Below are 288,358 nucleotides of genomic sequence, written 5' to 3'. Positions count from 1 at the left end.
TACACTGTTTATATTTGGCTTATAGGAGGTCTCTAAACTGCACACACTGAATTCCCTTGTTTTACACGTTGAACATCACCAACTGTTTATGAGGTGTGTGTTCATAGTGCACATCTTGAAATTGTTCTATATGGCTGACGGTTCCTCTCAGTTTGTAATAAAATAACTAATACACTTGTTGTGTAAAGCACATTTTTGAACACGCTTACAAAATGCAACTTTTTTTAAATGTACTCAAAGCCAAAAATGAAATACATGATAAAACAGAGAGTAAAACAAACACAAATGTATAATAAAATAAATAAAATCACCAACATTTTTTAAAGCCGGTCATTCCAGAGACTAAAGGAAGGTTCATATCCCAAAAAAAGTCATTCACAGGAAAAATATAACACTGTGATAAAAGGGTTTGATATGATAAGTTAGAAGCAAAGCAGACTTTTGATTTATTGATTATAAAAATAGGAGGTTAAGGGGGCGTGTGTCACAGAGATAATTAAAATAATATCTAACACACACGTTGATTTAAGTGTCAGGTTGCAAGAGGGATAATTACCTGGGCAGACATTGTATCAAAAACACACGGAGACAAATAAAATCTGTTAGCATAAGCGTTTCTTGCACGATGCCCGCTGTCTTGATGTTTACCTGCATCATATCACATGTTTAACAGCGTTAGATAAATGACTTTGCAATGCTAATAACAGTCATGAATGTAAATTAGTCCCATGTATTAAACCCATGCTCACAATACATTACAAGTCCAAAATCTACAAAGGAGCCATGGTTTACCTGATTAGATTGATAGCTTTCAGATTGTGTGCAAACTGGACTCCATGTTTGTTTTGACTCTCCAGCCAGCGAGGAAGCGGCGGAGTATCAATGGAGCAAAATGTCAACTTAGAAGAGAGATAACGAAATGGCGTCGTCGGTAATGCGTGCCCTTATTCTCCCGCTCCTTACGCAAACATGCTAATATCGATGCTGGTTATTAATTGACCAGAGGCTGTTTCACGCTGATAACGACAGGCGCTGTCTCTGCCTCTCAAAGACCAATGATAGCAAAATGAGACAGGAAACACTGTCCAGGAATGAGAGGATTGATTGATATTGATATTGATATACTTTATTAATCCCCGTGGGGAAATTGTTTCTCTGCATTTGACCCATCCCGTGTTAGGAGCAGTGTGCTGCCATTTTGAACGGCGCCCGGGGAGCAATGTGGGGAACGGTGCCTTGCTCAGGGACACCTCGGTAGTACTTGGTCTTGCAGGGACTTGAACTGGTGACCTTCCAGTTGCCAAGCCAAGTCCCTATCGACTTTTCCACCACCGCCCCTTGATGGGATGTTCACAAATGTGTCCTTACTTTCTTTGGACTGCAAGTCTGAGCCACTATTGTTCATTTTTGATGCAAAAATAAAATGCCCTTGCACTGTACATTAGATTTGAATTCTGAGGATAAATGCTTTTAGTGGCCGTCATACAAGTAATCGTTTCCGTGAGGTCATAATAAAGAAGTGGTCTCCTTGAAAAAGTTGTTCAAATATTAAACGTAAGTACATTGCTGCAGCCTTGAGTTCCCAGTTGTATGTCCGGCTGAAATAACCCTAGTGCCAGACTAGCACAGCAACAAAGCTTGCAAACCTTGTATTATATTCAATTCAATATATGTTTTATGTCCAATGTTGACAAATGTTTGCTGTTGCAATCTCTCCCCAATGCACATACAGTAAAAAGGGTCAGGGATAGTTGAGGTTATTGTAAAATAAACGATTATAAGATAAGATAATTAAAACTGTTACGAATAGAGAAAGGCAATATTTACCGTTAATAAAAAGATGCTTGCCGTTTTGTACCAGGACAAAACCACTACTTCCTGTATTAGTAATTGACGTAAATGTTGTGGAATTATGTCCGAAAATAGCTTTACTAACAGAAGGTATTACATTACATTACATTACATTGCATTTAGCTGACGCTTTTATCCAAAGCGACTTACAATAAGTACATTCGACCAGGAAGACACAACCTTGAAGAAAACAAAATCATATAAGTACATCAGGTTTCATAGAGCCAAGACATTTCAAGTGCTACTCAACTGGCTATAGATAAGCCAGTCCTTTATTAGTATATAAGTGCTCTGTTAGCAGTTCTTTGCTAGTAATTATATCGCTCGAGGTGGAGTCGAAAGAGATGAGTTTTCAGTCTGCGCCGGAAGGTGTGTAAGCTTTCTGCTGTCCTGATGTCAATGGGGAGCTCATTCCACCATTTTGGAGCCAGGATAGCAAACCCACGTGTTTTTGCTGATGGGAACTTGGGTCCCCCTCGTAGTGAGGGTGCAGCGAGTCGTTTGGCTGATGCAGAGCGTAGTGCACGCGCTGGGGTGTACAGTTTAACCATGTCCTGGATGTAGGAAGGGCCAGATCCATTCGCAGCATGGTACGCAAGTACCAGTGCCTTGAAGTGAATTCTAGCAGTTACCGGAAGCCAGTGGAGGGAGCGGAGGAGTGGTGTGGGAACATGTTGGAAGGTTGAAGACCAGACGAGCCGCTGCATTCTGGATGAGCTGCAGAGGTCGGATGGCACATGCAGGTAGACCAGCCAGGAGGGAGTTGCAGTAGTCTAGGCGTGAGATGACGAGAGCCTGGACCAGAAGCTGCGTGGCTTTCTGGGTCAGCTGGGGACGTATCCTCCTGATGTTGTAAAGCGTGTATCTGCAGCAACGGGTTATAGCAGCGATGTTTGCAGTGAAGTACAGGTTGTTATCTAGGATCACACCCAGATTCCTTGCAGTCTGAGTCGGGGAAACAATAGAGGTGCCGATGTTGATTGTCAAGTCAAGAGTGGGACAATCTTTTCCCGGAAGGAAAAGCAGTTCAGTCTTCTCAAGGTTGAGCTTGAGGTGATGAGCAGACATCCACTGAGAGATGTCAGCTAGACAAGCAGAGATGCGTGCGACGACCTGGGTCAGCGGGGAAAGGACAGAATTAATTGGGTGTCGTCAGCGTAGCAGTGGTATGAAAAACCATGCGGGCTAATGACTGATCCGAGCGAGTTTGTGTACAGGGAGAAGAGGAGGGGACCAAGAACAGAGCCCTGAGGGACCCCTGTAGTTAATTGACAAGGGTCGGACTCTGACCCTCTCCAAGTAACCCTGTAGGTACGGTCTTTGAGGTATGAGGTGAGGAGGGAAAGTGCAGAGCCTGAAACTCCAAGTTCTTGGAGAGTGCGAAGGAGGATCTGATGGTTCACCGTGTCGAATGCAGCAGACAGGTCCAAAAGGATGATGACAGAGGAGAGGGAGGCTGCTTTGGCAGTGTGCAGTTCCTCAGTGACAGCAATGAGAGCAGTTTCTGTGGAGTGACCTGCCTTGAAACCAGACTGGTGCGGATCCAGAAGGTTGTTCTGATGGAGATAACAGGAGAGTTGTTTAAAGACAGCGCGTTCAAGTGTTTTAGACAAGAACGGGAGGAGAGAGACAGGCCTGTAGTTTATAACATCAGACGGGTTGAGAGTGGGTTTCTTTAGGAGAGGGTTTACTCTTGCCTCCTTGAGACTGTTTGGAAAGTGACCAGAAGTTAGAGAAGTGTTGATGAAATGGGTGAGAAACGGTAGAATATCAGGAGCGATAGTCTGAAGGAGGTTTGAAGGGATAGGGTCCAGAGGACAGGTGGTAGGGCGGGCAGAGGTAATGAGGGTAAGAACCTCACTTGGCGAGAGAGGGGAAAAGGAGGTTAGTGTGAGTAAAGGTGAGTCAGAAAAAGAAGAGCGAATATCATCAACCTTTTTTTCAAAGTGGTTCACAAAGTCGCTTGACAGAAGGGAGGAGGGGGGAGGGGCTTTGGGGGGGTCCAAGAGGGTGGAGAAGATGGAAAATAGTTTTGTAGGATTGGAATAGGAAGATTGGATCTTATCTTGAAAGAAGGTGCTTTTTGCCTGAGAGATCGAAGCAGAGAAAGAGGAGAGGAGAGCCTGATAGGTTAGGAGGTCGTCACGGTATTTGGATTTCCACCGTTTCCGCTCTGCTGCCCTAAGGACGGTTCTATTAGCACGCAGTGCGTCATTTAGCCAGGGAGCAGGAGGGGACTGACGAGCCTGCCGAGATGTGAGAGGACAGAGAGAGTCCAGAGAGGATGAGAGAGTAGAGAGGAGAGTTTCTGCAGCAGAGTTTGGAGGCAGGAGTTGGAACGAGTCAGAGGAAGGGAGGGCTGAGAGCACCGATGAGGCAAAGGTAGAGGGGGAGAGGGGGAGAGGGGGAGAGGGGGAGAGGGGGAGAGGGGGAGAGGGAACGAAGGTTACGGCGGACAGGTGCAGGATGCGAAGAGATTAGTTTGTTATGTTTGGAAAGGGGTAGAGAGAATGAAATGAAGAAGTGATCAGATGTGTGGAGCGGGTTTACAGAGAGGTTAGAAGTAGCGCAGTTCCTTGAGAATATGAGATCAAGGACATTGCCAGCTTTATGAGTTGGTGGGGACGGAGACAGTGAGAAAGCAAAGGCGGTTAACAGAGATGTTAGTTTGTCTATCTTCCCCGTCTGGAGGTTGAAGTCTCCGAGAAGTACAGCGGGAGGACCAGTTTCAGGGATGTGTGAGAGGAGATGATCTAATTCCTTCCAGAAGTCCCCCAAGGCGCCTGGTGGACGGTAGAGAACAACAATGGTTAATTGTATAGGATGGGTTACTGTGACGGCATGGAATTCAAAGGTGGAAGGAGTGAAGTTAGGTAGCTTGAAGAGGGAAAAGCTCCATTTGGGAGAGAGTAGGAGACCAGTGCCACCTCCTCTGCCAGTGGGTCTGGGTGTATGGGAGAAGGAATATGAGCTGAGTTCTCACAGCTGTGGGGCCACGCCCCTCTAATGAGTTAACTCTCTACAGCTGATGGGCGACAGCAGAGAGGCCCTGCCTATTGTAATGCAGGCTTGAGTGCCTACTGAGACCTGTGTAACAGGTTCACATGAGCAGATCTGAGATTTAAAATCTCTCAAAAGCGCCGTTTTAGCTATAATAACTACAGAACAATTATACAGAGTAGAATAAATGAAACAGAGAAATCTAATTAAACAAGAATATAACTTACAGTGGTTGCAGCGTCAATAGGTATTGTCGTCACCCCGGTCTAGATGAGGTATATCTCAGTAAGGTTGAGGGTCAGGTTCAAGTGCCGCCTGTGTATCCCAAAGTTTCAGTTTTTGTCCCAAAGCAAGAAAAGGAACTACGTTTTGTTTTACTGTGTATAGTCGGTTATTACCGCTGTTTCGCAGGAGCCACTAACTGACCAGTTACATTAGCTCTATGCTTGAAAAAGCCACTCAATCTTCACGTGGATGCGAGCTACGTCGGAGTGTGTGCTTTACTTCTCTAAGCTGACACATAAACTATTGATCATCCCGTTAGCTTCTTTACTAAGATGTCTAACTCTCAGCAGCTAGACTACTCAGTGGCAGAAAGAGAAGCACTTGCATTGATCTTGGCTGTGAGACATGTACAGTATTGACGCTAAGAGATGTTGTATTTACTGACCCTAATTCACTCGCTTTTTTAAAATCTCTTCAGAATCCAAACAGTGCTGTGGGCTGTGTCTGTGCAGCCTTACAACTGCAACATGACAGCCAAGGATAACTTTATGGCAGATTCCCTTTCCTGCTTCTTCCAACTTAAAAACTGGAAACGTAATTTCCTCTTTATTCTCATGCTCAGTGTTTCCCCTCCACCTAAACTGCTCCTCTGCACCAGAGACGTCGTGCCAAGGCGTGTGAAGTGTTTTTTTTTTAGGGAAAGCACTTCTATTTCTTAACCCATCAAGTTAGAGTGGTTTGTTGTGATTTGTTGTGATTTGTCTTATGGGGGGCGTTTGACAGCTAGGATTGACTGCATCATATCTATGTTTGGTTTGTCGTGATTTTTCTTTTGTTGAAAGCAGTTGGAGGTTGAGCTGAGACCTTGTCTGAGAACAGTACACCTGAAAAGGCTGCACTCAGGAGGATATCAATCCAACTCTTCCTCTGTCCTTCGCACTGAAATGTACTTTTGTTTATGATCCCAGTTAATCACACATTTCATTGCATACAAATGCCCTCACACATACCTATTTGCATTAAATACATTGTGTTAGAAAATGTACATTATGTGTGATATCCCTCCTTTTTCACACAATTTTAAACCAGGTTGTACCTGAGATTGCTTCATGTTGTTGTTTACCAAGAGGACAAGCAAAGCCTCAACTTTAGTGAGGAACTGAGAGAATCTGCCCTGCTATGAATATGAGTATAGCACTCCTCTCCCTCTCTTTTTCCCCACCGCAGGCCCTCACCTCCAGTACTACTTTGCTATTTTCCTCTTGCTGATTGAAACAATCTAAAAGTGTCCAGTAAAACAGGGGTCTTTGCTCCTGTAGCCTGGCATTACCAAGACTCCTATTATCCTCATGATAGCTGTAAGACATGGACACGCACACACACATGAACAAAATCACATCGATCACACATCACTACATTCTGACATTCTGAGACGCCCCTACAAACACACACACACACACACACACACACACACACACACCACACACAGAACACACACACACACACACACACACACACACACAACATCAGAACACACACACACACACACACACACACAGCACCACTCACACACACACACACACAACACACACACACCTTACACACACACACACACCACACACACACTCATGCACTCTCACACACACACACACACACACACACACAACACACACACACACACACACACACACACACACACACACACACACACATACACACACTACACACACACACACACACACACAACAACAACAACATTCATTTGCCCCCCTCCTTCTGCAGAAAAACACTGCCAATCTTCACCAGGCTGTAATTTTATGGCACAACAAAATGAAAGGGTAATTTTCGCAGGATAGTGAAGGAGAGGCACAATCGGAGATAAAGGGACAAAGTTTGGTGTCTGAAAGGCCGGTGATGATGATAGCAGCCGTGCAGAGAGAGAGAAAGGAGAGAAAGAAAGGCCGTTTGACAAGCTGACAGCCTCACGCCTCGCTACCCAGATCAGCACAGAAAAGACAGGTGCTAAAACACTGCAATTTAGATAGTTTACTGGCCATTGTCAAAACACTAGCGCAATCTGTGGAGGGTTTAACGGGTTTAAAGTCACTCAGTGTAAGACCCCCACCACCTCCACCACCTTCCACTTATTGCTTTCCACTGCTGGCTTCTGTCCTTTTTTTAAAACGGGGTTATGCTGAGTTTACAAAATGTAAGACCTGCTTACTCTCTCAGTGATAGAGACTGAAAGTTTAGGGTCTATTAGATTTAACAAATATAATAATAAATAATAAAATGTAATACCGTTATGCATCTGGTTACAAATGACAAAATGACACCAATACTATTTACACTACTGCTCTAAGTTACTGTTTATTTGCTGTCCTATGAGGAAAATAAATATATTACTCTATACAATTTATTCATTTCATTTTATAATTTTAAGATATGACTTGCACTCAAAGTATAAATAAACCACATGTGTCTCTATTGTGTCTTTTGTCATCCCCAGTAGTCTTTACCAGCTTATCACAGGTGAACAAGTTTAAAGACACTTTTCCTCGGGTCCACCTTTGGGGTTAGAAATGTGGTTTTGTAAAGCAACATTATGTCAGATATGTTCCACAGTTTATGATGTGTGTCCAGAGGATTTTATTATGATTAGTCACTGTTGCCTTTTCTTCCTGGCTTTGCACTCCTTTCTGTGCCAGATGGTATCAATGTATGGTGAAGTACTGATGAAGAGAGCGCCTTCCTTTTATTCGGTTTGAAGGAAGGCCGGGATTGATTGATATTGATAACTTCAAATGGAGGCTTCGGTCTGTGGTTTGCAGATTGGATGATGTCCAACTTTTTCCACTTTTCTTACCCTCACAGAAATAGGTGCTGTCTCTGTATTGATGAATACACTTTGCAGGGCCAAGAACTCTCTGACAGTTACTCACCTTTTTTCCTATTACAGTATGTGTTTCCACTTGTATCATTCATTACGTTATCTCAGTTGCTGGTGTCAAATATAAAACTGTAAATGCACCCTACTTCCTGCATCATTTGAGACGCAACATGAAAAAATGCAACCTTTTCATAATAATGGCAACATGAATATCTGTTGTAAAAATCTCATTAAAACAATCAAATAGCATGATTGTAAAATATGAACTTACATGGATGAAATGATAAAGCCCCCTTTACAATTGCTCTGCAAAAACAGAAATCATTAGCTATAAGGAAATGTTTCTCGGCAGATATGCAGATTCATCTTGACATACTGTACTTCTTCTAACCTAGAACTACCATACTTTTTTTTTTTACAGTAAATGACAAAGTAAAACCACAGAGAAATACACAAAGTAATATACACGCTACAGCATGAGTTAAGTGGTTTTATTGCCCCCATTTAAGTCACTTAAAACAAAAGTGACACCATTGGCACATCTTCTCTTTCTTCAACCAACAGCTGTAAGTCTTGCAGTGTTTCATTGTGCTATTTTGAGAACGAAAACCAATGTTAATTTGAACTTTATTTCGTGTTAAATTAGTACATTTCACATATCTGCATCTGCAAAACTGACAGAAAGTTACTGCATGCTGTCACATCACCTATTTACATTTTCATGGCACAACCCCAGGATGCTTTGGCACCCATAAGATATAAAAAGCCCACCTCGCTGCTTTTGAAAACTAGTTCACATGTGAATGATAATCACCCCAACACATGTATTAAAGTGTTGATTTGGGCTGATGAAACTCTCCTGTTGCCATTTAACTAGATTTAAGTAGTTTGTCTCACTTAGACTTCTCCTTCCTAATATTCATTTTTGGAGTATTGCTAAAAATAAATAACAATGCAATTAGAAAGGATTTGAAGGATAGACAGATAGATGGATAGAAAGATATGGTTGGATGAGGAGAGAAATGGGTGGGGTAGATGGGAATTCGGGGGAGGGGTCGCAGTTTAGAGGTCGTAACCTTGAGTATCGATCTGGAATTGTCATTTCCATGGCGACTGGAGGCCCCCACTCTCTGACCTGCTGGAGTACATTAGACCTGAGATCCATAACGCCTGTTTGTTCTCTCTTTCACTCCCTCCCTCTATCTCCCTCTCTCCTCCGCTTGCCTTTCTCACACACTTGCTGTGACACACCTACACAGAGGTGCAAACACACTCATCAATACACACACAAATACACACAGCTGCTCATCCAAGCACAGGGAGAAACTGAATTAAACCTTAAAAACAATCTGGGCCTACGGAGAGGACAATTCATCATGATCTCTGTGTGTCAGAGGTGTGTGTGTGTGTGAGAGTGTGTGTGTGTGTGTGTGTGAGAGTGTGTGTGGCTTTGGTAGGGGTGAGGAGGTGGAAGGGGGTGACTGCAACACCCCAGCCACTGACCAGTTGTCCACACACACACACACACACACACACACACACACAACACACACACACACCACACACACACACACACACACACACACACACACACACACACACACAACACACACACACACACACACCACACACACACACACACACACACACACACACACACACACACCAAAACACACAAACTGTGCGCACATCACAAGACTGATCTTTAAACACTCATCCACATTCCAGCCAAGGTCAGCTAGATTGTAAATGAAGCTACATATCTAGCCAGCACTCTGTGTGTGTGTGTGTGTGTGTGTGTGTGTGTGTGTGTGTGTGTGTGTGTGTGTGTGTGTGTGTGTGTGTGTGTGTGTGTGTGTGTGTGTGTGTGTGTGTGTGTGTGTGAGAGAGAGAGAGAGAGAGAGAAAGAGAGGAAGAGAGGAAGAAGGGAGGCAGAGGGGAGAAACAAGAGAGGAAGAAGTTCAATGCATGAACCAAATCAAGGAAATGTGTAAGATATACTGCATCTATGCACACCCCTCAGTATAATATGCACAGTTCTATTCATCCTCTTTTAAAATCAGCACAGCTTTCCACATTTTTTTAATAGTGCTCATATACTTTTACTGTACTTAATTGTTTGTGTATTCACAATCCACAATGTGATAATAGCTCTATTGTTGGTCCTGTTGCCTCTACTTAACTTAACTACACGTACTGTGATAATAATATTAACCAAAGCAAATTCCTTGTCTGTGTAAACCTATTTAGCAATACATCTGATTCTGACTCATTCCTGTCAGGCAGTCTTTACTTGATGTCCCTTTCTTCTGAACTGTCTTCTTTCCTTACATCAGATTAACAGATGCACAAACTCTTTACAGTTTTCTCTCTGCTTCCTCATTTGCTTAGATCTCGTTCCACTACGTGTCGCTCTCTTTAGCTTTCTTTTTTTGTCTGATTTCTGAATTCCTTTTCCCTCCCTGTGTGTCTTGTGTCTTGCCGGCTCTGTAGTTCGTCCCGCAGGCTGGCAGGGGCCAGCAGAGCCGAGGGGGCAGCCTCTTTGTGAGGAAATGATTTTCTCGGTGCTGAGGAGGACACTCCAAATCATCTCCAGCAATCTCAGTAATGGCCCTGAGACGCTGCTGCCTTTGTCCTGTAATGGTGACAGATGACTGGCTGGGCAGACGGGGGCCATCCAGACGCCTAGTGAGGGGCGAAGAAACCTCAACGTGCACACACTCGTACACACAAACACTTGCATAAAATGCCACTCCACTGGCGGCCGCTGTGATTGCGGGTAATTGTCTCTTCTCGGGCTGTGGTGTTAGTGCTTATCCTTAACGATCACTCTCTAAGAGGAGTTCTAACTATGTGTCCTTTCAAAGGAAAGATGATTCCACTTTACAGAGTCACGCCTAAGCACCCCACCACAGGGCCTCCTTCAAACACAAGAGCAACAACAATAACGTTTTTAAAGTTAGTATATTGAAAGTGTTGAAACAGCACAGTCAACATATCATCAGCTAGCCCAAATATGCACACATTACACGTAGCTCTGCTGGATTATAAAAAGATTATTCATTTATAATTTAAAACGATTGACAGCATTCAGGCTTATACACCTCAAAACCACAACGTTTGCTTAAGTGCTGCTGTCATGTTGGTGATTGTATCAACAAGTGTTTCACTATATTCTGAAGTAACAGATTTACATTAATGTTATGATTGTATCTGCTCCTCGGAAAATATCTATAATTGTTACCTGTTGAAAAAACATCTGCCTTTTGCTATTTTCTGACTTTTAGGCAGTATTGATTACCATTGCATATCGGCCTCAATGATGGTTGCAGATGATAGGGGTGCACCACAAAGAAAGTTGAACAGATCAAGACTTACTTTGCCTTAGCTGACTCGAAAAGCCTGAAACCCCAATCAGAAATAACATACAGTATATAACAAAACCTTTTTAACAAACGTTGTATTTATCAAGCCCTGCGCATTTTCAATTGAACAAAATCAAGATCAAGCAAAACAACATGTTCCAAAGTGGTAGAGTTATAGTATGATAGAATAGAGCAGTCCACATGCAAGTAAATGCATTCTATTCAATAATGTCTTGCAAGAACAACCTTGCAAATAATATAAAATAACTCCATTCATCACCAACTGAGTGCGTCTAGGTTTACTCGTAAACAATATCATCAGGTAAAGTCAACGGATCTAAGCGGTCTCTAAACACTTTCCCTGCGTGAGAACCTCTATGATTTCATAAATACGTTTGTATATATTTATTTTAACATGCAATAGCTTTATCTTGTATCATTCACATCCTGTTTAATGCACATGTTTACCCTAGACTGAAAAACACTGTTGTATTTGATGTGGTTGAGTCCTCCCATTGTCTCCCTCACATAAAAGAACAGTTTTTCGATCACAGAGGTTGAGAACATGAATTGAATGGTTTGATGTGTCCTAAAGTTCGACTTTTAGCCGAACAAGGCACAAACACATGTCAGTGACAGAATCAATGGGTGTAAATGGAGAAAGCCTGTCGTCTTGTTCCGGGCCTGGTAAAGAAGAGGTGTGAGATGTTCAGTTGCAGTCCCAGTGGTCGGAGGTGTTACCTTCACTTTCACTTGTTTGGTAGCTACCGTATCCCTCAGCTGTGGAGTGTGGCAATGATCCAAACAGACTATTCATAAAGGCAAAAATGTAGATCAGGGTGTTGGATGTATTTTCTCTTGAGTTTCTTGATCATTATTCTGATCTAAGTTGTAATCGTTCGGTGTTGAAGTCCCTCTGTTCAAAAACAGCTTTAATGGTTTAAAATTGTTTCCCTCCATTTCTTGCAAGAGTGATATGGATAAGACGATATTGTACAACACACATCTTGAGAAACTTGTGTACATTGATGTATAAATTGCAATACAGAAATTGACCTAAGTGCATGTCTTATCCTAAATACACTTATTATTTAGCAGAATAGACCAGATCCTTATTTTACATCAGCATTTGAAACTACTCCAGCCTGTATCCATTGATATTTAATTCCAGAGCTGCAGAATCCTATTAGTGCTGCATGTCACCAATAGGAATCAATAGACGGAGGATACGGTCAATGGCCGCCTCCTCATTAGAAGATACCCACAAGCAGGCCTGAGGGCAGATCAAAAGGGCTGGTCTGAATATCGCCTTTAGGAAGGGGGGAAAAAAATGTCTCCAACACTGCGGTCATCATGTCTCACTCTGTGAAGCACATATGTACAGTAGGTGTAGCGCCGTGCCGGCCGTTTGGGTCTGTGTCGGGTGATTTTTCCTCCTACTGTTCTGAGTTAGCTTCACAGAAACAACCCAGGATGTGTCTTTTTCTACCTGTCTGTTTTGCCCACCTAAAGTCAATGTTGGATGTTGAAATATCATTTTTTCATAAACTACATTAAACAGGCTTTTATGTCAAGTTTGGTGACACTGCAAATGGGATTTCTGATGGGTTTTATCAGCCTTAGAAGTTGACATAATTATTATATAGAGTCTTTGTTTTTTCAAAAAGGCAAAGTTAGAATATCAATTTGTTGTACATTATACTTTGTTGTTTGGCATGAAATGCAAACATTTGAAATAAGTGGTTTATTTGTTTTTATGTTGGCACCAAAGAGACTTTATACTTTAAAGATGGATGACTAATTAGAGAGAAAAAAACATAATCAATAATTGAATGCAGATTCTTGTACAGTATACGTGTGGTCACCAAAATTCAACCCAACAGCATTATTCTGACATCACTCTTGTTCATCCCTTTTCGATTGCCCTGAGATCACTGCTTGATGTCTAATATCCAAAAGGCAGCAATGAAAAAAAATAAGCAGGCCCATTGAACGATAGACCATTGAAAGGATAAATATGAATACATGGTCCTATAGGTCTGACTCTCTCCAAGATCATGTACTTTTAAATAAAATGTATTTTTATTGGATAACGTTTAATGCTGTAAAATGCTGAGCTATTAAAAAAATAGAAAAATATGATACAATATTTTAGATGTATCATGCAGGCCTAAGTGTAGCTTGAAACCTTCCTGGACAAACTAAGCGGAATAAGAGCCGTCTCCTGAGGACGCTTACTGTAGAACTGTCTGGATAAACTGCACTTACAGTACAGTATGTTGTAAGTCTGTGTGTGTGTGTGTGTGTGTGTGTGTGTGTGTGTGTGTGTGTGTGTGTGCGTGCGTGCGTGCGTGCGTGCGTGCGTGCGTGCGTGCGTGCGTGCGTGTGTGTACAGTATGTGCGTGGGTCGGCCCATGTATAAGGTGGAAAGTGGTCAGGGCCAAATTGCTTTATCGTTTGTGGATGAATTGAATAAAGTCATATCTGGGTTTTTGGAATGTTACCACAGGGTTCAGGAAAATTGGTTAGTGAAGCAATCTCTCAGAAATTTCCAAGATCCTGTTATACACTCACCGTGCACTCAGTCAAGGCTGTTGTGGAGAAATACCTCATTGGCTTGGAAAAAGACATGTGCAGCTTCATACAGAGTTACAGCAAATTACTTGAACATCCTCTTGAAAGCAGGGGATGTAATTAAAGAGACAAGATTCAAGGCTGTAAACAAGAGTGAGTGCAATCCAATTTATAGGATCATATTTAACCTAATGCTTCATTGAATCATCAGAAACAATCATGCTGTTGCAAAGTAGTAGGAGATATTTTGGTCATCCCTGAATCCAAAAGTAACAGACTAATTTTCCCATTGACAAAGCCATTATGTTACAATGGGACACCGTGGTGGTGCTCCTCTACTGAAATCACTACAATCAATCACTCTTGAATTATGAATCAATTGCTAATGAATTTTGACAGCTTGTGGCTGCAGTGTTTTCTTGTCAACTGTTACGAAAATGACTTTTAGTATTCACTACAACTCGACAAAGCAAATCTTTGTCTCTGATTGGCTTCTTCTTTGGGCCAACAACAGCTGATACTCATGGGTAGTGTAGTTCAAAGAGCTTTGCAAAATGAGAGATGATTCACAGTTATAGTAATTCATCTAATTGTTACATTAATCAGGAGTCTTTAGTTTTTTCTGTTAATTAACAATAAGAATATGGTTCAAATGATCACCAGCTTAAATTGAGAAGCCTTTTCTAAATCTGTTGGTAGTCTCACAACCATTTACAAATTACCAAGAATTGTTATGGTAAATCTGCCTGGTTGTGATTGCAAAACATTCACTGGTCCTGTAAATTATATATTTGTATTGCTTAAATAGAAAGCAATTTAAATGAACAGTGGAGCTAAAGGGGTATCTTTTTGCAGTAACGAAACATAATATTCATTACTATGTTTTCATCGGTCTACTATCACTGAAACTTTAAATCGCTGTGTTTTTGTTAGTACAGAATCAAATGTTTACATACGGAGTGGGAGCTCTTCCATGGACGCACTCATGTTAAAGTACAATGATCTACATCAGGGGTCGGCAACCCCGGGCACGCGTGCCACCGTAACCAGTGGCACACTAGGAATAAGTGGAATAAGTGGGCAAAATATTAAATTTTTATTTTCGGATCCTGAACGAGACCGCCGCCAGAGCTCGTCTCCCCGTTACCTGCAGAAGGAAGCCATGCACGCAGCGCAGCCCCGCTCTCTTTAACTCCAGGCGACTTTCTGCCGCTTTCCTCCGTGGTGCAGTGCTGATCGTTTCACCACAGAGGCAGTACCCATAAGGAGCTGTACAAATGCCACAGTTTTTGCGTGACTGTGTCTTTAGTTGAAAGCCCAGTGGCGATCTCTCATTGAAATAATATGCTACACAGGGGCGGACTGGCCATCTGTGTGTTCTGGAGAATCACAGAACGGACGATCGTCCTTATTATTATGCCGTTTAAACCAATTATTTAAATGTGTTTTTTAAATTCGGCATCATGTAAGTTGCGCTGACAGGTCCACACACTGCTTCCCCGCAGTGAGGCTCCCCCACCCTCCTGTTGACAGTTCACGAGCATCTAACTCCTCTACGCCACCCCCCCCGTTGATCATTCACGATCGTCGGGACGCTGATACAAAAAATCTTTTTTAATGGCACTTCATATCAAAAAGGTTGCCGACCCCTGATCTACATTAACCCAAAACAGACAAACCAAACACAGACTTAATTGGGCCTTTGGCGTTAAATACGTTACGTTGAGGCCACCCTAGGTTCTCCACAATGCTTGGAAAGAAGGGGTGAGTGGAGGGATATTCAATTGGTTGCAATCTCCAACCTGAACACTAGAAGCCACTTAATCATGGCAGATGCCATTTACACCCGGGTGTCCTTAGCTAACAATGCTATTTACACCCGGGTGTCCGTAGCTAACAATGCTATTTACACCGGGTGTCCTTAGCTAACAATGCTATTTACACCCGGGTGTCCGTAGCTAACAATGCTATTTACACCCGGGTGTCCGTAGCTAACAATGCTATTTACACCCGGGAGTCCGTAGCTAACAATGCTATTTACACCCGGGTGTCCTTAGCTAACAATGCTATTTACACCCGGGTTACCGTAGCTAACAATGCTATTTACACCCGGGTGTCCTTAGCTAACAATGCTATTTACACCCGGGTGTCCGTAGCTAACAATGCTATTTACACCGGGTGTCCTTAGCTAACAATGCTATTTACACCCGGGTGTCCGTAGCTAACAATGCTATTCACACCAGGGTTGCCAACTTTGGGTACCTGGCTGGAGTGAGATTTTGATATCATGGGTTTGATTACACATATGCGCACTAAATGACTGCTATTGTGTCAGTAGCGGGACCATAGCATATGATATATATACAATATATATACAAATACAGAATATTGGACACAGAATATAAAGGGCACAAAGTTTCATTCACTAATGAAAGTCAAACACATGTTGGTTTCCACTGTTTTATTGTGCGCATAGGCGCGATAAGCAATTAATTGACTTATCGTACGATACATAAAAATGAACTCCATAACTTTTCTGACCTCGATACATTTACATGAGGATGTGACTAGCAGTTTGAAAGTATGTACTTGAACTATTATTATTATTATTATTATGTCAGTGGTCTAATATGCTCATACAACAGTGCCGACAATATTATCGTTTATCGCAATAATTTCCGGGAAAATGTATCCAACAAAATGTATTATCGTGAGACATACATGAAACACACACACACAAACAAATCTACAGACTTACTCCAAACTGCCAAATATATTAATTAACACATTCTCACTCTCATATACTCTTTGAGTCTGTTTTGGCCTAGTAGAACAATAAGCAGCAGACTTTTACTTTGGATCATTTCTACTGGATCTTAGATCTGCGCATGCGCAATACGGGTCGGGGATTGACCAACCGGCTCCCACTGCTCTGCTGTCTGTTACCGTTGTTACGAGTGGCTTGAGCAGCTGTCAACTCAACATTGTAAATAACCAACCAAAAACGATCGCCGGTTCATCTTGTTTTTGGCGTGAGAATAGTTTGGGCAGCGTGAGAGCGTGAGATTGAGAGTGAAAGCGTGTGTCACACGCCAGATGCGTGAGAGTTGGCAACCCTGATTTACACCCGGGTGTAGCTAACAATGCTATTTTCACCAGGGTGCAAATAGACACTCAGTTTAATCATATTGGTCCTTTAAATGTTTACATTTGACCTGTGTCAAGCTTTGTTGTTCTTCTAGCTGTATGTCTTTTTCTTTTTTGAGTACATTGAGAGCAACATAAAACAGAGTCCTTTTCCTTTTATGTTTTAACATTCTTTACATTCAACTAAATCCGATTCTGGTTATTTTTCGTTCAAGATTGGAAAGCTTGAGAGGCGTAGAAAACAGTAAAGTTACAGGCATTGGCAAACGGTCAAACGAAGAAGCTGCAACATGCAATACACAACATCTTTCTGTCCAAAATATATGGTTTTGACTGTAATGAGAAACCCTCCAATCCCAGCTCACACAACAGTTCAAAAATGTCACGTATACATTTGTTATCAACTCTTTATTTTGGCCCAAAAGTTTAGACAACTGATCAAATAAAATAATAGTCTGTGTGTGTGTGTGTGTGTGTGTGTGTGTGTGTGTGTGTGTGTGTGTGTGTGTGTGTGTGTGTGTGTGTGTGTGTGTGTGTGTGTGTGTGTGTGTGTGTGTGTGTGTGTGTGTGTGTGTGTGTGTGTGTGTGTGTGTGTGTGTGTATGTGTGTGTGTGGGGGTGTGTGTGTGTCCATGTGTGTGTGTGCGACTCTGCAAGGCGGGGCAACTTGATAAATGACGCCAAAGTAGAATGGACTGGTGTTCAGATGGCTTCAGCCTTGTAAAGATGTGACAAATGACGGAGCAGAAAGTATTGATTCCAATCTCTCTCTGGTGCAGTGTTTCACTGTGGAGGCTGCGTGCACACAGACACACACTCACACACCCTACATGCATACATACAGTCGCGCACACACACCAAAAAGGAGCACTAAGACAGTACACATGCAGTTAATTCATGCATTATGTGTGTGCGTACAGAATGTGAGCTTGGTGTGGGAATTTGAGAACACAAGTTGTCATTGGCTGCAGTGTGTGAGAACAAGTGTGTAAAAAGGATTGGTATGAGTGTTTGTGTGTCAGTGACATATAATGTACTGTATATCGATGCTTTGTGACCACGTGAATACGGTCTTTATGTTCTTGTGTGTGTGTCTCCATTGTTTGTAGTTAGTGTTGGGATGCCAGCAGGAGTCCCTGGTCACACACATTAAAGTCTCATCTCACTGTGTTTTAAACCAGCTGTGTTTCTCCACGCTGTCAAGAACATTCAGTTGCTCAGATGATATTAGTGTGTGTGTGTGTGTGTGTGTGTGTGTGTGTGTGTGTGTGTGTGTGTGTGTGTGTGTGTGTGTGTGTGTGTGTGTGTGTGTGTGTGTGTGTGTGTGTGTGTGTGTGTGTGTGTGTGTGTGTGGTGTGTGTGTGTGTGTGTGTGTGTGTGTGTGTGTGTGTGTGTGTGTGTGTGTGTGTGTGTGTGTGTGTGTGTGTGTGTGGCCTAGCATTAATATACTTGTGGGGACCTAAATCTGTTTACACAGTCACGTGTGGGGACTGGGATCATTAATTTGAGGGTGAAGACTTGGTTAGGATTAGGGTTAGGCATGTGTTGGTTATGGTTAAGGTTAGGATAAGTCTCCAGGAAATGCATGTACGTCAATGTAATGTCCCCTGAAGTGATATATACATTGTGTGTGTGTGTGTGTGTGTGTGTGTGTGTGTGTGTGTGTGTGTGTGTGTGTGTGTGTGTGTGTGTGTGTGTGTGTGTGTGTGTGTGTGTGTGTGTGTGTGTGTGTGTGTGTGTGTGTGTGTGTGTGTGTGTGTCAGGCTGTTTGTCAGGGTGCATGGGAGTGTGTGCCGCGTTAGCATGATCACACAAGCGGGCAAAGGTCAAAGACAGCTAACCAGGAGAGGAGAGGAAGGGGGAAGTGGAACCGATCAGATGAGAAGGGAGAAGGGACAGGAAATAACACAACAGAGGGGGAGGGGAGAGGTGGACAGTCAGCCATATTGTCCCAGTGGACCGATGGATGGATGGATGGATGGATGGATGGATGGAAGGATGGATGGAAGGATGGATGGAGAATAGCTGTTTGAGAGAACTAGTGCACTTGATGGATAGATTATCTTAGCATGATGTATCATCTCATAATATTGTGTAAAAGTGTTCATTTTGGCTGACGAAAGTCTCCTGTTGAGTACAGAAAAAGACCAAGCAAGAAAAAAAGAATAAGAATGCAAAGTATTTTTCAGAGCAGACTGTAACACTAGATTGATAGATGGATAGATGGATAGATAGATGTTAGGGAAGGACACTGAATGTGCCCTTTTTTGTGGTGAGTGTGGGGTTTCCCTCTTACATAGAGGCACACATTAATTATTCAATCAACAGTGTCCTGTGGTTGATTTAAAAACAACCTTCTAGCCTCCTACTTTCCACAAAGGCTCCCCTGAGTCCCAGTCAGTGGACCATTGCTCTCTAGCTATGGATGGTTGGATATAGATCTCAAATGTTCCCAAAAAAGCACAATTAAACATCTGGGTGTCTTAAAACCATCGATTATAACTAGGGCCGGGACTTTAACGCGTTAATTAAGATTAATTAATTACACAAAAATGAACGCGTTAAAAAAATTAACGCATTTTAATCGCACTTTAATCGCACTTTAATCGCACTTTAATCGCACTTATTTTTGCACAGCGGAACGTTTCTCACTGGATGAGTTTCAGGCGTACCGATTATACTGGAGCACCAACTAACGTTCATGACTTCAGCATGGGACTTCAAACAACAACAAACCACGGTGAACAATAGTCAAACATGAACGAACAAGCTGATGAGACCGCTTTGGTCGGCCCCGTGGATGGGAAATGTTGTTTTAAAAAACGGACGGATGGAAGCGTCGATAAGAGCACGGTTGTGTGCAAATTATGCAAAAAAGAATTTGCATATCACCGCAGCACATCAAGCCTAAAGTATCACCTAAATGCAAAGCATGTAGCAGCTAGCGTGGACGTTAGCCCGACTCCGAGTGCAAGGAACCACACCCTGACCCAGATGACTGGTTTCAGGGCCAGGATAAGTAAGTCCACGTCTGAGAAAATAACCAACTCCCTGGCTAAGGGCTCGACATTAAGGACTGCCCGATGGCCCGGGGCCATCTAGTATTTAGCTCGGGCAATGAAGCCTCACCTGCTGGTTGCCCGATCGGGCAATCTATAATGCCAGTATCATGCAGCTCACGGATCCAGTAATGAGTGACCAGACAGTAAAACTAAACATATCTATAACTAGTTTAGGTAGTTTGAGAGGTAATTAAAATAGCTACGTGTGATATTCTAACCTGAAGTGTGTGTTTTGTTCCGCTCACCGCTGCATGTGGTTATGCAGAGCTGCGTATCGAGTCTCGACTCGTCAGCAGCAGCTGATCTCTCTCTCCCGTCAGATTAGACTTCACTCGCGTTTATGTCCATATCGATCAGATCCAGCTAGTTCTAGCTAATGATATGACTACCTGCTTATTAAAAGACAACTACACAATAAGTGTCGCTATGCAACTGGATGAGGCCACAAAGTATAGCGCAGCATTATGCATTTGTTTACATGCCCACCGGAACCCCTAGGCATTACCAACAGATCAACGCACAATCAACCCATACAGGACATCTCTTTCTCCACATTGACGGCCCGTCTACACTACAGCGTCGAAAGCTCCAATCTGCTCCACTCTGCCCATTCACTTTCAATGGGGTGACGTCACGTAGCCGCGCTTTTTCGCCGAACTGAATTGTGGGTAGCAGAGCGAGGCGTCTCAGGCGTCTCAGGCAACCAGAAGTTGAACAATGTTCAACTTCTGGTCGAACATTGAACATTGTTCAACTTCTGGTCGCCTGAGACGCCGGAGTAGCCAGCGCCAGCCAATCAAATCCCGTTTCCCAAAATCTGACAGCTGAAGCCGTAGCCAATCAAACCGCGTCTAAGCTAGGAGAGATATCCCGCCGTTCATTTCTATATTTCAAAAAAAGTCGGAGGAGAAACTAACTATCGCCGTAGCAAATCACCCGGTTTTGTATGACCAGACCCTCTTCACCTACCGGGATACAAACCGGAGGAACCAGGCATGGAGGGAGGTGGCAGAGACAGTGGGGGAAACTGGTAGGTTTTCGCCTGTTTGGGGAGTTTATATATATATTGCTCGCATAAAATCCCCGGGGGTTTTTGCTTTGTATGTCGGGGGCGGGAGATTCATGTGATTGGTTGTTGGTCGTGTTGCTTGAATAAAATCCCCAAGCTCCAGACACGCCCAGCTCCAAGCTATTTTTGGAGCTGTAGTGTGGACGCTCCGTAAGTGTTAGACATTAGAGTTGACTATTCTTGTCTGTCACATACTCTTCTTGTCTGTCAGATAAGTGGCGCAACTGAAGCGGTATTGCTCTAAAGGGAAATTATTTTGACCGAAGATATTTAGATTAGCCGGCTAACGGATGCGCTCGGCTCCTCTCGGGTCTGCTCGGTCAGCTTCCGGATGAGGAGGCATTCGTTCGACCAATTTACAGTAGTTAACATTACAAACATTTTTACCTGAAGTGTGTGTTTTGTTCCGCTCACCGCTGCATGTGGTTATGCAGAGCTGCGTGTCGAGTCTCGACTCGTCAGCAGCAGCTGATCTCTCTCTCCCGTCAGATTAGACTTCACTCGCGTTTATGTCCATATCGATCAGATCCAGCTAGTTCTAGCTAATGATATGACTACCTGCTTATTAAAAGACAACTACACAATAAGTGTCGCTATGCAACTGGATGAGGCCACAAAGTATAGCGCAGCATTATGCATTTGTTTACATGCCCACCGGAACCCCGAGGCATTACCAACAGATCAACGCACAATCAACCCATACAGGACATCTCTTTCTCCACATTAAGTGTTAGACATTAGAGTTGACTATTCTTGTCTGTCACATACTCTTCTTGTCTGTCACATAAGTGGCGCAACTGAAGCGGTATTGCTCTAAAGGGAAATTATTTTGACCGAAGATATTTAGATTAGCCGGCTAACGGATGCGCTCGGCTCCTCTCGGGTCTGCTTGGTCAGCTTCCGGATGAGGAGGCATTCGTTCGACCAATTTACAGTAGTTAACATTACAAACATTTTTAACAGGGGCCATAATAGTGTAAATAATGTTTGTTATGGCAGTTACAACTGAATGTAATGTTTTCTACTTTGGAAAGTGTTTTGACCAACAACCAGGGTTGGGAGGGTTACTTTGTAAATGTAATCAGTTACTGATTACTGATTACATGGCTCTGAAAGTAATCCGAATACAGTTACAGTTACGTGTCTTAAAAAAGTAACGTAATCAGATTTATTTTAGATTACTTTCTTTTTCCATCACAGATGGGTATGTTTTGGTGAACAGGAGACACAAAAAAGCAAAAGGAAACTGAACGTGTTTTTACTGTTTTAATGGCTTATCAAGAGCACAACTGAAACATAACATCTGAAACGATGTAACAACATAATACACTTGTTGGGGATGCAGCTTGGGATGTGAGGAGTGAGGGACACGGCTTAGAACGGGCGTGTCGCCTTCTGTCCTGCCAGTGTTGGCAGGACATGAATTAAAATGTCGAACTCGGACTTCATGTTAAGGACATTTCGGCCAGGGGTGTAGCGCTATAGTTTAAGCACCGGATTGGCAAAAAAGGAGAGTGTGTGCACCAGTCTGCCTTGATCTATGAATTCATGTCCGTGACACTCACAGTATCTGCTGCCCACAGCTGTTTTATAGAAGGAACACCTCCTTCACTTCATGAAATCTCTGCAGCGGGAGGGTTAACTCAGCCTCTGAGAAGACGAGTGCGCCGCACAGTGCCTTTCACGCACCGCCTTCACTGTGTATACCTTCAGAAATAATCATTAGTAAGGCTAAAGACTAAAGAGCGACCGCAGGCTGATGTGTTTTAACCACACACACCTATATATGCACACAGGCGATTTAAACGCAGACTTTTGTTCCTCCATGTTTCGTTGTTATTGTTTCACTGAGCGAGCGGACCCGCGATTTTTTTTCAAACGCTTTTTTGGTCCATCTGCGGCGGTAATAGGTGTTGTGGGCTGTGATGATTCGGCTATAACTACTTGAATATTAAATGTTGAGAGGAAATCTTTCCACCAATAATTCCAATAAGTAATCCAAAATGTATTCACTTCAGGTTTACGAAAGTAACTGTAATCAGATTACTCGTTTTTCAAATGTAACGCGAGCTGAATACAGTTACTTGATTTTTGTATTCTGATTACGTAACGCCGTTACATGTATTCCGTTACAACCGAACCCTGCCAACAACTTAAGTATTTCTATAGCTATGCAGGGCATGCAAGCGAGCAAACACAAACAAGAACAAACAAACAAGTGAAATGAAGAATAAAATTGAAATTGTACAATATAATATTGTGGTGTTCATCTTATAATTCAGTCTAGAGAATGCACCAGACAGCATCTAAGACCTGCACAAATCTAAATTTTCTAGGAGTACGGAGGCCCCCCAAACCCTTCGTGCCATTTCGTCCGCTTGCATTTTTCAGGGCAATCTCTATTGGGCTCAGGGCCATCTGTAAATTAGCTTAGATGGCCCACAGGGCCATCTCCCAAAATCCTTAATGTCATGCACTTGGACTGTAGACCACTTGGAGTAAAATCATGTGAAAATTGCTTCTCACTGTTCTCAGGTCAAATATGTATATTTGATTAAAAATGCAATTAATTTCGATTAATTAATTACAAAGCCTCTAATTAATTAGATACATTTTTTTAATCGAGTCCGGCTCTAATTATAACACACCATATTGATAAATACTTTTACGATGCTCTCTTATTACATATACATGGTAGCATACATCAATGCTTAAAACCTGCATTTTTACTTCACCATAATGTGTCATTGCACTATATTGAAATAGGAAGATGTGTTGATGATGTCAACTGTTCACCTCCTCCTGTTGCTATTTACTGTATTGGGTTTCGCTGGTTGAATAACGTAAACAAAATGGGAGCTAAAGACCAAGCAAGACGAAGGAGGAAGTGAGACCCTTCATGACCCCTCCATAACTCAGGCCGCCATCATAAAAACCCTCTAGTCAGATCAAATGTCATGAACATGAAAAACATCCCACTCATTTGCACTTACGGCCCCTACACACGGCGGCGTGCGTTGCCGCTTCAACGCTTCTGCCCATTCACTTTGAATGGGGTGACGTTACGATTCGCCGAACTGCATTGTGGGAGCAAAGCGTAGCTTCTCTCGCGGTGCTCGCTGCAAAAGTAGAGCAATGTTCTACTTTTGCCGCCTCGACGGAGGCGTCAGCCAATCAAATCCCTCGTATGAAAATCTGACAGTACAAGCACTAGCCAATCAAACCGCGTGTATGTTGGGAGAGCCAGACCGCAGTTATTTCCCATATGTCAAAAAATGGAGGAGAAAATGATCGTGGCGGTAGGGAATTACCCGGTACTCTATGACTAGTCCCTCTTTACATACAGGGATACAAACCGGAGGAGCCAGGCATGGGGGGAGGTGGCAGAGACAGTGGGGGAAACTGGTAGGTTGTCGCTTGTTTGGGGAGTTTATATCCAGTGTACTTCGTTTGAATGGACAGCTAGCAAGCATAGACAGTATATTTAGCCAGCATGGATGTAGCATGAATGCTTTGCTTTGTATGTCCGGGGCGGGACATTCATGTGATTGGTTGTTGGTCGTGTTGCTCGCGTTGACTCCCCAAGCTCAAGACACGCCCACCGCCAAGCGGCAACGCACGCCGCCGTGTGTAGGGGCCGTTACACTACCCTACGCTAAACTGTTCTTAACTTTACTGTTTAATGCTATGTATATGTATATATATATATGTATATATATGTGTATATATGTATATATATGTGTATATATATGTATATATGTATATATATATATATCTGTTTCATGTATATCTTCATTTTATGTGAATCTGTCTGAGCCATGTCAGGCACACACACAGAGTACGTCTATTTGCAACATACAACTACATGTTTGCTGATTATGAAAATAGCGTAGGCAGAGAAAAAGTGTATGTCAGCAGAATGTTGGGTCATATTGGGTTGGCATATTGAGGATATTGTTGGGAGGAAAGAGAACAAGTGCAATTTGAGAGGCCTTGTAGGATAGATAGATAGATAGATAGATAGATAGATAGATAGATAGATAGATAGATAGATAGATAGATAGATAGATAGATAGAACTATTTGTGCCACTTCTGTCTGTTAAGCTTTATGAAAACAATATAGTAGGCTAACATGTGTACACACACGTACGCAAACACAATCATTACTGTCTATCAGTCAGTGCAGGGGGGAGAGCGTTCAGCAGGGGGTCAGAGCAGAGGTCAAAGGCATTCAGAGGACCAAACACCACCCTCCTCACACCCCCCTCCCCTGCATCACCCTCGGTCACTCCCAATCAAGCTCCTCACACTCACCTCTCCTCTTCCAATCACTATGATGTGTATGTGTGCGGCACCTAGGCATGCTGAAACACAGCTCATCCCCCTGACGCTCTGCCCCCTGAAGCTACCGTGTTGTGTGGGGGGGCTCGGGCATTACTTCCGACCTTTGACCTGGGGAGAATAGACTCTTCACCAGGCCTGTGCGGTCGCTCACCCTTGACCTCTGAGGTCGTCCAGTCAAAGCCAGCCAATCACGATGGTCTTTGATTCACTCTGCGACCCTCAGCTCGGAGGGAAAGAGGTTGGGCTTACAGGAGTGGGGGTTAGCTGACCGTAAAAACATACCACCCTGCTGTGATGGAGCATATGTTGTAGCGTCTGCCCATCATAGCAGATCTGTAGGGTTTCCGTCACAGCAGCCTGTGTTAACAAGCCTCAACTTGTGTGTGTGTGAGCTGAAAAGTGTCATTCCCATCCTCATGATCTCATAAATGCAACATGACCCCTACATGAAACACACCAGGAACCTACATTCAGGAGGGGATGTATGCTCAGTCCCTACAGCCTCCTGCTGGTCTGGTTAGGTCTCGGGGAATGGAGTTTACTGGAAAGTGATGGAGAATCCTTACGGTCATGACCGTTGGTGTAATCTAATGACCGCTCACTCAGAGCCGGAGGGGGGGGGGGGGAGGAGGTGGTGGAGGCCAAGGGGGTAGTGGACAGGAGGGGAGGCGATGAGGGGGGGGGGGATGTTCAGGAAGGATGGGTGATTGGGTTTGGAGGGAGGGAGGGAGGGTGATCTTGTGTCCTCAGTACTGACCGGCTGGTGTTGACCTCTATTCAATCAAATCAGATAACCAGCTCTCAGTCAAAGGCATTGTCTTGTCGTGTGCCACGGAAAACCTAATATGGCTTCAGATTCATCCTGAACTGGATACACGGAATGTTACATCCATTATTTAACGGGGAGAGTTTCGTAATTCAGATTAACCTTTTTCTCTCCCGTGTTTGAGGAGGTTTGTTCTACTAGACTTCTGTCTTTTTCAGAGTAGATTGATGGTAGGTGAGCCAGGGGGCACTTAATGCTCACCAACACACTATTTGTAAACACAAATACATATGAAATGATCTGTAGGACTTTCTGCGTGTGGTAGAATAGTTTTATTATTTTGTGGTCTTTTTTTATGTGTGTGTAGCTCCCCTTCTGACCTCCAAGGATTTATGGGCTGCAAGTGTGAGAGCTTTGACACAGAGATATATCTGCAGGACCCGTTGTGTTAATGCAGTGTGTGTTTGTGTATGTGTATCTGTGTCTCTCAGTCTCTTTTGGTGTGTGTGTGTGTGTGTGTGTGTGTGTGTGTGTGTGTGTGTGTGTGTGTGTGTGTGTGTGTGTGTGTGTGTGTGTGTGTGTGTGTGTGTGTGTGTGTGTGTGTGTGTGTGTGTGTGTGTGTGTGTGTGTGTGTGTGTGTGTGTGTGTGTGTGTGTGTGTGTGTGTGTGTGTGTGTGTGTGTGTGTGTGTGTGTGTGACAGGGACTAATTCCATTAGTGGTCTAGTGCTACGGGAGATGAGCAGGGATTGACAGAGCTGCAGTCGTAATGAATTGGCTCTGGCAGCATCACTCAACCTATAAGTTATCTCTCTCTCCCCCCTCTTCTCTCTCCCTCTCTCCCTCTCTCCCAACAACACTTTCATCCAACTACCTCTCAATAAACACACCCTCGTTAGGGCTTCGCTCACTAATCACCGCTCTTCATTACCGCCGTGTTCGCTTAACTAGACGCCTTCATTACAACTGCTGTGCCTGCAAAACGCCAAGCTACCTGCATTTGCCAGTTCCCCCTCTCTATTAAAGGATTAATTACCTCTGAGTCGACCGCATTTTGTTTAAGGAAACATTATGTACGTTTATTCCCCCATCTCAGTTTGAGCCAAGATGATGCAGATTAGAAACTTTCAAAACTGTGATGTGCTGATACACATCTCAAGCATTTGTCATTTCTAACATAGGCTTACAACGATAAATTCAGATTTTCTTACTTTTGGGCCCCCTTTTTTTTACCTTTACAATCCAGTGCGGACTTTACTAACTGAACAGGCACTTGTGGGATGTATTTTGACAGAGCTTTTGATGCTGAGATGAAGTTCCCCAGCCTATGGCATGATATAATAAATAGGACACCTGTGTAGCCCTCCCCTGTTTACAATACTTATGTTGAACTTTTAACATCTTAGTAAAACATTATCATCTTTCGTGTAGAGAAGTTTGCAGCTGTATTGACATCACCTTCTGCTTCACAATGAAAACAACTTAACTTTTCTTTTATAAATCACAAAGCTACACTTTACCAAAGTGAGGGCATTTGCACCTGCCATAGCTTTTGTGAAACACCTGGATCGTTACCATGTTGGTGGATCCAGTATTCAGTGTCTGACCTAACAAAAACTGATATTTCTGACATAAAGAAGTGCATGGTACAGTTTGAAGTGGATTGGCGGCTGGACGTCCAATAGAAAAACAGAGTGGTCGAGGACCTGACGCCTCTGGGCAACATCACTGACCTTTTGGTGGAGAAAGCCCCTGCTTCTGTAGTGGGGGAACCCCACTGGTCGCAGAGCCATCCAACCCAGTGATAAAGGAAACCAAAGTGGCGGGGGGCTCTGAAAGGGCACACAATGTCGATCCAGGAGGAGGAGTGGTCTTTTGGTCCCCCACCAGCACACTGAAGATGAACACACTTGGGGTCTGTAGGTCTTTATCTGAGCGTCTTGAATCGTTGGCCTTTGTGTGCATTGTGTGATGGCTGAATGTGATCCGATGTCACAATCGGGTCTGAATGAACTTCACGCCTGACGACAAATGATGCAGATGGGACCTTTCTTTCAGGGAAATTGTTTGAGCCTTTTTAGGAGCTTTTCAAGCGTGCCATATGACATGCGGCATATTTAGTGATGTTAAGGTGCTCAGCCGGTTTGTGAACAGATGAAGGGATCATTTGTGTAATCACCATGTCGACCACTCCAGCACACAGTGTCAATTCAAACATAAGGAACTTGTTGAAGCTTTACCACATCTTCAAGTGCCAAATGTACACATGTTTGAGAGCAAATTCAGAGTCCAGTGGTAGCATTGGGGCCGTTGAATTCGGTCAATGATTGACAAAACTATTTCAGCCCAGTGTCTCTTCAGTATCCTGAAAAGTTTGATAATATCTACGAACTTCAGCTCTCAAGGAACTAAAGCTGTTCAAATTCCACGATGTCTCATTTGCTTAAACCTTAAACCATTGCCATCAATGGGACTACGGTGGAGAGAGTCAGCAGCTTCAGGTTCCTTGGGGTCCACATCACTGAGGACCTGACATGGACTCTTCACACCATCACCAAAAAAGCTTGACAGCGGCTCTTCTTCCTCCGCAGGCTGAGGAGGTTCAACATGGACTCCAGGATACTCTGCTACTTCTACAGGTGCACCATAGAGAGTATCCTGACTGGCTGCATCACGGCCTCAGCTGCCCCGCCCTCAACAGTAAGGCTTTACAGAGGGTGGTGAAAACTGCACAGAACATCACCAGGATGGAGCTGCCATCCATGGAGGACCTTTACTCCCAGCGGCTCAGGAAGAAATCCCTCCGGATTATAAAAGACCCCCATCACCCCAGCCACAAACTGTTCAGTCTGCTGCCGTCTGGCAGGCGTTACCGCAGCATCCGGACTAAAACCACCAAACTCAGAGACAGCTTCATCCCACAAGTAATAAGACTGTTTTCATAACAATAACAATTTCATAACATTCATCTGCTACTTAGTAATTATTTATCTATTATCTAATATATCATTCCAATAACTTGTATATAGACTCGTATAGCACTATTCCACTTCTTCTTTTTTTTCTCACTTTTTTTCTTTTGTATTACTTTTAATATAATATAATTTAATATTGCTTTAATATTGTCTGCTTATTATTGTGTTGCATTGTTGGAGAAGCCTGTGACCTAAGATTTTCAACGACATAATTACTCTGTAGCCATGTTAGTTTGACAATAAAGAACCTTGAACCTCTGTCCCCTGATAGTTATTTGAAAAAGGGTTTATAGGAGTTGCGTGTGTGTAGGCCATTTCAGCAACAATTCAACTATGATATAAGGCCATGACTTCTGCACCATCAGTACAACACGTTTATCAATGTAGACATTTTGGAAGAGACTGTTACACTAATAATAAATAAGATGAGACATTGCCTTCATATGTTTGAATCAAATGGTTGTTTCCTCCTCTTTGTGTCGGTGCTTTGTACTGTATCTGTCATATGTTACTTCCTGAAGGTAGCCATTCTTCTGATCTTGTCATTTGCTCTTTTATAAGGACATTGATTCTGTAGGTCAGGTCTGCTGACCAGTTCCTTCCCCCCCCCCCCCCCCCATCAGAGACTCTTTCATGTTCCCAGCAGCAACCTGACACCTGCTCAGGGCCCCAGCAGTCAGCGTCCATAATCCATACATCACAGGCATACACACACACCAGAAACAAGCATCCTCTCGCATGCACATATATGGCCATCCACTGCAAACACACCTTTAACATACAAACATACATCTTGTGCAGACATTGCACTAATATTGACACTTGGCTGGATATCAATATTCTGGGACAAATTGATTGGCCATGTTGTTGTGGTGTACGAAGTGTTTCATCACACTCATAGCAATTTTCTTTACACCTATATTTGCTAGCAACAGGACATGTCGCTTCAAAAAAAGACAAATTCACAGTCAATCACCTCCTGGCAATGTGCCAGGAGGTGAGGTGAGGAGGAGTGAGTGGGCCTCTACAAGATGTGTCCTGCCTCTCACCCAATGCATGCTGGGATTGACCTAAACTGCCATGAAACCTGACTAGGACATGAAGTTACTACTACTGATGCTTTCACTTTTAAAAAAACTTTAGGGGTTGTCCATATTTTACATACCTATTCTAACATGAAATTGCTTTTACAGTTATCTTAGTAATATAAAACTTCTTGATTTATTCTGGAATATGTTTTATATCATAATCAATCAATGTTTATTTATACACTGAACAAAAATATAAACGCAACACTTTTGTTTTTGCTCCCATTTTTTCATTTTCACAAATCGGAAAAAAATCTGTGATAGTGAGCACTTCTCCTTTGCCGAGATAATCCATCCCACCTCACAGGTGTGGCATATCAAGATGCAGGTTAGACAGCATGATTATTGCACAGGTGTGCCTTTGGCTGGCCACAATAAAAGGCCACTCTGAAACATGCATTTTTGCTTTATTGGGGGGGGTCCGAAAACCAGGCAGTTTCTGGTGTGAGGGGTAGGGTTAGGGGTAGGGTTAGGGTAATGTTGTGAATCGAGTGGCCCATGGTGGTGGTGGGGTTATGGTATGGGCGGGCGTATGTTATGGACGACGAACACAGGCCACTCGATTCACAACATTACCCTAACCCTACCCCTCACACCAGATACTGCCTGGTTTTCGGACCCCCCCCAATAAAGCAAAACTGCACGTTTCAGAGTGGCCTTTTATTGTGGCCATCCTAAGGCACACCTGTGCAATAATCATGCTGTCTAATCAGCATCTTGATATGCCACACCTGTGAGGTGGGATGGATTATCTCGGCAAAGGAGAAGTGCTCACTATCACAGATCTTTTCAGATTTGTGAACAATATTTGAGAGAAATGGTTATTTTGTGTATATAGAAAATGTTTTAGATCTTTGAGTTCATCTCATGAAAAATGGGAGCAAAAACAAAAGTGTTTTATATTTTTGTTCAGTGTAGTTACATTTGTCTCAGTGGTCTTCACAGTTTGTACAGAATATCAGTATGACAATACGACACCCTCTGTCCTTAGACCCTCACATCGTACAAGGAAAAACTTCCGAAGAAAACCCACAGTTTAAAGGGAACATGGGAGAAACCTCAGGGAGATCAACAGAGGAGGGATCCCTCTCCCAGGACGGACAGACGTGCAATAGATGCCGTGTCCATCCATCCATCCATCTTCTCCCGCTTATCCGTGGTCGGGTCGCGGGGTAGCAGTTCCAGCAGAGAGCCCCAAACTTCCTTTTCCCTGGCGACATCAACCAGCTCTGACTGGGGGATCCCAAGGCGCTCCCAGGCCAGCGAAGAGATATAATCCCTCCACCTGGTCCTAGGTCTACCCCTTGGTCTCCTCCCAGCTGGACGTGCCTGGAACACCTCCCTAGGGAGGCGCCCAGGTGGCATCCTAACTAGGTGCCTGAACCACCTCAACTGGCTCCTTTCGACGCGAAGGAGGAGCGGCTCAACTCCGAGTCCCTCCCGGATGACCGAACTTCTCACCTTATCCCTAAGGGAGACGCCAGCCACCCTGCGGAGAAAACCCATCTCGGCCACTTGTATCCGCGATCTCGTTCTTTCGGTCACGACCCATCCTTCATGACCATAGGTGAGGGTAGGAACGAAAATGGCCCGGTAGACAGAGAGCTTTGCCTTCTGGCTCAGCTCCCTTTTCGTCACAACGGTGCGGTAAAGCGACTGCAGTACCGCTCCCGCTGTTCCGATTCTCCGTGTTTAAAATCGAAAAGATAGTACATTTGCAACATAGGTAGTCCAAATGTTTGGAAATGCATGTGTGTATAATAAGAAGATGAATCTCCATAGAAACAGTTTGCATCCAGTATATTTTGCTTTACTCATTGAGCGAACCTTATACCCAATAGACTTATCCGAAGAAACTGTATCAACAACGCTTTGTGTTATTAAGGACTTAGTACGCAGCTACATTTCTTGTTGATGACTTGTCCTGCACTCTACAATCACCCTAAAAATGTCTCCATGTTTGTGGGTGAATAAATTGTTAATTCTACAAAAATGTGTGGAATTAGCACCTGCGTTGTCACTGTGACAGATCTTTATAGAAACAACTTTGAGGCTGCAAAGATACAATGTATTGGATTTGTTTACTGGTATAACAATGCACCCAGTATGTAAGAAAAACTAAGAAGAGTCCAGGAAGTGAGAGCAGTGGGAGATAGTGAAGACGACTCCAGGAAGTTGTCTCATTGTGTGCTAATTGTGTCTTTAACTCCACTTTCCGGTGGTGCAGCAGGTGTGGAGCAGGGAGTCTTCATGCTGATGGTCTTCCAGCGGGTCCATATATGAAGTACCTTGTTAAGCTCAGGTGGTCGATAGAGTCAACGGTGTTTGTGTGTCCTCATTAGCTGCAGGATGTCCCTCAGTAGGAGAGGGGAGGTAAGGAGGCCCTCATCGATGATGAGGTTGTGCATGTGTGTGTGAGCATTTGTGTGTGTGAACCATCACATTGATCGATCCCACTCATAATCTCCCATGACCCCCCTAGGCAGCATGAATTACACCGGGGGGCAGTGTCTTCAGCGTGTGGTGTGTTTGTGTTTGCGGGGCTGAGAGAGAAGGGGGTGGGGGGGCTCTATAATTACAGCAGATGGAGATAGTATCTGAGGGAACTGCACACAGGGAAGCTTGAGTGAGGGCAAGTGGATTAAGAGAGAGAAGAGGTGAGAAGAAGGCTGAACAGTGAAGGAGTTCCTCTGCTCGGCTTTATAAAAACAGCAGGACCTCTTGCTCCTCTCAAAAAGATTGATCCAGGAGAAAGCGATGATCCCCTTTTGGACTTTTCATCCCCTAAAATCCACATGAAGTTGTTTTTTATCTCGTTTTCTACAAGCTCACACAAGGATTCACACGTACAGTACATACAACAGCATGCTGGCGATGAGACGGACGGATTTACACTTTTCAATTGATTAAAGCTTGTTTGCCAACGATGTAACAAGAAATGTGATCTTCGAGCAGCAAAAGGCTGTAATGTAAACATGGGTTTTTCAAAGATGGATTTTACAGGACACACAATACAAATCTACAACCATGCTAGCTTTGAGATAAATACAACATTAGAAATCTCATAGATTTCTAATTAGCACTAAACCTCCTTTATCTCATACTAGTCATACTTTGCGGCTTGGGAAGAAGCTTTGGGCTTTACTATAAAAACGCTAGGGGCAGCATTTTGCATGGTATCTTGGTGCGGAAGGTTTGCACGTGGTTATTGTAAGCACATTTCATCACGTGACATATCATTGACTAGGAAACAAAACCACTTGTTTAGGATTTAAAAATAAAGATAATGATTAGAATTAGCTACGGATGTAACTTCATGTTACTCAGTTTATGTAGTATCTTATATTATAAAGTGGCATAACGTTGTCAGTAATCAAAATCTTTACAAACGAGACAACAAATGGGTAAATATTCCTGTGCTTTTTGGATCCATCCGTTACTCCCACACTAAAATGCTGATGCACGGTCGGTATTTGCCGCCCTGGGAGTAAAACCTGGCTGGCTAAACACAAATTAATTTCAGGAGATCTACTGAATACATAGAGAGGGTAACACGCATGTGCATACAAACATTGCTGTCAATCCATTTGAGACATTTCACTTCAAAACACAAACGTGAACACCATGGCGTCATAAGCAGTCAGTCGTATCACAAAATTCAGATCACAAAATGTTACATTACAATATAATCCATCTGATCTGGAACATAATGGTGGATAGACCGACAGACCGATATTTCCATCCATAGCGCCATGCACCTCTACATTCTGCAACTAAGGTACCCTTATTCACGATAGTTTTTCATATCCCTGAAATGAAAAAATACATATTACAGGCCAATACACATTTCGCTAATTTGAGGGTTGAAGTACTGAATCTCCTCTGTCATTAGCTTTTCATGAAAAGCTGCTATGTATGCTTATTATGACGGCAACAATTAGAAAAAACAACTACTTACTTTTGTGTCTATTAATGTGGACTCATATTTATTGCCGACTGCCGAATAAGCAATTCAAATTCCCATTTTAATCAAACACTTTGCATTTGGACCCCAGAGTGATATGCAAGTAGACTGAGTTAATTAAAACGCCAAGCGATTCCCAGTATTACAAGCACACAACATATGAGGAGTGAAAAATACAGATAAAATAGAGGTGCCAGAAATAAGACGCAGGAAAATTGCATTTCCAGCTGTACTTTGGTGTGTTCTTTATGAGACAAGAGCAAGATCACGTCTTCTCCCTCAGTCCTTCAACCCTTCTTGTTCATTTTTTTGGCAGGGAAGAGGTTGGAGTTATATGAAGGTTGTCATATGAGTCGGCTCATACATCAAACAAGATGACCTTAGCCTCGGTGACAGTCAGGACAGGACAGTGTGAGTGCATCAGTGTGTGTGTGTGTGTTGTGTGTGTGTGTGTGTGTGTGTTGTGTGTGTGTGTGTGTGTGTGTGTGTGTGTGTGTGTGTGTGTTGTGTGTGTGTGTGTGTGTGTGTGTGTGTGTGTGGTGTGTGTGTGTGTGTGTGTGTGTGTGTGTGTTGTGTGTGTTGTGTGTGTGTGTGTGTGTGTGGAGAGCATGCGCATACCTCCTGTCTTTCACAGAATCTGGCTTGTTGGTCTCCGTCACATCCAGCTCACCTTCTGTTTTTATCTGTGCCGGCTCATTTTCTGCACAACAACACTGATTATGATAATCAGAACATAAGGAGCGGTTTGCTAAACCAGGAAGCTGTGGGTGCGCCAAGGGATATCCTCAGGTATAGGATTACATCGGCTGAAGATTATTATTGATTCGCTCACGGAGCTGTCAGTCGCTGCTCAGATACCCGGAGCTGAGTGAGTGACAGGGACAGGGCTGGGTGGCCCGCAGCCAACCAGGAGGAACCTCTCGGCAGGATGGGCCGGGAAGATGCAGGGAGATTGAGAGAAGGATAACAGGGAGGGGATAAGGGTAATTGATGATTGTTATAGCAGTGGGAGGAGGAAGAGTAGAAGGAGAGGGAGAGAGGCTGATGCAGAGAAAGGCAGGTGATGAGAGAGATGGACTGTTGGTGTATCGCTCCTGTCTGTGAAACACATTCAGCAGAACAAATACTACTTATTTTAATTAAGGATGAGGAGTTGGAACTAATTCTCACTTCTGTTTAAGATGTAAGACTTTGTTGTAGGGCTTCAGTAATGATCATGTGGAAGATGAGGTCAGGTCAAGAGTTTGGGTTGGACATTTTGATCATTAAGGCAGAGACAGAAGGAGGTCAGGGACGCATGTTGGCAGTGATGTGCCTAGGATGTACAACTGTGGGTCTGTTTTGTGTTTTCATACGCAATGTTTTTATATGACGATTTCTTTTTTTTGCAGTTAGATCAGTTGTGTTATTTCTAAAAGCACTCAATGGCCCTCTCTTCAGAAGGTCGTCTTTTGTAGCGCACAGTTCTTCCTTTTTGCAGCTCAAAGTATTGGCAATGTTATGCCTCATCGAAATCAGGGGCCCCAAGCTTAGCTAATTCTATGTATCTGTGATGCAGTTGCCCACTGAGCCAAAAGACATTTCCACACGCAACAAAAAGCTTTAAATGATGGTTTTAGTTTTAAAGGTTCACAGGTCTGTGCATTACATAAAGATAGCCACAATTGAGCCAAAAGCATTGTCACAGTCATAGTCGATGATTACATTTGTCAGTGTTTGTTGCCACTTCCCATATGGTCTAGCGCAGTGTTTCTCAAGCTTTTTCATACCAAGGACCATTAACCAATAAAAAAAACTCGCAGACCACCTAACTCCACAAATATCCAAAAACACATCGTTTTTACAAATCGCCTGAAAATTGTACAAACAAGTGGCCACATGTGTGATGAAGGTGCTTATCTGGGCTATATCATGCAATCGAAAGTGAAACTTAAGCTCGCTCCATTGCGGAGATATTCCCGCGAGAGTGCGGAAAACTTAAATAAATAAATGTATTTCAAATGTGAAATGTTACCAATATACTCACGGTCCACTAGGGGGCGCTCACGGACCACCAGTGGTCCGCGGACCACACTTTGAGAAGCACTGGTCTAGTGGTTAGGATTCCTGGTTTTCACCCAAGCGGCCCGGGTTCAACTCCCGGTATGGGAACTATATTTATAAATAGGACTCGGTAACTGGAGAGTAGCTGGACGTTCAATCTGTGGATTCATCGCTGGAAAGGTGTCAGTGATCGGCACTCGTGAGCTGCCGTTGATCATACATCATAAACCTAACTTCTCACATTGCTCTATTTCTAAAAAATGTCCAATGCATGGGCGTTTTCTACTCAACTCTCTGTTATGTATGAAAAAGGTTGTGGATGTTTGTGTTTTTTTCAATCGAGCTGAGCTAATACTATAAGGCAGAGTTCAAACACTGCAGACCACTGATGCGTCAGAGATTACTGTCACAAGCACCAGCAAAATACCTGCACAAACCCTTTTTTATAAATAGCTTAGCAATCACAGCAGACCCATTGCAGCAGCCCGAGAAACGATGGCATACGCACTGTGCCATACAATTGACACAATGCAGACATTTTTCTTTTGTTTTTCTGATTAAAGATTTCAGCAAGTGTTGCAAAGAAGATGATGTCAAAGCAGTTTCACAAAGCATCAGATGTGAGTATCCTGCCTACACCATGGGGCTTCTATCCGGGGTAGAAAACGAAATAGAGAAAAGGACTTGCTCAGTGAGTGGATTCAGGGTCCAGTCAAGCTGAACCATGCAGAGGCTATACGACTTGTAGTCGGTGGGATGTAACTGAGTGACTGACAAGTACTGTACTTTACTAATATATAAAGTTAGACTTGTTTTATATTTTATAATATATTTATTATCAAATCAAGTTTTATTTATATAGCACATTTATAAACGATTTTTGGTCGAGCCAAAGTGCTGTACATATAATAAAAATAGCCTACAGTAGAGACACTTTACAGCAAATACAACAACACAGATTGTTCAGAATATTAGTATGAGAAAAACGACACCCTCTGTCCTTAGACCCTCTATCCTTAGACCCTCTGTCCTTAGACCCTCTATCCTTAGACCCTCTGTCCTTAGACCCTCTGTCCTTAGACCCTCTATCCTTAGACCCTCTATCCTTAGACCCTCTGTCCTTAGACCCTCTATCTTTAGACCCTCTGTCCTTAGACCCTCTGTCCTTAGACCCTCTATCCTTAGACCCTCTATCCTTAGACCCTCTGTCCTTAGACCCTCTATCCTTAGACCCTCTGTCCTTAGACCCTCTGTCCTTAGACCCTCTATCCTTAGACCCTCTGTCCTTAGACCCTCTGTCCTTAGACCCTCTGTCCTTAGACCCTCTATCCTTAGACCCTCTGTCCTTAGACCCTCTGTCCTGTGTGTGTGTGTGTGTGTGTGTGTGTGTGTGTGGTGTGTGTGGCCTATAGCATTAATATACTTGTGGGGACCTAAATCTGGTTTACACAGTCACGTGTGGGGACTGGGATCATTAATTTGAGGGTGAAGACTTGGTTAGGATTAGGGTTAGGCATGTGTTGGTTATGGTAAGGTTAGGATAAGTCTCCAGGAAATGCATGTACGTCAATGTAATGTCCCCTGAAGTGATATATACATTGTGTGTGTGTGTGTTGTGTGTGTGTGTGTGTGTGTGTGTGATGTGTGTGGGTGTGTGTTTGTGTGTGTGTGTGTGTGTGTGTGTGTTTGTGGTTTGTTGTTGTGTTATGTTGTGTGTGTGTGATGTTGTTTGTGTGTGGGGTCAGGCTGTTGTCAGGGTGCATGGGAGTGTGTGCCGCGTTAGCATGATCACACAAGCGGGCAAAGGTCAAAGACAGCTAACCAGGAGAGGAGAGGAAGGGGGAATGGAACCGATCAGATGAGAAGGAGAAGGGACAGGAAATAACACAACAGAGGGGGAGGGGAGAGTGGACAGTCAGCCATATTGTCCCATTGACCGATGGATGGATTGGATGGATGGATGGATGGATGGAAGGATGGATGGAAGGTGGATGGAGAAGCTGTTTGAGAGAACTAGTGCACTTGATGGATAGATATCTTAGCATGATGTATCATCTCATAATATTGTGTAAAAGTGTTCATTTTGGCTGACGAAAGTCTCCTCTGTTGAGTACAGAAAAACCAAGCAAGAAAAAAGAATAAAGCCAAGTATTTTTCAGAGCAGACTGTAACACTAGATTGATAGATGGATAGATGGATAGATAGATGTTAGGGAAGGACACTGAATGTGCCCTTTTTTGTGGTGAGTGTGGGGTTTCCCTCTTACATAGAGGCACACATTAATTATTCAATCAACAGTGTCCTGTGGTTGATTTAAAAACAACCTTCTAGCCTCCTACTTTCCACAAAGGCTCCCCCTGAGTCCCAGTCAGTGTACCATTGCTCTCTAGCTATGGATGGTGGATATAGATCTCAAATGTTCCCAAAAAAGCACAATTAAACATCTGGGTGTCTTAAAACCATCGATTATAACTAGGGCCGGGACTTTAACGCGTTAATTAAGATTAATTAATTACACAAAAATGAACGCGTTAAAAAATGAACGCATTTTAATCGCACTTTAATCGCACTTTAATCGCACTTTAATCGCACTTATTTTTGCACAGCGGAACGTTTCTCACTGGATGAGTTTCAGTCGGCTACCGATTATACTGGAGCACCAACTAACGTTCATGACTTCAGCATGGGACTTCAAACAACAACACAACCACGGTGAACAATAGTCAAACATGAACGAACAGCTGATGAGACCGCTTTGGTCGGCCCCGTGGATGGGAAATGTTTTGTTTTAAAAAACGGACGGATGGAAGCGTCGATAAGAGCACGGTTGTGTGCAAATTATGCAAAAAAGAATTTGCATATCACCGCAGCACATCAAGCCTAAAGTATCACCTAAATGCAAAGCATGTAGCTGGACGCGTGGACGTTAGCCCGACTCCGAGTGCAAGGAACCACACCCTGACCCAGATGACTGGTTTCAGGGCCAGGATAAGTAAGTCCACGTCTGAGAAAATAACCAACTCCCTGGCTCACTTAGGGCTCGACATTAAGGACTGCCCGATGGCCCGGGGCCATCTAGTATTTAGCTCGGGCAATGAAGCCTCACCTGCTGGTTGCCCGATCGGGCAATCTATAATGCCAGTATCATGCAGCTCACGGATCCAGTAATGAGTGACCAGACAGTAAAAACTAAACATAATAACTAGTTAGGTAGTTTGAGAGGTAATTAAAATAGCTACGTGTGATATTCTAACCTGAAGTGTGTGTTTTGTTCCGCTCACCGCTGCATGTGGTTATGCAGAGCTGCGTATCGAGTCTCGACTCGTCAGCAGCAGCTGATCTCTCTCTCCCGTCAGATTAGACTTCACTCGCGTTATGTCCATATCGATCAGATCCAGCTAGTTCTAGCTAATGATATGACTACCTGCTTATTAAAAGACAACTACACAATAAGTGTCGCTATGCAACTGGATGAGGCCACAAAGTATAGCGCAGCATTATGCATTTGTTTACATGCCCACCGGAACCCCTAGGCATTACCAACAGATCAACGCACAATCAACCCATACAGGACATCTCTTTCTCCACATTGACGGCCCGTCTACACTACAGCGTCGAAAGCTCCAATCTGCTCCACTCTGCCCATTCACTTTCAATGGGGTGACGTCACGTAGCCGCGCTTTTTTCGCCGAACTGAATTGTGGGTAGCAGAGCGAGGCGTCTCAGGCGTCTCAGGCAACCAGAAGTTGAACAATGTTCAACTTCTGGTCGAACATTGAACATTGTTCAACTTCTGGTCGCCTGAGACGCCGGAGTAGCCAGCGCCAGCCAATCAAATCCCGTTTCCCAAAATCTGACAGCTGAAGCCGTAGCCAATCAAACCGCGTCTAAGCTAGGAGAGATATCCCGCCGTTCATTTCTATATTTCAAAAAAAGTCGGAGGAGAAACTAACTATCGCCGTAGCAAATCACCCCGGTTTTGTATGACCAGACCCTCTTCACCTACCGGGATACAAACCGGAGGAACCAGCATGGAGGGAGGTGGCAGAGACAGTGGGGGAAACTGGTAGGTTTTCGCCTGTTTGGGGAGTTTATATATATTGCTCGCACAAAATCCCCGGGGGTTTTTGCTTTGTATGTCGGGGGCGGGAGATTCATGTGATTGGTTGTTGGTCGTGTTGCTTGAATAAAATCCCCAAGCTCCAGACACGCCCAGCTCCAAGCTATTTTTGGAGCTGTAGTGTGGACGCTCCGTAAGTGTTAGACATTAGAGTTGACTATTCTTGTCTGTCACATACTCTTCTTGTCTGTCAGATAAGTGGCGCAACTGAAGCGGTATTGCTCTAAAGGGAAATTATTTTGACCGAAGATATTTAGATTAGCCGGCTAACGGATGCGCTCGGCTCCTCTCGGGTCTGCTCGGTCAGCTTCCGGATGAGGAGGCATTCGTTCGACCAATTTACAGTAGTTAACATTACAAACATTTTTACCTGAAGTGTGTGTTTTGTTCCGCTCACCGCTGCATGTGGTTATGCAGAGCTGCGTGTCGAGTCTCGACTCGTCAGCAGCAGCTGATCTCTCTCCCGTCAGATTAGACTTCACTCCGTTTATGTCCATATCGATCAGATCCAGCTAGTTCTAGCTAATGATATGACTACCTGCTTATTAAAGACAACTACACAATAAGTGTCGCTATGCAACTGGATGAGGACACAAAGTATAGCGCAGCATTATGCATTTGTTTACATGCCCACCGGAACCCCGAGGCATTACCAACAGATCAACGCACAATCAACCCACACAGGACATCTCTTTCTCCACATTAAGTGTTAGACATTAGAGTTGACTATTCTTGTCTGTCACATACTCTTCTTGTCTGTCACATAAGTGGCGCAACTGAAGCGGTATTGCTCTAAAGGGAAATTATTTTGACCGAAGATATTTAGATTAGCCGGCTAACGGATGCGCTCGGCTCCTCTCGGGTCTGCTTGGTCAGCTTCCGGATGAGGAGGCATTCGTTCGACCAATGTACAGTAGTTAACATTACAAACATTTTTAACAGGGGCCATAATAGTGTAAATAATGTTTGTTATGGCAGTTAACTGAATGTAATGTTTTCTACTTTGGAAAGTGTTTTGACCAACAACCAGGGTTGGGAGGGTTACTTTGTAAATGTAATCAGTTACTGATTACTGATTACATGGCTCTGAAAGTAATCCGAATACAGTTACAGTACGTGTCTTAAAAAAGTAACGTAATCAGATTTATTTTAGATTACTTTCTTTTTCCATCACAGATGGGTATGTTTTGGTGAACAGGAGACACAAAAAAGCAAAAGGAAACTGAACGTGTTTTTACTGTTTTAATGGCTTATCAAGAGCACAACTGAAAACATAACATCTGAAACGATGTAACAACATAATACACTTGTTGGGGATGCAGCTTGGGATGTGAGGAGTGAGGGACACGGCTTAGAACGGGCGTGTCGCCTTCTGTCCTGCCAGTGTTGGCAGGACATGAATTAAAATGTCGAACTCGGACTTCATGTTAAGGACATTTCGGCCAGGGGTGTAGCGCTATAGTTTAAGCACCGGATTGGCAAAAAGGAGAGTGTGTGCACCAGTCTGCCTTGATCTATGAATTCATGTCCGTGACTCTCAGAGTACCTGCTGCCCACAGCTGGTTTATAGATCCTTCACTTCATGAAATCTCTGCAGCGGGAGGGTTAACTCAGCTGAGAAGACGAGTGCGCCGCACAGTGCCTTTCACGCACCGCCTTCACTGTGTACCTTCAGAAATAATCATTAGTAAGGCTAAAGACTAAAGAGCGACCGCAGGCTGATGTGTTTTAACCACACACACCTATATTGCACACAGGCGATTTAAACGCAGACTTTTGTTCCTCCATGTTTCGTTGTTATTGTTTCACTGAGGAGCGGACCCGCGATTTTTTTTCAAACGCTTTTTTGGTCCATCTGCGGCGGTAATAGGTGTTGTGGGCTGTGATGATTCGGCTATAACTACTTGAATATTAAATGTTGAGAGGAAATCTTTCCACCAATAATTCCAATAAGTAATCCAAAATGTATTCACTTCAGGTTTACGAAAGTAACTGTAATCAGATTACTCGTTTTTCAAATGTAACGCGAGCTGAATACAGTTACTTGATTTTTGTATTCTGATTACGTAACGCCGTTACATGTATTCCGTTACAACCGAACCCTGCCAACAACTTAAGTATTTCTATAGCTATGCAGGGCATGCAAGCGAGCAAACACAAACAAGAACAAACAAACAAGTGAAATGAAGAATAAAATTGAAATTGTACAATATAATATTGTGGTGTTCATCTTATAATTCAGTCTAGAGAATGCACCAGACAGCATCTAAGACCTGCACAAATCTAAATTTTCTAGGAGTACGGAGGCCCCCCAAACCCTTCGTGCCATTTCGTCCGCTTGCATTTTTCAGGGCAATCTCTATTGGGCTCAGGGCCATCTGTAAATTAGCTTAGATGGCCCACAGGGCCATCTCCCAAAATCCTTAATGTCATGCACTTGGACTGTAGACCACTTGGAGTAAAATCATGTGAAAATTGCTTCTCACTGTTCTCAGGTCAAATATGTATATTTGATTAAAAATGCAATTAATTTCGATTAATTAATTACAAAGCCTCTAATTAATTAGATACATTTTTTTAATCGAGTCCGGCTCTAATTATAACACACCATATTGATAAATACTTTTACGATGCTCTCTTATTACATATACATGGTAGCATACATCAATGCTTAAAACCTGCATTTTTACTTCACCATAATGTGTCATTGCACTATATTGAAATAGGAAGATGTGTTGATGATGTCAACTGTTCACCTCCTCCTGTTGCTATTTACTGTATTGGGTTTCGCTGGTTGAATAACGTAAACAAAATGGGAGCTAAAGACCAAGCAAGACGAAGGAGGAAGTGAGACCCTTCATGACCCCTCCATAACTCAGGCCGCCATCATAAAAACCCTCTAGTCAGATCAAATGTCATGAACATGAAAAACATCCCACTCATTTGCACTTACGGCCCCTACACACGGCGGCGTGCGTTGCCGCTTCAACGCTTCTGCCCATTCACTTTGAATGGGGTGACGTTACGATTCGCCGAACTGCATTGTGGGAGCAAAGCGTAGCTTCTCTCGCGGTGCTCGCTGCAAAAGTAGAGCAATGTTCTACTTTTGCCGCCTCGGACGGAGCGTCAGCCAATCAAATCCCTCGTATGAAAATCTGACAGTACAAGCACTAGCCAATCAAACCGCGTGTGATGTTGGAGAGCCAGGACCGCAGTTATTCCCATATGTCAAAACAAATGGAGGAGAAAATGATCGTGGCGGTAGGGAATCACACCGGTACTTCTATGACTAGTCCCTCTTTACATATCAGGGATACAAACCGGAGGAGCCAGGCATGGGGGGAGGTTGGCAGAGACAGTGGGGGAAACTGGTAGGTTGTCGCTTGTTTGGGGAGTTTATATCCAGTGTACTTCGTTGGAATGGACAGCTAGCAAGCATAGACAGTATATTTAGCCAGAATGGATGTAGCATGAATGCTTTGCTTTGTATGTCCGGGGCGGACTTCATGTGATTGGGTTGTTGGTCGTGTTGCTCGCGTTGACTCCCAAGCTCAAGACACGCCCACCGCCAAGCGGCAACGCACGCCGCCGTGTGTAGGGGCCGTTACACTACCCTACGCTAAACTGTTCTTAACTTTACTGTTTAATGCTATGTATATGTATATATATATATGTATATATATGTGTATATATGTATATATATGTGTATATATATGTATATATGTATATATATATATATCTGTTTCATGTATATCTTCATTTTATGTGAATCTGTCTGAGCCATGTCAGGCACACACAAGAGTACGTCTATTTGCAACATACAACTACATGTTTGCTGATTATGAAAATAGCGTAGGCAGAGAAAAAGTGTATGTCAGCAGAATGTTGGGTCATATGGGTTGGCATATTGAGGATATTGTTGGGAGGAAAGAGAACAAGTGCAATTTGAGAGGCCTTGTAGGATAGATAGATAGATAGATAGATAGATAGATAGATAGATAGATAGATAGATAGATAGATAGATAGATAGATAGATAGAACTATTTGTGCCACTTCTGTCTGTTAAGCTTTATGAAAACAATATAGTAGGCTAACATGTGTAACACACGTACGCAACACAATCATTACTGTCTATCAGTCAGTGCAGGGGGGAGAGCGTTCAGCAGGGGGTCAGAGCAGAGGTCAAAGGCATTCAGAGGACCAAACACCACCCTCCTCACACCCCCCTCCCCTGCATCACCCTCGGTCACTCCCAATCAAGCTCCTCACACTCACCTCTCCTCTTCCAATCACTATGATGTGTATGTGTGCGGCACCTAGGCATGCTGAAACACAGCTCATCCCCCTGACGCTCTGCCCCCTGAAGCTACCGTGTTGTGTGGGGGGGCTCGGGCATTACTTCCGACCTTTGACCTGGGGAAGAATAGACTCTTCACCAGGCCTGTGCGGTCGCTCACCCTTGACCTCTGAGGTCGTCCAGTCAAAGCCAGCCAATCACGATGGTCTTTGATTCACTCTGCGACCCTCAGCTCGGAGGGAAAGAGGTTGGGCTTACAGGAGTGGGGGTTAGCTGACCGTTAAAAAACATACCACCCTGCTGTGATGGAGCATATGTTGTAGCGTCTGCCCATCATAGCAGATCTGTAGGGTTTCCGTCACAGCAGCCTTGTGTTAAAGCCTCAACTTGTGTGTGTGTGAGCTGAAAGTGTCATTCCCCATCCTCATGATCTCATAAATGCAACATGACCCCCTACATGAAACACACCAGGAACCTACCATTCAGGAGGGGATGTATGCTCAGTCCCTACAAGCCTCCTGCTGGTCTGGTTAGGTCTCGGGGGAATGGAGTTTACTGGAAGTGATGGAGAATCCTTACGGTCATGACCGTTGTGTAAATTAATGACCGCTCACTCAGAGCCGGGAGGGGGGGGGGGGGAGGAGGTGGTGGAGGCCAAGGGGGTAGGTGGACAGGAGGGGAGGCGATGAGGGGGGGGGGGGATGTTCAGGAAGGATGGGTGATTGGGTTTGGAGGGAGGGAGGGAGGGTCGGGGTGATCTTGTGTCCTCAGTACTGGACCGGCTGGTGTTGACCTCTATTCAATCAAATCAGATAACCAGGCTCTCAGTCAAAGGCATTGTCTTGTCGTGTGCCACGGAAAACCTAATATGGCTTCAGATTCATCCTGACTGGATACACGGAATGTTACATCCATTATTTAACGGGGAGAGTTTCGTAATTCAGATTAACCTTTTCTCTCCCGTGGTTTGAGGAGGTCTTGTTCTAATAGACTTCTTGTCTTTATTCAGAGTAGATTGATGGTAGGGGAGCCAGGGGGCACTTAATGCTCACCAACACACTATTTGTAAACACAAATACATATGAAATGATCTGTAGGACTTTCTGCGTTTGGTTTGGTAGAATAGTTTTATTATTTGTGTCTTTTTTTATGTGTGTGTAGCTCCCCTTCTGACCTCCAAGGATTATTGGCTGCAAGTGTGAGTGAGAGCTTTGACACAGAGATATATCTGCAGGACCCGTGTGTTGTGTTAATGCCGTGTGTGTTTGTGTAGTGTATCTGCTTGTCTCTCAGTCTCTTTTGTGTGTGTGTGTGTGTGTGTGTGTGTTGTTTGTGTGTGTTGTGTGTGTGTGTGTGTGTGTTGTGTGTGTGTGTGGTGTGTGTTGTGTGTGTGTGTGGTGTGTGTGTGTGTGTGGTGGTGTGTGTGTGTGTGTGGTGTGTGTGTGTGTGGTGTGTGTGTGTGTGTGTGTGTGTGTGTGTGTGTGTGACAGGGACTAATTCCATTAGTGGTTCTAGTGGCTACGGGAGATGAGCATGGGATTGACAGAGCTGCCAGTCGTAATGAATTGGCTCTGGCAGCATCACTCAACCTATAAGTTATCTCTCTCTCCCCCCTCTTCTCTCTCCCTCTCTCCCTCTCTCCCAACAACACTTTCATCCAACTACCTCTCAATAAACACACCCTCGTTAGGGCTTCGCTCACTAATCACCGCTCTTCATTACCGCCGTGTTCGCTTAACTAGACGCCTTCATTACAACTGCTGTGCCTGCAAAACGCCAAGCTACCTGCATTTGCCAGTTCCCCCTCTCTATTAAAGGATTAATTACCTCTGAGTCGACCGCATTTTGTTTAAGGAAACATTATGTACGTTTATTCCCCATCTCAGTTTGAGCCAAGATGATGCAGATTAGAAACTTTCAAACTGTGATGTGCTGATACACATCTCAAGCATTTGTCATTTCTAACATAGGCTTACAACGATAAATTCAGATTTTCTTACTTTTGGGCCCCCTTTTTTTACCTTTACAATCCAGTGCGGACTTTACTAACTGAACAGGCACTTGTGGGATGTATTTTGACAGAGCTTTTGATGCTGAGATGAAGTTCCCCAGCCTATGGCATGATATAATAAATAGGACACCTGTGTAGCCCTCCCCTGTTTACAATACTTATGTTGAACTTTTAACATCTTAGTAAAACATTATCATCTTTCGTGTAGAGAAGTTTGCAGCTGTATTGACATCACCTTCTGCTTCACAATGAAAACAACTTAACTTTTCTTTTATAAATCACAAGCTACACTTTACCAAAGTGAGGGCATTTGCACCTGCCATAGCTTTTGTGAACACCTGGATCGTTACCATGTTGGTGGATCCAGTATTCAGTGTCTGACCTAACAAAAACTGATATTTCTGACATAAAGAAGTGCATGGTACAGTTTGAAGTGGATTGGCGGCTGGACGTCCAATAGAAAAACAGAGTGGTCGAGGACCTGACGCCTCTGGGCAACATCACTGACCTTTTGGTGGAGAAAGCCCCTGCTTCTGTAGTGGGGGAACCCCACTGGTCGCAGAGCCATCCAACCCAGTGATAAAGGAAACCAAAGTGGCGGGGGGCTCTGAAAGGGCACACAATGTCGATCCAGGAGGAGGAGTGGTCTTTTGGTCCCCCACCAGTCACACTGAAGATGAACACACTTGGGGTCTGTAGGTCTTTATCTGAGCGTCTTGAATCGTTGGCCTTTGTGTGCATTGTGTGATGGCTGAATGTGATCCGATGTCACAATCGGGTCTGAATGAACTTCACGCCTGACGACAAATGATGCAGATGGGACCTTTCTTTCAGGGAAATTGTTTGAGCCTTTTTAGGAGCTTTTCAAGCGTGCCATATGACATGCGGCATATTTAGTGATGTTAAGGTGCTCAGCCGGTTTGTGAACAGATGAAGGGATCATTTGTGTAATCACCATGTCGACCACTCCAGCACACAGTGTCAATTCAAACATAAGGAACTTGTTGAAGCTTTACCACATCTTCAAGTGCCAAATGTACACATGTTTGAGAGCAAATTCAGAGTCCAGTGGTAGCATTGGGGCCGTTGAATTCGGTCAATGATTGACAAAACTATTTCAGCCCAGTGTCTCTTCAGTATCCTGAAAAGTTTGATAATATCTACGAACTTCAGCTCTCAAGGAACTAAAGCTGTTCAAATTCCACGATGTCTCATTTGCTTAAACCTTAAACCATTGCCATCAATGGGACTACGGTGGGAGAGAGTCAGCAGCTTCAGGTTCCTTGGGGTCCACATCACTGAGGACCTGACATGGACTCTTCACACCATCACCAAAAAAGCTTGACAGCGGCTCTTCTTCCTCCGCAGGCTGAGGAGGTTCAACATGGACTCCAGGATACTCTGCTACTTCTACAGGTGCACCATAGAGAGTATCCTGACTGGCTGCATCACGGCCTCAGCTGCCCCGCCCTCAACAGTAAGGCTTTACAGAGGGTGGTGAAAACTGCACAGAACATCACCAGGATGGAGCTGCCATCCATGGAGGACCTTTACTCCCAGCGGCTCAGGAAGAAATCCCTCCGGATTATAAAAGACCCCATCACCCCAGCCACAAACTGTTCAGTCTGCTGCCGTCTGGCAGGCGTTACCGCAGCATCCGGACTAAAACCACCAAACTCAGAGACAGCTTCATCCCACAAGTAATAAGACTGTTTTCATAACAATAACAATTTCATAACATTCATCTGCTACTTAGTAATTATTTATCTATATCTAATATATCATTCCAATACTGTATATAGACTCGTATAGCACTATTCCACTTCTTCTTTTTTTTCTCACTTTTTTTCTTTTGTATTACTTTTAATATAATATAATTTAATATTGCGTTTAATATTGTCTGCTTATTATTGTGTTGCATTGTTGGAGAAGCCTGTGACCTAAGATTTTCAACGACATAATTACTCTGTAGCCATGTTAGTTTGACAATAAAGAACCTTGAACCTCTGTCCCCTGATAGTTATTTGAAAAAGGGTTTATAGGAGTTGCGTGTGTGTAGGCCATTTCAGCAACAATTCAACTATGATATAAGGCCATGACTTCTGCACCATCAGTACAACACGTTTATCAATGTAGACATTTTGGAAGAGACTGTTACACTAATAATAAATAAGATGAGACATTGCCTTCATTGTTTGAATCAAATGGTTGTTTCCTCCTCTTTGTGTCGGTGCTTTGTACTGTATCTGTCATATGTACTTCCTGAAGGTAGCCATTCTTCTGATCTTGTCATTTGCTCTTTTATAAGGACATTGATTCTGTAGGTCAGGTCTGCTGACCAGTTCCTTCCCCCCCCCCCCCCCCCATCAGAGACTCTTTCATGTTCCCAGCAGCAACCTGACACTGCTCAGGGCCCCAGCAGTCAGCGTCCATAATCCATACATCACAGGCATACACACACACCAGAAACAAGCATCCTCTCGCATGCACATATATGGCCATCCACTGCAAACACACCTTTAACATACAAACATACATCTTGTGCAGACATTGCACTAATATTGACACTTGGCTGGATATCAATATTCTGGGACAAATTGATTGGCCATGTTGTTGTGGTGTACGAAGTGTTTCATCACACTCATAGCAATTTTCTTTACACCTATATTTGCTAGCAACAGGACATGTCGCTTCAAAAAAAGACAAATTCACAGTCAATCACCTCCTGGCAATGTGCCAGGAGGTGAGGTGAGGAGGAGTGAGTGGGCCTCTACAAGATGTGTCCTGCCTCTCACCCAATGCATGCTGGGATTGACCTAAACTGCCATGAAACCTGACTAGGACATGAAGTTACTACTACTGATGCTTTCACTTTTAAAAAAACTTTAGGGGTTGTCCATATTTTACATACCTATTCTAACATGAAATTGCTTTTACAGTTATCTTAGTAATATAAAACTTCTTGATTTATTCTGGAATATGTTTTTATATCATAATCAATCAATGTTTATTTATACACTGAACAAAAATATAAACGCAACACTTTTGTTTTTGCTCCCATTTTTTTCATTTTCACAAATCGGAAAAAAATCTGTGATAGTGAGCACTTCTCCTTTGCCGAGATAATCCATCCCACCTCACAGGTGTGGCATATCAAGATGCAGGTTAGACAGCATGATTATTGCACAGGTGTGCCTTTGGCTGGCCACAATAAAAGGCCACTCTGAAACATGCATTTTTGCTTTATTGGGGGGGGTCCGAAAACCAGGCAGTTTCTGGTGTGAGGGGTAGGGTTAGGGGTAGGGTTAGGGTAATGTTGTGAATCGAGTGGCCCATGGTGGTGGTGGGGTTATGGTATGGGCGGGCGTATGTTATGGACGACGAACACAGGCCACTCGATTCACAACATTACCCTAACCCTACCCCCTCACACCAGATACTGCCTGGTTTTCGGACCCCCCCCCAATAAAGCAAAACTGCACGTTTCAGAGTGGCCTTTTATTGTGGCCATCCTAAGGCACACCTGTGCAATAATCATGCTGTCTAATCAGCATCTTGATATGCCACACCTGTGAGGTGGGATGGATTATCTCGGCAAAGGAGAAGTGCTCACCATCACAGATCTTTTCAGATTTGTGAACAATATTTGAGAGAAATGGTTATTTTGTGTATATAGAAATGTTTTAGATCTTTGAGTTCATCTCATGAAAATGGGAGCAAAAACAAAAGTGTTTTATATTTTTGTTCAGTGTAGTTACATTTGTCTCAGTGGTCTTCACAGTTTGTACAGAATATCAGTATGACAATACGACACCCTCTGTCCTTAGACCCTCACATCGTACAAGGAAAAACTTCCGAAGAAAACCCACAGTTTAAAGGGAACATGGGAGAAACCTCAGGGAGATCAACAGAGGAGGGATCCTCTCCCAGGACGGACAGACGTGCAATAGATGCCGTGTCCATCCATCCATCCATCTTCTCCCGCTTATCCGTGGTCGGGTCGCGGGGTAGCAGTTCCAGCAGAGAGCCCCAAACTTCCTTTTCCCTGGCGACATCAACCAGCTCTGACTGGGGGATCCCAAGGCGCTCCCAGGCCAGCGAAGAGATATAATCCCTCCACCTGGTCCTAGGTCTACCCCTTGGTCTCCTCCCAGCTGGACGTGCCTGGAACACCTCCCTAGGGAGGCGCCCAGGTGGCATCCTAACTAGGTGCCTGAACCACCTCAACTGGCTCCTTTCGACGCGAAGGAGGAGCGGCTCAACTCCGAGTCCCTCCCGGATGACCGAACTTCTCACCTTATCCCTAAGGGAGACGCCAGCCACCCTGCGGAGAAAACCCATCTCGGCCACTTGTATCCGCGATCTCGTTCTTTCGGTCACGACCCATCCTTCATGACCATAGGTGAGGGTAGGAACGAAAATGGCCCGGTAGACAGAGAGCTTTGCCTTCTGGCTCAGCTCCCTTTTCGTCACAACGGTGCGGTAAAGCGACTGCAGTACCGCTCCCGCTGTTCCGATTCTCCGTGTTTAAATCGAAAAGATAGTACATTTGCAACATAGGTAGTCCAAATGTTTGGAAATGCATGTGTGTATAATAAGAAGATGAATCTCCATAGAAACAGTTTGCATCCAGTATATTTTGCTTTACTCATTGAGCGAACCTTATACCCAATAGACTTATCCGAAGAAACTGTATCAACAACGCTTTGTGTTATTAAGGACTTAGTACGCAGCTACATTTCTTGTTGATGACTTGTCCTGCACTCTACAATCACCCTAAAAATGTCTCCATGTTTGTGGGTGAATAAATTGTTAATTCTACAAAAATGTGTGGAATTAGCACCTGCGTTGTCACTGTGACAGATCTTTATAGAAACAACTTTGAGGCTGCAAAGATACAATGTATTGGATTTGTTTACTGGTATAACAATGCACCCAGTATGTAAGAAAAACTAAGAAGAGTCCAGGAAGTGAGAGCAGTGGGAGATAGTGAAGACGACTCCAGGAAGTTGTCTCATTGTGTGCTAATTGTGTCTTTAACTCCACTTTCCGGTGGTGCAGCAGGTGTGGAGCAGGGAGTCTTCATGCTGATGGTCTTCCAGCGGGTCCATATATGAAGTACCTTGTTAAGCTCAGGTGGTCGATAGAGTCAACGGTGTTTGTGTGTCCTCATTAGCTGCAGGATGTCCCTCAGTAGGAGAGGGGAGGTAAGGAGGCCCTCATCGATGATGAGGTTGTGCATGTGTGTGTGAGCATTTGTGTGTGTGAACCATCACATTGATCGATCCCACTCATAATCTCCCATGACCCCCTAGGCAGCATGAATTACACCGGGGGGCAGTGTCTTCAGCGTGTGTGTGTTTGTGTTTGCGGGGCTGAGAGAGAAGGGGGTGGGGGGCTCTATAATTACAGCAGATGGAGATAGTATCTGAGGGAACTGCACACAGGGGAAGCTGAGTGAGGGCAAGTGGATTAAGAGAGAGAAGAGGTGAGAAGAAGGCTGAACAGTGAAGGAGTTCCTCTGCTCGGCTTTATAAAACAGCAGGACCTCTTGCTCCTCTCAAAAAGATTGATCCAGGAGAAAGCGATGATCCCCTTTTGGACTTTTCATCCCTAAAATCCACATGAAGTTGTTTTTATCTCGTTTTCTACAAGCTCACACAAGGATTCACACGTACAGTACATACAACAGCATGCTGGCGATGAGACGGACGGATTTACACTTTTCAATTGATTAAAGCTTGTTGCCAACGATGTAACAAGAAATGTGATCTTCGAGCAGCAAAAGGCTGTAATGTAAACATGGGTTTTTCAAAGATGGATTTTACAGGACACACAATACAAATCTACAACCATGCTAGCTTTGAGATAAATACAACATTAGAAATCTCATAGATTTCTAATTAGCACTAAACCTCCTTTATCTCATACTAGTCATACTTTGCGGCTTGGGAAGAAGCTTTGGGCTTTACTATAAAAACGCTAGGGGCAGCATTTTGCATGGTATCTTGGTGCGGAAGGTTTGCACGTGGTTATTGTAAGCACATTTCATCACGTGACATATCATTGACTAGGAAACAAAACCACTTGTTTAGGATTTAAAATAAAGATAATGATTAGAATTAGCTACGGATGTAACTTCATGTTACTCAGTTATGTAGTATCTTATATTATAAAGTGGCATAACGTTGTCAGTAATCAAAATCTTTACAAACGAGACAACAAATGGGTAAATATTCCTGTGCTTTTTGGATCCATCCGTTACTCCCACACTAAAATGCTGATGCACGGTCGGTATTTGCCGCCCTGGGAGTAAAACCTGGCTGGCTAAACACAAATTAATTTCAGGAGATCTACTGAATACATAGAGAGGGTAACACGCATGTGCATACAAACATTGCTGTCAATCCATTTGAGACATTTCACTTCAAAACACAAACGTGAACACCATGGCGTCATAAGCAGTCAGTCGTATCACAAAATTCAGATCACAAAATGTTACATTACAATATAATCCATCTGATCTGGAACATAATGGTGGATAGACCGACAGACCGATATTTCCATCCATAGCGCCATGCACCTCTACATTCTGCAACTAAGGTACCCTTATTCACGATAGTTTTTCATATCCTGAAATGAAAAATACATATTACAGGCCAATACACATTTCGCTAATTTGAGGGTTGAAGTACTGAATCTCCTCTGTCATTAGCTTTTCATGAAAAGCTGCTATGTATGCTTATTATGACGGCAACAATTAGAAAAAACAACTACTTACTTTTGTGTCTATTAATGTGGACTCATATTTATTGCCGACTGCCGAATAAGCAATTCAAATTCCCATTTTAATCAAACACTTTGCATTTGGACCCCAGAGTGATATGCAAGTAGACTGAGTTAATTAAAACGCCAAGCGATTCCCAGTATTACAAGCACACAACATATGAGGAGTGAAAAATACAGATAAAATAGAGGTGCCAGAAATAAGACGCAGGAAAATTGCATTTCCAGCTGTACTTTGGTGTGTTCTTTATGAGACAAGAGCAAGATCACGTCTTCTCCCTCAGTCCTTCAACCCTTCTTGTTCATTTTTTTGGCAGGGAAGAGGTTGGAGTTATATGAAGGTTGTCATATGAGTCGGCTCATACATCAAACAAGATGACCTTAGCCTCGGTGACAGTCAGGACAGGACAGTGTGAGTGCATCAGTGTGTGTGTGTGTGTGTGTGTGTGTGTGTGTGTGTGTGTGTGTGTGTGTGGTGTGTGTGTGTGTGTGTGTGTGTGTGTGTGTGTGTGTGTGTGTGTGTGTGTGTGTGTGTGTGTGTGGTGTGTGTGTGTGTGTGTGTGTGTGTGTGTGTGTGTGTGTGTGTGTGTGTGTGTGTGTGTGTGGAGAGCATGCGCATACCTCCTGTCTTTCACAGAATCTGGCTTGTTGGTCTCCGTCACATCCAGCTCACCTTCTGTTTTTATCTGTGCCGGCTCATTTCTGCACAACAACACTGATTATGATAATCAGAACATAAGGAGCGGTTTGCTAAACCAGGAAGCTGTGGGTGCGCCAAGGGATATCCTCAGGTATAGGATTACATCGGCTGAAGATTATTATTGATTCGCTCACGGAGCTGTCAGTCGCTGCTCAGATACCCGGAGCTGAGTGAGTGACAGGGACAGGGCTGGGTGGCCCGCAGCCAACCAGGAGGAACCTCTCGGCAGGATGGGCCGGGAAGATGCAGGGAGATTGAGAGAAGGATAACAGGGAGGGATAAGGGTAATTGATGATTGTTATAGCAGTGGGAGGAGGAAGAGTAGAAGGAGAGGGAGAGAGGCTGATGCAGAGAAAGGCAGGTGATGAGAGAGATGGACTGTTGGTGTATCGCTCCTGTCTGTGAAACACATTCAGCAGAACAAATACTACTTATTTTAATTAAGGATGAGGAGTTGGAACTAATTCTCACTTCTGTTTAAGATGTAAGACTTTGTTGTAGGGCTTCAGTAATGATCATGTGGAAGATGAGGTCAGGTCAAGAGTTTGGGTTGGACATTTTGATCATTAAGGCAGAGACAGAAGGAGGTCAGGGACGCATGTTGGCAGTGATGTGCCTAGGATGTACAACTGTGGGTCTGTTTTGTGTTTTCATACGCAATGTTTTTATATGACGATTTCTTTTTTTGCAGTTAGATCAGTTGTGTTATTTCTAAAAGCACTCAATGGCCCTCTCTTCAGAAGGTCGTCTTTTGTAGCGCACAGTTCTTCCTTTTTGCAGCTCAAAGTATTGGCAATGTTATGCCTCATCGAAATCAGGGGCCCCAAGCTTAGCTAATTCTATGTATCTGTGATGCAGTTGCCCACTGAGCCAAAAGACATTTCCACACGCAACAAAAAGCTTTAAATGATGGTTTTAGTTTTAAAGGTTCACAGGTCTGTGCATTACATAAAGATAGCCACAATTGAGCCAAAAGCATTGTCACAGTCATAGTCGATGATTACATTTTGTCAGTGTTTGTTGCCACTTCCCATATGGTCTAGCGCAGTGTTTCTCAAGCTTTTTCATACCAAGGACCACTTAACCAATAAAAAAACACTCGCAGACCACCTAACTCCACAAATATCCAAAAACACATCGTTTTTTACAAATCGCCTGAAAATTGTACAAACAAGTGGCCACATGTGTGATGAAGGTGCTTATCTGGGCTATATCATGCAATCGAAAGTGAAACTTAAGCTCGCTCCATTGCGGAGATATTCCCGCGAGAGTGCGGAAAACTTAAATAAATAAATGTATTTCAAATGTGAAATGTTACCAATATACTCACGGTCCACTAGGGGGCGCTCACGGACCACCAGTGGTCCGCGGACCACACTTTGAGAAGCACTGGTCTAGTGGTTAGGATTCCTGGTTTTCACCCAAGCGGCCCGGGTTCAACTCCCGGTATGGGAACTATATTTATAAATAGGACTCGGTAACTGGAGAGTAGCTGGACGTTCAATCTGTGGATTCATCGCTGGAAAGGTGTCAGTGATCGGCACTCGTGAGCTGCCGTTGATCATACATCATAAACCTAACTTCTCACATTGCTCTATTTCTAAAAAATGTCCAATGCATGGGCGTTTTCTACTCAACTCTCTGTTATGTATGAAAAAGGTTGTGGATGTTGTGTGTTTTTTTCAATCGAGCTGAGCTAATACTATAAGGCAGAGTTCAAACACTGCAGACCACTGATGCGTCAGAGATTACTGTCACAAGCACCAGCAAAATACCTGCACAAACCCTTTTTTATAAATAGCTTAGCAATCACAGCAGACCCATTGCAGCAGCCCGAGAAACGATGGCATACGCACTGTGCCATACAATTGACACAATGCAGACATTTTTCTGTTTGTTTTTCTGATTAAAGATTTCAGCAAGTGTTGCAAAGAAGATGATGTCAAAGCAGTTTCACAAAGCATCAGATGTGAGTATCCTGCCTACACCATGGGGCTTCTATCCGGGGTAGAAAACGAAATAGAGAAAAGGACTTGCTCAGTGAGTGGATTCAGGGTCCAGTCAAGCTGAACCATGCAGAGGCTATACGACTTGTAGTCGGTGGGATGTAACTGAGTGACTGACAAGTACTGTACTTTACTAATATATAAAGTTAGACTTGTTTTATATTTTATAATATATTTATTATCAAATCAAGTTTTATTTATATAGCACATTTATAAACGATTTTTGGTCGAGCCAAAGTGCTGTACATATAATAAAAATAGCCTACAGTAGAGACACTTTACAGCAAATACAACAACACAGATTGTTCAGAATATTAGTATGAGAAAAACGACACCCTCTGTCCTTAGACCCTCTATCCTTAGACCCTCTGTCCTTAGACCCTCTATCCTTAGACCCTCTGTCCTTAGACCCTCTGTCCTTAGACCCTCTATCCTTAGACCCTCTATCCTTAGACCCTCTGTCCTTAGACCCTCTATCTTTAGACCCTCTGTCCTTAGACCCTCTGTCCTTAGACCCTCTATCCTTAGACCCTCTATCCTTAGACCCTCTGTCCTTAGACCCTCTATCCTTAGACCCTCTGTCCTTAGACCCTCTGTCCTTAGACCCTCTATCCTTAGACCCTCTGTCCTTAGACCCTCTGTCCTTAGACCCTCTGTCCTTAGACCCTCTATCCTTAGACCCTCTGTCCTTAGACCCTCTGTCCTTAGACCCTCTATCCTTAGACCCTCTGTCCTTAGACCCTCTGTCCTTAGACCCTCTGTCCTTAGACCCTCTATCTTTAGACCCTCTGTCCTTAGACCCTCTGTCCTTAGACCCTCTATCCTTAGACCCTCTGTCCTTAGACCCTCTATCCTTAGACCCTCTGTCCTTAGACCCTCTATCCTTAGACCCTCTGTCCTTAGACCCTCTGTCCTTAGACCCTCTATCCTTAGACCCTCTGTCCTTAGACCCTCTGTCCTTAGACCCTCTATCCTTAGACCCTCTGTCCTTAGACCCTCTATCCTTAGACCCTCTGTCCTTAGACCCTCTATCCTTAGACCCTCTATCCTTAGACCCTCTGTCCTTAGACCCTCTATCCTTAGACCCTCTATCCTTAGACCCTCTATCCTTAGACCCTCTGTCCTTAGACCCTCTGTCCTTAGACCCTCTATCCTTAGACCCTCACATCGTACAAGGAAAAACTTCCAGAGAAGTATTATTCAATACACAAAGAACACAGACATACACAGAAATAAGCATTTGACTTATTGAAAGCTATAAAAGCAAACTTTTTTCCAAACAAGCATAATCAAAGGAGTGAGCACTCAGACATTGAAGCTCGTGTCAGACAGTCAAACGGGAAAACAAACCAACAAAGCAGCTTGGAAATAATGCCAGCCAATAAAAATGTAAGTGAGAGAGACGTCTCACCCAGACAACTTTTAGCGTGGTATGATTGTTGGTGCCAGACAGCGCGGTTGCTCCATCTCAGGAAACAGACACCCTAATTGAATTTATTGCACTAAAGTGTCTAGTATTCTAAAAGAAAAACACATAGTTAGCTGCCCTGGACCTTTTAATGTATACATTTGTGTATATTATACAGACGGCCTGCATTTACATGTGATGCTCTTACCTTGAGTGACTTACTTAGAGTAAAACAAGAGTTATGATGCCGTGGAATGACTGACACCTCGTCTTTGTAGACTCTATGTGTGTACATCTACTTTGTGTGATGCCTCCTGTATCTCTAGAAATCCTTCTCCCCGCTCAACAATTACTGTACACAAAAGCACTTTAATCAACCGTCGTCTCCTGATGGTCAACAACACACACAGTGGAAGAAATCAACGCACAACCAGCAGGAATGCAGGCACACACTCGCTACACGTTTCTTTTTAATACTTCTTTAGTCTGGCGTTGCCTTCGCTCACTAACCTACTCAATCTCTCTGTGTCTCTTTCTCTCAGTACCGCACACACACACACACACACACACACATACACACACACACACACACACACACACACACACACCCACACACACACACACACACACACACACACACACACACACACACACACACACACACACACACACACACACACACACACACACACACACACACACACACACACACACACACACACACACACACACACACACACCCCGAGTGTGATTCTCTCAGAGTGCAGACGCAGGCAGAAACAGTCACTCTGATATTATTAGACATTGCACTTTAGAAAGCGAGATGATTCATGTTTTTATTTGAGAACCATAAAACAATATGATTGCTGCTCCGGCTGCAGCTTCCTATTGCGAAACAAGACGGAGGCCAATAAATGACAGCGTTGATTTCTGCTCACACATTACTCTTTGCCGTGTAAAATTGTCCATATTCATCTGTAGAGACACAGTGAGAAGGGCTTTTAATAATAACTCTGCCAGATGTATTACACTAATGAGCCGTGGTGAACATTTACAAATCACACATGAAGAGGAATGCTACCACACTCGTACAAATATGAACATCTATTTGATATTTAATGGGCTGTCGTGGAGCTGGAATGCAGTTTGAAATGGAAAGCTGAACAATGTGTGAGTTTGAGTGAGGAGTGAGCCATGTAATCAGAGCTGTGCCAGTATCCTGGACAAAGGAGGGGAAATACATCGTGTACTTCAACTAAAGTGCATGACGAGGTGTGGGGAGTGTGGTGTACAAAGACATCACTATCTGTCTCTGTATTCGGCTAGATCTCCAGAAGTGCCCATGGTTTGTAACCAAACATGTATGTTGTATATTTCTTAAACCGCATGCATTGGGGAAACCACGATTAACCCCAATAGTCCTGAAAATGTCCTGTTATCTCAAAACGTCCATTGGTCTAAAAAAAAAAAAACCTCGCCTAGCAACAGAAATAAGCACGGACAATTATTATGCAGAAAGGCATTGCACCTCAGTCTGACTTGAGTGAAAGTTAAAAAAATCACTTTATTAAAATGTGTAGTAAATGAATAGTTACGTTAGTGAAATCAAGGTCCTTTGCTGCAAACACAATGGTCCTTTTTGTTGTGGTCATCTACAATTATATGAATTGATGTAAACAAGCAACTGACCCACAGACATGTTTCTTTTTGTTCACTTGAATAATCACAAGCAACTCTTATAGGAAGATATATGAACGTGTTTCCATCGCAGTGATTGTGCTTTCCCAAATGACAGATTCTGAGCATGTCCTTGGTGCAGAGTAGAGAACGCAGGATGTGAGAGTCTCATTTTAAAAAAAACTCTCCATCTTGTCATTCTTCAAAACTCCTGTTGCCTGTTTGTGTGTGCAACCAAGGGAAACACCCTGGATGCCTTTTAGGACAAACTGTCTGATAGTGAGCTCTGTGTGGCCCATTTGTATGATTCACGGCGTCTCCCCCCCACTCTTATGACCTCAGGCTTTTTAGCCGGCCTTCGAGTGTGGCTATTTGGAAGAGCGATAAACACGTCTGCCTTTAGAGATGGTCAAATGACTCACTGCACAACGTTTGTTTCGAGCAAACCCTGACCTTAACTCCAACAGGTTGAGGAGAGGATTTTCAACACTAAGAAACCATGAAGTACGGGATAAAGAACAACAATGAATAAAGACCACAGGGTGATCATGGAGTTTTCCTTTTCTTTACTGGGGACAGTTTAGTCATCGTGAATCCAAAATGTTGTGCTCTCCACAAATATGAACATGAAAATTAAAAAAGTGTTGCATGATGTTTTCTTATGGAGAAAACTGATGTCTGTTGTCCACAGCTGATGTTAAATCGGCCTGACTTTTGGGGATTGATGTGAATGCATAGCTCCTTGATCCTCCTTAGCAACGGCCATGTTATGCTGGTAAAGCAGCGTTCAGTTATTATGCTCCAAATATCTGGAACAAGCTCCCAGAAACCTGCAGGTCCGCTGCAACTCTGACTACTTTTAAATCCAGGCTGAAGACTTGTCTTTTTTCCGCTGCTTTTAATTGAAACTGAGCCGTTGTGTTCATCGGTAAAGTGGAACTTCTGTGTGAACTATTCATATCTTAAACTGCACTGTAACTTTTTATTCATGTACTGTTTTTAAATGCCTTTGTCTGAATGTCTTTCATTTTTGTAAAGCGCCTTGAATTGCCTTGTGTTGAAAGGTGCTATATAAATAAACTTGCCTTGCCTTAGCAGCGGTAGCAAGTATTAACATCCTCTGTAACTTCCAAATTGACCAATCAGAATTGAGTATTCAACTAAGCCATATAATAATTGCAGGTATTGTGTACATACATTGGGGATTATACCGCTATTGGACCATTTTAATCTGACATAACTGTCTGACCAAGAGGCATCAGATATCTCATCAGTTACATTGGAAATTGTTCCAATATAAAGGTATCAGTATTGGATTCTGAGTGTCAAATATATTTCTCAGTTGCAGTAAAGTGGAACACGCCTACAAGATGACCACAGCTCATACTGTACCTCTCAGCTCCGGCACAGTTTTGACGCTTTCAAAAACAACTCGAGGACCTTTTTTCACATGTTACTGCATGAAAAACCGAGGTGTTCATATATAATTAATTGTCTGATCTCCATTTAGCTTCTCCAGTTTAAGTGCTCTCACACTGCCATCGCTTCCTGTGACTCTTGAATGAAACAGACCCATTGTTAATGTTTTTAGTAACGTGCTTTCCACAGGCGTCCCTAGCATTCCTCACAGCCACAGGTCTTCTTGATTGTACTTCTACTGAGGGATGATATCCCTTTTACCTCTCTTCTCTCAAAGCCAGACAGCAGGGGCGGATCTAGACAAATATTCATGGCGTGGCAAGAGGGTGGCAGGAGAATTGCAGGGGTGGCATCCCCTGGTAGAAGTACTGTATATGCTGATTTAATCACAGTCATATCAATCAATGTTAACTTGGAAAGACACAATATTAATATTTTAACTCAATAACATTAGGTGACATTATTGTGGCACATCAGTAAAGCCTTACATATAAATATAAGGTGGCAGACATCATTTAATGAATTTTAACTGAACAATACCAGGGGTACCAAATCTATGCAGACTGCTGCAATAAGTACATTAATTAACTGTCTCATCGATGTTTGTCTGTATGAATATGATAATATTAACAATCATATAATTCCTATCAGAATCACTGTTATGATTCACATATTCAGTGTTATTATTAAATAAACTATATTTTTTGGAGGAGTTAATGATGAATGTTCCTCAAGATGCTTGCTCACCCTCCTTCAAATTTGAAAGACAAGTAATTACTATCATATATCAAAAGAATCAAAGGAACAGTTCAGCGCCCCACAACTTCATTGCAAAGAGTTACAACCTTGACTTTACATCAGAAAGAACAACCATTAAAGAAGTGACAAACTGCATCAGTTAGGGTTAAACAACGTATATTCAGCTAAAACATATGCAGTTATTATCCAGTGGAAAGTCCTTACCTACTGGCCTAGTTAAATCAAAGTGGTTACTTTTTTTTGGCTGAGCAGTGAAGTTTTACGTCTTATTTGACTTTCTCAGGACTTGAAACTGTTTTTTGGGGGCAGACCCCCACAAAGAAAAAAAAAGATATACACACGTAAGGTCATCATCTTAACAGTTTATTATTCTCATCGACTCATGAGCAGAGCAGAGCATCAAGTTGGCATGCCTATAACAGCTGAATGTGACGATTACCATCTTGTTCAGCAAAACGCCTCACTTATTAAGATTTAAAGCTATGGTGCGTTTTGATTCAATGCTGAGTACAGCCAAACTTGACAGGCTCTTCTCTGTCATTGTAGACCGTAAACAGTGGCGGCTCCAGAGTATTTGTGTTGGGTAATCTATGGTAGGGCTAACCCATACAGTGGTGGGGCTCAAGTCAGTATTTGCATTGTAATTACATACACGCTCCCCTTGACAGTGAAACGCCACGCGCGAGGTTTAGATTATTTCCCTGTCTCAATCCAAGTTGAACTGTATGAAATAAATTCGCATTTTTTTTTCCTTTATTTTTCAATATGGCGATAAATATCGTACCGTGGACTTTTTATCGCGATATTATCGTACCGTGAGTTTTTGGTATCGTTACATCCCTAATATTATGGTTCTTAAAAGTAAATAGACTGTATAAGAGGCATTTTAGTTAAGCCTACAATACAATAATGTTTGTCAAATGTAGAAACACTGCGTACATATTTTAACTGTTTTCTCCAGGCTTTCCTCTCTTAGTACACATTATTCACAGGCAGCTGGTGGCTGTCTGCCACACCTCGCTGTGTCTGTGTCACCACCAAGCACGCCCGCACACACACACCGAAACATCACTACGTGTTACACACACAGCAGACAGTCTGTCCCTGTCCCCTTGTCACACAACCCCTGGCCGCACCTCACTCTGTCCCCTTAGCCTGCCACTTCTCCACCACCTTCCTCCATCCACTGTGTGTGTGTGTGTGTGTGTGTGTGTGTGTGTGTGTGTGTGTGTGTGTGTGTGTGTGTGTGTGTGTGTGTGTGTGTGTGTGTGTGTGTGTGTGTGTGTGTGTGTGTGTGTGTGTGTGTGTATGTGTGTGTGTGTGTGTGTGTGTGTGTGTGTGTGTGTGTGTGTGTGTGTGTGTGTGTGTGTGTGTGTGTGTGTGTGTGTGTGTGTGTGTGTGTGTGTGTGTGTGCTGATACACATGTCCGTGTGGGGCTTGATGTGTGTGTATTGGAGTGTGAGAGCACACACGTCTCCCTCTCACATCTGAAATATGGCCGTGTCTGCCCGGTCTGTATATCTTGTCTCGTCCCTTCAACAGAAAACCTTGGTCGCCGCTGATGGAAGAAGCACCGCCACAAATAGCTCAGAGACGCAACACTCTAACAGGTCACAGGGAAACGAAGGAGGCATGCACTCAGTGACATTTGTGGACTGCATTCATGCACTGTTGATCCATTACTCATTGCTCTGTTTGATACATAAATAAAATAAAACGGCATCAAATTGAATAACCAGTGAATAACCAGTAGACCTTACATCTTTGAAAGGTTGTGGGCTGTGTTGGATGTAGTCCAATCCACAATGTGTCACTGTCACCTCTCTTTTATATAACATGAGGAAGTTTGTGATATAGTTATTCAGTTATTCAGTTTTGCCTAAATTCAGTTTAAACCAAGTCATAGCTTAAAGGATCAGGAATCGCAATTACGATTTTGGCTTGCAACGATCATGAAAACAATTAATTTATTTTTTATTTTATGGTTTTTCAGTTGAATTATCCTTAAAGTTCAGGGTAATCAACTGTTAAAAACATACTGTTCACATTTTTCTTTTCAATACATTGATGTTTTCAAAGTGAATGGATAATCGTTTTTAATAATCGTGATCAATTATTGACCCAAATAATCGAGATTATGATTTTTGCCATAATCGAGCAGCCCTATATTGTTGTGGGTGATATTTGATCTATTTAATACGCCTTGTTTAATTGGTACGGGAAGTAACTATTCTTCCTTGTGAGAATAAAAAAGACTATTCTTGTAAAAAAACAAAAACATTCCCCTGTAAGGTTTTTCGTCCTTCACAAAGATTGCAGCTGTGGTCTGTCCTTGTGAACGTTTCCACAGTGTGTGGATGAACAATGGAAAAGTGTATGCATGTATGCTGTAATCAGTTTCTGTCTATGTTTTTACTTTGAACTGAAGTCCATTTAACATTACCATACAAAAGTATTATTTAAAAGGTTATCTCTGTCTGTATGCTCCATTTTCCTGTTTTAAGTTCACCAAATAAAACTACTCTAAATTGCCTCTGCTATAAAAGCTGGGATAGACACCTCTGTCCTAAAATGTAAAAAGTAAAAAATGATTCAAGGATGGACGACATTTTGTGATGTTCTTCAAATTGTATTCCTTAGATTGGGTGCTCTTTCATGCAGACTGAGTACACCCTTAAAGTATGCATGTAATTATAGTGTGAAAAGCAACAAGTGCTGCTTTGACTTGTGCTGTCAGGCTGTTACCAAGTCTTTATTCTTCAAGTGTTTTGTGTCAAACAGCACCGACATGTTAAAAGTGGCTTATCCTTTTTCTAAAGTGCAGGTGTGTTTCACCGCAGCCTGGGATTGACTTTCTCTTCACTCCACGTATGTGCTGTTCTCTCATTAGTGCCTCCACAGGCTGCTGAGGCTTTGTTCAAGAGCACTTGACAGGTCACTGAGTGTTAACATCTAATGAGAGCATTGCACAGTAATCTTCAATGTGTCACACAGGCTCTCCAGTAGCAGGGTGATGACTGGAGGATGATTGTGGAGGATTATGTAGAAAATGGACCCACTCAGGTAAAGTCCCCTCCAATCTCTCACTCTGAGCACCGAGTGGCCCACAGCCTTGTTGCCTGGTGAAATCAATTATCAGTTTCCTCAATCAGATCACAGTCTCGATGGCGAAAGACGGAAAAGACTCGTGCCTGCGAAGACTCAGAACAAACAAAATCAAGGAACAATGAATTATTCCATTTGGAGGGCGAGATTGACAGACGTGGGATGTGTTTAATGAAATGCAGGCGCTCACAATGCTCACACACACTCTGGGGCTGTCAAGATATCGAACCAGGGAGGCCTCGGATACCTCCCACGGCTGCTTCAGAAACAGGATGCCCCAATCAGCCTAGGGCGATTCTCTAAGCGTGCTGTCTGAGAGTTCAACTGCGTGCTTGAATGCATGTCTTACAGTACATACAGGTTCAAGCACCGGTATAAATCAGCCTGCATGTTGCATTTGTTATTCGAATTGAAAAAGGTAATTGCACTACAAGGATCCGTCTTTCTAGGTCCTGTTGTTACAACAACGCAGTGCTAGAGGGAGCCCTTGTCCATTTCACCCACTGACAGCAGTCAAGGTCCCCCACCCCCCCATAACTCACGGACCCTCAGCCCCCCCCGCTCAGCCTGAGGCAGCCAGCAGGGCCACTGGGCCAAGGCCAGTCCAGCCCTTCAGCCACTGAGATGTGCTCGGACGCCCCAGGGGACCCGAGAGGGAGCTGCGGGGCCCGAGCTGTGGTCAGCCACAGGGTGGGACAAAGAGAGGGGATGCTGGATCTGACCCTGTCACTCACTCAGAGGAAGCAGGGTTTGAAGAAGTAAAGGAAATTGAAAGCAAAGAAGACCGGGGGGGGGAGTCACACAAAGATACGAAAGAGGTCTTAGCAGGGCTGACCGGATCCATCAATACAGTAAAAAGAAAGAAAGGAGATTTTGGCCAGGAATTATTTTGGGTCGGTCCAAAAAAACCTTGCCACTTTGCAGATAGGGTGTTTAGTGTAGAAAAAAACAAGGTCTAAAGAACGGCTGCAGCCCGGGCGCTGAAAAGCCATTCTCTGAATTCTGTTCTTTAAATGGAGAGAAATATTGATCTGGCTCAGCTGGCCCCGTAGTGTTGTGTGTGTGTGTGTGTGTGTGTGTGTGTGTGTGTGTGTGTGTGTGTGTGTGTGTGTGTGTGTGTGTGTGTGTGTGTGTGTGTGTGTGTGTGTGTGTGTGTGTGTGTGTGTGTGTGTGTGTGTGTGTGTGTGTGTGTGTGTGTGTGTGTGTGTGTGTGTGTGTGTGTGTGTGTGATTCTTTGTCTTTTAGGACCCAATGGGGGTGGCGGTGGGGTGTTACCATGGATACGGCCTCACCCCACAACCGCCACCCCCACTATCCTGACACCCGCACACATACACACACATGCACAGTCCCAATAGGTGTAAAGTACACACACACACACACACACACACTTTTTGAAGGCTTCTAGTCAAAATATGTAGACATTTCTAAAGGCGTTTTTAGACGTGTCACACTCCTGGACGCAGAGATAAGACTACAAACTGCACCCTAAGGCCACACACACACAAACACACACACTTACACACATGCAGTTAGGTCCAAGGAAACAGACAATCATGGTAAAAAAAAAACTGCAGAACACTAATGTGCGACACAGACTCATCGCTCATCATTTCCTTTCAATTTACCCTCTTTGTCTCTTCCACCCTCAACACACTCCTCCTTCACACACACACACACACACACACACACACACACACACACACACACACACACACACACACACACACACACACACACACACACACACACACACACACACACACACACACACACACACACACACACACACACACACACACACACACACACACACACACACACACACACACATTGCAGTTTGTGCTGCGTCCATAATATCCTGTACCTTACTTTTACCTTTACCCATTTGTGTGCACTTACACACATGCACACACACACACACACACACACCCCCACACACACAAAGCCACTTTACATTCTTACAAATACAAATTAGCACTGGCGCACACACACTTGTCTTATAAGAATGAGACATGAGGATAGGAGATCAGAGTGGTTTACTGCCAGGTAACTGATATAAATACCATCATTACAATGGTGACAGGGTTTTCTTCTGTCCTCTGGCAAAATAGCATCATTAGACACACACACACACACACACACACACACACACACACACACACACACACACACACACACACACACACACACACACACACACACACGCACAAACAGCACACCTGCAGATAAACAACGATACACACAGAGATAAACGGACAACTAACTTTGATGCAGATATACAAATGCAGAAACATCATGGAAAAAATACACAGTACACACATAACCGATCCATCCATAAACACACACATGCAAACAGATAAATATGAAGCACATTTCTCTTTTTGCTAAATGATGATGATGTTGATAATGATAGATCGTGGAGGGTTTCATAGGGTCGTTATAAGGCAGGAAGTCGCAGTGCTAGCCGACACAGGGAGATCAATACGCCCAGGGTCAGTTACAATATTTAGGGTTGCATGACTCCAGGACTAAAATAAATCAGGATGTGAAATATTGTTGGGCTGGATGCCGGGATGGGCCTACGACTGAAACGAGTATGATGGAGGAGAGAGAGATTGAGGAGCGCGAAAAGGTGTAGGACGGAAAATCAGCCATAAAAAGGCCAATAGATACTGTACTGTACAATCTAGGGGGGCCGGATTTGATTTGGGTTTAAGTTTGGTATCGAGGATGTAAAAAGGTATCATGAGCACATTTTAAAACATATTGTGAAAGGGTCATAATGTAACTTTGAAACAAGGAATCTCTGTCTGTGCATTTGGGTCTATCTTTGCATATATCCCGAATGTTTTACTACTTCACATTTAGTTTATCTATGGCTTACCCAAGGACCTGTATTGTCCAATATGGTTTAATTTAGACATGTTCAATATAAAAAAAACTTTGAATGAACAAGCGAACAGTGCTATTTGCAGCCGAAGGGTCAAGTCAAGCATGTCGTCTACAGCAGGAAACCTATGGTCATCTACAACAGCTCACTTCTGCTGCTGGATATTTAACGTTAATACATCTATTTGAAAATAGTTGCTTTTCTTTCGTTTATTTCATATGTTTTTGTGACCATCACATTACATTACATTTAGCTGACGCTTTTATCCAAAGCGACTCACAATAAGTACATTCGACCAGGAAGACACAACCTTGAAGACAACAGAATCATATAAGTACATCAGGTTTCATAGAGCCAAGTATTTCAAGTGCTACTCAACTGGCTATAGATAAGCCAGTCCTTTATTAGTATATAAGTGCTCTGTTAGCAGTTCTTTGTTAGTAATTCTATCGCTCGAAGTGGAGTCGAAAGAGATGAGTTTTCAGTCTGCGCCGGAAGGTGTGTAAGCTATCTGCGGTCCTGATTTCAATGGGGAGCTCATTCCACCATTTTGGAGCCAGGATAGCAAACCCACGTGTTTTTGCTGATGGGAACTTGGGTCCCCTTCGCAGCGAGGGTGCAGCGAGTCGTTTGGTTGATGCAGAGCGTAGTGCACGTGCTGGGGTGTACGGTTTAACCATGTCCTGGATGTAGGAAGGGCCAGACCCATTCGCAGCATGGTACGCAAGGACCAGTGTCTTGAAGTGGATTCTAGCAGTTACCGGAAGCCAGTGAAGGGAGCGGAGGAGCGGTGTGGGAACATGTTGGAAGGTTGAAGACCAGACGAGCCGCTGCATTCTGGATGAGCTGCAGAGGTCGCATGGCACATGCAGGTAGACCAGCCAGGAGTGACCGTGAGTTTCGGTGACTTGGGTGTTTTTAAGGGGCGGAGTTTGTGGTCTGGGGGAAAGTAAATTGCTTTACTTTGACCCTTTTTCTAATTGAGTATGTTGGTATTGGCAGTGGTTAAAGGATAAGGTAATAAGTAATAAAACTGTATCATAGGTGAATTGTTCCGGACCCAAGCAAGTAGTGTCTAGTTTGAAGTGTTGCAGTCATGCAGTAATAGCCCAGGACAAGCATTCAGTCCTTTCAGGAGTTCATTATCAAAAGTAAATGGCAGCATTTCATCCAGAGCATCATCTATCCTGCATCACCTGTTGGCATGTTTATCATTATTACAGAAAAGGCTAAATGCTTTTGGCTTATTATAACAATGTACATCTGTTGCCTGACCTATAGTCCAACTCTTTACCTTAAGTGTAATGCACTACGAATCAACATTTAAGATTGATCAAACTCAATGACTCTTTCAAAGTGTTTCTATAATAAATTGAGTCTGTGCATGCGTGCCTAATATATATCTGAGACCACTTTGTAAACTTCGTTCTTTTTGGACACAGAGTGGAAGCATTTTTCTCTTTCAAGAAAACACTTTGTTGGTGGGAAATCTGATTTCATATTGTAAACTCATTGCGCCAGCCTCTTCTGGTCCTGCACCTTAACTTAGATTAGATCACATCTCACTTATTAATTTCTCGGATGAGGAGATTTGCTGTTTGTGCTGAGTAATGCCGCTGCTGTCCAAATGGACGGCACAGAGCAGCAGCGGGAAGACAGATGAGTACCGAAAGACAGCAATTGTATTTCCTTTTTATAATGAAGCTTTTAGACTTTTAGCTGATTCAAACATCCCCTTCCTCGTGTGTCGGTGCGGCGGGAGGAGCGGGTGTGGAGAGAGTGATAGATGGAGCCACAGATACGTCGGTTAAGACAAATGCCAGGGCAGAGAAAGCTGCTGTTTATGTCGTAACTGTTAAGTCTGTTTACGGACACTGGGCTTCCCATTGTCGTTGACTGATTGTCGATTCATTGCCCCCACCGAATTATATCTGTTTCTCTTTGGTATGCAGCAGCGGCCTCCAAACAAAAAATGTGTTAGCTTATAATAGACTCCTCTGATTATTGTGTGTGTACGTGGATTTGAATGCAGGAGTCTTTCTGCTTGTGTGTGTGTGTTTGCGTAATTGATTGGGGATTTCTGTGTCTATTCAAGAAGAGCTGACCTCTGACCTTCTTAACAAGTAGCAGCTCCGCCCCCCTCTGGCCTTCCAGTCTCTCAATCTCACACTGTGTTAAAAGAAATTAGTCACACACTTAACCACGCACATCCTGCCCATTGTTAAGTGACTCCTAAAGTGTGTCAAAGAGGTTTCATGGTAGCATTAAAGCGCTCTCGCTCCCTCCTAGGCAGCCGGCACGCTCAGGTTCAACACACAAGCCCTTCTAGACACTTTAGAGCCGAGGTACTCAACCTTAGCATGTGACCCTTAAAACTGTGTGCACTGCTCCTGGTAAATGCAAACACTGCAAATAGTCTGTAATATTGTCATGTGGTTTTAATTTGAACTTTTCAGATTAAAACCTAATGAGTAAACGTTAGATACATTTTAGAGAATTGCACTTGATCTAAATCAAGTCTCAACCACCCTGCATGTATCAAAGCTAAGGCCAAGGACTTCTGGGATCATTTAGCTTACATTTCAGAAATATGTTCAGGTTAACCCCTCAGTATTGATGCTGCTTTCCAGGCACACACATTATATAAAGCACATGTAGTGGCAGAGCTTTGAACTTTAGTTTATTCATCACATGAAGTAAATTATACATCATCATAAGTCCCCTGTGGAGGGAGCACTACACCAAAAAAACCTCTGATCATGACTTTGAAGTCATTTTGTAAAGGCTTGCTTATCAGGCATGGAGGGTCTAATGAAACAATGTTGCATTGTGGGAAAACGTCCAGTGTTTTCTTTTCAGCTTTTAGTTTTTTTTTCTTCAAACTGTCTATTGTGAGTCCGCCAATACTTTGGATGTGTGATAAAAGTCACTGGAATAATCCTTTGAACATATCAAATAGTATAAATAATCTGGACAATGTGTTGCTTTGTAGATGAGCTGATTCCAGAAAGTGGAGCCACAACACTTTAGACAGCCACAGCATGTGGGTCCTAACTCTGGGAAGCCTTTGGAAACAGAATATGATGCTTAAGCTTCAATTTTAATGACCGCATATTCCTAATGCAAATAGTTAACACACAATAGATTTGTATATGAACTCAGGCATTTTCAGCCACACTAGGGAAATGTTTACTCACAGGAACAACCAAAGCATCTTCTCAGTAATTTACAGACATGGTTTTGCAAAAAATCATGAATTATTAGTTGAGGGAACTGAAATTCAAGTCGACCTCATTATACTGGATCTGGGTTGTGGAGAAAGCCATGTGACCATGTATGTCACATCTGTTTTGGTTCATGACCCTTTGAGGTGAGGTAATGTCTTCTTGTAACTGATTGCCACGAATTATATATTGTAATTAATCAGTAATTGCTAGAAGCTTCAAGAGGCCAAATTATCTAGTATCCCATAAGACAAATGGGGAAAGATTAGAGATATATCTAATGTAAAACATTATATAATTGACTTCTTTGTGTGACCAAATGAGGAAGATGCAAGATCCCTGGGCGAACTCAAACTGGGAGTATTGCAGTCACTGGTCGCAATCCTCAACACTATGCCACTAGGGCGCATTTATACATACTATTCAGCAACGAATGTTCTTCTGTTTTCTTGTCAAAGTGAGAAATAAATAAAAAAACAGACCAATTAACCAATTAATCCAAGAAATGTGTTGGAAAATAGACGCACTGAAGAAGCACCCACTTCTGAGTGTGTGAGAGCGTGTGCATGTGTTTTGCTAATGTGTGATTGTGTGCATTTCTGATCAACACACATGATCACACACACACCCGATCCCGGTGATTGAAAGTGTCTGCCGATTATTGATTTCCCGCAGAGAAGTTGCTAAAAGTCTCGCAGCTAATCCTGGCGGGCGAACGCGCTGTAGATAATGACGTGTAATGAGCTAATGACTCGCTGAAATATTTAGTAGAGCCTCAATAAGGTTGCACTATTAGAGGTGGGAGAGGTCATTAGAGGACCGTCTCAGGGACGGCCCTTCGATTAGTAACACCCGGGGCCTGGGTGTCTGTCTCAACACTACACACACACACACACACACACACACACACACACACACACACACACACACACACACACACACACACACACACACACACACACACACACACACACACACACACACACACACACACACACACACACACACACACACACACACACACACACACACACACACACACACACACACACACACACACACACACACACACAGGTATATGTATGAATAAATGCATTCACACCTACTCGTGTAGATACACACTTATGGTAATAGACACACAAAAATGAGGGCTGACAAGAAAGCACTGCTGTTGCTGTTAGGAGTTGGACCATTGATCGGTCAGCTTTTAAGAGACTGACCTTTTGCAGAGGGCTCCACTGGCCTTGATAAATCTGATCTGGGGGCCATCTGTGTCTGGGTGGGAGCAGCCTCTCTAGGATGGGACCCTAGAGAGGAGGAAAGAGAGGGGAAGAGAAAAAGAGAAAGAGAGCAAGGGAAGGGGTCTAAAAACAAAACAGGAGAGGACGAGAGCAGAAAAAAGAGAAGGGAAGAAACGGGAGAAAGGAGCAAGAGAGGAAAGGTCAAGGGGAGAAGAACATTGAGGAGACGAGGGGTGCGGAAAGGCTAAGAAAACTGAGTGGATGGGAGGGCAGAGGGGGAAGAAAATGAAAGAAAAAGGGAAAGGAAACCGTGGAGAGGACTAGTTATTTGTTACAGACGGTTAACGAGTCACCGGACAGCCGCCATTAGTTATACATGTGCATTAAGTCTCTTACAGTCGGCACCGCCGCCCTGCCGTTTGTAAAGACTGCAGAAAGCATCTAATAGGCTATCAATGCTTACAGCTTAATTGCACAATGACTATTGACAATGGCTATAAACATGTCAAGAGTTTCCTGGAGCGAGCTAATAGAGATCAGATCGTCTAACTCGGGACTTTCTAATTCTTTAATTGCAGTCTGTCGGTTTCTAAATGCAAGGAGTAAAAGGAAATGAGTACAAATGAAGTCCAAGTTGGGCTGTAGAGCTATAATGCTTCCTACACAATATCTACCAATATGATGTTTTTTAAAGTTTGAGTTGAATTAATGTATGGATTTTTAAGGTGTTCCTGTCACAAACACTGAACCACACTGGACCGTGGGTTTGAGAAAGAGAAAACTAAATTGTTAACCTGTTAAGCACTGAGCCTGTTTTTCAGGGGGAAATTAATAAAAATTCTCAAAGTAATGATAAACCTGTGAGTTGGATGTAGAAAAGTCAGAATCAATACAGATGTTTTTTTATTTTAAAGAAAATTCAGATTGAACATAGTAAAAAACTGTAAATTATAGTGTCCGTCCAAAAATTCTGATTTACTTATAGTGAAAACTACCCTTGGATGATGGTAAGGTAGACTAAAAGCTTTAGGGGTCCAAAGTACAACATATAATAAGTACCCTGTATCAAGATTGATGCAAAACAAGTGACATTTTACCTTTGTAGAGAGGATTAGCAAAAAAAACTCCACCTCTGAGGTGATTTGGGTGGAAATGGCCGTTTTTACCGTTTCTCTGGAACCCATTGGTCGATTTTGGTGATTGACATCTCTTTTTGACCGTTCGAGCCAATAGAATCCAAGGGGAATTTCCACATACACACACACCTTACCATTGAGAAATGAGAGTGCGCACTAAGTGCGCACACAGTTTTGCATGAGAGCGAACCTATCTCTCGCTCTGACATCTGGAAACGGAAAAGCAGGTTTATTGCTAATGACACACGCTTTCACTCTCAATCTCACGCTCTCACGCTGCCCAAACTATTCTCACGCCAAAAACAAGATGAACCGGCGATCGTTTTCGGTTGGTTATTTACAATGTTGACAGCTTCTCAAACTGTCGATCCCCCCACTCTTAACAACGTTAACAGACAGCAGAGCAGTGGGAGCTGGTTGGTCAATCCCCGACCCGTATTGCACATGCGCAGATCTAAGATCCAGTAGAAATGATAACAAAGTAAAAGTCTGCTGCTTATTGTTCTACTCGGCCAAAATAGAGTCAAAGAGTATATGAGAGTGAGAGTGTGTTAATTAATATATTTGGCAGTTTGGAGTAAGTCTGTAGATTTGTTTGTGTGTGTGTGTTTCATGTATATGCCTCTCACGATAATTAATCTTGATGGATACATTTTCCCGGAAATTATTGCGATAAACGATAATATTGTCGGCACCGTTGTATGACCATTTTAGATAATATATAATAATAATTCAAGTAGGCCTACATCCTTTCAAATAGCTAGTCACATCCTCATGTAAATGGCAATTTATCGAGTTCATTTGTATTAATCGTACAATAAGTCATTTAATTGCTTATCGTGACAGGCACACAATAAAACAGTGGAAACAAACATGTTTGTTTGTTTGTTTGTAGCCTTTATTTAACCAGATGAAAATCCCATTGAGATCAACGATCTCTTTTTCAAGGGAGACCTGCAGCACATTGGTTACACATAAAAACAACAGAAAATAAAAAAGGACATCAATACAACATCATTACAGGGGTATACATTAGCAACCTATTCACAATGACAGCTATCTAATAACATTGCATCTATCCGAACTTTAAAATGATGCAAGGGAACCAAAATGCTCAGTTTAAAAAAAAATTGCATAGTGTTCCAAGCTAGAGGAGCAGCACACAGAAAAGCTTTAGTACCTACAACAGTCCTAGCACTTAGCACATGTAATAAAAACACATCCTGGGATCTCAGGCAATAGCTACTTACCACTCTCTTTGAAATCAAAGAGCAGATATAAGTTGGTAGTTTACCCAACATGGCTTTATAGATAAATATGTACCAATGACTGAGCCTCCGTACAGTTAGTGAAGGCAGACCTGCCTTGGCATACAGGGTACAGTGATGAGTAAGTGCTTTACAGTTAGTAACACATCTCAGTGCACTGTGATAGGCAGCATCTAACTTGACCAGGCAATGGGCAAAAAGGTCACAGTGACTAGCCTTTTCCCGGCCTCAAGCGAGAAACAGGACTTGTTTCTGAAAAAGAAACCTAGCCTAACCCTCAGCTTTTTAAGCAGGTTATTGACCTGAAGTTTAAAAGTAAGACAATCATCAAGCCAGATACCCAGGTATTTATAACAGGTAACCACTTCTAGTACTTGTCCTTGCATAGTAACAATATCTAAAACAGACTCTGGTGTCTTTTTAGCTTTTGAAAAGAGCATTACCTTGGTTTTATCAACATTTAAAAGAAGCTTTAATTCAGAGAGCTGAGTCTGAATAATGTTAAAAACAGCCTGTAATTTAACACCAGCCTCCTGAATGGAGGGACCTGCACAGTACATCACAGTATCATCCGCATAAAAATGTAAAGTAGCTTCATCCACATTATCACCTACGCTGTTAATATATATGGAGAATAAATGTGGTCCTAAAACAGAACCTTGTGGTACACCATTAGCAATGTTTAACCACTCAGAAGACAGTCCATCAAAATGAACACATTGGGACCTTTCAGAGAGGTAGTTTACAAACCACCCCACTGCAAGGCTGGATATGCCAATACTGAGTAGCCTCTGCTTTAAAATGCGATGATCAACGGTATCAAACGCTTTGGACAGGTCAATAAATAGAGCTGCACAACTCTGCTTATTATCTAAAATACTAGTAATGTCATTTACCACTTTCATCGTCACAGTGATGGTGCTGTGTTTCTTTCTGAAGCCTGACTGATGTTTAGACAGGATATCATTCTTACATAAAAACTCCTTTACTTGTTCACTCACTAGGCGTTCGAGCACCTTCGCTAGAACTGACAATTTAGAGATTGGCCTATAGTTATTTAAAATAGTTGCCTCCCCTCCTTTTAATAAAGGCAAGACATAAGCAGACTTCCATACTTTTGGAATTGTGTTAGAGCTGAGGGAGAGGTTAAAAAGAGTAGTGAGAGGAGGAGCAATAAAATCTGCAGCTATCTTTAAAAAGAAAGGTTCTACGTTGTCCGGGCCAGCCGGTTTCCTAGGATCTAACTTGGTTAAGACTTCACGAACAGCATTAACAGTAAAAGGAGAAAAACTGAAAGGGTTTTCCAGACCACGTTGTTCAGAGTCAAGGATGCTGTGGTAAGGCACGGAGGTAGCTCATTACGGATATCACCGGTGGATATCGATTTTATTGCTTTCCAAAATGTCCTAGGATTATTTAGGTTTTCTGTGGTAACTGACAGATCGTACTTCGACTTTGCACTTTTGACATTTGAAGTGAAGCTATTCCTTAGCTGCCTAAAACGCAGCCATTCTATCTCTGAGCCTGATTTCCTGGCCTTTGCCCAGGCCTTGTTTCTCTCATGAAGGAGACTAGACAGCTCAGCAGAAAACCAAGGATTGTCTCGTCCCTTTACTCTAAATGTACGCAGGGGTGCATGTCTATCAATGATCTCCATAAAACCAAGATAAAAATAAGACCATGAAGTTTCTACATCAGCACACAGATTGATTTTTCCCCAATCAAACAGATCATGAACAAAACCCTGCTCCACAAAATGTTTTATGTCTCTCTTAATAATAATGCGAGGTTTAACCTTTTGGACCTTAGTGTCCCTAATTGTGGCTACAACACAGTGATCGCTCAGATCATTTGCTAATACTCCCACAGATAAGTATTTCTAGGGAGCATTAGAATGAGATCAATTAGGGAGGATTTATTAGGGGACTTAATGTTAGGGCGAGTAGGACTGTCAACAATCTGAGTAACATTCCAAGAGATACAAAGGTTTTGAAAATCCTCTGATACTGCAGTTAAACAGTCCCAGTTAAAATCTCCAAGTAGCACTATTTCCTTGTAGACTAGCTGAAATAAAAGATTTGCTAGCGAAGACAAGGAGTCCTTGACAGCTGAGGGTCGTCAGTGACGTCAGCGTCAGTCAAGCTCGCCCAGATGCGGACAAAATCTAGTTTACCTAACAGACTGCGCACATTCAAGTGGATTAAACCCAACCCAGACCTAGCTTTAAAATCAGCAGGAGTAGCAATCTGACTACTACTACTGGGCGGACCAGGGTTAGGTTGTACATTTCCTGACAGTAATAACAACAACAAAAACAGGCATCTTTTCCTCTTAAACGACACACATACATTGTCATCTACTTTAGAAACACCGGAAAAGTCAGCGAGAGTGTGATTAAAGCTTAAGAAGCAGTCCTGAAGAACCATCATCGCAGGCAAACAAAAAAGACAAATATATTTTGTCGAACTGATTGCCTGTGACAAGGTAACCGGTAATTGTTTGTGTAGCACTCCCGATCCTTTGCAGGGGATGCTCACTGCGGGTGGAAGACTAAACATTTATCTGAAATTGACATGAATGGAAACGAATAATAAAGTATATTCATTACTCGTTATTCTCTACTAATAGTTAATTAAAGACTGTATATTATGGCTATTTTGCACATCCCTTTCAAGATTTTAAGATTTTCAAAGGTTTATTGACATATACACAACTACGGTGTATGCAATGAATGAAAATCTTGGGTCACAGGTTCCTCAACAGCGCATTACAAGACATCTATCAATGTGTGTACCTCCACCATTAAACTGTCATATTCTGCACATTTCTTATTCTATCTACATACATAAGAGTATAATTCATGTGTATAATATCAGTTAAAATAAGTGCTTCAACATAGTTAACATTGCTGGAAAGCAATATATTAGACGTTAAGTACTTTGTCAGGCTTAATATTTATCTGTAGATAGATACCCCCAAAGTTTTTTTCTTATTTAAAAGAAGACCTTAATCTAAAGTATTATTTAATGTTTAAATAAAGGTTAATTCGTTTTTCTGTTTTGCACATCCCCCTATTAATATCTTTATACATCCTGCACTAAACTGTTTTATTGTAGAGATCACTTATAGTATTGTCTTGATTTTTTATATTCTATCTTTCCCCCTATGAAAGTATGTACTCTTAATATTTTTTTAATCAAATATAACACATAAAAACAATAATTCAATAACGTGCTTTAACCACTAGGCGGTGCACACAGCCATAATAACTTTGTATTAGTGTAGGACACTTATGTATGTACAACATCTGAAGATACTTTTATTCATGCTTTCACATAATTGTACTGCATAACGTAAAACATGAACCGTTATATTAGTTTGATACATTTTGTTTAGTGTTAAGTTTGGTTGGTGGGTGGGTGGTTTCTTAGTTGTCTACAGTTTCGCCCTGGAGCAAGAAATAGATTGACAATTTAGTGCAATTACTGTATAGTAGAAGTGCAATAGTTTGCCAAGGTTCACATAGAAGATCCAGAGATAGAGATTTAGCTTAGCACAAAGACTGGAAACGGAGAGAAACAGCAAGTAAGGCTTTAGTGCAGGATGAAGAATTCAACAAGTGTCTCTTAAGCGAACTAACGCTAATGCTATAAAATGTAGGGGTTTAACAATATGTTTGTGGTTTTATGAGGGGTAATGTGAGGGACTATTTCTTGGCAGGGCGCAGTGACTCCCTAACAGGACAGATTAAACACACAGCCTAACATAACATGATGATAAATGGTGGAACGAGCTCCTTATTGATCAAAACAATTCTTTCATTTTAATGAAAACCACCTGTTTCGACTGCACCTTGGCTGTTAACATCAAACACACAAAAAAATGTCAGCATGCAGGGTCTGTTCTGAGTTTGTATCTTCATTGTTTATTACACTTAGTATAAATTGCTTTGGATTAAAGTGTAAGGTAAATAAAATGTAATGTAATGATCTGTGAGAAGCAACTTTCTTCTCATTTGCACATCAAAGCCATGTGTACTGTAGATAAGGCATCCACACTCTCACACACACACACACACACACACACACACACACACACACACACACACACACACACACACACACACACACACACACACACACACACACACACACACACACACACTTTATCCAGCACAAACACAAACAACCACCCATCAAACTACACCCTCACCTGCCGCAGTAGTACCATGTTGACTAATGGAAAAACCAGCATGTTCCTTACAAACCCTCCACTCCCACTGCACCTTCCAAACTTCACCTCAACACACACACCCTCAGCCATAATCACACACACATACACATGCTCACACACACCATTACTCTTTCTTTCTCTCTATCTACTACGTTTAATTCCCTTTGGAAAAGACAGGTGCAAACGTTGATTGAGCCTGAGCCAGATTTAGCCCCGGCTCTCAGTGTGCGTCCAGCTGTACTCCAGCCCACTGAGATCGATGTCCAGCCAGTCAGGCAGCCAGGCAGTAAGCAGTCAGTCAGTCAGCAGGCTGCACCCAGCAGGCGGAGGGGGCCCAAGGCTTTCCCCCGGCCCCAGATACAGCCGCGCTTCACTGGGCTCATTGGGCAGAGCGCAGCGGGGCCTCGCACAGTGCCAGGCCCTATCACTGCACCACTGATGCAGGATGTGCTGCAGGCAGGCAGGGAGGGGACCCCAAAACGCCTGCTGGACCTCCACCCATTTGCCCCTAACAACTCCTGCTAAAATCACCTTTTCCTGCAGCTTTTCTCAACGCCTCCACCTCTATTGAACCCTCCCTCCCTCCTTCCTCTTCTCCCTTCCTCTCCTCGCTCCATCCATCTTGGAGCTACTTTGATTCAGGTCTCTCTCTTTTCCATCCTCCATCCTCCCAGCCCCAGCCGTTCTCCAGCCAACCACAGTTTCCTATTGATTTATTGATTGCTGTCTGCCTGTGGGAGAGCGGCCGCAGTCTCCCTCTCTCCCTCTGCTTCTCCCCTGCATGGATTTGTTTTCCCTTTCCCCTCCTTTCTTCTCCCCTCTCTCTCCTCAGCCTCTCCATCTCCCCATCGATGCAGCAGCTCTGAAACATGAATTAGAGAAAGCAGGGGAGTCCAATTTACCGGGAGGAATCAGATTCACCTTCTCCTGCGCTTGTTTCTTCTTCGCTCTCCTTCACTCTTTCGCCTCCATGTTCTGGGGTCTCTTCTGTGTTTCAGACCGTCATTAATTTAGCATTTTCACTGTGCTTTTGTAAGAGATGAGTGTTAATTCCAAGACAAGATGTTTAAACAAAAATTAGGAATGTTTCCATTTAATTCAGTTATTTCAGATTGTAGAAACAATCTATATCAACATGCTAGCTCTGCTAAATATCTACTTTATAGATTGCTGCAGGTGTTCAGGTTCAGGAGGAGATCGGATAAAGAATAAATACAATTCCAAATACCCAATTATTCCTTACATTAAAGACAGTTGCAGCCTCCAAAGTGATATTGACTTAGCCATATGGAGTTTTTATATTCTTCTTATTCCCTGATGCAGGCTTGTTCATCCATATGTGTTTCTTTTTTTAACAACATACCGGTGTTGTCTTGTTGTCTGCATCTTTGTTTACTGCCCATTACTGCAGTTTCACCGGCATGTTGTGTTGTATCCCAGAAAAGCTCTAACTTCAATGATCAATCTCACAGCCTCTCAGTATTACATGAGCTTGTCTGTGAGGCTGCAGAGAGGACTGGTCTTATAGCCCACTGTCCCCTGAACCGCAGGTCACAGAGGAGAGCATCTGATTATCTGACCTCTCGGGTCAACTCGCAGCTCTCCGGGTTTGGAACAATAGCATCAGCTTTAATGGATGGACGGACAGAAGGACGGAGAGAACGTGGAGAGGCAGAGAGAGAAAGGGAACCGCAATCTATCAAATTGACCCTGTAATGAAGTGTGGAATATGTGGACGTTGTTTAGCAGATCACACACACAGGAATGACACAGTAGATCAGCTGTGGTAGTACATATACTCTTTTCACTCAAATTACTACAACAAATATATTTAACTGACACTCTTCTTGTCGTGCAAACATCTTTTTTTTACCTAGGATTTCTTCCGTTGCATCAATACAGTGGGATCTCATCTGTGGTTATCCCATCATCGAAATTAGACATTTTAACTTCAACAGCAGTGTGCCAAAAACAATGTCCCTGTTATTGTATTTCCCTCAAACATCAGCACTATTTATCTGAGTCATTTTCTGTTAAAGAGTTCATCTTTGTCAAATGTTTAAGGCAAATGAAACCAAAAGGTTCGACATTAGAAACCAGGAAATGTCAGTTTTTTAAAACGAATAAATATAAGAAAAAATAAGAGTTAGGGTTAAAAGGTTAAGAGGTAACGTGAACCTACTATTGAAATGCATGTCAAGGTAAAACAAGGTATTTTTGCTTTATACTTGGATACTTTAAGTGTAATACTAAAGGTTTGCTAGTGAGTAAGTATATACTTCATGAGGTATTGTAACAATAGCTAAAGTAAGAGATCTGAATGCTTCTTCCACCTCTGCTGCGGCTGCCACAGTTTATCCCTCCAGCTGCCAAATAGGACTCACTGGAAATGATGTTTCTTGTGCAGGACATGAATCCTTCACGAGGACAACATCCCAAATGGGGATGTGAGGGGGGGGGAGGAGGAGGAGGAGGAGGAGGAGGAGGAGGAGGAGGAGGAGGAGGAGGAGGAGGCGGGCGGGGGTGGTAGTTGATGTTTGACAGTAGCTCTTCCAGAACAGACTACAGCGCTGGAATTGCCTCAGTGCACGGCGCTCTTTGTATTGATAAAATCAATACTCCTGAGATGCGTCTGTGTGCGACAGGGAGCGTGAGATTAGTTTCCTGACTGGAACCCAGTTCATTCCACCGAGGAGAAGACACTCCACACCTGAGGCCCCTGGAAGAGCCGGGGCCCGACAGGCAGTCTGCAGGGCAGCCTACACTGTACACACCATGGTGGAAACTCACGTATCAGCACACACACATGCTTCACACACACATGCACGGCCCCCCGGTCTGACGCCACCACCCCGGTAGGATTCATGGGGGGGGGGGGGGTTAGGTGTCTGCAGGCCAGAGAGTGGCAGCACAAGGACAGACGTCTCCCTGGCTGTCTGGCTGCCGACAGGTCGGATCGATCAATACGCCGACTCTCTTTCTCCCCTCCTGCCTTCTCTCTGTTCCTCTCTTTTCCCTCCATCTCTCTTTGACTCTCTTTCTTCATTATCAATTTCAACCTTTACCATCTTTCCCTGTGTGTTTGCGCTCTCCCTATGAAACTCCAATTCTAAAAAAGCTTGGAGACAACCGTACCGAAGCACAAGGTGGTGTAACTGTAAAACAACCACGTTAACAATCATGTCATTTCAAATTAATAAAACAAACCGAAAATAACTTTTATGATATAATGATTATATGAAAACAGTATTCATGTAATGTACGTTACAGTATTGGTGTCCGTGTGTGGTCATATAATGTGGGTTTGGGTACACACGCACACACACGCACACACACACACACACACACACACACACACACACACACACACACACACACACACACACATTCTCTGTGCTCTCTTGTGGATCAATGGTAACTCTCTTATGCTGAGGATTGAAAAGAAGACGCTAACATGGGTGTTCAAATTTAAATCAATGACAATAAATCATTTTGTTTGGCAATACTACTACTGCTATTAATAATTAAAAAGTAACAATAGTCCTATATGTCGGGTCATTTAAAAAAACGTGTTGAAAAAGGGGAGATTGGTAAAAAGACACCCGCTCTCCACTGACCACTGACCCCTCACCCTGCAGAGTAACCCCTCCTTTCACCCCCTAATCCTACTAACCCACCCCAAGTGACCCGCCCTTCTCCTCCTCTCCCTCTCATTAAACCTTCATCACTCACTTTCTCCACAGCTTCATCTCTCTTTCTCCTTCATGCACACACAAAGAGAAGGGTGTGTGTGTGTGTGTGTGTGTGTGTGTGTGTGTGTGTGTGTGTGTGTGTGTGTGTGTGTGTGTGTGTGTGTGTGTGCGTGCGTGCGTGTGTGTGTGTGTGTGTGTGTGTATGTGTGTGTGTGTGTGTGTAATAAACTCAAGCCCTTCTGCCACCTGAGCCAAAGCACCTTGCACAATGCAAATGTATAGTATTGACTGTCGGCTCCATGGGCACAGCTTTTAAAGTAAATAAACGTGTAATGCCCACCATTCACAAACCCAAAGGCACGAAGCGCGCCCGAACAAACCACTTTGTGGGATCTCGCGATGCAGCGCTGCTCCTTTCAGGTGCTTAGCAAGAATAACAGACGTCGTAATAGTGTGTCTTTTATATTGTAGGACTCCTCGTATCTACATGTCTTTAAGGTAAGTGTGGAATGTGTCTTTCTGTCTTTATCTGAGCAAGTATACCATCTACCTCAAAAGAGCTTTGAAGGATGAAAGGAGGACGCAAATACAAAAGGAATATGAGAGTTTACAAAGACCTGAGGATTAGATCAGACAGCTTTGGAAATATCACTCATTCATGTTGGCGAACAAAGGCTTATTGGGTGTGCAGACAGTATTTAACGGTAACGTGAATGTAGTGCATTAGGGTTGTTTAGTGCTAGGTTTTGAGTAATCGTGAATATGGGTCCATTTTACAGTTCTTAAAGCTGTGTAATGATTTGAGTTTCATGTGATGAGTTTTGGGTTTATTTTGCTGTTCTGTGTTCCTCATGTTTTCCTCCTTGTGTCGCAGCCTACTTCCTGTGTGTGCCTTCCTGTCCTTAGTTTCCCTGGTGTGTCTGATTGTCTCATTGTGTTCACCTGTTGCCCTTGTGTTTCTCCCTCCTTTACCCAGCTGTTTCTTGTCCCGTGATTACCCCTCTCTGTATTAGTCTTGTCGGTTCATTGTTTGTTTTTCCTGTCTTCCTCCATGTCAGTCACGGTCAGTGTTTCGGGTTTGTTTCTTCCTTGTGCTACCGTTGTGTTCATGTCATGTTTTTTGTCATCGGCTTTTGAATAAAGCTCATTTTTGTTTATAGAGCTTTTTTACCTTTTTTGTAGTCTGCATTTGGGTCCTACCTTTTTCCGCGATCTTAACAGAGATCTTAACAGAGATCTTAACAGAGATCTTAACCGAGATCTTAACAGAGATCTTAACAAGGTGGGGTAGGTAATTCACTTCAGAAACACTTTTTGTTATATCCCATGGAATGCTCTTAACTAGTGATGGCGAGATGAAGCTTTGAAGCTTTCCAGCCAACTGGTTCGCAAAGGGTTCGTCTCATGAGGCTTCATCATGGGCTTCATTTGAATATACTGGATGGCCGACCTGCCTGTCAGCCTTCCATCTGTGCACAAACTTATCTTGTGCCCTCGTTGGTCACGTGTGTTGGAGGAGGGGAAGTCTGAAGGAAGGGGCAGATTTTTTTCAGCTGCGTAGTTTCAAATTCTAGCGCATTCGAGCTGGTTTCTCCATTCTTACCTACCCTCCCTTTTAACCATTTGTAAGACCAGTAGTCGTAATACTTTGGATAAGAACAGCATCGTCATTAAATAAGATAAGATAAGATAAGATAAGATAAGATGAACCTTTATTAATCCCCGAGGGGAAATTCAGTTGTACAAAATCAACCCTTGCACAGAGAAAATGTATGAAAAATGTTGCATCAACCATGTAAGCATTGTATTTAACCGTCATCGTAAGAGAGGCGAGACAGCTTTCATACTGACATTATAATAGGAGGACAGCTTGCCTTATTTCCTAATGAGACAAGTAGAAGTGGTCAATTGAGTTAAACGGTGTGTCGTTATATTCATTTATGTTCAACATTTTTTCGTCAAACGCCTTTTTTAGGAGTTCTGACATCACTTCAAAGGTCAGGTTGCAGTGCATGTGCTGCCTTTGAAAACATATAAGATATTACTTTGATAGATTTATGTCCATGTAGTCATATTTTTATTCTTTTTTTAAACTACTACCCATCATTTTTCCACATGGGCCAAGTAGACAGCATCACTAACACTCTCTGTCTGTGCTCTCCTGGGTGTGAGGCTGGGTCTTTAGGGCTATTACGTGTAGTTTGGTGTCAGTGATGTTTTTTGGGCATGACCTCACCCACCTAGGAGTGCTCACGCGTCTCTAATCTGTTTTAGATGGGATGCCTCACTTTCCCATCATGCGTATTTTCCTTGTGGCCCCTGGGTAATAAATCTAATGGTTCGAAACTTCTACTACATCTCATTGCTTTTTCTCCCAAAAACGATGCGCTTTATGTTCTCCCGAACTTCGTTACGCGGCGCCAGAAAGCAATGATTTCACAGGAAAATGTATATATCGGCTTTGATTTTGTCTACTTTCGCGCAATATGGGCTGCTTTAGTGGAATAAAAATTGATTTCTTTAAGCTTTTTTGTGCATTAGCTTTTAAATTTGAAATTGTATTTGCCAAACCTGTTTGTGATCAATGTGAGAAATCAAGACTTATAGCTGTGATGTAATATAGGAGGAAGGAAGAGCAAGATCTGACCACTTGAGACAGGTATCCCATATCTTTATATCTATGTACGTATATATATATCTAGTCTTTATATTATTATTATATGTATCTATGTTGTGTACTATATCCTATGTTTTTTCATCTTTTTCTCTTATTGGCTTGCTCCAGACTCTTCCAACTTTAATTAAGCCTTTAAGGGCCAAAGAGATAAAAGCATTGAATCCATTTCCTCTCATCTTCTCCTAATTACTCCTCCTCATCATCATCATCATCATCATCATCATCTTCATCACCTGCCTCTTTATTTCTGTGAAAGCCTCTTTAATGACCAGGTTTGATGTCCTGGCTCTCTGTCTCCAACTTTGGAGAGCTTCCTTGAAGACCACCAAGTGGTCTTTCATAGATATACACATACAAATACTGCAAGCAGTCACACACACATGCGTACACACACACTCACTCTGCCCATGTTCCAGACTGTCCATTGTGCGTATCCGCAGCCTTGAAGAATCTTGAGGAGTGTCTTAAAAGCATGAAAGGGGTTGTAAGAGGGACACACAAACAAACACACACACTAATGGCCTCACATTAGCCGTCAGTTGCAGGAGAGACAGACAGACAGACTCTCTCACACACACACACACACACACACACACTTCACAGGGGCCTTTCTTCTTAGCAGTCTTCAGGAGGGGGAAAACATGTTTGGGACCCTAAAGGCTTTCTAAAACAGAATCACCTTTTTGAGTTGTGTTTTAAAGTAAGGTTAAAAATGTTGAAATTGTGTCCCCGGCCTTTAAGCGGACCCTGCGTCTGTTTGTGTCGAATACCACAACTATGTGTGTTCATCTATGGATGTTGGATGTTAGAGATCAGGTCCAAATTAAATTAAATGGTTACACATACAGTACAGCAACCGTTACTCTTCTTTTCATTTCCAAACATCTTTCCCTAGTTGATGTGTCCAGGCCTTCAGGTAGTGCTAAGCTACTGTCAGAACAAGTGCAACAGAAAAAGCCAAACATCTTCGGTACCTAAAGTAAGGACACTGTCAATGAATAGTTAAACAAAATACTGTATGGATGTTTTTTCTCTGCTTCAGCATACTTCCTTCTTTACTGTTCAAATACAATAGAGCAGCGGTGAAGAATGTAACTCGGGAGAATCCTCTGAGTGGAGTGAGGAACAAAAGGTGTGAGGTATTATGCTGTAGAGATTGTGCAAGAGTTTCACATGGTAGTGGAAGTCTTGGCTCAGATGTGAAATACATTTTGTGACATCCTGCGGCACAGCCAGCTCCCCCAGAGGATCATCAATCATGCCTGATTGGCTGAGAGACTGATTGACTAACACATCAGGAGTATATTTTCATCCATCCTTTTTGCAAAGGGTCGTTTTTCACCTTTCCAAGATACCAGGAATACAAATCCATCGGCACACTAACTAACTAAAATGTGCCTTTTTACAGCAACAGAAATACCTCCCGTCTGATTTACTCACCTAGCATTATGCCCTCTCCCGATACTGCACTTTAGCTGTTATCAAAAGCGAGACTCCCTTCAGCTTGAGACGATCCTCGCTCTGCGATATGAATCCATGCTCCATGTTTATCGCGCCTTGTTCAACATTTCTCCACATTATTAGAAAGGCTAATTACGGTTTGTTTTAGTTAAATGTTACGTCTCGTGGATCTTTTGTCGCTGTCTGCATCTTGTCTTGAAACAGACTGCAGTTAAACATCAAACAAAGGTCAAACAAAGGTCAATCGATTATGAACGTTTTTTCAGAATATGCTGTTGTTTCAAACACACACCCTTAAATGGCAAACAGGCTGAGTGTGCGAGAGAATTACACACCCTGCTCTTCACACTCAATGCAGACAGCTTCTGTAAACAACGTGTCAACATGTCCTGAATACTCGTTATTTGACTGTTAGAAAAACATAGAAAACTTCCCAGGATCATTACCTTTTCAAACATTCTCCTGCTATTATCAGAAACATCCAACATGTGCTGTTGCTTCAGTGAGAAAAAGAAAATCAGATAAACAGATTCAAGCCACAAGGGCTACTCGGTCTGCCTTGTTTGTGTGTCTCCCACTGTCTGTGTGTGCACGTGCTGGCGTGTGTACTTGCATGGCGGAAGCCTGCGAGGCTGAGGCTGCTGTCGGTGATGGGGGGCATTGATTTTTTTTCTCCCCCCTCGGTTTTCTCTGGGATTTTGACAGAATCATAGCGCCATGGAAACAAAGAAACTGCTTTGTGACAGAGGAAAACCTTTCATTTCAGCCGGAGTGAATAGCGGCTTGCCGCTGATAACAGCATGGGTAATCACACACACGCACACACACACTTACAGAAATACACGTGCACACCCATGTAAGGAACCACAAAGCACTCACATATAAGGTTAAAGTATGATTGTTGCACGTGATTGTGAAAATAAACAACTCAAAGGTCCCTTTTCACTAAGCTGCAGCTCAGACACACAATCACAGCTATTATCAGCCTGTGCAGGAATACATGTCAGTCAGACGGTGATTTCTCACTCCGTCACAAACACAACAGACACTCATAACTAGCGGTTTATGTACAGATCTTGTTTATGGTTTAAGGAAATGTCCTTATTGTAGGTTAGTTTAAAAATAATTTAGCACACGTTAAAGATATCATCAAACATAGATGAAGAGGTTTTTGAGTGTCCGTTGATAACGAGTGCAGAACGTGTCATTTATACTGTTATTACTGTCCTGTTAAAGTCCGTCCTCCCATCACCGTGAACACAACATCTGTCCATTTCATTTGGCATTTAATCACATACATAACAAAGTGTTTGACTTGTTAAGCAAAATACAGTTTTATTGTATGTTATTATTATTTGCTGTATATAAGATTAACTTATCCTATTTTGTGAATTTCAAGTATTAAATACGAATACCACACTGTGCAAATACTCCACTTGTAAAAGTCCTGCATTGAAAAACGTATTATTATGTTACAACTAGCAGCTTAAAGTAGTCAAACTTTCAGAATTCAGATAAATCTACTGGAGTGAATACAACGATATTTGCTGTGAGATGTACAGTATAGCATAACATGGAAAATGGTGAGTCGAAGTACTTCGTTTTAGTTCCAAGTACATTGAGTAAAAGTACTTGGTTACATTCCCAAACGGATTGGAGTCTCTGAGTAAGAACCTGCTCAGCTATAAGCCTGGGATGTGATTGAATTATCCAGAACAGTTTAGCTACGGTTCCTTCACAGTTTGCTGCATCGTTTTAAGGCTTCCCGTAATCTAACAGAGCACCTGGAACAAACAACGTCCTAACAGATAGCGTGCAGTACGAGCAGCGAAAGTCCAGAGTCAGATTGCTCTTCATTAAACGATTTGACCCCAAAATATTAGATTTCAGAGATTCTATTGCATTTAGCATCTTTTCTATCATTATTGAGATGACGGGGGATCACATCGATTCTGTGTCAAATTAACTTGAAGAACACCAGACTGCCCTTTGTGTGTGTGTGTGTGTGCGTGCGTGCGTGCGTGCGTGCGTGCGTGCGTGCGTGCTCGCGCGCGTGCGTGCTGGCGCGTGCGTGCGTGCTGGCGCGCGTGCGTGTGTGTGTGTGTGTGCTGCAGCATGCTGACTGTGTCTCTATTGAGCTGTTGGTGTAATCTGAACAGCTCTACTGAGAGGCTCCTAACCTGAACCAGAACAGACGGCCGGCGGTCAGTGGTCACAGAGCGGACAGTTGAAGGGACAATCTGCTCTAAAAACATAACTCACCCCTCAGAGGTTACAGGAGCTGTAAGACTATCGCTCAGAGGGGGCCTCCACCATCAGTCTGCCTCTCGGACAACAGCCTTTGAGGTGTTGTGGGTGCCATGCTGTTGGTTGGGCTACACAATATTCCAAAACCCTAATAAATGTCCTAATAGAGTGAAAACAGCTGATCTGACAGCTTGCTTTCCAAAAAAAATCAAAAGCCCACCTTTGTTTATTTTGATTAAGGCCCCCACACAAACCAAGCCAATCGAAGAATAGCGGCAACTGTTGCACTCACTGTGTCTTGACAAAAAGTCACACTCAAACACGACCCAAAGACTAAAACCGATGGCCATAGCATGCACGCTGTGAGTAATGTTCTCTCCATACGAGCAGGTGACAGTCGTCTGGATTCGCCATTCAAGCAAAGAAACGGGAAGATCCACTTTGCCAACCGTTTAAAAAGCACTCTTGCTCACCAGCTCCATCCAGATGGCCATATCGTGGAATCGTCTACTTTGTATGTACTCCTGATTTGAGTGGTTTGCTTACTGTCCTCGCTTCCTTCTTTCTTTTAGAATTAGCTTTAGCTGAACAGCCAGTTACCAATCGAGACTCTCCTGCACATTCAAAGTGCTTAATTCACCAAGGGCAGACTAGTGCTAATGGGGAGGGGCACGAGGCCGTCAGACCCTCACTGACAGTCAGGCTATGGTGTGTCAGGGCCTTCAGTTCACAGGAAAACTGATTCATATGTAAACAAAGGTGTAAAGTAATACGATTGGCTGTCAGTGAACCCCAACTGCAAAGGTGTGTATTTTGTCTTATGTGGACTTTTTTTAATGAAATAACAGGCTGTCGGAGTACGGTAAATCAGTCAATGGAGGTTTGGAGCCTGATTTGGCATTGGCATGAGATTACTGTTTGAGGCACCAATACTCACATTTCTATGTGTTTAAACCGTTACCAAATCCTCCTTGTTTTCTAACAGGAGTTCATAAAAAACAGAACGATAAACGGTAAAAAAGTAGAATAAAAACCTAAATTACTCGGGTGAAGTTTGACCTTTTTGTCTTAAACTTCAAATATGTATACCTTTTAGAAAAATAAAAGCAAACGACGGTATTTAGAGTTCAAGAAGGGGCACACATTTCAGTCACGGTAGCTAACTTGAGCATCAGATTCATTGCTGTACAGTACGTGTGTATTTTACATACATTTAAACACAAAAGATGTACTTGAAAAAATACATTTCAGCAAATACCCACATGACGAATCCAATATACAAGCTAAGATCTCCATGCACATGAATTAATATACCTCAGAGTTTGATGGTGGCTTGCGGCTTCATCCTGAGGGAAGCGTTGGTTTTTTGATGAGCATTCGCTGCATCTCTCTGCCCTGGCCTTTCGAGGACGGCTCATCTCATCCCAAGCCACTCACAGCTAAATGTCCCATCTGGTAACATTTCCACGTTTCTCCGCCTCAAATCAATAGCAATAATTTTCCTAAGACCCTGATGCGCGCACACACACACACACACACACACCACACACACAGAAGGACACAAGCGTAGGTCCGCTTCTCTTTGTTTCAACTGCCATTTAATTTGATTGCTGTTTGTGTGGATCTCCGTCCTTTGAGCAATTGGCTTTGAATGTGCACTTCACTTGGAGACCAAACGATATGCCTGTTCCTTGACGTGCACCGCATATCCTCATATTCTCCTCTTTCGATTAAATTCTGTGATTGTTTCCCCTTCCAATATTGTTGATTTGTGGTTCATTCTTTGAGCGCTTTGGTTTTCCGACAAATCCATACACCAATGTGATACTGCAGAGGCACCGGTCTCCATTTTAGCTCGCTGCAGGTCGGGCTCTGTGATGGCCGACACTCTGCTTCGAGGTGCAACGCATCGACGCGGCTTCGTCGAACATGCATGTTAACACACAAGAATCCATGCACACACTCTCTCGCACTCTTACACACACTATGCTGTGATTGATTCAGGACCGGTGGAGCCGCGGTAACGGTGAGTGATGCTTCGTTATTAATGTATCCGAATTAGATAATTACTCAGCCCTTCTGCTCCTCCGCCGCTCGGCCAGTTAGTTAAACACGCGTCGGGGATTATGATGTCAGCCAGATTAAATGATCAATTACACGCACAAAGCAGAGTGCATGCTCCCTCTCACTCTCGCTCTAAAAGCACACACAAACACACACACACACACAAACACACACACACACAAACAAGAGTGGGGTAAGCACGGTGTGTGTGTGTGTGTGTGTGTGTGTGTGTGTGTGTGTGTGTGTGTGTGTGTGTGTGTGTGTGTGTGTGTGTGTGTGTGTGTGTGTGTGTGTGTGTGTGTGTGTGTGTGTGTGTGTGTGTGTGTGTGTGTGTGTGTGTGTGTGTGTGTGTGTGTGTGTGTGTGTGTGTGTGTGTGTGTGTGTGTGTGTGATTGGTCAGTGGCCGGTTGGTTGGGGGCCCTGGCTTTTGACCTTGAGCTCAGGGGTCAGGCAGCAGACGGCCAGCCAGCTGGACATTTCCATCTCAAAGACCCCGAGGACCCCTTAGCTCACGCACACACACACACACACACACACACACACACTACTTCGAAGATCCCCCTCCCACCTTTCACTTGTATCTCATTTTCTCCTGCTGTGGATGGTTGGATGGTTTATGAGTGCGGAGAAGCTGCAGCCATTCATTTCTCCCTAACTGGGGGTCTAATGGAGAGGTCTACGCTGGAAACCTGAGCTCTCACTGAGTAATGAGCCGCCCTGTACTGTCCAGTGTGTGTGCTTGTAGCCTCGTGTGTGTTTTTTCAGTGTGTGTGAGCACTGCCCAGCCGGCTCTGTGCGGCCAGGCTCTGACCCTGTAAATGATGGCTCCCCTCCCCTCATCCACCGTGGCTCTTTACTGCTAATAACCTCTGATCAGATCTCAGATGGCAGAGCTCTCCGTGGGCCTGGACTACCTCCAGCCCAACGGCGTGCTAATACGCTCCAATCAACCGTGAGCTTCTCTATTGGAGGTTGATACGCAGGGATCCGCGGCGGGTACGGGTCACGCCCAGCGCCCTCAGCGTAGTAGCTCCGCCAAAGCCCCGCCGACTACCTCTGCCATCTTTAAAGGAGCGGAGGGGCAGGCAGGGAGGGAGGGAGCGGAGCAGCCCTGGTGTGTGTGGGGGAGGGAGAGGGAGCCAGCCACTTCTCCACAGTCTAATGTAGTTAGCGCCGGGCCGATCAGTCATCCCGACCAATACTAACCATGTCGCTGCCTGGGCCTCTCCTTCCATCTTCTCCACACAGGAGCCACAGAGAGCTGCACTGTACATTTACCTGCAATTAGATTTGCCCGAGTATCCTGCTGGGAGTGATGGAGGCCCCTCAGACTCGGAGATGGCAACAGCTCGGGCTCTTTGTGTGTGCATGCATTTTTAACAAGTGTACAATCCATACATACAATACTTTTTCCTATTTCCTTGTTTTGTCTGTGATGGCAATGATGTAAAATGTGTGTTTAAATGTTTTAACTTTACCACCTCTGAAATTGTAGTCGATGTATACAGCGCGAGTTTGTGTCTATGAGTTATAGGGACTGTCACATTTTCAGATTTTCCCAACACAATTATCACGGCCAAAATAAATCACATTAAATATGTTATCAAAATATATTTAGAACACTCGAAAAATAATATATAAAACCAAGAAGGCTACGTAGAGTCTCACATCCAAATGTGTGGTAGCGACGTTGGTCCACAGCCACGACTCAATAGTTTCATAATACTGTCTCTGAAATCTTGAGACGGCTATTTTTTTCCCTTTTCCATTTCTAATGGTTGGCATCCATGTCACGTGATTCTGTGGGTGGAATTAAAAAGATGGCGGACACTTTTAATCTCAATGCAAGGCGTGATGATTTCTTGTGCGTGCGTGCGTGCGTGCGTGCGTGTGTGTGTGTCTGTGTGTGTGTCAGTAACATATTAGGTACCAGTGCTGCTCGGTGACAGCCCAGTAGTGTTTGCCTGGCCCTTTGCTGAGGTGCTGGATGGATAATGATTTAACCATTGAAGATTAGTGATCAGGTGAATACAATGGAGAGGCTGATAGGTGCCTCTGTCTGTTTGCTCTGTCCCTACCGGGAACAAGGCAGATCACACACACACACACATGTAGATACACACACACAGGGTTACGTTAGTTTAATCCCTTGTCGCAGAGCTCAATGCTAAACTGCACACGACACAGCAGCACCTTAACTAGAGAGAGGGTCCAACTGTGTGTGTGTGTGTGTGTGTGTGTGTGTGTGTGTGTGTGTGTGTGTGTGTGTGTGTGTGTGTGTGTGTGTGTGTGTGTGTGTGTGTGTGTGTGTGTGTGTGTGTGTGTGTGTGTGTGTGTGTGTGTGTGTGTGTGTGTGTGTGTGAACCTGCTCTGTGTAAACATGCCTGCAGTTTCGGAGGGAGGCTCTCTGCCTCGTCAGAATGCACACACACAGATTCCATTCCCTCGTCCCTGAACCTCCCCTCCCTCCCTCTCTCCCCTCTCGTCTCCTTTTCTCTCCAATCGCTCCTTTCTTCACCTCCAATCTCCCCCTCCTATCCCCCCCTCTGCCACCCCCGTTTCTCTGTGATTTACAGCCCCTGGCCCCACCCCACACTTCGGCAGCACATTAAGAGCGTTTAAACTGTGGCCGTTACTAAACAGGGGTCTTTATGGAGCCCCTCTACACATCTAAAGCCCATTACAGCTACATCAAAGCGGGATAACAATGACTAATGAACAATAGATATCATGAGAGACTGTGCCAAATCAGTATTCACTGTTACCGAGAGGGTGTGTATGTGTGAGGGGGTAACCATGGCTCCATTCATTTTCTTCCTCTCATAACACGCCTGTTTGTGTGTCAGTATAGACGGTGTGTGTACACATTAGACGGTTTTAGTTGTGTAGCAGGCTTTTAATTGACCTTATATGCATGTTGTATGTGCATGTGTGTATGTGTAAATGTATAGGAGACTGTGTTGTGTGTTTGCTTTAGGTTTCTTACTGACTGGCATGCGGTACCACTCCTACAAGACATTCACTGTTAGAATCACCGAACATCTCGTATAAAGATCATTTTTATCCACACACACATACAGTTTCAAACATGGGTTCCTGCCAAACTCCAACATGCACACCCTTCCCGTTGACATAAACCACCCTCATCCCTCCCATGTTGAGGATTTAAGTCTGTATGAGTGTGCAGGTATGTTGAAGGCTGTGCCCGGCACTGCTGACTGGAAAGGGTGGAAGTGGTGTCAGTAATCCCATAATGGCAGGTACATGATGACAGGGGGAACCCGTGTAATCCTCTTTTCAATGCAGCCATCATTGTCCTTGCGACAGCCACTTTCCCTACTAATCCATCCACCTGCCCCACCCCCCCGCCACCAAACACACAGACTGAAAACACACCTGTGTGTACTGTACTCACCATGCCGTGCATGATAAATGATGATTAATGAAAATGTAAATTCCCAAGACTAGTACTCGTATACTGTGTACTACAGTCTCATGCCTGCAAGCCACTTGACGGGGATCCGAATGAATGATAACTAATGAAATATCCACTATTGCTTCAGAAAGTGAACATTGAAGTGATGACACACCGGCATGTTTAGGCCAAATACTTAGTAAATATTAAAGACACCAATAGATGACGCGAGATGATAAAGTGGACATTTGGAGAAGTGAAAATCAATAGAATAAGAAATGCCATCGGTGTAATACTGCACTCCAAGTTCAAGCTGAAAAATGTTGCAATTTAACTTTTGTTATCAACGTTATTAACTGAAACCTCAATGTGTTTATTACAGGCCGATGAAAGATGATCTTGCTGTCACGACTCTTGGTCATTATTGTGAAATATATTGGTACCAAATGAACCTCCTCCCATCGGCTGATGTTGAAATCACTTCATTTAATAAATCAATCATTTATTTGATTGAGAAAACGTTTGTGTTTGCAAAATGTTGCAATGATACATTTGCTTGAAAAAGCTCTATTCGTGTATTAAAACTGGTTGGCCGAGTAGTAACAAAAGAAATTAAAGGAAAATGTCAGCTTTAAATATGTGAATAAATTGAGTGTACCTACACGGTCTTCCTAAAGCAGTTCACCTGTGTGTGTGAAGGTTCAGAAACATCCCGTACCGTATAGCAAACACACACGTCTCTTTCCTTTTGACTCACACACATACAAACCAACACTCGTAGTTTCACACACATCATAGACCCATTGTGCAAGCCGCTCACAGCCACACACACACACACACACACACACACACACACACACACACACACACACACACACACACACACACACACACACACACACACACACACACACACACACACACACACACACACACACACACATGGGCAAAAGTAAAGGACAGCAATCCTTGAACTAACCACAGAGCGCCTTGTTATTAATGTATCCAAATGAGATAATAACACTGCGCGCTGGACACACATCACTTTTAACAGACGGGTTATTAAATATGGCACTTCCTATCGTGTAAGTGTCTGAGAGGATGTTAACTGATCAGGAGGGACACTCCTGCTCAATGCATTATTAAAGTTTAAACAGGGATATACACTTCAGCTCCATGGGACCCTCGACTGTTGTACTAGTACTGTAATACCTGGACGTGGAAAGATTTGATTAGTGTGAGATTAGATATATACAGTGTATATATAGAGAGAAAGATTATACAGGGATAAACAAGTGAACTGGTAGTGATTTTCAGTACACCTTGGAGTATGTCCACTTGTATCCTGGGCCAACACAAGAGCTTTGAGCTAATTAAGTTGATTATGTTATTGTAAGTCAAGATTCATTTCCTTTTCCTTCGAATCTCTTTAGACATTGTCTGGTCCAATCCAAACATGTTTAATATAACTGTTAAGCTCTTTTGCATATACTGTAGTCAAAGCTGCAAGCTCAAAAGTTGTTTAAATCTATATTTCAAATACTACAGTTTATGGTACAGGGAAATATATAGTTTATTACGTTTGAACTCATATCAGCACCAACATGACGCATCTGGAAGTCATTATAACAAGAGAGGAAGTTATGAATATTATTTAGTTGAATTGCATTTAGACTCTGAAGTTTCTCAAATCAAAACAACAAACTGTAAAAAGTATAGTGTTATATAATGAATAGACCAAAATCATGAGATGTCAGTGTGCAGGTGTATATGCAGGCCTGGCTGTAAAATCTGTAATATGATCTATATTTTTGGGGAAATGAGCTTTTATTACATGTCACTACTCTTTGTATCTTCAATGTGTAACCCTATTTATTGAAGCATACGATATAATACAGATGAAGACATCGGAGGGATCATCATTTAGTTCGGTCAACCAGATGTTACAGCATTGAGAAGAGTTTTCCTTTTTACCCTGGCCGACTATGTCAAGGTGTTGGATATAAATGCATATCTACTACTAATTCCATCTGTCAACGTGAAGAACCAAAACAAACAGATTTCATGTCATATTCCAAATAAAAGCCTGTACAATTGTAAAATCTTCTTGTCATCTGAGATATACTGTAAATGTATAAATATAATCAAGACCTTATGGGCAAGAAATGGTGCTCAAAATGGAAATCTACTGTTAAATGACAACAGGGCAAACTCAATCTGTTATTGGACGGTCATGTCAATCAAGAAGCCACGTAACCCACCGTGTGAAGAGGCTGTTTGTCAACCACATTGGACCATTTAAGCAATGCCTACATCAAAAACATCAAATAAAACATTTCGAGGGATTTAACCAAACAAACAAAATGCACTCAGACGCATTTCAGTTTTAATTTGAATAAAATCAATAATATATATATTTTAATATTTATTTGTATATCTTTATGGAAGCTAGGAGAGCTTCCATGTTATTTATTTACCTCAGAATCCTGTCCCCAGTGTACCTGCCGACGCACTGACCACCGAGCCCTCAGGCCGCGGGGTCACTGACCCTCGACCCCTGACCCCTCAGCTGGCTAAACTCTAACCCTGGAACAGATGGATAACGGACTCTATGCTTTATCTCCTCCTGACCACACTCTCCTTCTCTCTGCCTTTCTGTTCACCTCTCGTTGCCCTTCCTCTCTTTTCCCTCCTCTTCCCTGTCCTGCTTTTGATTGCCTAAACTCTCAGATCCACTCCTGTCCTCACCTATGCTCCACTTGCTGTGTTTCCACATTTCTGCTGTTACACTCCTCTCCTGTAATTTCACCCCATCACTTTTTGTTATATCTTCACTCTTGTTCCTCTGCAGCCTTCCTCCCCATGGTGCTTGTTTCCTGTGTGTTAATAATCACTGTTACACTCCTGTGTGGGCTACATTTGGTTATTTAATACAATTTTCAGATACGTCAAACCATGCTTGAAAATATGACAGACTGTGAATAAAATCAACATAACAGCAATGCTTAGTCAAAATGTTTGGTCTTTTACAATACTCAACATTCAATAACTTAATTAACTATTTTTTTGTGTCTGCAAAAATATGAAATGTTAACATGAAAAGTATGATTTTAGTCTTCTGTTTTGAGAAAAATTCAAAGGGGTAACTTTACTTGCACACAGCCGTGGATACATAACATCCAATTCAGACAGATTCAATCAATGACATATTAATTATTAATTTTAGTATATAAATAGTTTAGTGCATCTTATACCCTGTATATTTGGGTTTATTTAAAAAATGTGTTTAGCTCAGTCTCAGGTCTGAGTCACTGAGGCAGCATCCTCCTTCTTCCCTTATCTAATCTGCACTGTATTTATAAAAGTAAGAATATTTCAGCTACATCTTAATAATAGTCCAGTATTTTCTCTCCTCGCTCTATGTGTGTGTGTGTGTGTGTGTGTGTGTGTGTGTGTGTGTGTGTGTGTGTGTGTGTGTGTGTGTGTGTGTGTGTGTGTGTGTGTGTGTGTGTGTGTGTGTGTGTGTGTGTGTGTGTGTGTGTGTGTGTGTGCGTGTGTGTGTGCGTGTGTGTGTTAATATATGGGATCATTATAAACATTTATGCAGCAAAGGAGCCTCTCGTGCCAAAGGGGCTGACGCTCAGCGGATCGAACCCTTCGATTGAAACTGAAACAATTTGCATACTGATTCTCTTTCAGTGCGCACGGATCCATAACAACACCGGCCAGCTATTCAAATGCGCCTGCATCGAGAAAAGCACGGAGAGAAGCTATACGGCTCCGGAGCAGGGAAACAGATGCTTTATGCGAGACGGATAATTTGCGATTGTGGAAACGGAGAAACGTGCAGCGGCAGGATGTTTACCTCGGTCAGAATTTGGGACACTGGCAGCTGTGGAGAAAAAGCTGTAAAGGAACCGGAGGAGGAAGAGGGTGGGACCGGGAAAACACGCACGGAGAAGAAGCACAGATTCGAGCGATTACTGTGATTTTTGCATCTCGTATATTGGAGATAACAACTTTATGTATTGGTGTTAAAGCTCTGTCGCCCTGAGCTGCTGCATGTCAGTGTCACACAGGCATGGCAGAATGGGGAGCCTGCGGTAAAGCCGGGGACTACAGTGTGAGTGTGAGTGTATGAGTGTGTGCGTTTTCCTTTGCCTGTGCGTGAGTCTGTGTATATGTGGGGTGCAGAAGAATAGGAGTTTTAATGCAGACATTGTGCACCCTGTTGAGAAGAGACGTGAACACAAGAGTACCGTTCAAGTCAGACGCACAGTTTCTGTGCACGCTGATCTCCACACACACTTACAGCAGCTGCCTGCGACACACACACACACACACACACACACACACTCTGTAATACATTATCTGCATAGTGGCATCAGTGCACGGCCAAACAGGTTGTCAGAAGGAGAGAGGTCTTAATTAAACATTTGGCTTCATTAAATGCTTTAATAATAATAATGCAGTGTCAGTCAAGCCCACAGTGGTAAATATTAGTCAGGATTTACTTATTGATTTTTCTGCAAAACGCATCTCTAGGGCTGTCAAGATGAAGTATTTTAAATGGGGGGTTATATTCTTAAAGTTGTATACTAGTAAAACACAACAAAACGATTGCTGATAAAACTAATTATTGAGGTAAATGATTAGCTGTGAAAACGTACACACGCACACATTTAAATTGAGCTGTTTTGTGAAATATTCTCAATGTTAATTCATTTATCAGATAAAGTTTCTCCTAAAAAATGAGCATGCGTTTTAAAACATGTGGAAAACATGTTCTCAAGTCTCTTATTCAAACCCAGCCCCACCCTCGCGTTGTCAGATGAAAAATTGTTGATTTTGACACGATGCTAAAAAAGGAGAAAATTATTATAATCCCTAATTTTCAGGACCACCATCTCAGAGGATTGTCCTGTCTAAATTAAGCAATATTCATTCAAGTAGGTGCAGTTTCATTCATACAAGTATTAGGATTTCTAGTGTTTGTATTAAAAGAAATCTCAGAGAACATAGCAGAACATGTTTAGAGTACATTCAGCCAAGCTAATGGACCGTGTAAAAACACGAAATCTCTGATATTTTTAAAAGCCAATTAAAATTAAAGTTATCTTGAACATGACAAATCATTTTTGCAATAACCAAAAATAAAGCATCAAACCACATTTCAGCATCTCGCCAGAAAATGTGAAAGACGCTTTTCAGTTCACTCCACACTAATTATTGGTGCTCCTAAAGCCACAGTCTGTTGGAGTAAGAAGTCATCTGGATTTTAACATTTGGAGCATCACGGTGGGGCTGGTTTGGCTATCGCTAACACGGTTTTCTTGTCATAATTGGAGTCTCTCCAAAGTTACAGGGAGTATATTGGGCGGCATATGGACACCTTAATGTAAAGTGATGCCTTATTCATTTCACATGAGTGCACGAATCAGAGCAGGTGACGCGGAATAACACGAGGGAAGAGGCAGTTGATTTACCCCTGAGCAAGGCAGCAGGTCCGGCATCTGCTGCTCTGCCATGATGGCATTTATATTAATTGGGGAAACATTAAAGAAAAAAGGAAATTCCTTAATGAAGGAGACGGGAAGCATATGATTATAGCTTTTACTGCTTTTATGCCTCCGAGGTTTTTTTGTTCCTGTTTAGGCAAAAACTTAGACAAGTTCGTCCTAAATACTCACAAGGGATTTAAATCAGCTTAAAGAGAAGATGATCTCTTTCGCCTGCTAACTGGTAGTGAGGTTGAAATGGGGATATATCTATTTATTCAATCTTGTTTCTTATTTTATTTACTCAACCGTTTCAGCCTTAGAATAAAGTAAAACACATTTAAACAATTTCATATGTACAGCTTTTATATTAATGTAATTTCGACCAATGTATTTTTATTTAAGATATAGCTAGGTTGCTGATTTAAATAATGACCTTACTTTAATAAAACACATTTTTACAACGCATATATAGGCGCATACATTGCCACGGAAAAACAGTTTTAAAAACGTATATTTTTAGGTTAGTTTATTCTAACAAATCAAAAGCCTTAGCCTGAGATCCTCCAGGATTTATAATTGTATTCAGTATTGATTGGTGCGCTGTGGTGTGTTGTCAAGGCCTACTTCAAATGTGCTGTAAAGGCCAGCCACAGACACTGCAATGCACATTTTTTTTAGAAAAGAGGGAAGAGAGACATGATCTCATATCTTCTCAAATATTTTAACATTTAACATTTTTATATTTTCCACAAAGATTTTTCATTTTAGGGGGGATTTGAATAAAATAAAGGAAATAAAATAGATTTGCATCGATAAATAGGTTGAAAACGGGGCCAAAAAGAGCAATGTAATTTATTTTTCAAAAGGCTAATTCAGTTTACCAATGCATGTGCCCTTATATCAGTTCATCTACCATAAATAACCATTCAGGCCTAATTCAAATAGTCTCATTTATAAAAGTTTAGTTTCACCAGATGCCATTTAGCAGTGGCTTATTCTCAAACAAGCTGTAATTGTCATTTTGAACATCCATAACGCTGGCAACGCTGTGTCACTTTGCAGAGCTGCCGAAATATTGATCCACGGTCCTCTCTGCAAGGCATTATTGTTTCTGCTCGGATATATGCTGCTCTGGGCTTCACGGGAATATTCCCCCTGATTAATAATCAGTGTGAAACCTGTAAGTAATTGACACGGGGCCTTCAAGTCCTCCATTGCCTGGCACACACTTTTCTTTTTCATATATAGCCAGGTTATTATAAAAAAGTCAAATAAGAAAGATGCTTTATCCGCATTTCCGCATCCGCACATGCACGGTTCAGCAAAGCACTACTTCTTGTATTTCTGTGTTGAATTGAATCTCGCCTGAAATGTATCCCCTTTTTCGTAGTACTTAGAAAATCGTGTTCCTTGTACGCATTTTCTCTGCAAAGCAAATGTCACCGGCTCGTAGGGCCAGGCCTTTATCGGCACAATGGCCGTAGAGAGCCAACACACATAAACACACAGCTCAGCTCGTGCAGACATGGCAGGAGCTTATCGATCCGCATGAGAATGTGTAGATGAGGTTTGCTGCCATATAAGGCCAAACCTTGTCCTTTGATATTCCTCAGTCTTTCTATATCTTGTCTCTTTATTGGGTGTGTGCATATAAATACAAATAGAAACAAATCGGAAAATGTAAGTTATATAACGATACATAGAGTTAGCCTATTTAATGTTATATAATACGGTAAAACTTAAAATAAAAATATTGGATGATATTCAAAACACATTTAAGTGTGGGTATCTAATATAATAAGGAACATGTAACACATTATTTAAAATAAATATGTAACCATAGTCACTGTTGTGGTTCCCTGTTGACAGCCCTATTTGCCTGCATCAGTCTATTATGTCCAGAGGACTACACGCTTGGACAGCCACACTTCGGGGAATTAGTGTCTTTTGTCTCGACACACGTCACACACACGCCGTTGACATTGACTTCACATCAGAGACAGTTTAACTTCGTCTCGTTTTTTTCTTCTTTTCTTTTATTTAACTCGTTCAACCGAGCGCTGGGTCTATTGTGGGGACCCTGGCAGATGCGGGGCCCCTAGCAGGTCCAGGACAGGGAAAAGTCTGAAAGGTTAATCTGTCCCCCGCAGATGTTGGCTTTGGGAGTCTTGAAGCGTCACCTTTGACATGTCCCTCATTCAGCGGGGGGTCTAGCAGGACACTGACCGCTGCAAGCTGTCACCTCGGCCGGCTGAGGACGCCCTGCAATACCGCTCTATTAGGATAAACGGCCCCTGACATGTCAGCAGGGCCCGGCTTTCATCAGGCTGCAGGTTTGGGGAGTTTGACACTTCTGCAACATGATGCAACACGGGGATACGAATCGTATTATGTGTCTGCACCAGCATGTCATTTCCTTTTTTTACGGATAAAGCTGTGAGTTTCTTTGTGTGTGAATTTGTATTATGTGGAAGTTTCTGTTGACAAAAAATAAATATTTTCCTATTGAATAAATGAAATGTTGGCCTTTTATTTGTAGTGTCATTGTGTATAGGCAAGTAAGTTATTATCAAAGTTTAGGATTATATAATATGCATGTGTTCAATTAGGACACACACAACAGCGCACACACACTGCTGGGCTTGGTTCGTTAAGCCTAATGTTTGAACAATGGACACATCTGCTCATCTTTTTCTATCAAAAGAGAAGGTAGCCTACTACAGTCTTCTTCGTTTGTTTAAACCGCCACATATTTTGGTAAGGGGTGTGGGGGTGGGGTGGTGCAGCTGAAGTAGCCTGGTAATGAAAGAATGGATCTATATGGTGCATGAAAACAACTTTATTGGCAGCCCTTTAGCTGCTAATTAAAATCATTATGTCTTGTCATAATTTCTGAAGCCTCTTTTGCTATTTTCTGCAGAAGGATTAAGTGGGAGCTGCTGATGTTTTGAATCCCAGACCTCACTAGTTAAAAATCAACTCCAAATGAACCCGGAAGTTTACTTCATTTGCACCTAATCATTTAAGGAGGACTGAATGTAAAGCCTCCTTATAGCTCTAATGAATGACACGTTTTCTATTTAACAATTGGCCATCAAACCTTAGGCAGTGCCTCCACACTATTTCCATGGGTCGATGATGTGAGGATTTTATTAGAGATCCGTCTATTTGCATTTGTTTTACATTTCCGTAAAGGCTGGATATGGGTTACGGGGGGAGAATAGCTTTAGCAGGTGGTTTGATACCTCCCTTCCTTAATAAGGTAGCTGACGTCAGAGCAATGGGGCGGTGTGTGTTTGAGAGAGAGAGAAAGGGAGAGAGAGCGTATGGGAGGAGATGTGTGTTCACAGTGCGCATGTGCAGACAGTGATCTGTGCTGCGGTGGAATAGGGGCTGGAGACACACAACTAGAGAGATGGCGCGGCACCCGACCGGAGCGCAAGGACAGCTGGTTGGCGGTGGGGGGGCTTGAAAATATAAAGAGAATCAGAAAATGATTTTTTTTAAACAACAAAAATATCAAGAAAAAAAGGATACGAAAAAGGAGTTTCCATTCTGCAAAACAGCGTCAGAGGCATAGGAGAATACATGCGAATATAAGGAGAGAAATACCAAAAAGCAGGCGGGCAGGCAAGGAAAGAAGAAAAAAGCAACAAAAGAAAATTGAACTTTACTGGACGTGAGGACTTCTGGACATCAGGTAGATCATTATAGATGGTTTGTCCACAGCACTGCCCGGATCATGAACGCACATCTGTCGATGGAAAATATTGGCGACATGCACGGAGTGAGCCATGAGTCCGTGGTCGGTCACGGAGACCTGCTGAGTGGCCACAGTCCGCATGCCCGTTCCCGGGGTCTCAGCCACCGCGCTATGGGCATGGCAACCCTCCTGGACAGCGGGGACTATCACCCCGGACACCACGGACACCTGCACCCAGCCATCAGCATGTGTGAAGTCCCCCCCGGCATGAGTGCATGCAGCACTTACACCACCCTTACACCCCTGCAGCCCTTACCCCCCATCTCCACCGTGTCCGACAAGTTTCCTTCCCATCATCACCACCACCACCACCACCATCCCAATCCCCATCATCCTCACCATCATCCGCACCAGAGGATCCCCGGAAATGTCAGCGGCAGCTTTACTTTGATGCGAGAGGACCGGAGTCTGGCGCCTATGAACAGTCTGTACCCCGCATATCATCACAAAGATCCCTGCATGGGCCAGAGCCTCTCCCCGCTGTCTGGTTCCGGTCTGGCCAGCATACACACGTCCCAGGCCGGGATCCCTCCCTACGCTCATCCCGGTGCCGCCATGCCTGGTGAGAAGATGCTCACCCCCAGCGGGTTTGAGGCTCACCACCCCTCCATGCTCGGCAGACACACGGAGCAGCACATGAGCTCCTCGGCGGGCATGGTACAAATCAACGGCCTCCACCACCACCCACACGCCCACCTAGGCGCGCAGGGGCACGGCCAGGGGCTGGGGAACAGCCGGGAGCAGGCCTCCGGGCCAGGGCAGCAAGGTGGTGGCGGGGGAGGGGGTGGTGTTTCTGGGGGCCAGATGGAGGAGGTGAATACCAAAGAGGTGGCGCAGAGGATCACCACAGAGCTGAAGCGCTACAGCATCCCTCAGGCCATCTTTGCCCAGCGGGTCCTGTGCAGGTCCCAGGGGACCCTGTCCGACCTGCTGAGAAACCCCAAACCCTGGTCCAAGCTCAAGTCCGGGAGGGAGACCTTCCGCCGCATGTGGAAGTGGTTGCAGGAGCCTGAGTTCCAACGCATGAGTGCGCTCAGGCTCGCAGGTGAGCGAAGCCTCGGTAAAGCCCCCTTTTTGTTTTCATCTTCTCGATGTGTTGCTGAGAGAAACAGACGCGTCTGTTGTGTCAGCACAGAGGATCATTAGCACTGAATGCTACCTTATATTGATCAATGGGTCAAGTGGGCTATGGGGTTAGCTCTTGTTTTTTATTATAATACAGAGAAAAAACTATACATCTAACAGCAATCTAAGTGTTAAATCACATCAGGGTAGCATTCAGGGCAAATGATCCCTCTTGGCTGGTTGTACTTTATTCCTATAGCCTAACATGGTTCCAGAAATTATTATTTGATGATCAAATATTCCGGATGTGAAATGGTATTAAGTGCAGCAGGCCATGCCTCGGGGTTTGGGAGTGTGGTTTCTTTAGATAAGGACCCCACATTTAAGCTGCATGCCTTGGAGGGGAGGTATGTTTGATGGTGAAATCCAACATGATGCAGAGTGTAAACAATATGTGAAGTTTACCACGCTAATGTTCGTGCACCGACATAGTGGACTGTTATCAATACGCATTCCTTTTCTGTCTGTACACTGATTTGGGGGTTGTGTGAAACAAGTGCTCATGTCATTTTACCTCAAAATATCGACCACTGGACCGTGCGTAAACTGATCCTTCGCCCAGAAATCGTTAGGAATTTGTTTATTTTGGTGTGGATGCAACCGATCAGCCTTTTTGGTGTTGCCCTTGGTGTAAAAAGAAACAGCATGAACAAGTTATTGACATTTTGTGATAAACTACATTTACATGTCAAGTACTGGTGAAGAAATGCATGATTTAGTCAGTAAATATATAGCTTTGTCTTCAACATTGTTAAACACAATTCTGTACAAACTAGAATACAGTGGAGTGGGAAAGACAGCATGTGTTTATGTTTTGGTCGTAAACTAACCCTGACTTGAGGTTTCTCTAATGAACTGATAGACCTCTGGATTAATTTGTCCCTGAGGTACGCACGAGTCAATTAGGGCGCGCATTGAGGCCCAAATCACATGTGCGCGTTCACAGACACCCAATGGATTTTTTTTAACGTTAGGCCTAATCAATGACCTAGAAATGGGCTTTTTGGCTTCTTGAAAAGTGAGGCTGCAGCCACATGGAAAGTGCGTGATTTTGCTTACGTGTGTGTGCGTACGTGCATGTCAGGGCGTGTGCATGTGAGTGTAATCGCAATTGATTACTTTTCAGTTTTCCCATCTGCTGCTGCTGGCGTATTTGTGTATGTGCGTGCGCGCGCGCGCGTGTGTGTGGGTAGATGTTATCACTGACTCTTGCTAAGGATTTATGAAAATAATTAATGGAGCCTTTGAAAGCTGGTTTAGTTTTCAATCATCAGCCTATATTAATATTCATTTTTGGTGATTCTTTTTTAAATGAAAGAGAAATTAATCATTCATACCTCGAACAAAAATTATCATAGTATGTTCCCATTAATCTCTAACGTTTCAAAAGAAAACTATTTTTTTTTTACAAGAACAAATATGTTTTGTTTTCCTTTTCTTGAACCAGAACCTACAATACAGAAATGTGTGTTTTTTTAGTGGAGAAACGCCACAAGGGAAATATATATGACATACAAAAAAAGGATAGGAGAGGGAACTATTTTACAGTTAAAAGCTAAATTAATTTGGAGGGAATGGACTGAGCGCCATTTTATCGATCATTTCGTTCCTTGGTGAACTAGATATGTGATCGTGTGCTGAAGTAGGTGTGATATACTTATTGATCTAGGATTCTGAAATTAATCTCGGGCCTTTTCTCCCTTTCCCACGTATTCAATTACCCATCTGAATTTGCTTGAATTGGATAGAATAAAATAGAGAACATAGATAGAAATGATGGGTAGAATTAAATACAGAAAATAGATTGAAACTTTTTTGAAGTAGGCATATTTGATAGTGGGAGCAATTCATATTTAATCATTAATACATTCAGAACTGAGATATCTATTTAAACTCCGTAAATCAGCTGTAATCACATTGACAACTTTAAAAAAAAATAGTTTTCCGGTGTTTTAGGAAATTGAGGGTATTAGCACAGTAAAGAAGAATACACATTCTCTCAAACAGAGGGTTGAATATTTGCAGGATTTGCAGCACAGAGGTCTGTTTGTTGTTCTCTGTGAGATTATGAAATGCAGGACTACCCGTGTCTGTAGGCCCAGTGTGTGCAGTCTGAGTGTGTGGAGTAATCTGTGTTTGTAATGATTAGCCGGGTGCAGCAGCAGTGTGTGTGTGTCTATATGTGTGTGGGTGTGTGATTAGCGTGATAACGAGGCCGCTGTTGTGCCCCCCTGTCCTGGGAAAGCTGGCTCTCTGGCCGGCCCTCAGCTCCGGTCGGGCCGCTGTGTGGAGGCTGCTGCTGTCGGAGTGGCCTTCACTGCTGCTGATTTATAGCAGCACCGGCTTTCTGTTAATATTTACCAGCACTGGAGACACCGGGCCAGTTTATGGCCATGCAGGCTAGGTCGCTGCACTGTACTTTACTACACACCGTGTAGTGTGTGCAGAAGTGAGGTTACAAGGTGGGGTCGGCAAAATCAGCTTCAACTCAACTCATTTATATACATAATCATTATTTCAATATATTTTCTTTCCCTAATGAGTTACTGTTTCTTTACTGCACGTGGGTTTTAAAAAGGCAATGGCATTTATGCAAAACTAATATCCAAAAATAGAGGACTCACTAAATGAACCCCTTTCTATATGTAATATATGTAATATAGAATAGCTAAGAGGCATTTTTTATGCATTTAAGTATCATATGCCTTTGTTAATTACAGGGTTTAGGGATTTTCTATAATACATTGATTTGCTACATTTAATACATTTACTCGGTACACTTTACAAAATTAATCGCCACTGGTTTGGGAGTTGTTTTGGGGTTGGTAAATGCCGTTTCCCCCGTGAGTCCATGTTGGGCCTCGCTCCAGCAGCCCACTTCTGCCCCCTCCTGGCCTCAGATGAACCTCAATGTTGGATGGTTGTCCTCGGGCTTAATAAGAAAAAAATGAAACTGCAATGAGATCAGTTGTAGTGATGTTTGATTTGCTGTCACACAGAATCCCAAATGCTTCTTTCCAACATTAGATGATCTGTTGTGTATTGTTCTAAAACTCAAGTATATTGCGGTGCACCTTTTGTTTTCAGCACCGCGGACAGCGCTCATTGTTTCCCGGCAGACAGGCTTTGTCTGTCAGCCCTCCTCCCCAACATGGGGCTGCCTGAACAAATGCAATAGAGTTTAATTCCTCTGTTATTCCCCATGCACCCCAGCGGTGTGCACACTGAAAGAGTTTTAGTGTTTCGAACAAAGGTGCAAAAGCGATTCCAACCTGCAGGCTGTTGCATGTGTCTGTACAAAGTTACAACCAACAGATAACATCTAAAAGGGTTGCCTTGGGAATAGTGTTAAAACAATTGTAGTCATGTAAGGATCAGAGATAAATAAACACTTTGACACGCTCCCATTACAACAACATCACTAAACGTTCAGTTAATCCAGTGGGTATACCGTTTTGTTCTTGGTTTGATCATATACACGCTGCAGCAGCTATATACAGAGAGAGAGACAGAGTGTGTATCATTCAGATCAGCAGTTGGATCTTTCAGTCACAGGGTGTATGCAGGAATCCTGAAGTCAAATGTAAGACCTTTCAAGACCTTTTGTAAGACCCTTTCCATACATTTTAAGACCTCATCGACCTTCCAGTTCTAACCGGTTACACACTTCACCTCACATTTACTATATACAGTATTGATTGTCCTTCCTCCTGATCTTCCAACCATTTGGACGCAAACTTGCATTTCCCCATAACGATGTTGTTTAACAACCGGCGTAAACGGAGCTTCGCACGCTATCAAGCAGTGAGCGTGCGATGTCCGGTTCAGATGACGTCAAAGCCAACGGGATGCCATAAACAAACTCCACAGAATCACACCACACACCTACGCCATGATTACATTCAGGCATACTGGAGAATACAACCTCTTTGGACGATTCATATACTTATTGATACAAGTTACAAAATGTAATACCTTGGAAAATGCTGTTTAATAGCCTTAATTTTCGCTAAATTGATTGATCAACTTTTAATACTTGTTAAGACCCCGCGGACACCCTGGTTAGGTTGAAGAGATTCTCCAGACATTACATAGTTGAAAATGCTTTTTTCCAAATTGTTTATGGACGTTTTTATACCAGCAATGCTGGTATACGTACTTTCACTGGTGATATTGGATGATTGTGGAATTATCATGTTGGCTCTTAGGATACAATTACTCGATACAATTATTATGTCAAGACTATCTTGATATAAATATCTATGAAAATCTTAACCAGTTTCGGTCCTGCATTTGTGCACCAAATAATCTATATTTGAGTTAGTTTGGCTCAAAATGGAATGGAAAATATCTGATTTTGGTATTGGCTTTAAATAATCATCGCAGTGTGTCCTGAATGAAATCATACTTCTATCTGGAGCGAGTATTGAGGTGAACCAATGAGATAATACATAGGTCAGTCAGTCAATATAATTATTTAACCCCTTTTTTAATCCAAGGTCAAGGTGTGATTGAGGGAAGATTTCCATGCTGGTCAAGATTGTTGTATTTATACAAGTATATAAGATAAGATAAGATAGGACTTTATTCATCACGAAGGAAATTGTTGTGCCAGAGTTACAAAAATACAAAAGCAGCACAATAATAATAAAACTGTACACTAACAGTGCAGTAAAAAGAGCAATTCAATAACTACAGGAAACATCGATGGTCACATAATGAATGTACATATCAACAGTATCTGGTATTTAGTAGTGTACATATTCTGCCCTTTCTCACAAACCTATTCCCTCTTTCTGTCTGTCTTCTGAATCCACAGCCTGTAAGCGTAAGGAACAGGACCACGGCAGAAGCGAGCGGGGGAGCATGTCCAAGAAGCCCCGGCTGGTGTTCACAGATGTGCAGCGGCGGACGCTCCATGCCATCTTCAAAGAGAACAAGCGTCCATCCAAAGAGCTGCAGATCACCATCGCCCAGCAGCTGGGCCTGGAGCTGACCACAGTCAGCAACTTCTTCATGAACGCACGGCGCCGGAGCCTCGATAAGTGGGTGGACGACGGCTCCGGTCACCCTGGCCCCAACTCCTGCACCAAAGCCTGAAGACGGACTGAAATGACCAACTCATGGACTGACTCAACCTCGGTGGAAAAGCTTTAAAACTTATGAGAAACAAAGAGAAACTTAAAAAGACCTTGAAGCAACGTTTTGCCCTTAAACCTGTACTATATTGATATTTATAGTATCCAAAGATGAAAAAACAAACCAAAGACTTCTTGTTTGACCTGCTTTGAAATGTTTGTTTCAGCAACACATTTACGTGTAACATACTGCAAAAAGACTATACTTTTACCCCCCTTCATACACACTCACTGTCACTGGTCTCTAGCTTTACCCCCAACACCTCCCCACTCAGTATCAATCTATCATTCACCATCCTTATCTTTAATCTGATTGGTTGGTTTTAATGATGGGTCCCTAAATGGAGGTTTAATCACCCTATTGGCAGTCTGATCTGCAGCTGTCCACACCCTTGAAGAACAGCCAGAATGTGGAGCTCCGGTGGGATTGGCCAATCAACTTTAAAGACACAAGATCCTACAGGAGCGACCGGATTGTTGTGCAACCTTGTTTGGATTGGTGGCGGTGGACTGTCTGTCTATCTGTCTGTCTGTCCAGCTGTCTGTCTTTCTATCAAGCATTCCAGACAGACGGGGAAATGCCCGTGTGTAGACTGCTAACCCAAAACCAAAAGATCCTGAACAATACCAAAAAAAAAACCTAACCTCAACACCCATGGTAGTGCTTTCTTCCAACATGCTGAAGCGTTGAATAATTTAAACAAGAGAAACCAAAGCCTTCTACAACCTGAAGCCTCTCCTGCATCTTAGAAATCAAACCACTTCAGATTCTGCTATGAAGTAATCGAACCAAAGAGTCTATTTTGTATCTTACCTCTTGAGACTGTTAGTCGCCACAACGACGATAATGTCACCGCTTATGGTCCATACCACATTTGGCGCCATAAGTTCCCCGCGAATAGAAATATTATATGACACAACTCTGAGAATTGACTATTGATATTTGCCTTATGGATGCCTGTTCTAATCAAACCAAATATTACAGTGATATCTTCACAAACTCTGAATGTTACTTTAAACGTGAAGATTAATCATGACAGATACATCCTTTCCTCTGAGTCTGTGCCACAGATTTAGCTAAACTTTATTTTGAAATACCAGCAGCCAAAGAACAAAGACTAATCCATTCAGTAGTGTGTTATCGCTGCAAAGGTGAAACCAAAGATGTTGCCTCTCATGTTGAGTATATGTGACACAGTGAGGGAGACAGACGGCCTCTGATGGGTTTTGTGTGTCACCACTCTAATAATAAGCATCGGCGTCCCTGTGCATTTGATTTTATCTCCTCATCAAAGATGTTCGGTGGAGGGGATGATATCAATGATCAAATCACTTTCAGGCGCTTACACATCAATGTCACCTCGTCACCTGAATACAAAAGCAACCCATTCTGCCTGTTGCAAACCCCCCCCCCATCCTGCCTCCGTAAGCTATGCATTCCAGCACTAGGAGGAAAGCACTACACAGGGCTGGCCCAGGGCAGCGTATCATTAAATATAACGAGCTGCCCCCCCCCCCACGCCGCCATCCTCCTTATGGCCAGGGTTAGCAGCTCTACATCCATCAGAACAAGCGCTGACGGAGAGGAGAGAGGGAGCTGCTTCTTCACCTCCGGAAGAAATAACCAAAAAGACGACAAGAAACTAAAAATGTGTCAAGACCTGCTGATGTTTTATAGTGTGTACCAAAGATGCTACCTCACTCAAGTTCCATACGTGATTTCTATCACTTTGATGATACCAAAGATAACCAAAGATTTTTTCTCATTGCACGGCCTCTACGAGTGGTGTTTTAAAGATGTTGTATGTCTCTTCCCCCCCCCCCCCACCCCGGCTCCTCTATCCCTCTTCCTTTCTTCTCCCCCTCCCACCTGCTCTCCACCCATGCACCCCTGCTATGCGTGCTCTTGCTTCATCTGTGCTCTGATTACAGCTCCATAGATAGTCATGCTGATGCAGCTATAGGCGGATATGCTGATCTAGCCATAGATACACACAGGCGGCCATGCAGGGGCCTGCGGGATACAGACAGCTCACTAGCAATCTGATTTATCATCTTTGTAGCAGTACCAAAGTATTTATTTCACTACAACATTTTTTAAAAAAAAGCTAAAATGGTGGTTGTATAATCAAATTAAGTTTTAGATTGGTGCATGATTCACCTTCATACCCCGCTGTGTCTATTTTTGCAGCTTTATTTCTACTCCAGCCTCTTGGTGTGTATCTATAGGTTGATAATATTGATCCACCATATAGGTCAGACTTCTTGACATGATAATAGGCAGACAAGCCGACATAGCCATGGGCAGAAATGTTGACTCAACTATAGGCAGACATGTTCCTGAAAGTAGAAGCAGACGTGTTGCAATCTTTCTAAAACTCCCAGGACGAGTGCCTTGCTTGAACCAAAGTGTTATACCGCTGTTGACCTCTCACCTTTGACTCTGTGAATACCTCAGCCTGTAGAAGGGCCGCTACTGAAGAGACAAGGAAAGGTTTTTTTTTTTTTTTTATCACACCGTGGTGCTTTCGCCAGCGCAACCATGCAATGAAAACATACCAAAGGAATGTCTCTTGTCCACTTCTACAGATTAAACCAAAGGTCTTTGTTTCTCCTCTCTCTCTCGCCCCTTCATCCCTCCTTCCCCAAACCTTCCTCGCCTCTCTGCTGTGTGTAAGAAGGTTCAGCACTCTGGCCGTGCATGTCTTTACCAATGTCTCTGAATACCTCATAGTAATAATTCCTTTGAGTTCTGCATTGAGACGTCTATCTGTGAGTAAGGCAGAACTCCACTCGTGTGGTAACTGTTGTTGTTACTTCAAAAAGCTGTATGATTATCGATTTTGAAGTTGTTGTTTTTTTGGCAGATGTGCTCTGTTTCAAGTCACGGACGACAAGTTTCAGGGTTGATGTGTGAAACTTAAGGGATGGAGGGAGAAGCGTATTTTTATCAGACATTGGGTTATGCCAATATTATGATGGTAGACTATTGCTTTTACAGGGTAAAACCAACTGCTGTGATATTGTGTTTATATTTTGCCTTTTTCTCTACTTCTGTGTTGTGATTTTAATTTAATTGCATTTTTGTAATGGTTAACCACTGCTTTAATTTATGCATTTGTAGAAACTCTAGATTTGTATATAGTAGGTTTTTGAAGAAAAAAAACAAACAAAAAAGAAAGTTTTATGTTACAGCCTTATTTCCCACGCTTAGATATAAAAGGAGTAGTTTGTATTCTTCTTCAGCTAAATCCTAGCCGGCATTTCAATGTGTGTTTTAAACACTGCCAGAAACCCAGACAGTTGATTTGCCAACGCAGACAAAGTGATACAGGAGCTACTTTGTCGAACAGCTGGCACAAAGCAGTGTGTACGTGTGTTTTTTCTATTCTTTTGACTTTTTAAAAGAAAAACGGTTATTTTATGGGTATTAACTGCACATCCAAAGATTTTTAAAACAAACCAAAAATTGGAAAAAAATATGTATAATGTTGAAAAGCACTGGCATTTGTGAGGTAGACTTGTTGAGTTTTGATTTGCCATTCGCACGGGTATAGAATGTAGAAGGCGTAGGGCTATGTAGACAAGCTTACTCTACCATGTGGGGAATCTCCTGTTCAATGTACAATCTGAAGCATTTGAAACGAGGGCTGCAAGTCCCGCTCACTTTGCTGTCTCATGCACAGAGTGAGGTGGAGTGGAGGCTGGGCAGCCGGTCTGCCAGGGGCTGTGCCGCGGAGCTGGGTCTGTTTTTATTGCCGTGGCACTGCCGCCTCGCTCCATCTAGTATCTGTTCTTTTGGTACGTACTCGTGTAATGACTATGAGCAAAGTCTAATAAAACTGCAAAGAACTAACCAAGGAATCAGTGTGTGAGTGTGGGGACGATCACCTGCTTGTTTTTTTTTCTGTCTGTGGATGAGTGTGTGCAACTCACATGTCAAGTGCTGCTGAGGTATGCAAGTGTGTATGTGTGTGTTTATTTGCATGTGTTTCTTTACTGTGTGTTCTTCTATTTTTGAAATCTGTACGTACTGCTGGTGTGTATGCATGTGTGTGTCTGATTGGGGCATACACCAACAGTGAGTTTGACTCCCTCTGGTTGTCAGAGGCCTTACTGTTAGTACTGCTTCCTCTCGGTCATACAGACGGCACACAGTACCAGCACGTGTGCACTCACAGAACGGAGAACGTTTTTCATCTAAGTACAGGTGCTTACAGAACAAGTATAACTGCATGAGGATATGAATGATGCAGTGTGAATCTATTTTCCCCCATTACCACATTTTCTGTTATTTATTTCGTCCATAAGGAGTTCCCATGTGATGGGTGGCTTGGCTACAAGTCTCATAACAATACTGCGGCGCCTAAGACAATCATATGGATCTCTTAACGCTGGGGAACTAGTTTATCACCCGCAGAGGGGTGTCCTCCAGCTATTCACATACAAAGATGCTTGAAAGGGTTTTGATAAACAAGCATATTTGTTGTCATAGACATAATAGATTACAGTCGTAGTTCATCCTGCACTTGCATTTCCAAATGAAATCTCATTGCTCTCGTCGGCCTTGTGCTCTTGTCAACCTTGTTCTCTTTCTTTTTATCTTCTCAACTCACAAAGCTTCTTCAGTTTTCAGTGCGTGTGGTTTTGTGCGTGTGTGTGTCTGAGTGTGTGTTTGGGTGCGTGAGTGCCTGTGTGTGTGTGTGAGCGTGCCAGAGAGGCAATACTGTCAGTGTTACTCTCAGATGTATAACTCCATGTCTCATGACCTGATTTGTCATTGCTGTTTCCCAGGCTTTGCTACTGCTTTCTCAGTGCCGTGCAATATCATCTGTTGTGATTGCTAAGCAAATTAAAAAAGAAAAAAAAGAAAATTGAGAAGCAAGTGATGATGTCATCCAGCTTTTTTCAGTGTTCAAAATGTTTCAACATTTCTGTAGTCACAAAAAGTAGAAAATAAAATGTTGGTATTTCCAGCTTCTGGCTCTTGTTATTATTATTCATTTATACTGTTGTGTTTTGATGTGTCTTTTGTTTGCTCAGACAGTCAAATTGAATCAATAAAACATCAAATCAGACAAAGAAGTAGAGAACAAGACCAGCCTGCATATGAGTCTGTTTGGAACCTCCATGACAAAAACAAAACGCTGAATAACCCATATATTTATATTCTGTGCAAAGTATTTTATTAAGGAGTAAACAAATTATATAAAGCTATCCTAAAGTGAACAAGAGAGCTTAATTATTGACTGAATGTAAATGTTTAGTTTAACCTAAAATGTTTAACTCCATGCAAACCATTTTCTAAAGTTGGAACAACAGATTTCACGTTGTCACAAAACGTTGAGTCAACATTTGAAATGTATAGCAAATACTAATTAAACAGAGCTTCAGATAGATCTGGCAATAGTGTATGTCCTGTAAGTCGTCAGCAGTGTTAACAATCCTCCACCATCAAAGATATATGCACATGCTATGTTTCTGTGTGAATCTTAAATCACTGTTATCACATCATAGTTGATATCACCTCCACATATGCTCCGTCGAAATGTTGCGTCATAGTCCGACAACATTTTGACAAACCATCATTAGGATTTATATAACCCTCAGTAAGCATTAGTTGCATCACCTTTTCTAAATGAAACCCACTTTTTTGTTTCAGTGATTCACTCATCATTGCTTTCCCAATATTTGTTTGCTTTAAACGATATTTCGTCTTTTTCTGTTTCTTCACATGGCAGTAAACACATTTAAGATGAAAGCAAACATGTTGCCTCATCACACCCCTCAATCAATTTCCCAAGAGCATTGATGCATTGATTTTCGTAGGGCGCTTGCTTTAAAAAGCAAATTTTTTCTTTAATTCTGCAACTTATCTATTTTATAAAGACTTTTTCTAAGTTTCTGTTTCAACAACACTAGTCACATCACTGGGTTTACTGGCAGCTCACAAAGAATTCCAACGCCACTTTGCCAGTTGCAGCGTCACGCACTATGGCAAGCCGATTTAGCTTTTATTAATTTCTGGAGGATATCAAATCAAATTGAATTTTAACTAGTTAGAATGCAAATTCTTGATATCAGAAATTCAATTGTAACTAGTTGTAATGTGTATTCTTGATATCAGAAATACGATTTTAACTAGTGAGATTTGCATCGTGGATGGAATGGGAGTTGGAATTTGAACTAGTTCAAATTTCTGATATCAGTAATTCAGTAGTTACAATGACATTTGAACTAGTCAAAATACACATTTCTGATATCAAGAATTCAATTTGAACTAGTCGAAATGCTAATTGTTGATATCAGAAATACAATTTGAAATAGTTCAAAATCCTTTTTTGATATCAGGAATTAAATTGTAACTAGTTCAAATTGAATTACTAATATCAGAAATTGGCATTTGAACTAGTTCAAATTCCAACTCCCAAGTGAATGAGAAAAACGATGCAATTCTCACTAGTTAAAATTGCATTTCTGATATTAGAAATACACATTACAACTAGTTAAAATTCAATTTTTGATATCAGAAATAAACATTATTACTAGTAAGAATAGATGTTTTGATATCCTCCAGAAATAAATAAAAGCTAAATCGGCTTGCCATACACCTCAATGATAAAATAGTCCGTCAACAATAGTTTGTCCCGGAAAACCCGTCAATATAAAGTATTATATCCGTCCGCTTCGGTTACCACTGCATTAGGTTTATTCTCAGAAATGCAGTGTTGGAAGAAGTACTAAAATCCTTTACTTAAAGAAAAGTACAAATACTATGGTCTTTAAATACTCCGAGTAAAAGTCATGATTTCAGTACAACAGTAATAGCATCAACATGTAGGCCTGCTTAAAGTACAGAAAGTGAAACTAGGCTACTCATTCTGCACTGTGACGCGTTTCAGGATAATACAAAGTATTATAAGCTAAATGTAGCCTACTTCAAGTATTTAAAGTGAAAGCATTCGTTATGCAAAAAACATCTTTACACAGTGTTTTATTATTATACTGTTTTTATACATGTAAGAGCATTTTACGATTGTAGTGGGTCAACGTGGAACACATGTAGATACTAATGTAGATTAGCAGTACAGCATTATATCATATCAGCACGTGTGTGTGTTATGATGCGTACGTATTTACACAACTAAACTGGTACAAAACTTTGTAGAGTAAAAAGTACAATATTTACCACGGAAATGTAATGGGGTAGTAGAAGTAGAAGTCGGCCTATAATTGACATAATCACTTTCCACCACTGCAGTTGTGTGTCTGTGGTCTGTGCACACAATTGAAATAGCCATTAGAAAGTGTTGCGCTTCCTACCTGAATTAATTATCCTTACGGCGCCGTGCGGTGATCCATGGCGACGCACCACTGCCGGTGTTTTTAGCTTTAGCACCGTAGCTCCTGCCGGGTCCAGTGGATGACTCCAGCTGGAGACCGGTGGCTTTCCTCGTCCTCCTGTAGCCTGCAGACGGCCCCAACGCATCCGAAATCCTGGCAGCTTCCCGGTCGTTACGCAGCCAGCAAGCAGTAGCTCTCCATGTCAAACCCAAAGTGCCAAACACTCCGAAAGTCAAGTCCCAACTGGCTGGTTTTTGACTGATAAAGGAGCTTTGACATTATACTAAAGCTACTCTGTGGTGTTTTAATTCCCGGGAATGAATAAGATAAGAGTTTGTGATGTCGCTTGAATAAAGAACCGGTAGACTCGTTTCCAGTTGCAGCATATACAACCCATTTATTGTGTATTGGTGTGCATCGTAACAGTACATTTCATATCCATCACAATGTAATTAATTGCACGAACAAACAATCACTGTGGTACAAACACTCGCGCCACGGCGATCAAAAAACCACCCAATCACGTGACAAGACACACCCTAAAATACCTGTGCCCTAGGTAATTGGACAGCGACACCCTATGGCACACAACATAAATAACACACAATGTTGTCAGCTTAAACCCAAACATTCATTAAAATGGCTCTTACACAAATGCTTACGCAAAAGTTTAACTGCTTGTGAACATAAAATGATATAATTTAATGTCAGCCATCCACCAGAATTGCAAGCTTATTAATGCTGACACTTTTGTTATCTGCTCCAAATCAATAAATTACTCTGCATGTATTTGTGAGCTGTGTGTGAGTATTTTGCAGCTCTTTAAATCGGTAACAGAGTACTGGATAAAGCTGTGTGCCACATGATGAATGATGCTCTCTTATTCAAGAAGGTGACTTGAATGAAGATTGAAGAGTCCCAGGACAGTGACCAAAGGGAGTCCCACCCACCACTCTGCAACATGACTGACCTCTTTCACTTCAGGTGAAATCTTGTTTCTACAACCTCTGTCTTTTACTCCCTGGAGTTGTTGGACTTGCCCTTTGCTCCTCTTTCCCTCTTCTCATTGTGTCATCGTATCTATTTAGGATAGATAATCAATAGATATTTTTAGCAATATAATTAGTGTTTTTCTTTATGTGCTGCATTACTAGCATGCTGCCACCAGGTGGGGCCAGGACATGGATTTTCAAAACAAGAACTTCTTTGTTTGCATTTACATACATTGGAACTAAAAGTACCGCCCAAAAAGATTATTCAAGCTTATATTCTAACACTTTTTAACAGTATAGTCAATATCTACAAACACAGAAAACTATCTCTGCACATTTTAAATCAGAGATAACCTAATATGTTTGGTAACACTTTATTTTGATAGTCCATATTTAATACTCTATAATCATCAGTTGACATTTAGTAGCATGTCAACAGCGTATTAACCAATATTCAACCTTACTATCTGTATATTGTGTCAACATCTTCAAAATTGACAATCAACTACTCAAAATCAATCTGTCAGTTGAAAGTCAACAGGGTCATGTTGACTATCTGTTGATAATCTGTTGAGAGTCAAGATGTTATTGTCAACTAAAGATTACATTAAGCATTAGTTGATGATCAAAAGATAAGCAACTTTAGAGTTTAGTTGACTATCTGTTGATCGTCAACTTATCTATAGTTGACTATCAGTATACTTTTAGTAGGCATTCTCCACTAAGCGTTTGTAGGCATGTGTAAGGACTATCCAATTAAAGTGAGAACAGTAGAAAGTCTATAACCTATCAACAGAACACATACAATCATCCACTAATTATATGCAACAGACATGGGAATAAAGCGAAATGTTTTGCACAAACTTTATTTATTCATTATGTATGTAATGTTTGAGTTAGAAACACCTGTTCCTGTTTTATTTGACTAATATATAAGATAAATACAGGAGCCTAATGCATTCACTTGAGAAAAAAAGGTTTTTCACAAGAACTCACAATCTACAGATAGTAAGGTTGCATATCGGTTAATAACCTGTTGCAAAAAACATGTTGACAGTCAACGGACACTTTTTGTAAAATCTATAGATCAACACTTGAGATGTACCTTATATTCGTTAGTTAAATGCATCTTACTTGTCTGTTGAAACAGTTTTGTTGAATGTCAACTGATGACTTGTAGAGTGTTAACTATGGACTATCAAAATAAAGTGTTACCATATTTTTAAATGTTAGGTTCAATGAACATTGTGTACTAGAAGTAGAAATGAGGTTACATAAATGCAGATTGTACACCTGCAAATCATAAAACATTTCCACATGTATTTTTTAAATCAGCATGGTTGTTGTGTGTAGCTTTGTGGATTCTGCTACAGTGCTTCAGGATGTATCACTTAATGACATCATCATATTAGCAGTGTTGCAATGCAGGCCTTTGCAGCTTCGTGCAAACCTTTAAATGCCAGCTTTTTTTTCACACACTAAAATAACACACCTCTTTGTTTCTGGCACAGCTGTGATTGAACAACTACAATTAAATTGAACACAATAGTTTGGGCACCAGTGTAAACTAAAAGTGACTGATCTTCACAAAGCTGTTAAACACCAAGCATGCTATTTTTCGTTATCACAGATTCTTACTACCACAAGGTTTGCAAAGCATTTCAACCACAGAGGTTTGCTTTCATTGCACAATGTTGCTCTGCTTTTTATATTTAGGAGATAATTAATCATTTGTGCAAATGAGATTTGATTTTTACATAATGACATTTTCTCAGTTCCAGCACACACGTATCACTAACTTCTGCAATGATATCTTCCAAAGCATTGACGTCAGTAGAAAATACCTTTATCAGGGCCTTTCCTTTTGACTGTAACATTGACTCCTTTTAATAGATCAATGCAGAGATGATATGTGTAAGGGACTTTTTTTTATTTTCTCTGAAATGTATCTTCTACGGAATTTATTCCCTGTATCACAAAGGAGAAAAGCAAGTGGTGCGCATGTTGCTTTAATGATAAATAGGTTTAACCATGTAGCTAAATACCTGGCATGTCATGTTAGTCTGCTGTCCTTTTGTTGTAGACTGGAAATGTTTAGCCTATTTAGCAACAGTAGAATGGCTTTCACACAGTTTCTTTAACCCATGCTACCACAAACAACCTTGCCTAATCAACCCCCAAACAGCTTCCTCGCCCAGCTGCTAAAACCTTGTAATGAAATGTCTTGTTTTTTTTGGTGAGTTGTGCAGGATGACAAACGGGTGAATAAGGCTTTATTTGACTCGTCACTGATCACACCCGGTATGAACTACAATGGTAAACAACAGGTGTTTTCTCAATTCTGTGTGTAAATCAGTGACAGAAGGGTAACTGTAAACGTTGCTCGTTTACCAGATAAATGCCCTCCATCAACTGATAGATGTTTGCATTGTTGTTGTGGACCTCATGACCCTACATTATCTGGGTCACTTTACTCTGGTATCTGAAACACAGGATAGCAAATCCAATCAACTCTCATCAAAGAGTCTGAAAGGTGTTGATTAAAAAAATTAAATAATGTTTGGTTTACGATCGTTTTTTGAAAATGTTTTAATAATACTAGAAATGTCTCGGATAAAGACCACCCCAAATCTATCTGTGTGTGTAGCACCAATAACACACGGAGTACAACTGCAGCTGCCAGATTTGGCAGATGTATGGAGCAGATTCTAGTGTCCTCATGTTGGCATTGTGCCTTTGTTTCAAGAGGTTAAGCAGAGAAAAGATTACAGCAGAGCTCCCCCTCTCCCCTGTCCGTGCCACAATGACAATGGACCACATTCTGCATTTAACAGAAAGTTTAACAGAGAGTATGAGCAAGAGAATATTATTTTTTTAAATATATGTTTGGAGAGTTTTTGGGCACTCCTCATTACACCAACTAGCCTGTGTTGGATGCTAGTTTGTGAATATTTATGGTTTCATTCTTGTTTAATGTTGAACTGTGTATCTAGCATTGCTTTGGTCATAACATCAACGTTGGCCTAAATAAAGATTTTTAAAAAAAGCTTGCCATCAGGTGTTTGGAGTGACTGCGAGTGGGTAACAGGAGAGAAGCCCTAATATGAACAGGGTGTCCTCAGTATTTTATAGTCTCAGGTATACATTTCTGGTTGGCCCAATATTAACCTGTCATAGTTTGATTTTGTAGGCTACATGTTGTAGGTTACAACCCAGCTTATACTGTTAAATATCACTAATATTCTTAAAAACACATTATATAAAGCTCTATTTTGTTTAACAACATAACAAAGGACTAATAAAGGACAGTTTATCCCTGTCAGTTTACAAAAGCAAACATATTTATTGGTGTAAAAAAATAAATAAAGTTAATGACTTATTAATTTGACAACAGTGGTAGCATGCAAAAAGTGTTTTCTGTACCCGGCTTAAATACAAGTTTGCGCTACCTGAGGTTTACTTAAGCATTATTTATTTTTACTGCACTACATTTGTTCTGACAGCATTAGTTACTTTTAACCTTTTCATTCTTTGTAATGTTGACCTTATCAGTGCAAAATATAAAACATACAAAGAAGTTTTATATTAAGACACATGGCAAAATATAAAGTTATTATTTAACTCAACCTTTAACAGCTGCATCATTTAAATGTATAACATAGAAGCACTGATAATAGTCCAATATAATAGGTTATACATATTTTGAAATGTGCCTTTCTGCATAATGAGCACTTTTACTTTTGGTAGGCCTTCTTTGCATTTTACGCTGAATGCAGGATTTTTACTTAAGTGAAATAACTGGACAGTTCTTGTTGCCAGTAACTTTTCCTGGCATTTAAAGTCCCTCAGTCAGAGAAGACTTTGTCCTACACCCCCAGCATTACTTGAACACACGATCTGTGGCTCCGTACTCATTCACGAGCCAGTACAAAATGTTCACGACGGGAAAAAACGAACCCTCACGTGCGCACGTGAACGCGCACCGAAATCCACTGACCAATCAGCTGACGAGCCCCTCTCCCCTGTTTCTTCCGTGTTTCAGAAATAGTACTACAAGTGTAAAGAAATACACTTATACCGGAGTTTAATTTATTGAACATGTTGTCATAAGATACAAGTTTTGTTACCACTTTTGGTAACTTTACCGTTGCTATGGCTGCGAGTTCATGTGAGGCTGTGTCCGCGAGGGAAGTGACGACTGGGGCTGTTGTTGGGACACGTGACTGAGCTGCACTGATCTGTTTTGACAAGCAGTGGGGAGGGAAGCGAGGAGAAAGGGAGGCAGACTGTAAGCATCACGACTATAGGAGGACTCTCTGTTCCTTTCATCTGCATATCGTCTGAGTATTATCGACAATAGAGTTATAGTTTTAGGAGGCCTGTCAGCGTTTAAATAGGGTTTAGTTGTGGTTACGCGCCAGTGGGAAACGTTGCCGTTTGTTTCGAAGCGTTGGAGACTCTGTTGTTGCTTTGAAAAGTTTTAATGAAGATCGCAAAAGGAAGTCAACACAGGTGGCTTTACTAGCGTTAAATAGATGGCGACTTTTCGAAGACTGTGGATAGATATAAAGTGGATATTTAACATATTTGCGTGAAGAACTGCAAATTTGCGTGAAGAACAATGCGCTGATTATCGTAGCAAAGAAAACAAAAAAACGGAGAGAGTCCGTCATCGGTGTTTGCAGCTGAGCTACCTGCGTTATTATTGGGGGTTGGGATGTTTTGGGAGGTCGTCGTCACCATTAGAGGCTTAACCAAAACGTTAAGTTAGTACGCTGCTGAGTGAGCACCCCCCATCCCTGTTTTGGTGTCGTTGAGATGGGACACAGAAATGCACCGCGACGGAACTATGGTTCAGGTGGAGGAATTTGAGACGAGCTGTAAGAGTAGCCAGCTCGCTAGTTAAATCACTAGTCGTCAGATTGGTTACTCGCTAGCAAGCAGATTGACAACCCCATACCGTCTAACGCTAACAGGCTATCAGCTGTCTTTGTGTGAGCAACACAGTGCGACTCGATGGAAGCGTATAGTAGCATGCTAACAAAGCAATGCTTTGTTGTTGGATAGGGGGCAGCTGGCACCAACACACAGGCATCAAAGCAATAATATTGCTTAGCTAAGACTCGAGGGGTTCGGGGGGGGTCCAGACACCGTTGTGTGTGTGAACATAAACGAAGAGAAGACAACTGCAAGAGACCCTGAAGGCAACCTGATGACACTGGACAACATGAAGTCGGAGAGAGGTAAGCAACACACACACATGTAGGGAGGACTTGATGGTCAGTGTGTGGGCAAACTGTGAATTCCCAGCTTTAGTGTCCTGACCGTACCCGTCCCCCTGAGAGGAGAATCAGGCCAGGGAATTATGTAACAGCTGGTCATCCTGGGCACTGGTTATGTGACAAAGCCTGACCCTAGTCAACGAGGACATGTCCATATAACACACTGTGCTAGTTTTTGACACGAATGTCAGCTGTTTATTTTCCAAATTTCATCTGCACCAATATATAACCTGCACGATCCACTCATGCCAAATGCTGTTCCCCTTTCCAGTAGTTCTTGTTTTGACAGCACAAGGCTGCTGCAAAATGTTCTTGACATTCACCCTGTTATGGAAATCTGGCTCCTGCCGTATGCTCTGCAACCTGTTTACATGTCACTGTGTCTGCAGCAAGAGGTAACACAGGGACAGAAGGGGACACCCTTGTTTGTTTCGATGTGATTATGCTAATGTTATTATGACATTCATTTGTAAAGGGTTTTAACTACTTTATGTTGTGCCCAGGCATAATTTAACATTAGGTGTACCTTGTTGTATAAGTCATTCACTTTATTATCGATTGGTTGTTTGTGATCCAGGGTAACTGCTGACTTGATGTCAACAACACAAGAGCGCCATACTTGGAAGCATTGAAGGGACACTGTTCTCAGATTAGCTGCAGTCAATCATGGATGGTCTCTGTCGTTGGATAGGTTATGAAACTGCTGTGAGTGTTATCTTCCTCAGAGCACACTATGCTTGTAATGGGACTCCACTACACACAGTAAACATGTGCCCTAAATGGCCCCACACTTTGAACCCTAACCTTGCTTTGCCTGTAGGCCTGTGGGCCCTTCTATAGAAGCACTGACCCAGACATCTGTGGGATGTGACCCGAGTAAAGGCCACACTGACTGACTGACACTATACAGTGTAATTATAGCCTAATAATATCCCACAGCATGCTGGGTCAGCTGTGAGCATCAACACTCATGCTGTGTGTCGTAGTACTGGTTGGGGTAAAGACTCAAATTGGGTGATATTGGGATGAATTACAACCGAATAATCAGCCAAAAAGACTGAGATCTGTTGCTCTGAGGCACATTTCTACAGCAAGTCTGTTTTTCACCCCTCATGGATTTTCAGCATGTCAAGTTGGCTCCCTCACTTTCGTGTTCTAATTATGAAAGCTTGTGCCTTCTCTCCGTTTGACTGGCAGGCACGACAGGGCTATTGTTATTTGGCACATGCTGTACTGTTCCATTGGTGCAGATACCAATGGCTTATAGCGCACAATCCTTCCTCCTTTTGCCTATCTCCCCTCCCTGCAATCAGAGAAAGGGACTGCAGTGTTGAGAGAGGCTGTTTACTTAGTAGCCTTGGTAGCCTTTGCCACAGAAAAGTCGAGTTGAGCACAGAGCCAGCAGTTTCTCTGCTCTGATGCTGGATTGAGGGTTCCTACTAGAGTCTAGCTATATTTGTCTGAAAGGGAGAGCTGAACAAGTCCAGACATGAACATTAAAGACCTGCAGCAAGCATCCCAGGCTGTGACCCCCTGATCAGGTGGGCGTGGACAGGCAAGGCTTTGTTTGTTGGGGAACTGGTAATGCTCAAATCATACATATGGAATTTTGATTTGACCAGTTAAAATAATTTCTGGAGAATCAGGTCTGGACATTATGTGCAGTTTCCCTTTCACACAGTAGCACACAACAAGAGATTCACTGTGCTTTATCACTCGATATACCACGTCAAGTGAGATTGGTGGGAAGAGCTTCCAGGAGGTTCTGTAAGACACAATGTCAAAACACAGCGGTGACATCGGTGGTTTGAATTTGATCGTAAGCAATCTAGTCTGTTGCCATTCCTCAAATGTGTCTACAAATGTTATCCTAGGCGTTTACTAACAGAAGTCTGTACATGTTGCTGTCTTTCCAGTTAGGCTTTATTAGCTGGAAACCCTTTATGACGATTGGTATCCAACGGAGAAGTGGTATCGGATTACGTTTTCCAAGACCTCCACTCCTGATGGCAACACATACAGTTGCAGCATCTCTTTGTGAGCAATGCCTTTTGTTAAACGGGAGATAGGAGCACTTGTGTTCTGCTCACGGGCCTAAACGGAGTCATCTGACCGAACTGTGAGTCGGACTGTGAGTCAGGGTAGTGTGTGTGTGTGGGTGTGACTCGAGGGTGAGTGTAGCAGAGAGTTCCCAAACAGACTGCTGTTGGCCCTAATAAGAGCTGCACCGTTGAACCAGTCGGGGGAAACATGGCTCGTCATATCGGGTTTCAAACTGTTTTCAGCTGAAGTGGGGTAAAGATGTGTTCTTTAAGACATCATTGTGTTTGTTTGTGTTTCACATGCAAATAACTGAAGGAACATCTCACATAAAAAACACTTTGATGTCTTTATGATGTCATGGGGTGAAATGTATGAGCAAAGAATGGTGACTGAGTGCCTCCTCAACCACATCCGCCCTTCTCCTTCAGAAGCACATTATACAATATACAGAGGGATGAACTCAGAGCTAGTGATGTTGGAGAAACGCAGCCGGCTGGCCTCGCCGCTGTCATCCTGCTCTTTGTAAAGCATTTGTGTTTTTGTATGGTGGTGTTTCCTGTTTGGAGTCATTAGGCCTTTAAGGAAGAGTTGGAAACATGTCCTCCACCCCCACCACCCAACTGCCTTCTGCCGGGCACTCAGCCAGATTACAGCTGCCCTCAAATGTCCAGCCTAAGTTTGCAAAATTCCAGGAAAGAAGAAACTTCCATAGGATTTAACAGTTATTTATGGGATACGATGAACATATAGGGGTTATCTACTGGGGGTGTGTTGAGTTTGTGCATTTCAAAAAGAAACAAACCTTTTACCAAACCATAAGCATACATAAATCCAAATACATCCATTCATTTGTCAAATATATACATTGTGAAATGTGCCACGTTAGTTTGCATTAAACCAATAGGGAAGGTAGTTTTTAAAATTTGAGCCGACAATGTAGGTTGTATGCAAACGTTGGCTTTAAAGTGATTAACTAATTTATAAAAAATGTTTTACAATTTAAGAATGAATGGAAATAGATTAAAACTCCTTAATTAGCGTCCTCAATCAAGCTCGATTCCCCGTAGTAAAAGCTAGCTAGCAGAAATGAGCCGAAGGTATTAGAAAGGTCAAACTTTGTAAATTGCTTTGGGCTGCTATCTGCTGGTTCACTGAAATATCATTAAAATTTAATTAAACGTACATGAACACATGTTGTGCTTTGGCTCAGACGGTGTTGGAGTGTGGGCTGCACATGGGGAAATGCACTGTGCATGCAGGAGTAGGGATCGACCGATATGGCTTTTTCAAGGCCGATACCGATACCGATTATTAGTAATCAAGGAGACCGATAACCGATATTTGGAACCGATATACATTTGCAGTAAAATCAGAAAATCTTGGTGTCAAAATGTAGAATAACACAAACTCCAACACAACTTCTTTGAAATGCATTTAAGCATAGCCTATATTATGTTTAATGAACTTTTAAAACATCTTACAACTGGTTTCCTCTCTGTGCCCTTTTCTTTAGTGCAGCCATCTGCAATGAGTTAGAGAGACAAGAAGTGGGGCAGCAGGCTGACATGTTTAACTAACAATAATGCTTAATTTATTATATCAAACCAATGCCTGTCTGTCTAGCATAAAATCCCAATAAGCTGCTAGCAACTGCAAAACACTATGCTAGCTAATGTTTTGCAAACTATTAAAAGTGAGGCTATTGCAGTAGACCTAACGTTAGACTAGTAGCCTCACTTCTAATATTTTGCTAAACATTTGCTAAATACATGTTGGCTAGCTAATAAGCTTCACATATCAGCCTGAAAAACTGCGAGGCTTCACTCGCAGCCCCCCCTCCGCAGTCCGCACCACAGTTCCGCTGTGAGACGCTGCACGCTGACTGACTTCCCGCGTCCCTGTGTAACTGGGTAGCGGATAGAATTGGATAAATAGATCGTGCTGTTTTTGCAACTTCAGCATAGGGGATTGGGATGTTTATTGAACTTCGGCTTTCAACTGATTTACCTTCGAAACACATGTATGTCTCTGCCGCTCAGCGCTGCTGCTTGCCTCTGTCTGTGTCTGCGTTCTTCGCACCTGCCTGTAATCTGAGAAGGTCCCGCCTCTATGGCTGGCTCCCGCCCGGAAAATCTTCAGTGTTGATTGACACTTCAGTAATAGCCTATCAGATAGCGCTGTGGGCGGGACATTGCTCGTGTACAGAGAGTGGTGACTGCAGACAGAGAAACGGCCGCATCAGAGCCAAAGTGTTATCGGCAATTTTATAAAAAAAAGGCCGATACCGATAATCGGTCAAATGATGAATATCGGCCCCGATAATCGGCCTGGCCGATAATCGGTCGACCCCTATGCAGGAGGTTGTCATTGTAATCCTATTACTGGCAAATTATCTGTACATGTGATGGAACACTGCTGCTGAATGGAGTGCATGGTTACAATGTAATTAAACGGGCATCATTTGAACTACAACATGCCTTAAGACCATATATATCTTTTTAGTTTATTCCCCTCTAAACACAAATACACTTGTGCTAAACTTCCTGAGCTTAACTTTCCCTAGGACATGCTACTGCAATGTACAGGATAGTCTACAACGCTTTGCAACCCTATCCCTGCCACGTGCCATAAACCAGTACAGACTCTCACTCACGAGAGACCAAGATAACTGGGCAACATACTCGGCTGCCCTGCGCACCACCTGTCAACTCCATGTTGACTTTGCCTCCTGTGTACTGCTGATTTACCTTCACCATGACATGCTCTGCACTTTGTTTTTGGTTTGTTTTCTCACCTAAAAAAAATCCTGTTTACGCAAACATAATCTTACATTAGGCATTCATTTCATCAACACGTTTAAGTCCACTTAAGTGTTTCCCCATATTCATTACAACAGCACTGCCTTTTGCTGACCCAGCTGCGCTGAACATGGATATTGGACTCCCCATTGTACCGCGAGATACAGAGCTGCCTTTCGCAATGAATACCAATAGTGGGCAGGCATTCAGCTGTGAATTACTGTCCTGGCCCCCGGAGTAATCAGCCTAAATCAATGCTGTTGTGACAGCTTTCACTGTAAGTAGCCTAGCCACTATATGGGATTGAGTGCCCAGTACTCCGAGTCCAGCAATGCGCTTACATCATGCTGGAACACCAAGCCTACATGGGGTCATGTACACAAGTGCACTGTTGCCCTCTACGGATACACGCTTAATGCCATTAAAGTGAAAGTAATCTTTATCCACACACACGTAGAAGCAAGTGTACATTTAGTGCAGCCCCTTCATATTAAGGCTCAGTGTTAACAGGCTGTACAGACACACACAAGTACACGGACTTAGAAATGAAATGGCTGACGCAAAGAGTATCAGCATGGGTCGTATATATCTGCTGCCATGTGTGCCATTGATGTCATTGCTGGTGTGTTCGTCACATCCTCCTGGCCCCATGGCTCCTCCACAGCCAACCAGCAGCCAGCCCCGCAGGAACAGGAAGAGCCATCTGGACCTGGTGGTTTCTCCTGGTAGGGGTGGTGTTGTGGTGGGGACATTGTCTAATCTTTTTGTCTTTCCTTTTTGGCTCTACAGAATGTTATTCTTTTAAATGTACATGTCATGAAAGAAAGAAATATGCTCAGCTTCCGGTGGAGTTCGAAAATGTGTTTTAGTTCTAAAGTGTAGTATAGGGACTTATTCTCCATGGACTAACATTTTCCGTTGTCCTCAATACTGAATCCTTATTTTTTACTCTAGTATCAATCCCTGATGTGACAGAAGTAGTGCATTTTCTGTGGGAAACAACATACTAAAACACTTTGAATATGAATCTATCATGATGCTTCCACCATGTCTTATAACTGAGAAACCAAGAAGAAAACGTCATGTCACTTTCAGCTTTGAAGTCTTTACAAAACAGCATGTGGTGGGATGCGTGCTTATTGTCATTCAGCAGGATTTGAACGCAGGGAAGACCTTGCACATTGTATTGAATCGGCCTCCCTACTTCTCGCTCCACTGGCCTTCTTTTACTCTTCCCATCTTCCTCACCCCTCCTCCCTCTCCCTCCCCTGTCCTCTGAGTCACGTTGCATAGACTGTAACACCTCAGCACTTAACACCTCCACCACCACCACTCTCTGCTGATAATACCTTGACAAAAAGCATATTGACAGAAATAGCGCTTGGTTGAATCCAAACCTAAAACACGAGGTTGAAATAGGGTAATGGGAGGACCTGAAAGATTTATCAGTATTGATCGCTGTTTGCTAAATCACAACATTAGCTCGCAGCAGTGTTCATAAAACACGAGCGCAACAGAATTCGTTAACAATTCATGCGGAAATGAAGGAACTAATGCACGTCAGTCGCTGATTTCCTACAACTGGTAAACGTTGATATTGACAGACAGTCTAGATTGACTTTGAAGGCTTTACTCCTTTTCAGCTGTTAAGGTAGGTTACCAGACACACACACATCTTTGGCTGCAACGAGTGTTATGCAAGCCAGCACTTCAATCAAGTTCATACACCAGGAAGACACTCAACACACACACACACACTTCACTGACAATGTAATATGGTCTCTAACTAACTATTCCTAGTAAATGTCTGAAAACAGCAAGACGCAAAAAACCAAAACAATATCGGGATGACTTGTAGTCCTAATCTGTGCGTTCACACATATTGGGTTTATTACTGATTATGCTAATCAAGAGAAGTCTATTATCAACCAGCTAATATCCATGGAGAGATATTACCTCTAATGTGATTTTGAATTACCCCTTAAAAGTAATCGAATAATGATTACTTATACAGAAACTCCCGGTCTGTGCTTATGGAAAGTACCTCAGGGGCTCGTTGTGGAGGCGTTAAGCGCATTGTTTATTAACAAGAGTGTGAGGTGAAGCTAATTTGAGACTCATCACAACTACCCCCTTTCCTTTTCTCCTTTATCTCATCGCTTTCAGGCAAACAACCTGCCTCAGTATCGATTGGAGCGCTATCTTCCCAAGTATTTATTCAGCCTCACAACAAACAAGCTGACATGAATCCTACTTTCTAAACGAGGTGAATATTCATTTTTTAAATCTCTATCACTCAGCTGATGTTTTTAGAGGTTTCGGGTTTTGATGTGGAAACATGCCGTTAATGAATGCTGAGGTTCGGGATCAACGAGTTGCAAGTTTAACAAGTCCTGACAATGATGTACGCATGAGGTGCAATATTAATGGGAGGTGAGAAGCACAAAGGAAGAGAATGTGAACAAGAGCTATGTGGTGGCCTTTGCGGATGAATCATTCAATACAAGAATAAGCTGAGACTTTGGCCTTGTGAATTACGTTTGTTCCAGTTACCAAACACCTCCATCTGCCTGTGTCACAACTGACACACTTTTCATTTGGCCCTCGGAGCTACGGTGCTCGGGTTCCTCAATTTGGACTCCCTTTCCAGAAGCTGGCACCGGCAGCACAGAGGAGGTCAAATGGCTGTGCATTCATGTTGGGCAGGACGGCTTGTCCTACTGCCCTAGTAACCTATAGATACCAGCAGTTGGCTTGCTGAACGTGTATACTGCTATACAGTATAGGGATGCCAGAAACTGACCATGATCAAAATCGGACAGCCCTGGCGAATATTAATCGATTATTCGCCGCCCATAAAATCGAATTTTAAAAATAATTTTCGATTATGGAGACTGTAACGAATTTTCGAAAAATCGAATCATCCCCGGCATCCCTAATACAGTACACAAGATTGATTGTGAGATGTTGCCAGAAAAGGAGATGGGGATTAGTTTAGGAGATAACCCCATGCACAATTGAGTGTAAAATAGTCCTTTTTGACTTTATATTGGCGGTTGAAATGATCATTTATAACAGTTTCGCCTACTTATGTAAGCTTTCACTGTAAAGAATGTAGGCATGTGCATTCACTATTTTGTGAAGTACCTGAAATTAACATTATTAAGGCTAGATTCAGCTTGTTTGGGTTCTACAGACTGGCTCTACTGGGGTTTTAATCATTCCCACTTTGCCCACCTTGGCTTGACTACACTCGTTCCACTCAACGTTACATAACAGGTGCTAGTTAGACGATGAGTTTGCAAAGGACCACTTCTGTCTGAATAGGGGGCCTAGCTACAGTATGTGCAAATAGGGTCCAAAAGGGCACAACAAAAACGTAAATAACTGCATCTGAAGACAATTAGGAGGCAGATAAGGAGGAAGAGTTGTGATGAATTGCTATGAACGGGTACCTGTCTCACATACACTTCAGTCCTCTTTGGCTTAAACAATGCCTACCCCATTGAGTATTCATGGTTCTTTTTATTATCCTGAAAGTTTACAGCACGTATCATTTCTTTCAGCTTCACTGTTCTTGATATTTACTCAGCCTAATGTATTCGCACCTTGAAGCTGCCCAGTGCACCCAGTCCTCCTCTTTTAGCCATCAAGCAACTCATCTGAATAATACAGGCTTTAAGTACCTCACTCAAGGACTTCAGCAGACGATGGTTTTTGAAGATGAAGACAGAATATTGTATCTCATTAGTCTGGTAGACTACAGAGAGTACACATGTGGTCATCTGCTTCAAACGCTATTCCAGCTGATGTTACCTATCTTCAAAGATATTGTGCTTTTTAGGGATTTCCCTTTCCTGTAGTGTGTTATAAAGGTTTGTGTGCATGTAAGTGCAAAGGCTAAAATCCCAAAGTTCACTTTTTTTCAGCCCTCCCCATGACATCACTATGTAAAACTTGCGCTTCTATTGGCTAGCACTCTTAACAACTTGTAGGTGATAGCCTAAGGAGCACGACATCTCTAAGCGTTTGACCAATCATTAGGGATGCTCCGATCGATCGGCCGCCGATTGATATTGGCCGATACTCACTCTCTGCCGATCGATCGGTGCTCTCTAAAAATGCAGATTGCGAGAGCCGGTCGCATGACGTAAAAATGATGACGTAAAATACATGACACTTTTCTCTGTGCGTGGCTTCACCGGTCTAGCAGTATTTTAAGGTGTCTGAAAATGACAATAAAATAGCGGTATGCAACGTGTCTGAGCAGAAATCCTGCAGCTCCACCCGCCGTGACGGACCGGTGAGCGGATCGAAACACACACTGAGAGTTAGACCTAATACACTTAGCTATTTGACCTACCTCTGGAACAAGCTAAACTAGTTATAAATATATTTATTCTTCACTGTCGGCCGGGTCACGCATTACTGGATCAGTGAGCTGCATGAGACAATACTGACAGGCTGTCAGGAGAGAGAGAGAGGGGAAGAGAGAGAGAGAGGGAGGGAGAGGGAGAGAGAGAGAGAGAGGGAGAGAGAGGGAGGGAGAGAGAGAGAGAGAGGGGGGGAGAGAGGAAAAGAGAGCACTTCCAAAGTTAATGTAAACTTGAATAATGTACTTCATTTGAATGTGATAATTATGTTGGTTGTTGTTTGTGGAAGCTCCAGTGAATGAGCCCCATTAACTGAGTTTTAAATGGAAGTTCCCCATAAGCCCCGCCCACTCAATCGGATCGGCGATCGGTATCGGCCGATACCGATTCCGGCGATCGGCCCCAAAATTGGCGACCGGAGCATCCCTACCAATCATAACAGAGCCGGCTAGCTAACCAATCAGAGCAGACTGGGCTCTGGTTTCAGACAGAGGGTGAAAAGAGGGGCTGCAGCACAGGCAGTATGAGAAAAATAAAGACCTTTTTGAACATTTAAAGCATGTAAACATGTCACAGTAGAGGCACAGAATAAAACACCTGAACATAAGCCTAATATGTCCCCACTAAAGGCCGTGGTTAAAGGTGTGCTTCTCACCGAAACCAGCCGGTATGTGTGCGGTTGCATTGAAATCTTTCCTGGCACTCCTTCAACCATGGTTACCTAACCGTGATAGGCTACCATTGTTACCGATCCTTTCATCACACAGAAGTGACCTAATACTGTAAGAACATTACAAGTGATTTAAGGGGGATTTGTGAGCATGAACTCAACAAACTTTACGGCAATCATGATGACAAATACAACATATAAAACCTTCTTAGAAAATAAAGATATGTTAACAACCAAGTGAAAGAAGTTGTTGTTCATAGACAAATCTCATAACTACTCTCTTCAATCAGGTCTGATAGCCAGTCAGACAGTTTTAAAATAAGTTTTTTCCACATCAGCCGAGATGAGTTTAAAGTTGTTATGCCTCAGGATGACTTTTTTTTCCTCAGAGCTAATAACGCCTCTCAGCCAATCACAGCCTGTTGCTATACGTATGCTGTGAATCTGCCCCTTTGTGTTGCAGAGTGGGAGAGGGACACACACGGACCATAGATCCAAAGTCCGTGGATTCAAAGAAACGTTATTCAAGTGGGAGGAAACTGGAAAAGTTTAGAGAAAGGCTGACTATAAGTTAATATTGGAAGCTATGAGTATACGCACCCTTTCTAGTAACAAGTAAAACAGACAAAAGCCAAAGGGAGATGTTCTAATTTAAGTACAATTTTTAAAACCAAGTCTATAAGCAGAGGTAAAACCAGTATTGCTAAATTTAGCGATTCATATTCAATCTGAATCAGTTCTTCCTTAGCAGTGATCCTTACCGTTCTTTCAAGTGTTTCTGGCAACAACATACCCGTTTCTTGGCAGGCTAAGCCAACACTTCCATTGTTTTTTAAGGTTGTAACACAAGGCAGACAATAACAGGAAAGGTGAGCTGGCAGTGACCGGGGAATAATGTTTTAAAATGCCATGGAAAAACAGCTGAGCCTTTAATTACTATTGTAATATCGCAGCAACCTCTGCTGCTTTACCTCAACAAAAGAAGTGACGTAAACACACTTAAGAAAAATACACACCTACACAGACGGGCAGACAGACAAACCATGTGCTTTTCATACCAAGTACATGATGTGACACACACTCGGAGCACAACAGGAGCATTAATTGTCTTCAGACACTTTCTTGTCAAGCTGTGGCACACGGTCACATTCAAAGGAGCATATTGCCGCAGCTCATTCCTACACAGAGACACTCTTCAATCACCGTGACGGGAATGTTTAACACAATGTCCCTGTTGCCTTGGTTACACCCCCCTCCTCACCACCACCGTTTATTCCCTGGTCAACAGTTGTGATCGTTGATCACCGCTCTCCTGAAGGGCCAGGTCAGTGTGCCAGGAGAGGAATGACCAATGAGGCCATTTATATCCTTTGTTTTTACGGAAACACCTGTTTTTATGTCAGGATTACAAATAAATAAAAGCTTTTCTCTTTTAGTAGCTTCAGGGGGTTATTACGTTTCTCTTCAGGCAAACTTAGCAAAGACTCACATTGTTTATTTAAAGAATCTAAAATCAGTTTTTTGTCACTGAAAATAACCAGAATAATCAAATGTCATATGAATCTTCTTATTTTTAGCTGGTGACCATCTGACGGCTTAACATATATCAGATATACCTTATTAACATTTATGCAGGTGTCCAAAACCTCTGGGCATCTCTCGCCTTTCTGCAAGTGTCAAAATGAGAAGTTGAACATATGTTTTAAGTCATGACAACACCATTGCTAGACAGCCGAGTACATAAATAGACAGTGCAAGACTTCTTCCTGGTTTGTTGTCAAAAATGGTGACTCATTTATTTTAAAACCATGACGTCAGAACTATAAGAATCTGAACTTAAGTAAACATCATATTAGTTTGAAGGATTGGCTGGGAAAGTACTAGATGATGGCATGAAATCTGAAAAGTACAAACACTATGCTTTACCTAAAATAATACTCCTTTCATGTATGAATCTGTAGCAACCACCTGACTTGATTTCAGCTCAGGGTGCATCAAGTGTAGATAGATAGATAGATAGGTAGATGGGTAGGTAGGTAGGTAGGTAGGTGATAGGTGGGTACATACATACATACATACATACATACATACATACATACATACATACATACATACATACATACATACTTTATTGATCAGAAGCAGAAGTGTGTTCAGACTTTATAATACAATACTTAAAATAGTTAAAGGTGGGGTAGGTTATTTTGGAGAAACAAGCTGCGCTAGAATTTGAAAATACACAGCCGGAAAAAATCTGCCACTTCCTCACAGAGCCCCTCCTCCAACACACACGAACGTGCACATGACCAATGAGGGCACGAGATAAGTTTGTGCACAGATGGAAGGCTGACAGGCAGGAAGGCCATCCAGTTACTTTAGCCGGGCCGGCTCAGATGATTGGTCGTGCTTTTTACAGTACTACGGCTTCACAGATGAGATTATTTTATGGATTTTTTGTCAAAGCACTTCAGATATTCATGTTAAGAGCATTCCATGGAATATAACAAAAAGTGTATCTCGAGCCGGTTTCTCAAACGTACCTACCCCACAAGTGGAAAAGAGAATTAACAATACAAAATATATATATTATATCAAATATAAACAAAACAATATAAAATATTCTGGATAATTAAAATAGAAAGTCAAAAATACAACAGGATCCAAAATACTGCAGGTCTTTTATAAGAAACGAGAAACTCACATTGTTATGACAATTAAAGAATGTTAGACGTATTCTTTAAACATGTGTCAGCTACGCTAAGCACCACATGTCCTGAATAGCAGATGAATATCTTGGAACTTATAGAGTTGGCTGCCCTGTATGTACCAGATTGTTCAACAGGGGACTTCTTAGATTCACACATCCATGTACACAGAGTACATGGATGCATATAGTATACTGAGTGCTCAGATGTTCTCTCTCTCTATGTCTTGCATATTTCAGAACATGCAGCGTGTCTGGAACTAGGCACAATAATACATTTTGTTGGACGATATGCTGTTGTTGTACAGAAACAACTCCAATAAAATATATAATTGTCACTTTAAGACCATTTATGCCAAGAACAACTTTGCAAAGGGCCATGAACTTCTCTTGAAAACATTCAGACATTGGAATAGAAATGTGAAGGAAAATGTTCTATATAAATAAAACAAAGAAACACACAACGAAAACAATAAGTATAATTTTCTCCAAGGCTTTAAAAGAAATATGCAATATCTGTGCATAGAGTGGTGCAGTGACGCGTTCCCTCGTCTCAGTCAATGGGATTTCTCCATAGGATTTTGGAAAATAGCTGGAAAGCAGGTCTGTGGTCGACACAAATTTAAGAGACGGATCACGTTTTGTTCTACGGCATTAAATACATCAGCAGTGACCCCGCTGGTGATTTCTGAAGAGTCTACGTGTCTGAAAAACGATGGTTGTTACCAAGTGGCTGAATAGGACTAGAGAAGTTGTCGAGGCCGTTGTACGTCATTACGCCGAACACGTAAACACCCTCTCTAAGTTTGTTTTTCCCCGTGTTCCGCTTGAAAGCAAGTCCCTGCCTCCTGCAAACTGTTAAAACAAACGCTTCAACTTGAACAATTTAGAATCTGTATGTTTGAATATGGATCTTAAGTTGGCGTGACGTTGAAGCAGCGACCCTGCTGTAGTTCCTTTATAGAATAACGTTAGCATTTTGCTTCTTGCGACTAGATTAATGCTTCGAAAATTATAAAAGTAGGATAGACATGTGGAGATTATCCGAAAAACGTGATCCGTCTCTTAAATGTGTTTCAACCACAGACCTTATTTCCAGCTATTTTCCAAAATCCTAAGGAGAAAGCATTGCTTTTTGCCGAAGGAACCGGAAGAAGTTTACATCCCGGTTTTAGGACTTGTCACGGTGGCGCTCTATGGACCCTAACCCTTCTGTTTATTTTGGCATCATGTTGGATAAAATGCTCGTGACATTCTTATGTAAACAAACACACATGGAAGCACACATATTGAGGTCAGCAAAAAGTATCTAGGTCATGCGCATATATCATACGATAAATCAATAACGTATTATGGTAGCAGGCTTCTCGTTGGTTGGAGAGTTGGTCATACTCTTAAGAAAAATATAAGCAACCGGATGTTTTTTTTCAGATATACCGGCGGAAAGGAATTGCAGATTAGTTGGTCTTGCAGATTTGCTGGTTTTCCAAATATAGCAGAACTGGCTGTGGAACAGAAAAAAGATGGCATTGCAAAGAATTCCCCTGGTGGAGAAAAGCAGTGGCCAGAGCTGCTGACACTTCCAATCTGCCACCTGCTTTGCTACCCGGGCGAAATACTTTTGAATACTTTTCACTGGATGTGTGCTTCCATATTCTCGGGATAGCTGCACAGTTGAAATCAAGCAGCCTTCAAAAGCCCAGGCAGGTGGGTTTCAGGGGAGCTCCTTTGTGATTTCTAAATAATCCATGAGCTTTTGTGGGAAGAGGATGGAACTCAAAGGGTTAACTTAGACTTCTAACTTTAGTGCGACAAAATCAAAGGAGCAAAGTGTGGCATGTGTGTCAGCAAGTAAGTTTTCTCACTATCTTGCAATTACTTTATCTTACATAGTGTATGACTTGAGGCATTAGCCCCTTTTAACATGGGCGGTGCTGGAAGACACCAACTCATCAAATACATGTTGTAAGCGCCTTTGAAAGCAGAGATAGACGGAGACAAACAGAAAATGAGAGCTACCAAGTTGTGTCTATATTTATCTCACTGGGGGCTGCAGTGAAGAGATTTAGCATGGAAGAACTGTCGCTGTAATCTCCTATTCTGCCTCCCTTTTCATTACAGAGGTGCAGCTGTGTGTCGGTACATGTGTGTGTTGGAGTGGCGCAGTCCTTGATGAGAATCTGAACTGTCTCCCAGTGAATTGAGTGTCCCTCTGTTCTTAGGGCAACACTTTGAAAATACTAATATTGCCCTGCGCTGATTGGAGTATGATGGCACGTCGTGATGCGGCTTTATCGGCTTCATCATGGTGTTTCTAGTTACTTACTTATCTGATTACTTCCCATGAGGCACACCAATTATGGCAATCAGTTTCCTTCTCGCTTTTGACTCATTTTCATCCACCAGACTCCCACATAACGAGCTGGTGGTACATTTAGGCTGCAGCTCCACGAGGACGAATTCGGTCGTTTGCGTTACTGTTTAGTGTCATATAGACCGTTCGGCCACACGAGGACGACCGAATATGGCACTAAACGACTGAGGAAACGACAACGGGTCCCAAGGTGGATAGAAATGCATACGCCACTCTCTGGGGGGTCAAACAGCTCCGTGTGTGCGCCCTATACGGACATTTTCAGATCACTGATAGTGATTGCGCAATAGCCCCGCCTCTCCCCACCTCTTCTGCTCACCTCCGCTTACCCCGCGCCAGTGCTGAAGTGTTTCGCCACCAACAACAACAACAATGGCGGATCGCAGAGTTGCTATCGTGCTCCGGACGCTATTGACCATGCTACAGTTGTTTGTGCAACATCTACAGCAATAATGATGAGGCAATAGCCCCGCCTCTCCCCACCTCTGCTGCTCACCCCCACGTCAAAGTAAACTGCATCCTGAATTCAGATTATTTATCTTTCTCTCGCGAGTGAAGACTAATCTGACAGGACGGAGACACGCAGCTCTGCCCACCTGAAGCTCCTCCCTCTGCAGCAAAACACACACTTCAAGTCAGATCATCACCCTTAGCTATTTTAATTACCTCTCAAACTCCCTAAACTAGTTATAAATATGTTTATTTTTTACTGTCGGCCGGGTCACTCATTACTGGATCAGCTGCTGCATGAGACAGACACAGACGCTGTCCGAAGAGAAGGAGGAAAAAGAGAGGCTCCGTGTATTTTATCATTATATTATATAGAGTCGTTATTCATTTGTTTTAAAGCTCAATAAATAACAAAGAAGACCTTTGACCGGCACTTTTATAATTTTGTCCTGAAGATTTCAACTTTAATACACGCTGACTGGCGAAAAACTCTGCCCGGTTCCCTCGGCCCCCACCGCGGAGAATAAACAGAAGGGCAACCATGACAACCATGCTTCTTCGCTGCTTTTGTGGAGGAAGTTACAGCGCCACGTAGAGGCTCCTGCATATGTACTGCAGCTTCTCCAGCGGTTGGAGCTAAACGGAGCGGTCTCGTGTGGGCAGACACTATCCGGATAATTATTGCATGTGGACGGAAGCCGTTTGCGATTGCGTTTGCGTTAATCCTATGCGTTTAGCCGTTTTCGTCCTCGTGGGGCCGCAGCCTTAGATTTGTTTCTGTTTGTGCTCCCTGTGCACAGTTCAACAGAAGTGACACCATCTTGTCGAGCAGCTAGGGAGACGTTAGAAGTGCTTTGCTTGTTGCAGATTGCTGCTGAAGCAAAACATGCCGACGAGATGAAGGCTTTTGCATACATTGAAATTGCTGTTTGGATATCATGCAGCCCTGTTGTACCACACATGCACTCAGGGCTATTTGCACATGTCCATGCAGGATTCAAGGTCAGGTCATCACAACATCGTGATTTCATAATGTGGGTTTGCAGAGAAAACATTTGCTCTGAGCCATTTTCCATCAAGGCTGCTGCTGCATGTTTAAGCTTCACTGTGTAGGAGCATTCAGAAGATCGTGTCCAGCTCTGTCCAACTTCTTAAATCATATTAACTTAAGACCCTAATGTAATGTAAAAGACTCAAAATGAGGATTTATTTTTCTTAAATCTTAAAAATGGCCTTGTGTCATTGTTGCCATAATCTTTTGATCTCTGCTTGGTTTCTTTGTGTTGATTCATCTTAAGAAAATGGCCTTAACCCACTGGAGCAGTCGGGGTCTTTAATGTCTTGCTCAGAGGAACCTGAACCGTAACCGTGGACCGTTATTTATTTACTTTCTTCAGTATTTTAATGGAAGAAAGCGGTTACAAGTCTACCTCTCTCACTATACATTCTTCAAAGTGTTTATTTTATAGTACAAGTACGTGCTTTTGAAACCCCTCTAGTTGGAAATCTATGCCTATAAACTTTGTTTATTGATCTTAGTGTCTCTGCTGGATTTGTTCCTCTGTGCCATTGTCGACTTTTAGCATGTTTGTTTACCAAGAAAAAACCCCCACAGCCAAGTCACGATTTGTTCAGTTTTGTAGTACAATAGTTCAAAGGTTGCTTTAGACAGTTTGTAATATATTTGTACTCCACAATCTTGGTATTGCCAAGTTAGACTTTATGTTTTTCTTCAAAAGCTGTCACAGAAAATCAGAAATGTTCTATTTAGCTGATGCAAATGCAAACTAATTTGCTTATTTCTTTCTGCAAGGTTTCAAGCGTTGCATGAAATGTGCTCGACAGACAGTAAACGGCTAATAGGACTTCCTGTCTGCCTTTTCTACTAACAGTGTGTGTTCTGTTTGCCCTTTAGACTACTCATATGTCTTGCCCAATATCTGTGCAGACCTTCTGCGTCTCTCCCTCTGAAATATGTCTCGTCTCTCTCTGAAATATGTCTCGTCTCTCCCTCTGAAATATGTCTCGTCTCTCCCTCTCCCGCCCTGCAGTATATTACCTCATATCGTCTGTGTGTAACACTCAGTCTTTGGTAGCCAGCGGTCCAGCCATAGGTGAGCTCATCAGTGCGGCGTTCCCGCTGAGACTTTGATCTGCGACTCTTTTATTCTCATCCGCACTGGCTTTTGTCTCAGGTCCTGCAGCACAGGCGCATCACTAATGAGGAAGAGCAGCGAGCCTCTCTGTGCTCTGCTTCGTGTGAATGAAACATGGTCACAGACAACTGACATCCAGAGTGAAGTGTGTGTGTGTGTGTGTGTGTGTGTGTGTGTGTGTGTGTGTGTGTGTGTGTGTGTGTGTGTGTGTGTGTGTGTGTGTGTGTGTGTGTGTGTGTGTGTGTGTGTGTGTGTGTGTGTGTGTGTGTGTGTGTGTGGTGTGTGTGTGTGTGTGTGTGTGTGTGTGTGTGTGTGTGTGTGTGTGTGTGTGTGTGTGTGTGTGTGTGTGTGTGTGTGTGTGTGTGTGTGTGTGTGTGTGTGTGTGGTGTGTGTGTGTGTGTGTGTGTGTGTGTGTGTGTGTGTGTGTGTGTGTGTGTGTGTGTGTGTGTGTGTGTGTGTGTGTGTGGCTGCTTATCACGAGACGGCAAAAGAGAGCCTGGTCAAAAAAGAAATTGTTTTCATTTACATGGACTCATTTTATTTAAGATCTATGTGCTTAACACTAGGTCGTGTCCTGTAGTGTGCAAACAAAACAAAACATAAGGTACATTAATAATCACAATATATTTAATGCCATTTTCACAGTTTAAAGCATATTTTGATGATTATCAGCAGAGTATGTTGGATCACGATTGTTATGGCTAGGACAATCCTGACATGAATTCTTCCCGCCTCGTGTCTGAGGTGCACAGATCAATGGGTCTGCTTCCCCTGTCCGTCTCCCATCTGTCTCTCTGTGGAAACACACTGCGTACACTAACATGTAATCCAGCAACATGTATTCAAACAACAAGATTCAATCAGGTTTCGACCGGACTCTGACATGTTCGTTCGTTTGCCTCTCTTCAATCTTAGATAACGATGAATCACTCCACAGTGTGTACCACGGTGTGTTTTTCCACCCCACATGACTCTATCCTGATCTGTTTGCCTGCAGACACAGAGACAGCTGAGGTGTGTGTGTGTTTATTTGTGTGTGTGTGTATACAGGCCCAACCAGCTGATCTGTACGCGGGACTCCAGCTGCACTTGGTGTCAGGCGGTCACAGGTCTAATAATAAGACGCCTGACTCCAAATCCAACCCGTTACATCACTCACATCACACATTATCAGGAGATGGAGGAGAGGACACACGCACATTAGGGCTGCACGATTTTGGGAAAAAAATCTAATTGCGATTTTTCTGACAAATATTGCGATTGCGATTCGAATTGCGATATTTATTTTTAAGCGACCCAATGGAAGTTTATTGTAAAATGCGGCCATAACTCCGGGTAGGAAGGTCGTATCAACATACTCCTGTCTCTAGCACCCCCGCAGCACGAGCTACGAGTGAAAGAACTAAACTTACATGAAACTTCCGTTGGGTTGCTTTAGAGTCAAGCTTCAGTTAAAGATTCACTGTAAAAGAAACATGTGATGGATGTGCATTACTAACCTGACTCAGACGGTTTGTTTCACCAAACCATATAGGAAAGCTCCATTGGAAGCCATTCGGAAAGGGCAGGCACTTTCAAAAATACTTGGCAGGTGATTGGATCAATCTGTCTATCACCTTCTATCATGGGCCACTTCTGATTGGTTAACAATGGCTGCTACATGTGGAGCACAGCACTTCTGATTGGTGTGGATGACTGACACACAAGAAGAACAAAAAAAAATGTAAAAAACAATCGCAGGCTTTGCGATTTGATAATCGCATCATCTCGAATCGCGATTTCGATTTAAAATGGATTAATCGTTCAGCCCTAACGCACATGCAACACATACAGATCAGTTTCCATTGTGTCATCGTTACTTTGGTTTGTAAAGTGCAGGATGTCTAAGCAAAGCCTCTTATTTAAATCCCAACCTGATTATGTTTTCCTGATTACAAAGACGTGTTCCTGTTTCTCAAGCAGTGCTATAGTTGCTATGGTGCTTCTCTAACCAAATGCAAGGGGACCGGTGGAGTTTACACACATAGGAGGAAGAAAATAGACAAGTGTACGTCATGGACACACAGTGCAGACAGAGAAGGCTCGATAACAACATGCATCTCACAGACACTTTCAAATCAAACGGTTCAAATATTCTGTCGAGGCGGGAATGGATTGGTCACAGTTGGGTGGGAAAGGGAGGAAGAGCAGGAGGAGGCGCAGCTGAACGCAGGATTGAACATTGATCCCCGCTTGTGAGGCTTAATGATTGGTAAACAACCCGGATTGTTCCATCAATTCCCAAATGATATTGAACTATTTGCACCAGGATTTAAAACCTTACAGAGGGAGGTGATTTTAGCTTAAAGCGTTGATGAATCAACAACTCCTTCTAAAAATAACACGGTTGTTATTTTGTAACTGTTCAAGTTGTTAATAAAGGAGGAAACTAGTCCTTTGTTTGGAGAATTAGCTTCTGTTTGTTGAAGATAGCCGTATCTTTTTAATTCCAAGCAAAGGGTTGCCACTTCTCTTCCTTTGTGTGTCAACCTCCCAGCTTCCATCTAGGCTGTGTGCATGTGTGTACATGTGTGTGTAAATGTCTAGGCTTCATAGGAATGTTCTCTTCAGTCACGACGCCCTAAAGAATGACAGCTCTCATCTATGGGCCGGGCCCCTTAACCAAAGCCATCACTAGTCCGTTGTCCTGCACTGCACGTTGCTATGTGTGTGTATCTGTATGTTTTCGCTGCGTTATCTCCGTGTCCTCATGGTGAATGGACTGTACTTTATATAGCGCTTTATCCAGTCTTTAAGACCCCTCAAACGCTTCCATGTCGTTCACCCATTCACACAGAGCAGTGTATCTTACTCCAGGACCTAACATCCACACACCGTTGGCCATCGGGAGCAACTCGGGGTTAAGTATCTTGCCCAAGGATACATCGACATGTTGGCTGCACGGGCTGGGATCGAACCCGCAACCTTCTGGTTGAAAGACGACCGCACTCCCTCGCAGCCACAGAAAGAGATGGAAGCTATATTCAGGACCTTGTTCTTTACGGGCTGCAATCGGAAAAGGCTTGAACAAAGGAGACCAACAGTGAAGGAGGAAAAGAGAGTGAGACAGAAAACTATGACAACGGTTGAGATTCAAGGTCATAGAGTTGTGTGACATGTGTGTTGTTGTTGTTGTTGTTGTTGTATGTGCTTTAGGAGGGGTCTGTGTGTTTCTGGGTTTGCCTTTTTTCCTAGAAAGCTGCAATTTGACACCCACTGTGTGTGCACGCATAATTGGGGCTCCTCTGTGCTTGTACGTGTCAGGGTTTCCGTTAGCCGGTAATTACCGGTTTTTAGCTGGTAACATTTATAAAAAACCGGTAAATTCAAAACCTGACGGTCAAAATGTCTGGTAATAATTAGGGAGGCTCCGATCGATCGGCCGCCGGTCATTATCGGCCGATATTCACTCTTAATAGTTTGATCGGTGCTCTCTATAAAGGCCGATCAGGAGAGCTGGATCTGATCCATATGGACATAAACGCGAGTGAAGTGTAACCGGACGAGAGAGAGATCAGATCAGCTGCTGAGTCTGACCGAGACACGCAGCTCTGCATAATCACCTGAAGCCCCGCCCTCTGTTTAGCGAGCTGCAGGCGCTGCATGAGAAACTGACGTGCTGTCAGGAGAGAGAGGGAGAGAGAGGGAGAGAGAGGATCCGTTTCTCCCGTGTTATTATTCAAAGTTGATGTAAACTTCTGAATAATGTACGTTATCTACTACAAGTAGTTTGTTTGAATGTAATAATTATGTTGTTTGTTGTTTGTGGAATAATTTATTGAAAAATGAATCTGAATTCTTCGATCATGTTACGATTATAAACTGAAGCAATATAAAAATGAGCCCCGTGAACTGAGTTTTAAACTGAAGCATATCTGCTCATAGTCCGGTAATTACCTGCTAACGGAAACTCTGCTACACAACTCTTATTATTATCATTGAAATATGACCGGTAAGTTTCAAATTAGTCCGGTAAAATAAATTCTGCCCGGACATTTGACCGGCGAGAAAAAATCCTAGCGGAAACCCTGGTACGTGTATGTGTGTGTTCAGTAGCCCATGCAGCTCACCATTTCTCAGAGGCTGTTATTCAGCTGCTTCCTCAAACAATCCTTCACGTCCTTCCCTTCATCTAGCCATGCTTCCTTTTCTCTTCTGCTCCTTTCCTCGAGCTCAAATCCCCTGATAGGACGGGGGCACGAGGATATACCTAGATCAAATCAAACTTTATTTAAATTTCACTTTTCCTACACAAAGGTTACTCAAAGTACTTCTCAAACCAAACACCATTTACAAAAGAAAAACAGTACTATCTCCCCCTTCCCAGGTATACATACAGTAGCTGTGTGGTTCAAAACGACAATTAAAACCAACGCAGGAATGAAGAAAACAGGAATAACACAATTCACTTATCTAAGTCAAACATCACGTAAACTCTTTGACCTTGAATCTCGACCTTTGTCATAGTTTTCTGTCTCTCACTCTCTCTTCCTCCTTCACTGTTGGTCTCCTTTGTTCAAGCCTTTTCCGATTGCAGCCCGTAAAGAATAAGGTCCTGAATATAGCTTCCATCTCTTTCACCCTGCGCTTATTCAGCCTACAGCTGGCTAACAGACCCCCCCCCCCTTCACATCCCCTCGCCTTCTCATGTTTTGTGTTGGACTCTGCTTCCCTCCACGTGCAGCAACAGCCCAAAGGCATGTAGGAGGAGTTCCCTGAGAAGAATGTGCGTGACTTGCTGGCTGACTGCGATATATACGAACACACATACACATACACACACACACACACACACACACAGGGACAGGGAGTGTGTGTAAAGTGTTTGTACTTCCAGCTTTATGAGATGAGGACATGGTATCCTCAAGATGATTACACATGTATAAATATCCCCGTAATTGTGACCTAATATTGCTTTGACTCCAATTTAAATAAAGCCAAGAGGAGGGTTTGATATTGTAAGGCAGGCAGGCGGCTGCTGTATCTCAGCGCTGTAAAGAAAGAAAGTAGTTATTCTATGAGCTGCTGTGTATCAGCTGACCTCCTGCGGGATTCTGGGAGTTTTCTCTGGAGCACAGGAGATAGAGCGCTAAGACGGGCTCTTCAACCTTCCGCTAAAAATATCCCCTGGAAGCTTCAATTACAACACAAACAGACAGAGCAGGATTTGGTTTTACGTTTTGTGGCAGGAGACAAACCACGGCTACAATTTAGGAGCATTTTGCTGTTGACCTGATGCACAACTGCCCTCATTGTTCACGTGTAAAGACTGACACAAATCAGTCATTATAATGGGTTTTTGTGAATAACAGCGCACAGCGGAGTGGCGCAGCGTGAGCTATGATTTGAACATGACAGCCAGCTGGGGTTTCCATGTTGGTCGTCTTTCTGCCTCCACATAATAGATCAGTTGGCCTTGCTGTTATTCAGAGGGGAAACGCTTGTTCCTGAATGGTTACAGTTGAATTCAGCTCTCTGTCCTAGTCACAGTTTCAGCCCCACCCGACACCGCCCTGGAAACATTGGTGGAGCAGCATGACTCTGCTTTTCTGTTCTTAACCCTCGTGTGTGTGTGTGTGTGTGTGTGTGTGTGTGTGTGTGTGTGTGTGTGTGTGTGTGTGTGTGTGTGTGTGTGTGTGTGTGTGTGTGTGTGTGTGTGTGTGTGTGTGTGTGTGTGTGTGTGTGTGTGTGTGTGTGTGTGTGTGTGTGTGTGTGTGTGTGTGTGTGTGTGTGTGTGTGTGTGTGTGTGTGTGTGTGTGTGTGTGTGTGTGTGTGTGTGTGAACCCTCTGCTCAGCTGACATGGGAAGTCTAAATATATTCCTCTGAAGCCAAACTGGAAGAGTTGTGTCATCCTCTGCCTGCCCCCACACCCCTTCTCCAAACAAGTCTTTCCAGCCTACTTTAAATAGCCATATCTGTTAAGCCATTCATTATGATGCATTTTATCGCCCCTAGCAACTGTCACAGCGTATCAATCAATCGGTTTTTACTTATGCAACATCTTCCAGACAGGTGAAATGCACTTCGAAGTACTTTATAAGAATGTTGAAAGTAGTAAAATGTTCACAAAATAAAGTAGAACAATGATTATTATTCTATCTTTATGATAATGATAAAAGCAAATATGTTGATTAATCACAGTATGATGAATTATAAAGATCATAAATTAGTAGGGATATCATTAAGGTTTTAACGGTACTACTACTTTTATCGATACCGCTTATCAGTCCGGTCTTTTAACGGTACTTTTATCGGTTCTTTTGGAGAAACAAATAAGGTAAACTAACTAAACAAATTGTGAACTAAACTAACATTGCTTTTTATTTAAATGAAATACATAATATTTCACATCGAAAGAAACAACGTTTTAACTAATCGTATTAAATAATCTGATGACAGAACTGTAAACAGAATAGCTGAAACTTTAACAAAATAAATAACTCGGTTACCTCTAATCATTAACCCATGTTTGTATAATGTAGTTAACTCCGTGTGTTGCTGCTAGCATACAGTGGGGCAAACAAGTATTTAGTCAACCACCAATTGTGCAAGTTCTCCCACTTAAAATGATGAGAGAGGCCTGTAATTTTCATCCTAGGTATACCTCAACTATGAGAGACAAAATGAGAAAAAAAATCCAGACGATCACATTGTCTGATTTTTAAAGAATTTATTTGCAAATTATGGTGGAAAATAAGTATTTGGTCAATAATAAAAGTTCATCTCAATACTTTGTTATATACCCTCTGTTGGCAATGACAGAGGTCAAACGTTTTCTGTAAGTCTTCACAAGGTTTTCACACACTGTTGCTGGTAGTTTGGCCCATTCCTCCATGCAGATCTCCTCTAGAGCAGTGATGTTTTGGGGCTGTCGCTGGGCAACACGGACTTTCAACTCCCTCCAAAGATTTTCTATGGGGTTGAGATCTGGAGACTGGCTAGGCCACTCCAGGACCTTGAAATGGTTCTTACGAAGCCACTCCTTCGTTGCCCGGGCGGTGTGTTTGGGATCATTGTCATGCTGAAAGACCCAGCCACGTTTCATCTTCAATGCCCTTGCTGATGGAAGGAGGTTGTCACTCAAAATCTCACGATACATGTCATGGCCCCATTCATTCTTTCCTTTACACGGATCAGTCGTCCTGGTCCCTTTGCAGAAGAACAGCCCTAAAGCATGATGTTTCACAGTAGGTATGGTGTTCTTTGGATGCAACTCAGCATTCTTTCTCCTCCAAACACGTCTAGTTGAGTTTTTACCAAAAAGTTCTATTTTGGTTTCATCTGACCATATGACATTCTCCCAATCCTCTTCTGGATCATCTAAATGCTCTCTAGCGAACTTCAGACGGGCCTGGACACGTCTGGCACTGCAGGATTTGAGTCCCTGGCGGCGTAGTGTGTTACTGATGGTAGCCTTTGTTACTTTGGTCCCAGCTCTCTGCAGGTCATTGACTAGGTCCCCTCGTGTGGTTCTGGGATTTTTGCTCACCGTTCTTGTGATCATTTTGACCCCACGGGGTGAGATCTTGCGTGGAGCCCCAGATCGAGGGAGATTATCAGTGGTCTTGTATGTCTTCCATTTTCTAATAATTGCTCCCACAGTTGATTTCTTCACACCAAGCTGCTTACCTATTGCAGATTCAGTCTTCCCAGCCTGGTGCAGGTCTACAATTTTGTTTCTGGTGTCCTTTGACAGCTCTTTGGTCTTGGCCATAGTGGAGTTTGGAGTGTGACTGTTTGAGGTTGTGGACAGGTGTCTTTTATACTGATAACGAGTTGAAACAGGTGCCATTAATACAGTTAACAAGTGGAGGACAGAGGAGGCTCTTAAAGAAGAAGTTACAGGTCTGTGAGAGCCAGAAATCTTGTTTGTTTGTAGGTGACCAAATACTTATTTTACCGAGGAATTTACCAATTAATTCATTAAAAATCCTACAATGTGATTTCCTGGATTCTTTCCCCCCATTCTGTCTCTCATAGTTGAAGTGTACCGAGGATGAAAATTACAGGCCTCTCTCATCTTTTTAAGTGGGAGAACTTGCACAATTGGTGGCTGACTAAATACTTTTTTGCCCCACTGTAATACCTGACGTGGATTGTGGTCAGCCTAAGGCACACCTGTGCAATAATCATGCTGTCTAATCAGCATCTTGATATGCCACACCTGTGAGGTGGGATGGATTATCTCGCCAAAGGAGAAGTGCTCACCATCACAGATTTTTTCAGATTTGTGAACAATATTTGAGAGAAATGGTTATTTTGTGTATATAGAAAATGTTTTAGATCTTTGAGTTCATCTCATGAAAAATGGGAGCAAAAAAAAAAGTGTTGCGTTTATATTTTGGTTCAGTGTAAAAGACAGAAAATCAATATTTTCTGCCCCTCTCGGATCCTCTGGAGGCTGTTTCAGCGACTTGGAGCGTAATGGCTGAAAGGAGCATTTTGTACCGTTAAAAGAAAAGTACCAGGATCACACACTTTTGAATTTCTGAAAAGTAGTCTAATGCACAGCCGTGTAGTGCCTTATAGCTAATAGAAATCAATAGGAAAACTAACGGGTAACCAGAAGCAAGTTAGTAATCAACCTGCTGCTCCGCTACCATTGGTGGATGTTATTTCGACAGAAGCTCACCCTCCTCTCTCTTTTTCTCTGCCTAGATGCAACGGAGGAGTTTTTCGAGTACGATGCGGAGGAGTTCCTGGTGTTCCTGACGCTGCTCATCACCGAGGGAAGGACTCCAGAGTATTCTGTGAAGGGCAGAACCGAGGGGCTGCACTGTCCTCCAGCCCAGTCGGCCATGCCGCCTCTTCACAAGCACGAGTGCAGCGACAAAGTGCCCCAGGTAGCACACACACCTCTCACACACACCTCTCATGACTTATCCTGAAGTGTGAACAGATGGCAGCCTCTTCTCTTTTGAATGTTGTTGATCATTCGTGTCTTTCAAGTTATGAGCGTTAATTGAGGGCCACTTGGAATTTGGATATTATATTTGACCTACATGTATGTTGTTGTTGTTGTTGTTGTTGATCGTGTATTTACTGTCATTTTACCAACACAGCTGGAACTAGGCATCCAATGTTAGAGATACAAATGTACCACGTTCAACAGCAACACAAACGGCAGCCTCTGAAATAAGTAGACTTTGATTTAATACCTCTTTAAAACTGTGTTAACCCTTAGATGCCCGAGTGACTGGACCCTACACTCTTCCATAAGTGGGTCAAAAAGGACCCGTATTAGAATAATGTGTTTTTATGCCATTTTTGTCATTTTGGTTAAGAAAAATCACTTGTATAATATTTAGTATTATATTTTGGTTCACACTAGAAATATTTTATATTTAATTTTTCACAATTTTTTATAATTTTCGGGGAAAAAATTACATTTTGAAAAATAACGAAATTCCATAGAAAAAGCATGCGGGTCAATTTTGACCCACTTATGGAAGCTTGGGTAGAAATACAAAAACTACAATTTCTTAAAATGTAAATAAAAAATTGGAATGGCATGATATCCAAAACACGTTTTTTGAGGAATAGCTGGAATATGAAATGATAAAAAAATGTAATTACAAAGATACATCAAGAAAAACCTCCTCACCGGGTCAAAAAAGACCCACTTATCATCTAAGGGTTAAATGAAATTAAACAAACATCATACATTGTAGGAATTTGTATTCGACTGCATTAGTTGTAGTGTTGTTTCAATCTGTATTCCTGCAACAGTTATACAAAACAGCATAACATCACATTGGTCTTGGAAGATAATCTTGCACTTGTGTATTCTACTCCGTTTCTGTTTGCTCTATTTTTATTGTTTTTTAAATTTGTTTTATTTGTTGCTGTCTTATATATATTCATGTTGCTTTGTTGGAGGAGCCTGGGACTTCAGAGATTCATTGAATCTTTGAAGTAAACTTCCATAATGGAAAGATTTTCAAGTGATATGTGATTAACACTAAATAAAAATCACTCGGAAATTGGGCTCTAATAATAATAATAATAAATATAATAGATTAAATTTGTATAGCGCCTTTGAAGGGACCCAGAAGCTCTTTGTGTCCCATCTGCCCCTAAACCTCTGTGTCTGGTGTTGACTCTCTCTAATGAACACTCACCCTCCACCTTTGTCTGTGTGTGTGTCCAGTGTCGGCAGGCGAGGCGAACCCGCTCAGAGGTGATCCTTCTGTGGAGGAACAGCATCCCCATCATGATCGAGGTCATGCTCCTGCCAGACTGTTGCTATGGTGACGAGTGCCCCCCGAGTGACCCCATCAGCGACCCGGTCATCAGACAAGATGCTCTGCTGCTGGAGAGATGGACCCTGCAGCCAGTTCCTAGACAGTAAGACACACACACACACACACACACACACACACACACACACACACACACACACACACACACACACACACACACACACACACACACACACACACACACACACACACACACACACACGAGACTATACGCACCACCATTTAGTTTCAATTCGGTATTTTAGACTTAAATACGCCACTTTGTGTTTCCAAGATTGCTGCCTCCTCCCATCATCATCCATTGCTCTCTTTGGTTTGCCGTTACTGTTTACACAACTAATGCTCAAATGCTCTGCTTTCCTTGACATGATTTAAAATAGATACAGAGCAAAAGAAAGAATGAGGTAGCTGAATTGTGAAATAATAATACGATACGATAATAATTAGTGTCAATAGTTGATGAATAACTATTCTATTGTTCAGCTATTGGTGTTTATGCACCATGTAAGCTGATGGCAAATGATTTCCTACAGTCTCACACTTCGGTCTTAATAACACATTGAACCTAAACTAAAAGGTTATTCAGAAGAACTGTGAAATCCCCATCTTTTGCAAATGTAATTCATTCATAACAGATTCAGTGCAGGTTTGACAGTTTCTTTGTGTCCTTTTAAATCTGACATGAACTACTTTCATCTTCCAATGAATTCGGTGACATGCAAAGGAGAAGGCCAAATGGGGATACAAATAAATTATGGAATAAATTACAATACGAATACCAGATAATTGGCCTGGCACTCAGAGGGTTAATTTGCTTTACAAATCGGCCCACTTTCCTACTGATGTGTAGGAACAGGGAACACATGAAAGCATTACACACACACACACACACACACACACACACACACACACACGCACACACACTGAACTATTCATAAAGGTATACGTGTGGCCTGCACATAGCCATTTATATAATTGAAGTGCACCGAAACACACCTGGAGACATGTACACAAACACAGAACAAACACACATATACAGTCACACACACACACACGCACACACACACACACACACACACACACACACACACACACACACACACACACACACACACACACACACACACACACACACTCACTCACTTGAAGTGTTTTCGGGCACATTTCCACCCCTTTCTATCTGTGTTTTTAATAGAAGCGGCGATCGGTCCATTGAGGAGAAGACCCTGCTGTTGGCTGTTCGCTCCTACGTCTTCTTCTCCCAGCTCAGCGCCTGGCTCAGCGCCTCCCATGGCATCGTCCCGAGAAACATCCTGTACAGGTCAGACAAAACCCCCGCTGAAGACTTTCACTCTGGTGGGCCTTAAGCTTTTAACTGAGGTTAGATGATCAAAGCTACAGGGCCAATAAAGTTGTTATTTTCACAATTGTATCAGAATCAGAATTCCTTTATTCGAGGTTCAAGGTTCAAGTTTTTTTTTATTTGTCATACGAACATAGCTACAGTGTAGTTATGACGATGAACATCTTAGGTCACAGGCTCATCCAACAGTGCAACACAATAACACAGATAAACAGAAAAATATAGTGCAAGTAAATATTAATATAAAAAAGAAAAATAGTTTAAAAAGTGAAATAGTGCAATAAGAGTCTATATGCAAGTCATTGGAATGATATATTAGATAAATAGATAAATAATTTCTTAGTAGCAGCCAGATGAATATTATGGATGTTGTTTCAACAGTTCAGGTGTTTAACAGTCTAGTCCTCCAGTGGGGAAATGTACAGCGTTACAGCAAAAGTGACATAACAGGTAATATGTATGCCAACATGTTAACTATAGAAAAAAGCACACATTAGTCAATTACAAATAAGTACTCATCCATGGCTAAACATGAATAGCAGCATTTCAATCTAAAGCATATCGGTGCAAACCTGGTATGCTGTTTTGGAAATTGAATCAGAGGAAGTAAAACTGTATACCAGGGATAGGCTCTTGCAATGCGTCCATCTTTTAGGATGAAAGAATGTTTATTTAATGTCCCTCTTCCTGTCTCTTTCCAACAGGATCAGTGCTGCTGATGAGGAGCTGGTGTGGAAGTTTTCCCAGCCGCCGTCAGAACACATTTTCCCCATTCCCAATGTATCCCAAAGTGTTGCACTGCAGGTTCGTGTCCAGTCGCTCCCCCGCCAGCCCACCTACCCCACCCTGGCCTGCAGCATCCACACCGGCCTGCCTCCGCTCTACAGCAAGACCCCCAGCCTCAACCCCAACTTCAACAGCCATGGTGGACCGCCCACCCACAGAAATAGCCAGCAGGACCCCGGCAAAGAAAACTTCCTTCCCAACGCTAACATGTACAGCAAGAGCTCCAACTCCATGTCCGGCCTTCTCCTCAATGGATTAGCCATTCCTAATCTCCCCATCAACAGCCTCCCCCACACGGCTGCCCCCCCTCCTTACCGCAAGAAGGAGCCCGGTGAGGACCACATGTATCAGAATGGAGAGCTCCCGCAGGTCAACATCCCCCAGCGTCTGGGATCCCCGCTATTCCACAGGTCCACTCACTCCCCCACGCCGCCCCGCTCTCACTCCCCCTCTCCACTTCCCACTAGTAAAGCAGGGAAGTGGCTGTACGCGGCGCTCAACGGTTCATCCGACCCGAAAGAAGTAGGGGACTTCGGGTCGGTCCCCAACAACAGTGTTAGGACAAAGAAGCCCATGCCTGAGCCTCTGAGAGCTTTTAAGAACTTCTCATTGGCCGAGCCTCCCCGAAGCCCCTCCCCCAGGCCCTCAACCGAGACAAACCCCTTAATTGGCTCCCTGCTGCAGGAGAGACAGGAAGTTATCGCCCGCATCGCACAGAGGCTCAATTTCTGCGACCCCACAGCACCGCCGCTCCCCCCCGGCCTTTTCGCCTCCGACAACCCTCCCAAAGCCATGTGGGGCAGTAACCACGACGACCTAACTGCCAGTAAGACCAAAGAGCCTGAGGTACCCCCCTGCGAGTTTGTGGGACGTGTGTGGCCCAGTCCCTTCAACACACCCACCACTGACCCTGCTTCCTTCAGCAAACGAGAGAGCTCCTCCCCTAAACCTGCAGCATGCAGGAAGCTGAGAATGACCGAGACAAGAGAGGGGGGGGAGGAGAGCAAGGGAGAGAGGGAGAAAGAGAGCTCTCTGATCGCCCAGGCAGTACAAGACATAACGAGACTCATCCAGGAGAGGCTGTCCGTCCCCTCGCTGTCCCCGAGGCACGCCGGCAGCCACCTGCACCACACACACACAACAACAGTCACACACACGGTCCGCACATACTCACACCCCCCACACACTGCCACCAACGGCTCCACTAACGGACACACACCCAGCCATGAACCTCACACAGGCAGCAGTCGCACACACACGCCCTTTTGCACAGACACGCCCACGGTCGATCCGGGGACCGAACGCCATTCTCCCCGGGCCCAAAATGGTGCTCACCTTACACTTGAAGAACCTTTATTCACAGACCGCTCCTACGCTCAGGCTGGTCCACGTTTACGAACTCCCCCACGCGAAAAGCTCAGAGCAAGGACACCCAGCAGCCATGAAACCCTCTCTGCCTCCCCCGTCCTTGAGAGCAGGAATGCCCAGATTTGTAGTGGAACTTGCAATGATGCGAGCCCCGCCATGAACTGCAACATGAGCCACAACCACAGCAAGCCTCAGCTCCAGTCGCAGGTGCAGGTCTGTGCTCAGGCCCAGGCCGCGTTCCCCGACGAGAACCAGGCCCCATCGCAGTCCGGATGCTGCAACACCTCCAGTCCAGACATGACTCCCCCTTCTCCTGTCCTGGTGAGGGACTCCTCTTTCTCTTCCATATACTTTTGAATGATGGGGTTGATGAACGTCATATCTTTAAGCAAATAACTTGCACTGTGTTAATCTCTCTCCATCTCTGTGCTCCAGCGGTCTCACAGCCCCTCCCCGCTGCGCCCCTGCAACACGTGGAAGAAACACAACCGCCACTCGTTAGACGCCACAGCGACCAAGGCCTTCCACCCCTGCACAGGCCTGCCTCTGCTCTCCAGCCCTGTAAGTAACACACATCTTCACACGGAGACTCACCATAGTCTTTTTCTGCTTTGTGCAAGGAAAGACCATTTCTTTGGCCTATTTGACTTCCGTTAAATGTCCTCTCTGTTAAATGTCCTCTCCGTTAAATGTCCTCTTTTAAATAGAGGTAGAGAAGTAGTAGTATAGTATAGTATTTGTTTATTTGTCCCCGAGGGGAAAATGGGTTGCAGCACATCACAAAGGCATTTAAAAAGATAATACATACGTCACTGACAACAACATAGACTCAGATTAAAACGAACAGACATAAAAAAACAACAGATATCGGCAGATATAACAATCTCATTTGCAAAAAGGAGTGGGGGGGGGGGCAGGGACAGTGCCAGACCAGCTGGGTAAACAGTGCGTCCTAGCCATCTTTGGTTCAGGAGTTTGATGGCTTGTGGGACGAAAGACAGCCTAGATCTGTTCTTTTTGAACAGAGGGGCACGATATCTCCGCCCGGATGGCAACAGTTCAAAGTAAGAGGCAAGGGGGTGCCTCAGGTCACTCACGATATTGAAGTAGAAGGCATCTAAATACACATGGAGGTGGTTATTTCTTTATACTTTCTTAATTTTAAGTCTCTAGATTTCTTATACAATTCACAAAGTGTTGGCATTAGATAATGCCATATTTTCACATTTTAACAACACATTCAAAAATACTTAATAGAAGGAATAATAAAATAATATTGTCTTTACATTATTCATTGGGGAGGTTCCACAGTAATATCTGTTTAACAAATCCCCTATTCAACTGTTATATCTTGCACAATTTGTTTTTCTCATACTCTTGTGTTTTTTACACGGGGGTTTTTCATATAATCTGATTTGTGTGTCACTTTATTCTTAAAACTTTATTTGATATGGCTGTTGACAGTCATTTCAGATGTATGGATTGACACGAAGAGATATCCCAATGTTGGATTTTAATACTGTATGTCAACTAAATGAAACAAAAATCGGGAGATTTAATCGTGCAGTAAATGCACAGTAGCATGTATATATATTTAAAAACAATTGAGAAAACTTGCAATTCAAAACATATAATTGTCCCAATGCAAATAATCAACTGGGTTAGTTAAATGGTTAGCATTAGTTCAAATGATTCCCCTATGCAGTTGAAGTGTCTCGAGTTGACACCTTGTGTATGCGGGCTCTCAGTCACACACACTTCCTGCCTCAGACTCCGTCAGTATCCGTGCCGTGTGTTTGCCATAACAGCACGCTCACTCCCCTTCACTTCAAGCCACCTGAAGCATTACTCACAGCACCTTCGTAAGAAGCGAGACCACAAATGTTTGTCCTAAAGAGACTTTGAAATACACTATCTGGCAGCTGTTTTTATTGCTGCTGCTCAGACAAGGTTAATGCACACACACACACACACACACACACACACACACACACACACACACACACACACACACACACACACACACACACACACGGGCAAGTGACTCATCTGTGCCTTGTTAACCACAACACGTTGTCTCATCAGAACGTTCCAGTTTCCTGTCTTGTATCCATCTCATGGATGTAAACATCCAACTGTAGACAGACACTCAGGGGAGAACTCCAACAGTCTCCCAAATGTGTACATACACATCATGCATACATTGCACACAATATATACATATGTTAATATGTTGACATCATTTTGTCTTTATAATGTCTTTTGTATCTTTACCTGATCTAAAACGTGTTGTATTATTTTAATAATATATAGTTTTAATTAAAAATGTATTTGTATTTCTTCCTGGAAAAGTCTCTCGTGTCATCTTCAAATGTCCATTTAAGAGTACACTATTTATTTTAATCTTGTATTTGTCATATATGTTTTAGCACTTTGATAAATGTATTAAAATGTGTTTTTAAAGAGAGAGAAAAATACCTTGTTCATGTCTTAACCCTTGTGTTGTGTTCGAAAGCTGTTACCGTTCATGGTGCTCGCGGGTTAATTTTGACCCATGATTTATCTCAGTCCAAAACACTCAAAAATAACGACTATCATCCAATATTGTTTTAACTACATCATAACGGCGCAGACTGAAAACTCATCTCTTTCGACTCCACTTCGAGCGATAGAATGACTAACAAAGAACTGCTAACAGAGCACTTATATACTAATAAAGGACTGGCTTAGCCAGTTGAGCAGCACTTGAAACGATTGGCTCTTTGAAACCTGATGTTCTTATATGATTCTGTTTTCCTCAAGGTTGTGTCTTCCTGGTCGAATGTACTTATTGTAAGTCGCTTTGGATAAAAGCGTCAGCTAAATGCAATGTAATGTAATGTAATGTAATAACTAACTTATAATGCATTCATAACCGTACAATCCTGTTGTAGTTTTATTTTATGGCCCCAAAACACATCACACCACATATTCTTTAAGAAAGGTTGAGTTCCCGTGGGGGGGGCAGAGGGCGGGGAGACCAGGTGCATGTTGCGAAAAAAACTTGGCTAAAATTGTCAAAATCAGTTTTGTAGTGTTTATAGATCTGTTGTGGAGGATATCATGAAGCCTCGTTCCGATTTAAAAAAACTAGAGCGTAGTTATTATATGATTGTAACTTGAAACGGGTCACGGGAGACCCGAACACAACATAAGGGTTAAATGTACAAAAAATAAATAATAACATAATAATAAAAGAAAAGATATACAAAGCATCTCGTCCTCTCCATTCTGACCTGAGATACTATGACAGCTTCCCTGTGTTGATCATGTGCTGTGTGTTTTCCGCAGGTTCCTCAGAGGAAGAATCAGACAGGCTACTTCGACCTGGACACCTCTCTGGCCGGCTGTAAGGGTTTGCCTTGGGCCTCTGGGAAAAGGTACACATTTTCTCACCTGGGCTCTCCGTTACTGCAGTTACCACACTCACTTTATCCTGGGGATAAGGTCAGCATACTTTCACTGGGTTTACTGCAGTCTTAGTAACCGTTAGAGTACAAAGAGTGTTTTATTTTACAGTAACCTCCCACATCATCTGTTTATTATAAGACCATCTGGATCAAGTTACGCATCATCATTTAAACACTTGTTTGTCTCACTGTGCAACACATCAGCTGTTACTGTGTTCCTTATTGTGTTACTTGATGATACAGAATATATTTAATTTAGTCAAACTATCCAAAAAGAGTATAAGGGATCGATACGAGAGAGGGGGATTGCTTCAGCTGCCATATTCACACCCCAACACGCTGACATGGGCTTGAATCAGCAACAGGTTTTAGAAGTATTGTCCTGTTTGGAGAAGAGACAATAAGAGTGTTGTTCTGAGTGTGAAGGTTAGGTCAGCTCTGTTCTGCTGACTCTCCTCTCACGCTGCCACCTGCTGAAGCTCTGCTGTACTGTGGCTGCATCTAGAACCACACACACTGCTCAAAATGGCAGACTCGACGCCTGTGCACAGAGCCTCATGGCACTGCCGACACACTGCAGATGTGAGTGGTTGCTCAACGCTACTTCTAATATAATATCATATGGCTCTCGGGGTGTAAAGTTAATTTGTTAAAGCTGTCATTATTCGATATATTAATGTCGTTTTTGTTAGATTTGTTTGTGTGACCAAACAACGTACTGTGCCCGTTTGTTAGAGTAACACACATTTTGTAACGACAGATATGGCTTATGTTTACCCACATCAAGCTGAGATGGGCATTTTAAGGGAAACCAAGAAGACCAACGGCACACAAAAAAACACAGTTGCAGACCGAAAATGCAAAACGAACCAACAATTAAGGATTAGGAACTCATATTTGAAAATATATACTTTAAAAGAGTCTGTTTCGTAGCTAGGTTCATAACGAAAATAAGCAATTGGCCTCTGATTCTTTGATTTTGAATGAAATAGCATGACATCATGTTATCTTACCCTTGAAGCAGGTCTGTTGAGATGTACTAGGGATGCTTGCCACGTACACATTTTAAGATGCTCTTTCTTTCACGTGTGTGTGTGTGTGTGTGTGTGTGTGTGTGTGTGTGTGTGTGTGTGTGTGTGTGTGTGTGTGCGTGTGTGTGTGTGTGTGTGTGTGTGTGTGTGTGTGTGTGTGTGTGTGTGTGTGTGTGTGTGTGTGTGTGTGTGTGTGTGTGTGTGTGTGTGTGTGTGTGTGTGTGTGTGTGTGTGTGTGTGTGTGTGTGTGTGTGTGTGTGTGTGTGTGTGTGTGTGTGTGTGTGTGTGTGTGTGTGTGTGTGTGTGTGTGTGTGTGTGTGTGTGTGTGTGTGTGTGCCCACCCACCCTCAGGGTGTGTCCGAAGAGAGAGGGGTACACCGATGAGTCACAGCAGCTGTTCAGTGCCAGCGCTCCACCTGCCAGTCTCAGTCTGCTGGGAAACTTTGAGGTAAAACTAAAAAACACTCTCGCACTCTTTTCCATTGCTCATGTTGGAGAGCACTCTCACTCAAGCCCATTAAGTACAATCATCTGACAAAATGTAAATACCTGTGTCCCTAGGAGTGTGTGCTGAACTACCGCCTGGAGCCTTTAGGGCTGGTGGAGGGTTTCACAGCCGAGGTGGGGGCCAGCGGGTCTTTCTGCCCCAGTCACCTGACCGTACCTGTGGAGGTGTCCTTCTACAGCGTATCCGATGACAACGCTCCCTCACCGTATATGGTGAGATTATCTTCTCCTGCTTAGTCTATCAATATCTGTTTTATTCCATCTGACTGAGCCTTGAGCCGAAAGCTTTCGCTGCAGATGTCCAATGGACTAATTTAACAATTACTCCATTGACTCGAAAATAATCTTCAAATACTTTGATAATTAATTCATCTTTAAAGTAATTTATAATGCAAAATGTCAGAAAATACAGTTGTTTGCCTCTTTAAATATGTAGATTCTCATGTGCTAAGTTCTAGATCATATTAAGCCGAGTATCTTTGGGTTTGGATCAAAACAGGGAAATAAAGACAAAAAATAATAATAATCGAGAATACAATAGCCAGATTAAGCAATAATAAAAATAATTGTAATATCCAACGTTAGTTTCAACTATTACATGAATCGTCAAATATTTTTGATGAATAGGTTTCGAGTATTTCTTTAAGCAAAGAAAGTTATAATTCCCTGATTCCAGCTTTGTAAATGCAAATATTTTCTGGTTATCTGAACTCAATATGTTTACGTTGAGGACAAAACAAGCATTTGACGACGCCATCTTAGGCTTTGGGCTGAAAATACTGTATGATAAATGTAAGCCGTTTTCAGAGCTGCTCTGAGAGTGTGAGCTCCAGTGTGTACTTCCTTTGTATACCTGCTGTGACAGTGGTTGTCATGTGTTTACAGGGTGTTATAAACCTGGAGACCCTGGGGAAACGGGGCTACCGTGTACCTCCATCAGGAACCATTCAAGTGGTGAGACAACTTTTAGGTTATGTCAAACCAAAAATGTTCATAATGTATGTTTCGAAAATATCTGCATCACGTTGGACACATGGCTGAGAACAAAGAGAACATGACACAAAGTAACTAAAGAACAGGGAGACCCCTACTGGTTATGGAGGGTATATTCATCATCTAACAAGAGCATGTTTTTATTAAATGATGGTGCTTATACTTCTGACTTTAAGGGGTGTTGTTCTATATATACTGATTAAAATATATATATTTGTATCGATAGTAAAAAAAAAATTGCTTTATGTATCTTTCACAGCATGTCAGTTTCAACGAGTCTCAAGCCTCTCATTCTTTCGTGTTGTCCCTTCCAGACCTTATTCAATCCCAACAAGACAGTGGTGAAGATGTTTGTTGTGACGTACGACCTCCGAGCCATGCCAGCGGGACACCAGACCTTCCTGCGCCAGAGGACCTTCTCTGTTCCCGTCCGCCGCGACACAACCAATCAGAGCAGGAAGCCCCTCGGACGCACCCTGCGCTACCTCGTCCACCTGAGGTGAGCTGCTGCAGCCAGGGACGCACCATCTGGAAAAAAATTACTACTCGTGATTATTTTGACTGATATTGTATTTATGACGTGATACTCAATATAAGAGGGAAGGATACAAAAAAAAATGTTTAAACATTATTCTCATTTTCATTGAAATAATATTAAAATAATGACATTAAAGGTCAGTAGAATGCCGATAATATGTTGGGACTTCTCTTCAGCACCACAATACGTGTTTCAGGATGATCTTTTCCCGTATGTTTTCATTAAATCTGCACAGCTCTTCAATTTAAATTCTAGTATTTTGTCATATTTTTACTGTACTTGGTAACAATATTTTGTGTAAATATTTCTCTTAATTTTCTGTTTTTTAATAGATTTACAATAGAACTATTCTTGCTCCTTTTTACATTATTATATTAGCTCCTTTTACTCCAACTTATTAATATTCCTACTGTGTTTACGTACGCAGCATTTACAATTGAGCAAATGCCTCATATGTGTAACCCTACTTGGCAATAAACCCGATTCTGATGTTTTGCCTTTACCAGATATTGTGCTTTTTGCAATTGGGATATCAGAATCCCTTTATTAGTCCCACGGAGGGGAAATGTGCGTGGTTACAGCAGGAAAAAGAGCCACAGACAGCTTACTGTTACATATGTTAAATATGTGACGTGCATTAAAAAAAAGTACTAAGTAAAAAATATAATTTAAAAAAAAAATTAAAAGTTACATCATTTAAAAAAATACACATCCTGTAACAGTTCTTAGGATTTAGCAGCGAGGTATATATTGCACAGTTATGAATGGCATTTATATATAGCACATAGTTTGTTGGTATTTAGCAGCAAGGTGTGTGTGTGTGTGTGTGTGTGTGTGTGTGTGTGTGTGTGTGTGTGTGTGTGTGTGTGTGTGTGTGTGTGTGTGTGTGTGTGTGTGTGTGTGTGTGTGTGTGTGTGTGTGTGTGTGTGTGTGTGTGTGTGTGTGTGTGTGTGTGTGTGTGTGTGTGTGTGTGTGTGTGTGTGTGTGTGTGTGTGTGTGTGTGTGTGTGTGTGTGTGTGTGTGTGTGTCAACTAGGGGCTGTGCTGGTTGTATAGTCTGACCGCTGCAGGAAAGAAAGACCTGCGGTATCTCTCCGTGAGGATATTGTCCATATTGCAATTTTCAAGAACAAATGTGATTAATTATACAGCCTTAGTTGTCATTTCCTCTGTAGCCCATACTATACCTGAGACATAATGATTAGCGATAATGTTTACTTCCTCATCATCCTCTCCGTCTTTCCTCTCTAATCCCGACCAGGTTCCACAGTTCGAAGTCTGGGAAGATCTACCTCCATAGGGACATCCGTCTGCTGTTTTCCAGGAAGTCCATGGAGGTGGACAGTGGAGCGGCCTACGAGCTGCAGTCCTCCACAGAGTCCCCGATGGACCCACCGTTCTCCCCCCGCTGCTGAGGCGACCACCAAATGTTTCAATCACACCTCGATGCCAGCGATAGACTCTTCCGCAGCCCATGGCTAGACAAAACGCTCTAAGCGAGAAGCAATTTCAGGACTGCATTCAACAAGAATCACCTGGCATGTGCCCTAAATCTCAAGTTACCTCCCTTCTGTCACCCAGAACTGACAAGGGGGGAGGGGCTAAGAAGCTGAGAAACTCGTCAGACATTGTTGAGACATTCGATCAAAGGTTACGGTTATAGAGTGTGTTTCAGATCCTGTTTTCCTGTTTAAGAAGGCCTTGCCAGATAGGATGGGTCATGTTTTTCCCAGCTGTTGTGTGTATCCCCTCCAGCGTCTGGCAGGAGAGTAGAGACCACTGATCGTCTTCACAAGACACTTAAGTTATTTCACTCTGTTTACTCAAATCAAAATGTTAATTGGACCTGACATGATGAATAAGTGCTCAATCTTAATTAATGTGTTCCAAATGCAATACAAGGCCCTTTAATATTTAGTTTTGTATCCTTATTAAACTGAAAGTGAACTCTGCTTCGACCCTGTGATTCCTGAGCAGAGGGAGTAAATATGGAGGGGTAGGTGGTGGTGCAACGCCTTCCCCTCGTCTAAAAAAGAAAAACGCCATGGACCAGTGAATATGTTGAACAAGCAATCATCAATATTCAACTGAAAGCATCACAGCTGAACATCAAACGTGCACTGTGGATTTTTGTTTCCCTCATTATAACTGGAAGTAAAAACAGAAAATAGTCATATTCTAATACTTTTGTACTGTTACAGAACCACTTTGTTGGAAGTGTTGCAATAGAAAGAGTAACCTTAGTTTAGTGTTTACACATTCACTCTGTTTACTTACCATCTTTTTATTTAATATTTAAATTAATATTTCAGTTACTACTTGTGACGTCTGTCATGCTAAGATGATGTAGTGGAAACTGTTTATCATAGTATGTATTTTTGACATTAATATTCAAATCTGAAAAATATACATCTATATATCTTGAAAGCTGTCTCTTGTTGTTGTTTCCCCCCAATGTGTGTGTCTGCCATTTCTACATCTGACAATGAAAAGAGGAAAACACACATCATTTTAGATGCTCACATGAAATATGGTCATATATGGTACATCGTGAATCTAATAAGAGCTGGGGCACAGCTGTGTGTTTTTGGTATTAAATACTATTTGCATATATGACAACGAATAACTTGGAACTTAACATTTTTGTAGTATTTCAAAAAAAGTTATTTTTACACAGCAACTTGTTCAAAGGGGATTTCATCAATTAGATTTTCTGCCACCTTTAGACTTGTACATTTAATTAGAAATCTAAAAGAAACCACATTTAAACTAAAGCAAGGAACAGAAACGGACTGGTTTGTCTACAGGGGATTTTTAATAAGAAAGCATTTCAAATGGGTGGACAAACACTGAAGCAACCCATCCACCACTTATCTCTAGACGGGCAGATCCTTGGTCAAAGCTTTTTTATTTTACTAAAAAGCCCCTTCCTTTAAGTTTAGATAGTTGACAAATCATAGGATTCAAATAATAAATGCCATGTTTGTCCAAGATATTACACCTACATGTGAGGAGAAAACACTCCTATACTGTAGGATAAAGCTGCATTCCCAAAAGTATTTGTATTCACATGCAGAGCAATTAATATCCTCAGTGTAGCACATCTCTGACACATTCCCTGAGTCCTTATTCGGGGAGGGCGGTCAAAATGTCTTCAGGCACTCATTACATTACATTGCATTTAGCTGACGCTTTTATCCAAAGCGACTTACAATAAGTGCGTTCGACCAACAAAATACAAACTTGAAGAAAACAGAATCATATTACATCAGGCTTCATAGAGCAAAAACATTCCAAGTGCTATACTCTCTTGATTAGTATATAAGTGCTTTGTTAATAGTTCTATTGCTCGAAGTGGAGTCGAAAGAGATGAGTTTTCAGTCTGCGCCGGAAGGTGTGTAAGCTATCTGCTGTCCTGATGTCAATGAAGAGCTCATTCCACCATTTTGGAGCCAGGATAGCAAACCCACGTGTTTTTGCTGATGGGAACTTGGGTCCCCTTCGCAGCGAGGGTGCAGCGAGCCGTTTGGCTGATGCAGAGCGAAGTGCACGTGCTGGGGTGTACGGTTTAACCATGTCCTGGATGTAGGAAGGGCCAGATCCATTCGCAGCATGGTACGCAAGTACCATTGTCTTGAAGTGGATTCTAGCAGTTATCGGAAGGGAGCGGAGGAGCGGCGTGGTGTGGGAGAATTTAGGAAGGTTGAAGACCAGGCGAGCCGCTGCATTCTGGATGAGCTGCAGAGGTCGGATGGCACATGCAGGTAGACCAGCCAGGAGGGAGTTGCAGTAGTCTAGGCGTGAGATGACGAGAGCCTGGACCTCACTCATAAGACCACAGAGAGCAATCTGAAACAGCTGACTATACTAAGTGAGCTGTAGGCAAAGCTGCATATTACAGTAGGTAGTGGTCACTGGTCATTTATTATAGTAAGCTCTTAAATGCACCTGATCAGCCTCAAACTGAGGGTCTTTTGTTGACCTGGAAGTGTATCATATACATGGGTGTCACTTTGTTCGAAAAAGTGGTGGGGACAATTTCTCCAGATTTAACATCAGCATAGCAGAAGACAAAATATGTCCCTCCCCCTCGAGCACCTGCATGACCAACCAATGTATAGACCTCTGGACCACCAATGTGTTCTTAAATTAATCAACTATAGGTATTACTGTGATTTTGAGTGAATTTGTACATTTGTTTTACTGGAGGCCAGCCTTAGGTAGACGCCCCCCCCCCCCACACCTCTGAGGGACATGACAAAAAAAAATGGAACACAGAATCAAAATAAAAAAATAATAATAATTAAATAATTAATTAATTAATACAAATTATAATAAAGCTAATTTATTCAAATTAAAATAATAAGGATTAAATAATAATAAAAATATTAAAATAAAATGATAATGAAATAAATAAAATAATAACATAATACCTAATACAATGATAAAAACTAGCTAAAGATATAAATATATGTAATGTAAACGGTTTTACCAAAACTAAAACAATTAAGCGATGAAAATAAGAATTAAAAATTAAAATGAAAAATTGGTTTAAGCAGGCAGTCCATGCAGCAATCTCTGTGAAACGTGGGTACGAATCCACAGCCTGGTGTAACATATTGGGCTGTGTATTACATTTTTTTTATCTTGTCATAAAACACAATTAAAAATGTAACAGTTGCTTAAAGAATATTCACTACAATGAAGCACAGATCTGAGGATTATTAGACTGAAATCTGGATTTGCGTTGCAGCCATAGCTGCAAACAGCTGACGGTGTGTGTTATGCAATGTAAATCGGATCCCAGCACTGTGGCGTGCGAGCCGGGATTGCCCGAACGTGGGCGCGCATGGTGTCTCCGCATGTGTGACGTAGGGAGTGCGCGCTTGACAGGGCAGGGGCAGGATTTGTATGGAAAGTCAGAGCAGAGGATTTGTGGATCACTTGTTCAACTAGTGTGTGTGTCTGAGATCACGATAACACAGACATGTCGGGGGATAACCAAGAAACACAGACAGCCGAAGAGACATCTATGGAAGAGAAGGTAATTGTTAGCCTTTTAGCAGTAGCACAGCTGACTTTGTTGCAGTTTTAGCTTGTTTTGCCTGCGCGCTCGTTATTGTTGACATTTCAACGCGAGCTACTAATCCCTGTGTAGACTAGTTGATTGTATTTGTCGAATCTCAAAACAACATTCAAATACCGGTTAGTTGCCCTGTAGTTTCGGCTGCTGATATATCAAGTGTTTCGGATTCATGTCAGTGGTACCGTTAGCTAATGCTAGCAGCTGGCTATTTGTCAAGCTAACTGTCATGACATTCACACTGGGACAATTGGTAGCTCAGATGCTAACGTTAGCCTAGCCAAACCCAGTTTGCTGTCTTCAATATTCTAGGGTTTTATTGTCATAACGCACAGTAGCTACAGTGTAGTCATGGCAATGACACTTTTAAGTCCCAGGCTCCTTCAACAAGGCAACATAAATATATATAAGGCATAAACAATGAAACCCTAAAAGTTAGTGCAATAAAATGATGAAGGTGGCCAATGTGAAGGTAAATGTGTAAAAAGTAAACTATAAGATGAGCTAAAAACACAATGAAATACTGTATAGCGGAATAAAATACTGGTTATTGTGGTAACAAATATATATGTGAAATGCAAACAGATAAAGCCTAGTTACAGTAACCAGAGGTGGAAGAAGTATTCAGATTAGTTACTTACTTAAGCTAAAGTAGTATTATTACAATGTAACACACATCTTTGTAGTAAAAGTCCTGCTTTCAAAATTGTCCTTAATTATAATAAATGATAATGTGCTAGTTGATTTATATTTTACTATAATAACTAAAATCAGCAAAGTAATTATAGCTGTCAGGTAAATTAAGTGAAATAAAATGTGCAATATTTGCATACAAAATGTAGTGGGGTGAAAGTGTAAGTAGCATAATGCAAAATTACGATGTATGTAAACTACCTCCACTTTTTTCTTAAATACAATAATTGAGTCATTGTACTTAGTTACATTTCACCAGTGCTACTTTGTAATACTGCTGGCGAGAATTATACACATGCCTGTATTATACTTTTTTTTTTAAAGTGCATAGGTTTTATCCCAATATGTAGAAGTGAATGTGTATACGACGTTAGTATTCAAATGTCCTAACATGGAGGGTGAGATTATGTCTGTACTGCAGCATGTACTATCAGCTGACACATGTTCAGTGGGAGCCTGAAGGTACTTGATGAATGTACTCTCTTGTTGTACTGCATGTGTGTTTTTGTATTTATAGCGAAGCTCATAATGTAATGCATATTGCTTCTGCTTGTTTCCAGGATGTCCAGGACAAGGTGATCAGTCCTGAAAAGTCAGAGGAGGCTAAACTGAAGTCCAGATACCCAAATTTAGGAAATAAACCCGGGGGCTCGGACTTGCTTCGTAAACGCCTCCAGAAGGGGGTGAGTTATCCCTCGTGTTTCACTGCAAACATACAAAGTTCAGTTACTGTAGGCACAATCTCTAAGCATACTGTCATTCATTTCTTAGTTGCCAGTTTTCTCATACCTACATGTTTGCTGCTGTTGGACAAATTGTTATGAACTCAAGGTTCCCTTCCTAGCGTGTTCCAGAGGATACTATTTGCATCAATAATATAACATTTGAGAAATTGTATATATCTCATGTATGATATCTGAGGACCTGTATAATCTAACATTCTAATCTAATCTGCCAGATGTTGAGCACACAAATAAAACTAAATCTTCTTAAATGGCAGACACAGCACAAAAACATAATGCAAATATAACGAGGTGAAAACCGAGCAATCAGAGCTGTGTATAAAACAAGAACACATCTGGTGTTGGCCTTTACTAGCTTGCTAACCGTAATCCTTGTTGAGCTCGACAGGTAGATGCAATTTTTGGCATTTGCTTTCTTTACCGCCACTAAAAATCACCCAACCTGTTAAATGTTGCGCACTGAGGATTACATTTTTATATATAAATGTATATATGTATATATATATATATACACAAAGATTATTGTGTTCCTCTTTCTTGGATCAAACTGTAACATTTGTATTCTTATGTCTTTACAGCAAAAGTACTTTGACTCTGGCGACTACAACATGGCTAAAGCCAAGATCAAGAACAAGCAGTTGCCGACAGCGGCTCCAGAGAAGACGGAGATCACAGGCGACCACATCCCCACCCCCCAGGACCTGGCCCAGAGGAAACCCTCTCTTGTGGCCAGTAAACTGGCAGGCTGATGCCCACACAGCCCCTGCAGCCCCCCCCTAACCCTCTCCACTCCAGTCTCAGAGCTGTAACATTTACCTTTCCCACCCCCCACAGTACCTGTCCCCTGCCCACCCAACAGGAACCCAGCACCCAACAGAACTGGCTAGCTGAAATCCTGTTTATTTTGATGTCCTGAATCTGCCTCCTATCCTTGTTGTTTTCCCCTTGCTTACCCTCTAAACTGACTATCATTGTCTTTTTACTTTTCCATGTTGCTTTTTATTCCCTCTCTACTTCAACGTAAAAAACACTGCAAAACTGGACATCTAAATGTGAGTGTGAAACGTGGAGTGTGACACCTCTGATGATGATACCACGCTGTTTACTGGCTGAAGAGAGGTCGAGGAAGTTGTGTCCTTTTTGGTTTAAGGGCTTTAGCATGGTGGTCGGGATCCCTCCGTTTGGAAGTATGTGTATATACATATATATATATTTCCTTTTGTTTGGCACAGAGGAAGATTTCGGCCGTTAAGAACATTTTACATCCGATTTGTATTATTCACTGTATGTCCTTATTCTAAATTATGCCTTCAATCGGCTTGTGATTTACTGAAAAATAGTAATCTTGAGGCCAAGCTCAGTTTTGTTAACACATTGATTGTGAACCATGCGGGGAATGTTCATTTCCCCTCTGTGGGACGCATAAAGGTGAAGGCCAGAGTGCTATATGGAACCGCATGTGTGACGCAGGGCTCCCAAAGGCGAAACTCACTGACCTCCATTTTGTATTCATTAAGGTGCACTGAACTCGGACAAGAAAAGCTCAGGTGCAGCATACAAGCACCGGGTGGCATGTGAATGATGCAGTAAAGACATCTTGAAACTTTGTAGAGGAGACGCTGCTTCAGTTTGAGCTGCGATGGTGAAAATGTGCACGGTGTTTGTGATGTGCCATCCATTTTAGCCTCAGATTATGACAACGTTTCTGTTTACAACTTGTCCTACTTGTGAAACGACCATGCTAGAAGACTAGTTTATGGGACCTAAAAGTTACATTTCGGCCAGTAGAGACCAGTCTTTGGGTCCTGTTTGCTGTGCGAGCTAAATCTACCTTAAAGAATGGTACTGGGAGCAGCTCTTGGCATTGGGAACACATATTGTTATTCAAAGTGTTCAGATTTGGAAACAAATAACTTCTATATAAGTCGAATGAGTATTATCATAGTCCCTGGACCTGTTCAGTCCTTTTCCAGGGTCCTTTCTGACCGGTGAAGTTTACCTGTGATGAGGTAAATCAAAGCTAGCACAACATCCGTCTGAGCTGTGCATGTGTATGGCTGCCCTGCTGTCACTTTGTGCCGTTTTGTAAATAAAATAGTTTTGCACAAATGTTTAATTGCTGGGTGTGTGTTTTGTGTTTCCTTTTTTATGTAAAGTATATATTGTAGTTAAAGGCGCTTTAAGTTGTCTAACCAATGTGTATTTGAACACGAAAAGGTTTTTAAATATACATTTGTATACAATTATGGGCTTACCAAAATGCATTTGGATAAGGAAAGCAGTACCTGTTAGCCTTCTGTTCTTCACATGTATTCAGATACACTTAAGAAAACTGCACAGAACATCACCAGGACGGAGCTGCCATCCATGGAGGACCTCTACTCTCAGTGGCTCAGGAAGAAAGCCCTCAGGATTATAAAAGACCCCCATCACCCCAGCCACAAACTGTTCAGTCTGCTCCCGCAGCATCCGGACTAAAACCACCAGACTCAGGGACAGTTTCATCCCACAGGCCGTAAGACTATGAACACCTGAGGCCTGTAAAGTGCCTATAAACATTCATCTGTTTGCATCTTGCAATGCATTTATCTATATATTATATTCCATTTACGTGTATAGAGACTCTCCTTGCACTGTTTCTATTTTGTTTGTATTTACTTGCACATATTACAACATTCTCTTGCACTATTTTATTTCCATTCTGTTATTTATTGCACTGCATTATTGGTTGTATCTGTTTTATATATATTATATTCATGTTGCATTGTTGGAAGAGCCTGGGACTTCAGTTTTTCATGCCATATCTACACTGTAGCAACTGTGCACATGACAATAAAGCCTCGAATCTTGAATCTATTTATTTCAGAGAACGTGGAGTTTGCAGCCATGAAGGACAGCAAAGGATAGGTTACATTATGTGATTCCTATGGAAGCCATTTTTGCTTAAATCATAATTGACATATATTAAACTCACACAAATATATTATTTATATTACAAAAAATAAATTAAAATAGATAGATAGATACTTTATTGATCCCAATTTGTGAACTTTTTGAGAATCTTATAGTTGTTAGGTATTGTACCGTTTATTGTTACTAATCTATTCATCTCTTATATTGCATCCATATATCCTATATACAATGTTGCAAGACTTTTAGGGCCAAAGAGATGAAAGTAGGAAATCAATTTCTTCTAATTTCTCTTCCATATGTTTTTATTTTAAAACATGTTATTTTTTGTTGGTGTATTTCCCTCGTGTGTCCAACGGGGGGCGCAGTTCTCCACGCGGCCGCAGCCCTCTCCATTTCAATCAGGAGAGACTTCATTTTGTTTAAAGAACATTTATTGACACATGTCTATGATAAATGTTAAGTCTTTGGCGATTAGACCCCGATCCTGAAATCGTATCTAAAGGGGGGATGCAGCCGTGAGCATATAGGGAACACCCCGGGGTCTAGACACTGGTGATGATGCTGAAGATCTGGATTTGATGAGTAGATGGGATGAAGAGGAGGTGTGATGAGTAGTGATGGCAGTTTGACACTGAAGCTTCGATACGTGTTTCAAACCCTGGTTTTCCTATTGAAGCAGTGCTTCGAAGCTTGCTTCAAATCGCGTGACATATGACGTCCGAAGCAGCAAATGCTTCATTTCCTGAATGAATCAACGCACTGGTTCACCGTCCAATCAGGTGATTCAATGCACTGCCTCGTCTCGATTCTGACAGGTGACCGGTTGAAACAGTTTCGAATTTGAGCGCTTCAACACTTTATAACCGCTTTAAACAATGCGCAATGTGTGGGTTGTTGTAGTAGTTTGCTTTGTTGTTGGTATTGCATTTGTATTGGATCATTAGAGCAAGCCAGGAAGAAATATAGGTCGTTCTGGCTCGGGAAACACTTCAAAATATGGAGAAGTTGTGAACAAAAAGACAATTGAGTATTAAAAAAAGTTGAACAGTTTAAAGAATAGATAGCCCAGTGGATTGAGCCGGCGGCCCGCATGCGGCAACGTCCATGCAACTGTCAAATCCTGGTAGGCTATAGATGAACTTTTAATCATTGCCCGCTTTTAAACTTTAATACTATAACTGATAAAAGGCCCTCCCTGGCCAAAAAAATGCCTTTAGAGAAATACAAAATAAAAAGAATAATTACCTCAATAAAGATCTTTGAGTGTTCCCCATCCCACATAATCACCCCCTGCCATAATTACACAAGCACACCCAACCAATTTCACATTGTCCAGCACTCTCTTTTCAATAACCCAATAATCAATCTTTAATTGCAAATAGATCATGATATTCAGTATTCGTGTGTGTGTGTGTGTGTGTGTGTGTGTGTGTGTGTGTGTGTGTGTGTGTGTGTGTGTGTGTGCGCGCGCGTGCGTGCATCGAATATTTTTTCAAGGCAAAAATACGTTAAACCCACTGCAGCCTTGCACTTCGCCAGCAGAGGTCGCTGTAACTGAAGCTTCGAGAAATGAACCTATTTCCGACACAATTGTCCAAGTGGTTCGATGCTTCATTCAAAGCCTCATTTGCCCATAGTGACGAGGTTTTTGGATTAACTCTCCTGGCACTGGATATGATGAAAGGAGGTGGATGGGGAGGAGGCGGGCGTCAGCATGACAACCTGAAATCACAGCTGACTGCAGGAGAGAGGAGAACCATTTTAAAGTTTGGCTGCAGCACAGTGATTGGCTGCTGGAGAATGAGGTGAATGTAATAGGTTAAAAACAACGCCCGTGATGAGCTGCATATGCAGCTGCGGACTGAAGTATACCCAGTCTTCCTGACAGAACTTGAGCTGAGCTTCATTTGGCTGAATAATTTCATCCTGATCGTACCCAGAATGCAAAGTGAGACACCGAAACCTCAGCAGCCCTGAAGCTTTGCAGGTTATCATGGTGATAACACACACATCTTCCCTTGCCTGAGCCTCTGCTGCAGCAACAAAGGATTTGTATTGCTTCATGAAAACACACACCGAGTCCCATGCAGTTCGGACCCCCGCCGCCGGAATGTTAGCCCAGATTGGAGCATTGACCGCCATGGCAGCGTCGGAGCTGTACACAAAGGTAAAACCAGTGGATTTAAATGTAAATATCTTGGCTGGAAATTAATATCATAGCCGCAACTGTAGCTGTCCAGCTCGAGTAAAAACATGCTGACGGTTTCAATTTCGCTAAAAACAAATGTCTTTTTTGGGGTTCGGTTGGTGGTTTTAAATGAATGAAAATGATGTTGAAACCATATAAAACATGTGACATGCAGTTAGCTCAAGGTGTTTGGTGCTGCTTTTAACATGTCAGTTCAGCGCTGAAATGGGTGCAGCTGACGTGACAACAGATGCTGTGTTTGTGTACCCATAGGTGTCAATTTGTTCAATGTATCTTATCTTAAAACATGTTGTCATTTGTCACCTTAATAAGATATCCCCGTCTCCCGGTTATTTATATCGTACATCATCCCCCCACTGGAGGTTGGATGGGCTGGGATGATGCAAAGGCGGTGCCTGCCATCATGGAGGCTCTAGTTTCTACGGTTTTAAACCATAACATTGGCCTCTATTTAAGCCATATGCATCCAAATAGCTTAGTGTTTGTGTTTCCAAACATATAGTGTAATATTTTAGGGGTATGACCAGCTTTTCCAGGGTGTGTTTGCTGGGTCCTGCAGGCTGGGTACCGCCGAGATGCTGCGCCGCATCCTTTTAGCATCCTTTTAGCATCATGTAGCATCCTTTAGCATCCTGCATGTTAGACTAGCAGAGGCCCTGCAGCCTGACTGTAGCTTTACAGATGCTCAGTGAAGAGAATAGGACACTGCTGCTGCTGAGGAGGACTCACAAGGTCACAAGTGCTGCTGCTGTAGTGCCCATGTAAAAACCATTACAGGAAAGAGTGCATGTTGGTGAGAGAAATAGATGAGTCACCCATCCCCCCTACTTTGACAGCAGGTGTTTTTAATCTTGAATAAGGTTGTGGTGGTGAAGATACGTGACTGTGTGTTTGTGTTGATGACGGTTGCTATTGGAATGTATTTCTAAACCAACCACATTGTAGGCTATTTGTCATTTAAACCCCTCTACTTTTGGTTGGATCTCTCACGTGTATTAAGTGTTTTCCCTCCTCTGTTGTTATGACAAGCTTAGACAAATGGTCAGAGATGGCGTTTGAACCTATTGACATAGATTTAAACCCGGGGTCAGCAACTGGACTCTGCCTGCTCTTCTGTGGCTGATCCTGATAAAACGAGACAAACAAGAAGGCATCATTTTGGCATATAAAGTCCTGAAATTGCTATAATAGATCTGCTCTATTTATTAGTCCACAGAAAATTGTCCGACAACAACACATCTAAGCTAAACACACAATCCCTGATTTCATTCGGTTCCAGCTTCGTAATATGAATATTTGCCAATTTTCTTAATCATCTGAGTAAGTAAATTAAACATTGTTTTGTTGACATATATTTTGCCTTTTTCTAACTTGTTACAGACCAAACAATTTTTTGCCGTTTCTTGCTAAATGTTTTGGTGCAGTTAACAAAGTAAAATAACTTTATCTTTATGTACGGGATGCTGGGAAGTCACAGGGCAGTTATTGAAAAATACATCAAACATGCTGGTCTGACATCAAAGTCAACTTTAATGTCCATCTTCCAGTTTGTGTGTACAGACGGAGAGATCGAAATACTGTTTCCCACAATCCCGATAATACAATGCATGCAAAAGGATCTCACATTGCATTATACATTCACGACAAACCGAGGTTGCTGCCTGGCTTCACTCTTTTCAGCAGAAATGATGTTACTATGTCCTGGGTCTGTTTGAAACGGCACCTTGGTAAGAAATTGAAACCAGCCATCAACAGTGTTGGCAGAGGCTGCTCAATTAGCGCCTCTGCCTGGCCTGAAGCCGTCCAATCTGGCTGTTTAATTCCATACAAAAACATGTTGCGTGTCAATAGTTTAAATTGCAACAGAGAAGGAAACCTTTGGATGCTGAGTCGATGTGGCTGGGGGACAGAATGATCTCTTGCTGTGAATGGTCCGGTCTGTTTCAGGAGGCAGCCTCTGATGTGAGACCCCTCTCTGTGATTTACTTTTCCAAGACAGGGGTGGGAAACACTCTGCCCTTTGTGCGCATGAGTCAGACTTATAGAAGCTTATTGAGTGGGACTGAGCTGCTTGGTTAACATGCACAAACACACACACACACACACACACACACACAAATGCATACACAGTATCAGATTCTGCTCTAATCTACGTTTGGCTTCTGTCTGACCTGACTGCCGGTATAAAGAGAGGTTAGTCGGAGGTGAAGGCAGATTTGAAGGTTAGAGACGGACGACGGTACAGTTGTAAACATTAATCTGCTTCTATAAGAAGTCAGAATTGACTATTTGTTTGGTCTGTGTGAGCCAAATAAAGTAAACGAGAAAGTGCTTTAGTTGTGTGAATGAAACTGTGCTGTGTCCCTCCAGGTAGGGATGGAAGTGAGACGAGGCTCCATTAGATGACTCGGAGACGGAAAGGCTTTTAAATGCACAGCCTACAGCGTTTAAAAAAAAAGATACATCATGCATTTAAAGGAGTCTACCCCAAGTGCATTTATTGTTAGACTTAGTATCGATTTATGAACCTAAAACGATATTATGTTATGAATGTTTTTCACGCTGCAGATTTCCTTTTCCACAACACGCTTACCCTGTACTACGGAGTCGTATGATGTGTTGCCTCTGATTGCCGTTTCAGGCCTAAAATGGTCCGTATGATTGACTTTAGCTCATAAACTATGCTTACATGTTAACAATCATTGTTTTTGTTTTGTTGACTCATAACAAAAAGCTGTTTACTTTGTAGATAAGGAGCTCTTTGGATCTGTTCCATCAAAAGGAAAGCCAGAAAGCTGTTTAAGTATACTACTTAACACATCTATTAATACAATATGCTTGCAATTTAGGATTGTTTTCAGTAGCGAATAATCTGCCGATTATTTCCTAAATTAATCGTTTGATGTTTTGTATTTAAATGTCCAAGTTAGCCATGTTTAAACCCAAACATATTCCTTTTAATGCATTACATTAATATTTTTGTTTTACTGATCAGGAGAACATACAATGTACAGTTTTTCTAAGAGCGGGGGTCTTTCATACTCTGGCTGTATATTCAACGCAGTGTGTAATGCTTTCAATTACACGTCAGTCTGCAGACCTCTGATGTTTCACAACATGACAAACTATAGAGTGTTCTCCTCTTTAACTAATGAACACACACACGCTACTGGTACACATGTGCCTTCAATCATCTGTCAAAAGGCCCCACACTTGAAGTGCTTGCAGAAAAAGAAGTATGCCCTACTGAATCACAGGAACATCGCATCGTAGTGTTGGTGCTAGGTTGTAGTCAGACTGGCTGGATGGCTTTTAGCACAGCGATGGGAGAACATCAGGACTGGATCATGTGGGTCAGGAACAGCGGTTTAAGCATTTGGACACACTCAGTGTTGTGATGAGCAGCTGATGGAAAGTAAACACCTGCTGTTACATCACTTGTTGGGCTGTTTCCAAAAAACAGCATGCTTGCCTGTTTCAGGTCAGGCAGTGCCGAGTGGTTTTCTGCGATGGCTCCATTCAGTATTCCCTTTATTCAAATTGGGATGTTTATATTTTCCGGGTCAAGGTGTCATAACATATGATGGCAGACCTTCATAGGAGCTAGGAATGGAAAACAAGCCATATTTTACAGCCCTATATTATAACATAATCATCAAGATTGGCGCGTTATGGTTACAGGTGTTACTTCAACTGCATCAGGCTTCAACATTTGACATTATCTGTGACTGCGGTTCATTTTAGTCTTCCCAGCTCTATTTGGCAGCATGTGCATTAGATTACTGAGGTAACCTGGTTAAAGTAATTGCGCAGTCATGTTGTATATGCTCTGGCATGTAGTTATTGCCGTCATGTCCAAAAACAGACTGTTTACAGCTGAAATATTCATTCTGACCGTTCACTGTCACGGTGCAGGAATCATTTATTGTGATTTAACAAATCTTACCTCAATACGTTTGTTTCAGTTTTGAACCAGCCTCCTTAAGTAAATGAAGCCTGGAAATAAATAAGATAAGATGGTCTTTTATTAATTTCTCGTGGGGAAATTGTTTCTCTGCATTTGACCCATCCTAGTGTTAGGAGCAGTGTGCTGTGTGCTGCCATTTTGAACGGCGCACGGGGAGCAGTGTAGGGAACGGTGCCTTGCTCAGGGTCTTGCCGGGACTTGAACTGGTGACCTTCCAGTTGCCAAGCCAAGTCCCTATCGACTTCGCCACCACCGCCCCGAAATAACTAGGTTTAGAGAGTACAAGTTGGTTTTGTGTTCCTCTAAAGCAAGGACACTTTTAATCCAGCGAATAGGAACAAGCCTAAAGGTTTGACCACTTGACTGTCAGATCATTTTTTATTTGGAGCCATGTCAGTGGTGTGTGGGAAAGTCTTGTGTTCATGCTCTGAGTTTTGTGTGCCTCCCAACTCATGTGATTGAGAAAGGATGTCTGATAGGCAGCAGCAATAGCCAATTATCTGTCACTGGAACTGTCTTTGTGGGGCGTTGTTAAACGCTGCTTGTGTCTTCAGACACTGGGAAGGTTTCATCCACCAGTGAGCTCTGAAGCTCGGCGCTCGATCAGCGTCTGGCCTTGAGGCGCGTGTGGCTGGAGATAAACCAGCAGACTCACAGTATGAGCGACAGACTTGATAAAGAAACAAGATGAACCGGGAGTTGGAGTGTATGTTTATAAAAGTAAGTTTTTGCTTTTTTCAAGCTTTCAAAATGGCATCCAATTCCCCCATTCATTGATTAGGTGTGTATATCTAAGAATGTTAAAAACATGGACTTTGAATGAAATTAAACAGTCTGGTATTATTTAGGAGAAGCTTATTTCCCTTTTTTAAGCTATATGTGGTTATTTGATAAGAGATCGGTAAGGTCTTGAATTGTGGACACACCCTTCTGCAGAAACAAAGTTATGTAAATGAAAAACAGTTAAAGCAACAGAGTAGCGACTCATTTAGCTTTAGATCAAGCTGTGTTTTGGTAACTTAATAATCTTGATTTAAGATCAAAATGTTATCACTGGATATAGTTTGTCCCACCTTTCATAGATGCAGGACAATGTGTGGGTTTAGGACAACACCTTGGTGACTAGCTGGAGAAGCATTATGTGTTCCTGTGAAGTGGTGCAGGAAGGAGTCCTACACCCGGGAATGTTAGCTGCCTTTAGCTTGCAAGTACCCCTTTGATCACCGGGCCATATCAATCCTTCCCCCAAAGGTCAGCTGTTTGCTCTAGCATGTTGTGCACTGTATATTCATGTAGCAGCAACAAACAGAAATTGAGAGAAACAAGAAACTAGTGTCTCTAACTAGCTTGTTAGCATAGCTTATATTCAGTTGTATTGTTTGTATATCTTTTTATTTGATCATATCACACGATCACGCCTACTGTCTGCTTTAAACGTAAGATGAAAGCACAGCTGAGCCCTGACTCTCCCGCTCTAACATAACACAGAAGTGAACTACGCTACTCGAACAGACTAAAGTAATGGGATTAGATGCCGAGATCCGTCTTCGTGTCCCTGATCTTTGACCATCGCTGGACATTGACACGCTAGTAGTGCCAAGGAGTTAGGGATCATCATCATCATCGAGTGGAATGAAACTCTCCCAGTTTCTTTCTGAACAAATCCTCCAGCAGCACTGAGGTCTCTGTTTCTTGGCTTCATGCTGGGTCTGCCCAGCTGAGCAGAGAAGCAGCAGATCCTCACATGAGTGGAATCATGTGACGAGGCCTCTGCAGTCTGGGATCTCAATGACTTACTGAGAATATGTGAGCAAAACACTTCGCTCGCATACCCCTGCAGCTGTCTCTGCCAGTCCATGTTGGAACATTTTGATCCGGTCCAATCTAGGCCTAGTCCACTTGATTCACTTCTACGAGGTGTCCATCTTGAGACCTTCTCTTCACAACAGAGCTGAGGAGTGACATTTGATTTAATGGAACTCAAGCTACATGGAAAAGCTTGCAGCAATCACATACACCATGTTGAAATAGGAAATATTGTTTTATGCAAGTGATCTGCAAACAGGCATTTGTTTAGGACCTGGCAGTGTAAGCAGGAGGAAACGTCAGGAGGGTTCAGCGGGATCACAGCGGGATGCAAACTAAGAGTGAAAGCTCAGTATTAGCAAGGTGAGGTTCCTTTAATCTGAGTTGGCTTTCTGCAGATTTGTAAAGACTTGCCATTGAAGCTCCGCCCCCTGGTAACACATCTACACCACCCACCAGTGGCGGACTGGCCATCGGGACGAATCTCGATGGGCCGGTACTGAAGTGGGTGGGTCGGATAAGTCAATAGCACCCCCTCCCCCCCGTTACAATTTACTAGCGGTAAAGTGGGCCGGTCGAGAGTTCAGGGCTGATTTTTGGCATATATATATATATATATACTGTACACACACACTATGCTATCCCAATGGCCCAAATACTGAGACTTCCAAATCCCAGTCTTCCTCTAATGTCCTTGCAGTGGTGTTGCAGAACAATCAGTAGCAAAGGGAAAGATTAGATTATCTGAAACAAATAAGAGTTTTTCCGCATCGGCCAAAATACTCTACGGTAAACAATAGAAACAGCTGAGCTTACCTTTCCTTATTTGAATTTGGCTGTGGTGTGTGGCAAGCACATATGAATGAAATTGGTTTAATAGTGTCTTAATGTGAACAGGTCCATCCATACATGTATCTGTCTTTGTTTCAGGCAAGAATTAGTCATTTAAAGTGTTTGTCACGGCAATCTGTCGCCATATTTAAATCCAAGTAGATCTCGGTGTAGTTTACTGGAATAAGATTAGCCGGTGTTAGTTAGCCTAATCATGGCCTGATCCTTTGTCTCAGTTAAACCAGGATTAGTAGCAGCCTTGCCTCGTACCCTCAAGAGCCGCCTTTCCCTGCTTCAAACTGACCTGCTGTCAGCTTTGTGTTAATTATGTGAATTAAAATGAATTGTGTCATTAAATACATAGCTGCTAGAATGATGGTGTTGTCCTTCAATATGATCCATATAGGTTCTGTTTGGTTTTTGATGCTTATATTTCATTAGAAAATATACTACAAAACCAGAACATCATTGCGAGGCATTATGACACTCAAAATATCTAGATAACAAACTAAATGTTTTCCAACACTATCTTTTGTTTGTGCATCGTTCAAAAGTAGTTTCTGAATCTCAGATATAACGAGTCTTTTCACACATGATCAAACCGAAGGAACCATCTGCCATGTCTTCAAATTCCCTCTGGCCAGTGTAACAGGTGTAACATTTAGATTACCTTCCCGATCAAAATCATATTTAGTAAGCTTTATTGAATGGTGGTATATTAGTTATTGATATTATTCCGCAGTTTGTCAGAGAATATTATACTTTCATATCACTGAGCAACAAAACATGTCTTTCAAAAGACTTTGAATATGGAAAATGTAGTATCCATTGTTTTTGGAGCTTGAGCTTGAAGTCAGGATATCTCGAGCACTGCTGAATATGTTTTGACCGGTGATCATTCGTCTCTTTCTTCCCTTTACCATACGTTCGTCTACAGTAAAGAGTCCTTTCTGGAAGTCTTTAATCTAGTGTAAAACCAAGCTGTCACTTGAAGCGCTTCATCCCGAGTTAAAGAAAAGCAATTAAATATACGCTGAAAGGCGGGATCGCACTGAATACATTCAAACCATCACCAGTTATGTGAAATGCGAGCGTCTGTTACCGAGTGATGCAGATGGAGGAAGAAGGTGTTGCTTTGTCATATTGTAATTCTGATCTTTGAACATAATCAACTTGTAATATGTCCTTTTTTTTGTTCAACAACTATTCTCTTTAAACCTCTCTTTTGTTTTGCACATTTAAAAACAAGACACATGTATCACATAGAAGCATGTGACCCTCACATCAGTATAATAATAATAATAGATTACATTTGTATAGCGTCTTTAAAGGGCCCCAAGGCCGCTTTACATTTTTCATTTTGTATTTTAACTGTCTGCCTTTATATTTGTTGTTTTTAACTTAAATGCTACAAATTGCAATATGTTCCGTATATTTTTTATTCATGTACAGCACTTTGGCGCGACCGAAAGTTGTTTTAAAATGTGCTTTATAAATAAACTTGATTTGATTTACATGGTTAGCAAACAAACAAAAGGGCAAATAATAAGGTAATACATACAAATGCAATATCCCCCCGCCCCCCGAGGTACAGAAAGAGGAAATGAAAGATTGTCAAACTACAGCTTCAGTAACAGACAGTGTTTACACTCGTGCAATGCGGCATATGTTGGGCTCAATGCAGAGACACTTTGGTCATGTGACTTCTGACATCACTGATGCTCTGACGTCTTTGGTACCTTCTTCCTCAGCCTCGCTCCTCTTCGTCTATCTCAAATAACATGTTCCTCTGTTTGTCCCACGGAGAGGCAGCGCTCTGACTCTTCACATTTCTCTCTCCAGCTTTCAGAAGCTCCTCTTGTCCAGCTTGGGTTTCATTGTGGAGGATTACAATATGTCCTTGAACCGTGTAAATGTCTGTCAGTTTGTTTGTTTGTGTGTGTGTGTGTGTGTGTGTGTGTGTGTGTGTGGTTGAGTTTCATCCTTCATCTCCTCTGTTTTCTGAACCGAGGGGAATTTATTGGTCTATAAATATTATTCACAGTCTCTGCAGCTGCATTATAATGCTGTCTGTCTTTTGGACACACGTAGCACCTCAGTCTTAACTAGTTCCTGATAATTATGTTTGACAAAAAGGTGTGTGTAGATAATTATGAGCATCAGAAAGAGTGCTCGGTAGCGCAGTGATGTCTCTGTGAGGTGTGATGCTGCTCAAAACTCGCTCTGACTATTTTTAGCTCTGGTCCTCCTCCTCCCCTCCTCTCTGTCTCTCCAACTGTCTCCCATCTCCTCTCTCTGTTGCTAGGAGGTTGGGATGGTGTCCTGTAGGGATCAAAAGGGCGAAACCAAACCAGCAATGTACTGTAAGGGGAAATGGGAAGAGTAATGGAGAACTGCAGCCACAGAGGTTATGTTGTTGCATATATTTAACAGTTAACCCCTATTTTGTTCCCCATGAAGTTAAAGGCACATGTACCTACAGTAGTTGAAGTTGAGTCAAATGTTCATATATTTAGACACGTTGTGAACGCTGCTAGCATTTTAAATAACGTTATATCCGGCAGCACAGCAGAGTTTGGAGTAACAAAACCATGGTGTGGAGATAATTTAAATGGTCTCAAAATATTCAAAGAGAGTAGTTGGGAGCAACAAAATGTCTTTCCTGAATCATTTTGTTTATTGTCAGTGAATGTTTCCCTAATTACCACTTTTTCTTTGTTTCAAGAAAACAAAGAAATGCATTAGATTATATTTGATCACCATTTAATGAACAAACAACCACAATTAGCTTCTTCCAGCTGGAGGTGACAGCCGCTGTGATAAATGAAAACGGGCTGATTACGGGCAAATTAAACTGCTTATTCAAATAATTATCGTGCATTCGAATGTTGATTCCATTGTTTTAATTGAATCTATTGACTCAAGGACAATCATATTGTTCTCACTAGGATAGGAATATTTGACTTTTGTCATATATTATATTGTTTTTGTCAAACGCATATACATAATCTTTGTCTTTCTTATGCGTTTGTTTTTCTGTGACTGCAACTGACTAGCAGAAAAACACATCAATCAACAACTTTATTAATCCCGCAAGGGGCAATTGGTTATGAGCAGCTTACGTCATGAACACAGGCAGGAACATGCAGGAAGAAAACACACCCGGGAGCACAGATGTGGATCATTCCAATTTACATGATAAATAGTTCATAGCATCACAATCATAAATAAATAATGAAGTTAAAAGTTTGAGTGCAGAAGGGATGAATGATTTTGCAAAGCGATTAGTCTTAAGCGACTGTGGCTGCGAGGGAGTGCGGTCGTCTTTCAACCAGAAGGTTGTGGGTTCGATCCCAGCCCATGTAGTCAACATGTCGATGTGTGCTTGGGCAAGATACTTAACCCTGAGTTGCTCCCGATGGCCAACGGTGTGTGAATGTTAGGTCCTAGAGTAATATACACTGCTCTGTATGAATGGGGGTGAATGACATGTAGTATGTAAAGCGCTTTGAAGGGGTCTTAAAGACTGGATAAAGCGCTATATAAGTACAGTCCATTTACCATTTAAGAGCAGGTAGAGCATATCTACGCCCTGATGGCAACAGACGAAATTCATGTGAAAGAACATGACCTGGAGAGGCCAGAAGGAATTGAAGTCTCTCTATTTCACGCCGATGATCTTAGAGCAGGTTTTAACAATGCTGTTCAGGCTGTTCCTGTCTTTCAGTGTAAGGCTATGGAACCAGCAGATAAAAGAAAACAAATAAGGCTCTCAACGAATGCTTGGTAAAAACGACACAGAATGAAAGGCCTGACAGAGAAAGAGTTCAGTTTGCGAAGAAGGTGCATTCTCTGTTGACCCCGCTTCACAACACACTCAGTATTCACATCAAATTTGAGGTGGTCATCGAAAATGGTGCCCAAGTATTTGTATGATGGGACAATTTCAACCTTGTCATTGTGTATGATGCACTCCTTAGGAACATCCTTGTGACGTCTAATTCCTGGGTTTTAGAGACATTTCAATCCAGAAAACTGTCGTCACACCAGGAAATAAAATCAGTTAGAGGACACTCGTGGCCTGATTCTGAACCGCTAAGGAGGGAAAAGAGGGCGGTACCATCAGAGAATTTAACCAGGTGGCTGTTGTCTTGCATGCTCCTGCATTATCAGTGTACATTATAAAAAATAAGGGCGAAAGAACGCATCCTTGCACACAGTGGTGGCAGAAACGTAGACAAATAGGCCAACATTAACTGACTATCAGCTGGTTTAAGCTAATTGCAGATATCATGTGCCAGCTAATAATTCACAAGAAATCGCACTGCAGAAAAGAAAAAAACATATTTAGTGTAATTTAGATACAGGCAATTAAATGTAATCCATACAGCCAAATATCAAAAAATTCTTGGAGCTTTACAGTTTTTACAGAATACAACGCATTCTATACTTTGGGTCCTACCCCATGACGCCCAGACGTACAGTAGGTGTCATGTATATGAATTAAAAAGATAATTCATTTACAACATAGATAGTCCAAATGTTTTTATATAGAAAATGAAGATGGGTCCAGGTAGATGTCAACAAGGTGCTGGTATTACAGTATCGCAATTACATAGTCCAGTAGTCCTACCAAGTACACCGTTTAATGTCTCATTCAATGTCAGTAAATATTCTATATAGGTGCTTTTGGAGAAATATCCTTAACGCTATTGTTATTAAGGTTTTATTTAAAGGTCACCTATCGTGCAAAATCCACTTTTCACGTCTTGTATTCATCAACATGTGTCCCCTCTGTGGAAAGAGATTCTGAAAGTTTCAGGAAAAAAAGATTCTCTCAGTTTTTGTCCTGATCCATTTATATAAAAACCTGTCTGAAAATGGGCTGATCAGATTTTGGTCACTTTATGATGTCATAACGATGTTTTGGCTTGAGTAACCATTAGCCAATCAGCAACCAAGGTCTTTTTAATACAATATTATTGTGATGAAACTATTTATCAATATAGTATAATACACAATAACATGGTCTAAAATAATTAAAGCAAGCACACTTACTAAAAGGTATCCAACAATCTGATCAAACTCTGTTAAATCAATCTTATTCTTATTAATTGAATGTGTGTGCATGTAACCATAGTCAGTGAATAGCTGTGAAATACATTTGTCTAAATAATGCACTAAAGTTTGTTTTTTGAAAGATAAATTACTCTTCATATATCATGTGTTTCAGTTACACAAGAGAATACAACATTTGTATTTACAATGTGCTGTCGAAAGGCGCATTTCCACTGCAGCGCGGTTTAAGCGTGCCGTGCCAAACCCGGCCCATTTTTGGTTGCGTTTCCACTAGGGGTAGTTCCGGCTAACGGGTACTTTTTCACAGTTTTTCTGGCTCTCCAAAATCGTGGTTCTTTCCGGGCCAACAACCAGGCTGAGTATGCTAAACTAGTGACGTGAGTGGCTACAACTACAACAAAATGAACATATTTTACCGTGATGTAATTGTAATACACGTTTCAAAATGATGCCGAAGTAACAACATACTGATACCGGTTAGTAAAAACCATGAATTAATGCTTTGACAAGTCTGCAGACAGACGGCAGGCGAAAAACCTTTTAAAATCCGTGTTGTCTAAATGGAGATCGGCTAAGCTAACGTTGATTATGCTCCGACAGTCCACACTCACAACAACGGCCTACAGACATAAATAAACCAGCGACTGTATTCGCCATGACACAGGCAGTCTGTGGTTTGTTTGCAATTGTTTAACTTTTGTCTAGTTTCTGAACAGATGAGTGCTAACGGCCCCTCCACGCGGCGGCGTGCATTGTCGCTTGCCGGCGGGCATGTCTGAAGCTAGACCAACAACCAATCCCCTGAATCTCCTGCCCCGGACACACACCGCCCCGGACACACAAGCAGCAGTTTGATTGGCTAGAGCTTGTACTGGCATATGATTCGATTGGCTGACGCTTCCGTCAAAGCTTCAAAAGTAGAACATTGCTCTACTTTTGCAGCGAGCACCGCGAGAAAAGCTACGCTTTGCTCCCACAATGCAGTTCGGCGAAGCGTGACGTCACCCCATTCAAAGTGAATGGGCAGAAGCGTCAACGCACGCCGCCGTGTGTAGGGGCCGTAAGAGCTAGCGGCTGATGTTGGTTTTGTGGTTCGCATTGAAGATGACGTCACGGCTCCACACTGCGTTACTATAGTTACTGCCCCAGTTCCTAAACTGTAATGGAAACGCAGCATAAAGTGATTCTGGCCTAACTATACCGTACTAAGCCGTGCGAGGCCCTGCAGTGGAAATGCGTCAATATAGACTATTTATCTATTGAATCATCAGAAAACAGGCTATATACAGTAGTAAAATATGTCAATATGTATTTCTGAAATGACCTATCGGGATCGAAAGTGTGGGTCATATTCTCCAGCTCTAATATGTATTGACATGTGACAAATAGAAATGGAAGGATTTGTTGATAGTGTTCAGTTTCAAAAAAGTGTCAAAATATTTGTATCAGCAAAACAAAAAGACCTCTACACACTGTTGGGAGAGGCTGTAGCTGCTATAATACACCACCACCCTTCATTATGATGAGAGAGAGAGAGAGAGAGAGAAAGACGGAGGGAGAGAGAGAGGGAGGGCAAAGTGTGTGTGACCATGATGTCATGATTCAGATGATCGGTACTGAAGCAGCAGAACAAATGAACCAGATCCTCTCCCTGCGTCTTCTGAGGTATTTTTAAAAAGTGTCCTTCAGATAGTCCTGTGAAAGTAGTTCACTGTGAGTGTTCATAATTCACTCGTATTTAAAATAAATCAGTCTTCTCTACGGTATAATCCTCATCCATGTTGAGATTACAACACGTAAAGTTTGAGAGATTAACCCCTGTAGGGATTTTGGGCAGTGTGTGAATGTGGGTTTGATTTTAGTCTTTCTACTCTGTCCTGAATATACTTTGACAAAGATTTGAAGAGAGGGAGGACATTTTATCTGCTATCGCCTCGATGGTATAATGTGATATTATAAGTGTGTGTGTGTGTGTGTGTGTGTGTGTGTGTGTGTGTGTGTGTGTGTGTGTGTGTGTGTGTGTGTGTGTGTGTGTGTGTGTGTGTGTGTGTGTGTGTGTGTGTGTGTGTGTGTGTGTGTGTGTGTGTGTGTGTGTGTGTGTGTGTGTGTGTGTGTGTGTGTGTGTGTGTGTGTGTGTGTGTGTGTGTGTGTGTGTGTGTGTGTATTACTCAACACACATTCATGTTAAGGGGTTAAAACCATTGCTACTGGAAAACAAACTGGACCAGAATCTGTTAAAATACCTTTTTATTTAATTTCCGCTTATCTTTGCCTTTTATGTGAAATCAGATTTACTGTAAGACAACCTTTGTTTTGTTTCTTTACGACAGGAGCCTGCACCCACATGCAGGCCTCGGGTTTTTAAGGTCACATTGTTGTTTTTTTTCTCAATTCTCTTCAAACTACAACACCCTTTCCAGTCGGTTTGTGAGCTGGATTCCTCAGCCATGTGACTGCCAGTGTTCATCACTGTTTTTCCACATGTCTGCGATCAGCTGGTTGCCTCCAGTCACAAGCCTGTAAGGTCTGAAGCAGTTTTATAGTGAACTGTCCACAACTGCATTCCTCAGTCCTCGTTCTGTCCAACGGTCTGTTCCCACGACTTAACTGATTGTTACCAGCCATGAGCTCATGACTGTGAACGCATTGGAGCCAGTGTTTTCTCTGAGGTCATACTGACGTAAGGAAGTCCTGTGTGCCATCTTTTAAAAGCAGTGTCAATTTCATTACTGAATACTATCACTAAACATGTTCGTTATGACCTTTTGTACCATGACTGAGCTGGGAAAATGATGAGGCAGCAACGATGTCCTTCACCAGCTAGGGCTGCTCGATTATGGCAAAAATCATAATCTCGATTATTTGGGTCAATAATTGTAATTGCGATTATTAAATGCGATTATTCATTGACTTTGAAAACATCCATTTATTGGAGAAAAACTTGAAGTAATAATAATAAAAAAATAATTGTTTTATTTCAATTACGTTGTTTTCTTAATCGTTGCAAGCCGTAATCGCGATTAAAATATGATTAATTGAGCAGCCCTATCACCAGCTCTGTGTGACTATATTACCATGATGTATTGTTGTAAATAAATTACAAGGTAGCTACAACAATAAATGCATCAATCAATGCAGCACTTGTGTGTCCTGTGATGTGCGGTGTGTGCCATACCAGGAGTCAGTTTAGATTACTTATCTAAATGACAGGGGGGGCTTGGGAGAAGGAAACAAGGTCATATTTTGGCTAGACTAGATTGAATTCAATGCTCATTTTTATGTGATGACCAAAGTCGACTGGAGTGTCCTCATATTTCATTGAAATAGATGCGATTTTCTAAAAGTGAAATGATCAAACTCAACTTAAAGCTCAAACGGCATGAGGGTCACTTAATGTAAGAAAAACTAATAAGCACATTTGACACAGGGTAACGAGACAAAACCAAAAAGCACATTCAACACTATTGCTTTTTGCTGAAATGAGATGGAGCAAACCGAGTCAATAAAATATTTACTCTAACCTACTTGGGAGTCCAGGGGCAGCGGGTTCGTTGCACAGGGACGTCCGATACTTTATCAGATGGTTTTATATACCGTATGTGGGAGTGTCTAAGAATACAAGCTGTTAGTGTATGTGCTGAACTAAATATAAAGATTTGGTTGGTAATGTAAGATGTCAGCAACGCCTAGCTCTTGTTATAATTTGTATTCCTCAAATGCCGTCTGGTTGAGCCATCAGAACAAAATGGAAGCCATAAGAAGTCGTTCATGTGAGGAAAAGATGCAAAAACTAATTTGTAAAATTGCATTGTTTACATTTGTGTGGATAGGAAGACTGTTTCTAGTGGCCTTGCTTCCATTGCAGGAAAAAACCTTCATATTAAGCATTTCTGTCTCTATATTACCTTCTTAAAACATGCACACTAAATGCAATAACATATGCTTTATCTTTAAATGTATTATAAATTATAATACATCCATTATGAAGACAATTTGACAACCCTGTCCATCAAGATGACGACAATCATAAATTCTAACGCAACCTTTGTACTGACTTTAATGTTTATTTTATTATCTTTGCTTTTTAATGACTCGGGGTGTCCGCGGGGTCTTAAAAAGTATTAAAAGTTGATAAATCAAATTAGCGAAAATTAAGGCTATTAAAAACGGCATTTTCCAAGGTATTACATTTTGTAACTTGTATCAATAAGTATATGAATTGTCCAACGAGGTTGTATTCTACAGTCTGACTGAATGTACTCATTGTGTAGGTGTGTAGTGTGTAGTTTATTTATGGCATCCCGTTGGGTTTGACGTCATCTGAACAGGACGTCGCACGCTCACTGCGTGATAGCGTGCGAAGGTCCGTTTACGCCGGTTGTTAAACAACATCGTTATGGGGAAATGCAAGTCTGCGTCCAAATGGTTGGAAGATAAGGAGGAAGGACAATCAATACTGTATATAGTCAATGTGAGGTAAAGTGTGTCGCCAAGGTAACCGGTTAAAACTCAAAGTGGCGATGAGGTCTTAAAATGTATGGAAAGGGTCTTAAAAGGTCTTACATTTGACTTCAGGATTCCTGCATAGACCCTGTGACTGTTTAAATGCCATTTTCTTAATGTCTTTCATTTTTGTAAAGCACTTTGAGTTGAAAGGTGCTATATGAATAAACGTGCCTTGCCATTGTACGATAAAATCCTAATCTTCTATCGTCTCTTTCCTCCCCTTGTGTTTCAGCGCGCTCGGGTGTGGGTCCCCGATGCAGAGGAGGTGTGGAAGTCTGCTGAGCTGACCGAAGACTACAGAAATGGCGACACCTCCCTGCAGCTCATGCTGGAGGATGGAACTGTGAGGACTCTCTCCCTCTTCATGATTTTTCTCTCTTTTTGTTGCCTCCTCTGTCTCTCTCTCTGTCTCCGCCTCAAAGACACTTCAAAGTGCTGGCTCTCATTAGCGGTTATTGGTTTTACCATTAGCACTCTCCACAAATGAGACCTGCTTTCAAAGATGCCCGAAGGAGCATTTCAAATGTAGAGCAGTACATTTAACTCTGCAGTTTAGAATACAAACAGCTTCCGGCACACAGCACAACTGATAATGAAAGCATGTTGCCAGCAAGACTATTTGCCATATTGCTCCTTTAATCATGTGACCATATGTCAATGTAGCTAGTAGGGATGCTCCGATCGAGATCGGCCGATACTCACTCTCTACCGATCGATCGGTGCTCTCTACACATGCCGATCGCGAGAGCCGATCGCATGACGTCAAATATATGACACTTTTCTCTGTGTGCGGCAAAACAAGCTCGCCAAAATGGCTTCACCGGTCTGGCATTATTTTAAGGTGTCCGAAAAAGACAGTAAAATAGTGCTATGCAACGTGTGTGTGAAGCAGAAACCCTGCAGCTCCGCCCGCCGGACCGGTAAGTGGAGCGAAACACACAAGAGTTAGACCTAACACACTTGGCTATTTTATCTACCTCTGGAACTAGCTAAACTAGTTATTATAAATATACGTATTCTTCACTGTCGGGTCACTCTTTACTGGATCAGTGAGGTGCATGAGATACTGACAGGCTGTCAGGAGAGAGAGAGGGGGGAGAGAGGGAGAGAGGAAAAGAGAGAGCTTCCGTTCATGTCTCCCGTGTTCTTATCCAAAGTGAATGTAAACTTGAATAATGTACATCATTTGAATGTAATAATTAAGTTGATTGTTGTTTGTGGAAGCTCCAGTGAATGAGTCCCATTAACTGAGTTTAAACATCACTTTAAATGGAAGATTTAAAGTGATGTAAAACTTCCATTTAGGCCCCGCCCACTCGATCGGGTCGGCGATCGGTATCGTCCGATACTGATTCCGGCGATCGGCCCCGAAATTGGCGATCGGAGCATCCCTAGTAGCTAGCAACATCGGTGCAACTGTACAACCGTTTTCCGCCATGAACTCCGCAAGATGTCTGGAGAATCAGAATAAGAAATGCTTTATTTATCCCTTAGTGGAAATGTGCTTTAGAGTAAGATAAGATAAAATAAACAATCAGATATACAGAAGTACAGCTAAAGTTGCTTCCTGCTTTCTTACAGTGCAGACGCTCTTGCTTCTGCTCACCTTTTTTCTGCTTTTTTAAAATCTATTTCTCTTCTCTGAAAACTTCGAGCAGCAGCTCCTGGACTGTAATTAATCACTGGGACTGTTATCCTCGTAAATCGACAACGGGCTTTTGCTATATTTCAATGTTTTTATGACTACATCAGTTGTACAGTAGTGTGGCCTAGCAACAGCTAAAGCCTAGACTGCTGGTACTGCATGCTACTTGGCTAAAGCTAGTTAGCAGCTAAATGCCTCCCTTCTCTACGAATGACTTCCACAAACTACTACATAAAGTGTAATAATGATCTGATGATAGAACAGTTTAATAATATCCCACGTCATATAGCCTTAGTATAGTCTGTATTTAGTAGCCCAAAGCTAAATCATGTCTGATAATTTGGTCTTTTGCTCTTTGTTTAATAAGTCTGACGATTCTGGTTCTGGTTTAATGTCATGCAAAATTGTTATCCATTCTAGATGATATTGGGTGAAAAAGTAAGGACATGAACCAAGGAATAAGTGGTGCCACTCCAGGCAGAGCTGAGATAAAGGATTGTTTGAATAACTCAAGGTTATCTGGGTTGCTATGGTAGACGTCACATGTCTCAGTAGGCCTGCAGCAGCCAGAAAGCTCAAGCCCTCACAGGATGGAGACAAGTCATACCACAACCTTTAGGCAAATTATGTCTTTGAATAGCGAAACAAAACAATTTAGGATTGTTATGCTTGTCTCACATTGTGGATTTTTTGCTGATTATTGTGCAGATTAAGAATCAAATGATTTAATTCATAAAAGAACAGATTTAGCTGATTGTGCCGTCTTAATGCCCTTATCGTTGTGCTTTGGTAAAGAGCTGCCGTCAAAACTGAAAACAAGATTAGTACAATAACAGCTTTTGAGCGACTGGTGGTTTTGCTGCAGAGCCATGCCAAATCAGAAGCCAGTCTCATGACATTTTGAGTACAAATGCATGAAAAACCGTATTAATACATAGTGGGTGTGGATTTCGGTTAATGATAATTAAAACTGCAACAGTAAAGGAGTTTCCAGAATAAATCACTCAATGGATTTTATCGCAGGACTTGATTTAAGATTATGTTGTGGAATTAACCTTTTCACTTTTGGCTTTAACAATATGAAGGCATGTTTCTCTCATCATTTGAGTATAAACATGTAACGGTGTCTGCTGGCAACGTAAGAAGACCAAGTGTTGAGAAAATCAACAAATAACATGGCGATTGAGGGCTATTCATGGTACATTGCTGTTTGATATGGCTATCCTCTATATACAGTGGGGCAAAAAAGTATTTAGTCAGCCACCAATTGTGCAAGTTGTCCCACTTAAAAATATGAGAGAGGCCTGTAATTTTCATCCTAGGTACACTTCAACTATGAGGGACAGAATGGGGGGAAAGAATCCAGGAAATCACATTGTAGGATTTTTAATGAATTAATTGGTAAATTCCTCGGTAAAATAAGTATTTGGTCACCTACAAACAAACAAGATGTCTGGCTCTCACAGACCTGTAACTTCTTCTTTAAGAGCCTCCTCTGTCCTCCACTTGTTAACTGTATTAATGGCACCTGTTTCAACTCGTTATCAGTATAAAAGACACCTGTCCGCAACCTCAAACAGTCACACTCCAAACTCCACTATGGCCAAGACCAAAGAGCTGTCAAAGGACACCAGAAACAAAATTGTAGAGGCTGGGAAGACTGAATCTGCAATAGGTAAGCAGCTTGGTGTGAAGAAATCAACTGTGGGAGCAATTATTAGAAAATGGAAGACATACAAGACCACTGATAATCTCCCTCGATCTGGGGCTCCACGCAAGATCTTACCCCGTGGGGTCAAAATGATCACAAGAACGGTGAGAAAAAATCCCAGAATCACACGGGGGGGACCTAGTCAATGACCTGCAGAGAGCTGGGACCAAAGTAACAAAGGCTACCATCAGTAACGCACTACGCCGCCAGGGACTCAAATCCTGCAGTGCCAGACGTGTCCCCCTGCTTAAGCCAGTACATGTCTAGGCCCGTCTGAAGTTTGCTAGAGAGCATTTAGATGATCCAGAAGAGGATTGGGAGAATGTCATATGGTCAGATGAAACCAAAATAGAACTTTTTGGTAAAAACTCAACTAGACGTGTTTGGAGGAGAAAGAATGCTGAGTTGCATCCAAAGAACACCATACCTACTGTGAAACATGGGGGTGGAAACATCATGCTTTGGGGCTGTTTGTCTGCAAAGGGACCAGGACGACTGATCCGTGTAAAGGACAGAATGAATGGGGCCATGTATCGTGAGATTTTGAGTGACAACCTCCTTCCATCAGCAAGGGCATTGAAGATGAAACGTGGCTGGGTCTTTCAGCATGACAATGATCCCAAACACACCGCCCGGGCAACGAAGGAGTGGCTTCGTAAGAAGCATTTCAAGGTCCTGGAGTGGCCTAGCCAGTCTCCAGATCTCAACCCCATAGAAAATCTTTGAAGGGAGTTGAAAGTCTGTGTTGCCCAGCGACGGGCCCAAAACATCACTGCTCTAGAGGAGATCTGCATGGAGGAATGGGCCAAAATACCAGCAACAGTGTGTGAAAACCTTGTGAAGACTTACAGAAAACGTTTGACCTCTGTCATTGCCAACAAAGGGTATATAACAAAGTTTTGAGATGAACTTTTGTTATTGACCAAATACTTATTTTCCACCATAATTTGCAAATAAATTCTTTAAAAATGTGATTTTCTGGATTTTATTTTTTTTCTCATTTTGTCTCTCATAGTTGAGGTATACCTAGGATGACAATTACAGGCCTCATCTTTTTAAGTGGGAGAACTTGCACAATTGGTGGCTGACTAAATACTTTTTTGCCCCACTGTATATCTATAAAATACCTTAAGGCTAACCAAATTCACTACAAACTAAGCTAATCCAAGCCTAAATACTTAATTGTACCCAGAAAATGTATTTCATCAGTCTAGACATTAAATGCTCAAGCTTGGACGTATATTCGTTGCCTTTACCTTTTTTTAAGATTCACCATCTTTTGTTTTATTATTTCATTGTGATTTGCTGCTATAACTCCTGTTCTGCTATGTTTTCTTGGTCATCTTCAGAACATCGAGCACAAACTCGACCCCAAGACGAAGAACCTGCCTTACCTGCGAAACCCCGACATCCTGGTGGGAGAGAACGACCTCACAGCGCTCAGCTACCTCCACGAGCCGGCCGTGCTGCACAACCTCAAGGTCCGATTCATGGACTCCAAGCTCATCTACACCTACTGCGGTACGTGGCGCTTAAACTGTCTAAAGAAGACCTAATGCATGTTGTCACTGCTTTATTTACATAAAATGTTCTATTAAGGATTTTGAATTAAGCTTTAAATGTCTAACGCCATCTCCCTTTATGAAAAAAACCTCCATACAATCAAATGTGTGCCAACATCTTTGCACGAGCAAACGTTTTGCTTTCTAAAGGGGACCTATCATGCACAATGCACTTTTACACATAAATATGTGTCCCCGGTGTGTTGGGGAACTCACGCAGCGTCAGAAAATATAACCCTCTCTCTTTTCCTACGTACCCAAATCTCTAAAAACGGGGATTAACGGAGCTGATCCAGATTTGCGTCCGATATGACGTAATATCGGAAATGTAGGCTAGCGGCCCTATCAGAAACGTTGCTATCAGAACCTGTTTTGGGCGTAATATGGTCGGTGTTCACATTAGCATCACTAACACTCAGAGCTAACCTGTACTGGAGGGCATGTGTGTGAAGAAGCAGGAAATAAAAAGGAACTCCCCTTGTGGTATAACCGGCAAGAGAGAAAGCCTTTGAGCTCCATACTGTTTCAGAAATAATCCATGATAATCCATGATATGGCGTTTCATCACGGCAGTATTTAGTTTAGACAGTAGCTGCCGGGTCCCGCATGAGCTCAGCCCCCTCCCTTTTTATTATCAAAGCTTTATACCCCAAATCAGCACTTTTGAAACAGGAAGTGAAATAGAGGGATATGAGGCATGGCTAGAATGGGTAATCCGTTTGGTATTTTGAGCAAAACACTTCATAGACATTTTTTTATATATTTTTATATATCCGAGACCTATGCTATTGCCTAAAAATTGCATGATAGGTCCACTTTAAACAATTATGTATTAGTTTATTCCACACATGGCAGTTATTTTAAAACAAAACATGTACACTTTACAAAACATGTAAACTTATACTGGTTTTTTTTTTTTTATAGTGCATGTTGGAAAGGAGCAGGGAGAAGAAAATCCTATTTGACCTGCCCCTTCTTACCCTGTATGTCTGTTACAGCTTAGCGATCTAACAACAGGAAATCATTTTACGATTAACCCGTAAACCTACAAATTACAGTAGATTGCAATTTACCTTCATTGTGTTTATAGCTCAGTAACTGTACACAATCGAACTGTAGTTCATTTCTGCACTTATGACACACTAATCAGTTTATTAAGGTTTCAACATGGATGATTTAAGCAATGCCTTGATCTCTGCAGACATCAATAACCAGCATTGTTTACTGTGTGTTTACTCTCATTGATACGTGTCCCTTAGTGTACAATAAAGTGTTGTTTAAAGATCATTCAAGGGCATAAATACACTGCATGACATTGTTTTTTTCAGTCATGTAGTAACTTTGTTCTTGAAAACCTCAAATCACCCCTTCTACTATATTTTAAGGTTTTGATTTTGATGCTACTAAGAAAGACAGTAAATATGACGCACTGTATGTTCTGCCATATGCACATTATAAAAAAGATATATAACAACTTCATATACATATGCAAGATTGTTATCTGTATTTAAGATATTGGGCACCTTTTAATAAAAAAAACAATATGCATTATATTCAAAGTCAACTTTATTGTCAATCTTCCAGTTTGTGTGTACAGACCAAGCGGCAAACTCTGGGGAAGAGCCGGGACGCCAATACGGAAGTGCCACACACTGCAGTCCATATATTGGCCGATAGGCGATGACTGCAGAAAGGAGCGATTTCCATAGACCCCCATGTTAAAATGCCCAACTTTACAGCAGAAAAAAACATGTTTCTACCCCTGGCTGCAATACATATTATGAATATAGTTGAATTCCACCTTCATGATTATGGATTTGTGAGTGAATTGTTTTCTAACACGACCCTTTTATTTATATTAGGTCTTAAAGTGTTTGCATAAATTAGGGCGTGGTCACATTGAGTGACGGCTCTGTCAAGTGACTGCTGCTGCTGCTAGCTTCTTGTCTCTCTGCTAGCTGCTCCGTGAAGCTACAGGCACTCTGCCTGCTCAGTTCATCCAGGGAACACAACTTGACCCCGGCCGTGTTTGTTTGTTCTTCATGCTTATATATCGGACTATTGTGACTCGCTCTGTGGTTGAAACAGATGGTGCATGAATGCGGTTTTGCGGTAAGTGAAATTCAAGTACTTTAAAATCATTAACACATAAATAATCTACGTAATGAATGTTAAGGCTTGGGTTAGCGTGTAAGCGAGTGGTAGCTACATCGGTGATAACGATGCTAATCGTAGCCTCCAAATTAAAATCATAGACTGTATATATAAAGGTTAAAACAAAATAGACAAGTGTTAAGTGGGATAATACTGTAGAACAAACGGCTTCTGTTTGAGGTTGATAAAATAAGGTCATCCTTGTAACGGAGAGATATTTTATTATGTAGGTAGGAACTGTATGCATCGCTAAGGTTAATTTAAATTGGCGATGCTCAAGTATGCAGACAAGCTAATGTTGAAGTAGTGTATGGGAAATCAACCTCACAATAAGATGTGTGTATATTACAATTATTAATGTCATACTTCAAGATGATTACTTGGATATTACAACATGGTTGGTTGAGCTGGAGTTCATTATTGAGCTTACACGTTAACGTCACAGTCATCTGAAGAACGAACCCAAACCTTGTTGTTTATATTAATTGCATTACAAAATTGGTATCAAATAAACAGTAAGCATTGGTAACAGAACTTCCAAAGTTACAGTAAAATAAAAACGACCCTGACTCGGACAATACACAATCCAACATGTTCAACAGAAGAGAATCAGTTATATTGTTTGTACACATGGTACTTTACATATATCTGTTTGTTTAAGGTGTCCAGGTGATGCAGACAGGCTGGACCAGAGAGTGAGAGACATAACTGGACTCCTCACAGCAGTGAACTTCAGCACAGTTACAAAGACTCTTTTTTTTCATACTGTACAAAGAATCAAGAAAGATATTGGTTTAAATAAATGAAGTATTGACTTTAATACACTGATATACATTCCATTAAACAATACTAAATACTAGATCACCTACACATCAGTTAAGTTGAGGGTTTTTTCCATGCAAAGAGTTACATTTAGATGTTAACGTTAATGTTGTGGGGTACCTCAAGGCTCCATCTTGGGGCCTCTTCTCTTTAACGTCTACATGCTACCACTGGCTCAGATAATGAAAAACAACAAAATAAGTTACCATAGCTATGCGGATGACACACAAATGTACGCAACAATTTCACCAGGAGACTATGCTCCAATTCAAACACTGAATAAGTGCATTGAACAAATCAATGACTGGATGTGTCAGAACTTTCTCTAATTAAACAAAGATAAAACTGAGGTAATGGTTTTTGGAGCCAAGGCAGAACGTATAAAAGTTAGCGCTGAGCTTCAGCCTGCAATGTTCAAAACAACAGATAAAGCCAGAAATCTAGGTGTAGTCATGGACTCTGACCTGAGTTTCAACAGTCACATTAAAACAGTTACTAAATCAGCCTACTATCACCTAAAGAACATATCTTGAAGTAAGGGTGGCACAGTGGTCTGTGTGTTTGATCATCAGATCAAGGGGGCGTTGGGGAACTCCAGTTCGAAACCCGCTCCCGCCCCACTGCGTCAGGCCGTTGTGTCCTTGGGCAAGACACTTCACCCGAATTTGCTCCTGTGGGTATTGTCCACAGTAGATGACCATTACATGTATGATCTGTATGTGTAATGTGTATTTGTAAAGCGCTTTGAGAGTCTTTGATAAAGCGCTATAATAAATATAAGGATTATTATTATTATTATATCGAGGATTAAAAGACTAATGTCACAGCAGGATTTGGAAAAATGTGTCCATGCGTTTATCTTCAGTAGACTGGACTACTGAAATGGTGTCTTCACAGGTCTCACTAAAAAATATATTAGAAAGCTGCAGCTGATTCAGAACGCCACTGCTCGAGTCCTCACTAACACTAAGAAAGTGGATCACATCACTCCTGTTCTGAAGTATTTACACTGGCTTCCTGTGTGTCAAAGAATAGATTTAAAAATACTGCTGCTGGTTTATAAAGCACTGAATGGTTTAGGCCCAAAATACATTTCTGACCTCCTGCTAAATTATGAACCATCCAGATCTCTCAGGTCTTCAGGGACTGGTCAGCTTTCTGTCCCCAGAGTCAGAACTAAACATGGTAAAGCAGCGTTCAGTTATTATGCTCCAAACATCTGGAACAAACTCCCAGAAACCTGCAGGTCAGCTGCAACTCTTACTACTTTTAAATCCAGGCTGAAGACTTTTCTTTTTGTCGCTGCTTTTAATTTAACTATTCATATCTTAGACTGCACTTTAACTTGTATCCATGTATTTTTTCTTTTTATGTTTATTTTATTAGCTTTTATTTTTAATGACTGATTTTAAATGCCATTTTCTTAATGTCTTTCGTTTTTTGTAAAGCACTTTGAATTACCTTGTGTTGAAAAGTGCTATATAAATAAACTTGCCTTGCCTTAACAAGCAATATGACTTTGTCAGCTTTCTAATTTAATGTATTGAAGGCAAAGATATTTAACACATAGTGAGAACTGCTACTATTTATCTCTCAATATTGTCTGTAAAAAACGTGGTAAAAGTTATTCTTTCTGTGAGACAACAGAGCAAGCTTCGACAGTTGCACTACGTTTTGATAACAGTTAAATATTATTTTGATAATAACATATATTTCAATGTTGATGAACTTCATACTGTTCATTCATAATCTGATCGTCTTTGTAGCTCACTGTTGAAATAAATAAAAGACATTACAATTACAATATAATTATATCAACAGCCCCTAAACACACAAACACACTGCTTTCATAAATAACACACTTGTTCTGCAATAATATGCTTTATGTTTCCTGTAATTTTTGTTAGGAAAGGACATGCCTGAAAGACATGACATTTTCTCCTTCTCTGAGGGTCAAGAAGAACATCCAAGAGGAACATTAAAAGCTGATGTTATGAGATTTTAAGACCAGTTCACTAAGAGACTACTTTTATTGTGAAAACAGTCAGCTGATCGAATGCAGCTATTTCCACATCTACACTCCATCAGCTGATTATTTCTATGTGCCTCGCTTTATGAGCTTCACATCACTTGTGCCTTGTACCGCAGAGTTTGCAACGTCACAAATAAATGGGGCCAATCTTCAGTCAGATGTGAATGTGTAATCTAACATTTTCAGTAAGAATAATGGACGAAAGGAGTCAAATACAAATTATTGAAATGTGAACCAAAACGTAATCAAATGTTTTAAATAAAAAGCACATATGGACAGAAGGTGTAAACCTATTAAATGTATAAATAAACACATTTAGTCAAATAAAGTGACAGACTAGGGCTGTGCAGTTGGTATCAGCTTTGCCCAGCATGGGCTCCTCCATCAGGCCTGGTCCTCCTCGCTGAGGAAAGACCCTCAGTCCTCTCCAAACCAACAGACAGGACGTCCATCACACGGAGGTTTCTCCCTGAAGTCTCTGCTGCTCTCTGGACACCACGCTGTCTCAATCCGTCCACACTGAATATGAGAGGGGGAAAAATGAAAATAATAAATGCTTTAGACAATAAGAAACAAAGTTGACTGTAGAGTTGCTCAGTTTTTTTAGATTGTCAATACTATTACTGTATAACTAATATATCAGGTTAAGATAAGGTGGCCAGATTTTCAAAATTAAACCGGGGACATTTTGAGTTTTGCCATCAATATATCATTAACAGATCCAATTTTCTTCACTGTTAAAGAAAAAAAGGGGACAATTCTGGTTCAATGTAATTCGAACATTTTAACTGTTGGATACAAACAGAAGGACGATAGCTCTGATTTGATACTGGATAGTTTTTATTTTACTCTTATCTAAAAACCGAAGGACGATAGCTCATATGAGACTTCAAAGGTCTTTTATTTTGAAACTCTACATCAGATTGCCCTGATTCTCTCGGAGTGACTAGATGGGGTGTCCTGGCACAGAGGAGGCGGGACCTGCTGCCACCGAGCTGGAAGTTCCAGAGCTAGCTGAAGCTACCAAGCTAAGCTAACATGCTCCCCATCTGCACACTGCCGTCGCATTTTACGTTTCTAAGGTAAGCGGACATGAAACTATTCAGCAAAACTATAAATAATAATCTAAGTTATTGAGTTTTTAGCATAATACTTCAGAATCTTAAAATCCATTAATGTTTGTATGCAATTGTGCTAAATTCAACACTGGAATCAAGCAAATATTAATGTTTGCATGACATTAGTTATTTATATTTTGATATCACTTAATTATACGTTTAATACATTTAAGTCAAGCTAAGGTACATGTGATGGTAGCTAGTTAGTGCTCTTACCTGTGAGGCCTCCTCCAAACAGCATAATAACCAGACTAAGTACCAGTTCTAGATCCTTGACTTTAGACAAACAATTCAAAAGACAAAATGTATTTAAAGACCAATCTTTATTTGAATGTGCCTCTTAACCTGAGATATTAGTTATACAGTAATAGTATTGACAATCTAAAAAAAAATGAGCAACTCAACAGTCAATTTTGTTTCTTATTGTCTAAAGCATTTATTATTTTCATTTTCACCCTCTCATATTCAGTGTTGACGGATTGAGACAGCGTGGTGTCCAGAGAGCAGCAGAGACTTCAGGGAGAAACCTCCGTGTGATGGACGTCCTGTCTGTTGGTTTGGAGAGGACTGAGGGTCTTTCCTCAGCGAGGAGGACCAGGCCTGATGGAGGAGCCCATGCTGGGCAAAGCTGATACCAACTGCACAGGCCTAGTCTGTCACGTTATTTGACTAAATGTGTTTACTTATACATTTAATAGGTTTACACCTTCTGTCCATATGTGCTTTTTATTTAAAACATGTTTGATTCAGTTTTGGTTCACATTTCAATAATTTGTATTGGCACTCCTTTCGTCCATTATTCTCACTGAAAATGTTAGATTACACATTCACATCTAACTGAAGATTGGCCCCATTTATTTGTGACGTTGCAAACTCTGCAGTACAAGGCACAGGTGATGTGAAGCTCATAAAGTGAGGCAAATAGAAATAATCAGCTGATGGAGTGTAGATGTGGAAATAGGTGCATTCGATCAACTGACTGTTTTCACAATAAAAGTAGTTTCTTAGTGAATGTCCTGTACTGGTCTTAAATCTCATAACATCAGCTTTTAATGTTCCTCTTGGATGTTCTTCTTGACCCTCAGAGAAGGAGAAAATGTTGTGTCTTTCAGGCATGTCCTTTCCTAACACAAATTACAGGAAACATAAAACATATTATTGCAGAACAAGTGTGTTATTTATGAAAGCGGTGTGTTTGTGTGTATTTGGCTGTAGATATAATTATTTTGTAATTGTAATGTTTTTTTTTTAAAGAATAACTTTTACCACGTTTTTTATAGTAGCAGATAGCAAATAGTAGCAGTTCTCACTGTGTTAAATATCTTTGCCTTCAATACATTCAATTAGAAAGCTTACAAAGTTATATTCCTTGTTAACATCTAAATGTAACTTTTTGCATGGAAGAAACCTCAACTTAACTGATGTGTAGGTGATCTAGTATTTAGTATTGTTTAATGTACAGTATATCAGTGTATTAAAGTCAATACTTCATTCATTTAAACAAATATCTTTCTTGATTCTTTGTACAGTATGAAAAAAAAGAGTCTTTGTACCTGTGCTGAAGTTCACTGCTGTGAGGAGTCCAGTTATGTCTCTCACTCTCTGGTCCAGCCTGTCTGCATCACCTGGACAGCTTAAACAAACAGATATATATGTAAAGTACCATGTGTACAAACAATATAACTGATTCTCTTCTGTTGAACATGTTGGATTGTGTATTGTCCGAGTCAGGGTCCTTTTTATTTTACTGTAACTTTGGAAGTTCTGTTACCAATGCTTACTGTTTATTTGATACCCATTTGGTAATGCAATTAATAAAAACAAGGTTTGGGTTCGTTCTTCAGATGACTGTGACGTTAACGTGTAAGCTCAATAATGAACTCCAGCTCAACCAACCATATTGTAATAATCTAATTAATCATCTTGAAATATGACATTAATAATTGTACACATCTTATTGTGAGGTTGATTTCACATACACGACATTAGCTTGTCTACATACTTGAGCATAGCCAATTTAAATTAACCTTTAGCGATGCATACAATTCCTACCTACATAATAAAATATCTCTCTGTTACAAGGATGACCTTATTTTATCAACCTCAAACAGAAGCCGTTTGTTCTACAGTATTATCCCACTTAACACTTATCTATTTCGTTTTAACCTTTATATATACAGTCTATGATTTTAACTTGGAGGCTACTATTAGCATCGTTAGTACCGATGTAGCTACTACTCGCTTACATGCTAACCCAAGCCTTAACATTCATTACGTAGCTGATTAAAATCATTAACACATAAATAAAGTACTCGAATTTCACTTACCGCATTCATGCACCGTCTGTTTTAACCACAGAGCGAGTCACAATAGTCCGATATATAAGCATGAAGAACAAACAACCACGGCCGGCTTCAAGTTGTGTTCCCTGGATGAACTGACCCCGTAGCTAGCTTCACGGAGCAGCTAGCAGAGAGACAAGAAGCTAGCAGCAGCAGTCACTCAATGTGACCACGCCCTAATATATGCATAACTTCAAGGCTTAATATCTTTATACAGCCTATGGTACAGACAGAGAGATCGAAATACCGTTTCCCACAATCCCGAATATAAAACAAATGTATTTAAAAATGTGTGCAAATATGTATATATATATATATATGTATTTGTATATATATATATATATACACATATATATACATAATCAAAGACATTTTTACATGTGCAAACATTAAGACCTAAATAAAAACACAACAATTAATATATACAACATAGTCACTTCAATTTTTGAGAATGTACATTAGTGCAAAATTATACATAGAATTCTGTATTTAACTATATTTCCTACCCTCTCAGACTGAAAGCAGCATCTCAGTGTGTCTCCTGATGAATGCGGCCCCAGTTCAGCTGCAGGTGAGCTCACACTTTCCCTCTGTGCTGCAGGAATCATTCTGGTGGCCATCAACCCGTATGAGACGCTGCAAATCTATGGATCCGACATCATCAACGCCTACAGCGGCCAGAACACGGGCGATATGGACCCTCACATCTTCGCTGTGGCAGAAGAGGCTTACAAACAGATGGCCAGGTGTGTGTGTGTTACCTGAGTAGCCTTGGTTCTAGTCTCCTCCCTCTCTCTTCTGGGTTTTTAGGTCAAAGCTGATCCAGAAATAGACCCATGGTGGTCTCACCGACTTTCTCCATGTCTTGCTTTTTTTTTAATCACGCACACATACTGTTTTTAATGCTGTTTTTTACAGCAGGAACCAACCAGTATATCTCTCTAGCCACCCTCTAGGAGTTTGTCACATACTGTATGTATATGCTTGTATTTATCAGGACTATATACCTAAGTTCTCCCTACTTTCTCTCTTCAGTTTAAGTTGAAGCTGGCAGTCACCCTCTCAGTTTGTCCATTAAAACGTAGCACTGTTGGAAAACAGTTTTACAACTCCATGCCTAACATAAAATGTAGGGCTTCACAATTAATTATATTCATAATATAAGATGTTACAGTGTAGCCTGTTAAATATCAACAGGCAGATTGTTCCAGAGTCTGGAGGCTTAAAAAGCAAATGCCTGGTCACCATCCGGAATCTGAGAATATGACGGAGCCATCCGCTGATCTACAGGCTCACACAATGAATCAGAAAAATCAGTGCTATGTGTTACAATACGTTTGTTAATACTTACTAAGAAGGTATGAATACCTACACGGAGCCGGTGTAAATTCCCTAGCACCTTGGTAATAAAGAAGCACCTTTTAATTACAAAACGGAATATTTGAAAATAACATACAAGTATGCAATAAGTCATATTTTCTTTACATAATAACTTAAATCAAATCAGCTGACACTGATGGGTAACACTCTGCTTAAGTGATTGTGAAACACTAGTCAAGTTTCTTTGCATGGTTTGAGATCAAAAGTCTCAAATAAGCATCACATGCCCACAACAGCAACCGTCCCTTCCTTGCATGTTTGTAACTATGAGACAAACATAATAAAGAAGGACTGAGAGAAGAAATTCAAGCAAATACCCAGGGCTGAAATAAGAGCCAAAGGTAGGAAAATGCCAAAGAAGAAAAAGATAGTAATGGAATCAGCCTTCGGACCAGCAGCTCGGACTTATTTCAGAGAAAGCTGGCACACTGCTTCTTTAAATAAGTAGGTGAAAGTGCAGATATATTAGAGCTTGCAAAGGAACACAAAGGGTTAATAAGCTGTTTTCACACCTGGTCTGCCTGCAGGTGATGATTGTTGATGATGGCATCTGACACTTTCTATCTGCCCGAGTCCTAACTATGTTATTATTTGTGTCACACTCGGTACACATTACAATCATCACCCTTAACCATAGACTGTATATATAAAGCCCTTAACCCTTTCACCCTATATTTAAAGTCATTAGGTTATGAAGCGCTTAAAAGCACCTTTATGCCAGGCAGAGCAGACAGTTCTCCAATGTTCCACATGTGATAAATCCTTATTTTGTTTTTTTAGGGACGAGAGGAACCAGTCGATAATTGTGAGCGGGGAGTCCGGGGCTGGAAAAACGGTATCGGCCAAATACGCAATGAGATACTTTGCTACGGTCAGCGGCACCACCAGCGAGGCCAACGTGGAGCAGAAGGTGTTGGCCTCCAACCCCATCATGGAGGTGAGGACTGCCGGAAACTCTCTGTGGAGAAAGACCCTGGATTAAGATTATTATTTTAGTTTGATTTTAAAAGAGAAGCTGTTTCCCTAATCAAATCAAAGTAAATGTAACTTTATTGTCAATCTTCCAGTTTGTGTGTGCAGACTGAGATCGAAATACCGTTTCCCACAATCCCGAATATAAAAACAAATGTATATACAAATATGGTTGCAAATATGTATTTATTAGGGCTGTCAAGTTAACGCGTTAACGCAAAAAAAAATTAACGCCACTAATTATTTTAACGCGATTAACGCATGTGTATGTATTTTACTCGGCCGCCCCGTAGTTTCAGAGCGCATCGAGTTTAAAATACCATCTACAAGCTGATGCTGCTGACAGCCCCGCTCCTGCCGCTCGCTTGTGGCAGACCACACTTCCACGCTCACCGGCAGGCACCGACTGGCTATCGGGAGGACCGGGAGGGTGTGTGTATGTGTTTGGCCCGAGCGAGAGAGAGACCTTACGTGCATTACCGTACCGCAGTGTGAACGCGGCTATTGTTGTTGTTAGCATCTGGTGCTAGCTAGCTGCGCTAACGGATATAAGGAGCTGTTTAAATGAACAGAGGAGCGCTCCATCCACACAACTGCACCGAGCACTTGACTTTATACAGGCAGCAGACAGCGGGACATTGTACGAGAAGTCAGCACACTCATGAGTGCAGCAACATGATTGCAGCGTCCAGGCAGCTCCCGTTCGAGCATATGCCTTGAGTTGCACATAGCTCCAACGATCACACACACACACACACACACACACACACACACACACACACACACACACACACACACACACACACACACACACACACACACACACCCCATTTGTAGCATAAAGCATATTTGTCCACTCATATGTTGATAAGAGTATTAAAAACTTGAAAAATATTCCTCTAAGGTACATTTAGAACAGATAAAAAATGTGCGATTAATTTGCGATTAATCGCGATTAACTATGGACAATCATGCGATTAATCGCGATTAAATATTTTAATCGACTGACAGCCCTAGTATTTATATATACACACACAGACAAAGACACATTTTTACATGTACACACAATAAGACCTAAATAAAAACATAACAATCAATATATACAAAATAACAGTTACTGACACTCAAAGAAACCAGAACCAGTGTTAAAATAGAAAATGATGGAGAGTTGGTGTGTAAACTAAAGGCCCTCCACGGCAAGAACAATAACGATATAATGATGATTTTAAATACATTGTTTATAAATTGTTTAAGGTGGATGGCTGAATCCACCCCACCATTATAGTGGCATTGACACTGGCAAACAATATCCTCACGATCAATTTTATGAACCATAGAAACAATGACAGCTAATCAAAATCCAATTCAAAGACTATTTTATTAAACTTACTGAGAAATTCATTTGATGCGACTGTGTAATTAAAATTGCAGCTCAAAACCCTTAAATAAAATGTGTGAAAGCTCAGTTACATAGCTGTGAGTTTGTCTTTAAAGTCTTGCATCATTTTTCCTCGCAGTTTGTCTTTTCCTTTGCCCAAATTGTTCAAAGTATACTGTAGTCAAAAGATAAGTTGATTTGGAGATGATATGGTATGAATGTAATGAAATCACACTCTTGATATATAATCATATGGAATTTAAAGTAATAAAAATTTAATAAAGTTTATGGAATGGAGATGATTTGTGTGTGTGTGTGTGCTGGTGTGTGTGTGTGTGTGTGATGTGCTGTGTGTGTGTGTGTGTGTGTGTGTGTGTGTGATGTGGTGTGTGTGTGTGTGTGTGTGTGTGTGTTGTGTGTGTGTGTGTGCTGTGTGTGTGTGTGTGTGTGCTGTGTGTGGTGTGTGTGTGTGTGTTGTGTGTGTGTGTGTGTGTGTGTGTGGTGTGTGTGTGTGTGTGGTGTGTGTGTGTGTGTTGTGTGTGTGTGTGTCCTGTAGAGTCATAAGCACAGGAGCGTTTGTTGAGCTCCCCTGTGCACATATGCCACCGCCCTCCCTCCCTCCTCCCAACCGGCCACCCCTCTCCGTCTTTACCGACCTCTTCACTAACATCCCTCTCGTCCTCCCAGCCAATCGTACACAGGCAGAATGAAAAGAGAGCTTTCTTCATCATATTGCTGTCACTTCAGCCCCCCCCAGCCTGAAGCAGAGTAGATGGTTGCGTCAGCCTTTTTTAGTATTACGAAAACCTGCGTGAGTGTGTGTGTGAGAGAGAATGTGTGTGTATAGTGTTTGGCTGATGCAGGCAGAGTGGATACCTGCTCTGCTGAAAGACTCCTTGTCTGCAGTGAAAGAGTGTGTGTTCAGCCTTAACTCAGCAAGAACCCTCTGTGCTCACACACCATTTAACTCTGTTCAAGCCGTCTGCTCAAATAGTTGGTGTGTGTGTGTGCGTGTGCGTGTGTGTGCGTGTGCGTGTGTAGCCTCGCCCGTCTACCAAATATTCCTAGTAGGATCATTGATCAATTCCGTATCTTGAACTAATGCTGCTGACTTCCGGTGTGATTTGCTGATGGATAGTAGAACAACAGAAGTCCTTTAAAAGATGTTTGCTGAGTGGGGATCAACCACACATGTCTCTGATCGTATCTCAGGACAGTAGGAGAAGTTCTGACGTGCTAGTGTAAGGCTCGGGGGCTTTATTCATAAAGCTTCCTAGTAATGAGAGTTGCTCCCTGAAAGGAAATTCTGAGAAAAATGTTATGAGGTTTTCTAAGTATTTCTCCTGATACGAATACTAGATACTCATACAGATAAAAGTTTTTTCACAAAGCATCTTAGCCTTTTTAAAAAGAGCCCCGAGTCTGAAAAGGACTTTAAATTCTTAAGCCCCTTTTTCTTTTTCTTAAGATATCCAGAAAAGTACACAATTACTAAGCTTAAGGAGAGACCACACCCTTTCACCGCTTGTAACACAAATAGAAGAACTACTAAAAGTATCACAATGGTAAAAAAATAACAAGCAATATGATACTGCAACTTAACAGAAAGTCATTATTTAGATTTCACTCTGCTTTTCTTTGGCCACTATATGTTTCCTAATATAAATCACCCCTAAGCTCCGACTCCTTGCTAGCATTTTTGTGAATAATGTTCATGGTTGAGATAAGGCAATAAGAGATGAGGTACTTTATTGATCCCAAATTGGGACATTTTTGCCAATTTTAATAGTGCTTATGAATGAATGAATGAAAACTTTATTACAGACTCAGGGTCCAGATAAAAGACAAGACATTACATATAATAAATTACATACATAGCATAAAAAGAATTCATAGTTTAAGAATAATTTAAATCAGTGTCCTACAAAGAGACAACTATAGGCCTACCAATGTCTCCACAGCTGCGATTGGTAGCGTGTAGTACTAAACCTTATGTTCGATAAGGCCAAGAGGATTTCATTATCAGTCATTAAGCCGGCAAATACATTTATACATAATATTTCTTAAAACAGCTCGTAGAGTATTGACTCCTGCAGCCACAAACATTTCACTTGCACTAGACCTGAGAGGTAAAATAAGCCGTTTATCGCTGTGTCTTTATGCTAAGCTAAGCTAATAAGATCAAACTCCTGGGAAAGAGCGAGACATAAAAGCGCCTAAAACATTTGAATATAGTTACTTGTTTCCTTACTTGTACTTATGTTCTTCTCCATAATACCAAACCACAGTAAAACTCGACAAAGGGAATATTGCAAACTACTTCTCTATATTCTCAATAATAATTGTTTGCTTTTTTATTTCTTCCGTCTCTCAGGCCATTGGAAAGCAAAGACCACCCGAAACGACAACAGCAGTCGCTTTGGGAAATACATTGAGATCGGCTTCGACACCCGCTTCCGTATCATCGGCGCCAACATGAGAACATATCTGCTGGAGAAATCACGAGTGGTGTTTCAGGTGAGCGCACACATGCACTCGAGTTTGCATCGACGGACACATGAGGTGTTTTGTTTGTATTGTTTAAGTGGACATCTCATTGACTTGCACTCATTGCTTCACTCATCACAGTCGATTACCCCTGGCTAAGCCCATCTGATCCACAGACACGGTTACCATTTACTAATCTACATTTCTCTACACTTCTACTATCACTTTTTAATCTTTCTTTTATGCCGTTACCACTTTTGTGCCGGTCATAAGTCAGGGGGGCATTGCCGTGTCCATTAATCACCACCACGTTCCCGATGGCACATGTCGTCCCGGCTGGAGGTCGTTGAGCATGTTTCTGAACATTTAATTCATGAACACTCAGTACTTCAGCTGACCTTACACTCTGGCTTTCTGCATGATTTCAGTCCAAAGAGAATTTTCTAAAAGTATGATCTGTGATTTCTTATTGCATGTGTCATGAATACTCTACTAGCTTGTTTAACATAGGATAAGATTAGATTAACCTTTATTAATCCCTGTAGGTACATTCAGGTTTCAAGTTCAGGTAGGAATTCACACAATGATAGAAAGTAAACAATGTAAGTAACAGCATAAATAAAAATAACAACATTAGGATTCCTTGACATTTAAGGTGTTTGCTAAATCATTCCTCAAAGCCTGTCAGCACTAATGTATTTACACAATGCACTATAGCCGTTATGAAACGCATTCAGGGGTGTGTATGCAGGCATTACAATGTACTGTATCCAGAACCTGTGAGTTATAGTGTTCTGCCTAGTTTGAACCATTGCTGCATTTGGAATCTTATTAATGTGTATACAAACAACTGCTTCAAACATTACAATAAAAACAATTACACTATAGTCAAATGTAATGAGTATTATGCATATTATTGGTAGGGTTGTTTGGCACTCGACCCTTAAATTGAAACGTCACGTTCAAAATACTAATCGTCTCTTGAATGTGAAATATCACACACCTACAGCACTGTTAAGCAGCAGTCAGTGGTTGTTTGGCTTCCAGTGGCTCACACATGATTTGTTTTACGTGCTGCTCACACCATATGCACACATGCATGAGTTCACTGCAAGCTGTTTGCCTCGTGTCATATGGTGAGGTATGGTTCTCTATTAGCTGGACAACAAGCAGGCACCATGCGGGAAAATAAACGTACATAACCCTGTTTCTTTGAAAAGCATCCATGAGGTGTCTCACAATTCAGAAATATCCGACCTCTCACTTAAAAGTAACCCTTTATTGGTGCACACTGCACACAGTGACCTCGTAGCTAAGACAGTATATGATTGCAACACACCTAGTTTTTATTTTAGCCTCCTATTATTATCTCTACATAGCAATGTCTCTCTGACTTTACTATCAACATCAAACGAAGGAAAAGCTACCCAAAAGTAATAACTTTAAAAAATCTGACATTTCGACTCTCTTTCAAATGGCATCCATTCTGACTAACTGGTGGGGGGTGTGATGTGTTGAACCTCTGTGTGAACAACCCTACACACACACCGTGGCTTATGTTGCCCATCATTTAACAATTATGCTGACCCCGGTCAAAAATGCTAAATTATACCGACATTTTAAAAATGTAAAAACATAATTGCCATTTTATGCAGGAAGTGAATGTTGGCAATGAAAGGACTCTTTCTATGCTTGACATCTTCAAAATTATGAAGGCCTGCAGTCAAGAACACACACACACACACACACACACACACACACACACACACACACACACACACACACACACACACACACTCTGAGGCACTATGTTTCTGAGTATGAACCAACACTATCTGTCAGTCCTGCCCTGGTGTCCTTTAGAGCAGAAGAAGTATGCAGTAAAACATTTGTTCTCTACAAAGACAGGCAGGAGGAAGAGGTAGAGCAAACGGAGACAATCCGTCCGTCACTGTGGTTACAGCATGACACCTCCCTAAAATGTCAAAGACATTCTTCCTCTAGATTGAATTCTTATCTAAATCCATCTTTAGATATCATTTTCTCTCTACAGCTCCCCCCCCAAAGTCTCAGACAATTAGGTGGTTTGTATCCAAGTTAGATCAAGTTTACAAGCTTTTTTCTCTTGTATAACTTTATTGTGTCTTCACCGAGTTACTGGTGGAGCCACTATGTCAGTGTCGACACACACACACACCACACACACACCACACACCACACACACACACACACACAACACAATGTTGGGGAATGAGGATGTTGGCAAGACGCCGTTATCGCTTCCTCCTCACATTTCTCACATGCTTGGCTCCAGTAACCGACCGCCCACTTATAGGTGTGTGTATGTTGATATTCTATGTACAGTATGGGTGTAGTAGCACCAATATAGGACGCAGGTGACAGGTTTGTTTACAGCACACTACTGACAATCCTAAACATTAATTGTTATGCATATATTTGCCAGTGTTTGATATATCAGTCGAACTTCATCACGGGTACGGGTATAAACGCACACATGAGAAAAGAAACCTGTTTAATAAATCCCACTGAACGGTTATATCTGTTGATATGCCCTTAGCAGGGCACTAAATCACCCAACTGCTCCAGTGAGGCTTCCAGATGTTCAACTGTATAATTGTACTGCACATAAGAATAATACATTTTCTCAGACACACACATGATTCCCTGCATGTATTCTGGTTAAAATAATGTGCAGATCAATATTCAAAATCCATGCGATAGATATATTTGAATTCACTGAGCATGCTACACTACATGTACCATTTCCCTCACGTTATCTTCATGCTTTCTTCCAGGCGGACGAGGAAAGGAATTACCATGTCTTTTATCAGCTCTGTGCATCCTCCCATCTGCCTGAATATGAGAAACTAAAGCTCAGTAAGTATCTACACACACACTCAGAGCTGCACAGTTGACAGTCATACCATATGCATGTTAAAGTGGGCTGGAAACATACTGTGTATCATCTGCCCTGCAGCTCTTACATTGGCTGTTCAGAAGCAGTGAACTGATTGTGTCTATTCGCAGAGGCTCTCCACAGCAGGGACAACAGGAAGCACTAAACACCCGTTATTGTCTCAGCCTAAAAAATAATTACAATTTAATGTGCAGTAAATGAGAAACCGCTTCTAACTGCCGGCTCAGAATAGAATCGATAAAAAAACATTTCTCCCTTCCACATTAAACTCTTCATTAACCGCAGTGTAGCGTCCGCCAGATATCAGATTTGATATCACTTTTAGACGGATGATACTCATTGACTCTGAAGTAGAACAGGCTCTCATACAGAGCGCTCACACTGTGGACCTGCACCTGCTCATCCTAGTCAACACACACACACACACACACACACACACACACACACACACACACACACACACACACACACACACACACACACACGCGCACACACCTGCTGGCACTGTCACTTAAAGCCACTCAGTTGGCATTCTCTCACTGACACACACACACCCACCCACACACACACACACACACACACACACACACACACACACACACACACACACACACACACAGCTGCTGTCTTTTCCTCTCCTGCTGACTTCCTGGCTCAGTTAATGGAGTGGTTGTCACAGTCGTGTCATTGCCTTTCGTTGCCAGGCAACAGGCCATGCTTCAGTGTGTATAAATGAACTGATTGTTGGAAAGTTGAGCTAACATCTCTCTTACACAGAAGAGCTCTTGATTCAGCTTTTTTCCCCCAAAGAAATCCTGAACCGTCTGTGAAACGTTGCACTGATGTCACTGTGAATGGTTTTAACAGACAGCGCCCCCTAGTTAGTAAGAAACAACATGTTATCTTATCGGGGGGCTTTCTAAATCTCGCAGAGCTAATGTTATAACTGCCGGATTTGGCACTCACCAAAATCACTCTGGTGTGAGTTATTCCCTTCTAGTTTACCCAGAACAAAAGCACTTTGCTCAGTGTCTATCAGGTTTAATATTAAATAAATTAACCTGTTTGATTAAATCGTGTGTTTGATCATTTTCCAATCCAGATCTGCGTGATGAGGGAACATGCTGTGATGTACCCACGTTGCACAAACTGCACATGTTCTTATGTATTCCCTCCCTCTCCACTCAGGCAATGCAATGGAGTTCCAGTACACCAAGCAGGGCCGCAGCCCCGTTATCGAAGGCGTGGACGACACCAAGGAACTCTGCTCCACTCGCAATGCCTTCACTTTGCTCGGTAACTGACATGCACACCATCACACAAGAGTGAATACAGAGTAGAGCAGTGAGAAGTAGCATAGCATACCACAAGTAGCATATTCTTCCAGAAAGATTATAGATGTGAACGAAGGTTAAGGATGGGCTTTGTTAAGTGGGGGTTGAAATGGCTAAATAAATGCAAAGAGTGAAAGTAACTCCTACAGTCTTACCACAGGGGCTCAGTTGCATGATTTTGCAAATGGTCTGATGAGTAGAGGAGGGCGTGGTAGATGGCATTAAGTTGGGATTTCCCACATCAGTAACGTGTGCAGCAGCAGGTTCCTTGAGAGGTGGAAAGTAGAGAGGACATGGGCTTGATCGTGGTGAATCGAGGCTTATTTTTAAGTGGCAAAATCGATCTAGTAAACCTCAATTGACTGTTCAGACATCTGTACGGGTATCTGTATGCATGGTTTAGGAGAAAGGCATTGAGGTAAAACATAAAAATACAAATTCAGATTGCAAAAGAGATGATAAGAGGAGAGAGAGAACGATTGGCTTCATGGAGTGTTGTTGGATGTAGGCGATGAGATAATAACCTGTGTGTGTGTGTGTGTGTGTGTGTGTGTGTGTGTGTGTGTGTGTGTGTGTGTGTGTGTGTGTGTGTGTGTGTGTGTGTGTGTGTGTGTGTGTGTGTGTGTGTGTGTGTGTGTGTGTGTGTGTGTGTGTGTGTGTGTTCCCTTGCAGGTATTAATGAGTCCTATCAGATGGGGCTGTTCCAGGTTTTGGCCGCTATTCTTCATCTAGGAAACGTGGAAATAAAGGACCGAGACTCAGACAGCAGCATCGTTCCAGTGAGGATAACATTTATATGCCAGAACTGGAAAACTGGAACACTTCTAAATGGGACAAGTAGAATAAGTAATAAGTACAATTACAGATATTTAAATGTGTATATCTATAGTTTTAGGATACCCTGTATTATGCTTTTCAGTGAATAGTCTTGACTCGACTAATATCAGTCTTTGTACCAGATCCTTTTCTCCTTTCATGTTGTCTCCCAGTGATGATTTGAATCTCCTCCTTTCCTCTTTAGCCCAACAATCGCCACCTCTCAGCGTTTTGCGAGTTGGTGGGCGTGACCTACGAGGACATGTCTCAGTGGCTGTGCCACAGGAAGCTGAAGACGGCCACGGAGACGTATGTAAAGACCGTCCCCCGCCTGATGGCAACCAACGCCCGTGACGCGCTCGCCAAACACATCTACGCCAAACTCTTCAACTGGATTGTGGAGCATGTTAACAAAGCGCTGATCACCAACATCAAACAGCACTCCTTCATCGGAGTCCTGGACATCTACGGGTACGTCTGTCTGCGTGCAATATCCAGCCAATCTGATTACTGATTACTGGTTACTCGTCTTCTGTAATGTGTTAATACACATCACAGTGTCCACCATGGCTAAATGCAGTAGGGAAGTTAGTTTCCCTGACTTTTCCTAACTTGAAAGTACCGTAAACAAAGGCAAGGGAAACGACATGCCCAGTTTTTTATTTGCTCATTTGACTGAGCAGGATTGTCTCTTTTGTATGTTCTTCCACTCAAGGTTTGAGACGTTTGAGATCAACAGCTTTGAGCAGTTCTGTATCAACTACGCTAATGAGAAACTCCAGCAGCAGTTCAACATGGTGGGCAGCACACGATATTTACCCTTTTTAGTTGTTATTGTTTGATGCAAGTACACAGTTGAATCCCCTCTGTGTGTGTGTGTGTGTGTGTGTGTGTGTGTGTGTGTGTGTGTGTGTGTGTGTGTGTGTGTGTGTGTGTGTGTGTGTGTGTGTGTGTGTGTGTGTGTTGTGTGTGTGTGTGTGTGTGTGTGTGTGTGTGTGTGTGTGTGTGTGTGTGTGTGCAGCATGTGTTCAAGCTGGAGCAGGAGGAGTACATGAGGGAGCAGATCCCCTGGACTCTGATCGACTTCTACGATAATCAGCCCTGCATCAACCTCATAGAAGCTAAGATGGGCATCCTGGACCTGCTGGACGAGGAGTGCAAGGTACTACTTTATCTGAGCCAGTACATCATATTAGGGCTGTACCCGAGTATCCGAATATTCGTTAGTTGGAGTACTATTGGAGTCAATTTCGTTATTCGGATATTCATTGAAATCTCCAATATCAACGTAAGAGCTTGTGCCTCTTCGGGGGGTGCTAACACTCCATATTACTTTTTCTCCATTAATCTCTGTCTCGTTGTTTCCATAGCAACAACAACTTCCTGTCAGCAGCGCTAACTCTCCTTCAAAATAAAAGCATGTCCATACAAAATAGAAAGCCAAGCCAAATTACACTTAAGACATATACAACTGCAACGAAAGTAACACACACAATGCAATATCCTTTTCAATTTCAAAGAACACAAATTGGGTTACATTAACAAATAACTATAAAACAACGATACTGTAGAATAACAAAATGAATGCCGTGAATACACCGAAATACACGTGTTGAAACGGTTCACTGCTGATTACTACGCACCCCCCCGCGCGGAACGAATATTCGAATATTCGCTGCTGATTACTACCGAATATCCGGAGCCTGAAAAATAGTATTCGGGACAGCCCTACATCATATGTGGGGAAACAAGTAAGAGCAGTAAGAATGATTCAATAAGGGGGTTCAAGAGAACAATTAACACACTGTTTGTTAGGGTCAAGCTTTTTTAAATGTAACATTTAATTGAGTTACAGTTACCATTGGATATATACAGGGCAAAAAGCGATTTTGAATTCCTCAAAAAGTTAACAAATGTCCAGTTGAACTCAAGGAAGAACTGAATTGGTGGTTAAGGACACAAAACACTTTTTTGGCCATAACATAATATGACAAATTCATCTCAGATAGCCATAGATATAAACTGCAACTTTGCTTCTTGGCGGAATAATACAACCACAAGGCAATCGTTTTTAATGTTTTGATTTAGGGGCAGGGAGAGTAAGATTATTTTCGTCTGCCCATGACTGATATTACTTTGATGCTTTGATGGAAACACACTTTAGATGCAGAGAGATTTGTTTCCAGCACATGACAGACAGAGCAATGTGTTATTCCTATATCACCATAGAAAATCATTATATCTCCTTAAAAGGTTTGTCCTAAAAAATGCATTTTATCCTGTTTGGTTTGTTTGCAAGACAGAAATATAAAGAGTAAATGGCTTGGTCCTACTGTAAGTCTTCTAATCGTTAGTCTGTCTTTCAACAAGAGTCTGCATTGGCACACAAAGACAAATATACACATTTACATAAGTCTTGCTCACCTATGAAAACTGCTGGTGGGAATAAAACGTTCTCATCAATATAAAAAAGCAGGAGAATTCAAGTGAGTCCGAGCTGCATATTGAGCAGAGCATTGTGGGTGGTGGTTGAACTTCTACCACGTTCTGCTTTACATTTTGTGACTCTCGAACTTCCAGTGCCTCCCACCACACTCAACCTGAACAGAGTTCACCCGACTCTGAAACCCAGTATGAAACATTGACAACTTTATGGCAAACAAAATGAAACTAAACACGCTTTTTCAGTCGTAGTCAATTCACAGTTAGATGGGATGTTTTCATTGTGTTGTAATGGCTGACTCCCACTAGTAGACTAATAAGTTGACTAATTTGTTGTTCATGCCACAGTCAGCGGAGTCTTTTTCTTGTTGATTTATCATTAGTAATTTGTAATACCGTACTTTCGGACTATAAAGCGCACCTGCATATAAGCCGCAGCAGCTAAATTGTCCGTCTGTCTTGCTCTCGTTCTGTCTCTCGGTTCCACTTTTACTTTGGCGCGCTACCTGTCTCACTCTTTTCCGGCCTCCAGCTTTTCCTGCTGGAGGCCGCCGCTTAGAGGTGGCGGGCGCGGACCGGTCATAGAGCCCATAGTGTTAAGGTGGTTAATTTTACCTGTAAAATCCATAGATTTAGGAGGTTCCCTAGTGGCCGTTAGCTGTACAAAAAAAATGGGGAAAAAAGTCGCGGTCCGAAAAGTACGGAACTCATTATGCTGAATGACTAATTTCCAATAAAAATATTCAGCACATCTCTGGTAGATGCACATTTTAAAGTGATGCTTTTGCATGATTGCTTGTTGGGAAACTCACATTTGTATACATAGTCATTTGATTTTGTGCATTTAAATGGCTAAAATCCCAAAGCTCCCTCCATAGGTGCTGCAGCCCAGACAGTACGAGTAATATAAAGCACTTTATGAACAATCAAGCATGTGAACATGTCACAGAAGAGGCACAAAATACAATTTAAGAAACCTGAAAATGAGCATAATTGGGCCCCTTAAAGTTGAGAAAAGCCCCAGACACAACTTAAGCTAATGTTGGGCAGAGCTTTGGTTGAATGTATATGAAATGTCGAGATCAAATTTAGATTTTTTTAGTTAATATTCAGATGGAAACCAGCGTAGAGTTAAGGCAGTGCTTACATCTGCACCATCGACACACTTTCACAGCGGAGCAGGTGTACACACAATGCTGACGAATCTCTCTGTGGCTCTCAGTGACTGCAAGGTCGTTTTACAAGCTGTTGACATTTGAGGTGGTCCACATTGCTAACATATTTGCAAGGTAATGCAAACACAGAATGGACAACTGCTTTGTCTTGTTGGTGAAAAAAGAATCAGAAAAATACACTCTTGTGGGATGATTTATAATGTAATTACAATGCTTTAGATATGTTTAAATGTTCATAGTATTTCTGTATTTATAAGCTTATACATATTTTCTTAGCGTTTGTTTCCACTGTGTCTTCTCCCTTTCTCCACCAGATGCCCAAAGGCACAGATGATTCTTGGGCTCAGAAACTTTACAACACACACCTGAAGACCTGCTCCCTCTTTGAGAAGCCACGCATGTCCAACCGTGCCTTCATCATTGAACATTTTGCTGACAAGGTGGGCTGCACTGACCGGACCTCATGGTGTTAACTGTGGTTGAGCTACTGAAGGAAAGCTCAGCAGAAAACAGATCGGCTGCAGTGGCTGCTGCAGTGCTGGGGTTATTTTGAGCATTGCTCGAGGACAGATGACTTGTTGTTATTGTTGTCATTGTATTCACACTAAAAGCTTTACTGCAATGAAATGTTTAGAGTACATGTGGTTGACTGGTTTAATCCAGTGTAATAAAATAGGTTCCGTATCGTTTAGAGAGTGTATGACTCAGTGTGACTTTTTATATCCCCACTATAAGGTTACGTGATTCACATGGGAAGTCTAACGTAGGCTTCCCAGTGAAGTCCCCCCACATTAAAATAGGATTCTTGGAGATATTTCTGACCAGACATTTGCAAGGGTTGATGTTGTATTTAAAGCCACGTGCAGTAAGAGTTCATATCTGCACATGAGCTAATGGGAAGGCCTTACTGTCACTGGTCAGATTCATAACCTGTTAAACCAAGAGATAGAAACGTTTACCTTTTTTATAGATGAACCCTAAAGATTAGGACTCTTTCTTTGGGTTGGATGACACCTAAAAAGAAAATGCAAGGGAGAGTAGCTAGTACCTTTCTCATCAGAAATGAACAACATGGATAAATCCCACTCTCTGCTTTTATAACACACACTGCTCTTGTGTTGCCGAGCAGGTGGAGTACCAGTGTGACGCTTTCCTGGAGAAGAACAAGGACACGGTGAACCAAGATCAGGTCAATGTGCTGAAGGCCAGTAAGGTGAGGAGTAAAGGCACACTTCTATATTACATATATTCATAAAATCACTGTTAACATCTACATTTAAGGCCAGATCTTAACCAGATGTACGTCCAGAGAGCGTTTTGAACACTGTACAACTCGAATGCTATGACGCGTCCACTGAGATCAAAGCCAAGAGGCCTGTAGCTAATGGATAGCTGGTGCACCTGGTGTGTGTGGGGGGAAATACAAAAACACTGTAATGTGTATTGAGCAGAAGTCCCATCTGCAGCCTCAGGAAAGCAGCGCCCCCCTCTGGCCATGTAGAGGTAGTTCTGACGTCAAAATGTATGACAATTGGTCGATCCGGGATATTTAAATATATATATAGAGGTTCAGGTTTTATATACAATTCATAGACCACGCTGAACACACACAATAAGATGCAGTAAGAAAATAACATTAATATATAAATTAATGTAAACAAAGACAACTAGAAGGCCCCTCTGCCTAAATGTGAAAGACTTATTAAGCCAAATTAGCAGTATGACTTCCAAATCCATGCACATCAGTCGTATGTGTTCATGTGTAGACACAATAGGGTCCTAAGCCTTTAAATACTCATCGCTGTTTTATTACACACACACACACACACACACACACACACACACACACACACACACACACAGAGATCGAGCATTTTGGACAACACACACAACATCAAAGTGACTATCGACTGTTCTCTTATAGACTCTAACAAGAGCAGAATTGGGTAAGGGTTGAAATACAGTTTGCGCTAAACACTAACATCATCACTTAACACACACACACAGTGCACACATACACACACATTCTAATTGGTGTGTAGTCCTAACGTTGGCAAGGAAATCAGTAAGATTTAAACAATCGGGATTAAACGGTAATGAGCTCTTAAAGAGATTTAGTCTAATTACCTTTTGTTTAACTTCCCTGCCGCCAAGCGTATCCCGTTGTTGTTGTGTGTGTGATTGTGTGTGTGTGTAGCTGATGGTTTGTGTATACCACGAGGAGCACATACTGTATGTAAAATGTCTCCTCAACAGGGAGAACAATTGTAAACTCTATTTTATGTGTTCATCTGTCCTTGTATAAACCCTTCCTCAACTGTCGGGTTTTTGGGATTACCCGTCGATGAAAAAAGAAGTTCCTTAGTTCTCTATAAAGCTCCTGCTGTTGATAGCCATTCAGCTGTAAAGACAGTTAAAGGAAAATTCTGGTTTATAGCTATTTGGGTTTTTTTTTTGTTTTCTTGGTTGTGATTTCTCTCAGTATTGATTAATTTGTACTAACAAGGGGTACAAAGCAAAGGTTTTAAACAGTTTAGCCCAGGGGTGTCAAACTCAAGGCCCGGGGGCCAAATCCGGCCCGCGACTTCATTTTCTGCGGCCCCACAAGAGCTCTGGAAGAATATAATGTTTATTATACGATTACATGCCGATTTACAGAAGCACGTTGCCCATAAACTACATGTCCCACAATGCATCTCTCATTTGACTTTTCCCTTAGAATTTGACTTTTTCTTTCAAAATGTTACTTTTTTTTCTTCAGAATTTGGCTTTTCCTTTCAAATCAATGTGACATTCTCACTGAAGAGACTTGCAATTATTTGCCCTAGACTTCTGCTTTCAGACGTAGTTAATTATGAAGTTATTACCCTATCCCATAATAATCCAATGCAGGAGCAATGATGTAATATAATACATTATTTTAGATATATTAAACATTTATATATGTATTTTTATATAGTCTTAAAGTTACAACTGGCCCTTTGAATGCAACCATAATGCTGATGTGGCCCGAGATGAAATTGAGTTTGACACCCCTGACCAAATGATCGAAACCCAAAGTAAACACACCTGAAAATATTGCTTATAATCCTTCATTTCACAGTAAACCTAGCGTGTGCATCACTACAGCAAGTGATGTGATTATGATGAATCTGTACTCCCCGTGGGGAAGGTTGAATATGCTGTAAACAATTCAATTTGACTCAAATGTAGATTTTCTTTAACCATTTGTTTGTAAAGCATTTCATTTATTTATTTTTAATCCGGAAACATATCAACAGTACAAAGAAAATTATTATTTTACTTCAATATTGAAGTAATTTGCTTTTATCAGTAGGCTTTTAGTGGTGGCCATGTATTAAAAAGCAGGTGCCTTGTTAAAACAACTAATCGCTGCGACAACAAATTAACCCTTTATATTTCATGTAAAGATAAACCAGGCTAAAATTAGGCTAATTGGAGCTATTGTTAAAATCCTGCAATCGTCTTGCTACTCGTTTCTTGCCACAGTGGATTAAGTCCCAGATCTAAGGAGATGGCCAAAATCTATGAAAAAAACCCAGGTGCTATAAAACAGGAACTTTCTTTAAGTCTACGCAGTTAAATACTCGTGTGTGTAATGGCTCCACTGTACCCGCATTGCTCACACCGTACTGGGACCTGCAGACCACTCAGTAGACTCTCCTTCCTGCTGACGTCTCCCTGCAAGTCTAATCAATACAGTGCATTGGAGAATTGCCTGATGCAGAGATTTTCCATGACGCATTGCTATCCAGGAATGCGATCAGACGGATACAATTCCACCTTGTGACCGTTTCCCAACCACAGACATGCTTTATGCGTCATGCACGTATCATGTTCCTCCCATCCATCTCAGCCTCGTCACTAGTCTGCCTGGTTGTCCATCTTCTTTTCAGTTTTATATTGTGATGTGTTTTAAAGTTTTCAAAGGGGAAATACTGATTTTTTTTCTTCTTTTAATGTCATTGTGTCTCCATGTGTTGTCCATGTATGTTTGGTTCTGTCCTCATCATGACAACCCTTCCCTGCCAGCAGAAGGTAAACAGAGGCGTTCCTTCAACGCTGGTCTGCCTGTAGCTCTTCCTTTAGCTTCTTTTCCTTTTTCCCAGTTGTGTGTGTGTGCATTTGTTTGCTGCATGGGGAGCACCAAAGGCACTCTGGGAGGAGAAAAGGGGATTCCGATAGAGACAAAGGAAGGAGGGTATTTTTATGTTTTCACAGCGATGCCGAGAGCGTGCAGTACGTAGAGCCTTTGTTATCCCGCTTGATGACGCTGGCCAGAGAAGCAGCATGGCAGGAGGAGGACCTGAACATAACACAGCACCCTCCTCATATAACCTCACAGTTATATGGAACATGACTGATGTGTGTGTGCATCATACATGATACTTTTTATGTCATAATCTCATGGCAAGGTAACGCCTTGCACTCATATATGGCCACTGCATATCGTGATATATGAGAAAGCATAACCCTTAGATTTTTTTTATTGGCTTTTAAAAACATTATAACAACTCTTTGACTGTAAATAGGTTTAACAATTGCTAATCAACAAATCATCAATCTACTCACTTGAACTAAGATGAATTAAAGGGATACTTCACCCACATTTATATCAATAACGCTGCGTCTGGTGTTACCTTAAACTTTTTCTCGCATTCCTTGGTAAATAATTAATCCACAAACGGAGACATTTCTGAATAAATTGAAAAAAGGGGGACGCGTTTATCAACAATATAACTATTAAAAAATATAAATGTACAAATTCTCATACAACTCGTGCAGTACTTATCCTATCTAACCAAACACATCGCTTAACACACATTGAGCACTCCTTGCATAGACAAGTAGGACACCTGCGTGACATGGACACTTTGTATCCAGATGTGTTTATAATAGTAAGGTCAAGACTAGTTTCTTCACAAATCCATATAGCTGAGCGCGAGTAAATTATATGATCATTTCTGGGGTGAAGTTTTCCTTTAACTCATGTCAATCTTAAACCTGATAACTAAACTAGATTACGTGATTACTTTAGACATTTAAAAGTAGTCGTGGTTCTCAACACTCAAGTCAAAAAGGTAAAGGCTTGTATGAAATGCTCAAATGAAAACTCTCGTTGTGCTCGGTAAGGCCGTAAGCAATAGGTAAGAGAAATCCATACGCCTGCCAAGAAGATACTGTTGGGTACTACAACCATAGCTCTTAAATAAGCATTGTAGTTGCACTGAAGCTTAATCTAACGTTACATCCAGAGCAGAATGCTGCGTGGTTAACCTTTATTTCAGTAAATCAATAACGCCTGCCGTGTCTCTGGTTGTGACTGTGTGTGTGTGCTGCTGTTCCCAGTTCCCCCTGCTGGTGGAGTTGTTCCAGGACGGGGAGAAAGCCATCAGTCCCACGGGCCAGGGCCCAGGCACCGGAGGACGGACCCGCCTCAGCGTCAAACCTGTCAAGGGCCGCGAGAGCAGCAGCAAGGAGAACAAGAAGACCGTCGGCTGCCAGGTTCATATTCAGTTCAATTGAAATGTATTTATATCGCCCAATATCACAAATCACATTAGTCATTAGTCAAATCAACAAACACGAATGACGATGTAAAAACAACAAACATATCTGAGAATATAGTAAAAAAGATAAATGTGAAAATACCAATGATTGGGTAGAAAACACAATGACACAAATACACTTAGAATACAATAATTAATATTCCATCAAATAAAGGGTCCACGAGGAGGATGTTTAAAACTAAACAACTGTACGCTGTACTAAAGAGGAAAGTCATATCTCCTCCAGTGTTTGAGTGTATCGGTTTGTCCTCTTACATGCGTGCATACAGTGGTGGAAATGAATGAATGTACTGTTCTTAAGGACTTGAGTATTTTAATTGCACAAATTGAGATCAGTTCCAGTGCGTGTTGGTAGATATCAGAGCACATTTCAAATATATTAGATGTCCTCTTTACCCACATGCCTACTTACTGTATGTACATTAATTATATTATTTAAAGTGAAAACACACATGGATTTGCTTCAATGATTTGACAGCCTAGTTAGAAAATACAAAAGTGTGATGTTGGTGATGATGATGATGATGATGATGATGATGATGATGATGATGATGATGATGATGATGATGATGATGATGATGATGATGCTCTCTTGTAGTTTCGTAACTCCCTGGCAATGCTGATGGAAACGTTGAACGCAACCACCCCGCACTACGTCCGCTGCATCAAACCCAACGACTTCAAGTTGGCCTTCACGTGAGTCTTCCTCTTTTCTGTTGATATGCGGTTGTTGTTTATATTCAGGTGTAGGTCTTGGTGGTGTAATTGACTGTGGTTGTCTGTTGTTGGCAGGTTTGATCCTAAGCGTGCGGTGCAGCAGCTCAGAGCCTGCGGAGTGCTGGAAACCATCAGGATCTCTGCTGCAGGGTTCCCCTCCAGGTGCTGATGCATCCACTTCTACTGTTTCCCTTAGACTCTTTAATATGGTGTATTTCACAGAGGCAGACACCATTGTTATATCTATACCTTTTGGAATATAATAGAAAGAAAGTATTGAGTTGTGTTATTAGTCGGGGAGAGTCACTTTTATATTTCAGAATGCATTTCACAGCTTTACACCGTACTGTATGCATGTATTGCAAACTTATATTGTATTTGGTAGTTAGCATTCTTACCTACAGAAAGCCAAACATTAAGAAACAGTGAAAAATCAATTTTGTGTGTGTGTGTGTGTGTGTGTGTGTGTGTGTGTGTGTGTGTGTGTGTGTGTGTGTGTGTGTGTGTGTGTGTGTGTGTGTGTGTGTGTGTGTGTGTGTGTGTGTGTGTGTGTGTGTGTGTGTGTGTGTGTGTGTGTGTGTGTGTGTGTGTGTGTGTGTGTGTGTGTGTGTGTGTGTGTGTGTGTGTGTGTGTGTGTGTGTGTGTGTGTGTGTGTGTGTGTGTGTGTGTGTGTGTGTGTCAGGTGGACGTACCAGGAGTTCTTCAGCCGTTACAGAGTGCTGATGAAGCAGAAGGACGTGTTATCTGACAAGAGGTTGACCTGCAGAAATGTTCTGGAGAAACTGGTGGAGGTCAGACCGTCTGCATTTCTACCTTTTACTTGTTTCTTATAAAGGAAGCATCTGGATTAGTAGTTTTCCGAGGCATATAAATCTTGAATATGTTTCAAGTCCTCTTCTATGCAAAAACAGTGGCAATAAACCCTCAGTAAATCTGTCCCATTGAGTCAATCTGACCCTGTCTTTCTCCTGACCTCTGTTCCTCCAGGACCAGGATAAATATCAGTTTGGTAAGACCAAGATCTTCTTCAGGGCCGGCCAGGTGGCCTACCTGGAGAAGTTGAGGGCAGATAAGTTGCGTGTTGCCTGCATCCGCATCCAGAAAACCATCCGCTGCTGGCTGGAGCGCAAGAGGTATCTGCGCAAACGCAGCGCCGCCATCACCGTCCAGAGGTTCACCAGAGGATACCAGGCCCGCCGGTGAGTGCCCCCTGCAGACATTCAAACAGAACCATCATATGCACAGATCGTGTGTTCGTTAAGCATGACACACTTGAAATAACTAAAGGATGAGTTAAAAAAGAAAGTAGAAAGAAAGTGAGGTCATAGAAAACTATTTCTGCTAAAAAAGTTAGCAATGATTGAATCAGACCGAAACATTTCAGATGTGTGTATCTCACTCTGCACTGTAACTTTTATTCATGTGCTTTTTGTTATTCATGTTTTATTATCTTTGCTTTTAAATGCCATTTTATAATGTGTTTCTTAATGCTCTTAATGTCCTTCATTGTTGTAAAGCACTTACTTGAATTGCCTTGCTATATAAATAAACTTGCCTTGCCTTATAAAACAATGCTGGGTAAACGTTTTTGCAGTTAAATAAGGTTGAAATACTGTAATAGTAATAATAATAATGGGTTTCATTTATAAAGCACTTCATATTTGATTTCAAATCCCGAAGTGCTACAAGCAGTGAGCATGAACAGTATAAATAAACATCCTTAAGTACCTTAAGTTTAAATGTTGAAATACATGTTGACGTGTTTATCTCTCGTCTCCTCAGCCTCGTGAAGTTCATGCGTCGCACGCAGGCAGCCACCACCATCCAGAAGTACCACAGGATGGTTGTGGAGAGGACACGCTACCGGCAGAAGCAGGCTGCTGCTCTCGTCGTGCAGACCCTCCTCCGAGCGTACATGGCCCGGCAGATGTACCAATCGGTAAGACACACTCCACAACATTCTGAAAAACATGTTGAACATATTAAGTCATGGGGAGAAGTCAATAAAACCTTTGTGATGCTTATGGTGCAGTTCACCCCCAATCTGTTTTTAACAGAGAGAAACACACCTAACATGAGCAGGAATATTACAAATAAGAAATCTTTAGCTTATAGGAAAATCTGAATATATTGGACTGTGCAAAATATATCCATGTGCTCTTATCCTCCCTCTGCTTCCCCTTAACTTTCCCTGTGTGTCTGTAGTTGCTGCGGGAGCAAAAGGTGGTGATCATCCAGAAGCGAGTGCGCGGCTGGTTGGCTCGCTGCTGGTACAAGCGCTGCCTGGAGTCCATCGTCTACCTGCAGTGCTGTTTCCGCAGGATGAAGGCCCGGCGCCAGCTGAAGAAGCTGAAGATCGAGGCTCGCTCAGTGGAGCACTTCAAGAAGCTCAACAAGGGCATGGAGAACAAGATCATGCAGCTGCAGAGGAAAATCGACGAGCAGGTGAGATGAAGTGTTTGAGGCCTCGTATTGATACATTTTTCCTCTTTTGTGTGTTTCACTTTTCTGTTTTGTGATCTGTCTTCGACCTCAAGAAAGAGAACCATAAGGTGGTCAAAGACAGGCTGGTGAGTATGGAGACTTCCTACACAGCGGAGAGCGAGAAGCTGCGTGCAGAGGTGAGCCGGCTGCGCGGGGTGGAGGAAGACGCCAAAAGCAAAGGCATCCGGCTGAGCTCGCTGCAGGAGGAGCTGGAGAAGCTGAAGAAGGAGCTGACTACCACTCGGAAAGAGAAGAAGACCATAGAGGACTGGGCCAAAACCTACAGGGGGGAGATGGAGAAGGTAAGAGCTGATCCATCTGTCGAGTCACCTGTAGATGTCCTGGTCCTCCACTTCCCTCTGCAGTGTAGTGGTACATGTTTTCCGTACAATAGCAGATTTACATATCCAGAACTCATTTTAGATGTTCCCCAAAGATGTGTTTATTAACTCTACTTAAAGGCATAGTTCACATTTATTAAGATCAAACTATCCCGTTAAAACCCTCCTCTTGTTTCTCTCCTAAGATATAGCTGTCCTTTTTATAGTTTCAAACTAAGTTCAATAGACATTTCTCCCAACAAGAACAATTTCCCATCGTTTCTTGGAATCTTTTACATAAATACGCATATTTGTACAAGAGGGAAAAGAGGCAAAGCGAACCAGGGGGAAATGGGCCCATGGTGGGCCAAGTTGCTCTGGGGCAGGTGAGCACTGGAGATAGTGTCACTGCACTGTGTGTGTGTCTGTGTGAGGACTGTGTAGTATTTCTTTGCATCACTTTTGAGAGTTGCTGGTGGAGTGTTAGATTACAGATCTGCTAAATAAATGGACATTTACTTCTTGGACTTATCTTGGATTATAGAGATATGTTTATGTTCAAGATGATGACACTCACCTTGATCTATAGATTTGATTAAGGATTGTTGGGTTCTCTCCGTGCGTGTGTGTAGATGGTCTCGGAGCTGAAGAAGCAGAACGGCACCCTGACGAAGGACAACAACGACCTGAACCGGATGATTCAGGAACAGAGTCAGCAGATGACGGGTGTGTAAACATCCCCGCATGAATCCTCCACCCAGTCATCCAGAGACATGTAGTTGTCTCTTAAACCATACAGCATGCTTATTCTTTTGTATCTGCTTCTCCTTAATGTTTTCTCCCTCAGACAAAATGGCTCACGCGATCGTACAGGAGACCCAGCAGCTCGAGACGGATCTGAATGAGGAGCGGTCTCGTTACCAGAATCTACTGAGGGAGCACCTGCTTATGGAGGAGAAATACGACGACCTGAAGGAGGCGATGGCTTCCTCGGTGAGAGACACACAGTCCATATAACGAGACACCTTTATGACATTATGTCCGTGTCACTCAACTTCGTAAAAAGCTAAAAACACTGAGACAACAATATTTTTTTGATCCATTGGTGAATATTTTTCTACATTAGATTGGCATTAGAACAGCAGAACATAACATTGGTAATATTCTGCACTTAGCTGCACCAGCTGTCTGAAGTCATATCACATTAAATCCCTATTCTATTTCCCATTCTTATTATCTCTTGTTCAAAATGTGATGTTTTCTAAATTAGAAAGCTTGTTTTTTTGTCTAATCTGCAGAACGCCTCCAAGCCTGGTCACAGGAGAAAAGATTCCACGCACAGCAGCAACGAATCAGAGTACACATACAACTCGGAGTACGCCGAATTGGAGGAAGGTTCCCGAGCTGCGGAAGTAAGACTGTTTGTTTTTAGTTTGGTTGTATTTTATAAGAGGAGGTCGTTGCTGCTGATAAAAGTGGCTTTTGTTTCAGTGATATCCCTTTCAATACTTTTCATTGTGCCCATGCTCTGTCCTAACATGTCTGTGTGTGCAGGATGTGACTCGGGGAATCGACACGTCGCTGACCCTGAAGCTGCAGAAGCGCCTCACCGAGCTCGAGCAAGAGAAGCAGTCTCTGCGCAACGAGCTCGAAAACAAAGAGGACCAGTTCCAGCGGGCTAGAGCCAGGGTACAGACCCCCCCCCCCATGGCTCTAAATATATCATATAAGCATATCAGATCAACACCTCGAGTTAAAAGTCTCATTCTAGCGTGCTAATCCATGTTGAAGGATTTCTAACACTTAGTTGCATGGGTCCTGATGAAAAAGTAATACAAATAGACATATCTACAGTAAGCATGTCATAAATAGAAAGTACAAAAAGTGTTCTCTTTTACATCATTTTAACATGACTGTTTAGCTCTGTGTCACCTGCATGTAAACCTCATTTGTTTAAAGATCTGATCCCATTGTTTATTTGATACATGTTAGTTAGTCTGTTTTCTCTGTGCAGCTCTAACACCACCACTTAATTCATTAGTTCATTCATTATTTAGATGAAGATATAAACAAAAAACGAACCACCTTTTTCCTCATTCAGGCCGTTTTTTAATTGGCGCTGCGTTAAATGAAGCTGAATTAGGTATTACAAACGTTGTCACTGTACGAAAGCCCTCTTCATCGCCATGTTTTGCTCCTTTTTCAGGATGACGTTGAGTTTAAAAAGGCTCGCGGAGCAGAGCTGGAGTACGAGTCACTGAAGGTAAGCTACCAGAGGAGAAGAGAGTGGAAACATTAGCACCTTTTCTCTCACCGACCGAGAGCCAGACATGTCCTTATTAGAGTCATTCCTGCCTTCTTCATTTGGCACTTGTTACTGTGACCCACCGACACTGAGTCTGTTCACTCCTCAGCGCCAGGAGCTGGATTCGGAGAACAAGAAGCTGAAACATGACCTGGTGGAGATTAGGCAAAGCCTGCTGGGTAAAGCTGGTCCAGGCGCCGGGGCCCCAGGCTCCCCAGCCTACAAGGTGGTGTTGGAGCAGCTGAACTCCTCCTGTGAGGAGCTGGAGGTCCGTAAGGAGGAGGTGCTGATCCTGCGCTCACAGCTGGTCAGCCAGAAGGAGGCCATGCACCACAAGGTAGAGCAACGTGTGACCGTGACTGTTTTCAGGGTGCAAATACAGGAAGTACATCCATATCACGACTGAGGTGGAAAAGACCCAAGGATACTGAAAAGCCGAGTATATAGCCACTTTAGATTAAACATATGGCCTCTTTACGTGGTGCTGTTGTCTTTCACAAAAGGAAGCCAAATGAAGGAGGATGGCACCCTGCTCGCTCGCAGCCACCACCTCACATGTGCATGTTGTGTTTTCACCCATGTCTGCTTCTGTTTGTTAGCACAAGATAAAAAAAAAGAGATCACTAGAATTACATTTGGCGAGTGATCCTAATCTCAGATTTTTGAAGTAATGTGTGATAAATACTTTTCTCATGTTCATGTATTAAAAAAAGCATGAAATCTGAGGCTTCGTTTCTAGCTTTTAAAGCAAAACATGGCGAATGATTAATAGAGTATACCTTATTGGACTTTTGAACAAAATGTAGAGGGTCAAACTAAAAATGAAATCACGACGATGTTCTCACTGTAAGTAGTTTTTCTGTTTCACTGCACCGTCTTTTTATCTAACTCCTGTCTCAACCTTCTCTCCTCCATCCACGCTCCCCCACAGGATGAGAAGGTACAGTTAAAAAACTGCCTCCTGCATGACTGTTTAGCTCTGTGTCACTGTGTCACTGCTTCTTGCATGTAAACCTCATTTGTTTAAAGATCTGATCCAACTTTTAATTTGATATATGTTAGTTAGTCTCTGTGCGGCTCTAACACCACCACTGCTACGAACAATTCTAAGTAATTCAAAATATACACTTACATACTTTAAACAGCTGTTCTCCTGGTGGTTGTTCAATAGTAGAGATTCCCTTTTTCACTTGCTGCTGCTCAAAAGTATCTCAACAGCGCTAATGAAGTCAGTGTGGCATAATGTGGCACGAAAGCCGAATAATTAATAAAAGGATTATGAAGTCTTTTTATGTCAACAGATGTAATATAAACACACAAAGGCAAAAGCCAAAATGTACGCCAGGCTTTCACAAAAAGTGCTTTTTAATATGACTTTTTTTGTGTTTCTCAATGAGTACAACAAGTTTAAGATTTAAAAAAATATGTTGTGTGTTTCATAATTACATGGTTTTCTTATAATCTGTTAATTATAATTTTTAAGAAACTAGGCAATTTCCAAAAATGTATGCTACACATTTCTTTAAAACTGTGATTCTTCAAAAAAAGCTTGACACACATTCGACTTTGTGTAGGATTAACTGTCCATCATACGCCATAGGTTCTAATATAAAAAAACATTTTAAAAATATGTCTTGGGAATTTGTGAATTCCACATTTATTCTCAGAAGATAAGAATCACATTTTGTACATGAATCCGTTTTATTCCCACCTCGTACAGCTACACAGATATAGATATTCGTGTCCCCAGAGTCTTTGATGCTAACAAATGATCCTTGTCTTTACATCAAACTGTCACACGGCGATCACATGAACCCCACCCAGACATTATGATCATGAGTGGCCTTAAACCCCCCCTCATGTCTGTTGAAAACTAGTAGAAGTCGCCCCGCTGTGAAGCTCCCTGCAGATAGGCGGCTGTCACTGAGGCGTCACTTGATTCCTTGTCAGTATTTCATCTGGAGGCTGATGATTGTCAGAGTAAAAGGACAGTGGTAGCCGGCAGCCGTAGTGCAGCTGGCAGGGAGTCGGCAGCACACATGCTGACAGCCCTCAGCACTGTGAACTAATCATGACTCCATTATCTTTATTCATACACCTATCTGAATGACACTGGTTCATGATGCACCTTTGCCAGAGGTTGTTTGAGCCTGGTTACTGTTTTAAATGTGGTGTTCCCTTTTCTAATGTATCCCCTTTGTTTATCTTTGTGTAGGAAACCATGACCGAGCCTTCAGTCTATGCGGAGGATGTTTCCAAGCTGAAGGACTCTGATGAAATCAAGCAAGCCTACGTAGGACTTAAAGACACCAACAGGTACTTTGTTACAGACAATACTCCTCATAATCTCCAGAGCCATACATTCATAATTAGGTGTATTTCCATCCATATATTTTTCCAGTTTGAGCATTAAAAAAAACGAAGTGGAAACGCAGAAACATTTTTCTTTTTTTAACAGACATAACATAAATAGGACGTACATGGAGATGCTTACATAACGGCACCTGTTGTACATCAGGGTTAATCATTCATGCCCTCTTTGGACACCAGAAGGACATACAATTTCTTGATGCTATCGATTTTCATATTGTGCAATCATTATCAACATATTACAGACATTATCACTCCCCCTCATCAACAAAAGGATCGCACAATACCTCAACCATTATGATACTAAGAACCAGTGCTTTGGCAAAAAGTTTTTTTTAATGTGTTTTTTCGGGCGAAAGAAGTTGGTGTATTGCTAAAAGCAAACTATGACAAAGTGTCTCGTAAAAAGAGTAAGCGAATAAATATTGACATATACGAAGCATTCGACTGAAACCTCGATGTAGCTTCTGCTCTGCTGAAGAGACGGATCATCACGATAAATTAGCACAACGCTCCACTTAACATTTGATGTAACCTTCATCACATTAATACACAAAACAAACAGAAAGGTAATTTTTCAATCAGGTATTCTACATACTTTTTCTACTGCCGCTTTTTTAATTACGTCATCAGCCCCGTCTACTGCAATGGTAAAAAAAATCTTCCCATTGGAAAATTTGCGCCATCTGCTGCTTATCTTAAGAAACCAACTACTAAGAGTCACGATGAGGTAGTGGAACGAAACCAGAATTTATTCACATACATTTGGAAATGTTCTCAACCTTTTGTGAACATTTGCAACCAGGGCCGGCCCTAGACTTTTGGGGGCCCTAAGCGAGCTTTGGCTTGGGGGCCCCCCTCACTCTAGCGCGTTCTCACTACATACAACACGGAACCAACTTTTGTCTTATGATGTTAGCATAAGCACACAAATTGTATAAATAAGCATATAAACACTGTGGACCTAACCTCCTCTAGGGGGGTCCGAGGGCATGCTCCCCCGGGAAGATTTGTTTTAAAATATTGGAGTTAAAAGCATCAATCTGGTGCACTTTGAGAGCAAAATGTAAGAGATCTTTGGATACATCTCTCAACACCCATATGAAACAGAACTGTAAACAGATTTTTCTTTATGGATATTTTACAAATCACTTAAACTGTATTCTTGTTTTGTCATATAGTATTTCATAACTGTTTTTCATTTATTCTCTCTGGCTGTCCATCTCATAATGTTCACATAGAAACTAGCTGTCAATAGGAATATCATTCAGAAGAATTTGAAAAAAAATCTGTCATAAAAAGAGCTTGCACATTTAAATTCAGGTGTTGTTATGGCAACGTCAGTGGCCAAACAGCCACATTTACTGCTGCAAATACGTTCAAACATGCTGTTGACACGTAAAGCAGTGGCAACTATGCCACCATTTCAGCTGACTTTTTCTCAGAAATACTGTCACATAACATCCATATATTTCAGTGCTAGGTTGATGCTTAGCTAAGCTAACTATGAAACACTTTAACTGACAGGACTCAGGATCAACTGTGTACTGTAAGGTAGATTCTAGCTTCATGTCGAACACTGACAGTAAGTCAACATTTCCCAGAGAGCTTTCTTTGAAATCACCAGGTAACGCTAAAAAACACAACATTTAAATTGTATGACAAAGTGTTTATTTAATATATCTGGCTAGCTATAGCTACTTGCTAACGGTTAAGCTTACCCCCGCGATTCAAAGTAACGTCAACGTAGCTGTAATTTATGCTTTGCTTACATGTTCGCATAACTTGGAAATGTACTGACATTTACATACCTTGTTTACCTGGCTCAAGTGGTGGCTCTGGGGTTGTTGTGTGAGCCACCACTTGAGAATTGTTGTCGTCTTTTTTAAGAAAATGTTTTCTTATGTCCATCTTCAAAAACTCTGAGTCCAACTGACAGTTTATTTTAAACATTGTCACAGCTCACAGGATAGGTAAATTACAATCCCGCCGTGCTCTCTTGTGTCATGATGAGGTTCAGGTAAAGCACGGTTAATGTATTGAGAGTACTTTGAGAGTAGGCAATCTAGGCATATTAACACAATTAATTAATAATTAAATATACTTATCACGGCGACGGTGTACTGAGATTTATTTTATTTGCTAGGGGGCCCCTTAGTGGCTGCGGGGCCCTAAGCGGCCGCTTATGTCGCTTAATGGGTCGGGCCGGCTCTGTTTGCAACCCATTGTAATGCCTATAGTTGCACAAAAGCATGGCAGGTGGAGGTGACATGTTTGTATAGTGACACAAGTACCATGAAAGATAATAAATGGCAAACAAAATGTAATTTATTTAATGGAAGTGTGAATTCACTTCACCCAAATCCCATCATATATTTTTGATCCAAATGTTGTGTCTGTTATTACCATGATATATACATTAAATAAATGTGTGTGTTTGTGAACACTGCCTTGTCCTGTGCAGATCTCCTAGGTTCATGCGTAAGCCGTTGGAAGTCAGTGATCTCCTGAGTAGGCTGAGGTAAAAAAAAAAAAGCAGACGTGGCCTATGCATCATGGGACAGAGCATGCATGGCCACGCTGATGCAAAACCAGAGTGAAAAAGATCTGTTTTACTGAGGCTGAAACAGATGACTCTACGTCTTCGTGCTGGTGAAAGCTTGGGTAGCTGTTTCTGCGCTAACCGCATGATGAATAACGAAGCCGCTCTAGCTACAGTTCAGGTCGGACTTATGCTCTAACAGACAGTTATTATTAAACACATGTGCTTTGAAGTCATATTTTAAGATTCTTCGTTTTGCATGGGATCTCCTAATTAAGCATGAGTCTCTCAAACTGAAGAGAGAATCAGTTTTCCTCAAAACAAAGATATGAAGATGTATTCAGGGGCTTCTGGTCTGTTTTCGGAGATGCTGCAGAACACCATGTTTAAATGCAGTGTTTTCTAAATGTGCAGCATGACAGCATGGAAAGGTCTGAGCTTCAAAGGGTTCCATGTAGTCTTCAGTTGTAGTTTAACCTTTACTAACACATAGATTTCAACCTGACTTCCTCACTCACTGACTTTCAGGCAGTGTTGGGTTGGATGCTGTTATAGCAGGCCTCCTGTCTCAGCTCTATGGAATGAGTTTGGCATACATCCTGCATGAAAGCCCACTTTTCTCTTTGTTTGTCCAAGCAGCACACCTTAAAGGAATTTCATTTTAAATGTTTCTGCAAGGAATCATCATGTTAACATGTATTTGTTTTTAAATGCATGTCATCTCATTGGTCTTGAAAATATGCACATTGTACAGTAAGATGGCAAAGTAAACGCATATTTGATATTGTACACACACAATAGCTAGCTAACAGCAGACATATTCTCTGTTTTTGGGCAGTCTTTACAATACTGTGTACAATACATGTTACTCACTTTGCTTGTGAAATTATTTGTTCAAAACAGACATTAGTAGAAATTACTGCATTTGAAAAATAACCTGAATCCACGGTTATCAGAATATCTATCTATTTTGTTAGATTTTATTCAAATTACAGATTTATTTATATCACAGTCTGAACAAGTTGTATGCATATTTTTCTCTACAGTCACATTCAGTACAGCTTAAACTCCAGATAATATGACTTCAAATTGGACAGTGTTTGAACATGCACACATGCAGACATTTTATTCTTGTTTTGCACACTTCTCCCCAACCCAACCATCCCGCTTCTGTCTTGTTGTCATTGTGTTGTTCATGTTCCTTTGTGTTGTGTCGGTCAGATCTGCCGCTCCAGACCTCCACAAGCTGAATGAGGACGGAGAGCTGTGGCTGGTTAATCAGGGCTTAAAGGAAACTATCAGGTGTTTTTATTTGAGCATGAAGCATTTGCCTTCTCACAGGAAAGGATGTGCGCTGCTGTTGTTTCTTCATTCATGTACTTCTTCTTTCTTTCGCTGTATCAACCGTTCAGAGTTTTCTCTCACAACTTTCAATGGTGTCCAACTTAACAGTTTTGCGACGTATCAACCGTTCAGAGTTTTCTCTCACAACTTTCAATGGTGTCCAACTTAACAGTTTTGCGACGTATGCCTGTGTTTTGGTTTGATGTGACTAATGCCCCTTTCACACCAATGCATTTTCAGCTCCGGCTCGGAGCTGGAGCTGAAAAGTACCGGTTTTTCCTGTTCACACCGCAGCGGCGCCGCCTCTTAGCTCCGGAATCCAGTTCACTTCCAGCTCCAAAAAATTGTCGGCCTAGAGCAGTGTTTCTCAAACTTTTTTATACCAAGGAGGAGTCCAAGAAACGATCCATGTACGACATTCATAAAGTTAAAAAAGCAGTTATAAAAACTGTTTTTGTTGTAAAGATGCAGTGGAGTAATGTGTTCTCTAAGGAGTAAATCAAAACGAATCGGCGTTGGATGCATGTTGTTCATGTGGAGAGCCGTGTGCAGGGAATCCCCTCTGAATGTCCTATTCAGCCCCTTTAATGAGGCAGCATATTTAAGAAAAGGTGTTCAGAGAGCTGGGCTGCTGGTGATGTCTGCACAGCATGCTCCTGCGTCCCCATGCTGCGGTGAAATCCTCTCTCACTGTCATATGAAGTTTCATTCACACAATAACGCTGATTTGTTTTCCCCTTTTCTCCCATGTGTGCCCTCTCACACTCTTTCGCCTATCCCACTCCATCTTCCTCCTCACTTTTCTCTTCCCTCATCCCTACCCTCCTTCCTTCACCCCCCCTCAGGTTACTGGAGCACCAGCTGCAGACTCAGCGGCGAGGCTACGATAACGAGGTGGAGTCGTTGCGTGGCGAGCTGCAGAACGTGAAGGAGGAGAACAACCGCCAGCAGCAGCTCTTAGCCCAGAACCTGCAGCTGCCTCCAGAGGCCCGCATCGAGGCCAGCCTGCAGCACGAGATCACCCGCCTCACCAACGAGAACCTGGTACGCTGAACACACACACACACACACACACACACACACACACACACACACACACACACACACACACACACACACACACAGAGGAACAGCGGTAACTCTAACCCAGGGGTGTCCAAACTACGTCCCAGGGGCCCAAATGCGGCCCGCGGACCATTTTGAATCGGCCCTCACTCAGCAAATAAAAAAAGTATAATGACTTAAGTATAATAAACTTCTGCTTGTCTTACTTCTTAAATATGTTCAAATGTACAAAACAACCTTGAAATATACCCTTCATATTTCCTCTTATGATAAGCAATCTGAAGCTTCTGTTTTAAGGAATGAGATTTCTTTAAGCATTTTCAAGTATCAAGAATAATTTACCTACATTGGATTGACTTTTCCAACTTCCAACTTAACTTACGAGGCAATAAACCTCTCCTCCCAGACTGGCCCAGCCCTTCGTATATTTGTCTGTGTGTGGCCCTCGGTGGAAAAAGTTTGGACACCCCTGCTCTAACCTGTACTGCACTTTCAGTATACTTTTCCCTACTTTCCGATAGTTGGTATTGCTCAATTGTCAAGAGTCTAAAGTTGACATTTTGGGAAGTATGTATGTTAGCTTGCTCGTTGACAATCAGTTTAGAGAATTGTCTCTCCCAAAATGTCACACCACGACCTCAAAGATGAAGCCTTTAAATCTGTTACACATATGATTGCCTTCCAATTGCAGCAAAGACGCAGAAAGAGGTGCTTGTTTGTTCTTAGTTAATTTCAGAAAATGACTTGAATGCTAGCAAGTTAATGTATCATCTTTTCTCTTCTCAAGCACAACAATACTTTGGGGGACGACTTTGCTAGTGTGCAAAAAAAGGCAGAATGACTGTTTACCAAAGCCCTTCATATAGATGGCATAAGATATCAACATTTGGTATATACAAAATATTGCTTTCAGCTGTAAGGGAATTGCTGCGTTATTCCTGCTCTGCATCCAGAGCACAATCTTCAGAAAGGAAAAGTAAAGATTGGTAACACATGACTCTGGTGCCTTTAAACCAGAATCTACATCTCCATACAACAACATACGCATACAGACTCAGTGCTTTCTGGCGAAATGCAGTTATATTGTGATGAGTATAAAAAGGAGAGTGACAAACTACCGACAGTTCTTCTGAATGACAGTTACAGTTCATGTATCGTGGGTTGGTGGTTTCATTCCCACCTGGGTCTCCCACTGAAAATCATCGTCACACACACTCATCTGCGTGTTGGGTGTCACCTGACAGGAGCTCCTGGCTGACGACCCCGAAGCATCCAGAGAGGCTCGAGTCAAGATTTTACGACGGATGGTTGTATGTAGAGTGTGTGTGTGCGCGCGTGTGTGTGTGTGTGTGTGTGTGTGTGTGTGTGTGTGTGTGTGTGTGTGCGTGCATCCGTGTGTGTTTGCATGTGTCAGAACTAACGGATGTTGTGTGTTTTGAATGAAGCGGCTCTAACTCTCCACAGAGCGTCTTCTAACTCACAGCGGAGCAGCTCTGCACCTTTCTCCCGTTTTCTAACAGCCACGAGTCCTGAAACGTTGCTTCCTCTGAAAACAAAACAATCAGCAGCTCTTACGTTGATTCAACCTTCCCTTCCCTGCTCTTTCTGTTTGTTTGTTTGTTTGTTTGTTTGTTTGTTTGTCTGCTTCGAAGACTTTGGCTGATGCAAAGCCTGCAGCTGATTTACAAAAGTGTATGTTTTTAACCACTGGGCGGCGACAGCGTGAAGCTCTCTTAGAATTCAGAAGCTTTCCCATGTCCTCACTACTCTCTATTTTTCTATCACTCCCAACCTTCAGGATCTAATGGAGCAGCTGGAGAAACAGGACCGAACCATCCGCAAGCTGAAGAAGCAGCTGAAGGTTTACTCCAAGAGGATCGGAGAGATGGGAGGTAAGGGAGCAGAGGATTAAGAGTCTGTATGTTTGATCATAACGCTACAACATATAGCCTGATGTATAATGTGTATAATTGGCGTGCTTCCACCATCCTCTCTTCCGGAGATATTTGAGGAGATGGTGAGAAAGCAAGGCCGTCAAATCACATGCGACCCCAAACACATCCTGTATAGAGAGTTTGAGGGCAGAAGGTATAGATTACCAAACTGTAGATTGAACAGGTATAAGTTTTCCTTTGTTCCGCTGTCATCAAGCTGCTGAACAGTCAGAAACCATTGTGATTATGCTGTTAGGAGTTGTTGGGAGGGGCAATGTTTACAGTGTAGTTTGTGCAATCGAGAAGGTTAAATAAGGGAAGTGCATTATGGGTAAATGGGTATGGACACAATAGGGATATGTGCAATTTGACGGACACTATGCGTAGGTGCAGTAGGGAAAGTGCTGTACCTGTTTGTTTCTTGTTTGTTTCTTTGCCATGTGATCTCTGTTCTGTATCAATGACTGATTGACCTGCATGTTTTATGTGTATTATCTCGATGCCCAAGACAAATTTCTTTAAGGGAGACAATAAAGCTTTATCTTATCTTATCTTATTTCACAGCGGGTCAAACCGAGGGACAGACGTCTCCGGGACAGGTGGTGGACGAGCCGATTCATCCTGTCAACATTCCCCGCAGGGAGAAAGATTTCCAAGGGATGCTGGAGTACAACAAGGAGGATGAGCTCAAACTGGTCAAGAACCTCATCCTGGGTAAGACCTGACTATAAAGAGCATCAACACGAGTCATCAAAATCCTGAATAATCCTTGAGAGGTCATTGAAGGACCCTTGGGCTCTGTCTCAAGTTGCATTTTGAGGATTCAACTTAGAACTGTTTGACTTTTTAAGACAACTTGAGAATCGCTCAATTCCAGTTATCAATTAAAGCTGCTAGAATAAAGATTATAATCACAGTTTTCTCTAGTCGGAAACCATAAACCTTTCGTCGAATATGAAGCTGAAGCTTGATCACTGAACTCTTGATCACTGAACTCTTGGTCACTGAACTCTTGTCTCTGCAGAGCTGAAGCCTCGAGGGGTAGCTGTGAATCTGATCCCAGGTCTGCCGGCCTACATCCTGTTCATGTGTCTGAGACATGCCGACTACGTCAACGATGACCAGAAGGTCCGCACCTTGCTCACCTCCACCATCAACAGTATCAAGAAGATCCTGAAGGTATGCATAGTGTGTTTGTGTGTAGGGCAGTAGTTCTTGTATAAAGCTGAATGATGATGTCAATCCTACAAAGAAAGGATGATAAGAGTTTCCGGGCGATCTGTACACAGTTGATTAGTACTTGTAGCATTACATGTCCCTGGTAAGTGTCGAGTAAATGTGTTTAAAGGTGATAGCAGAATCTGTTTCTTCTTTATTTGAATCAAGATGCTTTAAAAGCTGCTTCTCAGTCATCTGGGGGACGAAATGACTGAGAGAGGCTCTGATATCTTGATTATCAACATAACCTGCTGATTTACTGACTTAATTTGTTCTTTCAGAAACGAGGAGACGACTTTGAGACCGTCTCCTTCTGGCTATCCAACACCTGCCGCTTCTTGCATTGTCTCAAACAGTACAGCGGAGACGAGGTGAGACTGACACAACACCAACCGAGAAACTCTCTCACATATGTACACAGTCATGAAGAAGGATTGTTAGAATTCTACATTATGGCTTTTAATTAAACAAGAACGGTTGTAACCCTGTATCTGCCCGTGTCTTCGTGTCAGGCCTTCATGAAGCACAACACGACGAGGCAGAACGAACACTGTCTGTCCAACTTCGACCTGGCAGAGTACCGACAGGTGATCAGCGACCTGGCCATCCAGATCTACCAGCAGCTCATCAAGTGCATGGAGAACATCCTGCAGCCCAGTATAGGTGTGTGCATGAACACGTCCGAGTGCGTGTGCTACTGCTAGGGCTGGGGGTCACCAGAAGTATCACTATACCATTGTAATACAAAAAGTATACAAATTGCGACTTTGTAATATACAACAAATATTGCAATGTATTTATTGTTCAAGTGCAAATTAGAGAATAGAGTTTAATTACATCTTTAGTTGATTTTATTGCGGATTGTCAAGCAGGCAGACTTGTCAACACTGTCAAAACAAAAGTAGTCTGACAAAGTGTCAGTGTTACATTATAAAATGTCCAACTTATCGAATGCATATGTATTTTTTTTAAAGTTAGATTTGTTTTTATAATATTGATAGTTTATGTAATGAAAGATTAACTTTGTCACATGAACGAACAAGACTTGGTGTTCGCGTATTCATTGACCATGCAATATCATGATGCTTTGCTTTATCAAAGTACCCACTCCTAGCTTCTACAAGCTAACGCTACAGTAGAATAATGTCATTTCCACGTAATAATAATAATACATTGTGATTTCATTGTGCTTCTCCTGGTGCTCAAAGATGCTTTACAAGCAAGTAAAGAGAAATAACAAAAGCTAATAAAGTAAAAAGTGCTAAGTTTAGAGGAGTAGGAGTTGAAGGCAATAGTACTTACAGTAAAGTACCTGTGTGTGTCCCTGCAGTGTCTGGCATGCTGGAGCACGAGACCATCCAGGGCGTGTCGGGGGTGAAGCCCACGGGTCTCCGTAAGAGGACGTCCAGCATCGCGGACGAGGGCACCTACACCCTGGACTCCATCCTGCGGCAGCTCAGCGCCTTCCACTCCACCATGTGCCAGCACGGCACCGACCCCGAGCTCATGAAGCAGGTGGTGAAGCAGCAGTTTTACATAATCGGGGCTGTCACCCTCAACAACCTGCTGCTGCGCAAAGACATGTGCTCCTGGAGCAAAGGCATGCAGATCAGGTGAGACAAGGGGCAGCTGGGAGGGAGACTGCTCTGCTTTCTGGGTTGTGAACACTTGGTGTCGAACTCAATTTAGTCGAGGGCCACATTAGTGTTATGGTTGCACTCGAAGGGCCGGTTGTAACATTAAGACTTTATAAATATGCATGTATAAATATATCATACAGTACATATATAAAATAATGTATTATATTACATTATGACCTCTGCATTGGATTATTATCGGATAGGGTAATAACTTAACTTAACTACTTCTGAAAGCAGAAGTCTAGGGCAAATAATGCAAGTCTCTTGAGTGCGCATGTCACAAAACGAGATGCATTGTGGGATATGTAGTTTATGGGCAACGTGCTTCTGTAAAGCGACATGTGACCTTGAGTTTGACACCCCTGACTTAGAGGGATAGTTTACCCCAAACTCAAAAAGACATATTTCAGTCTAGATTGTTTCAGGTGTGTTTTCACAATTTTGACTGGAGAGAAGTATGCTTACTCTGACTTAAAGTATACAAGTTATTACAATTATTTCTTTATTTTACCTACTTTGCAACTTGATTTTTTAGATTGTTTAAGTTCGCACCTACAGATACCAAAGCAAATTCCTTGTTTGTGTAAACGCACCTGGCAATAAACATGATTCTGATTCTGATCATTCCTGAACTGAAAATGTTACTTTAGTGGAAGTACAGAAGTTTTATCAGCAAAATGTATCAAAACTAAAAGTACTAGATATGCCTAATTTCTCTTTTCACAATATTTCGTTATTACAAAAAGTAACATTCCGTTTTTATTATCAATAAATGCATGTCATATCATTTAAACAATGTAGTTTGTGATTGTTGAGCCAGTTTTTCTTGGTGTTAGTAATGTTATGCTTTTGGTTGATTGCGCTTATCAAGTCACTTAAGCATGAGCTAAATAAAATGTATTGTAATGTAATCGTGTGTGTTTGCAGGTACAACGTGAGCCAGCTGGAGGAGTGGCTCAGGGACAAAGGGCTGATGGTGTGCGGGGCGAAGGAGACGCTGGAGCCTCTAATCCAGGCCGCTCAGCTGCTGCAGGTAAAGAAGAAGACCGACGAGGACGCCGAGGCCATCTGCTCCATGTGCCTGGCCCTCACCACGGCTCAGGTACACTGTCCTACAACACTGCATTCAGAGAAACCAGACAAGATGTCTCTGTCCGTCTGAACGCTAAGAAATGTGTTTGTAACTGTCTGTGTTGTGTCTCTTTCAGATTGTGAAGGTCCTGAACCTTTATACACCAGTCAACGAGTTTGAGGAGAGGGTATCAGTGTCATTCATACGAACCATACAGGTAATTCACTCATGCAGAATTAATACAAAACTGTTTTCTGGACATATGCTACATGTACTATTTTAAAATCAGGAAAACGCCAATCTAGTAATGTTCATTTTAATTTGATAGTAAGTAACTTCATGTGGCAAATGGACAACACTTTAGCACTGTTGCTAATTCATTTGCACTTGCTACAAAATTGGCAGGGCGTTGTGTTTACTGCTTTTCACTTCACTTTTCTACGTTCCAAGTTATCACTGGGCACAAACTTCATCTTATTATTGTTAAGTGCAAGGAATTAAAAAAAAAAGTTGCAAGGTGACTGCCTAGCAATCATGCAAAGCACTAGAAAGTGCACAACCACTGGAACAGTCCCCTGAACCCTATTAAGAACATCTCTGTATAAATGTGACTGCATATGATCTAATTCCCTGCTATTCCTGTGCTCTCTTATTTTTCCATTCAGACTCGTTTGCGCGACCGTTGTGAGAGTCCCCAGTTGTTGATGGACACCAAGATGATTTACCCCGTCACCTTCCCATTCAGCCCGTCCTCACTCGCCCTGGAAACCATCCAGGTCCCCGGCTCTCTTAATCTGGCCTTCCTCACACGTGTCTAAACTCGACAGGAAGGCGGAGAAGATGATGTAGTGGCCACATGACACTCACTAGCCCACAAAGACGTTGTACTACACAATCATCAAAAGAGAGATACAAAAAGAAAATTAAAAGCGTTGAACACACTCAAAAATGAACACGATTTGAGCAGTTATTTCTAAAAGAAAAAATCTTCTAATTCAAAACACGGTTTCCAGTAAAGAATCGCTGGTCTGAATCTGGACACTGACACACAAAATTAAACTCTCAAACACAACCACATGCTGAACTCTAAACATGCATCTGTACAAAACATACATCCACTTCTGTCTCACAAAGCGCACAGATGCACTCGCTGGTTTAAATGTCATCATCCACTGCTTGTAAAATCGCCTGCCTCTTAGAGAAGCCACAGGGCCATATCAATGCCTCCTCGCGCTCCATCGAGTCCGTCTTAGTGGACCCCAGCTTCCAGATCTGTGTGTAAACTCGCTGTAAGATCTCGTCATCGTGTCGTTCCCCGAAGAGAATGTATATTGCCACACGAAGGAGGAGAGTCCTCAGAAAGAAAGTAACTTGATGAGGTTGGTATGTCGGGTCTCAAAGTGAGTTTTGAGTCCGCATATGAAGCGTTATGAGTGATAGCCATGCTAAAGGGCTTCCTCTCTGAAAACAGTCAAGACAACACAGAACTCATCGTCTGTACTATATAATTTATACATATATAAATATGAATAATATATATATCGTGTATTTTATTTATTGCATTTAACTCCGTCCCCACCCTCCCTTTTTGAGATTAAGAGCTTTCTCCTCCGATATATGAAGGATAGGATTTTGCTGAATCACCGAAGGGGGGGGGGGGGTTGCACTGCGTACGCTTTACTCTCTCTTCTCGTCTTCTCTGGTCAAAGCCTGTTTTGTTATCATCAACGTGGAACTATTTATTTCAGTATTATCATTTTCTGTTGTGTATATCGTGAAGAAGCCATGTCTCACTGAGCAGAGAGGGTTTGTCTTGGATGTGTCCATCTTTACAACATGTGTATCTGCTTTATTCCCACAAAGACCACAAACCGCAGCTTTGGAGGCCGATTCCTCTCCTCTCTTTTCATTCATGTCCGTCCTATGCCTTCCTGTTCAGCCACCAAGACAACACAACATGGGCCTTTTATTACCAAAACCAACAGCATAGGTGCAGCTGTTTTCCATTCCAATTGCACCGTTAAATTAAGGGTTCACTGACATTTTCTTTTTGGTGCACAATATGTTTTGGTCCAGATATTTAGGACTTTCCTTCAACTGTGATATTACACCTCACCCGCTATAACTCAGTATGGATACATTGCTGCTGCTGCCGTCATACAACCAGCATGCGCTTTGCTTTACTAGTCAGTAGAAATACAACTTCACACTTGTTGTTGTTTTCTTCTACAAAGAAACATCGATGTAGTCTTCTGATTGGAGAGTGAGGGAATCTGCCCATGTTGTTACACAAAGTGTTTTGTCTGCGTTCACATTGTCCTCGCTGCCTCGTGTTTAGCACTTTTCCCCCCCGTTTACTTCCTGTTGTGCCATTAGTATTAACAGCCAACCCAGTTTGCCTCTTGCCCTCATGTGAACCTTACTTTGTCCTAAAGGCCTTTCATATTTTTTTTTTTTTTTTTTTTTTGAAAGGTGCTTAAATATATAGGAGGTTGTGAATCGTCTCCAAAAACTGAACTCGGTACGTTTGATTGGTTATGTTTTGTTTCTTCTAAAACCAACCAACATTCAACCAAATGTGTTTTGCATTTGAAATATCCGTGCACTTGCTCTTGTGAAGCTACAGTACATGCTGAGAAATATACATATTTAAACATCTTCAAAATTGTAAGTGGAGTAAAGAGAAGTTAGTGTGTGAAGTTTGTGTTGCACTTGTATTTGAGAATAATTGAATATGCTGTCGTTGGGACCACATGTTATCAATCTGCCTTTTTGTTACATTATTAGGTGGTTTCAAGTATGCTTTGTGTAAAGAGTACATATCTGTTGCAAGTAAGACGGTAACTGGAAGGAATTTATTTAACATATGAATGTTTCAAGTTGTTAATGAAGTGTTTTAGCTGCACATTTTTGGGCAAAGCCTTATTTGAATATTTGCCACCTGAGTGACTAAAACACAAAATCGTCATTGTGTCACTCCAGGGTTTTTTTCCACTGTAAAATTAATATTAAATGTGATATTTTGTTCTGATAAGGTGTCCTTTTGGTCAACAGTTATTGCCACAGGGTTGCACTGTTTTGCCATAAGTCCAAAATGCATTTTTTAGACATTGCTGAGGAAGACGGATAAATAATAGATTGACAAGAACTGTAAAAAGAAACACTCCAACACCTTCCTGCTGGACTGCAACCCATTAAGCTTCCTCTGCCACATTCCCCACGCCAGTGGGCGCTTCACTTCCTTATTCAGTGATTTCTTTTTGCAGTTTTATTCAGACTATGAAATATTGCAAGCCACAGGAAGGAAGACACTTGTGATTGTTGTGGATGCAGCACCAGCTTTCTCACACTTGCTCAGACTGTCCTTGTCGTCTGATATATTAAGAATAGTTTCAGTGGAGCGAAAACATTCACATTCATGTGTTCGTATTGTTGAGCAGCGTTGTTTCCCTGGGCTTCTCTTGGGCTCTCAAACAGAAATAAGTGTCATTCCTTCACTCTGCGTTTTTACACGAAGGGGAGAGTTGGTTGTACGATACGACGTAGACATTATAAATGACCATTGTTCTTATCAGCACTAGCGTTGAATGTGCCATTTTAAATATTGTTAACGATCATAAATCATCACCTCAGCTGTCGTGGTACCGGCGTGAACACGCTGGTACCAGATGTTTCCTCTCTGACCCATGTGTACAAACTGGACTGTTTGTAGTTTCTGGTAGTTGTGCTTAGTGAATGTGTTCACCGTTAAGAAACTTGGAATAAATTGTCAAATCTGTAAAAGTAAAATAAATGAATACAGCATTGTTGGTTTGTCTCTGGGAGATTATTTCAGGGTTTTAAAGGGACCCTATTGTTCTAATTTTCAGGTTCATATTTTGTTTCTCTACTATGACATGTGTGTTTTAATGTTCAAAAAGATCTTTATTTTTCTCATACTGCTGCTGCAGCACCTCTTTTCACCCTCTGTCTGAAACCAGAGCTCAGTCTGCTTTGATTGGTTAACTGGCCGGCTCTGCTGTGATTGGTTAACCGCCTTTAGATGTCCCGCCCTTTAATTTAACGTACAATGAAGCACAAGTGTAACATAGTGAGTCCTAATAGGGCCTTGTTCAGAAAATGTGATTCCTTGAGTAATACAAAAAAAAGTGAGTTAAATGAACTGCATTGGCAGCATTTGAAAAGCTTTGTGTTGACTTTATTTCCTTGAAATTGTTTTGTTTTCTTTCACTGCCCACACAAGACTGCAGATGATCAGAGCTTCATGCAATAGATTACATGTAATGGGAGTACTCATGTCGTGGCTCATTCTTGTAGGATATTTAAAACGGTGCCACATTAACAGGGCGCCGCTTCTTGACTCACACGTTAAAAACAGTCCAAATAAAACTGATTTCTTTGCCTTCCTCTGGCGGATTGATTTACTTCTTCCATACAATTAAACAAATAAACAAACATGATAACGTGAGCTCAAGAACTGTACCGATTCCCCGTTCCGTGCTGGAGACCATTTCCGCTGAGGCTCAGTCCCACCCCTTCCTTATATAGCAGCTGATTGATCACAATAAATCAAAACTATTCTCACAATATTTCATTCAATACTAATTCATAAATCGAAAGAATATATTAAGATCTAAATTAATTAGAAAATAATACATTTATTATCAACACAAAAAGTGGCTAACAACACATCTGGAAACAACACACGCATGGAACATTGTATACGACTGTCTCAGAACATGAATTCAATATCCACATTTATTTCAGATTTCACAAAGTCATTCATTTCTAGTTTGTATTACAGAAAAGGAAGTGATGCAATGTAACATCAACCAGTTTAAAATTGTTTGTTTTTTCAATTAAATGTATAATCTGTACAGGATTAGGCTGTAAATGTAATTTTGCGGGCGTCGCAGGTAATGCTGCAGCTTAAACACTAAACCAAGAAGCTTACTGCTTTCTGACAATCCTCGTCACTGGAAAACTCAACGTAGTTCTCCACGGACAAATACCTACTGCACAGAAGAGGAACATATTCTCTCGTAAGGTAAAATGTTGTCTTTGATATGGTGTGGAAATAATGTTGGTGTGTGTTGTGTTTACATTTGGATTGACGTGATGTAATCTGCTGCGCAGTCGAGTTGTAATCTTCTGATAGAACTGCCTGAATGAGTTTGGCATGACGTATTTTCTGTATATTGTGTACAAAAACAATATGACGATTACCTCAAGAACAGCCTGTCAACTGTCACTTATGTTCGGAGATGTAGAAATAATAAACATTTTATAATTGAGTACTCATTAAATAGAATAGGCTAGAATAGAGTCCTTTATTGTCATTATAGGTACAATGAGATGAGTAGAGCTACTCCTTTTTTTAAGGTGCCATCAAAAAAACAAAAACAAACAAGTCATTTTGTATGCAGAAATGGCAGGAACATTGTTTTTCAGCTTATGTTATATATCACATTACTCTGATCATCTTTGGCTTTTTGCAGGGGAAACGAGACAAGTAATTTAAAGACATCACCATTGAACAAGACCACAAACTAAACATTAAACATAGAAGAAAGGTCAAATAGTGTTTACTTAAGGCGACCCTAAAGGTTGAATTTAGTTGTAAGCATTGATATCAAGAGTCATTGAGAAGTTTGAGTTCAAATGGCTAATATTGCTTTATATTTGGGGAAATTACAATTACAAAACAAGTTACAGCTCCAATTAATGGTACGGTGCATGTACATCTGTCAAGTGAAACATCCTTTTAGTTTGGAATTTGGTTTTAGACTCTGTTATACTGTTAAGAGTGAACTGGACGTGTGCAGTTCCCAGAATAGCTGCGCTGCACTACTTTCCTCTGGAGCTCAGGGGGATCAGACCGGGTAGATTACCAACTTCTTATCTCATAACAAACACACACACATGCACACACACACACACACACACACACACACACACACACACACACACACACACACACACACACACACACACACACACACACACACACACACACACACACACAAAGTGGTCACTGCAGGGTACTGAATTCAAGAGCCTGAATAAACCAGATAAACTACCTGCTAGCAGATTAAATGATTCTCTGTTTTCGTGTGTGTGTGTGTGTGTGTGTGTGTGTGTGTGTGTGTGTGTGTGTGTGTGTGTGTGTGTGTGTGTGTGTGTGTGTGTGTGTGTGTGTGTGTGTGTGTGTGTGTGTGTGTGTGTGTGTGTGTGTGTGTGTGTGTGTGTGTGTGTGTGTGTTCTACAGGGTGTGTTGCTGATCATCTGCAGCCATGTGTGACCAGACGTTCGTGGCGGCCACCTTTGGCCCCTGCGATAGCTGCGGGAAAGCCAGTCCTCTCATGAACATCTACATTAAGACCGAGGCCATCAACTACTGCTCCTTCTGCGTGGAAGTGGTACGTGTTCCTTTAGGTTTCTCATCAGCTGCCAATTCATTGCAGATTGAACCAATGTCTGCAGTGTCTCTAACACTGCTTTGTGTACGTTAGTGTGATGTAATTATAAGAAGATATTTATTTACTGAAAAGTGGGTAAAACAGATTCAATCCCTACAAACCCAACCCGTTGTCCCTAAAATACCTGCATCGTGCTTTTAAGTTTATAGATGAACATATATAATGGGATAACAGCAATATGTAAGGCATGCAGTTGCAAAGCTTCTACACTTGAAGGGTATCTTTACTTGATGAGGATCACACTAACACTTTGCACTGACACTCAGCAGCACCTTTTGACATGCAGCTGTTTTAGCTTCAACACACCCACACTCAAACACAGTCACACAGGAAGTCATGGGGTCCTTGAAGAGAGAGATGCATGCTATGCAACCCCCTCATGATCTGTGTTTTTGTCAACAACTTACTGGGTGCTACCTTAAAAAAAATTGATTGAAGTGTGGAATAGCCGTAGAAAAATAACAAGTTACATAATCATTTTGATTAAAATAGCTCATCATTTGAAGATAAACTTGAAATCTACAAATGCAGACAATGTGTTCTCTGTCAAAGGTATTTTAGATTGACTTAAATAATAATCCTTTTGACATTATTGTCAATCAAATATAAATATAAAGGACCTATTTGTTTGTATCAATGCATTGATTATTTTAATTTCACACAAAATGCTACAGTTGAAATCCGCAGAAAAGGGCAACTTGATAATTATGCAATTTCATTAGTGAGCAAAAATGTAATCTCTGTTTTAAATTATAATAATCACAATGTATTTGTTTGATATGCTTGTTAATATTAATGTGGCACAGTATAACAACTTTTTTGACATGTATATATAACTAAAGATTGGTTCACACACAATTAGTACAATTGCCACAATTACGAAACACAGCAATGGTGTAAGACTTAAACAAATTAATTAAAAAAGGCTATATGATGCTCAATGGTCAGAAAAGCGATCCATTGTTTTTTAAATGATTTAATTTGTGGATAATGTGGAAGACCAATGCTGCAGCAGTGTCTCCAAATGCGTGTGGTGCCTGTTAATGTATCTGAATGTGGAGGATGGAGGATGGAGGATGGAGGAGGAGGGGGTAACAGAGCGCGAGCTGTCAGAGTGACACCCGCGGCCGGCGCAGCATCACTGTCTCTAGGCAAATCTTTGCAAATCCCTTAAACAGCATTCGTCACATTTGGCTGTTTCTGCAGAGTTTCTCCACCCTTCGTCTCCATGGTCGTCTCCCTCTAACAGTGTGTGTTGTTTCTCTCAAAGATGGCCTGCGCGGGGCTCACGGCGGGAGAGTCGGTCGCGAGCCTGAAGAAGGAGAGCGAGACTCTGAAGAAGAAGCTCGAGGAGGAGCGGGGGAAGCTCAGCGACATCGAGTGTGAGTGCCCGATAGATACTACCTTTACTCCTGCATCTAAAACCGCCTAACTCTTCGTTTGAACATGTAGGCCTAGCAATAGGTTTTGTTTACATACAAAGCTAACGGCATGCTCTTATTTTAAAAGTATAGCCTTTTTGTGTCTGTTTAGTGATGAGGATGAGATTGTGCACAATCGTGGTTGGATGTTTAACTAAATATAATAACTTAAGAACTGTTAAATGCTTCTGCAAGATTTGGAAGTATAGGCTATTTTTAGTCATTATAATATGTATTTGTAGGCTATAGCTTTTTACGTGCAAGAAATGCTAAACAATAAAGTAAAATGGACATAGGATATAAATGTATTAATTAAAACATGAATAGAAAGCCATGATGGAAAATAAAACACTTAGAAATAACATAAAAATAGGTTTAAACAGATAATAATATTAAAATCAGTACCCATATTTGCAGCATGTGCACATTTAATACTGAAGCAGGAACAGAACACGTTTAAACATCTCTACTGTATCATCTTATAAAATGATGAAGACACCATTTAGCAGTCATACTTTGAGTTTGCTGATGATATTGCTGTTATTTTTAGTAAGATTTTGATTATTTCTATCATGGAGCCTTGTGTTTTGTTTACATCGCTAAGCAATACAGTAAATTAAGATCGACATAGAATACATGTTTAAAACAAAAACCACTATAAATGTGAAGATGGGTAAATCAAACACTTGAAAATAACAATAAATAATAAGAAATAGTATGTATAGTTAAATAAAAGCAACTGAAAGTGATTAATATGAATAATAAAAACAGCCGCTAAAAAGCATATATTTAACTTTGAACTATTTAATTTTCAGAACAACTACTTTACACACAAAACCTTTGAAAGATCAAAGATTAGCCTGCCTGCTGTTTAGAAAATAGTTAAAATTAGCTTCTACTGTACGCAGAGACATTATATGCTGCTAACATGTTGAAAATCTTTACTATGTAACATCTTATAAAATGATTTAACACCAGAGAAGGCAAAAGTACACACACCCTTTACTCAAGTAGAAGTACAGATACTCGTGTTTAAAAATACTCTGGTAAACTTCTTTACTCAAGTAAAAGTAAAGAGGCTTTGAAAAGTACTTAATTAAAAAGTACCCATAACTAGCAGCTGTTTTAAAGAGTACCTGACCTCCCTTTATATTAACAGAACAATAATGTCATTGTTAGCTAATGAATGTTTCCATGCTGAACAACGGCAACATGACAACGTTTCCATTGGTCCCTCTTCTTTAGAGAAGACCAGGAAATGATGGATACACGGATCGTGTTCAAATCATAGGCACGCAATGACTCTAAAGAATAATGATCACGCACCAAACACACATTCAGACTAAAGGAACCAGCTGTTTGGAAAATGTGAGAAGTAGAAAGTTCAGGTATTTGTGTTCAAAATGTAAGAAGTCAAAGTAAAAAGTGGTCAGAAAAATAAGTAGTGGAGTAAAGTACCGATACCAGAAAAATGGACTTAAGTACAGTAACGAAGTATTTGTACTCCACTACTTCCTGTGGGGGAAACTTCTGAAGCAATTGGAGTCAGGACTCAGAGCGACACGAGGAGAGACACGAGGAGAGCTGGAGCTTTGATGGCAAACACTGACTGAGAATTCACAAGACATGTCACGGGCCACGAGTTGACCACACGTTTGAGATGCCACAATCAATTCTGAAGAACTCTTCTGTAGTTTGATGTTTTAACTAGTTCAGAGTGTAATAATTCTTCAATACTAAACAGCTGAGGACACTGAATCACATGTGTTGTCGCTTATGGCTCGGGAACCCTGAGAAGGATGTGTTCCAGGTGTCCCGCAACAATAACTATCTCTAACCGAGAGTTGCCCGGTCATAAACTGGCAACATCAACAATATGCTAGGGCAGCCCCTCCTCAAGGCCGGTCAGCTGCGTCAGAGGGCGAAGGAGGGCATGCAGGGCAAATTATTCCCCAACACTTCCCTCCTCTGTTTAACACAGACAGACACTTTGAGTTTACTGATGATATTTCTGTCTGTGCATTATAGTGAGGTATTGAATGAAGCTCTGTCTCTTCAGTGAACCAGGTGGCAGAGAAGGTGGAGGTGCTGGGCGCTCTCGCCATAAAGACCAGACGTGTGCTGAAGGGTCACGGGAACAAGGTGCTGTGCATGGACTGGTGCAAAGACAAACGTCGGATAGTCAGCTCTTCACAGGCAAGCACACGCACCCCTGCACACACACACACGCACGCACGCACGCACGCACGCACACACACACACACACACACACACACACACACACACACACACACACACACACACACACATGTTCATTTTAGGCTGCAAGACTTTTTTAAATGTTTTTAAATGGATTTTCTTCTCTTATCTAGGATGGCAAAGTGATTGTCTGGGATGCATTCACTCTGAATAAGGTGAGTAGACGTCTGCGTGGTGCTTTTGTGTGGATGGGTGTGGGAATTCATTTGTTAATAACTTCTATTAATTAAACAGCTAAATATCAAAAGCTCAAGTTTTTTCTTAAAAAAATTATTAAAAGCTTTTTTTTGCAATATTGAATGATTTACTGATACTACCAACCTTGTTAAAATGTTATGTCCATTTGATATTTCAAAAGGTACAAAATAGCCTACTGCAATACCCATGAAACTTATAGGTTACAATAAAGAATTTGACAAAGTCTACAAAACTTGGATCTAATTTGTACCAATCATATGCTCTTTGAATAACCAGCAGTTTGAGTTTAGGTAGATTTTTAAATAGGACTTCCAACATTTTGCATATACAATCTTCTTAGTCTTAGGTTTTTCAATAATGTGTGTCTTCATAATTCAAAACGTTTGAGATGGATGTCCTTCCAATAGAACATAAACGTGTCTCTTCTTCACCATAAGTACTGGTGTGAAGTGTGGAGGATCATGCTACTCTGAGAGAGCGGGAGCAACATGATCTCATGGGAAAATGCTTTTAAAGATTATCTATCCATCTGTGCCCTGTAATGTGTGTGTGTGTGTGTGTGTGTGTGTGTGTGTGTGTGTGTGTGTGTGTGTGTGTGTGTGTGTGTGTGTGTGTGTGTGTGTGTGTGTGTGTGTGTGTGTGTGTGTGTGTGTGTGCATGTGCGTGTGCGTGTGCGTGTGCGTGTGTGTGTGTGTGTGTGTGTGTGTGTGTGCGCGCGCGTGCGTGTGTGAGAGTGAGAGAGTGCACTTAAATGTCAGCCAGGATTCCCCTGGTTTGACCAGCATGCTTTTTCATGGAGTAGACATAAACACTAAACATAATTGCTTTATCACAATTGTACTGCAGTTGTGTGGATGTGGATGTTTCAGTATGTACAAAACAATTGCTATTCAAGGATATGTATCTTATTATCAATAAATAAATAAATACCACACAGTAGGCCTGTCCCAGAGAAAGTTGTGATAAATGATGTCAGTTTCATTTCAAGAGCAGTTATTGCCATTAATGTGATGATAATATTACAGCAACAGGATGTAAGCACACACTTTCGAAGAGAAATTAATCTCAAACTGATTGAGGTCATGTCCATAAATCTTTCCAACTAGTTGATAATCATGTTTTTAATTTTGCAGACAGTAAAATGTGTGTGTGTGTGTGTGTGTGTGTGTGTGTGTGTGTGTGTGTGTGTGTGTGTGTGTGTGTGTGTGTGTGTTACAGGAACACGGTCTGAACCTGCCGTGTACATGGGTAATGGCGTGTGCGTATGCCCCCTCTGGTTGTGCTGTGGCATGTGGGTGAGTACAGAAAACTTCTCTTTTTATTGTCTACATTTAATAAACTGTTGAGAAAAAATATATATCTGTATTGTTTTAATACAAAGTTATTTATATGAACGTGGAATTATATATATTCTGGATATGTTGACATGACCCTGGTTGCCCGTTCAATGACTTCACACTAATGTGTTGTTTAATATAATCTCATTTTACAATTTCTGGTGACTGCGACTGTTGTTGCTCAGCATCAGTGAATATATCCTATACTGGGAATATGATTTGTTACTTAATCAGACACCTAATGAAAGGATTAGGCGCTTTCACACCGGAGTACTTCTCCCAGGAATAGTTCCGATAGTTCCGATAGTTCACACCAAAAAGATCTGGAACTAAACTTTTGCGAACCTTTTCTCCCCTTTTTAGTCCCTGCTAGAGAGCATTGACCTTCCTGGGGAGAAAAGGGTTCCAATTTCTGATTGGCTGGGCGGATTGCAAACCACGCCCCGAAAAACTCTGAAAAGTTTTTGTGAAGCCGCCATTTTATTTGCTCACATTAGCATTATTAGCATTAGCATTAGCCCAGCGCACCAACGGAGAGAGACTAACTTATGGCAACACAAAATAAAACATGGGAGTGGTGGAGATGAGGAGGTGTCAGCCTTTCTGGCGATTTACTCGGAAGGCTTCAGTAGAAGCTGCTGGGACTCCCAGCAGCTTCTACTGAAGCCAGTCCCCAACTCCGGGGACTTCCGGCTGGGGACTTCGGGTGGCAGTATACGCCCTGAAGTTGTTTGCGGCCTGCCAGTAAACCCAAAGCAGAAGAAGAAGAAGTGACGTCAGCGGCTCTCTCAGGGACTTATTCTGATGTGAACGGGATTTACTCCAGGAAATAAAAGTTCCGGGAACTATTCCTGGGAAAAGTACTTGGTGTGAAAGCGCCTATTGTTTGTAACCTCTGATTTCTATGTCTATCTCAGATCAATAAGATTATATCCATTATTACCATAAAAAACCCCGTGTAATAAGTGTTGTTTTAAGATGTCAACTCAAAAGTGAACGCCCTTTCATCTAACCTCTAATGTTTTTATCTCCTTTAACAGTGGACTGGATAACAAGTGCTCGGTGTTCCCGCTGTCGCTGGACAAAAACGAGAACTTGAATGCAAAAAAGAAGTCTGTCGCCATGCACACCAACTACGTCTCAGGATGCACCTTCACCAGCTCTGACATGCAGGTAGCCCCTCTTCACTGCCTTATGAGAAACTGGACACGAGGGCATTTTGTGGGTTAAATGTTTGTAATGTATTTTAAAGGTCACCTATTATACAAAATCCACTTTTATACATCAACATGTGTCCCCTCTGTTTAAAGAGATTCAGAAAGATTCAGAAAAAAAGATTCTCTCTTTTTGTCCTGATCCAATTATATAGAAACCTGTCTGAAAATGAGCTGACTTTTACTTTATGATGTCATAACGTTTCTTTGGCTAATGGTTACCTGATCACCTGAATCTCCTCCTCGAGCACCATTGAGTTCTTTGTAACCAAATGTCTCTCAGAGGGGCGTGGGGAGGGGCTCCTTATTTTCATCTAAAGTAACAGACAGAGAATCAGCACTTTGGAAACAGGGCTGAAACAGAGGGGATTATGGGTAATGCTGCAATGATCTGTTTGGTGTTTGGAGCCAAACACTTCAGAGACATGTTCTGTATATATCTGAGAGCTGTAATATATTGATGAAAAACAGTATGATAGGGGACCTTTAAGTGGTTTTAAGTGGAACTGAAACATTTGATTCTAAATACATTCTGCATAGTTTATTTGTTGTATTTATAAGAAGAACACAAATTCACTTGAATCTGAGAGATATGATTGGTAAATCTACTCTTTATATTTGCTACGTTTTGCCCTGGAATGCTTTTTTTGCAGTTGTTAAACCGTTAATATCAAGCGTCTTAAAACCCAAAGCATCCTTACTGTACTGCTAACTTTAACTAACAGAAAACAAACCACAGTAAAGTCATTTGAACCGACAACCTCTCACGCTCTAAGCAGACTTCATACCATTAGAGCCATTTGTTATTTGTTTCCTCCCCAATTCTTATCTTTGAGTCATCCAATAATAATATACACCATCAGAAAAATCTTTAAAACTATGAATAATATATTTACACTGTATTTAAGGATTAGTATTCTGTTGAGTCATTTTTGTGTACGGTTCCTATTTAAAGGTTAAGGAGTCCAAATGTATTCTTTGTTGGCTGTGCCTTGTACTCCCTGATAGGAAAGGACATTCTCCAGGGAGAGCATGAAAGAAACGGGGGGGATATTTGACTTGAATCATCTACTCCCCTCTGGCCGTTAACAAGATAGTGGAGCGAGTGAGGAGGGGAGATGGAGATGGGTGCCAGGGCTGGGGGGGGGGCAGGAAAGAGGCTGTGGGGGGGGGTGGGGGGGGTCCTCTTCTCTGTGAGTATTATTAGACACCGAGTGGTCTTTATCTGAGAAAGAGGCTTTTATCAAGGAAAGAGTGGAGTGCCGTGGCCTGAGAGCAGAACATTTAACACACAGACACGCACATGCATGTGTTCCCCTGAGTGTCTCTGTCATTGTGCGTCTCACACACAAAAACACACCGCATGCACACTGTGACGCCCACAGCTCTTACACTTTCCATTAAAGTAGATCCGGGCTGTGGACTATATGAAGGGCTCACCAAGAACTGTGTTCACTATACTGACATTTTCCAGCAGCCTTCAAGTCTGCAAACAGGAGAGTTATGAATGCATACAGTTTTGCGTTTTTATAAATGGAGCCGCAACAATTAGTCGACCAATCAGGAGAAGAAAAATGTAACATTGACAGAAAATGCTAATGTTGTACCTCTCAAATATGGAGATAACCTTCTTTCCTGTTTGATTTAACATATTAAATTGATTATATTGTAGCTTTGGACTTACAAAAACAATGTAAGATATCGCCATGCATCAATAAATAGAGAAAATATTCAGCAGATTCGTCGAACATGAAAATAAGTGTTAGCATCCCTGAGTGATGACTTTGTGTTCACCCTAGCAACATGGAGCACACTCAGTCAGATAAACTGATCGTATGCATCATGTGAGTCTTTCATAAAAAACAATATGTACACGTTCAGTAGGATCATTGGGTCATTTATCGAACCCCCTGCAAGGACTAAATATATGGTAACATGCAGGTGGTGGTGGGCAGAATTAGACCAATGCAAAGGCTCTCTATGATATCAGAGAGGCTCCCATCTGTGTGTGTGTCAGTAATTGTGGCTTACTGATAATTGCATTCATGTTGAAACTGGAGCTCACTCGCTGTGCAGGCAGGATGTATGTGTGTGTGTGTGTGTGTGTGTGTGTGTGTGTGTGTGTGTGTGTGTGTGTGTGTGTGTGTGTGTGTGTGTGTGTGTGTGTGTGTGTGTGTGTGTGTGTGTGTGTGTGTGTGTGTGTGTGTGTGTGTGTGTGTGTGTGTGTGTGTGCGTGTGCGTGTGCCTGAGGTCATCCAGCAGGAGTCTCTAATCCAGCAGCAGCAGGGACCTCTGATGTCTGCATGTGTCTCTAAGTGCCCATAATCTGTTTTCATCAGAGGAGGCGCTGACATTTAGACATTGTGTGTGGATACACGAGGCACAGTGACACTTTCTGTTAGTGAGGAGGAGCTGACCTTTGGATTCTGTCGTGTGTGTGTGTGTTAGCTCCTGACCTCCAGCGGTGACGGCACATGAGCGGATGTTGATGACGCTGGTGTGATCCTTTGAACCCGCTAGTGAGGTCAAAATGACCTAAACTAAACCTCATTTTGATTTCAAGTTTATTTTTGGCTATTTCACTTCATGAAAGCAAAGCCTGAAGCCAAAGCCATACAGATAGAGAACACACCACCTACGTAGGTGATTGTTACACAAATAAATCCTACTACATCTCCCCAATGCAATGTATTTTATTTCAGAGCATGAACAATACTTTTTTTAAGAATGTAATAATTCATTAATTTATTATTATTCATGTATTTTTTTTATCCAGAAATTATCTTTCCTTTGTGGAGTTTCCAACATAATACATGATGTGTATTTTTCTTTTTGTAATTGTATGTTGAACGTGTGTGTGTGTGTGTGTGTGTGTGTGTGTGTGTGTGTGTGTGTGTGTGTGTGTGTGTGTGTGTGTGTGTGTGTGTGTGTGTGTGTGTGTGTGTGTGTGTGTGTGTGTGTGTGTGTGTGTGTGTGTGTGTGTGTGTGTGTGTGTGTGTGTGTTAGCTCCTGACCTCCAGTGGTGATGGCACATGTGCCTTGTGGGATGTGGAGAGCGGGCAGCTGCTGCAGAGCTTCCACGGTCACACAGCTGATGTCCTGTCCCTCGACCTCGCTCCGTCTGAGACAGGAAACACCTTCGTCTCTGGGGTGAGAGAGACACAGTGTGTGGATGTGCCTGTTTGCTATAATATAATGCTGCAAAACCTTGTATCCGTTACATGTATATACTTATTTAGAGTTTGATACTGATATGTCAAAGAAACTAGATTTTTAGAATAGAGCAATGAGCAACAATTCAAAAGGTTCAAAATAGCCTACTGCAATACCCATGAAACGTACAGGTTACAATATCTTGGATCTAATTTGTACCAAGCATATGCTCTTTGAATACCAGCAGTTTGAGCTTAGGTCCATTTTTTTAATCGGACTCCCAACATTTTGCATATACAATCTCATATCTTAGGTTAATGTTTGTCTTCATAAATCAAACCATTTGAGATGGATGTCCTTCCAATAGAAAGTAAACGTGTCTCTTCACCATAAGTACTGGTGTGAAGTGGGGAGGATCATGATCACATGGAAACATGCTGTCAAAGATTATCTCTCCATCTGTCCCCTCTAATGACTGTGTGTGTGTGTGTGTGTGTGTGTGTGTGTGTGTGTGTGTGTGTGTGTGTGTGTGTGTGTGTGTGTGTGTGTGTGTGTGTGTGTGTGTGTGTGTGTGTGTGTGTGTGTGTGTGTGTGTGTGTGTGTGTGTGTGTGTGTGTGTGTGTGTGTGTGTGTGTGTGTGTGTGTGTGTGTGTGTGTGTGTGTGATCAGGGCTCTGATAGGAAGTCCAACATCTGGGACATGCGCTCTGGACAGAACGTTCAGTCTTTTGAGAGCCACGAATCGGACATCAACTGTGTGAAGTGAGTGCAGCGACTTGATACAAAGAAATACATATAAAATAATGGAACATGAGATAAAGATGTCAAACATAGTTCGTACTGCTACTACTACTACATATTGAGACCTTGCATTCCTCCATAGCTCATCAGGATGCACAAAGAGGGCATGTTACCGCTGTGTGTCTGCACACGTGCCCAACGTCATGGATACATCTGAGGCGCTCTGCTGCCCTTTCATGTATTCGTCTTTCACTAAATGAGAGACCGAAGTGTCCTGACTTAATCATGTTTTTACATTTTCAAGAAAACTAACTGGGTTGAATACTAAAACAAATGAGAACTACATTAATATGGTCCAAATAACTTTTAAATCTAGCTTTTCTGTTGTTTGACTTTTCGGAAAAAGATATGGATGCATTTTTGCACAATAAATTAGCATCATTCACAATTTCCTTTTTCTCAATTAGCGAGATTTGATCTTCCTCCATATAAGAGTAAGACCAGCTTTCATCCCGTTTATTGAGCAGAAATACTCTGCTCAATAAGATGTGTACATTATTTTTGATATAGAGGGCTTCTTCAAGCAGTAAACACATTTTTCAAACACTATTTACTGTGATTTTAACAATGAAAGAAAAAGTTAATTAATAAAAAATTGAAAGTGGGGAAAATAGTGTGTTTGCGTAGCGGTCGGTCTAAATTCAGTTTCTATAATAATCTGTGACTAAAGAGTAAGCGGGAAACTAGTAATAAAGAAGTAATCGTATTTGTTGACTTTCTGATGCATGATTTCTAACTCTACGTCCCTGTGTGTTCAGGTATTACCCGAGTGGAGACGCTTTTGCCTCGGCTTCAGACGATGCCACAGTGAGTCACGTCCAACTGTTCGACCTGTTTATCACTTTGTTGTGATGTGTCAATATGTGTCCCGCACAAGGTCGTTATTGACGTCCTCGGTGCATGTGTAGATATTCGATTGATTTATTGTGTCTGAACCAGTTTCTTATCAGGATTTATTAAGGAGGGAACTCAGTGAACCTATTAATAGAATATAATTGGGAGGGATGAAACCCTCTTTAATGGTCACACAGGCAGAGCACACACAGTGACATTTGTGCTCTGCTTTTAACCCATCCTAGTACCAGGAGTCTAGTACCAGGAGTCTAGTCCCAGGAGTCTAGTACCAGGAGTCTAGTACCAGGAGTCTAGGAGCAGGAGTCTAGTACCAGGAGTACCAGGAGTCTAGTACCAGGAGTCTAGTACCAGGAGTCTAGTACCAGGAGTACCAGGAGTCTAGTACCAGGAGTCTAGTACCAGGAGTCTAGTACCAGGAGTCTAGTACCAGGAGTCTAGGAGCAGGAGTCTAGTACCAGGAGTCTAGTACCAGGAGTACCAGGAGTCTAGTACCAGGAGTCTAGTACCAGGAGTCTAGTACCAGGAGTCTAGGAGCAGGAGTCTAGTACCAGGAGTACCAGGAGTCTAGTACCAGGAGTACCAGGAGTCTAGTACCAGGAGTCTAGGAGCAGGAGTCTAGTACCAGGAGTCTAGGAGCAGGAGTCTAGTAGCAGGAGTCTAGGAGCAGGAGTCTAGGAGCAGGAGTCTAGGAGCAGGAGTCTAGTACCAGGAGTCTAGTACTCTAACAGAACAACACCTGTCAACAGAAACAGATACATAGAAATACAACAACGTGTACTGACATGCTCAAAAGTAATCTCGACTAGGGATGGGATAGGATTGTTTGTTCTTATAGAGATACAATGAGTCACAAAGTTGATTGTGGTTAACTTCCTCATCCTAATCTTAAATATTCTCATTTGTTGAGAATAGCAACAAACAGTGGTCTGTTAGAACACAAACAGTGGTCTGTCCAATCTGTGGTCCGTTAATAATACTAGTTCTTTTTTAAACGTATACAGTAAAGTGATATATATTTTGATGATTGGAAAACATTGTAAATCCCAATTATTTTGGCCAGGATAATTGTGACAGGACATTTTCATATACTCCTACTGTATGCCAGACTCTGACCTTTTTGCTATACTTCTTTAATTCTACGTACTGTACTGTGTACTGAAAGGTCCACTGTGAAGTCACTGTTTGTGTCCTGTCTGTGTTTTCGCCCCTCAGTGTCGTTTCTTTGATCTGCGCGCTGACCGTGAGGTGGCCGTCTATCAGAAGGACAGCGTGATATTTGGAGCCTCCACTCTGGACTTCTCTCTGAGTGGTAAGGTTTTCTGAATGTGTGGAGTATGCAATACTCATAAAGCATCTTAAAGGTCACCTATTATGCAAAATCCACTTGTTCCTGTCTCTTCTACATCAACATGTGCGTGGGGAGGGGCTCCTTATTTTCATCTAAAGTAACAAACAGAGAATCAGCACTTTGGAAACAGGGCTGAAACAGAGGGGATTATGGGTAATGCTGCAATGATCTGTTTGGTGTTTGGAGCCAAACACGTCAGAGACATGTTTTGTATATATCTGAGAGCTATAATATATTTATGAAAAACAGTAAAATAGAGGACCTTTAAGGGAACGTTTTGGGAATAATACCTGATGCTGTGTTTTAAATAAATGAAGGTATTTTTAGTAATTCAAGGAAATTGCGTTCTCGATAACACAACTTCCCTAACAAACTGGTTTCTGCCTCTACTTCCCCTTTTTACAAATGTCCCACTTCCTGTTTCATGTCATTTCTCTCTCTCCCTCGCCCCCTCACGCCCACAGGTCGCCTGCTGTTCGCTGGATATAACGACTACACCATCAATGTGTGGGACGTGTTGAAGGGAACTCGTGCTTCCATCCTGTTCGGCCACGAGAACCGCGTCAGCAGAGTGAGAGTGTCGCCCGACGGCACGGCGCTCTGCTCCGCCTCCTGGGACAACACCTTACGGGTCAGCAGCCCTTTAAAGCATCATCATGAATTGACCACTTCACTAGTCTGTTGTTCATTTTCAGTTTTTGCCAGTTTGTACAGTCTATGGTTTGTTCACATTACAACATAGGAAGTTACGTTGAGCTCCTTTAATTAAATTAACACATGAATGTTACCTGGTGTTATTTGACAAAAGGGTTGGGATTAGGGATGTCTCGATAAACCACAGTTTGGGTTTATCATGCTGTTAAAAAATGTAAGATCAGGGATGATGATGAGGTTAATAATCCACATACCATAATCCTGGCTAACTAATCCAATGCATCTTAAATAACTTCTGCTTTTTCTTTTTGTGTATTTACTTGGTATTTTACTTGTATTTTAACCAGGAGTTTTTCCCATTGAGATACAAAATACATTTTTCAAAGGGGACCTGTCCAGGACAGCCGCCGACAAAGTTTCACATTAAAGAGCAATCAACAAACCTTTGACAAAATAGCAAAAAACTTAAAATAAATCAAATAAAACTAAGAACCAAGGAGCAGTCCTTGTAGAGGAAATGTGCAGTTAGTCACTAATTATTCCCCGGGCGCTGTTCAAAATGGCAGCCCACTGCTCCTAACACTAGGATGGGTCAAATGCAGAGAAACAATTTCCCCACTGGGATTAATAAAGTATATCCAATATCCAATTATTTTGGCAATGATAATTGTGATTTGAAAATTGCTGTGAAATCTCTTGAGGGTTATAGCGGTCCAGTCCAGTATATAAATCGGATGATTTTAATTCTAAAATGGTTGAAAAGGTTATGTTGGGCTACTAACCTGTTACTGAAAGACGTCAATCAAGATCTGGTGGCCAAAGTGTGGCCGACCATGTCCTCATATTAACACCTTGTGTTTTCTTACACTTGCTTTTTATTGGAAAAATAAGTTGTTGCATTTTAAAGGTCACCTATTATGCAAAATCCATCTCTTTTATAAATACATGTGTGTGTCCCCTGTGTTGAAAGATTCGCTCTCTTTTTGTCCTGATCCCCCCCCCCCCCCCCCACCTTATCCACTGAATCTCCTCCTCGAGCACCATTGTGTTTTTAAACCAACCACTTCTCAGAGGGGCGTGGCCAGCAGCAGCTCATTAGCATTTAAAGCTACAGAATCAGCACTTTTGAAACAGGGCTGAAACAGAGGGGTTTATGGGATGCTACAATAATCTGTTTGGTTTTTCAGAGACATGTTTTGTTTTTATCTGAGACCTGTGATATATTGTTGAAAAAGAGTAGGGAACTTTAAGCTAATAACTAATGATGCGTCACTCTTCTCTCCTGCAGATTTGGTCCTAGAGCTGACGTCACAGTGATCCAGTGACGACAGAACCAGCATTATACAACTGCCAACACTAATACAGGACAGTGTGCATATAAACATTCGGTGTAACAAACACACAGAAGCACAGACATCTAAAACATCTCTTCTGAAAGAGAACATATCATTGCATCATAACTGTAGGATGGGTATTTATGGTGACAGATTGATAATGAATTAATATTTATTGCTAAAATAGTGTAAAGATTGTGTCTGCTCTGCCATGTAGACCTGCAGATAATATGATCATTTAATAAAATATATTAATGATTGTCCAGAAATAGGTGTACGCACTGTATTTTTGTAGTTACAGTGGCACTCTGCAAAGAAATGGTTGTATTATCCAAAGGAAGTTTTTTAGCAGCCACTTACTTGTCAATATACTTCAACAGTTTAGATACATTTCTTGTGTGACAAATAAAAGAAGATTTTAAGTATGTTTTGGTACCTTTGTTTTCTCTTCTACTTAATTCTTGCAACCTCACTGATAATCTCATGCCGGTGGAGCCAAAGCAGATCAAAACGACCCAACATATCTCTGCAAGGATAATATACAAATGTATGTTTGGTATACATCAGCTGATGTTAAAGGTCCCCTATCATACTGTTTTTCATCAATATATTATAGGTCCCAGATATATACAAAACATGTCTCTGACGTGTTTGGCTCCAAACACCAAACAGATCATTGCAGCATTACCCATAATCCCCTCTGTTTCAGCCCTGTTTCAAAAGTGCTGATTCTCTGTCTGTTACTTTAGATGAAATAAGGAGCCCCTCCCCACGCCCCTCTGAGAGAGATTTGGTTACAAAGAACACAATGGTGCTCTAGGAGGAGATTCAGGTGATAAGATGTGTGGGGGGGGGGGGGGAGGGTTACCTTGGTTGGTGATTGGCTAATGGTTACACAAGCCACAACATCGTTATATGACATCATAAAGTGGCCAAAATCTGAGCAGCTCATTTTCAGACAGGTTTCTATAGAAATAGATCAAAAAGAGAGAGAATCTTTTTTCCTGAAATGTTCAGAATCTCTTTCCACAGAGGGGACACATGTTGATGAATAAAATACATGAACAAGTGGATTTTGCATAATAGGTGACCTTTAAGTGATTGTGCCACACAGTCTGTATTCAGCGCAGCATCCTGGCACCGAGGCTGACCTACTTTCAATCCCAGTGGCAGACATTAGCATTAGCAGGGGAGAAATGGCAACCATCATTACTGATTTTGATAAATTATTCTGTGTGTTTTAAAGACAATATTCTTTGTAAGACATCCCAATATCCTGCCCTATGCATCGATATGAGCTCAAGGGAAACAGTACTGAATGCATTTGGTAACACTGTCTGCCACCAGGGGGGGGTGAACTGAACCACAGCTGTAAGAGGAATGTATGTAAGGCTGTTCCTATAGAATCTGAGGAAGAAACCTTTAATTGTCACACACATGCACACAGCACATTCATGTGGAACTAGAGTGTATTTTCAAGGGATAATCTGCATAAATTAAGACAAATCTTTAAGTTTGCAGTTATGCCAATTGAATAGGATTTGGACAAACCTCCTTTACATTTTCTTAGTGTAACTCTGTATTCACGTATTTAGGGATTCCATAACTCATAGTGTTGAAGCTCTTTTGAGATTGAACTGTTATATTTTCAAACTTCAGGAGTGACCTTACTAGATGATATATTACCTCAACTTCTCTATTATTTTGTGGGAATGCTGATACAGCATTCCTACAATCTGTTATGCTACGCACACAATTCTTTATTATTCCGCCGGGTTATTTTGCACCTCTTCATCTCCCACATTCCACATCGCAGAAACTCCGTTCAAACATCAAAATGTTCAGCTCGGTCAGGAATCGATGTCTATTACTTTTCTCATTCATAACTTTCATAATTCCAGAGATACATCCCATAATTCATCAAATGTGTAACATGGAATTCAATGGAGAAACTCTTCAGACTTTCACTCAGAAACCTCATTCCAACTTTAAAATGTAACACATCTTTCTGACATTATTCGTGTAATACTTTTAGAGATATTAAACATTGTTCAGACCTTGGTAAAGAGGCCTTCTTCAGATTTTAGAGTGTGTGATGTCACAGCTAGAGTGGAGGACAGATTTAATTTTTCCATCATTGTTACGTGCCGTTGTGGGTGCTGGTGTTTGGGTGTGTGTGTGTGTGTCTTTCTCTCTCTCCCTCTATATTGTCTCCAGGTGCAGCTTCTCCTCCAGGTGCTCCAAATCACCAATCAGGGCCTCCATAAAAGACCTGAGAAAAGCTGCAGTCGCTCTCCCCTTCTTCTCTGGCTGCATGGGTGCTGCATGGGTGCTGCATGGTGTCTATGTCTCTGTGTGGGACCTGATTATATTTGTATCTTAATTTGCTTTGCAAGTTGGCTGGTGAGCCCGTTTTCTGCTTGTCCATCATTGGTAATTAAACCTCCCTTTGTGGCTTCAGAAGATCAGTTTCCGCACTTTTTTTCTCGTGCCTGGTCATTTCTGTGCTTTGTTACTTCCCTTCGTACCCCTAGATTAGGAGGGAACGTAACAGTCATATTTTCTTTTAAACCTGCCATAATTCCCAAACCCTACATTTAATTCCTGAGACATAATCTTTCATGAGAAACGTAGGAAAACATCTCGTAGCTTGAAAAATTTAAAATAATTAAGCAAAATAATTAAACAAAATGCCTCTTGAGGGCATGAAGTGACAAAAACGAAAACATGTCTCCGTTAAACCCCATTGTAAATTCAGCCTCATCTTTCCCCACCACAGCAGCCGCACACCTTTAGTTAATCTGCAAAAAAGGCCACATTATTAACCCGAAGGTACACAAAAAGTACACTTCAGATGCTCAAGTTCCTTGACATGCTTCACGCTTTGAAATTTCAATGATATCTGTTACGGTTCTTCAACAAAACGTTCACATGTAACAGGTTTATCTCTCATTCAGAACAATGAAAATGCTCTCCTCTCACTGATTACTTCCATCACCATGGAAACCTTTGATCTCTGGACACATCGTTAGCTCAAATATAAACATCTGTGTCATGGAACACGATGATGTCATAACTCCAACTGACATGCTCAGAGCAGCAGACTTCAGATAATGGTATGGATAATGGATCATATGCCGTTTCCATGGAAACGCATCCCTCGCCATAAAACACGATGTCGCTGTAGCTCCAATGTACACGGTCCGGTCGTCCCACAATCTTCACCTGTATATCACCTCTCCGTGCCGCAACAGTTCTACATCAAATCTGACATCTCACCATATGCCGTTTCCATGGAAATGCATCCCTCGCCTTAAAACACGATGTAGTTGTGATACCTATGCAAATGTCTAAAACAGCACCAGACTTCAGATAATAGTTAATGGTCCAGCCCTCAACAGCTCTACGTCAATTATGGGGTGTCATCATATGCCGTTTCCATGGAAACGCATCCCTCGCCATAGAAGACAATGTCGCTATAACTCCTATGAAAATGTTCAAAAAGTGCTCAAACTTCACATGTGTGCTAACAGTCCAGCCGTGAAGACATCTACGGGACAGTTTTGAGATTTCTTCAAATGCCGTTGCCATGGCAACACAATGCTCACCATGAAACACGATTTTCTCATAACTTCAGTGAAAATGCTCCAAACGGCCCAAAACTTCACAGGTTTGGTAACGATGCAGCCATCAACGCATCTAAGCGTATTATGGGATGTCATCAAATGCCGTTGGCATGGCGACAGATCATTCGCTATCAAGTTAGTTCAAAAGTTTGCAGTTCAAATATTCTGCTGCTTTTCCAAGCCTTTTTACTTTATTTTCTTCTCTCATCACACATTCAAGCCCCCAGTGTTCATGTATAAGCAAATCTAAATAAATCTAAATTATTCACTTTCTTCTGACACATTACATTTCAGCATAGCAGTTTAGCGTCAGCTTTTCAGCATCAAGCATTTCCACTAGCAATTTCTTCAGGAATTGCATTCTCTAGTTACAGAAGCTATACCGTCATACACTAACTAGCTAAGGAGAGAGGCTTGACATCTTCTCTATATTTATCAATTAGATATATTTTTTATGAAAAATATTTTTCGATGTAGCTTCCGTATTAGTTTTCTCTTTAGTTTAACTTCCTCCAGCGTGACATAAATGTTACCCTGCGGTGCTATGAATTCAAATAAGCTTACCTAAAACTGGGTAATGCAATGGTTAAAATAAATCTGCGGACTATTTCCTCTGGAAAGACTCGCTGCCAAAAGAAAAAGGAAATGAGAATGTGGTCACAAAAGCTGCTACTGATAAATCACATACCGATCATTTAAGTTACTCATTGCAAAAACGAAGTTGAACAATGGATAGCTTCAGAGGCCCTTCTATCATTTCGCGAATGATTTGCATTTTAACAATATAGTGCATTAGGAAGAATGTGCGGATGTATCTTCGTATTATTGATGTGTGTGTTTCTGACTCTAAAGGCATCATAATAATCCAAACCCATCCCAGACCATAACTCTTTCTTGTGCTAACGATACAAAACAATCCTTTTACATTGTCTCCTGTACACATTGTGTGGTATACATTCTGAAACCTATATGGAGCATGGGGATTTAGCATGTTGTTTCATACCATGTATACACATTTTGCAAACCATACTGCTGTGCTTTTAGATATTTGCAATGTTTTCAAACATTCCAAGCTTTCAATGGTTTCAATTCATCTCTGTATGATAAATCGTTTATCAGCCCTTTAAAACGTACTTGAGTTAACTTGATCCATCACATTTTATTTGTAATGTTTGTTATTTGAATACATTATAATCCTATGTACGTTTCTGCAATTGCAACAGTATTACACTCCAATAATGCTAAAAACATTATCGATCATGGTCTCTATGGTACACTTTCTTTATTTTTAAAAGACAAACAACCAAAGGTCAACCCTCCTTTCCACATCACAGTTTTAGGTATCAAACAACACCCCCTGAGACACAAATCTACTGTTTTTAAATCATTACTAAACTAGATATGAAACTGCAGCACCTTTGTTCATTACTGAGTGGATAAAACATTTCTCTGTGAGTCTGAGCTTCCCTGAAACCAGTCAAATTTGAGTATCAAATTATATGAAAATATGTCATCTGGGGATTTGTTTGTAACATTTTCCTTTTATTATCATATTGCTTTATCTATTTGTTTAACCCTCCTGTTGTCTTCGGGTCAAATCTGACGATTTACTACTTTCATCAATCATAACTTTTTTGTTTTACATTCGATTACATTAAGGCTTTATGATATCCTTCACAGTAGATATTTGAACATATACAATTGTTGATCACCACTTTCATTGAATTTTGGATGATTTAGTCAACTTTGTAACACCCATGGTGTTCCCGGTCAGTTACCGCCATAAAGAAAAGGAAATAGTAACCATCCGGATCAAATAAGACACACACACAACACACACACACACACACACACACACACACACACACACACACACACACACACACACACACACACACACACACACACACACACACACACACACACACACACACACACACACACACACACTCTAGATGTGTTCCCCCCCGCTTATGTGCCCATCCCCCCATGGATCACACCTGGCACACACAATACATGTTCAGTGTATATTCTTTGTATATTTACTGCAGTTTTTCATGTATACCAGTAGTCTGATACAATATGTACAGTTTGAAAGGGTGTTAAATGAAATTTGGTGATGATTAATGGTTTTTGTGTTAATGTAACAACAGTTAAACAGTTAAAACAGGACCGGTCAAATTTGACCACGAACACCAAATAGGAGGGTTAATATATTTCGACTCCAGCCTGAATCAAAGGTTATTTGGAATTGAAATAGGGAAACACACCCATGAGAAAACCCCAATAGAAGAGAGAGTTAGGTGAGAGACGGGAAGAGAAAGGGAAGGATAGTGGAGTGGACGGATGGGTATTACCAGGCAGAGGAAGTACCCAAAATGTCCCCAGATTCACCACACTACATGGAACCGTTTTCTTAAACTGACTGCTACCTCCGTGTCTCACCACAGCATCTGGCATTATATCAGACAGGGCTACTATGCTAAATTGCTTTAATAAGCATTTTGTGTCTTGTGGCTCTCTGTTTTATTCTGTCACTGACTGTACTTCTGCTTCTGTGAACGCTCCAATCCTTGACTCTGAACAACGTGGTCTGGAAAACCCTTTCAGTTTTACTCCTTTAACTATTGGTATTGTTCATGAAGTCTTATCCAAGTTAGATCCTAGGAAACCGGCTGGCCCGGACAACTTAGAACCTTTCCTTTTAAAGATAGCTGCAGATTTTATTGCTCCACCTCTCACTACTCTTTTTAACCTCTCCCTCAACACAAATACAATTCCAAAAGTATGGAAGTCTGCTTATGTCTTGCCTTTACTGAAAGGAGGGGAGGCAACTATTTTAAATAACTATAGGCCAATCTCTAAATTGTCAGTTCTGGCTAAGGTGCTCGAACGACTTGTGAGTGAACAAGTAAAGGAGTTTTTATGTACAAATGACGTCCTGTCTAAACATCAGTCAGGCTTCAGAAAGAAACACAGCACCATCACTGCCACAATGAAAGTGGTGAATGACATTACTAGTATTTTAGATAATAAGCAGAGTTGTGCAGCTCTATTTATTGACCTTTCCAAAGAGTTTGACACCGTTGATCATCGCATTTTAAAGCAGAGGCTACTCAGTATTGGCATATCCAGCCATGCAGTGGGTTGGTTTGTAAACTACCTCTCTGAAAGGTCCCAATGTGTTCATTTTGATGGACTGTCTTCTGAGTGGTTAAACATTTCTAATGGTGTACCACAAGGTTCTGTTTTAGGACCACTTTTATTCTCCATATATATTAACAGCGTAGGTGATAATGTGGATGAAGCTACTTTACATTTTTATGCGGATGATACTGTGATGTACTGTGCAGGTCCCTCCATTAAAGAGGCTGTTGTTAAATTACAGGCTGTTTTTAACATTATTCAGACTCAGCTCTCTGAATTAAAGCTTCTTTTAAATGTGGATAAAACCAAGGTAATGCTCTTTTCAAAAGCAAAAAAGGCACCAGAGCCTGTTTTAGATATTGTAACTACGCAAGGAACAACACTTGAAGTTGTTGCCTGTTACAAATACCTTGGTATCTGGCTTGATGATTGTTTCTCTTTTAAACTTCATGTCAATAACCTGCTAAAAAAACTGAGGGTTAGGCTAGGGTTCTTTTTCAGAAACAAGTCCTGTTTCTCGCTTGAGGCCAGGAAAAGGCTAGTTACTGTGACCTTTTTACCTGTGCTGGACTATGGTGATTTGTTGTATATGAATGCACCTGCCAATTACCTGAGCAAATTGGATGCTGCGTATCACAGCGCTCTGAGATTTGTCACAAATTGAAAAGCGCTTACACATCACTGTACACTGTATACCAAGGCAGGTTTACCATCACTCTCTGTACGGAGGCTCAGTCACTGGTACACTTTTATTTATAAAGCTATGTTGGGCAAACTCCCGTATTACATCTGTTCTCTGGTAAAGCAGAAAGTTGCGGGCAGCTATTGTCTGAGATCGCAGGATGTGGTCTTGTTAGATGTGCTAAGAGAGAGGACTGTCTTAGGTAAGACGGCTTTTATGTGCGCAGTTCCACTTGCTTGGAACAGCCTACAGTCCAAATTGAAATTGAGCAATTTTATTTCTCTGAATGTTTTTAAGGCACGTCTGCACCAGATGCTTTCTGACACTATGGGTGTTTGTAAGTGTTGGTGAATATGTAAATATGATGTCCTCTATTGTTTGTTTTTATGTTGTTTTTATGTTTCATGTGGAACTAAATTGATGCAGGTCTCCCTTGTAAAAGAGATCCATGATCTCAAGGGACCAATCTGTCTAAATAAAGGCTTGAAATGAAATGAAATGACTTCATTACAAACCCTATGCATTTCCACTTCCTCAAACCATTCTCTAAAGTGTTTCCGTGTGTAGTTTACACGCTGTGATGTCACACCCTGAGGGGAGAGTAGTGAGATGGTTTTGTGATGAATGAAACCGCGATGGATTACATGAGACCTAAATATTTTTTTCTAAGTGAAGATTACATTTATGAATTTACATAAGGTGATTAGTTGCTGCAATCAGTGTCATAGATGCAACCAGGCAAGATCCTTTATTGTTTCATATGCTTATTATTTTCAGGTATAATGAAGGAATTGCTTGGTTATTTAAATGGCAGGAATTCAGCATTCGTTAGGACATATGCCATAAAAAATGACATAGCATACTGTGACATTTTTTGTGACTTTTTATTGGGATTTTAAAATTGAAACATATAAGCAATGGTTGTATTTTTGTGTTAGTATTAACAACACAATTGTATTTAGCTTCAAAGCTTTTATAATTTACAAGCCCTTTCGTTTTTTCTACCTGAAAGCCTGCATAATGATCTAATGATGAAGATAATTTGTGTTTTCCACATTTATCGTAGAGAAAGAAGGAAGCATCTGTATTCTGATGGGACTTTTTGCAGGTTTTGTGCTTAAAAAGAATTCTAGGAGTATATTAGAGAAATAGTTACCTACATACTTTGGCAAGACCATTTCTAAGAAGTTCCATACACGTTTTGCATTTCTCAGAGACCTCCATATTTTGGTAAATGTAAAAATGTGTCTAATGACCCACACATTACAATACATATAATTTAGCTGACGCTTTTATCCAAAGCGATCATTTAAAAATGATTACATGTGATATTCAGAACTGTCGCTTTGTGTCAATCAACACAGTAGTCTTTAAATCGGTATTGCTTTACAATAATCTTAAAGTTGTATTCATTTACACAATAATGTTGAGCTTCGACTTGTTTATTATTGACAAGCCCTTTCGATTTCCCTACCTGATAATGACAGAGTTAATTGGGGTTTTTCCTTTCATCAGGGAAACAGCTCGCGCTCTGCACACTGACGGGACTTTAACGGTTTTTTTAATGCCATTTTCTTTTTTTGCGGTGGAGCAGCACATGCATATAAGAAACCCGGAGGCGGAGTCATCTGATAGATGTGTAGCAGCCAGCCTGTGTGCGAGTGCAACAAGGATCTCCTTCCGCTGTCCGTATGTGCAGAGAGCAGTCTGATATCGCTGGGAGGGTAAGGTTTTGTCTCTTTTACGCACTGAAAAATGTATTTGACTTAGCTATAAATGTGTCCTTTTGTAAATGTACAGCTTTTACCACAGATAGGTGCTTGTATTTTATAGTATAAAGGCGTTTAATGTGCGGATGTGGCTCTCGCAGTGAGCTAGCTCCTCGTAGCCTGTGTGGTCCTTTGTGTCCTCCATTGCTCTGGTGACAGATCTGAGGAGGAAAGGCAGCCGGTTAGCCTGCTGCTAATTCACCACTTAAATCCCATTTTAAAGGATAATTCACGTAATGCAACACTCAAACTAGTCTGGTATTTATATATGTACAGCTGTGTATTTAGCCTTCAGCATCTTCCGGCTTGCATTAACCGAGAGCAAGCTTTCACACAAGCGCTTTAAATGGAAGCTGTTTAACACCAGACTAACAACCCCTCCATGTCTAGTAGTTATTATAAAGTGGGGTTAAGAGTATTCTGATGCTGCTATTTGTTTTATATTTAAAAAAATATCTTAAATGGTTAGTGGTCAAATATTATTTCGAGGGGATGCTAATGCTAACTATGAACAGGGCAGTTGTTGGTTAACCTCGTTAATTGCAGGATGTGCTGAATGAAATTATCTGCTAATTTGTGTAAAGCTCCCATTTAAATAACTGTCTTTCTTTAATGGCATTTTTATGACATGCTGTGCTCTTACTTTTTTTTTTTAAATGAATTTGCAATACCATCACTTTTTGATAAGAAAGTTGTAAATGTTCTTGGAGATGTTGTTTGACCTTCTATAATGACATGTAATACTATGACATAACTTTTTCATAATGGGACACTTTACTATGACTCATACCATTATATGACATTTTTAATGACATTTGTCAATGTCATACTATGACATTGTTCTGACTTTTTATGCAATACAATTAAAAAAAAAAAAAAAATGTATGACATTTTGTGTATTATACAATTCAGCATTATGTTTGGCATACCTTACTCAAGTACTTGAATTAACTTTTTCCCATGAGCTGTTGCCTTCAAATCAACAAACCATATCAGTGGTTCTTCAAAGCAGAAGAATGACTTGCTTTATCTTAATTTCTCCTGTAGAAAATGTCGTGTGGGCTGTGGAAAGAGACCCTGGCTCTGGCAGAGGACTACCTGTCCCTGAGCTGCACGAGCCCCCGGCCAGCCCCCCCGCCTCCCAGCGAGTCAGCCGCTGCCATGAGGTGCTTGGCCCGGGACATGGAGGCGCAGCACCAGGCTCGCTTCCACTCCCTCGCTCAGAGCTTCCTCAGGCAGTGTGGGCCGGACCCCTGCTCCAGCCTCAGGAAGGTGATAGAGGAGCTGGTGGGAGATGGACACTTGAACTGGGGGAGGGTTGTTTCCCTTTTCACCTTCACCGGGGTGCTGGCCAGACAGCTGCAGGAGCAGAAGGGTGTGAAGCTGGGGCAGGATCCCGGGCAGGAGCCAGGACCGGAGCCTGGGAGCTGCAGAGGGCTGGCAGAGACCATCGCTGACTACCTGGGGGAGGAGAAGAAGGACTGGATGCTGGAGAACGACGGATGGGTAGGTTACAACATGTCTGCCTTTCAACTGATCACATCTTAGATATTGCAGAGCTGTGTCAACACAAACATTGGAGATAAGGGGAATGTTTGATTGTATCGAAGGCGTTAGGCCATTTACATTTTAAAAAATCCCCTTCAGACTCAAACTGAAAGTGGTGCATTTAGAATTTGGGAGTTGGAAACCCCCCAGAGTTTGATAGGATCATGTTCGCTTCCTGCTCGGTTTTATATTCAGATCTGTGTAAACGTGGCTTAGAAAGCAGCCAGGGCTTAGTTTAGATGCAGCCTTTTGAGTTTACGCTTCGCAGATGAGACGACGGACGCTCATGTTTCATGTGGTTGCTTTGATTATATGAATTGTAGAGTAGCAACAGGAGAGATTGTGAGGAGTGTCGTCAACAACAAGACAACCCTCACACCGAGTTGGGTCTTAAATGATCAAACTGTTTTGTAAAGGTCGGGCAGAACTGGACTATACGCTTGTCTAGCCAGTGGCAATGAAAAGGACAAAGCTCATTTCAAACGTGCTTCTCGTGGCTTATTGAAGTGGGAAAAGGGTTGGGATGAAACCAAGTTCCCAGAAGCCTCACCAAACGGAACACAACTACAGTTGAATGTCTGCTTTTGTCAATGGGTTTGCCCTGGCCCCCTCCCAAACACACACACACACACACACACACACACACACACACACACACACACACACACACACACACACACACACACACACACACACACACACACACACACACACACACACACACACACACACACACACACACACACCCCCTCACCCCTCCTTTCTTCAGCTGGCAGCTGGTTTCAACAGACACGTAACCAGCTCAGCCAGATGGACTTTGTAGTAACAGTCAGGCTTCTGTGTGTGTTGGGTTTGGCTTCATATTGAAGTTAGCTGGTATGACTATGAAAACAAGCAGCTGCAGAGGAACACCTGGAGCCGAGAGCAGGTGCAGCTCTGGCCAACTGTGTGGCTTCAGTCTGACAACATGGCGGAGACAAACACAGCAGAACTGGTTATTATTGTCTCGCTAATGGAGCGGAAGAAGCTCGAATTAGTTCATAACTAAATTGACTATGAACGAACAAAAGGCCATGTGTTTCTGTAACTTCATGTTACAGCTTATTTGGATGACTTTATACACTATTGGCTCGCTTAATGTTTGATATAATGGTTTTGTATTGATAACCTATACACCTTAAATCTGCAAGTAACTTGTACAACATTTGAAGTATATAATGTGGACATACTCAAGTAAAGTACAAGTTCCTCAGACATGATGGAGAGATTTACAGCAGAACGGTTTTTTATTGTCTTTCTAAAAGAGCAGAATAAGCTAGATTTACATCATAAATATATATATAGAGCCAAATTGAATTATTTCTGCACGAAAATTAAGAAAATGCCACCTGCTATAACTTCAGGTTGACACTTTGACATGATTTATTCTGCTTACCTTAAAAAACTGCTTGGCTGTCAGGATATTTAAAAAGTAGCAGATATCAGCAGTACTCCGAGGGCAAATATCTGTCTGTTTATGTAAAACCACGGCGCTGTCAGTGACTGAGACTTATTACCCATAATATATCGTATAATTGCCGCGAGCTGTCTGCCAAGCTGCCGTTTGTTTTAACTCAGTTTGGCAGCTTAAACTCTCTCTTTTTGTTTTAAAAAACCTACAGCGTAAGCAGAAAGACTCACGAGTCGCAGAAAAACATTCGCTCTTGCCAGTAAATGAAAAGTTTTTAACCGTTTGTTGTTTCTCTTCTCGTAGGAGGGGTTCTGCTCGTTCTCCCGCACGGCCAGAGGGGTGAGCCAGGACTCGTCCATGAAGACGGCGCTGATGGCCGCCGCTGGGGTCGGCCTCGCCGGACTCACCTTCCTCCTGGTGCGCTGATCTTCGTCATCATTGACACGTCTCCATCCATGTTCTCATATGGCACAGTTAAGCAGGCGGACATCAGTGCTGCAAACACAGGCCTAATCTGTAGTGAATTCAGGGTTATAATCTCAAGTCATCAACTGAATGTTTGCACATGCTCACAGACGCATCAAGACTGACATTTGCTCCTTAAGATTGTAAACATAATCTCAATGCCTTCAGAAATGTTGGAGTAAGTGGCATTTAGCTTGCATATCTTAGACAGTTTAATTACTTAAGCACAGGTTTCTGCACAGAATCGTGGTTGCGCTCAATGTTTTGTATTTTCGACTGTGCAGCTATAAGACTTTCATTTCAGTTATTCCCACAGCTTTTGGTTTTGATTTGTTCAATTGTAAGCTGCCTTTTTTATTCATGCGTTTACCTGAGTTGTGTACGTGGTATAGAGCCATTCTTGTGTACAATGTATAAATTAATATATTATATTTATATGAAATGAAACTGTAAGCAGGGGCCCTTTTTTTTCTATCTGACCCGCAGCTAACTCAGTTGTTTCATTGTTCTCATGCGTGTCCTGCATCCATGTGAAATGTGATTTACAACACAGCGGTGCTACGATATGTTGCGAGTTGTTTCTCATATCAAACAAACCAGGGACCAATCTGACTTCAAACATATTGCTATTAAAACAAACCGTTGCTATAGCATTTCCCCCCCACAGATCTCTTAAACATTATATTTTTACATTGTTTTGGTCTATTTATTTGTCACTGTTTTTTTTTATAATAAAAAAAGAACCAATAATGGACTTTGTGATTCTTGTGTGTGCAGAAAAGTCTTTCTTTCAATGTGTCCTCTGTCAGCAGGTCCGCACAGTCGGAATATGAAACGATCTGCCCTCCTTTTTATATGCAGACATATTTCCATAAATAAGATATGTCCTCCTGTCTGCCTCTGCTCCTCTGACCAGCGCTCTGCTCACGTTACGCAACAGGATTCACAAAACATACAAAATGTGACATTGGTTTGTCATATTTGAAACAAAAGGATCTTTAATTTGTTCCTTTCGAATTTAAAAACCTGTGCAGAAAATGAGAATCAAAGGTTTGGACAGGTTTGCCACTAAATTAGCCATTAAACGTCTTTTGAAAAATGTGAACTAAATGTATTGCATTTATAGAATGTGTTAAGGCTGTATATTGATATAAAACCAGTTTATTTTACGTGCTTATACATGTATAGTAATCCAACATTAACACATGTTACTGATCTTAACGTTATATGTACACATTGTTATAATGGCCTTATAACCTTATATTGCTTAATATAAGGACCTTTATACAGAAATGTCAACAAAAAATGAGATAGGAAAAGTTTATCAACATTGACTGACATAAACTGACTGAAAGCTTTGTGTCCAAACAATCCCTAAGAAAAGGAATACAGATTAGAAAGACATATTTAACTAAGGGGAGATGAACTCTCAAACGTGTGTGTGTGTGAGAAACTGCAATGAGGTCGTTGTGCCGGCATCTCTGACTTCTCATAAGCAGACAAAGAGCCCATGTGTGGGCCTTTACAATCAGAGCGCTGAAAATGATCCTTTCCTCCCCCCCACACGCGCACGCGCACGCGCACACGCACACACACACACACACACATTACGATCACAACACATATACAGATAACATTGTTTGTGAAAAAGAGAACCACGGCAGCGTCTGATGTGGAGATGAGTTTCCTGTTGACAGTTGTTACTCTACCACGCAGTGAAACGCCAACAACAGTGTCGCAAACAGCAGACAGATCTCTTGATATTATCTGTGTATTTTATGGATTATTTAGTGAAGAGATTACATGGGCAGAAGTCCTCTACTACTACTTTCAAAATCAATCTAGAGGGCTTAAAGAGCCAAATAGATGTTCCTTTCATTGTTACTGACAGCAAACACAAAGAACAATGGCTCCCTTTAAAGGATAATGTGGTTAATAAATCCCATGAAAATAAGCCAACAGTGAATTAATCATATTATTCTGTGTGATATTAGTATATTTCTGCGTATCATACATTTCCTTATTCTGATGGACACTGTGTTTTTTTTCTTTAGTCTATGACACATGCTGCTCTGCTGCCACAAATACTCAATAGAAACCAAAACTGTGGCTGAAAAACCCCCCGACAGATACACAGTCTGCCCCAATGTGTGATCAAATAAAAACAGTGCACAGCTGTTTTAGGAAATTATAATATAGTATAATAAGATTAACTTTTTTCACGTGCCAGCTGGGAAATTTGTTCTTCCTGGTTAGCCTTTTTTTTTTAAAAATAGTTATATAGAACCATGACCCGTTTTTAAAGATTTATGTTTTCAATAGGAAGCAATAAGCTTAAGGCTACAGACAGGCCGGAGAAGGACCCTGTGAGGGGAGTGAGCGGCGTTCAACTCTGTGACCTCCACTCACCGACACAACAACAAACACACAGCTGCTCCTCTTACCACCGCTCAATATGTTCACATATCACAGACACATAACCACTGAAAAAAACATGAATATTCCTGTATTTCTGATTGTTTAATCAAGTTCTCAAATATGAAAGGTGCTGTTTACTTATATAAAATGCTATTATAAGATAATGTTTTCAAAAAATAAGATTATATTAGATGCAAATATTATACTTTTACTTCACTACTACTTTTATTTGACACCTAGTTATTATTACTTTGCAGATAGAAATGTAAACACCTATCATGAGCATTTACAGACTTTTTTACGAATAAATATCACCAAAAAAAATGTGTTTTTAAAGCCATTATTTGTATGTATTAATTACATGTTTGTGGTTTCATGTTTATATATTCATATGATGCATTATATTAATAAATACACTTCTACGTGCTCATTTCTATTATTTTCCAGAACAGAGATCTAAACATCGGATAAAGTCAGCTGGGAAATGTCAGAGTTTTATTTGTTGTCATATCAATCATATTAACACTATATTGACGTATTAAAAAGGGAATCTTTGATATATTATATACATTTATATTTTTAAATGCATCTTTGTCCAATACTAATGTTTCTGGAATTTTGGAGAAATCTACAAATGCAAAACAGTTTTTTTTGGTGTATTTTTAGAAGTTTTCATTCACTTAAGGTAAAATAAAACGTGATATATAGAAGCTAAACAGCCCAGACTCCAGATTGACCGGTGTACAAATAATTCATGTTTTAGCAGGAAGCTGTGTTTCCGCCCCATGTTGATTTATCAGATAGGCCTATTGATCATACTTGCCAACCTTGAGACCTCAGAAATCGGGAGTATTTTCAAAACCACAGCGGGGGGGGGGGGGGGGGGGGGGGTGCTAGTGGATTGCCGGAGCTGTATAAGATCAACATTAACATGCATTGTAGTTGTAAGTGCACTGCCTGTAGCACCATCCTTGATGGAGCATATGTGTGGGCTGGACCTGTATTTTACAGGAAAGGAGTGAGCAGAGGGTCGTGTTGTCGATTATTGTTCTGTTTGCTGTGACTATCTCCCTCATCCTCTCAGACTTTCAGTTGCGCGCGCTACTAAAGAGACGCGCTACCATGGAAACGAAAAAATGGTGTAGCTGTATTAGGGTGTGTTCACACCTAAGCGTCCGCTCTCTGGTGCGCACCAGACCACAGTTTGTTACATTGTTTCATTTTTCAGAAGGTTCGGTTTGCGTTCACACGGGCAAAACTCAAACGGACTATAAACTTTAAACACAAGTCATGTGCTCGGAAATGCTGTTCAACCATTGGTCAGACATTAAGGGGGTACAAACGCAAATCCCGGCAATTTCTAGCGGAGCCTCCGCCATGGAGCATCGGCAGGTTATTCTCATGCTGCTGTTAGTCTGGAGATCAACAGACATATGATTATATAATCAGACAACGTCCGTTAAAAAACATTATTACATGGCTTTGTTGACTGTATACAGTTTGGCTGAAACTAACTGACAAGACAAGAGCGACAAGAAAACAGCGGTGCAGTAACGGGCAGAAACCCTCCTTTTTACGCAGCGGTCCAGACATAGACATCAGACGGCGAGACATATTCAGTTGCCAGTTACTTTGGCATTAGGGCAGGGATATCTAGATACTTCCCAAGGTTTGACATAATGAATTGTGCTACTTTTAAAGCAAGCAACGATTTTTTCAAATCTGTAATCATGAAGCTCCTCAAAAACGCTATCGAAGCAGTTCCTGCCGTTGCTACGTTAGTTCAAACAGTAACAACCGACTATTTTTCTTAGCGGATGCATGTAAATGTAAATACATACAACTATTTTTTAAATCAATAAAATCATTTTCTAAATCCACAAAAGCATTTCAATTAATATTGGGAGTCATGTCGTTACTTTGTTGAGAATGTGGCCATGTAATAAGCGGGATAATGTGCAGCAGCGCGGTCATTATGAGGAAAAGAACACCTTCATGCCGATCTAGATCCCTCCGCTTCGCGTCGGGCTCCTGATCAGCCTGTCGGTGTTCTTTTCATGCTTATCCATGAGAGACGTTCTGCAGTCTGCAGAGGAGGGAGTTTCACCGACGACAGGTGTTCTTACTTTTATGTAGCTGATGGAGAATGTTTACTTTACACGTCACTGTTCAACACTTCATTCTGCTTTACTCTTTAACTAAACAACCGCGGATGTCTTGAAAGACTCTTTCGCTAAAGATTTTTGAAGATATCTGCGTTCTTGTGACACGTAAATACTGTGCTTCCTATGTTTTGGTGCGGACTGCGTTCACACCAGCGATGAACCGCTCCAGAGTTCGCAAGCAAGCGCTCCGAGACCACCTATTTTAGCGGACCAGAGTCCGGTTGTTTAGTTCACTTCAGAGGTCTCGGACTGCGTTCACACCGACCCAAATGAACCGTACCAAGCGGCTAAACGCACCAGGGTTCGATTCAACCGGACTATACAAGGCAGGTGTGAACGCACCCTAGTCCGAGTGAAAACAGTCCTGACTCAGTAAATCTGATTTTGTCATAAATCGGGAGAAATATGACCCCGGGAGGAAACCGGGAGAGGGCAATGAAATCGGGAGTCTCCCGCGAAAATCGGGAGGGTTGGCAAGTATGCTATTGATATTGATTTCATCTGGTGATAACAGAAGGACGAGGAGGAAGTCAATCGCCATTGACGTGGACGATGGTATCAGACCAGACACACAGCCGGCTGTGATCACCACACAGAGAGAAATGTGACTGAAGTCAGGACAGGGTAGTCTACTTTGCTAAAACAACTCGGCACTTCAATAAGTAAAAGTCACCATTCGGTGATGCTTTATTGCATTTCAGAGAATTAGTTTGGTTTGAATTTATTACAAATTAAATTACAAAAGCATAACAATACTTCAAGTTGTTTCAAAAGTTCAAATATGTGACCTGCTCCATCGAAATCAGTCGCATTGACCCGAAGACACATTTTGAGTTGTATACACGGTTGGAAAGAGGAGATTCCTAGCTTTCTAATGATATCAGGATTGTTTTTGTACTCCAAATATTAAGCGAAATATGTCACATTATATAATGACTGTCACAGAGTCCTCATTTTGAGAAAAAGGCCTTTAAAGTTTCCTCTTCTCTGGAATCCATCGATCTGATTGGTTATTAGTGGAGCAAATGATCAAAATACTACGGAGGGAAGATATTTTCGTTTGGAGGGGAAGCTCGCGAGTGTGCGTGTATACGTGTGTGCGTGTGTGTGTTTGTGTATTTTTGCGTTTGTGTGTATTGTGTTTGTTTCCCGGGGAAAACCCTCACGAGAAACACCGGCTGTTGTTGTGCCTGCTGTGGCGTTAAATTACTCCGTTCTCCGCTTGTAATTATGCCGTTACAAGCTTCAAAGTTATATTTATCATCTGAATTTGCCGAAACAAGTTTAATATTCTGAAAGCCAAGACTCTGTTTAATTTAAATCAGATGAAAACAAACTGTAAAGGATCCTGCCGTGTTATCTATGATTACTTTACTCTTACGTTCATAATGTCAGCCGGAGGGAGGGGGGCGGCGCTGCTGGAAGAGCAGAGTGCGAGTGAGAGGTGCCTGTCTTCGTCCCTTCACAAGCTTCAAAAATGTATTTATCGTGTGATTTTGGAAATACAAGTTTCATATTCTGAAAGCCAAGACTTGGTTTGTTTAAAATCAAACAAAACACCCGAACCCTGAAAAAATAGTTTTTTACGTAAATCCACGTTTATTCTGAAATGAGCCGTTGCGACTTCCGACTGATTTCGATAGAGCGGGTCACATATATGGTCGAGTCAAGTCATTTTTGCTACGTTAATACAATTGCTACAGTAACAAGAAATAGCAGATTTAGTAGTAAGGCAGTTTTTGCAAATTCGATCTAAAAAGAAGAGTTTGTATTCATCATGATTTCAGATGTAGTGCTAATCAACAAAAAAACTAATATATTGTATGTCTGACCAACCAAAACATGGTAGAATAGTTTAGCATTTATAAATTCTTACCGAAATTTAAATGAGAAGATTATGACCACTCTTGTATCTGAATGGTAACAATATGACTAGTACAACTAGCAGCTGGTTCGCTTAGCTTAGCATAAAGACCATAGATAAAGACAGGAAACAGGGGGAGACATCTAGAATGGCTCTGTTCAGACGTAACAAACCTGCCTACCAGAACCTCTAAAGTTCACAAAACTAAACATCTTACATTGTGCCTTGTTTGATCCACACAAAAACCAAAAGTGTAGAAATTACAATTCACTATTTCACGAGGTTGTGTGCCGGACTGTTTCATTGCCTGGACCCGTAACTCTCTGCTAGGGGGCCAGGCAATGAAACAGTCCGGCATATAACCCCCCCCATTAAACAGCAAATTGCTGTTTTTACACTCTGGTTTTTGCATGGATCAAACAAAACAGATGTTCATTAGTGAGCTTCAGAAGTGCTGGTAGGCAGCTTTGATTGACAGGAGCCAGCCTAGATGTATCCCCTTGGTTCCAGGCATAATGCTAAGATAAGCTAACCAAACGTTAGCCGTAGCTTCATATTAACATTCAAACATAAAAGTGGTAGCAGTCGTCTCATTTGCTAACTCTTGGCAAAAAAGCAAATGATCTTATTTCCAAAAATGTCAAACTATTCCTTTGTACCATGTGTGGCTTGATTAAACAGTTTCATTTGTTTTCAATTCCTCAGTAGGCTACATGTTTTATTTCTGTAAGAGAGCAGTTTCTCAGGCTCAAGTTAGCTGAAAAGCTTCTAGACTTGCATCGTGAAGAGGAGAGACTGTATATATTAAGTATTTCAGATTAAGTGCTAATCAATAAAAAAATCAACAACAATGAAAATTACATTTAAAAAAAAGAAAAAGATATTGAATGTTTGACCAACCAAAAATGTGTTGAAAAGTTTGGCATTTTATTTTATAAATTCTTGCAGAGAGTTAAATGAGAAGATTAAGACCACTCTCTTATCTGAATGGTAACAATATGGCTACAACTAGCAGCTGGTTCGCTTAGCTTAGCATAAAGACAGGAAACAGGGGGAGACATCTAGACTGGCTCTGTTCAGACGTAACAAACCTGCCTACCAGAACCTCTAAAGTTCACAAAACTAAACATCTTACATTGTGCCTTGTTTGATCCACACAAAAACCAAAAGTGTAGAAATTACAATTCACTATTTCACGAGGTTGTGTGCCGGACTGTTTCATTGCCTGGACCCGTAAATCTGCTAGGGGGCCAGGCAATGAAACAGTCCGGCATATAACCCCCCCATTAAACAGCAAATTGCTGTTTTGACACTCTGGTTTTTGCATGGATCAAACAAAACAGATGTTCATTAGTGAGCTTCAGAAGTGCTGGTAGGCAGCTTTGATTGACAGGAGCCAGGCTAGATGTATCCCCTTGGTTCGGGACATAAGGCTAAGATAAGCTAACCAAACGTTAGCCGTAGCTTCATATTAACATTCAAACATAAAAGTGGTAGCAGTCGTCTCATTTGCTAACCCTTGGCAAGGAAGCAAATGAGCAAATTTCCTAAAATGTCAAAAATATTCCTTTATATTGGTAACATGTGTGATTTGATAAACAGTTTCATTTTTTTCCCATTCCCGAGTAAGTGTACTTGTGATGTTTTTGAAGAGAGCAGTTCCTCAGGCTCCAGGCAGCGGACCAGCTTCTTGACTTGCATCGTGAACACACGGCATTATTTTTCATGTGTTCATTCATAAAAAGAAGTAAAGATCAGCGCCCAGATCTTCAGAGTTGCTCTATCGTCGCTTGTCTGTATTCACAGTGAAGATAAATGGTCTGATGGCTGACGGTAAAACTCATTTGTCTTTGTTTGAATTTTTCCCAATTATATTTTTAGAATTATTTTTCTTGTCTTGTTTTCTTGTTTGAATTTCCTTTTGTGCTCAAATAAGCAGTTGTGAGAGAAAGTAGCCATTACAAAACAAACCATTGATCTTGCAGTGTGAATACAGCCAGTGCTTTAACCTCCAGCTTTTAATGGTGTCCTCATTTTTTCAAGAAATTCTTGATCAATTTCACCACCTGTTCACAGGAAACACAAAACATTTTGGTTGTTAAGGACAGGTTACAATTCATGGATAAGTTGTCATCTAATCGTAAGCATTCATGAGCCCCTCGGGATGAATTGTAATCTCTTTGGTTGATAGTCCAACTCAAAGTCCGACTTCTCGTCTAATATTGCTTAACTTTTGTGATAAGTACTACTTTTATAGTGTATGTTGGCATGCTATCACAGTCAACTTCAAACACGGTTAACATTTTGAGCATGTTAGTCTGATGGTGTCACGGAGCATGACCCTGGCTTATTGTTGAATATTAAATCAAATGGATTTATTTGATGTTATATTAACTGATGAGGTAAATGTGAATTCCCCATCAGTAACCAGGTAATCCTGGCATTTTATAATAACTAGTGATAACGAATGTGATATCGATTCTGCTGACAGTTAAAAAAAAAAATGTTTTACTGTAACTTGACATCCAAATGTTTTTATGACCCTAAAATAAAACCTTCATCCACTTAAAACTAATCAGCTGTTTTGTTGTAATGCTATACTGTAAAAAAAGATGTAGAAAACATAACTGACTGACACACTGACCTCATCCGGAGGAGGGATTTTTCCAGTCTTGAGCTTGGAGTAGATCAGCTGGCCGTTCACAGAAATCTCATAGCTGTCTGTGGGGTGAGAAAGTACATCAATGTTAATTCATTGTAGTATAATGTATTATTTACACAATAGTATCTGTGTGTAAGTAAAGCAGGTTTATCTAACAGGAACTATATCACTGACACTACATTCCTGTCAACAAAAGAAACACCAGAACAAAAACAGGTTGGTTTTCAAGTTCTGACACTTAAGAAAAACGACTAAACAATCATATTTTTAGGACGTGACAAGAGATACTGTCGGCTAACTGAAACGAGAAACACAGTTTAAAGTCTTTCTTTGACAGTGTTTAAAAAGTCCCATTGTTACCAGTTGTGTAAAGTCACTAAGTCGATTTTCTCAAGTACTGTACTGCTACTTTGTACTTCTACCCCACTACAATTCAGAGTTTAATCGTGTACTTTTACTTGTGAAATATGATAAACACTTAAATAATGCTTTAGTTTGAGAGTAACAAGCTAGCCTGCAGTATCCAGAGTAATTCAAACTAGCTGCACCTTTACCAGCCTTGATAACACTCTTATGCATCAATAATTATAATCAATCATATCATACAATTCTGAAATGGGCCAATTTGTATAATGAGTGTTTCTACTTTTGGCAATACTTTTGTGCTTTTACTTGAGTCACAATTTGATTGCAGGACTTTTATATGTATTCCTACACTCTGGTACTTCTACTGTTGCTCAAGTTCAAGGTCTGAGTACTTCTTCGACCTCTGGTTGTTACCCATAACGTGTCATGATAAGATAAGAATATGTTGTATCATTTTCTCTTTCATTATGACTGTGGAGGAAACTTCTGTGTAGCAATGCTTTGGGAGTCACCGACTCAGGAAGGAGACACGGGATGAACAGGAGTTCTGATGTCAAACACTGAGATTTAATACAAGCATCGGCCGGAGAAATTCACATCACAAGTCACACAGTCAAAGGTTCTGACTGCACGGGTGGGTTGCCATGTCAAATCTGATCAGCCTCGCATCTTGGTAGACCCTTTAACTAGTTTACCGAGAGCTAATCAGCATATTGGGGGAAGGTATCTGTGGACACCTGGAGGCACTGAATCACTTTATCTGACTCTGTGGCTCTTGTGACCAAGAGTTGACCGGTCATAAAACTGATAATGGCAGCAATAGCTGACAGTTCCCATTCCTTAAGACAGATAACAGACTTCGGCTTCAGCGTAAATGTCAACAGGCCGAAAGGTCAAATATCTTAAGTAAAGACAAAATTATTCCCTCACAGTGACGGATGAGTCTGAGTGTAAAAGCAAAAGCAAAAGCATCTTACTCTGCCTCCCGACCCTCCCTGTCACCTCCTTCACTCCAGGAACCTGCCGAATTGCTTCGGCTAGTTGCCCGTAACGGTATGAGTAACCTCATCCGCTACTGCAAACAAGACAAGAAGAAGGAGAACCACATTAGGAAAAACAAACAGATTATTGGCACGCAGAAACTCTCAGACCAACAAAGAATGGCTGGATGGATCAAAATAAGCAGATCTTTTACAGCTCAATGGAAAGTACAGTATTTCTGTGTCCTTTTCTTTTGATCCACAATATATTTATTTGTAAAACCATGAAATACAATATTTAGTTTTAAAGAATATACAATTTCTGGATTGACACAAAGTAAAGTACAGAAAACTTCAAACAAGAATGCTTCCCATGTTTCACTGTACGTAGTATGGTGGTATAAACAAAATGGATTCTATTAGATGAAAAGTATTTACATAAAAGTACAAGTAGTAAGAAGAATACAATACAAGCTCAGAAACGGCAATGTTTACATACAATACTTATATAAAATCCTCTTAAATCCTGTTAAGTTAGGATCCTTAACCCAGTATGAGTATTGAGATACAATACGTTTTTCCCAATTGCAACAGGACTACGCCCTAGTGTGAAATAAAACAAAAGATCTACCTTCTAACTTTTGAGATGTTATTACAGTGTGTTCTGAGATTATGATACAGTATATAAAGTTAAACACTCACCAGTATTCGACCTCCACTGAAGCCATGGTGTTTGAGAGCTGTTTTCACGGCTGTAAGTCGACGCAGAGCTGTGAGCCTTCAGTCAGGAAATGAGGAGAATAAAGTGCAGAGTCATTGTTTTGCTCTTTATAAAAGTACACCGCACCCTGTGGGAGGGGAAACCAGTCTGACTGCCTTCTGAGTCATACCTAGCCACCAGCTGTATTTATATTCAGTACACTTAGTTTCTTTTCTCATGCCGTGTTTAAGAGTTACTTTAATGCTTCTTTCACCAAGTGTTCCCACACCACTTAATTTTCTTCAAATTCAAAGCTTTCACAGGTCCCACTTCACTCAAAATGACAAGACAGGGCTTAGTTTGAGACATAGATCTAGGTTCATGACTGTCACAACACTGAGAACTTGTGACACAAAGAGTAATAGCAGGCATTAAAGAAACAAAGAAATAACAATTAAAGAGAGAAACGTCCATGTGTTTAAAAATGCCTTGCTGTATTAGAGTGACAGGAGGCAATATCGTCTTTTCTAAAACAGCAAAACAATATATTTAGTAAGTTATGTAGAGATTTGAGAAAAATAACAGCGTACAATCACTTAAATGTCTTCTCTTGCATGTAAATAAATATATCTTTTCATAAATATATACATTTAAGCACTTTTCTATTTATGAGAATCTTCTAAATCTTTCAAGGCCTCAATTTTTTCCTTCAAAATTCACAAACAGTCAAGAATTTGAAGAACTTCCTTAATTATTCCTTCTTGAGGAGGTTCCTAAATAACCAATTCAAGGACCTTTCAATGACTTTCCAGACCCAACTCACTCAAATTGGCATTGTTATTCTACATCTATTCCGTTAGATACACGGATGACTAGTTTCCTTTGCATTGCACTCTCTTGAGTCAGGTTGCGAGTCAAACAATGACTAACATGTAGACAGCGGCACATTCATTCTGGCTCAAAACATTACACTTCGGTTTCTACCGCTCAAATTCACCAAGTTTCAATATTATAATTTTATTATTATGCTATTCCAAATAGTGCTGGAGGACAAATCATCAACTATCTTTCTGTACAAAATAACCAAAGATCACACGAGGCTTCAGCAGCCGCAGTTAGACGACTAACGCAGATATCCTGGGATGCTTTTGTGCACAACTCACACATTCAGTCAATGTCCACGTGCTGCAGGAGAGCATGGAAACAGTGACTCTTCCAAAGTACATAGGCTACGGAAAAGCTGTATAAAAATCCCTCACCCGTTAAGAATGAGGAAAAGTGACTGTACCGATGTAGAATTGAAGCCAAGGGCCAATCATCAGTGTCCTTAGCTCACCTATCAGTGTATCCAACAGCTGAGCCTCCATCAGTTTGGTCCGAGGCGGATGAACGGGGTTATTGTGGGGGATTTCAAACCCCAGCAGCTGCTGTCCCTCTGAGGAATCTGTTCACACAGCAGCCTCTTTGTCTCCTCT

General features: G+C 41.7%; 6 protein-coding genes and 3 long non-coding RNA genes across 10 annotated transcripts; 6 read left to right on the top strand and 3 right to left on the bottom strand.

Moving 5' to 3' along the window:
• The first annotated feature begins 103,107 nt into the window (after positions 1-103,107).
• Positions 103,108-111,539, top strand: onecut1 (one cut homeobox 1). 2 transcript variants are annotated; one of them, XM_034076702.1, is made up of 2 exons: positions 103,108-104,509; positions 109,409-111,539. In XM_034076702.1, the coding sequence occupies exons 1-2, from the start codon at positions 103,444-103,446 to the stop codon at positions 109,687-109,689; spliced, it is 1,347 nt and encodes a 448-aa protein (XP_033932593.1). In that variant the 5' UTR covers positions 103,108-103,443; the 3' UTR covers positions 109,690-111,539. The 2 variants fall into 2 exon arrangements, with proteins under 2 accessions (XP_033932593.1, XP_033932586.1); XM_034076695.1 differs by having other exon boundaries at positions 103,108-104,524.
• Positions 106,447-117,295, bottom strand: LOC117440386 (uncharacterized). The gene is made up of 3 exons (XR_004551256.1): positions 117,051-117,295; positions 107,664-107,750; positions 106,447-107,521 (listed from the first exon to the last, which is right to left on the bottom strand). It is a non-coding gene; the product is annotated as an uncharacterized lncRNA (long non-coding RNA).
• A 4,910-nt stretch (positions 117,296-122,205) lies between these two features.
• On the top strand, positions 122,206-163,676 carry atosa (atos homolog A). The gene is made up of 12 exons (XM_034076685.2): positions 122,206-123,306; positions 149,612-149,796; positions 151,104-151,300; positions 152,411-152,536; positions 153,283-155,053; positions 155,168-155,293; positions 158,063-158,151; positions 159,564-159,660; positions 159,774-159,932; positions 160,605-160,673; positions 161,027-161,211; positions 162,511-163,676. The coding sequence occupies exons 1-12, from the start codon at positions 123,276-123,278 to the stop codon at positions 162,662-162,664; spliced, it is 3,189 nt and encodes a 1,062-aa protein (XP_033932576.1). The 5' UTR covers positions 122,206-123,275; the 3' UTR covers positions 162,665-163,676.
• Positions 141,461-145,542, bottom strand: LOC117440379 (uncharacterized). The gene is made up of 3 exons (XR_004551251.2): positions 145,396-145,542; positions 145,023-145,162; positions 141,461-143,974 (listed from the first exon to the last, which is right to left on the bottom strand). It is a non-coding gene; the product is annotated as an uncharacterized lncRNA (long non-coding RNA).
• A 2,423-nt stretch (positions 163,677-166,099) lies between the features above and the next one.
• On the top strand, positions 166,100-169,878 carry LOC117462753 (cAMP-regulated phosphoprotein 19-A-like). Its single transcript, XM_034105059.2, has 3 exons — positions 166,100-166,293; positions 167,586-167,708; positions 168,347-169,878. The coding sequence occupies exons 1-3, from the start codon at positions 166,237-166,239 to the stop codon at positions 168,515-168,517; spliced, it is 351 nt and encodes a 116-aa protein (XP_033960950.1). The 5' UTR covers positions 166,100-166,236; the 3' UTR covers positions 168,518-169,878.
• Positions 169,879-172,331: 2,453 nt separating this feature from the next.
• myo5aa (myosin VAa) lies at positions 172,332-242,942 on the top strand. Its single transcript, XM_071202717.1, has 43 exons — positions 172,332-172,848; positions 189,312-189,422; positions 193,785-193,956; positions 203,067-203,211; positions 204,626-204,782; positions 207,408-207,411; positions 208,570-208,712; positions 211,499-211,580; positions 212,809-212,916; positions 213,627-213,733; positions 213,976-214,241; positions 214,486-214,567; positions 214,792-214,932; positions 217,702-217,827; positions 218,517-218,600; positions 222,758-222,913; positions 223,577-223,674; positions 223,771-223,857; positions 224,378-224,486; positions 224,683-224,894; positions 225,478-225,634; positions 225,901-226,140; positions 226,233-226,481; positions 227,132-227,225; positions 227,347-227,492; positions 227,798-227,911; positions 228,054-228,188; positions 228,706-228,762; positions 228,914-229,141; positions 231,020-231,120; positions 233,639-233,695; positions 234,938-235,018; positions 235,906-236,104; positions 237,370-237,435; positions 237,924-238,017; positions 238,624-238,773; positions 239,084-239,238; positions 239,559-239,648; positions 239,790-239,940; positions 240,608-240,890; positions 241,845-242,019; positions 242,126-242,206; positions 242,655-242,942. The coding sequence occupies exons 1-43, from the start codon at positions 172,744-172,746 to the stop codon at positions 242,805-242,807; spliced, it is 5,751 nt and encodes a 1,916-aa protein (XP_071058818.1). The 5' UTR covers positions 172,332-172,743; the 3' UTR covers positions 242,808-242,942.
• A 6,621-nt stretch (positions 242,943-249,563) lies between these two features.
• On the top strand, positions 249,564-263,483 carry LOC117461090 (guanine nucleotide-binding protein subunit beta-5b-like). The gene is made up of 11 exons (XM_034102795.2): positions 249,564-249,850; positions 251,949-252,085; positions 252,262-252,303; positions 253,565-253,641; positions 254,724-254,856; positions 257,904-258,047; positions 258,720-258,811; positions 259,609-259,657; positions 260,918-261,014; positions 261,518-261,684; positions 262,996-263,483. The coding sequence occupies exons 1-11, from the start codon at positions 249,739-249,741 to the stop codon at positions 263,005-263,007; spliced, it is 1,062 nt and encodes a 353-aa protein (XP_033958686.1). The 5' UTR covers positions 249,564-249,738; the 3' UTR covers positions 263,008-263,483.
• Positions 263,484-272,129: 8,646 nt separating this feature from the next.
• On the top strand, positions 272,130-276,478 carry bcl2l10 (BCL2 like 10). The gene is made up of 3 exons (XM_034078941.2): positions 272,130-272,220; positions 273,313-273,771; positions 275,567-276,478. Exons 1-3 carry the CDS (start codon positions 272,188-272,190, stop codon positions 275,687-275,689), a joined length of 615 nt encoding a protein of 204 aa, XP_033934832.1. The 5' UTR covers positions 272,130-272,187; the 3' UTR covers positions 275,690-276,478.
• Positions 276,479-281,887: 5,409 nt separating this feature from the next.
• On the bottom strand, positions 281,888-286,997 carry LOC117440350 (uncharacterized). The gene is made up of 4 exons (XR_004551247.2): positions 286,886-286,997; positions 286,181-286,278; positions 284,820-284,896; positions 281,888-284,241 (listed from the first exon to the last, which is right to left on the bottom strand). It is a non-coding gene; the product is annotated as an uncharacterized lncRNA (long non-coding RNA).
• Between the last annotated feature and the right edge of the window lie 1,361 nt (positions 286,998-288,358).

Source organism: Pseudochaenichthys georgianus, chromosome 3, assembly GCF_902827115.2.
Source record: "Pseudochaenichthys georgianus chromosome 3, fPseGeo1.2, whole genome shotgun sequence".
NCBI lineage: Eukaryota > Metazoa > Chordata > Actinopteri > Perciformes > Channichthyidae > Pseudochaenichthys > Pseudochaenichthys georgianus.
This window is presented reverse-complemented; position numbering and strand designations above follow the sequence as displayed.

Coding starts and splice junctions, on each gene's coding strand:
- onecut1 (XM_034076695.1), top strand. CDS start 103,444: ATGAACGCACATCTGTCGATGGAAAATATTGGCGACATGCACGGAGTG. Junction 104,525..109,408: donor CGCAGGTGAGCGAAGCCTCG/GTAAAGCCCCCT, acceptor CTGAATCCACAG/CCTGTAAGCGTAAGGAACAG.
- atosa (XM_034076685.2), top strand. CDS start 123,276: ATGACACTGGACAACATGAAGTCGGAGAGAG. Junction 152,537..153,282: donor CCGAGAAACATCCTGTACAG/GTCAGACAAAAC, acceptor TCTTTCCAACAG/GATCAGTGCTGCTGATGAGG. Junction 155,054..155,167: donor CTCCCCCTTCTCCTGTCCTG/GTGAGGGACTCC, acceptor TCTGTGCTCCAG/CGGTCTCACAGCCCCTCCCC.
- LOC117462753 (XM_034105059.2), top strand. CDS start 166,237: ATGTCGGGGGATAACCAAGAAACACAGACAGCCGAAGAGACATCTATG. Junction 166,294..167,585: donor AGACATCTATGGAAGAGAAG/GTAATTGTTAGC, acceptor GCTTGTTTCCAG/GATGTCCAGGACAAGGTGAT. Junction 167,709..168,346: donor GTAAACGCCTCCAGAAGGGG/GTGAGTTATCCC, acceptor ATGTCTTTACAG/CAAAAGTACTTTGACTCTGG.
- myo5aa (XM_071202717.1), top strand. CDS start 172,744: ATGAAAACACACACCGAGTCCCATGCAGTTCGGACCCCCGCCGCCGGA. Junction 211,581..212,808: donor ATATGAGAAACTAAAGCTCA/GTAAGTATCTAC, acceptor CTCTCCACTCAG/GCAATGCAATGGAGTTCCAG. Junction 235,019..235,905: donor GGCTTAAAGGAAACTATCAG/GTGTTTTTATTT, acceptor ACCCCCCCTCAG/GTTACTGGAGCACCAGCTGC.
- LOC117461090 (XM_034102795.2), top strand. CDS start 249,739: ATGGCCTGCGCGGGGCTCACGGCGGGAGAGTCGGTCGCGAGCCTGAAG. Junction 253,642..254,723: donor GGTTGTGCTGTGGCATGTGG/GTGAGTACAGAA, acceptor CTCCTTTAACAG/TGGACTGGATAACAAGTGCT. Junction 261,015..261,517: donor TCTGGACTTCTCTCTGAGTG/GTAAGGTTTTCT, acceptor TCACGCCCACAG/GTCGCCTGCTGTTCGCTGGA.
- bcl2l10 (XM_034078941.2), top strand. CDS start 272,188: ATGTGCAGAGAGCAGTCTGATATCGCTGGGAGG. Junction 272,221..273,312: donor AGTCTGATATCGCTGGGAGG/GTAAGGTTTTGT, acceptor TTTCTCCTGTAG/AAAATGTCGTGTGGGCTGTG. Junction 273,772..275,566: donor TGCTGGAGAACGACGGATGG/GTAGGTTACAAC, acceptor CTCTTCTCGTAG/GAGGGGTTCTGCTCGTTCTC.